Consider the following 286,260-nt stretch of genomic DNA (forward strand, 5'->3'; position numbering starts at 1 on the left):
CACCATGGAATGGCTTAACAGTAAGAGAATCCCCCATTAGTTACCCGTTTTGTTACTACTTGCCTCCAATTGCAGTGCAGATGATTTGAGTGGTGCGCTGGTTTCGTCTGGGGTAGAGTTAATTTTCCTCACAGTGGTTAGTGTGGGGCTGTGTTTTGGAGTTGTGCTGAACACGGAGTTGATAATGTAGAAATGTTTTTGTTATTGCTGAGCAGGGCTTGCACAGAGCCAAGGCCTTTTCTGCTTTTTGTACAGCCACGCTGGCAAGGGAAGTTAGGAGTACATGGGAAGCTGGGAGGAGACACAACCAGGACAGCTGGCCCCAACTGATCAAAGCAATATTCCAGACCATATGACATCATGCTCAGTATATAAAGTGGGGGCAAGAAGGAGGAAGTGGGGGATGTTTGGAGTGATGGTGTTTGTCTTCCCAAGTAACCATTATCTGTGATGAGGCCCTGCTCTTCTGGAGATGGCTGAACACCTGCCTGCCCATGCAAAACAGTGAATTAATTTTTTGTTTGCTTACTCAGCTTTTGCTTTCCCTATTAAACTGTCTTTGTCTCAACCCACGAGCTCTCTACCTTTTACCCTCCTGATTCTGTCCCCAGTCCCACTGGAGGGGCAGCGAGCGAGCGGCTGTGTGGGGCTGGGGTGAAACCACAACAAACAGTAAAGGGCAAGTGAACAGGTTTGTAACAACACTCTGTAAGCTCCTTGTCAAGCCTACAATAGCAGGTGCCAGAGGCAACGTGATATCTGCTGCTAGTGGCGAAGTTTGCTTTTATCAAGCTCTTCTGAAAGCTCAGATTGATGGAAGTACAATTCCTTCCTGCTCTGACATATCTCTTCACATTCCAGGTACTAGTCTAAGCGCTGAGCTGTAAAGTGGTATCTTTCTGTCAGTCTGTGTTCCAATCAATTATTTATGCAAAGTGGAGCAAGGAAAGAAGCTCACCCCGGGATGCCCTTCAGCCTCAGGTCTGTGTGTGAGGAGTGCTGGTGTCCTCACCATCATCTTGGTATCCCCTCTGCTGACTGGGGGGTCCCTGTGCTCCCCCCTCTCTGGTGCTGGCAGAATAACTTGTGTAGGCAGGATTAGGGTCCTGGGCTGGGCTGGAGTGATCTGCTTTCTCTTTTGAGGTGGAATTACTACTTCAGTGCAATAAAAACAAGCTGCATGTGTTCTCCACAAGAGAAATAAAGTTAATAAAGCTCCCACTGAAATCAACATCAGAGTGGCAGTATTTCAAAGGAGATGAGCTGTAACCAAGGAGAGTGCCTTGGAGAAAGTACCCATGTGCTTATTCCCTGAAATTTGTTTTCATTTCCAGAACCAGCATGAGCTAAAAAAAACCAAATACATTTTATATGGTTACAACTGCATTTACTGGTGCTTCTAGAGATGCAAAAGTGCTGGGGGCAGTCCACATGGGACTAGGTCAGATATTAAGGAATTCTTTACTCTGGTTGGTGAGACACTGGAACAGGTTGCCCAGAAAAGTTGTGGATGCCCCACCCCTGGCAATGTTCAAGGCCAGGCAGGATAAGGCCTCGAGCAACCTGTTTTAGTGGGAGCTGTCCCTGCACATGGAAGGGGCGGTTAGGGCTAGATGATCTTTAAGGTCCCTTCCAACCCTTAATGTTCTATGTTTCTATGATTTTATACAATACTTGCAAACTCGCATCTTTTCTGAGATGCAATGGGTCTCAGAACTCGACAAGCAATGGATGTGTCCCTGCAAATCCTGCTGTGTGGTTTGCACATGCTCATCACATTGGTGAATACAGCAGTGCAGACTCCTCTTTCCTCTCCTCCTCCCTTATACATATAAACTTAAAAATGTCCCAGCTTTCCAATTCAGCCTGGCTCCACTTTGAATGCTCACAACTGGACAATGTGTAAGTCATAGACATCTTTTACACCGATTTGCTCAAATGAAACTCTAATCTATATTGCAGAAATTGCTGCAATGATAGCTCAGAAAATGACAAAGCTTTTCCCAAAGCTAAACCCATTGTCATTACTTTATGTAGCTCCACCATCTCTCAGTGTGGCCCTCACTCCCCTGCAACTGCTTTCCCTGTCAGTAGTGAGAGGTTGATTCCTGTCACCGTGGTATGTAAGTCACCATCATCCCACATGCTGAAGTTTTCTCAGTTTCTGTGTGTTCCCCCTGATGCTTTAGATCTTCAGAGGTTGTAATATTGCCATCTTCTAGTGCCTCATTCAAGCAGTGATGCTTATGAGCAAACTTGTGGTTTTAGCATGGCATCTGTCTGCTTCCTGTTGTGCACTTCTATACAGATACCTCTGTATTTGTACTTCTCTGTTACGTTTATTCATCCTTTCCTTGATGTATTTATGTTGTGAGTTATTCAGGGCAAGGTCCGCATTCTTCTTCTTTCCTACGTACACATTCTTATTCTTTGCTATATACCAACTGAGCATAGTTCTGTATGCACTTTATGTCAATCTAAAAATGGCCATAATTACAATAATGTGCCCGGGACGGGGACGCAGGAAGGACACGGGGAGGACACGGGGACAGTCCCCATCCCCCCGCCCAGGACGAGCCCCTCGTACCCTCACACCCACCTCGTGCCGGCCCGCAGCGCCCCCTGCCGGCGCGGGCGGGGCGCTCGGTGGCTCGGCGCTCGGCCGGCGCTGCCTGCCACACCACCAGGCGGCCCCGCGGCCGCCGCGCACGCGCGTCCCCGCGCTCCCTGCGTGGCTGCCCCGGGAGCGGGGCCGGGAGCGGGGCCGGGGCCGCGTTCTGCGGGGCGGGAGCGGGGCCGGGAGCGGGGCCGGGAGCGGGAGCGGCGGGGGCAGTGCCAGTGCCAGTGCCGTGTGAGGGGCAGGGGGCGGCAGCATGTCGGCGGCGGGTGGTGGTCCCTGCGGTCCGGGCGCGGCCGGCCCAGCCTCGGCGGCGGCGGGCGGTGGCGTGTCCATGTTCCGCTGGCTGGAGGTGCTGGAGAAGGAGTTCGACAAGGCGTTCGTGGACGTGGACCTGCTGCTGGGTGAGATCGACCCCGACCAGGCCGACATCACATACGAGGGGCGGCAGAAGATGACGAGCCTGAGCTCGTGCTTCGCCCAGCTCTGCCACAAGGCTCAGACCGTGTCCCAGATCAACCACAAGCTGGAGGTGAGGGGCTGCCGTGGCACCGGGCGCGGCCGGGCCGGGAGCGCATCCCCGGACGTGCCAGGGTGGCGGCGGCGTGGACTGTGCCCTGCCCCGGGGGCAGCGAGAGCTCCTCCGGGTTTCTTCCTGCTCGTTTCCTGCTCCGAAGCAGCTGAGGAGGGTTCACCAGGCCTCGTGTTTTAGGATTCGGGCCTGACCGCGGCCATCCTCCCTCTGGGTTTGGTAATTCCAGCTCTGGCATGGAGCGGTGCGTGCCAGAGGAGTTCTCTGTGATGTTGAAAGCAGGAGCCTTGGCCAACAGATGCTGCTGACTGGTTTTCTCTTTGCAGTGAGTCAGGACGAGAGGACACAGTCTTAAGCTGGGCTGAGGGAGGTTTAGGTTGGACATTAGGAAGAAGTTCTTCACAGAAAGGCTGCTTAGACATTGAAATGTGCTGTGCAGAGTGGTGGTGGAGTCACCGTCCCTGGAGCTGTTTAAGGAAAGACTGGATGTGGCACCGAGTGCCCTAGTGTGGTTGCCATGGTTCCTGTGTTCGGTCACAGGTTGGACTTCATGATCCCAAGAGTTCTTTTCCAGCCTAATTGATTCCGAGATTCTGTGAATTTGGAAAACCTTTTAAAAGAAGGGACAAAGACAAGATCGAGGTGCTTAAAGCTTGGAGTCAGTAGTCAAAATGAGGACATTGTTCCTCCTTACAAGTAAAAGAAACAGAAAAGTGGATTGAGGATGGACTTTGACAGGTCCTGTTGTTCCTTCACACTTCAAAGCGGATCAAATAGCTCTCTGCCGAGCTTAGTGACTGAAAATAATAGCAGAGGTCGCGCATTCTGTGAGGAGAATAATAACTGGCCTTCCTGTTGGAAAGTTTTCTTCATGACTGATACAGAGTTTCAGTCAGGGTGGGAAGCAAACGTGGCTCTGGCTTCTGTCCTCCTTCTGATGCTGCATAGAGGCAGGGCTGCAGGTCCTTTGGCCTGTGAAAGAATTGGAGAGCTCTGGAAAGAGATTCCAGAGAACTTCGTGGTCATTTTATATTTGTCCAAGCTGAGCATCTTTGGTTTAGTAGGTGTTTTTTGTGGTGTCCTGTACAGGTGTGCATGTGAGCTGCCCTCTGGTCTTTCAGTTACAATTAGAAGGCTTTTGATGTTTCTTCCTCAGTTACCTTTCCCTGGGCTAAAGCCCTCCAGTTTCTTCAGTAGCTCTTGTAGACCATACTTTTTAGACTTTTATTGCTTGTTCTTTTAACTTGTAAGTATATAGGAGTAAGAGGGGAAATTCTGAGACACCGTGAAAATATGGGCTTTGTAAGTGCTTCAATAGACAGAATTCCCTTCTTTCAGTCCTTTTTGTTACACTCATTATAATAAAAGAATTTTAGAGTCTTCAAGCAGTAACCTGCTCTTCTGAAGGTGTGCCTTTCAGTAGGAAGTAAAGTAAGTAGATTGTCTTTGGTTTTAATCAGGTTTCTTCCTGGTATGAAGACATTGTTATGCAAAAGAACCCGTGGAATGTAACAGAGGAGCAGGATTTTTCAGAGTAGAACAAAGATCTCATTAAACTAGGAGGTTTTTTCATCCCAGTCTTTATTTCACTGGAATGCTTACTGTAGTGGTGTTCCTCTATGTGTTTATGTTGATATGCTGTCTTACATGTTTCAGTACTGGGAAGATATATATATACATATATATATGTGTATGTATATACACATATATATATATATATATATACACATATACACACACACACAGTACCAACCTATACAGTAGGCTTCATGAAGTATAAGTATAGTAAAATGAGATTTATGAGTTTATGGTAGATAACTAGAATTTATTTTATGGTGGGTTGTTGTGTACAGACATGTAAAACAGCTGAGTTTTCAGGTTATTTTAAGAGAATGGATTTCTTTGAAAGGTTGTTTCAAGCTTAAATATTTTGAAAGGAAATGATGTAACTCAGATCCTGAAAGGTTTTTTGTGTCTAATTAAAATCTTCAGGAACACTTGAAGAACTGAAGATCTGTGCCTAAATCTCTTACGAGTTGAAAAGCAAAGGAGCACAGTTAGCAGTTGTTAATAATTAGCATAATTATTGTGTATATCTATGTGCTTGAGGTAATTGCTTGATAAAAATGATACTGATAATCTAGAGTGAGTGCTTTGGAATTGAATAAAAAGTCTTTGTAAAGTATTTTTATTACTGTGAGTAGTATTAGGCCTCATGCATATAAAGGAGTTTTTATCTTTCAAATAGACCTTTAGAAGACTTTAGTGTTGCCTTGAAGGTTGTTAATTTTAGGACCTCATGTTTATTGGAGTCATAAACTTGAAATGAAAGCTGCCATTTAAAATCTCCAAAAGATGGAGCTGCTCTGTTGGAAATGAGTGTCTTGTCTTCTTATGTGCACAGATTTCTAGTCAAAAGCCCCAGTGACCAATATGAAGACCACAATTTCATAGTTTGAAAGAAATCACTAACATCAATACTGGCATTTAGGATGTGATTGGTGGTTTTACTCCTTTTTTTGTAATGCGAGTTACTGTACTTCATGTAATTTTTAAGATTGCAATCATTTCTTAATAACTCACCATTGTAATTTTATAGTGCTTGTACATTTTAATACAAAGCTTTTGCCACATTCACAAAAATGACTTCAGTAATAGTTTACTTAGGTACACTTACTCAAGCCAATAAATTAGATCCATCTTGAGAAATACACCTTTATTTGGATTAAAATAATACTTGGGCTGAATCTAAGCTGACTAAGCTTACTCCTGCAGCTGCATTTGACTGGACTTGTCTTACCGGATAAGTGATATTATTTCATAAAACAACAAAAAATTATGAATATCATTCTGTTGTTTGTGGATACCATTTCCTTCACCAAATTCGTTGAGTCTTATAACAAAGCAGGCAAGAATAAAGAAGTGCAGTTCAGGCTTTGATTTATCTACTTTATTAGCTTCGTACACATTCTCTGATTGGCACAATTGCTTTCAAGAGGCACAGCTTGAGGTTTGGTGAATGGAAGCTCCTGCTGTAGGACTTCTCAAAAAAATTTTTGCCGTCTCGCTGTATACCTACTGCTAGAGAGAGGAATCTAGGTAAAATATTGTATGGAGGATGTTCCTGAATAGTGAAAAAAGCATTCCAGGAAAACAGTAGTTTCCAAAGAGGCAGCTATATGTTGGCAATTCTGGGCCAGGTTATTTTTAGAAGGAGCCTGCAGGTATTTCAGATGCACAGGAGATGTATGCAAATAAATTTACTTGTGCTTAAGGTCGTGAAAGTTTATGAACCTACTACTGTGCTAATAACATTTGCAGTCTTAAATTAAACTAATGATATGTTGGGGGGGGGATTTGTTTTCATAACTTTCCTGCTGGTCACAGTAGGACAGAGTTGAATTAAGTAGCTTATCAAAGAGGAGGAAATAAAGGTGTTTGGCAATACAAGCCACTGTCATTCCTGAGATCAGCCTCATTTCATTGTGAAAAAATGGAGAAGTGTGTCTTGTTAGTAGGATAGCAAGGACCTCAGTCTTTTAGAATTGGTGACAGACATTTTAAAGGAGATTTTTTGTGGTTCTCTGTTGGAAAGCCATATAAATCAGCAGATGCAGGCTGGTGGTCAGTGTGTGAGATTTTAGAAAATGTTTAACTGAGAAGCAGTTCATAGGTTTTGTTTTTCCTGTTTGACTGTCACTTGACTATAACATTGTCTAGATGTCCATTTCAAAAAATACAAGTTCTGTCTATCTGCAGTTCTGTAGAAATAAAAGAAGTAGGTCAATGTGCCAGTGAAAACTGAGCTTGACTTTTAACTCTGGCACTTTGACTACCAATCTGATTCTGCAGTTTTAAGTGAACAAGCTAGAAAGGAATGTTTGGTGGAGCACACCCTGTACCTTGGCAGATGTGTTAAGCCTGTGTATATGCTAAAGCTAAGGAAAACATGTATGTCTAAGAAGGTAAATGTAGTTTTATGTCCATGATTAAGTTGGAAGCAGCAGGTTTAAAGGAACATGTTTCTATAAGCTCAGTTCTTCTGTAAGTAACTTGTAACCCATTCAGTTAAAGCACATATAGAATGTTGTGGGTAATATGAAGATGTAATTATGAAAAAACTGTACTGCAGACTGGAAAAGCTAAATTTAGGTGGCTTTATGTGTGTGACTTTCCATAAGCATGCGAGTCCATCTTACAGAACACACTGCAGAGATACAGTCCTGCTCTGTTGTTTGGCAGTACTTTAATCAAGGTAGGACCATACACCTTCTTAGGAAGGTCTGTTTGGATTTTTTTGCCTTCTCTCCTTTATTTTGTAGTGAGAAATGCTCTTGTTGAAGACCAAGATACTTTTTTTCCCTGTGTGAGGTATGTCTATACATACATATAGAATAGCTGCAATAACTTACTTTTTTCAAATGTCATTATAATAAAATGTTATTTTATTAATTGGACTTCTAATACTTTTTCTCTTTTGGAATAGAAATCTGTTGGTACTAGATAGAGTGTGTTTTTTTGAAAAATCAGGTGAGTGAGATTTGGTCCAGCTAATTTGATATCCTAAAATGTGAGCATTTTTTGCATATTCAGGAAATGCAGATTTACATGCATTTTCCAATCAGCTTATATACTAAATTATCATTAGTTTAATACATATAACTTCTATCAGAATAATTATCCCTTTTAAACTGTGATTATGCCTCTACTTAATTAATATTTTCCTGTATCAGAAGCCTATATACGTCTATGCAAATTTAACTATCCTATTTAATTTTCATATTTTTGTATGGGATAAAGTGTTTTCCTTTCCTGTCTCACTTGTTGGGAGTTGCCAAAGAGGAAGTGAGAGAGAACCAGTATATTAGTTTGTATTTCTTAGTTTTCTTTACTGAGTTATGTTGCATAGCTAGTATGGATTTCAAAATAATGGCAATAATGAAACTATTGATATGACTTCTAAGAACAGATTTGTGTCCTCCTAATAAACAACTAGAAGCGTGAGGAACCTGACAAAAATAGTCATTGTGAGGCAGTCAGAAATTTGTCCCTGTCAGCAAGGCAATTAAAAAAAAAGTAATTTGTTCTTCTGTAAGTAGGTGTAAACAGAATGAGAGAGTCAAGCAAAAAGTAAAACACTAACAAGAAACAGTAGCAGGTATTTTAATGACAGAGGTGAAAAAGATCAGTCACAGGCATAAAAATGTTGGTGGATGTATCCGTTTATGTAAATGGAAACCAAATTTTTAACATGCTTTATTTAAGATGTGGTATCATTATTATGTTATCTTTTAGTTGTTGGGAGGAAAAGTGTGCAGATAATTACATGTCCAGAATGGTCTTCAGCAGAGAAGATAAAAAAGTAGAAATGTTGCTTTGCATCCTTTTAATTTGCTGACCACTCTTCTGAATGTTTTGTCAGGACTAGAATAGAGCCTGAGAAATGGAGTAACTCATTTGTCTTATGCTTATGTCCTTTGTATTCTGTGTGGGATATAATAAAAGTGGGTGAAATTATTTTACGATTCATTTTTGTCTTCGGTATCATACACTACATTTTTACCACGACTACTTACATAGTTCCACTACTGTAGTGTTTATTTAGGGAATCGGTAGTCATAAATTTTGTTGCTCATGCTATTATTAGCCACATGATAAAGACTGTTTTGTTAAATTTAATGTTAGCTAAAATTCGAAGTTACATATGTCCTTTTTGGGGTCACAATAATAATGAAATAAAGGCTTTTAATATAATTTAAAAATTTGTCACTGCAGTCTTTTCAAATAATTTCTTGAAACATTTTTGTCATTGACAAGTTGTAAGCATTGTGGTGAAATTGGGGGGCGTTATCATAAGAAATGTTGGTTTCCAAGTGTACTGTCTGTTCAGAAACTCATTTTGTACAGTGCTGTCACATTGTTTAGTTTTGCAAGGAGCACTGTGAGATTAATAGGGCTCTGCTCTGTTTCATGGTTTCTCGTTCAAAGCAGTCCATTAAACTTAATAGGGTTGTGTGAGAAATTGCAGCAAATGCTGCTTAGTACGCTGGAAGAATCAAATAGTCAAGACTGAGGAAGGGTAGAGTGTTCTTGTCTTTTGGAGAGCTGTAGGCAAGGTGATACTGGTGAGATAATGGAGACAAACCTTTCTTTTAGCAATTAGAGAAACGTAATAATTGAGAGCTCCGGCTACTTCACATCAAGGGACTGATGCAAAGTTAGGGGTCCCCATGAAAACTTGGCAGTATGTGGGTTGTGCAGGCCAGGCTCTGTTGTTGTTGCATATCTGGTGTCTGACTATGTTTAGACTTCAGGCTGTAGGAGCTGCAGCTGTCACATCCTGTAAATTTGTTTTCTGTCCTGCACTTGTGTAATGTTATGGGAACACTTAAGAATAATGATTTCATTGTTTGTAAAGCGTAATTAGAGGGTTTTTTTTTTAACCTGTTTTGCCTTTAAGTGACGTTTCTGTCTTTAAAAAAATGCCCCCAGAATGAAATGGGAAGCAGATATGACATGCTAGTTAAGCAAATGTACAAGATATGCTAGTGTCATATCTTGATATTTATAGTGCTTTTTTGTGCATATGCCGGGACAGAAGCCGCAGAGTAATTGCAGCATTGTAGTGTGTTTCATGATCCTGGGTCTTGCAGCCTCTAAATCAGAAGGTTAATAGTCCTGATCAGGAGTGAATGTTGAAATACATAAGTGCATATATTGATGAAGTTTATGGAGTCTAGTGTAAATTACATGAGGGCATGCTGCTGAGGAAGTAAAAGCACCTCATAAACTTGATTTGTCTGTGAATTTTGGTTTCATCCAGTAGCAAGATACCTAAGGACCTGTCCTTGAAAATTAGCTATTAAATATATATATATATATGTACACCAGAGGTGTTTTATTAGTAACAGAATCAATGGAGCTTGGAAATCTCATGATTTGTGGGAAATGGAAATGTTGAGCACTTTCTCAATTCACCAAGACCTTCTGATTCAGGCACTCCCTGAATGATCTGGGAGTTTCCACATCACAGCATCCTTTCCTTTGCCTTTTCATCTCTACAATTTTTGGTTAGTTGGCTGGACACAAGACAGCAGCTCAGTCTCTAGCTCAGAACTGCACGTGTGCTGCCTGTACACTGGGCTGTCGTCTTCTGCCTCTGGGTGGATTAAACAAATTAGCTAAAGATCTGGCTCTTCCCACTTTCCCCTCTGAAAGAGCTCTAATCTGTCGCTCTTTCTTACTAGCAGCTGTTTAGGGTAAAAGTTGTATGTTGTAGGAACTTCAATCATACACACTTTTACTCCTTTTGTTTGAATCTTGAAAATTAATTCAGTTCAAATCAACAGGGGAGGAAGGCAAAATAGGGAGAAATGTAGTCATACAGATAAATGATGGCACTAGAAAGTCTTGTTTAGGTAACTGGGAAATTCCGAAATGAACTCCTAGCTGCTGGCATTCAGAGATTATATGGTGGGGAAAAATCTTTTACTTTAGAAAAACAGTTTTCAGACCTTTATGAGTTTAGAAGGCTTGGCATGAGAATGAATCAGGTGTACTCTAAAGGCCTGAAATTAAATGAAAACTAAAGGCATTTGATGAGTGCTTGGTTTATGACTTTTAGTCACTTGTGGCTGGTAATGGATACTTTTGTATGTATCTAGCTTCCCTTTGCTGAAAAATCTGTGAGTTTTCTACTATGTTTGAATTATGCTTAGACTCTCTTTGAGCTAGGTATTCATATACCAAGACGTGCATTCATTACACTTTGAGGGAATTCAGGTCTTCCTCTCATTTTTATTTGGTGTGGTGAATACTTGAATACTGTCTTGCCCTAGTATGCAAGCCTATGGCCCAGCTTTCCAATTCAGCCTGGCTCCACTTTGAATGCTCACAACTGGACAATGTGTAAGTCATAGACATCTTTTACACCGATTTGCTCAAATGAAACTCTAATCTATATTGCAGAAATTGCTGCAATGATAGCTCAGAAAATGACAAAGCTTTTCCCAAAGCTAAACCCATTGTCATTACTTTATGTAGCTCCACCATCTCTCAGTGTGGCCCTCACTCCCCTGCAAACTGCTTTCCCTGTCAGTAGTGAGAGGTTGATTCCTGTCACCGTGGTATGTAAGTCACCATCATCCCACATGCTGAAGTTTTCTCAGTTTCTGTGTGTTCCCCCTGATGCTTTAGATCTTCAGAGGTTGTAATATTGCCATCTTCTAGTGCCTCATTCAAGCAGTGATGCTTATGAGCAAACTTGTGGTTTTAGCATGGCATCTGTCTGCTTCCTGTTGTGCACTTCTATACAGATACCTCTGTATTTGTACTTCTCTGTTACGTTTATTCATTCTTTCCTTGATGTATTTATGTTGTGAGTTATTCAGGGCAAGGTCCGCATTCTTTTTCTTCACAATATATGAACTTAGTATAAGATCTTTGAGTATGTCTGAGATCTAATAGAAATAAGTTATTTTTGGTTATTTATTCTAACTATTCTGTTAGAATAACTAATGGTCACTTTTCTATGAAAAATGTACAGATGAGAGTTCAGACCATCATATGAAAAATACTATATAAATTAATTGGAAGAGGCTTAAATGATGTCATTTTGTTCTGACACTCCTGATGAAAAACACTACTTAAGACTTTAAGTACTCCATGACTAAAAATGCAATTAACCCCAGCATTTAAGATAGCATTTATTATATTGCCAATTTAAAATACATATTCAGTATAAGACAATTCGTAACAAACTCAATTTTTTGATAATTCATAACTACTGGAACAGGAAATAGGGACTGTTGATTAAAAATAGGACATTGTCTGGACTCTTTTGCCTAGAGGGGTTTTTTTGTATTTTTTTTTTTTTAATTTTTGAATTTTCCATGGAAGAAATATTAACTGCTTAATGCCATTATTTATTTTCTTTTATCTCCTATGGGAATAAAAAGGGTAGTTTATAAATTCTTGAGTTATTTCAGTTGAAATTGGTGTTTAATTTTCATAGCTGTAAGACCTCTGAGAAAAAAAAAAAATGCCTTGGTAAATGGCAAAATATGCCCCAAAATTGACCAAGTATTTAGTAAGCCTTTCAAAACTATTTTTCTCGTATTGTCTCTGTGTTAGATTGTTTGGAAGATAAATGCTGGGCTTTGCTATTTGATGAATTTGACCAAGATCTCCAGTTTACTTGAATTGTAGACTTTTATTTAGAAGTTAGAAGTAGCCTGTGTTGATAATCTGAAGCAGTAGCTTCATGTCCTGCCTGCTTGATTCAGGTAGGTCTAGGTGTAGATTTTCATGATTAAATCCTACTTCTGTGACCACAGTTTGGTTGTGCTGTTTGCTGTGCATTGGCTGGGGCAGGGACATGAATGAGGGAGCAGAGAGAAACTGAGGTGTAACCTTGCAGTGTGGTGCTTGCTAATGAGCGGTAATTGCTGATCTGCACAGTTGTATTCTGCCCAGAAGAGTTCCTTTTTCAGCCCAATCAGCAAGTTACAGTTAAAAGGATGTTACAAAATTAAACACACTACCTTCTCTTCAGCCTCTGCCCCTTACTGTTCCCCGGTGAAAGTTTCTGTTCTCTATTTGTTGTTTGGTGGCTCTTCCTGAGCTCACCTTACCATGAAGCTCAGTGGTCTCCTGTGAGTGGATGTTTGTAACTTCTGCCCCCAGCTGACTTCTCTGCAAGTTGTAGGGCAGTTGCAGGTGACGACCAAAATAAATGACATCTTTTTTTGACAGTCTTGTTGGAGAGTACCTCCAAATTGAAGGATTACTACAGTTGCTTCTGTAGCACTAGTTGATCCTTGTGTTTATCCTGTTATGTTTATACAAATTGAAATACTATATTATCTGGTACCATCTCTTTCTGTAGAACACTTGCCTAATGCAGTGAATGGTGCTCTGGGGAGGAATGGCCTTACTGACAGTGCTTGTTTGTGCTCATCATTTCCTCTGCTGTCTCTGCCCTGTCCCTGGTTTTTACTGAGTAGCTTCCAAAATTGAAGGTAGAGATGTTGAATTTCCAACAGTCCTTCCATATGTTTCCTTTATAACAAATTGGGGGAATTTGGATAAAAAACCAGTGCTAGTAAGAGTAATATAAAGGAAAATTAGGTGAGCTGGCCAAGCTGAGAATGGCAGGACTTCTGTGAAGTAATGTAAATATTTGTCAGCCTTCATAGAAGTAGATCACAGGATTTGAAAGCAGCTTGCTGTGTTTGCATTTTGGTGTGACTCTTGTGCCTGCATCTGTTCCTGGGCATAAATTTATGACTTTTCATAATGTGTAAACAGATTAATTCCATGATATATGCTTATACCATTTCTCATTTTGCTTTTTTTATTTTGTGCTCTTTATTTATCCAGACCTTACAGTACCTGGAGGGAGGCTACAAGAAAGATGGGAGAGGGACTTTTTACAAGAGTATGTAGTGACAGAGCAAGGGGGAGTGTTTTCAAACTGAAAGAGAGTAGGTTTAGATTAGATAGTAGGAAAATATGCTTTATTGTGAGGGTGGTGACTCACTGGAACAGGTTGTCCAGAGTGCCCCATTCCTGGAAGTGTTTAAGGCCAGGTTGGATGGAACTCCAAGCAACCTGGTGTAGTGCAAGGTGTCCCTGTCCATGGCAGGGGGGTTGGAACCAGGTCTTTTTAAGGTCCCTTTTAACCCAGGGCATTCTGTGATTCAATGATTCTATGACTAAAACAGCAGGATATGAATTTAAATGGTAGGTTACATGCAGAGTACTGTTTTTAATTTTTATTGCGCGTTTGACAGTTTTTTTGTGATACTTTTGGGGCATCATTCACCCTGCAAAGCTGGTGGCCATCATTCTTGCTGCTTTGTAATTTGCACAGGGAAATAAATTTGTTTTTTCTTCCCACCAGAACTCCAACTGCCCTTCTTTACTAGATGAGGCTGGACAATATTAAATTGGTCTATTTTAACTGTTCTGCCACTTTGCCATTCTACAGGTCTTTTGAATTAGAGTGGATGAGAGAGTATGTGTGTATATAAAAAAGCAATAAAAGTCAGTATGTTAGCTGTTAGAAAGGAGCAAGACAGATCTTATTTTTTTAAAAGTGGATCTAATAATACACAGTATGTAATAATAACAAAATATTGTTACACATTATGTGAAATTGTGACTGGGTCAAACTGTGCCTTCTTTATTAAGGTCTCTGTTATCTGCTCTGTACTATGTCATCAGCTTTTGTGCTGGTGATATTTTCATTTGCTGTGTTAGTTCAGGTGTGTGTCTGCTTTTGTTAGAGGGTAGGTAAACCACAGCAGAGAGATTTTAACTATGGCTGGTCACTGGGGACAACAATGCAGCTTTGTAAGTAGCTCATTTCTCTGAAATTATTTGACTCTGTAGTATTTAAAATATCATCTTACTCTGTAAAAGGCAATTTCTGCTTTAGAGTTCTTCAAGGGTTTACAAATTTTTCAAGTTTTTTTGCAGTTCTGGCAGTTGGAAGGTGAAAATGCATGCAGCTCTGTTTCTTTGGCAAAAAGTAATTGCTGGCCTGATCTGTTCAGGCTCCATGTCAAGGGACAGGGGGAGGTAGTCCTGCTCTGTTCAGTCCCAGAGATATGGACTAAAGGGCATAGCCAAGAGCCTGGAAGGGAGATTGTTCTTCTTGGCAGCCACACGCTGCAGGTTGGCTTGATCCATCTCATCAGTTGCACACTCTGGGTGCTCTGAATCACCTCTGGAAGTGCTTGCTTATCTCTGAATTACTTGAACCTTGAGGAGGCCGTCCATCTAAGTTATGTACCCAGTAAATACTCCCCACTGACAGTCAAACCCTTCCTGCTTGTTTTTCATTAACAGATACAGACATTTTTTGCCTTGCAACTTGAGATTCACTGTTAATTTGAATGTTAGTGTAATGTTGTTAAAATACCTAAAATACCCCGCTTTAATATGAGAGGGCTTTTGTAAAGAATTAGTCACTTCTTCATTTTGGTCTTTACTTCCAAATCTTTTGGATGCAAAAATATACTGTGGGAATTTACCTAAAAATCCCCCGACATCATATTCTGTTTGGTTTGGTTTTTTTTTTTTTTGGCAAATAGTAGCCTTAAAGCTTATCTAAATGTAGCTTATCTTATAAAATGCTACTTGAACTTAAGGATAACAAGTAACTTGGTAAACATGTTAGTATTTGTTCTTTCATTCCAGGTATAAACCCTACATGAAAATTGTTTTTAAAATGTTTCAAAACCACTTTTTCAAGAGTTAATATTTATTTACAGTTTTTTACATATGCATTTTAGGGGCATTAGTGGCTTCTGGTTTACCCAACTAATTTGCTATTTCAGTTAAACTGTGGATAATAGCTGTAAATAGGATTATTTGACTTCAGCATTGGGTAAATAATTGTCATTTTGCTTTGAGCAATTTTTTTTCAGTAAGATTTAATAATTCTACAATTTAAAATTGTGTTTACATTGGTAAGGGTGTAAATCCTACATAGGTTTAATGTCATTGCCTTGTTTTGGAGTGGACATCAGCATCACATGCGGTTGTCTGTGTGAGGGAAAGCTGTTGCTGCTTTTGGAAATGTGGTTGTTTGCTGGCCTGTTCTGTGGGTGCATGAATTTTGGCAGCTGGGGAGAAAACCCTGCAAATGATGCAGAGTTAAAGCTGGGCTACAGAGGAATGTGTGACAGCAGGTACTCTGAACCTGTATTCCACCATGTACAGCATCCATGTACCAGCAAATGCAGTTATGTGTCACAGTTCTGGTGACCCCATTTAATCTTTGCTCTCATTACTATGATGGATTATATCTTCACAGGCACAGTTGGTTGATCTGAAGTCTGAACTGACAGAAACACAGGCAGAGAAAGCAGTATTGGAAAAGGAAGTGCACGATCAGCTTTTGCAGCTCCACGCTGTTCAGCTTCAGCTACATGCCAAGACTGGTCAGAATGTTGATTCTGGGGCTATTAAGGCAAAACTGGTGAGTATGGCAGCTTGAATGTGGGATTATATTATTCTTCTTCCTCTCCTGGCTGAAGTTCTTCCTTGGAAGGTGTAAATAAGCTGATTACAAATTATCATGTTAAAAATACTAACTTTTTTGCTTCTCAATAACATTTATAGTTGGTTTTTAGCAACCATTAAAAATAACATAAATAATATCAGACTAAAGAATAAGGATTTAAGAAGTTATTTTTAAAGAAACCATTTTTAGTTGTTTCTCAAAGTAAAAGAAGAAAATATTTTTGTGATTTATAAAGCTTTTCTTAAGACTGAAGTTGCAAAAGATAATAGAAGAAGTCTGTAATAGAAGAACTCAATAAACGGCACACTTTTTTAAAACTCAAACCTTTATAAAGCCCACCAAAAGTTAACAATAATTAATCTATGCTATTAATTGGCATTGACTGATAGCCAGAGCACAGACTGTCTTGTTACTAGCCACTCCACAGATTCAGGCTCTAATACTATGACTTTGTAAATTAAAAGACTAGTGTTGTATACATGTGGTTTCTAACTGTTGGCATGAATCAAAGGCTCTGATTTTCTAAAATTGCTTTGCAGTTTGGTTGCAAATACCTACTCCCAACATGTGTGGAACATTTGTCTATTCTGCTAATTTGTCCTGTTAATTAACGTGCAATAAGACACAGTAGTAGACTGTAAGTCTTAAAGGATGTCTAGGCTAATCACGGAACAACAGGAGTAACCCAAATTTTTTTGTGTTTCAGATTCAAAAGCTGTAATTGATTAGAGCTGTCTTTCTAGGGCTGCATGACTGTATATTCAGTATAAGAGCAACATTTTCTGGATTGTCCACACATAATTTATTCTGTACTGAATTATAACTACAGTATGGTGAAGTTTATTTAGAGCTCTAAATAATTCTCGTGATGCTTTTAAATAAGCATTAGTTAAATAACTCCAAAATTTTGTAAGTGTTAAACTGCAGGTTTACATGTAGCAAACTTTTTAAGTTAACACATCACTGTGAGTGATTCTGGTCCCCAAATTTTGTTAGTTAGGTTTAACTTCTGGCTAACACAGAGACTAATACTTTAAAGCTTTTTGTTTCTTCTTACCTTGTTATAAATGATTTCTAAAGATCTATTAAATTTCCATGCTACTGACAGCAGTCTTCCCACAGGTGACAATAAATACATTCTACATACATTGGTTCAGGTTTTATCTGTGTTGAAATTGAACTTTATTAACAGCTTAGACTGATATTCCCTGCTCAATTTCCTTTAGTTTTTCCTTTTTATAAATATGAGGACTAGCGATTTGAGTTTGTTTTACTTTGTTTTTAGGGAATTCAAAGCTTTAATGGACAGAAACTCAACTTTCAACTCTTGTAGATAAAGAAAGCTGTGAAAGTGTGCAAAGCTAGAACAAGCAAAAGTTTTGAGGCCCCTTAAATGACCATAAAATGGGACCTCTGATGTTTGGGTAAATAAAAACTGTTGTGCTGACCTTCTGGCAGTCAGAAGGTCTCTGAGGGCAAAGAAGAACTGTGTCAACAGAATGTGCAATGGGGAAATAAAGCTCTGTACTAGTTGACTTCCTGCTTTCTTGAGGGACAGACGCTCTTGTATGTAGACTCTTTAGACTCTTAGCATAAATGTATACTCTATAATCTGTAAAATTGTATATAGTGGTGAACTAGGACATTTTAAGATATTTAGATTGCTAAGAAATTGATAATTGTGTAGTTTAGGCCAAATCCATTTTTAGGAGTGGTGAATTTTCTTAGTGCACTCATAATAACTCTTCGTGAGAGTATGAAGTTGCCTCGTTGAAATTTTTTTTTTTTTTTTTGCATTTTTGCACTTGATGTCTTTTCTGATACTTCTGCCTGTTCTTTATGTCCCTCTTAACTCATATTATGTTGTCCTTTCTGAAAGGAAAAAATCTACTATCTGTGTAATGTTATAGAATGGATTTTTCTGTGGTTCTTTCATGTATATTATATTATCTTGCTATTCTTTTTGGAGATTCTTGATATTTTAGGAGAAAGTATTGTTTTCAATACTACAGTAAGGTTAAGTTTTTAACAAGGTTTGTTAATAAATTCCACCGCAAAATAGCAAAACTGTTGCTAAATAAAATTGTAGCAGTGTGCTTGTTCTTTATGCCATCTAATGAAATACACAGTGTGCTGGTGAAGTCCTTTTGGAGTAAGTAATTTATGTTGCATTTTCTTTAAGTTCCTATTGCCTGTTTCTCTAATTGTGGAACTCTTTTCTTCTGTCTTAAGTCTGTCCTTTCTGTGGATGAAATGGTAAGTATGCTGATTGCTATTTTTTTTATGTTTAAGCAGTGCTTTTGTTTTGTGCAACAACTTATATATATGTTGGCCTCAGAAACTGGCAAAACAGATCTGGCTTGTTCCTTCTTCCCAACAGTTGGCAAGATGCTGTGTAAAGAATTTCCTTCCTTTGCATTTTGATTTTTCTTTTCTAGATGTGGTGCCCTCTTTCCTAAATCTGTATGTATTCTATTTATTATTGCTACAGCTAGTTTGGGGTGATATCTGGCAACCTGACATTCTGAAAGATTGTTCTGGCAGTATCTCAAAAAATGTTCAGGTGTTATACAATTTTGAAAGCATAAACACTGTACACATCTATGAGTGTAATATGAAGTATTCTGCATGTTGTATTTTTTAAAAATGCTTCACTTTTTCCTTCATTTCCCTTTTCTTATTTTTTCATGGGCATGATTTAACTGGCTGGTGTAACAGCCAAAAGCATATGAACACAATAATACGTAGATACAAAGAAAAAACAAAGCAAACTTGACTTTTATCTTTTCACAGTGATAGACTTGAAAGGTTTCTAAACAGCTTTTCTACTTCTATTATGTTATATGCTTCATTATTGTTACTCAGTATTTGGCTTTTTGAAGCCACAGGATAGCTGGTAACTAAGCTTTAGTCTTCAACCTTCCTGTGTTTGTTTTTTTTTTAATATTACCAACAGAAAATACGTTTTTTGTTTTCAGAACCTATGCCATACTATGAACACTGGAGGGAATGAAACTTCTATAACTTAAGTTCCTTGATTTCTTTAAACATTTTTGAGACTTTTGTCAAGTCTTTTGACAGTCACTCAAAATAGTACATGCTCTTTCAGTACATCTTCAGAGATTCTGTATTGAAAACCTTTTAATTTTTTTTTTAATTCATGTGGTGATCAGTTGGAGACAGTCCATAGAAGATCAGCTTCTGGGTGTAATTTTCCACCTCAGTCACAGAACAGCAATCATAATAATGGAGAAAAAAGGAAGAAAAAACTTCTATGGGACTGCATTTGTCTTGTATTTTAGGTGTAACATTTAAAATGCATGACTAAAAGTGATTTTATTAGAAATGTAGCATCTGGCTTCCTTTTTAATTTAAATGGCAAACCAAATTCAGAGAAAATCAGTGGAAAATCTGAGTCTGGAGGGCGTTTAAGATGGCTGCTTTGTACAAATACTGTAAAATGTGCTGCATGAAATTTGCTGGTGTAATCAAGAACCTTTGATCACTTCAGCAGTTCACTTGTCTGAGGGAGGTTGGAATATGTCTGTCTTAAATTCTAGTCTTTGTCTTTTTATATTTGTCAAATAAAAGATGTTCGAAAAGTGAACAGACAGGGAGCCTGTACTGTTTAGAGCACATTAATGCATTAGTGACAATAGGAACAGAGCTAACAGGATCAGTGTATCTCTATATGGGCTTTGCAGCTACTGTAAAACAGGTGTTATGTCTGAGCTGTGACCCTTCCTACTCCTCAAGCATGGTGGCACTCTTGAATTCTTGTAATTAAAATAGCTCAAGACCAAAATAATAATAGAAAGAATTGGTATAATCTTAGAAACTCCTATTCTTGAAATGTAGATTGGTCAAAATTCTTGGCTTAGTAGTGTTCCTGCAGTTCAGAAAGAGATTTGCTGCCATTCTCACAAGAGAGCCCCAACTCAAAGGCCAGAGACCAGAACTGGCTCTGTGTGACGTGTGTTCTAACACGCGTATGGGCCAGACTTGATCTGGAGGTGGGTCATCATGGGAAGGGCAGGAAGTGAAGTGCCAGGGATTTCAAGTAATCTTTGAGCTGCTCCTCCTGAGCACTGTGCTGGGCAATTCTTGACCAACATGTACATAGGTGTGTACTCTATTCTTCTAACTGATAGAAGTATTTAACAGATGAGGGAGATGGTAGAGTCTGTCAAATTCAGAGCTGACTTTCTGGCAAAGTCAATAAATACTTCCATATATCTATTGTGAAAATAACTCCATTTGGAAGGACCAGCCTTGTTTAATTTCTCAAATGTGGCAATATTGACCATATTAATGGTTTTATATCCAGGCTTGGAATAGTGACTAGCATATTCACAATTCGATAACAGATTTGTCTTGCCAGTTCTGTAAAATTTCCTATCTGTCCTGTTGCTTCTCTGGTAGCACTTCCTTTGTTTGTTTAACAATGTAATTGGTACAGGTACAGAGAAAGGGTTTTTTTGGGTACTCCAGATAGCTTCAAAAATGCATTATGGTGAACTTAGTTTTTTTTGCTGTTTCAGCTGACAGCCATTTTTGAAAGGAAACAGTATTAGACCATGTGTCTACTATTTTCCTGGTTTGTGGTGGGAGTTTTCCCCCACTTTGTAAAAGGGATGCAGAGCAAGATATAAAAGATACAAGTAATCAAGCATGCTCTCCTTAAAGTAGATTTTGTAGATTAGCAATCTAATTCCTTTTGCACCAGTACTGTGGGTATTAGAACAGGTAATGACTATGCAGTTTCTGTACATTTGGGATGGAGCAATGTGGGACTAATTTAGATTTCCATAATTCCATTTTCAGAGGGTAAGGCACAGGGAGATAGCTTGCCTAAAGTGTGGTTTTAGTGTGGGTTTTGTTTTTGTTTTGGTTGGTTGGTTGGTTGATTATTTTTTAACAGAGCTATTTTGCACTAATTTTCTTTTAGGTTTGTCAGGGTGGGCATCTTCATGTGTAGAATCCCTGGCTTTATTTATATGGTCTTCAGAATCTGGAAATGTCTCTGGCTGGACATTTCTTGGTTGTTTGCGTGAAAATAATTGTCATTTTAAGGACATATGGACTTATGTTTCCATGTCATCATCATCATAATAGTTAAAGAATTTGGTTAAATTGAAATATTTAGTGTCTTCATAGTTCCTCTTCTGTTTTAAAAATAGTATTGTTTAACTTTGAATCTCCCATTTTCAAGACAAGAAAATGTACGGATGATATTCAGGCTACTTAAATTTTGCCACCTTTGCATAGGATAGTATGCAAACCACTAGCTGTAGTGCCAGAGTCCCTGCTTTCTTTTTTATTTCTTTCCTTGCATGCATGTCTTGTACACAGGAGGATAATTTCAGATTGTGTATGCAGAAACAGTAAGTGCTCTTTCATTACTAACTCGGATAAAAGCTTTTTAACATTTTTTTCTTGTTTGGTTTTGTTTTGTTTTGTTTTTTGTCATTATAAAGGAGAGAGAACTTGAAGCTAACAAGAAGGAAAAAGTGAAAGAAGCTCAACTGGAAGCTGAGGTGAAGTTGCTGAGGAAGGAGAATGAAGCCCTCCGTAGACACATAGCTGTGCTTCAGGCTGAGGTTTATGGAGCAAGATTGGCAGCCAAGTATTTAGATAAGGAGCTAGCTGGAAGGTATGTGAAGTCAATCCATGTCCCTTAGCATGAGATGTTTGTTGTTGTTTCCTTCCTTTGCATCCCCAGAGGCAGGTTCAAGGTTAAGACTAAGTAGGAAAAGTCTCATGTTTCCAGTTAATTAACAAAAGGAAGAAGTAAAAATCCCTGGGGTTCTTGCACTGATTGCTGCATGACCATGTGCGGTAGCCACATGAAGTGTATGAGTCTTAGAGTGCATTGCTCTTTCAGTTGTCATACAGCATTGTTTTACTCTCTTTGTCACTATGTAGGGTCCAGCAGATTCAGTTACTGGGCCGAGATATGAAAGGCCCTGCTCACGACAAGCTGTGGAATCAGCTGGAAGCAGAAATACACCTTCACCGTCACAAAACTGTTATTAGAGCTTGTCGAGGTCGGAATGACCTCAAACGACCAATGCAAGCACCACCAGGACATGTAAGTTGAAAAGATGAGCCATTCCTTCATGATTTCTAGACATGAGTTACTTCATCTTTGTGATTGTTTTCACTTCTGTACTGTGTTTTTTTCAAATGTCACTTATAAATATGTTTTTCCTTTATATGCTGAAGGACAATTCCATGCTGACTAGCAGATCCCTCTAAATGACCACAGAAGATGATACAATTCCTTTGACTTACCTAGGAAATTGAACCTCTGATATAAATATGTATGTTTATGTGTACAAATACAACTTTAACAGCAGAATTTTGTAACCTAGGCTTCAAAATGTGGATCTAGCTTATTTACAAAAACCAAGAATAAAGTTTTTAGGATTAGCTTGAACTGAAATGGTTTTTAATTTCTTTTTTTAAAAGGCCATATAAATTGACACTCTGTAAAATAAGTATTTGTAAGTTGTTTTCTTTTCCTCCTAAAGGTACTTCTTAGAACAAAACCTTTAAACAGCATTTCACTGTGAGTGTCTTTGGTAGAACTCACCAAACTTGGCACATGTCCTGTTAATCACCCCAATGTTCAGTGCATAAACCCAAACATTTTCAGTAAAGTCCTTTGCTTTGATCTGTTCTAAATACCTTAGTTGGTCAGATGGATCTTACTTCTTATGTTGCTAATTGCATGTAAAACATTGGTGGACAAATATGTGTATTTGTGATTCTAAGGATATGCATAATGGCGTCAGTGACTTAACACAAGGGAAAACAAACCTTAATTTATTTAGCCTCTCTTTTAGATTTGTGTTCAATGGCTTTTGGTGTGGTTTATTTTTATTACAATAAAAATAAACTCGAGCAAGCAACCTCTTCCTTGGGAGTGTATTACATCATCTTCTGTCATTTGGTTACTTTTAAGATGAGTTTACATCATATTACATTTCAGCAGTGATCAGCGCTTCTCATGTAGTCCCTTAATAGTTTTAATATGTGGCTGATTTTCTTCTTTTGAAGTTAAATTCTCTGTTGTGTATTAATCAGCACTGAAGTAAGTTAAATAATTATTCTCATCAGGGGTGCATAATGAGGAATCTTTTCTGATTTCATACATTTTCTGTAAAGGGGCACTGTAAGTTTGTCCTGCCTGGAGCTAGTCTAAAACTCTGTTACTCATAACACTGCCTGTATATAATTACAAAAACCCCAAATGCTGAAATGCATCAGTTTTGGTTCACACATTTATGTTTGTGCTATGTTTGTTTTTTATCAAACTAGGATCCTGATGCCTTAAAGAAGAGTCAAGGTGTTGGTCCAATCAGAAAAGTTTTGCTAGTTAAAGAAGACCATGAAGGACTAGGAATTTCAATCACAGTAAATATTTGCATTTATTTTCTATGACACAGTAGCAGCAAGTTTGTATTCCTACTTCTGTAAACTATGTGGATCAGTAAATGTGTTGTTAGAACACATGAAAAAAGCATACTGAAATCCATAACTATGGTCAGAGGGCTTCAAGACTCATTTTGATAGATTATGAAATAGATAATTGCTACTTTATGTTAAGCTTACGATTTTGACTTAAGTGTAGAGTATAGACACTTCAGCAGATTAACCAGTGGTAATTCCAGGTGTAAGTGTTTAGAAGAGCAGAGACAGTCTGAGACCTGACCTCCAAAGATTATCTGTTGTGATTGTAACTTTTTTTTTAAGTATCTGTATTGGCAAGCTGTATAAACTTTTTACAACAAATTTGGAAAATTTTGACTATTATACTTTTATTCTAAATATGAATACTGTTTCTTACAAGTCAATATGGTGCCTGATATGCCTTTTTTAATGAGGTTTTCTACTTTTCATTAGTTTGTATATGATTTTATAGTTTTATTAGTATTCAGAATTGCCTTCTTTAACTCTAAGTACATACTTGAAATTTTCCATTCTTCTGTGGGGAGAAGAATTAAGGGAAGCAGCTCACACATTCTTAAACATTCTTTGTTTGAAGAATGATTTCTAATTTTCTAAAATAGAAGTTGAAATAAGCACTTTAGGAACTACTATCCAAATGTCAATTTTATGTTAAAAGGCATCTCAGTTAATGAAAATTTGCTTTTTTTTTTTTTTTTGTAATAGGGTGGGAAGGAGCATGGTGTTCCAATACTGATCTCTGAAATCCATCCTGGGCAGCCTGCTGATCGATGTGGAGGACTGCATGTTGGTGACGCTATTCTGGCAGTAAATGGAGTTAATCTAAGAGATGCCAAACATAAAGAAGCTGTAACTATTCTTTCCCAACAGGTCAGTTTGGACCTGTTATCCATAGGCACGTTTAGGTGCTCCCTGTGTTCTGCCTGTTGAATTACCTTGAATTTTAGTGTTTGCTGTTAAGTACAGTGTAACGCTAAGGTACAGTGATTCTTGAGGCTCTATCACCTTACACTTAATCCTCTTATGTTTTGCAACTTACGGAGAAAAATGCTGGGTCAGTGGTGGTTCAGTTAAACACATGTATTGGCTAATCATTATTCAGTAATGCTGGCGGAAATAATTTTATTATATTGTCCCACAGAAATAACTATTTAGTGACATACACTTTACTCTTATGACGGAACAGCTCCAGCCAAACAATGTTTCTCAAGTGCTTTGTGGTCTAGAATCTTCTTCCTGCCTTGCTTCCCATTTTCAGACAGTTAAAAGCTGTGCTTAATTTATCAGGAAACTTCCTCTTTAGAAATCACTGTTTGAAATGTACTGGCATGTAAGAAATTCGGGCAGTTTTGGTAAAGCTTAGCTATAGAGCTGTACTACTTTAGTCAGTAAAAACTTAACTCAGATACCTATCCAAAATACTCAACACAGCTGTAAATGTGTTCACAACAGTAAAATGTAATTGTTTTAGTAACCTATCTCATCTTGGTAATCCTGCTGGGTAGCTGTGCAGCAGTAAGTAAATTTGTATTTACCACTGCATTTTAGAGAGGCGAAATCGAATTTGAAGTAGTGTACGTTGCTCCGGAAGTTGATTCGGATGATGAAAACGTAGAATATGAGGATGAGAGTGGACACCGTTACCGTTTATATCTTGATGAATTGGAAGAAGGTGCAAATTCAAGTTCTAATAGAAAAGATGCAAATGTGGATGTCAAACCCTCACAAGGTAAATCTTCTAAAATGTGTTGCATGCAGTTTAATTCTGAAGTCTCAATATGCAAACCAATTTCTGGAAAATACTGTTTTTATATTCATTGTAAAATTAATCTCTGCTGTCAGTTCAATTAACCTACTAATAGACTGTCAGTTCATCTGGTTGGTCCCTCACTGGTTGGCCTGGTTTACTTAGGTACAACTGAATTAACTGAATTAACTTACGAACTTTTTTCATGGTCATCTTTTCCCAAAGGTTGAAATTCAAATTTATTCTTACCTTTTCCAACCTCTGAACTGGGAGTTATTAATTCCCCTTAACACTTCATGTTGTTGGCTACTTCAGATACATTTTTTTAAATCAGAAAAGTAAAGAAACAGTTCCCTTTGTCCCGCAATACTACGTTCTGCTAAAAACCTGTTAGCTTTAATTTTAGTAGTGATTTCAGCAAACATTCCAGTTTTTGAAACAAGGATCACTGATCTGTCCTTCCCAAGATTGCTTTTTTCCTTAAATAATTTTTATTTTTAACTTGCAGTGTTTGATAAGAAGCCAGGTATTGATGGACATGAAAATGGAGACCTGGGGAATTCAGTTGAAGCTTCATTAGAAGACACTGCACCCAAATTAGCCCGTTCTGCTGAGTCTTTATCCTAAAAACAAACAATCAAAAAATCCACAAACCTGGACAGATCCCATCTTTGGGAACAATTGATAATCAATATTGACTGCTTAAAGTTGCATATACTAGTGTAGGTTGTAAAAGGATGATTAAATGTCAAAAGGAACTGTATTACTGTTGCCTGGAAAAAAGGCGGTTACCTCAGGGCTTCGTTGTGAGCAATTCTAAATGTGGAAAACTGTCTTTTGCGTGACACACAGAAGTTATCTAACACACAGCATGTGAAATGAATTTCTTTTAATAATAAAAGAGTAATCCCACCAAAGCTTGGGATTTCTAAAATGGATAACCTCAGTACGTTCCACTTTTAATCTCATTGATGTCCCTAAGGAAGCAGAATAATTCGTGACCAGCCCAGTTTTGACCCTTGGATGTTTTAAAGTGACAACTGATGTTCAGTTTGGTGTGAAACATGCTTTAACCCTAGACAGATGGGGGGAAGACTTGTTCCATTGCATCCATGTGTTTTGTATTTAGGATTTTTAAACTGTAATTTTAAAAAAACACTTTCTTTTTAAATTTTTTTTTCATTTTTAAAATTAAAAAATTACAGTTTAAAAAAAACCTGTAGTTTTAAAAAAACACCAGAGCTTTTATTTGAGCAAAGACTATCAAACCCCACATAAGCAGTGGAATGCTTGCTAATCATGATCCTTCAGCCCATGATAATCTCATGAGTGAGGTTTTTGGATTTTTTGTTTTTATTTAAATTCACCACCATTTGTTCCATTTAAAACTTGCTCCAAAAGTAGTTAAACAGAGTAGTATGGGGTTTTAAAAGTGAAATTAGTTGAAAAATTACTCACAATTAATGTGGACCCTTTGGTATTTTTTTCTGAGCATCATCAGTTTTGTGTTTGTTTTTGAATGGATGTGGTTACTGCCAATGCAGAGTTGTTTGAGTTGGTCATCATTAGCTTGACCTTGTGAAATGATGAGTGCTTTTGATAGGTACTGAACATACTCATTTCACATTAAAATAATCCTTAAAGAAGTAGAAGTTGAGTGCACAGTACTTTACAGGAGGTTCTCAGAATCATACAGTGCCTGGCCCTGTCTGTGTTATGTTATGGCAGTCCTATTAACCTATAATTGTCTTACTGTTGAAGCAAAATGTTACTTCCTTTGTGAGAGCGGTGTATCTTCAAATAGTTTTTTATTGGTGTGCATCTAAAGGCCCCTGGCAGGGCTGCAGACGGGGGAGGTTGAGGATGGTGTCTTGAGCAGTTTCTCATGCTCCATTTGTAGCTCTCTTGGTGAAGTGCAGCACACTCTACAGACAAGCTCTTCGTTGTCATCGCACTTGTTATTTCAGCATGCAGTGCCATCTTTTCTGTTCGCTGCTCTGCAGGCTGTTGAACTGTAATGTGAAATGGTTTTGTATATTGAAAGAGGACCTAATGTGAAAAGACATCTTTGCAAGTGTTAACTGTGTAGGGTATAAATTCATAAGAAAAAACCTCAAAGGCCTTTAGAATAGCATCAATTAATCGTACGTTCTAAGTTGTGATGTAGAACACAGTTACTTTGTCTCTCCTAGGAGCACTATATATATATGTTTATAGAAAAAGCCTAAAAATGTATATACTTTATTCAAAAATTTTGCTATTTATAAATCCCTTAACTTCGCTACTTACATGATCATTTTGTGTGTGTGCGTGCGTGCATGAGTTCCACTTACTCAGTGGAGTAACATTATTTGGTTCATTTTTTATACTAGTGTTTGTCATACAGCATACTGTTGAAGGTTTTTAAAATAGTCAAGGCTGTACAGTTTTCACTGAACAGAAACTAGTATTTAAAAATAAAGCTGTGTGAAGAAGAAACAGGTCCCCAGGCATGTTTCTTTTTCCGAAGCTTCAGAAACTTGAGGACACATTGGCTGTGTGTTAGCAGATGAATCCACTGCCAGAACTTTTGCATCCAGATTTGTGTTTTTCCCACAGCTACTCAAGCAGAGTGCACTCTGAAACTGTCTGTGGCCTGGAACACTCAATGTCCTCTCTGTCAGGAAGGGATAGTTGAAAGCTAGGCAGTGGTCGTCTTGTCTTTGAAAATCATCACCGTGTGAAGTCTTTCTGCAGTTCTAAGAAGATAGACTTGTCCAACTAGTCTTGGAATTTTTTTAAAAGACATTCAATTTGCCTGTACAGTTTCCCTTTATTTGAGGGAAAAGTGAAAATTTTAATTTATTTGTTCTTCGTTACTTCTTGGCACACTGTGTTTTCTGTACAATGCATTTGATCAGTTTTAGCCTGAAGTGGAAGAATGTTTCTAGCATTATTTTCCTAACATTCCTCATCTGCCAGTTCCATGTGATGCTGTGCTCTTTTCTTCCTCTGCTGGACCTTTTCTCTGCTCTTATTATTTTTATCTCTGTATGAGATCAACAGAAGGAACAATTGCTGAGGAAAATGACTCGGAGTAGACATATCAGGTAGTAGTAAATTATCACCAGATTTCCTTCCCTGCAGTTTTTATAATCTTTGTTTAGGAAGCCCCGGATGGGAGGATTTTGCTCAGACACTACAGTCTGTCTCCACGTACTCTGTACTTCTTACCAGCTGATTTAACGTACTGGTTTATTTGCGATCATACTGAAATGCTTAGAGATTAATATTTAAACTGAGAAAAGTTTTGCAAGTTGAGATTTCCAGATTCAATGGACAAATGTGTATTCTCCCCTTTGTCAGTAACTGGAAGACTCAGTCCTGCTGATTCCCAGAGGTTGAACGAGTTAGACTTGGAAGAATTTCTGAGGAAAGTCAGTGTTCAGACTTCATTTTTATTTTTTAAAGTGTAAAACAGTTTACTTGCAAGTGTATATATATTTTTACTTAAAAAAATAAAATAATATTCTAAAAGTAATTTTGCAATTTTTTTTTTTTGGTATATAATTCCTTTCCTATTAAAATCTTCAGTAAGACAATTGTATTTTAAGCTAAAGGTGGGCAGTGTTTGTTGGCATCTGGGACCAATGTTAATTAAAAGCATGTAAGATAAGGAAAGTGCTTTATGGCAATAAATTTAACTGTGATCAAAGGTTGTATGTAGTATTTCCTTTGTAGAAGTGTATTCTTGGCAATGAAGAGGGTTTGTATCCGTCTAAATATATGTTAATCCACAGTTGTATCAAACAAAATTCAGATATTTATTGTATTTATCCAAACATAATTACATCATGGGTTACTCTCGTTTCTGTAGTAGATAGAACATTTTGCAAAACATGCATTCACCTAGCTAAGCTGAATATAATATATTTTTATTAGCCTGTAAATAAATATACTCTTCTGCATTGCAGTGATTTCTGCACCTAATTGAGAGTTGTATTTCATTTTCTTCTGTTTTTATATGTAGAAGAGACCCAACCCTATGTGTGTCCTTTGTTAAGCATGTAGTCCACCCTGGCCAAAAAGGAAATAATACGGGGGAAACCAAACCAGTATAATGTGAAGTTTGACTCTAATCCAGTCTTGGCCAGCAATGGTTAAGAGCAAATTACATTTTTTGAAAGACACAGTTACAGAATATGTCTCAAATTTCATTGAGATGCATTTCCTGCTGAATGTTTTTCAGTTCAAAAAAAAAAAAAATTTGCAGTGTCTGACTGTATAATAATACCATAAATATTCTGAAGCCGTTGACTAGGAAGAGCTGTAAGGACCCAGACCTGTCAAAGGGTTACGTCACTTGAGTAAAATTGGGGAAACTGCCCATTATCTCTTTTTTTTTGGTTGGTGTTTGTTTTCCATGCATTCTGAAATACTCTTACTTTTCCACTGAAGTTACAAAACACTTGCCTTTGTAAGTTAAAACTTTTAGTCCTGATATTAAAGTCTTTTTGTTCAGATTGAGCATCTGTTTTGTGTTTTAAATTGTATTTTAGAAGAAATCATCTCTCACCTATACTTGAGTGGTTGTCTTGCCCTAAAGCATCACGTTTCTCTGAATGAGCAGAGAGCTCAAGTGAAAGGCAGTGGTGTGGTAACTGGTAGTAGTATAATTATGGTAGTGCTTAAGGATTTATTGGGAGTGTGTAAGCAGAGGGCAGTAAACTGTGAGCGTAGGAACTGTCTCAATAGACACAGCTGAGTCATGTTGGATGAAAAGATGTAGAATGTACAATTGGTGAGGGCTGGAACTGTTAACTACTTATTTTTTAGCTCTAAAATTTTTAGGAGGGTTTAGATATGGGTGACTTCAGCAGATGGAAGGAAGAGGGAAAGGAGAGAGATCTTGCTTGAGTTGTTGTAAAACAAGCAGAGGAATAGAGGCAGCTATGAATGAAGGTGATAGAAAGAGGAGAAACAAAATTATTTCTTTGTGTCACCTGAGGTCGAAGAAGATAATTCAAAATTTCTTTGTGTCCCAGTGTCCTGCTGAAGGAGCTCAGAGGCTGCTCCCAGTGACTGAGGTCACTGAATAGTCCTCTGCAGTTTTGTTTCCAGAGACCCACATGCGACAGAAGAGAAACGTGTCCTGACTTAGGATATGTGTAAGAAGTCTGGTTTTGCTGGTTAAACCTCAGCTCAATGGCCTGAAAAGAAAATGGCCTAACATATTTCAAGCTTGCCTTTATAAGCTTGAACTTACACTGCGGTAATTGGAAAATATTATCACCTTGTGTAGTGTGTCTTTTCCAACATGATGCAATTCCCAATTCTTTAGAAGTTTCACAGTTGGAAGGGAACCAGGGAGTTGAGAAGTGGAAAACTTGCTGACTTTGAAAGATAAATACTCAATTTCTTTGGATTTTCTTTTCTTGTGGAGGTAGCTGTTGCTTTTAATGCTTCAGAGTAGCCTTGTCTTAGCTACTCTGCCTGGTGTTCCCTTCCTACAGACCTACTTTGGAATCTGCTCCTGATGCCCACTCCTGTGCAGGACATGATGCTTCTAAGCCAAAAGTTTGAAAAAGGCCAAGTAGTAGTTTTCAAGGATTTTCAATTCCTAGGTGAAAATTTAAGCCACTTGGGTAAATTTTCCACACTCCATACAAGTGTTTGATTCAATCAGCTGTCAAAATTATTCACTGTCTCTTTGTCAGCCTTCTGCCTTGTATGCTGAGACTTGTGTTTCCCAGCTGTACCTAGGTAAGCACTGGAACTGCCAAGGTTTAGAAGGCTCTGCAGGAGTATGCTCTTCCAGTCCCCGGTGGGAGGTATGTTAGTAGTCCATCTATTGTTCCCAGGAGAACTGGTTACAGTTTTTCTTTGTAACTTTCTACTACAGATAGTGTCACAATTTCCTACAGCCTTTTTTGCACTATTTTTCCAAACTTCCTTTTTGAAATGCAAAAGCAATGCAGCCTTAGCCGGTCCCCCAGCTTCCCCTCCCTCAGTTGTGGGGCCATCAGCTCCCTGCTGCCTGGTTTTCAATGGCTGGGTCTCAATCAGGAGGTTAGGAAAATGTAAGTACAAGTAAAGTGAAAGTACAGGCATTCACAGATATGTTTTGATTGCCTGTAGTGCTGGAAGTCAGGGGTGCTTGGGAGACAGTTGCTGGGTAACTTCCCTGTTAAAACTGCAAGTCTTCAAACATATCAGTAAATCTCTGTAAATCCTGTTGATTAATCTTAATTTACCTATGAACTGTCTAAATATTTGCATAGATGTTACTTCTGTCAAATGAAATAAGTCAGATTCCCATGAAAATATTTTTTCTAATGTTACTTGCTGTTGTCCCAGTGCTTCTGTCTGTCATCCATTTCTTTAGGGGAATGGAAGCATTAACACTCATGCTGCTGAACTGGAATAGTTATGTATTTGGCCCACTGGGCTTACACTGCTGGAAATGTCCTTGACTTGATTGCTTTCTCTTCCAATAAGAACTGGGGTGTCCCTGTTCAATCCCTACTGGAACAACCTATAGAGAGTTTGCCACTGTTGACTCTTCTTCAGCTAACGGTAGGGGAAGAAGGTTGCTGTAGGTTGCCCATGCTGATCCTCTAGTAGAAGTGAAGCCTTTGAGTTATGTTCATAAATGCACTAGTTCCTCTTGGTTTAATTTATAATTTGCATGTTGTCTGTGGTTCTGTGAGAAGGGATTCCCCATGCGTGCTACGATTTAAACCCTGCCGTGTGTACCCTCAGCTTCTGAGGGTGGCAGGTTTGGGTTTGGAACTGAGAAATTGACTTTTTATATATGATAAATGTGAATTTATTTACAGCTGTCAATTGAGTGCTACTTCAGGCTTTTCTGTTTATTTGATACTCCTTTTTTATCCAGTGTGGCAGTTCAGGTGTTCTAATTCGTGAGAGATGTGGGGTGTTATAAGACAATTCGGAAAGCCAGCAGAATTAGGGTGCTCCTTTAAGTGTTAATTGAAGTGTTATTTTAAATCCAGGTCACATATTACTAACTTTTATTTTAAAATGAAAGACATGGCAATTCTATGTATTATGACCCCCACTTACTAAGTTAATGGGGTTGTCTTGAGTGGTCTGGGTAAGTAGGCAAGTGTACTTGGGGCTGTGTCAGTTTTATGTTGTTTTCCACACCCAAACTTGTCTATTACTCAGTAATTGCAATTTGTGACCCGAATCCTCTTTTTTTGGTGCAAAGTATTTGCATTTGTATGTAGTGCCAAGAGGGGGCAGCAGCTTCCTTCCAATCTTCAGCATTAACGAGCTTTGAGAAACGGAACCTATTGTTTTGTGGGTCGGTTGTTCGTTTTTTTGTGGTTTGGTTGGTTGGTTGGAGTTTTTAATTTAAAAGTTTAGAATAACTTTATTCATTAGGACTATTTCTAGTAACATGTAATCTTAAAATAATTAACATCCAGTCTAATTGACATCCTGTAGCAACTAGTTTGCAGATGGCACATCTTACAGTTAAAAATTGTGCTCTCTACATATCAGTGAAGCATATGTCCAAACACTCATAAACACAGACATGTATAATTTCATATAGCTCTGCATTCATGACTTGCTAAAAACCACTTGATTATCCCCATCAATTACTTAAAAAAATGAGTGCTCTGCTCTCTTACAAGCTCAGAGACGTGGAGTGAAATTTTTTATCTCTTGTTTGTGGATGGGTTAAGGCTTTCCAAAAGAAGGGACCAAATGCACTGATAAAACATGAAGTGAGATACCAGGTAGGTTCATAAATACTCCTGCCTGCACTTTGCCAGTGCCCTTCAATCATGATACAGAACCAGCCTTGTCCTGGAATATTTGCTGGAACAGAGGCTGCCCATGGTCATGTCAAACTGGTGAGGAGAAGTGGGAAAAAAAAGGAGATGACAATTGCGTTTTGCTCTAGTCCAGTTTCAGACAGAATCCTCTTGGTTGGAGAAGGAGGAAGGTCAGTTCACATTGACCCACCATCATCTTTACTGCTACTCGTTTCCAGCGACCACCAGATGATAGTCCAGTCTCCAGACCTTGTTTTTTGTCATCAACCAGGTGATCAGTAGAATGTTCAGAGACATATTTATGTCCTTGGTGCTGGTCCTTGTACAGTGATGCGATTGTACTGTAAAGGGGGGAGGATGGACCATGACTTCATATGTTAAAAAGTTACCTATATGCATGAAATACTTACCTTAAAGGAGTGTGAATGCCATCTGCAAGGCCCTTGTATGACAGTAGAGAATTTACTGCAGCATTGTTAATAAAAGCATGGCTCTCTTTGTCTTGTGGCATGTCAAAAAAGGCTTGTGCCTTTTTTGATGACACACTGGAAGCGCTTGGATAAGTGTGGAAGAGAAGGTGCATGAACCATCCACAACCTTTGCACATCCACGTATGACACCAGCATTTCCATATGACAGGCATGCTTTATCCAGGTCACCTTATTCAAATTTTATAAAACTGTCTGTCAGAACAGATGGTGTCACTTAAGGATAAAAAGCTTAGCCATAGATGTGAAGAAAAGCTGCCTCTTCAAGTGAGGTCTGCTAGCTCGTCTTAGTCTTTATCGCCCCTGTCTTTCCCCCCGTGACAGAGGACTTTTCACAGGTTTGTGGTTGGTGTTTTCAGAGGCCTTTACATTTTCAGATAGGTTTGATTTGTTGCTACAGCTCTGGACAGGTGGCAGTGTATCTGTCTATCTCAGTTTGCCCATCTGTGAAATGGGTGTGTGCCTGGGCCAGAGAAATTAAGATGCACAAAACACATTTGTAAAGACCGGTCTCTAGTGAATGCTCAGGGGGTTAAGTCATTCATACCAGAGGTGGGGTGGTGGGTAGTTACTGTCTTTCTGAGTCTTTTCTCCCCTTGTTTTATGGCAAGCATCGCCATCTTCTCTGCTATCTGCCACTCCTCATGGAGGAGGTCTCCTGATAAGCTCCCTGTCACGGGGCAGGCATCAGCCATTGCTGTGTGTTTCTATACTGTTTGTTTTAAATTGTTCTTGGTGTTACTTTTAAGCCTAGAATTTTGGCTCCCTCCCTACTTTTTTGCCTGCCTTCTAGTAGGCAACGTACATGTGTTTTTAAAGTCTATTATTGTCTGTTGTCATCTGATCTGGCTGAGAGAATGTTACCAGCTTTGAATAATTTGTTATGTTTGTAAGTTTTCTCACTCTTTTTGGTAGCTCAGATTTTGTAGGAGGAAATGCTGAGTATTCAGGGTATTGTTCCTCTTCGGGTTAGCCAATAATGCAGATTATTAATGCATGAAGGGAGCTTTTCCTGTAAAGTCTGTTAAAAATTTTGTGTCTAGTCAAAATTATGGATTCTTGAGGTCTGTTCAGGGTGATTATTCAGGGCACAAAAGCCTTAGTATTATGTCGTATTTGTTGACTTGTATGTTTTGCTATGGTGAAAAATTATGTTGTGCTTTAACTCGATTAAGTTGTCTCCTTCCTGGATTTCTCTTTTTTATACTTGTGACTGTACAAAAATAAACAGAATTGTAATCTCTTGGATGTCACATGGCAGAGCAGTAGCTGTGTTGTGAGCGTCTGAGTAAGTAATGAATTAACTCAGGCCAGGACAAGAGGTCACTGAATAACCTTTGCCTACTGTAAATGGCAAAGGTTTTTCAGGACTTAATAGCCGCTTAATGTGAGGCGAAGCCTAAACAAATTGGTGAAGTTTGAATGAAAAAGTCTCCAAATTCTCATGTCGAGACTATACAATGAGATAGCACAGAAAGTCAGATGTGAGGCATCCTCCTTATCACTGGTAGCATGAGTTTTCTCCAACTACGGATGTCTTCCCTCTTGTCTTTATCTAGTTTAGAAATATTTTATCTGACTCCTTGTCGCGCGTCCTTAATGGATTGTAGGACTGTACCGGGGGGAGCAGGGGGGCTTCAAAAAAAGGAAGCCCTCAGGAGAGGTTTCTATTTTAAGTTTGAAACTGATTGTGCAGAAATGGCACCTTCCTTTTAAATAAGGATGTTCTGTGAAACTCACTCTGTCTTCAATAAATCACGGGCATCGCAATGTTAGTCTCGTTAACCCCACGCAGCTATGGCAGGGTAATTTTCAGTGTAGGTATCAACAACACTGATGAGTTTCAAATGAAATGGTAAATTCTGCTTTCACACTGTGCTAGTCACAGTGGAGGCTGGAGGTCAGTACAAACTTACATCATAGCTGACATTGGAAAGAAAAGGTCAGTACACAATTTTTATTATGGAAAATAATAAGGAAAAAGGAATGCAACAACATAACCTTGTCATTCCTTGGGTCTGGCCTGATTACAGGCTGAGGAGCCTTTAAGATGTCCACTTGCTGAGCAAAGCTTACCTAGTTTTGGAGAGAGGGGGGACAGAAGAATACAGATGCGTTTCTACAAGTTTACTTTTCAGTGGGCATCTGATCCTGCAGGACTGCTATGAGACCACAGACTCCCTTCTTAGAACTCTCTTCATTTTTTCATTTTTTGTTTTAATCATAGCGATCCACCAAACAGGTAAGCACAGTTAGGCATCTGCTCCTGTAATGGGACCTATAGCCTGATATTCATATCCTGTGTAGAGAATATTTTGTGCCTCAGACAGGGTGCCACTAAAATCTGCCCATGGAGTGAAGAACTGCCAGCTCTTTGGCAGTCAGTGGGAAAAATCTGAAGGATGTCTGTATTAAAAACTTCATCTTCCCAGGTTTTAGCCATGCCAATAATGCAGGCCAGCCACGGGATTCACAAGCTGCTTCTAATGATTGGAATCCAACCTCCTTTGGTTTTTTAAAATAAGGAGGCAGGGAGGGATCTGTCATTTACACACAGGTGTTGAGAGACACTGCTGTGACTGCTGCTGTTTTAGCTCAGTGCTCACAATACTCTCAGATGCCAGGGGTGCAGATCAGCCTCAGGGCTTTCCCTGCCTGCCCCCATCTCTGCAGACTGCTGAAATGAGTGGGCTACTAAGCTGGTTGAACCCATTCTGTGGTTGGTGTCTGGAGAGGGAGGTGAGGCCAGGCCGTTGATCCAGGGAAAGACCATAAAAGGAGAGCAGGTGATGCTCTAAGCAGGACACACCCTGAGCCAGGAAATCCTAATTCCAGTCTAGGGCTAATTTTAATTTATTGCCTGTTGGATGTAAAGATCGTGGTAGGTACTAGGGTAGGGTTTAATATCTGATGCTTATCAGCTAAAAGAAATACTCTAGAATTACAATTGATAGGAAAAAATGATTTTGTATTGAGCATTAGAAAGGTACTTGATAAAAGAAATAAGAATTTGCTATCTACTTGCCAGTCTAAGGAGGTGAGAGCAAAGAAAATTTGTGTTTTTCCTGTGGTATTTTTGGAACCTTTGTTGTAGTTGCTTTTTAAAATTTCTGTTTTAAATATAAGGCACCAGCTGGAAATGCATGCTGTCATTTTTTGGTTTCAGTTATAGGTAGCTGACACCATTTTTTACACTTTCTTACCTCAAGAGCCACCTCCTTCCTTTCCCTTGGTCAGACATATGCAGTTACAGTGCTGCCCCTGTTCCCAGCAAAGTCAGACTTGCTGTCAATAGCAATGGGACAGGCAGGTCCTTAGTTCCAGGAGCAGTTAATATTTAACTTTCCTATGGACTCTGACTTGGCTTTACTGTTCCAAACCACTGGGAGTGCCTGCTCAAGGAAGAAGTCTGGGACCAAAACACCACTGAAAGTCTCCATTGACCAGAGTCTCCATTGACCAGAGGATCAGACTCTGCTCTCACACAATCTCTTCGAGATGCTGGAGAGAGATCCAGAGCTAACAGGCCTTCTGAGCGTAGAAATAACCCAAAATGGTGCATACTTTAACCTTCACTGTGGAACAAATGTTTTTAAACCTGTGATGTTTTATAAGGCTGCTGGTGTTAAACCTGCATCTGGCTTTGTCAGTGAGGACAGGCTGATGTAGACAAGCTGGAGTTTGATGTATCAGTATGTAAAAAGCCATTCAGGGGATGGACATGAGGATGAGCACTAGCACTGGTAAGATTCAGGCAATCCTCTTTCATTCCTACACCAGTTCCTCTTTCATTTCTACCACATTAGGATACAGAGACGTAGGGTAGGAAGTTCCCTTGCATATCTGCTGCTAGGCCAAGGTGGAGAGGCTCGAAGCTTTTCGTGTTAACCACGCTCAGCAGTCACTAAGATGTGAACCATGAAGCACCATGGCAGTGACCAGGAGATGTGCTGCCTCAGTCCCTGTCAGCACCAAGGCATTGTGAAGGGAAGCTCAAGATGATCGTGGATATATTTTAAGCCACCTTTGCAGGTTTGTTGGGTTGTTTTTTTGAGGGGGGTGGGGGTGAAGGCAAGGTGCAAATTGAGACCAAACTTTCCATTAGGATAAATCAACTGTGTTAAGATGGGTTTGAATGACAGCAGAAATGGGCAGATGCTGCCAAAAAGCCTTTGACACTTGTACCATATTGCAGATGTGCCAAGCATGTGGCAGAAGTATGCAAAAAGTTCATTATAATATAAGTAGTGTCATCTGCTGCCGGGTCGCCTTGCATTGCTGTGTTATTTAGCTGCCTCATTAGATGGGGAGTAGGCCTGATTACTGACTTGTTTGTCAAGTGACAAGTCAGGCTAATTAGTTGTGTGGGCAGAGGATTGGTTTCAGGCTCATCAGGAGGGCATCCTCATGCTTTCCTCAATCATATACATCCAGCAGCAGGGTTTGGCACAGGAGTTTGTTTGTGGGTTCTTCTCTGGAGCTTATGGACAGAAAATCTGGGCTAAATGGGGCACTGAGAGAATCTTTTTTTAGCCTGTCACACTGGGGCCATGAATTGCAGCAGCGCAACTGGCACTTTTGCAGGGCGTAAGGAACGCTTCCTTCTCACCCTGCAGGGTATGTGGCGAGAGTGGGCGTGCAGTGATGATCGAGTCACCGAGTGAAGTGGCAGGCCTGTGTGGCTGATTTACAAATACCAGTGTTCTTTATTTACACAGACATGTAAACAACAGAAGGTAAACAACACCGCCCAGCTCGGTCTAACAAACAGGCTGCTGCTGTTTCACTTCAGGACCTGAGGTGTTTTAGACATTTCACAGAAACTGTATTGACAGCAAACACAGGAAGGCTACGAGGTTACCTTGACTCTTTCTTCTTCGCACGGTAATCGCATGCATGGTGCGGCAGCGCTGGGGAATGGCACCACCTGAGGCCGCAAAACAAGGGTATGCAAAGAACCCACTCAGAGCTTGCCTTAAGTTCGGGTATGGCTGGAGTGAGCAGTATTTGTGAGCAGTACCACTGCAGTCTGTCCTCTGACAGCACTTTGCACCCAGAGATCTGAGAGCACTCTGCGGACAGACTGATCAGTCTTCGTTGCATCCTTTGCAAATTATCTCTTGTTTATATACAAGGAAAAAAATGGAGGGCCTTCAAAGAGCGACTTTCCCAGAGCTCAGGTTTTACTGGTCTCGTTTCCCAACCTTGTGCTTTAACTATAGCACCATTCTTTCATCACAGAAGTATATAGCTTCTTGGCATTTTAGGACAAGCTTTCGAATTCAAAGAAATGCCCCAAGCACTGGAGGTAGAAGGGCAGTGGACGGTCCCAGTCACGACCAGAAGCTGTTCTGCTCCAAAGCTGCCTCTGCTGAAAGAGGAGCCAGCTGCTGTGCGATACATTGCACCCAATCCCAAGCTTTTTCAAGTTTGTCCGAAAACGGAACTAAGGGAAACATTAGCTGCAAAAGAAAAACTATTAGAAAACAACAGTGCTGATCTGCTGTCTTGCAAAATTAACTGCAACAGTAACCCATACACACACTGTGTTTTACTTAGTTGAAATACTTCTAACAGAAATGTTACACTAAATTTGTAAGACAGAAAAATGCCTAGTAGAGAAATGAAGAGTTCAGGAAGTATGCTGCTTTGTGCCAAGGAACAAATTTCCTTATAGTTTAGCAGCAAAAGAATCAGCTAGGGCTTGAACAGCCTTGAATTCTCAGCTGTAAATTCACATTTTGGTTACACACACACTTCCTAAGTAAAATAAAATTGAAGGAACTCCCCCAGGTTATCTGGTGTTGGATGTGTCGTTTGGTTTCGTTTGGTTTTTTGGTTTGGTTTTTTTTTTCTGTTATAGAGTGATAACCATGGCTTGAACCCAAAACTAGTTTCAGCCTTTCTACCTTTTTTCTAACATGAATTGGAAGTTAGATGGGCTCAGCTTGTATGCTAGATCAAATTCAAGCGTGTGAGAATTGCTGCTAAAAAAGCAGCTGGGAAGTTGTGTTTGAGCACAGTATTTAAATACTCAGCTGCCTTGTCTCATGCACATTATGCAGCAAGTAGTTTAACTTCTATTCTCCCAGTAAGAACTACAGCCCTATCTTCAGTTATCACAGCAAAGGAGATGAATCAACACAACCGTAAGATACACCATTTACAGCTGCCAGTACAGCAGCAGGTAAGATAAAGACAGAAAAAGAGGACTGTTTTTCTTAAATAGGCATTTCTGCAATCCTTTCAAACCCCCAGGTGAAAAGGAAACTTAAGAAATTCTCCTTAAATAAAAGCTATGTACAAATTGCACACATTGCAAATGGAGCACTGAGATCAGTTACAGAAAATAAGATGTACAGTCTTCACTGATAACATCTCTCTTGCTATAAACAGTGATAAACAGCATATGCTTTCTTCAGATGTCAGAACCCAGCAAGACAGCAATATTATGTACACAGGGCTTGTTTGCCTTCTGCCTCCCACAGCAGAGTCCCTCCAAACTCTGTTTTCACTTCAGAAAGCTGTGCAGTGACGCTCCTGCGCACCGCGCCGCTCCTGCTCGGCAAATCACAAGAGAGCTGTCATTGCTGTCTGGCTTATGGGCTTTAGGCAGTCCCTGGGCGTGGAGTAACCCTCGCCCCCGAGAGCAGTTTGCTGGGGTTTCTGGTAGTCTGTGCTGTAGCTCACGGAGGTCAGAACACCATTAACTTTGGGTTTGTCGTAGTTTATGACACTCTGGGGTGTCTGATAGTCTCCGTTCCTGGTGTCGGTCTTACATGAAGTGGAGAAGCTGCTGGCAGTAAGGGAATGTATCTGAGATGAGGCAACAGGAACGTTATAGCCGTTCTCAGAGGGGAAATTATTTTCTCTTGCTGTGTGCCGCTCTATGATGGGGGTGGCATACTCGGGCTCTTGGCTAGTCAGGGGCAGAGCATATTCGTGCCTGTTAGCTCTGTGAGGGCAGTGATAGTGATTTTCAAACTCAGAACTCCCCCTTCTTCCCTCCTCTTTGGTGTCCATGGGGCGAAAAGTAGATCCTTTACGTGTTACCGTCCCAGTCCCGATCATGAGAGGCTGCTGATAATCTAAAAAGAAGTATGAAATGTTCAGTAAGGCATAGTTTGGTTATGTATATAATACTTATGCATAGGTAGGTATTTTATGCTGAAAAACTACTGTTATTGCGTCAAATGTGTGGTTATTGGGGATGTGAGGAAACCTTTCCCCAACACCAATCCTGTAGCCTCCTTCAGCGAGTAAGAGTTGCAGAACATGGCAGAAGCTCTTCCATGGAGAAGCTCCAATCTGCCACCTCTTTTCCTACTCCCTCCCTCCCTTTCCCCACCTACCCTCCCAAATAAATCAACATTTCTGGAGTATAGTTTAAAGCCCTAAAAAAAGAGTGAGGTCAACAAAATATTAGCAACAAACTGGACAAAGGACATTGCATGAAGATCCACGAGCAAGAAGTTCTCCAAAATGAGTGTTCCACTTTTGGAATAATTAAAATGCCCAGAGGATTCTTAACGAGCCGGCTTTATTTAAAAGGCATCTCACAGTAGCTGACTGACAAGAAGGATGAAGTTAGGCAAAACGGCAGCCAAGAGAGTCAATGGAAGTGTGAAATGTGCTAAGCCAGCTCAGCATGGCTGTGGGCATGCCAGGGGGGATGAGCTTGGGGGGAGAAGTGGGAACAGTGCTGCCGCAGAAATTGGGCAGTCACCCGGTCAAGGGGGATGGCAGGGATAGACCTGGCCTAAGGCAAACGGCCTGAGCAGGAGCAAGGAGTGAGATGGAGGAAATAGGGCCTCAAGAAGTGCGTGTTTGCACCTCTAGTTAAGGTAGATGCCAGGCTGCCATGTGAGGAGATCTGAACTAGAAGGTTTTCTGAAAAAACCAGTAATACTATTATGAGAAAAGTGAACGTTCTAACTTTCTCGCTTTGGCGCTGGTGACAATCTCTTACAGATACATACGGTGGCCTGAACAGCTCTAGTAAATGACACTGCTAAAGTATCGTGTTTTCATGCAGGCGTGAAGAAGTTAGCTCGGTTTCTGTTCTGGCATCGCGGTTCATCTGACATGAGCGTCGAATTCGATCCCATATGTCCTGTGAATCTTTTTGGCAGTTTCTGGCTGTGTCCCAAACTTCAGCATGTAGGGTGAAGGTGTTATGATATTTCACTAAGTAAGTGGTGCAGCTCTCCCCAGCATCGCTGCCGCCATCCCCAGAAATCTCTCTCGCTCAGGATGAAGCATCTCAACTTCCTCCTGGCTGCCTTTGGGAACCGGCAGGCAGCTGGGGGTCTGAAGTGAGGGAATTTCATGTAGCATGATAACCTATATGCAAATTGTGTGCTTTCTGCAATTAAATTATTAAACGGCACATTTCTAGGTTGCATTCGCATTTTTGTTTCATGCTTTTTATTTTTAAGGAGACTGCAGGTGAAATGCTAAGGCTGGGAATGTGCCTCAGCCAGGCTGAGAGTTAAGACTTCCCACAAACACAGCAGGAGGGGATGGTGGAGAGAGTAAAGGCTTCCTAGATGTGGCCAGGGAACCAAATAACCATCACTTGTGAGCAATCTTTATTCATTCTCTTTCCTAAAAACTGCTTTATAGGTCTCTGCATATTTATATTGAAAGTTTCTATAAAGGATTGAAACTGTCTTTGAAAGATATTGAGAGCAGCACCATATGGAATTACAGTAACCATCCATTTGTTTTTTAAATGTATTTCTCTGCCAAGCACAATGAAGAAATTCTAAGGAATTTCTAGTTCTGGAGGCTGGAAGCAGCAAACTAATCTTTCTTCAAGAGTGCTGATCACTGATCCCATGAAATAGCTGGTCTCACTAGCCATACCAGACAGACTAGACTAGGTGGGGATAAGATGTGCTAAGAGGGTGCATTAAAAAATCATCCCTTTGGGATGCAAATAGTACTGATGCAGGGATTTTCTCTATCCAAACAGTGACCTGGAGCCAAGGTAGCACAGGAGAGGAGCACTGTGGCTGGCTTTTTTCTTCTCTCTCATCTACCTGCTTCCACTTCAGGAGGCCTCATCTCCCAGATAGTTCAGGCACCAGGAAAGCTGCGCAGGGATCTCAGCACAACTTCCAGCTGTCCATGAAATCCCACCATAAACCGACTAAGTAATTTTTCTCTTTGATCAGCAGCAAGGAGCACCATATTTTGTTCCATTCCCAGAGACATTTGTGTTTAAATAGAAACACAAAAATTAGTCAACAAAAGGAACCAATCCTATCCTAGGCACATTCTTGCACTCCATCCACGCCTGAGTGCCTTCCATCATTACCTTCAGCTGTAACTATTTCAGAGTCAGGAAATTTTTCCAACAACTCCAAGAAAAAAATTCCACAATAGTGGGGCTTTCCCTGCCTAATATATTTAGCTGCTTCACTATACATCTGGGATGAACATGAATAAATCTATTTCTGGGCCCAGCTTGCATAAGAGCTGAAGCCTGTAACATCGCTGGGCCATCCCTCTCCCTGTTACCAGCTCTGCACACAGAGCAAAAGGAATGCATCTGAAGGGGAGCCACTGTTACCTGCCATGTCACTGGTGACCAGATCCAGCTTTTGTGGTGTCTCCTTCTCATTGTTATAGCTGATGGTAAATTCAGTTGACTGATGTCTGGTAAAGGGCTGCTTGATTTGTTTCCAACAACCTATGAAAAAGAAATAAAAATAGAAGGCTTATCAGCAAGTTAAATGCTTAAAAGGCTTACCAGAAACTTTAATTTTTGGTATACTCATTGCTGTCAATAGATTGAAATAGTTCAAAATATGACTAAAATGGGCTGTTTGTTTAAAAAAAGCCCCCTAAATATGGAGGGTGAAGGAAGAAGTGAATCATCAACTGGGATTTCCAAGTTTATATAAGATATTTTGGCAAGAAGGGCTCAAACTCTGTAGGTGCTTACAGTGATGCCTTAACAAAGTATATTGATAAAATACCAGCTCTAAGTCAGTTATGTTTTGGCATTGAATATCTGGCAAAAATAATGCTTAAAATTTCTCTTTTTTTCAGTAGATTAGTGTGGCTTCCATTTTGTTGGTATCGGAGCACCTGCACTCATCAATTAACTTGTTCTCACAACATCCTTGTAAGACAGAAAAGAAAAAAATCCACAGTGTCAGGGACTTGCTGGAGCCTGTGCCAGGAGGTCTGTGGAGAGGTGAGTTTGGCTCACAGCTTTCTAAGCCACAAGCCTGGTTCACAAGGGCTTAGGAGCTTGATTTATGAAGCAGACATGCAACAAATGAACTGACTGGGTAAGAGGCTATCTCCAATTTCTTGGGATTTGTCCTCATTAGCAAGTGAGACAGGATTATGATGTGACCTTGAAAAATCATATTAGCAAATATGATGTTAAGTACAAATTAATTTTCTAATGAGGGCAAGCTGCAGTGGGTAACAGCATTCCTTTCACTGACGTCAGCACCTGCTGAAGGATGAAATTTCGGAGCTGAGCTATTGCAACAGACTTTTCAAGAGACATATGAAATGCTTAGTGGTTTGGGGTTTTCATGGAAAGCTGAGTTTCAGAAGGATATTCCTCTACAGAATTGATTGGCCAGGAAAAACACCCCAACTGCCAAGCTGATGGGAACCCCATCTAGAAAATGTTATTGAGCAAGACAAAGAAAATACTGCATCAGGGTTTTGCAGTTATGTCCTAAAGCAGTATGCTCAAGCCAATCCTTCATTCAATACAGTTCAGTGTTGTTAGGCTTTATAAGTACAGTTTCAGCCAGGGAGGGCAGTGAGAAGAAAATATTAAAGCCGTAAAATATTATTATCCCTTGCTCTCTTGGAGAAAGGCAATCCCCTCTGCTGTGGGGAAAAGAAAAGAAAAGCAGTAATTTTCTGCAAAATAGGTATTTTGGAGGTGGGAAGGAAAAGGAGGGCACCTGGGAGCACTCTTACATGCTAATTTATGCACTCTGTATAATAGATCTTTTGTTAATTGCCTTTCTGTCATAGAAACCAAATTATATTGTTTCTCAGGGCACTGTGCTAGGATGACACAAGTGGGACTATCGTTTGCCGTTTCCCTTGTATGAAGACATGAATTTGAATGAGGAAATGTGGATGCTGTTTCACAAGCATTAAAAGCTTAGCTGCATAAACCCCTTCCTGCTAGCCCAGTGGACAGGACAGGACAGGACAAAGCGCATGATTCTCCACTCACCTGATTTCTGAGTACTGGATAATCCATATGAAAGTCCTTTGGCTTCTCGCCTGTGAGGAGAGAAAAGGATTTATAAACATCAATACTCACAGCATTTCAGCTTCATGCCTTAGCTCCAGCAGAGCCTTTTTATTTAGCGGCTGAGGACAAGGCTTCACTTCGAGTTCCTGGAGGTTGCTGTTTACTAGAACATCAGGCATGCAAACCAGCACTTTGACATTTTCTTTTTCTCCGTCTATGTGCAAGTTGTGAGTGCTGATGTTCAGATTTCTGGGGCTGGCACTCATCAATTTGATGTGTCTCTGTTTATATGTGTCACTCCAGGCTATGTTTTGGTGTGCTCTGCTGAATTCTTTGGCTATTTTATAGATTTACTGGGAAACCAGGACAGACCTGAGTATTACTGGTGATGAAGCAGCATCACCAGAGCATTGCTTATACTTCCAAATCCCCATCTGCTGACAGAAGCATTTCCTGGCTCAACATGCAAGTGCAGGTTCATAGGAATGGGCATCTAGCAGGAAGCACAGTTAGCAGTGCTCCTTCCAGTACTTGGACTTGTGAGATGAAACAGCTTAGTTTTAGCTGCTTACACCAGTGTATGTGTGCAACTCCAAGGAGCCCAGCTCTGCTTTCAGCCTGCTAGGTTAAGTGCTCTAACTTAAGGGACTGGGATACAGAAACACAACAGGAGGAAAGTAAAAGAAAATGGTCCAGATAGATAGCTCAAATCTTCCCTTCACTGAATTTCTTATTTGGCTTTGGTGTGGAAAGTATCCTGTCTTCAGCTGCTTTACACCTCAGTGTTTGTGGGTATATGTAGGGTGAAGAGAACAGCTGGTTACATTGGACTGGGTGCACAGTCCTTACCTGCTTTACCTTCATTTTTTTCTGACTAGGAGAGGCATACAGTAAGAAATACAATTTACAGAGACACAACATGAGTTCTACTTAAAAGAAAGGCTGAGAAACAGGATCAATTCCCAGCTCCCTGGTAAAGAGGATCTGGAAAGTGGGCATGGAGTTGGACATGCTAGCTAGGTACCCACAAATGCCTCCTTTAACAAAAACCAGTATCTTACTTGCGTAGGGCTGCGCAGATACAAATTCCAGAGAACAAGAATAGACACAGCACGATGAGGATGGGGACAATTATAGCTGTAAGCTTTAAACCTGCATGAGAAAAAGAAAGGGATAAAAGTTTAAAAGGCAAATTACTCTGAAGCTGGTAATTTTTACTACAGCAAAAGGTAGATAAAGTTGCAGGAATGCTTCTTGAAGAGAACATGGAAATGTACAACTGTAAAACTAAAAGGCCACTCCTCAGCCACGTACCTATGTGGAACAGTGTTGAAACAAAAGAGTTGAATATACTTTCTCAAGGGTGACACTTGACTTGGCATCTATATGCATCCTTACAAAGGGCAATTCTTTTTTATTACACACTAGATGACTTAAAAAGCCACTCATACACACTCGGTTTTCAGTTGCTTATAAATCTGCCAAAGGAGACTGCAACTTTATATGCCAAGTATCTGGCTCATGCTGAACTGGCTGAAACATTTCAGTCAAAATGGTTCAAAGATTTCCATGAGGGAATCTAGGGAAAAACCTGTTTAGCCACTATAAATTCTATCACAACATACTTTAGAGCAGGGATTTGAAAATTAGCAGTGGGGTGGTTCTTGTGTCAGGAGTGTGCTGTTCCCTGTTTCTACAGACACTTGCCAGCTGTGAGAATAAGGCAGTAGAAGCGTCCACAGAGTATTTGCAATTTAGCAGATGAAATCTCAGTAGATTTCATTTTCAGTGAACATGGATATGGTTTACTCATACCGCTGCACTGATGAACTGAGCTTGCTGGCTCTTGGCAAGCAGATTCAGAAATTTTTTTTTCTTCCAGTGATTGCTTCTTATAATCAGTTTTTTCACAGAGGCATTTCTACAACTATCAGCTACCTAATGGGTAGTAGCATTTGGTACAGTGGATCTGACAATTCCTGCCTGGCTATGAGCCCACCAAACAGTCAGTATAAGCACCAAATTTTGTTTGTTTCCTTTTTAAGGTCTAAGAAGTTAGCTCCACAACATTAAAGGATGAAGACTGCAAATTCAGGGAGAATTACGCAAATTAAGGTTGTCTGAGCCCCCATGAACACAGGCATTATGGAAGAATGTTTAATTACACAATCAGGCACAACTGTATGCTGCTTTCAGCTGGGAGCTCACTCTGGAAGGCGTCATGGTTGTGTGGAGAGAAGATAACACTTTTGTGAGACGACTACCTTGCATATTAAAAAATTACAAAATACAGGAAAAGAGTGAGAAAGAACTCTTTCAAAAATTGCTGCTGAGTGCTCACTGTATTCCCTTGAGCCACCCACCAAGCATGGCAGATCAACCAATATGACAGGGAAACCAAAGCCCAGTGTTTAACACATCAAGGAAAATTAAGGCTTTCAATCTCTTTCTGTGCCTTAAGGAAAAGAACCCATTGCTCCTCCCTCTTCTCTCTGTCATTAATAAAGTATGAAATAAAGTATGAAGGGAAAATAAAAGTTATGATTTGTGAGAAAGTTTAAAGTTTGCTCAGACTTGGCTGAAGACATGATGCATCCTAGAGAAAATGCAGCACTAGGTAGTGTTACCCAAGTTAGTTTCTTCGGATGGGATGGGCTCTGTAACAGTCCTGTCTTCTTTTCCAAGGGAGGTTTCTGTGCTCTGACTTGGTTTCTGCCACATTGAATGTGTAAATGAACTGTTAGCTGCAAGAGAGAAGGGGGCATCAGTGGCACTGGGGCAGTACAGTGGGCTTTAGAGGCACCATGCACTGCTTACCCCATACCTGGCATTATTCGACATCCCATCAGCTCCAGCTTCAGTGCTATTCTTTGGTTCCAGGTTTGAGGGATAATCCGCACATAACGGGCCACTATTGGAGGGATGAAGTTATTGCGCACTATGTCACCAGAGTTGGAGTTGCCTTGGAATATCTGCAATGAAATGTGAACACATTGTTTGCTCTGTTTTAAAAGTCTCTTTCTTCAAAGTGCTCCTGACATCCAACTTCAAAGATTTTCATTATCCTAAAACTAATACCTTGATAACCTGGGATTCAGCCACAAGATTTTAGGAATTGAGAGTTCCGGAAAGAAATAATCTTTTTAGTTGTGCCAGATGATCACATTTTTCTGTTAGCTTGGAGGAGAAAGATTATCACCGTTTCAATATTGTACAATTTATAGTTAATATATGCTGGTATAATGCAATCATTTTTTATTTAAGAGTGCTGCAGCACACTTTCTTGGAAATATGGTATAGAAAGATAAAAGAAAAAAAACTGAGGTGAACTATTTCTAGGCATTTTAGTAAAATGGTCAGTTTTCTATATCAAGCTTGAAGAGTGACTATTAGCTACGCAGTTGTTACTGCACTGTATACTACTGTATACTGCTGTATACTACTTATACAGTGTTTCCCAGAATCAGCTCAGTCCCTTGTGCAGAACAGTAGTCCTTGCAATATTAGTTCTTGGACATGCTTCATCACGACCTAGGAAACCTTAAAAGCCTGATGAGATAGAGAAGTGAGCTCAGCATATCTTAAATAAAATGCCAGGCCACATGGGGTTCTGATGGGACAGGTTCTGTCATGTACCATAGCTGAAACTAAGACCGTATATACTACTTTCAAAGGATACTTGTATATAACAAGTCACTGTGGGAAACTGCAAGCCTGCACATTTTAAATAACTAGCCTTTGCAGTTCAGCCACTACTAGGCTGATGTGTCACTCTTTGGGCCAGCATCCCCTCAGTTTAACATTTAAAAAAATATTAACCCCATTAATGTTGGGCAGTGAAATTCCTTGCCATGCAAGCCAAGAAAATCAGAGCTAGCAGGAAATCTCTCTTCAGCTCTAACAAGTTTTCTTCAAAAACTGCCATCAGCCCTGAGGACCAGGTAGAGCCTTCTCCTGAGGCAAGCTGGGCTCCCTCAGGAATGATGAGTGAAGGTCTTACTGAACACTGTGGGGCCAGGGAGGAAGGCTTTTGGGATTTCTTTTGTTTGAAAGGAAACATGAGATTTTTGAGGGGAAAAGGTTCTCAGACAAACTCCTCCAGTAGCCCTGCCCTTCACCCGAGGGGTTGTTTCATTTGGCAGGGGGAGGTGGATTGACCATCCCCATGCACTTGGAGCTGACCCCTCAGCTTTGCTGGTGCCGTACCAACAGCAGCCCTGGCATGGGCAAACACTGAGCTGAGCTAAGGACTTGCCCCAACAGCTGCTGTTGAGCTCCACAATTACACCACTTTTTTAAAAGAAGGGTGCAGACATACACATGCCTCCCTGTGTGTGTCCCACAGCTTCACCAGTCCCTGGATAACTTCACTGTTTCGACAAGCTCGCTATCTACTCTGTAGCCATAAATTACACCTAGCCCAAGTCTAGACAAGTTTGAAACTCCAACCTTTCTTGACAGTGAAAGCCTGCCCTTCAATTTCAAGACAGCATACATGTTATTGGTTTGTGTTTTTCTACCCTTCCCACTTTCCCTTACCTTTTCTTCATTGCTCAGAATCCCTTTGTAAGTTCTCCATTTTGAGTTGTTATTTTTATAATTCATTGTAAATGTCTTCACATAAAAGTTGAAATTCATGGATCCAGAACCAGTAGTCTTAATCCCTTTCAAAAAATGCAAGAAACATTTTCATTTGCTATGTGACTGTTTTAAGGGAACATTTTCAAATGCAAACACAGAAGCCAAAACAATTCTGAAATCTTGATCTTCAAGGTGTTAGTTTATTTTTCAAACTGTGTTGAAATTAAGTTTAAAAGTTGGGTGAAGAATGGAAATCCATTTTAAATTGTGAATTTAGAGCAATGGATATTTTTAACAGAGCACAAAAGGCCTAGGGAGCTGGGCCTGTTCAGCCTTGAGGAGAGATGGCTGAGAGGGGACCTCATCAATGTCTGCCAGTATCTGAAGAGGAGTGCCAAGAGGATGAAGCCAGGCTCTGCTTGGTGGTGCCAAGCAATGGGACAAGAGGCAATGGGCAGAAACTGATGCACAAGAAGTTCCACCTGAACATGAGGAAGAACTTCTTTACTGTACAGGTGACCGAGCACAGGACCAGGTTGCCCAGAGAGGCTGTGGAGTCTCCCTCACTGGAGATATTCAAGAACTGTCCGAACACAATCCTGTGCTGTGTGCTGTAGCATGACCCTGCTTGAGCAGGGAGGTTGGACCAGATGACCCCCTGTGGTGCCTTTCAACTTTACTCATTCTGTGATTCTGTGATAATTGCTTTTTGGTACTATGGTCTGTATCGGCCATCTTTACATCTTTAGCAGCAACTGTAATTTACAACTAAACCAGGAGGTGAAAACAGGAATTTCTTTCACCTAGGCCTTGTTTCAAAGGCTGTGACTTTCATGTTTCTTATTGATTCCAGATCATCCATCTAGACTCTACTGATCCCTCTGCAAGTATTTTGTTCTAGCAGCATGTTTACAGATCAGATATGCATGACAGTTGAGTTCAATCCTATATCCCCATGGGAAGACAAGTCTTGTAAGTAACGATGATGTTTTAAATAGGAAAATAATATTCATCAGCACAGAACATTTAATTATGTTTAACAAAAGAAATGTTGCATTAGTGCACTATCAGCTTTCCAGCTGCATTCAGTTTCTTCTCCAGCTGAAACACCCGTTTCTAATAACCAGAGAGCAACATACCTGTTATTCTCTTCTTCTCCCCCAGGTCTATCTCCAGCCATTCACGGCTGCTGCTGTGGTTAGAGGCCCAAGACCATCCCGGGACTTGAAGCCAAACCTTGTCGGGGGACCATAGGAGTAGTTGCCCAAACTCATTGATCTCCTCCCAGTAGGAAGATGCAGTAACCTGGCTCTTGGAGAGGAATCCCTCTTCCAGACTGAGAGATTTGTTGCAGCCTAGGAGTCCCCACACAGACAGGCAGAAGGAGTTATTTTGCATTTTCACAGGATATTTTTATATTAGGCTAGCAACATTTGAAGACCACCCACAACAGCAAAGTCAGACATTGCTGAATCTAGTGCTAGCCTGATGCTCTCCATTAGCTGTGGTGTTTACCAGTCAATTTGTAGTGTATGATCCAGTACCAGAGTGCTGCAGTCCCAATGCTTTACCAGTCTAACTCCTACGTACATGACACCTTCTGACTACATCTGCTATTTTTGCCATTTAGTTTTTTAATCTCTGCACTTTTGTCTCATTCCTGTGAAGACATTTTTTATTTTTAAATTTTTCCTTCTGAAACATAATATTTATGTTTTGAGATTGGCACTAACTAATTCTGCTGCGCAAAACATTTCACAGATGAAGGCACTGTACTGAAAGGAATACTTTACTGTAAACATTTCATGATTCCCACCTGCAATTAGGGCTAGGAAAGTTACTCGTTAGAGAAGCTCCTTGATACTGCTGCCAAGATGTGATATCATGAAGATAATATCTGCAGGTAAGTATTACAAACTCCACCAAAGAACCCACAAAATTTCTGCACATCAAGGTTCTTCAGAGAAAACAGGCCAGTGGAATATGGTTCAATGAAGTTAAAAATAATTCCTTGGCAGGTTCAAAGGCCTATACATGCTCTACAGTTTCCAGTGGAATAGTAAATGACTTTATCTCAAATGAGTGGAATATAATTCAAATGAACGAATGCGAACTTTCCCCCCCTCTTTGCTGTGTTTTATGCAAATGAACGTCTTGACAGATTAAAAGAGGGTTTTGCATCTTGGAAAGCCATAAACAAAAACTCCTTCTGTATCAGTGCAATATAAATATATTTTCATTTCTCCTATGTTTTCTTTCTCCGCTTTTATGATGAAGATGGAAATTATAAATGTCTGAGGAGAAACTGTTTTCATTTTCTGTGGCCTAAAGTACATAAAAATGGGTTTATCTGATTGTCATTTTTCATATGCTGGCACCAGAAATGTAACAGCAGAATACTATTTCTGTTTCCCGTCTATGTGCGTATGACCGCACATATTCTGTGTTTTTTTTCTAGCTCACTTCACATCCCTTCAATTTTTTTATTTACTTGACAATTTTAAAAAAACTGCTGTCCTAAAATATCCTTCCTAGACACAGCCTGACATTCTCCTGATTATTTTTTAAAACTTTTACAGAAAATATTTAAATAGCTAAAAACAAAGCAATTATTCTTACCATTCGAAGTAAATGTAAACCGCTTATCTGACAGAGAACCACTGTAAGAAAAGAAAAAGGTAACTCAGCCTTTCATGAGGTGGTCACAGGAGTGCTGAGGTTAAGCTTCAGAATCACTGTTTTTCCAGTAAAACATCTCTGGCCAGACAGCCACTTTCTCCGCTGGCCGGTTATCGACCCCCATAAGAGCACTCAAGCTCATCTCTTACTGTGACTGTATCTGGGTAATTTTTTTAATGGTTTTGAGCATTTTTTAAAGCTTTAAAGTGACTCCCTGTTGCACCACCCTGCTACTCCTGCTGCTTGTGAGAGTTACACTTGATGGAGACTAAACCACACCAGCTCTGGCCATTCCTACTTGGGCTACAGGTGTGTCATAGGATGAAAACTGGATGAAAACTACTCCTTATTTTAATCTGGGCGGGAACCAGTTCTGTTATAACCACGGTCAGCATCTCCCATCAAGAATGGTTCTTTGTGCTCCATTAACCACATCTATGGCTTCCTTTTTCTTCCTCCTTCTGACACAGACTGTTTTGCTCCAGGGGAAAAGCCATTTCTTGGGCCACTCCACACAGCCCTGCACAATGCAGGACAAGATAAAATCACCACTCTAAGGGAAAGCTGAGTTTTCCTTGGCCTTTCAGGGAGCCACTTTCTAATTCCCAAGGAGATGCCCCTGAGGTTTCATTCCAGAAGCAATGACTCCAACTGGCTGCCTAACAAAAAGAAAGGCCAGGGTTTTAACATGAAATTAGTTTGGATTTCTTGAAAATCTGCCCCCTCTGCTGTCACTTCGATTAGCTGCACGCATCACTGGCCCCTTTTGAAAAGCCTTGGCCAGCATGACTAAGCAGTAAAACAACTTCTGCACTAAGCATGGAGACAGTTCCCTTTCAGGCTGCCCTTTCTTTGTTGTTGGCCAGGAAAATTTCCCCTGAGGTACTGTCTGTGGCCTTACCATGATGTGTAGGGCTATATGTTTTGAGAGCACTGCAAACAGGGAAGAGGAGAGTAGTCCCATGTCAAGGTCAATAAAAACACTGCCTTTTTTTGTCACTGAAAACTAATGACTACAGGCAAACGAAGCCCTTCAGAGCTCTGGGTGGGAGCTGATTTATTTGGGCATGTAGGTGGCTGAGTAGCTAGAAGGGGAAACACAAACCCTCCCTCCCACATCTTCCCCACAGGCAATCCTCAGGGGCGACCAGATGCACTCTGCTCACTTCAAACCACTTTGACATCACAGCCAAAACAGTTTTTGATTTCTTAGTGAATGCAAAGCAATCCATTTCAAGAGAAAAGTAGAATATAAATAACTATGTAATCAGTAAAGCCTACCCAAAACAGCAATCACAGTGCTCCTTGAAGACTGCTAAGGAAAAAAAGTCACCCAGAGCCCTTTCAAATAGAGGGCTGCAAATTTAGCAAATAGAGGAGGTTGGCATTCCTAAGGTCTACGAAGCTATGAAATCAAGCTGATAAATTTCTGCTGTAATTCACTAAAGAGAACAAGCTAATTCAGTAAGTGGTAATTCATCAGTTTCCTAATGTGACTGCTGGAATTTTTCACACAGGTTCCACTTTGTCCTTTAAGGGAGGGTATTGCTCCATGCTCCGCATTTGCCTGACAACCTTCAGAATCCTGCCTTTTATTTTTTTGCCAGAGCTGGTCTCAAGCAAGCTTTTCCTAAGCAGTGCAGGTTAACCCTGAATCTCATCTTTCACTATTGACAAGCATTTTGTCAATATGCAATCTTGCATTTTCAAAGGCAAATGATTCCACATGTGCAGATGTGTAAGTCACAGGCCGGGCCATGTTACAACATCCTGTGTATTTGCACTGGGGTATCAGAACTGCTCAACAAATCCAGCCACTCAGGCTTCATTACAGCATCTGGGGGTGCAGGTCCGCACATGGATCATGGGAAGTGAAAACCTCAAAGATGCTGGAGTGTAAGAAGCACATTGAAAAATGGAGTGGGGAGGCCAAGGTCAGCTCTTGCAGGGTGGTGGGTGAGCAAGACATAACTCCACGTTAACAACACAGATACTTAACAGCTCGATGCACTCCAGCAGCAGCTTTTGATGAGGTCAATTTCAGCTCAAGTCACTAAATAATTTTAATCTTTAATACTGAAATCCACTACAAATGAGATTTTAAAAGCTTGTGCAAGCTCTTATTTAAGGGCATCTAAAAAGCTCTTAAGGCATTGGTGCTCAAGCACCAATTTTTTCTTGTGGGCACTGGCTCATCTGCAGGATTTTCTTTCAGCATGTAGGTACTGCAGAACAGGGAAGCCATGCAGCTTTGTAGATAGCTCCTATAAAAGCTTTTTTAAAGCACTAAATGCATTGGTTCTTTTTCTTAGTAAACAAGCCTACTGTTTCTAGGAACACTTTTTCATGTTTTGAAATAAAAGCATTTCCCTACATGCTCCAATTTCCCTCTCCTGGGCTCACACCAACAGTTCGTCTGTTCTAGAGACTGTCGCAGCTGCCAGGTGTGGCAGAAGCATCCTGGGAAGTGCTGTGCTGACACTCCCATTTTTCTTAAAATACATGCCATCTAGTTTGTAGGCATACAGCCCAGTGTGAGCCTGTGGCTTCCTGCACAACCTGTAGAAAGCAAGGTTGTCTCCTCAGGGCAATTCCGTCCCTCGGAGATGTGCATCATGCTTGAGGAGTGCCTCTGTCTGCCCCTCTAGGCAGGAGAGCTACAGGGACTCTGCTCCTCCTTAGGGTGCTCTCTCAGGGCACCTCACATTAAATGGACTAAATCCCCCAGCACGTGTACACTTGCAGTCTTACACACTTCATTCTTTGCCCACTAGCTCTCGTACCATGAAAAAAAATAAGAACGGGAATCACAACTCCCTTTCATTATGAAATTTTATGTGCCACTGTCCGAGTTACTCCACTGGGATTCTTGAGGGTCACAAGCATACGAATGTATGTGAACAGCTCTGTAACACCTTTAGATAAGGCACAAAATATTTAATTTAGGGTCTCACTAAGCTGGCATGTGTGATGGAAAGAATTTGTATTATTTGTTTTATGGAGGGGCTTGGTGCCTGAGCAGAGTTCTCAGTCTTGATTTGCTTTGAGACAAGTTTATATTAATTTTCTTTGGCAATTAACTTTCAAGAAAAATAGAAAATATTTAGGCTGTTCCGTCCTTTGACTATGATCTACACACTACCCAGCTTTGTACACTCCAGTGCCATTGTACATAAAGCATTTCAGTCTGTGCTGAAGTTTAAGCACAGCAACAGAACACATGAATGCCTTTTTTTTTTCATGAATGAAACCATGATTGTAAAATTGTCAGGAAGGTGTGAGAAATCATGGAGAAAACAGGAAAATAGTATAAAAAATACATATTGCCTTAGCTCTCATAGGCTATGGGATGGAAATTTCCCTTCTTACAAAAGAAAAAAAAAGGCCTCATGTAAAATCCAGATAACATTTGAAAATTAAAAACTATAAACCAACTGGAATGACAGAAGCAGTTGCTGGAAGGGCTTACTGTGCTGGATAGAGATTAGAGGATTTATTTCTACTTCAACAACAGTACAATTAAAAGTCAGAAGATAAGCAATAAATATAATACCCTTGTTATAAATATTCTAAAAGAGAAAAACTCTGAACATGTCAAAAACACAATGTTTAAGAAGTTGTTCATTAAATCCCCTATGGCTCAATGGCATTTTTTACTTACTCATTTTTCCTAGCTTTTTTTAAACTTCAACATGAATTTACCATGATTTATTAGCACATCGATTAAAGCTGTTTGCTCCAGAGCATCGTACTCTCATGTATCTGCTAACAAAGTAATTTGCAAGTATGTTTTGGAAGGAATAGAAGGAAAAAGAAAATACCACCCTACATGGTATAGAGCCACTGAAAACTTGGAACCTCTTCCTATCTCCAACGCCAACACTATTTTAATAAAGCCCTAGACCCATACCTAACATCTTTTGCTCCCCAAAATGGTGTCCCCACCTGCTTGTGCTGATGTGGGCAGTGCCCTGTGTGCCGGGGTGTGCCCCGGTGCCAGCCCCACCCGTGGTACTCACTCTAGTGAGGGGACACCGTTGGCGACAATGCCCTCGTAGCGGCTGATGCCCTTGTGCTGGGTGACGCTGATCTGGCCGCCCAGCTCGTCCGCCACCACACCAGCATGGATCGCAGATTTGCACAGCAGCGAGGTCTGAAAGGCAGGAGCCAAGGCTCAGGAAATCAATCTGACAAACTGCTAATGCTCTCCCTTCCAAGCCACCAGTATACAGGTGTTACAGTTCATAAAATCCAGCAAAAGCTCAAGAGGAATAAGAGTCAGGGAAGGGAGAAAGAGCAGTAATCTTTGACAAATACATGTTTCCCAAAGTAATTTTTCTTTTCAAATGAAAAAACAAATAACCTGCTTCTGAGAAGATGCTTTAAGATTGTCACTCCTCAGGAAAAAAGTCAAAGGCAAGGCAACACCTCTTTGGGAAGATAAATCAATAATTCCTTGGTGTTCTTACCTGAAGGCAGACCTATCTATCACTGCACCTTAGGGTTTGAGTCATGGTGTACATCGGGGATTTGTCTATGTGTTGCCTAGCTGCTTCTGGGCTTTAAGTGCAGCCTATTTCCCAGTATCTCAGGTGGGATACTGCTGAAAAATACAGGCAGGAGAACTTGTGTGCCAAGTAGGTGGAAATAACACACCACTGGGCTAGGGCAAAGCAGGAAAGGGACAGAGAAAGGTACAAAGGAGACTGTCCTAGGGGCTGCAGGCACAGGATGGTCAGGTTCACACTGGCCCAGTTTGGGCTGTGCTACTGGACAAGCTGGAGTGCTGGACTGTCTCCTCCAGGGAAGGGTGGGAAAAGTGGTGGCACAAAGGCAGCACATCTCCAGGGGAGCCCTGCAGGTTCTTCCCATCAGAAAATCCTCCTTAATGGTGGGGGGAGAATTTCTTTTGCAAATTCCTCAGTGCAGATAAAATCTGCATGAGGTCATGCCATGTGCTGCTTTTCTGCCCTAATCATTGGAACCAAGGGCAGAATAACTCCAACTAATGAGAATGTAACACGGCATTTCTTTGTTTCTTCAGCTCTGCCGCTTTCCAGGCTGGAGCCAGCACACTTGAATAACTGGATGAACAGGTTAAACGTGAGCACTGACTTTCTGGGAACTCAGCGACTGTGATAGGGTGGCATTTTTCTTCAGTGGTATGATTAGGCTTACTTCTCTTCGAGAAAGGTAAAGATTTCACAGGCATGACAGGAGAAGAGTCCAGGGCAAGGGGCACAGAGTGGGCAGAGCTCTGAGTGATATGAGCTGTGGATAAATGCAACCACTTCAACTTTTGAGTTTAAAGAACAAGAAGTTAAAACAACCCAAAAGGTTGGTAGTTATCGGTGGGATGTGATTAGGCAACGTGTAATATTTATTTCATTTCAGTGCAGATGCTAGGATAGTGCAGGCATAATCCTAAAGAAAACCCACGTGTTACTGAAATATATTTTTTTCACATGTGGACACCAAACAAGTAAAAGCTAAAATCATAGGAATATTTCATGCATGGATGAGCATTGCCTCAAGAAGGACAAACACTAGGCATGCTTTTTCCAGAAAGCCAGAAACCACAGGTCAGTAGGTATATTTGGCAGTCAGTGGACTTTGTTCTCACACAATTGATTTGTCTGTTTGAAAAGCGTCTCTGTGTGCTTATATACTGATAACTTACTTATATACTGATAATAGAAGGTATAGCAAAACAGCCCAGAAGAATTACTGACAAAAGTCAAGCAGCAAAAGTTGAAACCAAGTTTTTCTATTCTTGTTTCTTTTGTCTTTATAAATTTCCCCTCTTTATCCTGTGTACTTACATCTCTGTATCCTTCTCCAATGTTCCCAGAAATGTCACCTGCTATGTCTCTGCAGCCAGCAGGACAGTATCTGCTGTAGTGAGAGAAGAAAGGCTTGTTTATGACATGAACTGTAGTGATAATACAAACAAACTCCTGTAAAAGAAATGCCCTCAAACCAATAAATATTTTAGCCGTAATTTCTGGCTGATGCTCTGTGAGTCTAGGAGCTAAATAAATGGACCCTTGAGTTCATAGGTGGACTGAACACAGTAGCACACAAAGAACTAGAAAAGCAGTTTTTCAAGGGCATTTATTTCTGTTTATTTCTCTTGTTCTAGAAATGCTACCACACAGGTTTTCAGAGTAAGATAAGAAGCCTATATGCACATCCAGACAGCAGGCAGAAGAGCACGATTTATTACCATTTCAAACCTATCACAAAGTTCAAGGAACCGAGAAATTATAGCTTGTCCTCAGATAATCTTAGATCAGCTGGAACGTGATCTGCTCCCAGAGGAAGCACTGGAATGTGAGGCTACTTTGAATTTCTAAGTGGAAACTCTTTTTACATATACCATGTATATGTATGCTCTTAATGAGAATTGCTGAGAGCTCTGCAACTCCATTTCGTCATTTTTCTGGGCCACAGACTTCCATTCTACACTACTGCTTCTCACAACCAGGCGTTAGACCATTACAGCATTGGAACTCAAAAAAATTCACCTCTCCAGAAAAACAAGACTGTTTAACATTTTGTAGCAATTGAACCAGTTGACAGATACAGCAGAGCAAACCAGAATGCAGAGCTGCAAACCCTCTTTACCTGAATTCAGCCTTTGTGTAGTGGTTTGCTCGTTCCAAACAGGTGATTAGATCTGTGAAAAGTTTGCAAATGTCAATTCCCATTGTAGGATGTAAAAATACAGACAAATATTTGGAGAACATGAAATTACATTTAAGGACCTCTCTGTATAATACTTAAGCAATTTTACTGGACTGGAAGCAACAGCTATGGTTTTCTCTCATTCTTTCCAACTCCCTTTTCTACTCTTCTTATGCTTTACACCTTAAAAACTGAACAGACCTCCAGAACATTAAATGTGGGAATGAAAACTTTAATCTCTCCTACCCTTCCATTCTCTCACAGTGTGATGGATGCTGGAGCTCAAAACACAGCAGAGCTTCAAGGAGAAGGCACTGTTTTCCCCTCCACTGGGCCTGTATTCCAAATGGTCTAGGTAGGATTTCAGCAGCTATTATATCTGGTTAATGTTACAACTGTTTCTTGCACACGTACTATTAAAAATACCATGGCTCATGCTAATCTGGAAATATTTAGGAACAAACATTTAGGCTAAGGCTCTATGTGTGTAGAGATGATAATTAAATAGGGGGGATTATGCCACTAATCTTCTACTACTTTTGGATTTCACCTTACCTGGATGATCACTGCTGGCATAGGACAACAGAAAGCCTCGTCCTGACACGTGGGATCCACTCTCAAAGTGAATAGTTGCCTCATTGCTATCTAGAATGATTTCTTTGGGGACAGGCATCACGTTACCACAGTACGGCCCTACAGACAGAACAAAGAAGATTTCAAAAGTTTAGATGACATAATTAGGCTGGAATATTCTCATGATTAGCAAAGAATTTCATAACACACTCATTCTCTTTCAGTACCAATCCAAATGTTGACAAAAGGGTTTTGGCTTCAGTCCTTTATGGGTATGAGCTCTAAAGTTACCCTGACAAGGAATGGCCAGGATCCAATTGTCTCTCCATGGCAGCAATTCCAACATCCACGTTTCTCATTGCATAAGCCTTAAGAGAAAGATTAATGCCCTTTGACCCTTGAAGTATAGCATGCTTACAACTGCAGTAACTCATTAGAGAAAATGACACTACATTCAAAAGCAATCCAAGGGATCTAGGCAGGGTCCCCGAGATAAACCCTCCAAACACACACAGCTCATGCCATTGTGGCACAGCAGCCAGTCGGGAAGGATTAAGATCAGAAACAGAACACCTGGTTTTCAAGGACCTTCACTGCACAAGCCAAATTGTACTACAAGGCAGTAGCGCTTCCCTTAGAACATTTCTTAACCTTTTTCCATTTAAAAACACCATTAGACCATAGAAGAGTACAGTTCAAGTCTCTAGAGTTTTTAACAAAAAAAAGGGAGAGAAAGGGGAAGAAGAAGGGAGTGGGACAGGGAGACAACAGCCTTGTGCTTACAGTGAATTAGATAAGGGTTTTATAGCTGCCAACTGCAGTATCTTGGAAAAGTCTTTGGGACACACCTTTCTTGTGACAGCAGGCGCGCCCAGGACTCCTAGTAATTACATTTGCTTCCTCAGAAACTCAGTTCCCAAGGGGAGTGTTCCTTTGAGACTGCCACAGTCTTTGCGCTTGCCTTCTGTCACCATACCTGGGTGCAAACACTTGTCTCTAGCTGCCCTCAGGCACAGATAATACAGAAAATTCAAGGCAGTTTAGATATACTTGTTCAAATTTATGAGCATGTTTACAATATCAACTGCAAAGAAGAGGTTTTTGTAAGATGGCAAACAGACTTTTTTCCCCAGAGGAAAAGAAAAACAAATAACCCTTTACAAGCCCTCAGCCCATCTGTTCTGTTGAGGTGAATGACAGCTTTTGTGTCCTAAAGCAAGTCTTTGGGATGAAAAATGATCACTTTGATTTTTCCTAGACAACCTCATCTTGGTGGTGGTGGCTACTTTAGGGCAACTTGGAACTGACTTTTGAGACACAAAAAATTACATTCACATCATGACACAGATTTGATGAGTGATACCCATCGTAACAGGCTCCTAAAAGCTTCTTCATTTTGCTTGATACTCTGGGTTAGGGAAGGGGCTCTTTTCCAAATACTTAATTTGCCCTATAACAGCTAAAAGGTCAGCCTATAGAGTAGCCCAATTGGAGCCAATGACAGCCAGCTGTCAGCAGAATGGGACAAACAAAAGGAAGAACTCTTGTCCTTTTGGCTCATAAAAATCATATGGTGAAGCCAGGCAGGCAGAGAAACAAGCGACGAGTGTGACATTTCCCTGGAGTACTCATGTGTTGAAAAATGACTCACGACTTAGTCAGAGAAAACAATGTCTATAAAAAGGGTTAAACAAATTGCTTAGGAAATGAACTTATCAAAAAGACAGCATCTGACACTGTGTCATACCAGACAACTGCACGAGTGATTTATTTGAGAAGGTCTTTTGTGTCAGGTTGCAGTGGGAGAAATAAAGTGCTAACTTAGATTTTTTTTGAGAGAGAGAGAGAAGAGGGGGAAAAGACAGGGAGCATTGCACGTCTTCAAAACAGAACACCTGAGAAAGCTTTAGTCCTTTTCTTCTCTCAAGGATTGTCTCTACATATTTTCTCACAAGTGTTCTTTGGCTTTCTCCCTCGCAGCGATTGGCAGTGACCTATCTACTCTGGAGGTATAATTTAGATGGCTGATTCACTCAACCACACATCAGCTGGATCAGGGATGAGTGACTCCACCAGTAGCAAGTCTACATACGTTCCAGATAATTATACAAACAAATCATACTTCATGGGCAAAACCAATAAAATAAAATAAAATATAAAAATAATCTAGACACATAGAGCTGTATAATCCAAATTAAAGCAGGAAATTCAGAAGCAATCAGCTTAAGAAACCAACATTCAATATCTCAAGACAAGTTTCTGCTATTAAGTAATAAATCCAAAAAGGTTACCAGGCTATGGTTATTTTCTGCCAAGAGCCGTTCTGGCGCACCAAGAGATTCCTATGGGTAGCTCAAAATAAAGGGAGCCTAGGATTAATTCCTTAAAGGATATAGAAGCAAGAAAGAGTATATACTCAAGGAAGGAATATTTTCCAAAAGTTTATAAGTCTTCTGCAAAGATTTGAAAGAAAAAAATAAGGTGTGTTGGGGGGTGGAATTCATTAATACTACAAAACATTCACTTGTTCTTTTGTTGCCGGCTGAGGAAGCCTTGCAAAACACTTCAATGTATTTCTTCTCAATAATTCAGGTAAGACCATATCAGCACTACACTGTCAGGTCCTCAGACTTGCCTGGGATCTAGCAGAGTTTATTTCCATGTTACCCAACAGAGAAATAAGTGCTGAGAGGTAGGGTTCAGGAAAAAGTGTAAGCACTATCTCACCCCTATATTGCTGTTCTTAGGGAAACTGACCAGACACCAGTTTGACTCAGAGGTTCTTTACTCCCTGAAAGAATTAGAAATGTGTACAGTCTGGTTTTTAGGAAAAGGTGTTAATCCCCCCTTTCTGGTGCTTACTGTGTTTAAAATGACCAGTGTCAGTGACCCTCTGATTTGATTTACCTAATAATGTTGGGTTTGGTTAAGCAGCACCTCTCTCCATTTTGCCAAGTCGTTGCAGAGTGGCCTTTTTAACTTCAAATTACAGTTTCTCCCCTAATCAATTTATTTTACATTGACGGTCTTCCAGGAAACTCACTAAGGGGACAACTAGTAATGCTTAGAAAATAAAACTGATTCAGGGTCAAGACAATTCTTTGGGTTCAGTTTTGATAGATGAGAGAATTTTATGTTTTCATCTGTTTTTAAATTTTCTTTAGAAAAATCTTTGGGTTTATGTACTCTTTCCCCTGCACTTCCACACATCAGTCCTCTATTTCCTTTCATGTTGTAAATCCAGAGACAGGACAGTCTCCCAAGGTTTCTGCATTTTGGCTTGTGGGGTGCCTGATTAGATGCCCTTGCTACAGACACAGTAGTGCCTGGTAAGTTTGCTCTCCATTGACCCACTATTACCTCAAATACATATATTGTGAGAGTTTATAGACATAGAAGACTAAACCCAGTCAGCATCTGTGCACGTTAGACTTCATCTGAAAACTGTATTTAAACTTCTCAGTATTTTCCATTTGCAATTGAGGTGACAAAAATACTTTCATTGTTTGCTTTTAAAACTCATTCATATGTGCTCCCCATCTTGTCTGTCCATTCCACGTGGGATTTATTGATTTCCCTGGGCTGTCTATATGAATAGTGTACAACCAGAGTGAAGATGAGGGATGATGGAGAAAGCCCCCATACGAGAATAAGAAACTTGCTTATAAGGCTGTTAATTTTTACTGCAGCATTTGGACTTGACTCTGGATAAATATTTAATTCCTAAACCTGGGACTTAGCCAGAAGTTTTTTAAGATCCCTTTTGAGAACTGCCAGATCACGTTATCAGTTTTTCATCTTCTAATGTTAGTTGTGAGGTGGGTTGTTTTGCATATTCGGCTTGAAAAACGAGTCATGAATGCTGATGTCTCTCAGCTTCCTGTTAAAGCGACTTGGCTGGAGCTCTGCTGGGGTAAGTAGTCAGGATTATTTGGTTTGTTTATAAGAACAAAGGAAAGAGTTTGATTTAATAAACAGATGTGTTACATGTGATGAAACTGAGTAGGTGTTCTCCATATTTCAACATCACTATATCTAGATGCCAGGGCCTTTTCTTCTTTCCCTGTCACAAGAAGTTGACCCAACTGTGGTTCTGTCCGTTCACTCCAGATTCCTTTTATATATATACATATATATATATATATAAAATACTGCAGGAGAGATATTAGGCATCTAAGGATTTCAAGTATACTAAATGTAATATTCTCCATAATTAAACTAACTTTTAATGCCTTTCATCCAGAACATTTTATCTGTTGGTATGGTTTAGGTGGCTTAAATAAAACGCTTTTATTTTGGAATCACTGTCTCCAAGCAGTATTAACATCCTGCAAGATAAAGATACACAGTAAATTGTCTCATGGATATCCTTTGGCTGGCCCCTCTGGAGACTAAAGAGACTATTTTACGTGTTGTTTATTTTTAAACGTTAGCAATGGCCTACTGCTTTTGTCTTTTCATAATAGTGTTGCTTTGCAAATCTGATGATCTTTACAGCATTGTCTGGTTTTATGAGGTCTAGTTTACTTCTACTGTCAACCAGGCTCTGGCACAGCTCCTGAGCTTTCTTTGTTGAATTACGTTCCATTATTTTTTCTACTTCCCTTAAGAAGTACTGTGCCCAGAGGACAGTTTTCTTTCACACCAGCTGGCAGTGCCTACATGCTGTTTGTTTCTCTAGTTCTTGATACTTTCTGCCTGTTCTATAAGGCTTTTTCTTCCTTTCAGAAGCAACTATTTCCCTCTTCAGCTATTGAATGGCCAGTTCACTTGCTCATTCTGCTTTCAAATTCCTCAACTTTATTTGAAATCTGCAGCTTGACATTTGCAGAGATCTTGAAGAAACTTGGTTCGGATATTAAATCATGATGGTCTCTGTTCAACAGAGAATCTTCTCCCTTTTGTCAGTCTTTACTTGCAGAGTAAGCCATGGTTGGCAGGCAAGGTACAGCAACAATCCATGAATGTGCTTCTAAAGGATTATCATGTCTTAATGCATTTGTTTGGGGAAAACAATGTTTTAAATTGTAGCCTTTTCTCAAATAAATCAATCTGGAATTACCTCAGTATCTGGGGAAAGACAGGGGTATGATGAACACAGATTATACTTGTTTCACTTCAGAGCTAAAAACTCATCCAGAGTGCAAGTCTTTCACAAACAGCTCACAAAACCAGCAAGGATCTGTTGTATGAAAACACCTGCACTCTCAAAATTCATCTCCATCCCACATTCACACAGGTACTTTGATGAGCAGTAACTATTCCTCTCCCCCTTACCAAGAGAGGTCCTCTTTGCTCCAACCCTGACATGCACATGTGCAGTGGGAACCAGCAGGACCCTGCAAGGACATGCCAGGAGACAAAAGGTGCTGCTCCTTCCTTGCAGGGTGCGGGGAAGGTGGAGTTTAATTCTTGGCAGATATGAGATGACAGAGTAGTCAGGATGAGACAGCCTGGTTATTCAACACTTAACTCTGTGCAACACAGCCTGACCTCAGGCTGAGTGGTAAGCACTTCTTGTTTCAGGAAAAACAAATATAACTTTCAGTTAACATTTCCAAAGGGTTGCAAAAGACTGCAATAAAGAAAAAGACGTCTGAGTTAGGTTGGGGAAGTAATCAGAGTTTTAAAATGGAGCATCTGGGTCACCTGCACAGGCTGTAGGTCTGCCTGCTTGACCTCAGATGAGATCCCCGCTTTTAACGCTGTTGTGGTTTTAGCCAAATCCAAAGACAGAAGCACAGCAACAACTAGGAATCATGAGTGAAGAACTGTAGTTTAACAAAAACCAGAGAATACACTGTATGCAGCTAACAGGAAAAAAGGTCAACTTGATAAAACAAAACGCTGACATTCTTTGTTACATCAATCCTTCCAAAGCTGAAAATTCAGGATACTGCAACCACTCAGGCGAAACCCAACTGCTAAAAGCGTTTTGACTGTTAAGAAACTGCTCAACTTGATCTTCAGCAAGAACTTGTCTGGGCATTTCTCTGGGTTTCCTGAAATACCAGAAACAATACAGTAATAACAAGTTTCCTTTGAGGGATGAAAAAGAAACCTGGACACACCCTTTATTCAAACAACATGTTTATTTCAATACATAATAAGGAGTGACGGGTTTGATGAATCCCCTCAAGTAATAATGACAGGTAGGAGGCATCGGAAGGTACTCTGTACCTTTAGTGATGGGGTGTGGGGAGGAGAAAGCATTTTCAGTAAATTCTCTATTTCACATTAGTTACTAGCTGTAAATTATGCAAGAACAAGTCAACTGCACTAACTCTCCAAATTATTACTAGTCACTCAGCAGCTCTGACATCCACCCCAGAGGAACACATCAACCTCCTACTGACTGCAAGTGAATGAGGAAGTAAGTAGGCACTTATCTCTTCTTTCGTCTTTCTCTCCAGTCAAGACTGATGATCATCTCACAAAATTAAGGGAAAAAATACTAAGCCATTAGATGGGGAAAGAGATAGAAAAAAGCAAGAAAAAGGGGTCAAAAGAGGTACAGAAATCTGATAGAGACATGAGAAGAAGCAGACTAAAAGCAGTTCCTGTTGAACTTTTAAAACATGATCCACCTTCATAAGTAGTGCAAATTTTGTTCTTGAGAACTACAGGGCTGACATGGTTAATCTTGTTTTCACATATCCCTTTAACTAATTAAAAAATCAGAAGCTCTACTTCAGAGCTCAGTATTTTTAATATGCTCAGATAATGCAATTAACTTGAGAAGAAAAGCATTTCAGTAAAGGCTGCACCTTGTCTACACTGTGAGCTTATGTTCATATTAATTTTCTGTGGAACAAAAACGACCATATTTTAATCCAGTGAAAAACTGTGCCTTTGAAACAGAACGTGATCACCTATTTATTTCTCCTAGAGACAACACGTGCAAAGCTGTGCTAATATTAAAATGTTTGTCAGACAAAGGTGACTCAGTTTCACCAAAACGGGTGTTAGACTCCCTTTGCTGACTGATGATTAATATTTTCACGTCTACGTCTGGATACAGAGCTAACAGCTTGAAAGAAAAGGCTCGCTACAGGTTCTTTCCTCCAGTGAACACTAAAGAAAATAATTTGCAGAGTAATAACTCAGAGATACAGTGTTCAGATGCTTTATGACTCCAGTTTTAGAGCTCCATTAAGATTATTTAATTATCATCTTTAATTGCAATATTGGAGAAATCTAAATTCAATAGCTGCTATCACAGGTCCATCAAAGCTGAGAAGTGCCAAAGGTGAGAGGAACTGTAGTGTCACATTTGTGTCTTAGTTTAGACTCAGAAAGGTTTCAGTAGATCAGCATACACAATACTACATGCTTTTCTAGGAATGAATCATACTCTTCTCCATCTACAGAATTCAAGGAATGTCCTGAACTTAAATAAAATTTGCATGTAAGTAGTCACCAACTAACAAAAGTAACATAAATCAATTAATCCGTTCATTTGTATTTAACAGCTTCCCTTTACTGCATGGAACATAAATACCCCACAGACAAATTGAGTTACCCCTTGCTGTATTGCAAGAATCCCTGCAGATGGTTATAATGATGAATGAATCACAGTTAAAAGCAAAGGCTGGAAGAAATCTGAAAGGAAAACAAAACTTTATCGTCTGGAGTCTTCTTCAGACTAATTTTCTATTTGTATGCATAATCTAGTATTTTGCCTCTGACCAATTTTCTAAGCTTCAGATGTAGTCCTCAACAGATGTTTGTACTCATACTGACATTCATGCTGTTGTCTTCTGTAGAGCTGAAGAGATCAGCATGATATTTAAAACATATTTCCCTTTGGACCTTATTGTCTTGTAATTGCAAACCTCCCAAATAAAAGCAAAGGCTGCTCAGCCTAATTTGAAACATGAGCAGTATTCACACTGCCAGCTTTCATACTTTGCTTTTTAGGTTTCCCTTTTTAAATCCAGGTCAAATACAGAAAACACACAGAGATTAGTTTTTAATTGCTCAGGTGTTTTCAGTGCTTGCAAAATATTTTCAACTCTCCATCATCCCATGAGAAGAATTTTGATGGCTAAGGTCAGTACCTCCTTGGCCAGAGGGAAGATGTCAACCTGCCTGTAGATGTTCATGAAGAGGGAAGGGTTGCAAAGAGCAGATCTGCGTTCAGAAACAGCTGTCTAAAAGGACACTTAGCAGACTGAAGAGATGTAGCAGTGCTTATTCACAGGGTTTCTTTTGCTTGCATAAATGCATATTGAAACCCAAAGCTACAGCAAGACCGTTGAAAAAAATTACTTAGAGAAGATCTAATCTCATCTAAGAATTCATATGTCTTTTAAAACATAAGCAGCATCATGAATTTATGCCTATAGAACTATTTCCACATCCATTCTCCATGGATTTGCCTGAATGTAGAATAGAGACTCTGTAGGTATGCTGGTAGGAAAGTCTACAGTGAGCTGCAGACCACAAAAAATCATTACAGATGGTATGTCTGCCTAAACTATTAAACTGGTTTAATCAGATATGACCAAAATCTGCTAATTGTGCAGTTCATTACTGAGAATGCAAATTATAGTCCACATGCATCAGACATTACCAACCAGATCTGAAAATGGGTGTGGGAATACTCTAAAAAAATTAATTATGTGGACTTGATTGCATAATACACAGCTATTCTGTGTTTATAGGCAGAATAACTGCAGGATAAATGATGTGAAGATGCTTTCAGGCTGATCTGTGAGGAGCCAGAATTTCAATCAACATCCAAGCTTCATTTTTCACTTCAAAAACAATATATTGATTTATCCCTATTTCTGAGAAGATTCTTAGATGAGAAATGTCAAGACAGTATCGATAAAAATTATACAAAGATACATTAATGCATTATTAACCACCTATTTCTTACTGCCAAGTACAGACAGACTGCTTCAGGTGAACACAACTCATTACTTAGTTATGAAACAGATCACAGAATCATAGAATGGCTTTTGTTGTAAGGGATCTTAAAGAGCATCTAATTCCAACCCCCCCTGACATGGGCAGGGACCTTCCATTAGATTAGGCTGGTCAAGACCCCATCCAACCTGGCCTTGAACATTTCCAGGGATGGTACACCCACAACTTCTCTGGGCAACCTCTTCCAGTGCCTCACCACTTTCAAAGTGAAGAAATAAATAAATAACATTAAAAAAATCCCAGCACACATGAACATGAAGCTCCTTATGCCTCAAATCAAGCTCTGTGCAGGCTTAGATATCAGCATGTCACTGCCCACTCTTAGTGAAGCTTGTCTCAAAACGTAATACCTCCCCCACGAGAACAATAATTACCTTTACCTCCCTTTGTGAGCAAGCCTTTAATACCTCACTTGATCTTCTCTTACCAGATGAGTGATAAGCCTATCATGCTGATAAATGAAAGGCAATCAACCCTCCTTACTACTAAGATATCCTATGAGATCTCATCTTTGGAGAACCACATACTTTTCTGAGCCAAGTGGTGAGGTGGAAAACCTGCAGAGGCTCTGTGCAGCTCATATCTTCATCACATTTTTCCCTTGAATCCATTCTGCTTGTTAAGTCCAGTACAGCACATTTAGCCTCAGCTGACTGAAGGGCTACAAAGCCCACTCCCAGGAGGCAAAATTTTATGAACTGTCAATTCAGGAGTTTATTCCTACATTGTAGAACTCCTTGCAGCTTTGAATTTAAATTGGACTTCTGAAAAAGGGCACACGACTTGAAAATCAGTTTGACTCTTCTAAAAAGTGCAGATCACAAGTTTCAGTGACAACTGGTTCAGAAAACCATTTTGAGGAAGACCTCAGGTTCTAATCCTGTTGCTGTTATGACTGTTTTAAGTGCACAGCTATAGCAGATTATTTACTTATCTTCCTGTGCAAATCTCTTACAAGAGTGCAGTCTGGCTGAATGCATTTAGTATCTGCAAGCATTAAAGCCTGTACATTAGTAAGGTGGCTAACAGCTAGCAATAGTAAAGGTTATCTCCTCTCTGAGCCATGGACTGCCTAGGAATAGAGACACACAGGATCATCAACTCCAGTTTCTCATCTTTGTCTAGTTTGTGAGGAATATCTTTCCCTACATAAGAAGGGAACAGGGCTGATATAGATGTATAGACTTGCTGTACCAAAACGGTGATGGTCCAGCTCTGCAGGTCTGAAGGCAGAGCCCTCAGGATGGCTGTGCCAGAGCCCCAGCAGCCCCTCTGCAGCACAGCACAGCGGCAGAACTGCACACAGTGGGACAATGGCTTCCCACACAGAGAGCGACACACTTGAATACAGAAAGGAGGAGGAGAGGACTGACGTTTCTTGCATTTTGCTAAGCTGCCTTTTACTCACACTTTTACCATGGCCTTGTCTCTTACATACCATGTGATGTTGAAGAGCTCTCAATGGTAAGGTAGCTGGACTCGCACTTCTGTGATTCGATGTCCAGGTCTCCAATTTTCAAGATCAGGCGTTTTCCTGGAGGAACTTGGATTTTCTTTTCACAAAGAGTGTAGTTTGGGTATGTCCCAGGATAGTTCTTGGATGCCAGCGTCCCACTGTCTTGATACATGACTGTGTGCCCACATCCGTCCCCTGCAGTAGGAGAACAAAAAGGAAGAGAAACAAAATGTATTCCTCAATAAAAAACATGTAAGAAAATACTGGCTACCTAATCATGTCTCATGCGCTTTTCCCTTTCAAGTAAGTATTTTTTAATACTCCACCTCAGTTCTGCTATTGTTGGAACACAGGTAACTGAAATAAATAGTCACGTTTCTACTGCAAAGCAGTAGAAAGGAAGGTTGGAAACACTCATGAGCTAGGGTGTATTTGACAGCAATGTACAGACAGTACAGTGTCTCTCTGGCTTTCTGGTTTACAGCCAAACCCCACTGACTCCCTGATGATGCAATTCCACATGTAAAAAGCAGGATCCTTCCTTAAATAATTTTCTCCCAGTTATCAGTCAGCATTTTATTTCCATAGCAGTAGCCATCACAGAGGGTAACAGAGTCATACATGAAAACACAGACATGATTTTACTGTCAGAGACCTGACACATCTTATTTTCCTGTTGTTTTTCTTGTGCCCCTTGCACAATACAAACAGCACAGGGGACAAGGTGAAGACACAAGAGGGACTTCCAAAGTGGGGTGTGCACTGTTAATGGTACACAGGCCACTTTGCGGCAGCACGCCCAGAAATGCACATGCTGCTGCCTCCTAGCTCAAGAGCTGAGGGCAGGTGTCCTCAGAGTGTGTCTTCATGGCACTGTATAGGAGCCAGCTCGGCTTTGGAACCTTTCCTTGGTGGAGAGGCATCTGAGGAGCAGCTGCAGCAGATCAGAGGACAACAGGAAAAAGGCACATGGAAATACATGGGCGGATGTGTGGACTGACATGGAAAACAGGAAGCATCCCCAGAGGGGGAAGGAAGCAGGTATCAGATAAAAGACCTTGACTACTAAAAGGAAGCAATTTTTACTGAACTACTTAAAAGCGTACTAGTAACTTAAATTTTCTATATTAAAGCTTAAGCCATTTTGTTCTGCTCAATCTTCCAAATAATGGAAACTTTTGTGACGGTGGACTAGTGTCATATACACATACATGTAACAGGCAGTCCTAATTTTCAGGTCAGTTAGGGCATAGGCACATTTTCCATAGGAGTCTTGTATACTGTTACCCTTTATCTTGGCAAAACTGAAGCTAATCCAAGAAGTGTTAACAAAATAAAGAATCCTGCAGAGCTGGGAATTCACAATGTTCACTTTAACTATCCAAAATTTTACTTCTGGGGATATTTTGGTTAAACTGTTTTGCTCTGTGCCATTTTAATTACTATCTGAATTTCCTTCCAAAATCATCAGTAACAAGAAATTTAAGGTTTGATAGAATTATTTAAAAATGAACAACTACAAATGAAGTGTTGAAAAAGAAATGTGGCATACCAAGGGTTGGGGGGGAAAGTGGCATCCTGTGCTAAGATAAGCTCCAAGCTATCAAACTTTGACTTGCTACCGTATAATTACACTGCCATTTCATCCAACTCACTCAACTGCTTTTTCACAAGAAACCACATTTATTTTGAAGCTTTGGCATTACTACTAGCTTTGTTGCCTGCTATTTATTTTTGTTGTAGGTTCATGCTGGGAATAGAGGTGAATAGGAGATATAGATCCAAAATCATATCACCATAAAACATATTTAATATGTTTTCTTCAGATCTCCTTTTCCATATGCTTTATAAAACACCAGTTGTTCAAGTTTTTTAACCAAGCACTTTTGATTTTAGGATGCCTAGGAAAATACTCAAGATGAAAGGCAAGCTGGCATCATCAGCAAATCACCTTTTAATGGAAACTTTTGGCAATAGGAATGAAAATATAAAGAACATTATGGTAAATGAGCTGTCAACTTTCTGAACAGAGAGGGGTCCACAGAGGTCCAGGCAGTGTAAAACCAGATCACTTTCAGCAGGACACAGGACAGCCTTGATGCCTGTGTAGCCAACTGCTGTGCAGTAAAAAAAGAACTGCCCATGGCCTTTAATTTAAACTGCATGTTTCTAACTGTGAGCATTTATTTTAGCTGGGTATTGAGCTTGGTTTGCAACTTATCCTTATTAGGAAAGAAAAGGAAAAACAAAGGGAAAGTTACAGAACCACATGGGGATGAACTCCTTAAAATGGAAAGTCTAGTATTCACAGAGACTTCATCTTACTGGGCTATGTTCTGGCCTGTGTCACCTTTGTACAATGCCAAGGATCTTTTGTGGTGCAAAATGCTGCTCAAAAAACTGTAAAGACCCTGTTATCATGATAAGACCTTGATGACTGTCCAGGTCACAGAGCCTTATATTTCTGCAGAAAGTGTACAGGGAAAACTGTGCCTGAGACCTCAGCTTGCCATCCTCCTCCTTCGAGGTTATACAAAGTCTTGTTCCCAGGGAAACTCCTTTTTTTTTTTTTCTGTTAAATCTGTCTTTGAGCAAGAGTATTAACACCAGAACATCTTTTGAGCTAAGAAAGCATAAATGCTATTTTCTGACTTTTCACTGGTGGAGCATGGCCATCCAAACACTGCAGCTGGTGAGAGGAATGCTCAGCATCAGCCTACACCTATAACATCCCTTGCTGCCTCAGTTCTGCCTGCCTGCCACAAAGGAAAAACTAATGATAGAAGCTTGTTTGCGACAAGAACCAAAGTGATGTCCAAGAAGTCAGACCAAGTCCTAGTAGCTATTGTTTCTTACAGAGAAGGCTGGCTGCAGCTCTGAATTCTGAGTTTCTCAGCAAGATTAAGATTTTTCTTTGCTCTGGTACACTGAAATTTGCTGGAAAACTTACCCTAGGGAAGGAGTCAGAAGGTATAGAGGGAAGGTAGAATAAAGCTCAGGATCTGACAATTCAAAGAGCGAATTAATGACTAAATGTTAGTAAAAAACTCACAAATATCACTATATAATGAGCTCAGAAATGGAGGCAACTTGTAAGGAATTCAAAGCATGTCCTTAGTCACATTTTCAAATGTAAAATGTGAACAATACTGCCATTAGTTTTGTTCTTATTATTTTCCATGGGAAAATTTGATTTTCAGTAGAAATGTGTTGGCCAAACTTCAAATACAGGGAGCTGAAAACACAACTCCTCATCCTTATGAAAACCATGGTTTAAACACCTGATGTCACACTCTTTTCTATAGGCACAGATCTTCTGGATGGAAATATGTTTATTTAACCAGTCAGTTTGACACAGAATTTCTTGCTGACATTAAATTGTCACTTATCATTACTTCTGAGAACTGTTTTCTATCACCCCATTTGGCAAGAAGCTGGCAGCCTTGCCTCAGATATCCACGTTTCATCACTTCTCACTGGACAGAAGCAAAGCAACATATTTGAGCCCAAGGTACTCAACAACCAGAGAATCTAAACCTACTTAGATTTAACAAAATCTCTCCTCAGCATCAGGAGTTATTGAAAACACATCATACATGTTTTGTAGAACAAGTTCCCACGGGCATTTGAATCAAGACCAAGATCATGATCTCTGAATCATGGGTGACCACCTGTAGGCCTACATGCAGGTTGTACCGAAGATCACACAGCACTGGAATTAAGGCTGTTTACCAGAGATAAAAATAATCTCTTATGGCAGACAATGGAAACAGCTCCCCAGGAAGCAAGAACCACAACTGGCACCTTCTGCCACAGCAGTGGGCACACTACTCACGCCTTGCCCTCTCTCACATGGTGCTCGCCAAGAGCAGTGCGTGTTTGTAAACCCAAACCTGAGACCCCACCAGAAGACACCAGCACATGTGCCTGTGGAGAGGGCAAGGGGAGATACCTAGCGGCTGGCAGGTATTCCCATGCTCAGACACACGTGTGATGGATGCGTGTGGGACAAGGTGGAGAAGTATCCCTGTGTCTGGGCTGGGTCTGACCATGGCTGCTAGCACACAGGGAGGAGGGCCCCCTCCAGGATCTAACCTGCCCAGGAAAGACAGAGGTGATGAAATCAATGCCCACAAACAAGCTCTGGCCCCATCCTGTGAGCTGCCTGGGACACAGCCCCTGACAGATACTGGGACTTTAGCAAAATGGTGGTGGTGCCAGAAGCAGCAGAGAGATCCCTGAAAATGATGCTGGTTCCTTCAGGTACCCTACTGTCACCCAGAACCACCTGACTGGACCGACTCTGTCCTTCCATCCCTTCCTAGGCCCAGCACACAAGCTAGGCCATGGTGTCTCACTCCTCTGCTCCCTGGGCTTTTCCACCCCTTGGTTGCACTCACATGTGGATGCATGCAGTGCCTTCATCCAGCCACTCAGCATATTCCCTTCTGAGATAGGGAAAAGGCTACAGTTTTTGAAACAAGTAATATAAAAAGTTTCAGAAACATGTTGATTCGGCCAACTACAAAACAGTTACAGAGTATGACATCAAAGCATTTTCAAAAGCATTGCTACAATATCCTGGCAGCAAACAGCTGCCTTTTTCATCCTTCTGATTCACCCTCACGAAGCAATTCCTAACACCGTTGGACTCACTCCAGTGCAAAATACGTGTTATACCTAGGCACGATCACGCACTCGGCCTGCGGCTGGCTGCCCTCTTCCATTCCATTGGGTGAGGCCTGTGGGGCCCCAGCATTTCCCACTTGGTCTCCCTGGTTATAGAGTATTGCTACCTGATGTCCCTTGGCTGCCCACTCTTTCTGCTGGGATGAAGTCCCCCAAAGCACCCTTATTCTCCTCCCCGCCTCCTCTCTCCCAGTTTGACATCCCTTTGAAGGCCACCTTCATGGGGGTTCTTGAGACGAGGCAAGCTCCCCCTACTCCACATGCAGGACAGAAAGCAGAGCTGCTGGATGCCCGTGGCCTGTCCTTCCTTTCCATTCCTTCTTCTTTTGCAAGGAGAGAGCAGAAAACTGAGTTTGAATACCTAATTCTGAATTCAGCCCAAAAAATTAGCATTTTCTGAAGAGCCACTGCAGCAAATGGGCACAGTCAAAATGAACAAAATACCACTGAGTCAAGCCTATGGCTCTGAGAGCTCTGATGAGAAGCCCCACAAGAAGAAGAGATTTGTCTCATCTTCCACATCGCTTTCACTGAAGTAATAACTCCAGCTTATTAAAAGCTGCAATAATAACTGAGTCAAGGAGTTTTGCATCTGTGTTTGAAATAAGATTTGAGTTATGCATAAGAAAAGATATGTATCTAAAAAAGAAATCAACTCCTTCCAGTCAAACCTGTGCCCTCTCGGCTCATATGGGATAGGAGAAAAGACAGAGAAAACCCAAGTTTACTTGCCAGGTGCCATCCAAATCCACTGATGTGGTCTGAAAACACTTTAGGTTTTCATACAGCTCCTTTAACCTTCATCACTAACAGAATCATGCATGCTGCAAACAAAACTGGGGGGGGGGGGGGGGGGGGGGGGGGGGGGCTGTTCGTGCCTTCACTGCTTTCTGAGGTGATGGAGTAAAATGCAGAGTTAAGTGCTTCATATGTAACCTCTCTGCTGCCAAACCTGGGTCAAGAGCATCAGCTCTTTACTGTGCCATTATAACAGAAGGGACACCTCCTTGCAACTGGAACATAAACCCATCACTTCCACAGAGAATGTCAGATGCCAGAACTTCGTGCTTTTCCTGCCAGTGAGCTCAAACAAAGGGCAATAGAACAGACCTGAGGCATTGCTGAGCAGGTGAGAACCCCCAGCCCTCCTCCCCAGCAGTGCTGGAGCCCAAAGCCACACGGGGAAGGCAGAGGGGGGAAATAACCATGCATTTGGGGATTTCACAAGCCACTGGATTCAGGGCAGAGGCCATTTACACCAGCCAAGTAACTGGCTGAGCCCCACTTCAAAAGTGTACAAATCCACAGCAGGATTTTTCCAGAAGTCCAACTTTATGTCCTTCACAATATTTTGTGGGTACAGAAAAAACTATTTTCAAATAATGAAAGAAACCATTAAAAATTAAGGCAAGTCTATAATCATCTGAAAAAAAAAAAAAAAAAAAAGCAGTAATTGTCATCTTCCATGGCCTTTAAATTAGTATTAATATCTTTTTAAGGGAAGAAGTCCCCCACTTCACAGTATGCCCTATTGCAAAAGGGAAAACAAATAGTACATAAACATTTTGAGTTGTATTTTAATTTAACTCCATTAAGAAGTCAGGAAACATTTTATCCTCTGTGCTGCTGCAGTTCCTGAGGACACTTATTTTGTTGCCCAAGCTAACCAAGTGGTGTCTGGCAGGAGGTCCAAGAGCAGGAAGGGAAGGTAGAGCAGCAGAAGAAACAAAGGAACACTGTGGAGTGCTGATTTTGTTGCCCAAATTATTTACTTACCAACTTCAAAGGAATGCAAAAACAGAAGAAGGTCAAACAAATCACAGCATGTTTTTCCCTCCTCTTCACAGACATTATTTACTGTAATGTCCCTCTTAAAGTAGAAATGAGAAAGAAGCAAATGATCTCCAATTGGTTCTGCGGTGGTTCCATAAACCACAAATTCCCACCACATGCCCAGCTGCAATCACCCCCGCAGCCATTCAGGCTGTGGCTGGGAACTGGCTTTCCTCAGGGTGTCCCCTGCAGCCAGCCTCAGGAGATGCTCTGCCTCAAACATACGAAAAGTTATTTTGGTAACTAGTTGGATTGCCATCACCAAGTATAGAAAAAAACTCTGACAACCCTTCTGAATGTCTTATCTAGCAACGTAACTTACATCCATACTACCATTTCTCAAAGTTAGAGGTTTTTAGCCATTGCAGCACAACCATCTGGGAGTAGCCAGGGAAATCTTTCCAGCCGTGCTGACCTACATGGCAGTGACTTTGCAGGATTTCTACAACTGACCTGAGCAGCCTTTACTACCCCAGAAACCTCTCTCACCTTTGCAGAAGTTCACAAAGACAAAAACCTAAGATCTGCGATTTTATTTATTTAGCTGCTAAAAGGTCAAGAGAAAGCAGAAATCTCCTTATAAGCAACTTCTTCTATCAACAGGAAGGCATGTCCGCTAAGAGAGAACTTTGCACTCAGCATGCAGGTTTGAAACCTGAACAAGTAGTAAAGTCTTACTTACACTAACACAAATGTGAACCACCATCTAGTTCCATTGCAATCTGTAAAAGACAGACAGTACCAGAGTACATGTCAAAAATAAGTATGTTTTAGTCACTGCTTCCAGGACTTAGGCAGTATACCCAAATGTAGCCTGCCAGAGAAGCAAGCTTCAGTACTGGAATTTGCTTTTCAGCACTCTAAATACAGCACTCTTGAGCTTGTGGGTGTGAGAAAACTTCTATGCCTTTTTAACTGCTGAAACAAAAGAGATTTGTAATTTCTTTATTTACTGCATAGCTGCATTTAAATATTTTTCAGTGCTTTCCTTTCATGAAGGTGGCATATTGCTGTGAGTGACCACCTCAACATCTTAATGTTGTGTGAGTTTGGACAGATATGAGAATGGAGCTACACACGTATGGAAATTCCAGAGGAATCTTAAACATAGAGTCCCATTTTTGCAAAAGAAAAACTGATTTTTTGTCGTCTAAATAAATAAATGATTACTATGAGATATTATGTCCATATTATGGACCTCAAGTGCAGAGAAGGCACCAAGTCCATTCCCAAGCACTTCTTGTAACTGCATGCTCAGAAGGAACCATGAAGGACTATAAATAAAGAGGAAGATAGTCACATTTGGGACCCTGGTGATGGTTCAGGGCTATGCAGGCTATGAGAAGCAAATATCCCACAGATAGCAGTTTCTTCCCTGCCCCTCTGCCTACAGCATCCCAGAAACATGTCAAAACACAGGGCTGGAGCAGAAGAGCTCCCTCCCACCCTGTGCTGGGCTGTCCCTGGGTTGAGGGGACATTTTGCCATTAGGGCATCTCCTCCAGTTCTGCTGATTTGAGGCAAACATGAAGTTGGATTTTTATTAAGGACTTTTCAGGCAAAGTAGGAAATGCTAATCTTAACTAAGAGTCATATCATATATATGCAAATTGTTTGCTCTACTTTCTCCATCTGTTTTCTTCCCAGGTTTTTCTCTTCGCTATGCTTTACTGGAGATTAACTTACAGTATATTGCACCAAATTTGGACTGTGTGGGAAACATATGCTGCAAGCTCAAGGCCAGACTCGAATATTGGGTTGCACAGGAATAGGAATATTCACAGCAGTGCTAAGGGCTGACAAACCCACAGGGACAGGAAATTCGGAGACACCAGGGTAAGGAGAGGCTGAAGCAGAGCTGTTCCAGTTACAGTAGCAGGTGGGAAGGCAAGATTTCAAAACAGTTTTAATTTGGGCAAAAGGAAATGGCTGAACATGATAGAATGAAACAACACACTCCCCTTATTTCAATATGCAATTACCTTGTTAGTGTGATAAAGTCAAGCAAGATAGACAGTTATCAATGATGGAGGATGGTCTTTTTTTCTAGAAATCAAACTTGTCCTGACTCGAAAAATCATGCATCCACCTTTTATGTCTGTACGCCTAGATGGAATATGTAATTTATTAATAAGAAAGGACAAGAGAAAGGATGCTACTTTTCTCAAAGTGAATTATACAAACACCCCATTATCCCCAAGGTGTAAATCAACAAATATCTCAAGAGAAAACAAATTTGTGAGGGAAACAATAATTGTCATTTGTCAGCACAACAAATTTTTTTAATGTCTTTTGACTCAGTGAACTCAGTGTCTAAGAAACTATTTCCTCCATGGTTATTGCAAACTAACAACAAATGGTTTCTTGCAACTCTGGTAGAAATGGAAGCAAAATTTAACTGAACTAAGATGAAGAAAAAATCAAAGAACTTCTCTGACCTAATGCACTGAAAGCAAGAAATGCCTTTTGTCAGTATTGTCACACAACCAGCCTGCTTGATACTCATCCTCAAAGTACTAACCAAAAAGGTACAGAAGCTCCATAAACTTTTGTGATCTTCCCAGTTCATTGTGGTTACATATTGTTGCTGTGAAAGAGGAAAGGAAAGGAAAGGAAAGGAAAGGAAAGGAAAGGAAAGGAAAGGAAAGGAAAGGAAAGGAAAGGAAAGGAAAGGAAAGGAAAGGAAAGGAAAGGAAAGGAAAGGAAAGGAAAGGAAAGGAGCTACATCATTACTTAAGTACTACAGTGTTGGCTGTGGCACCGCATGTGACCCACAGCATCATTTCTGTGACACGTTAACAAGACATATAAAAGGTGCTTGCTGATGGATGTGGAAAACAGCAGAGAGGAGTATATTTTATGCCACCCTGTGTATACCACTTCATTAATTAAACTCCATGATTCCATTTTGACCAGATTTTTTTGATTAGCAGTAGTATTAAGCAATCATATTCTCAACTTTTGAAACAGGATACAGCAGAAAGGTCTGAACAGTTTTTCACTCAACCCAAGAGTAAGTCCCTCAGTGTAACTGCTTGGTTTACTTTGATACAGTTTCATTTTGCTTTCCACCTACAAAACACAGCAACTAAGTTTCATCTAAAAAAAATTAGTGGATTAATTTTCAAAACACAAGCATTAGCAAGGACCATGAGTTTAACCATGTCTCTTCTGTCTGTGCTAAAATACTACAAGATCAGTAAGTGCTGACTCCTTGGGTTTAAAAGTGCTAGCACTTACGACCACCCAAAAAGCCTTCAGTAGCTCAGAGGCACTTGAACTTCAATTCCCCAGTAGCATGCTGACACAAAAAAACATGGGATAATGCAAACCCCTGCCTTTAGGAGAAAGCTGAGACAACAGGGAAGGCAACAGCTCGAATGTGAGCCATGGACCTCGCTGCTAAAGCATCCCAGCAGAGGGAGACCCACAGGATACCTGAATTTATTTTACAAGTTAAAATATATTTTTGCATACCTGGAGGACAAAGTGTGGACTTTTTTTGTTGTTTTTATGAGTTCATTTTACAAGTGAGGCACTGCTGACTATTAAGTCAAAACAACACACCAACACAGAACTGGTATGGCACCAGAGCAAAATACAAGAAGTTTCAGGCAGAAGCCACACATCTCCCTTCTGCACCATTAGTGCAGCTGCAACAACAAGGCTCAGGCATGTAACAAAGCCATTCTGTTCGGGTGGGTGAAGAAATCCACCTATGTTTCCATCTTTTTGAAGACTCTGCTGCTACTCCATGAAGAAAAGTTTTGTTTGATTTCTGACAGGACACACACAGGCCTTTGTATAGCATGAGGGATCGCATCCAGAATCCCCCATGTGTTTTTGTAATTTGAAATAAAACAAACAAACAAAATTTTTATTCAGAGGACATGAACATCTGGAAGATGACATCAACATGACTTCAAGTGTAATGTCAAAGCATTAGACTGAAATCCAATATTGTTGAACAATTTGTGGTGGAAATGCCAGATGCTTGAACATTATGGAATAAAATTGTGATGGATATGAGGTTTCTGCAGCAACTGAGGGAAGAAACAATGTTTTAGAACTTAACTAAATGCCTGATGAACAGTAATATAATTACAGAAGTGTCTTGGGCTGAAATGCGTGATACTAAATATAAAAATTAACACCCTGGTAGTGTAGGAGGCCTGGAGACTGGGTTTCTAGCCTTGCCCTGCTCTTCTTTCCCCATTTATTCTCCTGTCCCTCATCATGGTGCTTGAAAACACCTTTACTGAAGCTGTTTGGAGATGGGCAAATACTGCTCAGCATGGGTGCACTTATCCTTCTCTGTGCCTATGGGCATGAGCAGAATGGAGCTGCCACCAGACAGCAATCCTGTCCCCTCAGGAGACGGGAAATAATGAATATGCTCACACTGGGACTGGAAATCTTGCTTGAAGAGGGTGAGAACACCACTACCACCAAACTTAGCCTTCATGACTTGGGAGGAAACTCCTGAGAGGCAAGTCCTGGCTCTGTCAAAAGAAGAGACAGGGAGAGAGGCAACAAAAGACCAAAATGCTTCCTCTCCTCAAAACACTCAGCTCCCAGGCTTAATTATACAGGATCAACAACCCTAACCAAAACTACTGGCAGCCTCTCTCTATGTACAAGCATACAGCCAACCTCAAAAATGTGGCTTTAGCACTCACACAATTTTCACAGACAAAAATCAGTTTAATTAAATAGTTTGTAATTTATTTTGAAAGCAGAAATGAAGGTATCTGTATACTCTTAAAACTAGTCAAACCACTATCCTTTTTTATTTAAACATCACTATTAGCTTGTCCCAGTTTGAAGTTTCCCATTCCCAGCTGTAACACTAATTAAACCTTTTGGGGAAGTTGTGTGCTCATTCTTATGCATTGCTATTAATATTTTTTATTGCAGTTAGTTGGGATCCAACACCATTCCACTGAATCCACTCAGAAGGATTTTATTTTGATTTTGTCTGGCTTGTTTTATTCTTAGCAGATGGTGCAAACCCATATGTTGATGAGTACATGCCACAGGAGAGCATCTGATCCAATGCAGCCAGCCCCAAACTATAGTGATGTCTATGCTGAGGACTTCAGTGCCTGCCACCACACAGGACCACACTTCTTGGCACGGTGTGAGAGCTCAGATGGGTTTTCAAAACTATACTAGTCCTGGTAGCTAAGCTACTTTTGAAAAGGTACCTTAGGCATCACTATACAGTAGCATGACCGTCCTCAAAGTTGGTATTTTTTCCAACTAATTTTTACTGTACTACCTATGTAACTTAGGTGGACTAAAGGTGACAAAGTTTTGATAAATATAAATGAATATATTTTTGCATATGCAAATCAACAAATAATTTTCATGAAATATGATTCAACAGCCATGCAGGTAACGACTTTGCCAAAGCATTTTTTCTCCCTGCATTGTCAGTGAGACTCCTGCTGGCCTCCCCGTCTTTGATTTCGTTTGAAATACATCCCCTGATAACCTAAAGAGAAGTACTTATGAAGAGCTTAGAGCTATTTATAGCAAAGTCTGTGTGACTGAAAACATTGCAGTTTTCTTGTGGTGGGTACACGCATTGCTTATGAACTGCAACTGGAAAACTGTTGCCTCCCTCTTTAGCAATTCTAGTCAGCATTCCCAAGGCAAGAGAGAGGGAGCCAAGGAAGGAAATAGACATAAGGACAAAACGCAAACAAACTGAAAATTTACCAATCACTTATATTCAGAAACTGAAGCGGGGGGTGGGGGGTTTGGGTAAAAGAAAGATTAATCTTGATCTGCATTTCAAACTGCTGGAAATGGGCATACAAACTGGATTAGCATGATCACACCAGTGTTCTTCAGCAAGGGTTTTGTGCAAGCCCCTGAGAGCAGGCATAATCTCTCATAATTACTGGATACACTGTTGCCACATTGAATAACAGCCTTTCCTCAAAACATATAAAAGTCTACTCCCCATCGATTCTTCCAACTGGGCATTGGGTGAAACTGTCAACAGATCCAGGAATACAGCAAGCAAAGCTCACTCCTGGATGCTGATCTGCAAATCCCACATGAACTAGTTTCATAGCTGTGTTTTATTGGAAGTGAAAATAAATGAGGTAGAGCAAGAGCAGTGGCTTAAGTCTTGTACTTAATAGATTAAAATCCCCATTCCTCTTATGCTGTCCTACAAACAAACCACCTTTGGGTCAGTTTTAAGTCCTACTGGCCAGAAATCTGATAGAAAATGAGTCAAAACCCTGAAAGACTCAGATTCAACTCTGATTTCTGCTGCCCACAACTACATGGTTCAAGGTCTTGCTCAACAACACCAGAATGGAAATCAGGGAATAGTGAAAGGCAAAGATAATGCATTCTGGTTTGCCTTCTTTCTGCCTTGGGTTCTAACTGCTGGAGGAGGTTTTTAGAAGAGATACCAGGATATGGGTTGGCTGTGTGACTCTGGCAGACAGGGAACAAGGTATATTTTGTAGTTGTCAGCAAAGACCTGGCAACTGAAACCCCAAGAGATCAGTGCAGAGCAGAATAAAAAGAGAAAAGAACTACCTTTTATTATAAATCCCAAGGCTATATATTACTCATGGACAGTCATAGATGTAGCATTTGTTTCCAGGTGAGACCTACTAAGCCTATAAATATTTTTTAATTAAAATAGTTTCCCTTAATGCTCAGCTTTTCTTATTATCATTTTATGGACAATAAAAATTCCATTTTCATAGAGGCCTCAGACAACACATCCATTTAACATATTTTCAAGAACAGAAAGAGTGCTGATACCTGGACCTAACACCCTCACACTCAGATATGAGCCATTCTCTGAAATAACCGAGCTACAGTGAAAAAAGGGGTCTTTCCTTAATTCGGAACTGAAGTAAAATAACAGAAGCTATAACAGCTGCTTCATCCCTGTTCTGTAGCACCCCTCAAGAAAAAGTTAAGAGGAAGGTAAAGGCTGCATGTTGTGCAGTCAGCTCACGAGAAGTCAGAAAAATGTAATGCTTCATTTTTTAAAATAGGTATTTTCAAATCAATATACTTAAACCAGTACATCTTTCTTTGAACCAGCTGGTGGGAAACACCAGTGGTGACACAGAATTATCTGAAACTGGAGCCTGATTCACTCTGGCACTTCTCCTGCTCCATTACAACTTTTAAATCAAGTCAAGAAGCTTGTGTAACAGGAAGTTTGTATCCACTTATCCTTATCTCCTTTCTCCTCTGGTGTGACTTTAGAACACTTAGCCCCTAATTTATAGGGTAACAGTAATAAACAAACACAGAACATCCCCCGTGGAGAAATGAAAGGCATCAACATCTTTTCTTCTCTCTAGACACTGGACAGATTATCTTGTAAATCTGAGTTTGGTCCAAAGAGAACCAGAAAAAAAAAAAAAAATATATATATATATCTCCATTATGTTGATGTGATAGTAGAAACATTTTTAACATGAATACAACAAATGGGCTTTTACTAATTAATTTGGGAATACAGACAAGAAGGGATGTTCATACTTACTACTACTGTGTTACTGTATTCACCAAAACCACCCAAAATCCCCAGCAGACTTACTATTACTCATTCCCCAAATGACTTTCTTCTCCCTGATGTCCTTGAGTGAGGGACAAACATTGGTGAAAGAGAAATCAAACAAAAACCCCTCAAAATACCGATGAAAAGAGGGGATTAAGGGAATGTTTTTTCTTTGATACATATGTTTCCTGGAACACATCAAATTGGAATCCCAGCACATTGAGGACAGAACAGCAAAGCTACCATGAAGCTGGCAAGTGGCAACACGACCCATACCAGCTTCTCCCTTTTGTGGAGATGCTTATCAGAAATCTCTGTTAATAGGAGGTTATGCGAAGAACAGGCATAAATCAGCCGAAGTACTTTCTGCCAATGCATGTATACAATGCTAATGCACAGCACTAGGTTCTGGGATTTGCAGCCAAGTCGGAACATTAATACGGGACTTTTAAGTTATCTGAATGCATTGTCAAGCTCATTATGATACTTAGTTTCCAGTATTAACTATTTTATCTGTAGCTGCTAGTGAAGTCTTCTAAGACGGATGCATCAGGCCATGCAATGCAACAGCCAAGAGGTTGCAACTCCGCGGTCGGAGATGTCAGCTGTACTGGTAATTTACACAGGAAGCTTAAAAACACAGGGTAAAGAGAATAGTACCCGCACCCTAATTGCAACAAACTGCTCTATCACAAAAAGGCTCGTAACATTTCCTTGAGATTCCTACGAAACTTTGCCAAGGCACGAGCATGGGCATTTCACTTTCTCACCGAGGCAGTGGAAGAGCAGAGCTGCCTGTACGCAGCCGTGGGACAGGGGCTGCCGGCCCAGCCCCAGCCCTGGCCGGAGCAGACGCGGTGCTGCCGGTGACCGAGCGCCTCCCGCCGCGCCCGGGGCTCCCGCCGGGGCTGACGAGGCGCGGCCGCAGCCGGGCGCCCAGGTGGCCTCTCCCTGACTGCTGCACGCAACTTGCCGGAGACTTTTTCGCCGCTTAACTGACTTATTAATTAAAAAAAAAAAAAAAAAAATCCTATTTAACAAAGATCAAGAAAGTCATAGTATACATTTACCGTAAGGCTGGTTACCACTTTAATCTCGCAGCTACTCAGACACAGGGATAAACCCGGCGAGGATTAACCAGGTCAGCTATATACAGTCCTCAGAGCAGCTCAGGCTACGCTCGCGAGGCCGGCAGGGTCAGCCCGCAGCACCCCTCCGCTCGTCCCCAGCGTGGGGAGCCTCCGGGGCCGCGCTGCCGACCCTCCCCGCCCGGCTCCGGACTCACCCAGCGTCTCCGCCCGCAGCCAGAGCGGGGCCGAGGCTCCAAGCAGCAGCGAGAGCAGCAGCGAGGGGGCGGCCCGCGCCCCCCCGGCGGGGCCCATGGCTCCAGCTCTCGGCGGGGAGGGCAAGGCACAACTTCCCCACTTCCCTCCTGCTCCTTTCTCTTCCTCTCCTCTTCCTCCTCCTCCTTCTCGTTGGGGCGGCTCCGGAGCCAGCCCGCGCTCCCGCGGAGGGGGGCGGCCACCTCCCGGCATCCTTCTCCCCGCAGGTGTTTCTGCGGAGGCGGAGAAGGGGCCGTGCGGGGCTGCCTCTGGCCCCGTGCCCCGCCGGTGGCCGGGCTGCAGCGCTGCTGCCTCCCGCCTCCCCGGCCTGGGGCTGGGGGTGGAGAGAGGAAACGGGAGAAGGGGAAGCGCCACTATTCCCATTGGGCTGCCGCTCGGGGTATCTCCTCCTCCTGCCGTGGACCGAGGGGCCGGCGCGGCCCCGCCGCCCCCTCTCCTCGCCGAGTGCTGCTTCTCTCACCCACCGCCGCTCTGGAGTGTTGCACCGGGGTCGTGGGATTTCCCCGAACCCATGCAGCCCCCAGCATCGCCTGCGAGCCCCCGAAGTTGGCAAGGCGTGTACATGCGCACATATATATATATACACACTCGTATATACGTGTATGTTCTCGAGGATTATTTTCCCGTTTGCAGGCTAATTCCCCGGCGTCGCTCCTGCTGCCACAGCGGGAAGGGGCGCGGGGACGCCGCACGGTGTCTGCGCGGGGGCGGACACGAGTGGGGCCGGGCACTCCCGCTTGACCCGTCCAGCCCCTTCAGCACAGCTGGGGTCATGATTGGGCTTCTCGGTCCTGTAACCCGCTTCTGAGGGGGTATCTCCAAGCAGGGTTGCAAACCACATGGTTAACCTGTGCCAGCTTTTGTGTGTTACAATTATGGGCTGAATTAAACAGGACTTTTCTAAAGTATGCTGTGGGCATCTCTCTGTCTGGGTGGGTCCTTGACTGTCCGGCTCTGAAGAAACTTGTGCCACAGGGAGGGTCGCAGACGCACGGTAGGGAAACAGTGCCAGCAGCCACAGGAGACCTGCATGTTAAGCAGGCCCCAATGATTTGCCTTTTAAAAGTACGTTGTAGAATTGAAGGTGGCCTGTCTGACTCTGTACAGTCTTTTTGGGGATGGGTTGCTGTGAGGCAGGTGGATTCACACTGCTAGCAGGTCAGGAACACTGTGCTGCTGTGCTAAAATGAAGTACAGAATTAACTTGGATGTCAGAGACAACACTGTTAGATTTTATATTATGTTAGAAAAAGTCGAGTTTAGTAAACCTTTATTCTAATTGAGCTCTTGTTTTGTAAGTGTTAATGTCTGTTTTTTAACTTTTCAGACACCATATGTGATCAGGCATATTTTTTGCCATGTACCCAGTACATTATATTCTTGGTATATGTATTTAACACACGTTGTTAGTATTTGAGACTTACCCTTTTTTTCAAAGAAGAGTTTGAAATCCAGACTAGAATGTTAGATCTGGTGTAAGGCAGAGAGAGTGCTTGTTAGTGCAGCAGTTTGGTGGTCAGACTGATCCTCGCTGGATTTTGCCAACAAATGCCAACATCCTTCTGGTTGAAGGAGGCTGAAATTGGTCACTCTTGTCAAGGCTCTGAAGGCTAAGAGGCTTTTAAAGAGGAGTGTGGAATGTGTCCATGTGAATAAAAGTGGCCTGTTTCTGTATTTGTCTCGCAGACTCTCAGGAACAAATCCATACAAATTAGGGTGATTATGGAGACAAAGAAGCCAGAAAGTCAAATATTGCAACAGCTTCAAGACTGGATTTAAAGACACCACAGAATTGGTGAAAATATTGTGGTCACAGAATACAGTTTTTCCAATACCAAATTCTGGTTCAAAACCTACAAATGAGACTCAACATAAATGGAAACATGAGGGAGAGAAATGAATAGGACAATACATATGTTGCAAAACAAGTATCATCTTTGAAAGAGTAGTAGTTGTTGAAAAGCAATATAACAACATATGAGTGTGCATTGTTGTCTATTAGTCTCAGCAGGCAATCAAAACCGGTCCATTGGTACTGGGAATTATACTGATATTCCATCACCTGAGATCTAGAATATATTCTCTAGTAATAGTGCGAGGCTCTAGATATATTTGTTAACTGTTATCATAAGTATTGACAGAACAGTCCTGCAGGTCAATCCCAACTAATCTTAGGGAAGCAGTGCTGCAATAAACTGGCTTTAGTAACCTTGGGCAATTTAATATGCAAAACACTTTGCCAGGGACCTTGCAGATCATGTCACTAGTGCTGAGCTCTCTGCAGAACTTGGGTGGTTGGTAATTGGTAGAGGCAACTTAGCAGCCTTGGAAGGCCAAAACGGTTTTTGCCTCTCACACACCTCTAGGAGGCTCAAAACGAGAGGGAAGGTAGGTTGGCAGATACCATGAAAGGAGGCTTTCTTCATCTCCTGGGTGCTGGAGGCTCGGCAGTGCCCTCTGGGACAGAGATAATGATTCCATTCACAGTTATTTTTATTTCAATGATTCGTAATGAAATGATAAGTCACACCCTTGAGACTGGGGCTGTAAAACGTCTGGGAGTGGTATTTGTTTTCCATTCATGGCTGGTACACGAGAGTACTGGTGGAGGGAAGGGTGTGCAGGCTGCCTTTTCAATCTTCTCACCACCCTGGGTTCAGCCTGGTCGCTTGTCCAAGGCCACGTGTTTCCTGTTGCAAACGTGTAGTGCTCAGGGGGAAGCCCTGCTCCTCTTGCAGGTGTTGGGAGCACAGCTTTTCTATTGACTTCAACAGGATAATAATATTGCAATCAGTGAAGTAGCTTCTGTATTATTTATTTTGCTATTAAATTCTCATTACTATGCCCTCTCTCTGTCAGTTTTCAATATGCTGTAGGCAAAGAACTTACTGTCAGCTTCCAAGATTAAATAATCATTTAGATGAATGAAGTAGTTTATAGCTCTCAAAGTTGTTATTCACAAGGAGGACTTGTGTAACCCTTGTCACGTTGCTACACTGGTTCATGTGTACTTTTCCAAATTTACCTTTATAAGGAGGAGAGTTAAAACCAGCTTTTCAATAAATATAGTTTTAAAGGCAAGTGCTTTAAGGCGAAAGATTAGTTCAGAAAGAAGGCATACATTGAGCCTGACCAATAAATTGTCACACAGTGGGAGCTTCACAACAGGAAAACTCCCTGCCAAACCACTTCTGACAGCTTAATGCAGCTGATTTTGGTCACTAACACTGACTTAATTTTGAAGAGACCTGATTCATCCAAACACATAGCTACTTTTTAGCATAAGCATGTGCCTTTCCTTTACAGGTAGTTTTCCAAGGGTATGAGTTAGGAGTATTTCGTGTGTGTATTGCAAATGGTATTAACTGAGTCACCTACAGCTAGACAATGTGTCTCATCATTCATTGTATGGATACCTTCACTGTGCAGCACCTGCAAATGAGCGATTGAGTTGTTATTCCATAGATCTTTGATCTCAGGATGAACAAATAGTGAGAGAGGACTTCAGGACAAAATCAGCTCAATACACTTTAGAAAGGGCAGGGTCAGTATGGGGACATACCCAGGTTTCATTTGTAGTCTTGTACAGTCTCTAGTTTCATGGATTTACTTTCTTGACATGTACTTTTTTATATTCTGTTGCATAATTGTATATAACACACACAGAAAGAGCTGCTTCTAAGCAGACATAAATCATCTGATGGGTCCTTGTGTTCCTAATGTGATATTAAACTGGTAGTTTGTCTGGGGCAAGGGGCAGAGGAGGAAGGAAAAACACATCGCAGAGTTCACCTAAGCTTATCTTGCAAGCTTGACACTGTATACATTCTTCCTTCCAGAAGCATCTTGTTCTGTACGGGTCCTAGGATAAAAAAAGTAGAAACCAAAAATTTAATTTATACAAAGAGGTTTAAGTTTCATCTTAATGGAGCAGTCTTGCTTTGTGCAGCTAACAGGAAAGTCCCCGTTCTTAGTAAGTGGAAAGCTTTTTCTTTGCATAGAAGAAGGGGGAGGAATTGAAAACACAATGAGGTGGAGAGGACCCGAGGTTACAAATTGCAAAACGCAAGAACAATTCTAGACATTGAGAGGTATGTTAATCTCTTCATTAGCAGAAGGATAGCTTGCAAATTGAGAGGCCTTTTAGCAGTCTTTATACATGGGCCAGGTTTTGCATTTTCACTAGGACAAAAGCAAATGGTATAGTGGATTTACAGGATAAAGCTGAGAACAAAGCGCTCTGGTTGCTGATCTCTGTGTATTCAGAGACTGTGTTCTGCCAGAAGGGTATGTGTTGATTATATAAAAAATTCAGAAAATAAAACATATAAAGTAAAAGCCTGAGGTGTGTCTAGATGCAACATTTGTGTATGCTATGTGAGGAGTTCTCTTTGTTAAAACTGATTAGACTACAGCAAAGTCAGTGCTTCTGCAAGGCTGTGGCATGGCTGAGGAAGTTTAGCAAATTCCTTGAGTACACATTAATTATTCTGTGTTGTAGAGTATTTTATGGATACAGTGCTGTATGCTTTGTTTTTATCATTGGAATCTAAGGCCTTGCCCATGGAGCAGCAAAGACATGTCAGCCTGTATAACACCCCCCTCCACTAAAGTCTGCATACCATTAAACCGGCAGGAGACGGACTGACCTCCAGGACTCCTCTGGATATTCACCTAACTACTGTTGCAAAAAAGACCGTACCCATTTGTAGTAGATTGTGGGACTCTGCTCTCCTACTCAGAGCCAGCCTGGGTTCTGGTGAAGTTCATGTTAGCAGTTTCCCTTCGTGCTTAATGTAAGCATCCCTCTCCAGGTGTGAAAATGCCCAGGAGGGAAGGAGTCAATAAAATAACTTTTCCAGTTTTCAAGTAGTTCTGAGCAAGTAGCTGAGAGGCTACCATGACCGAGTGTTTCCTTAGTACTTTAAGATAAACATGAGGCAAGTATTGGGCAGAAAAAAATCTTCTGATAGAAGAAACAGTTTAACTTGCACTAGCACAGGTCACCGCCCGCACCCATATGGATGAGTCGGAACCATAGAGTGTCATTATGCAATTACACTGGTAACAAAAATCCCCAGGGGGGAGAGACCATAAATAGTCTTGGACTTTAAGAACATGGAAGAAGAAATTACAGGCAATAAATTCTGGGAGAGAAAACTAAACTGCAGCAGGCTTCAAGACTTTGTCTTTTCAGTAGCAGAGAACTGTAGGTCTTGTCTGGGTGGGAGTGATAGCAGGTCTCTTGCCGGCACTGGTAGGGAATGTCTATGGGATAATTGGATGCTAAGAGATAGGCAGCCTCATTCACAGCAACAACAGCAGTTAGGTGTAACTCTAATGAGAGTCATATAGGGGATGAATGTGCACTTTTCATCACTTTAATTGCTGTAACCTATCCAATCATGTCGCCTATTATGATGTAATTATGAGATCAAGTTGAAGACTAATCATTTGTCCCACTGCCACCTATTTTGCAATTTCTCACAGCTGCTTGGTAGTCTTAGGTCATAATTTTTCATACTTTCAAGGAGAAAGAAATAAAGTTGCTAATCATCTAGATTTTGAAGACAATCCACCAAACATCCTATGCTACTGTCAAGAAATACGGGGCAGAATGTTCCTTTTCATTTAAACATATTGTCTTAGGGTTGCCTTGAAAAATATTATGATCTAGAGATTCATGACACTCTTTGTCAAAACAGAGCCTACTGTTTTATAACTTACTAGTTGGCAGCATCTGTCAGTGACAAAGCTCTCATTGTTTTTTGTATGTTTTAAAGAGTTTTTATGTTTCTGCAAGGTATTAGTCTTCATACTTTTAAAAAATTTCAAAATTTGTCCATTAATACATAGGTAGTATGTAATTTTTAACAGTAGCATGTTTGGGATTTTCAAGAGGGAGTTCACAGCTCAATTTGCACAATCTGCATTTTTTTTCCCTTGGGAAACAAGTAGTCTTAATTATTTACTCATGTTTTTGAGGTTGCATCCAAGTAGGAGCTAAGAACTTACATGTGCAAAATATGAAGCAATCCAGTGGTCACTTCCAGGAATAACCAATTATGTTTGAATACATGTCTTTTAAATAAAGTTAGCAATTGATCTAGTTATATTCTTTCCCAAAAGGTGTGGAGTAATGGAAGATGAATGCAAGTAAGCAGGGCTTGATCATTTCTGATATAGACAGTGTGGCACTTACATACACTGGAGAGGGCAGTTTATGTGCTGGTTTATTGATCATTATATCCCTGGCTGTATAAGTAAGAAAGCTGAAAGCAAATATAAGCATGAGCTGAGCGACTGCTTGATCTAAAAGAAAGCTTCCAGTTTGCTCCAGATCTAGCTCATCTTCCTAATTTCAAGTGTTCATGGCAGGCTGCAGTTTTCTTGCAGGGTATGATATGAACTCAGGCTGAAAGTCTCAGGAGTTGAAAAGTAAGACCTCCCTTCTCTTCAGTTCATTTGTTTCAAGAGAGAGGGATGGGAATCATGCTTATTAATTTAGCAATTATGTTGTGTGGGACTGTGCTTCCTCCCCCCTCTCTGTGCTCTGTTCAGGCCCTGTGGAAGTCTGCACAGACGTAAGCCAGTTATGCATAGTGGAAGCATAGCTCATAAATCTGCAATAATCGTTGTGTATGGAGAAAAAGCTTCTTGTGCAACTTTTCTTCATAGCATTGGGTCACTACACCAATGAATCACAAGGTCAAATTCTTGTAATTCATAACTGTCACAGCTGTGGATTACAACTGTATATATAGTTTAAGGATTCACAATGAATTGCTTTTGAAGCCAGGCTATTTATTAAATGTAAAAGCCCGATCAAATGTAATCTGTCTTTGTAAAAACCTTTTTGCCTTTTTTTTTTTTGCAAATAATTTAAATAAAAAGTGGGGTTGAGTGAATATTTTATCATATTTCAATTACTTTAATTACATTAATTTTAATGTACTATTGTGCCTGCTTACAAAATACAAAAAATTAGAGCCTGCTTTAGGGTCCTTGTCAAAGATAACTGCAGAACAGAAAGTAAATAGAGCATGTTGGTGAACACTCAAATATTGAATATTCCTTCCTCATAAGATAATAAAAGATCAATAATTGAGATTTGTTATCACCTAAAGTTAGGTTTGTATGGATGGTATAATTTCCCAGATATTCCTTCCCAAAGCAAGAACTTTTAGCTTTCTTCTGTCTACTTCTTTTCATTAAAGATATTGTATTCTTAGTTATGTCAGACATGCATACTGGTAGTTGTTCATGGCCCTGGGCTTCATAAACGGTCCTAAAGTCCTTTTTCCAGATATTATATATATGTAGTTGATCTTGAGTTAGGTCTGCCTCCAAGACTTAAATTCAGCCTGTATTTTAATTTTTTGCTCTATATCCTGTATGGCAGCTTTTCACCAAAATCAGGTGTTCTTTGCCCTCCTTCCCTTGAGCATGATGATGCTTTTGGTGCAGGGTGGCATTGGTTGTCCATGCGGATTCAGCCCAGGCATTCACCTCCTGTGGCCTGCTCACCATCACAGGTGAGAGATGTTAGGGCCAGGGCCAGCATTTGCTGTGTGAGCAGCTCTGCTGCCTAACCTTAGATTTTAGCTCCTGCTGCCTGGGCATGTTGAGTTCCCACACTGTGTTATCTACTTCATACACATTTGTCTGCAATAGCTTAAAAAGTGTGAGTGACCCCTTCATGGCTTCATTCTCCAGTGGATGAACAGCCCTGCACATCTGGGAACAAGAAAACCTTCATCTGGCACAACCAACCATGGCAGAGAACGCCTGTTTGTGGCCAAAGTTCCTGTAACAATCCCCAGCACCCAGCCACAGTTCCTCATGTGCCCAGAGAAACAAACAGCCTCACAGAGGAGATGCCTTGGGACAGTTCAGATTATTTTGACACAAAAGGATGCAGGATGCACACCCAGAATGCCAGATGGTGAGCACAGTAATGGTGCAGTCAGCCACAGCTAAGACTGTTGGCTGCTCCAACCAGGCCAAAACTAACCCTGGTGATAATTACCTGCTCTAGTTCTGCAGTTACCTCTTCTCTTGAGAGAAGACCTGAGTCCCTGTAGTTTCTGATTTTCTCATGCAGCACCCTGCTCATGAGAGATTTACGAGGACTCCGCATCTCTTCAGGGGTTACCATAATCTTTGAGGCTCAGACTTCTGCTGTCCACATTTGAATACTGTACCATCTAGGCATTTATAGGTATTTGACTTATTGTTTCAATAAAGATGAACATGGTATATTAATCAATCATCAGGATTCGTGTTAGCATGTACAACTGCCTTTTGGCTGACTGTAGCTTTTACATGGAAAAGAGAGCGATCTAATGGATTTTGATTCATTCTCATGGCATTATCTGATTCCTCTCCCACACTCCCACCAATATGCTCCTATTACTAGGGGTCTAGAGAGGTAAATCCTATTCTCTAAACAAGCAGGAGTGGGAAGCCTGGCTGCTCTTCAGCCTCCTCTCAGTTACAAACCACTCTGGAGCACATGTAGGTAATTTCACATTGGCTTCTGCTGGTTGCAGCCTGGATTGGGTGGACCATGAACTTTCACTTACTTTCTTGCATCTTACACATAGTATTTTTTCTTGATGTTCCTTGTTCTGTGTTACTGTCCGAGGATTTTTTTGTTGTTGTTGTTACTTTGATCTGTGGAATTACATTAATGCAATAAAATAGCAAACACTGAAGCAAAGGAAACAAAAACAACACGACAGAGATACCTCAGAAAATAATGATAGCATTTGAACATTTGCAGACAGCCCTTTTACCAAGTGAAGGTTAACCTGTTAATACATAAAGGAAATATTTATAACTGTTTTGTTTTACTAGTTTTACAAAAACACAATTATAGACAATTTCTCATATGTATTATATTTATCTGAAGAACTTGTGTGAAAAATGCAATAAACTGACATTGAAGTACATCTCTGAAGTACACTCTTTGTGCACCTGGAAACTCCACTAAATGAAACATTACTGCTTAGTAGTCCTTCTTGGGCAGAGTCTCTTCAGATTAGTTCTTGGGCCTCAAGTACCTTGAATTTACTGGGGAAGCCTGTGTTGACAGCAGGGCCAAGTGCTCCTTTGGGTCCATGCTTTCTAGATTCTGATGCCGTAATATTTCAAGATACTGATGTATCCATAGCTCTTCAGTCTCCTCAACTTCTGCAGCTTTCAGAGCAATGGAAGAAAGCATGTGTCTGCACCTCAGCTGTTCAAACTTCACTTAAATTGCTGTTAGGATGGGTATCCACCAGTACACTGGACTGAGAACACAAATGCCCAGGGAGGTTGAAGGATACAGTCTTTACTTAATCTGTGGATTACTGCAAAAGTGCACGTTAACCTTTGTTCAGAGAATAGTCTTTCTCTGGTTTGTAATTTAGTAGAAATACAAAACATGGCTGGAAAAAAAATTTTTCAAAATACAAACAAACAAAAACCCCAGCCAAGCTGGAAAAATTTCTCAGAAATCATTGCTTTAGTTATTGTTTTAAAATTAATTCTCTTATATCCATTTTGATATAGAGGTTTCCTCTTTTTAGTGCATCCCTTTCTTCTCTGAGCTCCACTGAGTCCTTTCAGCCTTAGAAAAGGCGTATTTGTGTTTGTGCATGTAAGTTATACTGGAAATAACAATATACTTTTCATAAACCAATTTATATCTTTAATCTTGGGAGCATAAGCATATGAACCTGTATGACATCCCTTGTTTAATGTTTTTCCTGTCTTAGCCTGGTTTACATTGAGGTAGAGTTTGTCATTACAGCTTAAGCATGTCATTGTTCTGCAAATCTTTTAGGAGTCCAGATGCGCTCAAAATTAAAGGCTACCTCTTACTATTTGTGTTATCATAATGCAGAGAGAGGTCACTGCTCTGTTGTGCAAGATCACATTCAAACGTGTCATGAGCAGCAGACCCCGCTCCCCAGGCTTCCCTCTATTAAGGGACAATGATGTATCACACCTAAATTTAGTTAACAATAGCAGCTGTTAGAGTGAAGGCTCGAACCAGCTGGGTCAAAGGTTTCTTTTCTTTGCCTTACTTCCCCTCTTCGTGGAGCTCACCTGATGTGTTGAGCTAATTCAATTTGCTGAGGTAGCAGAACATTCTCTTGACAACAATGTGAATGGCTTTCTGTTGTGCTGGGGACCTGAATTAGCTCAGTAGAGGATCAAAACAGCACTGGAGCTGGTGCAAGGGGGAGTGACCCCACTGTTAGGACAGGGCAGGAAAACAGGTCTGGGAACATGACAGGGAATGTCAGGGCTGATGTCCTTCACAGGTGATAAATCCTCTTGGCATCGGGGTGCACCCTCACTGGTAGTGTGCAGGTGTATCTCTGCGTGCCTGTCCCCTCCTTGCTCTGGCATCTGCCTGACTTCTCGGTGAAGAAAACTTCCTCAGGAAGGAAACTTCCCTCAGCTGCAAGGAAATTTCCTCAGCAAAAGAAAATGAAAAGCTGGTTTAACACCCAAACCATCACCTTGCTGTGAATCTGACAGCATGTCTGTGCCAGCTTGAGGGTCGGCACAAATGGCTGTGGGCACATAATACTTAGGCTGTTTAAAAGCATTGCAATTAATTTAAAATCAATACATCTAAATTCAAGTGACTGCTGCTGCAGTCAGTGGAGTTGGCAGACTCAGTTCAGTGGCCTTTTGAGATGCTTGGATGATCCCTCTGGCTCTCAGCTACTGGTCCAGTAGGGCAGGAGCTCTCTTGCTCCGGGGTGACACCTGCCAGATGGGCCCTGAGGACATGCCTGGGATTGGCTGTCTCTGCCCAGCCCCACTGGGCTCCCCCATCCACCCGGGGACCAGGGTCCCATGCCAGCCCCTGAAGACATCAGCCCCTGCCCCAGTGGTGCAACATCAGGGCCACTCTCTAGCCCTGGGCCCACATCCCAAACTTGGCTTTTCTGTCCCCAGGAAGGTGCCTGGTGATGGCCCTGACTGCCCTGCTCTTGCCTGGGGGTGGGATGGGGGCTGCCCTGGGAGCCCCCTGCCATGGTGCCTAAACACTGCCAGCCCCACGTGAACATGTGGGGCACCCTGAAACAGGGAGGGTATCACTAGTGACCTGCATTTAGGGAATGGGACCAAGATCCAGGTTCCCCAGAACAGGGGACTGGGCACACGGTTGAGGAGCTCAGCAGAGGCTGGCCCTCATCAGGTTGATCTGAATCTGGGGGCTAGGAAGCTGTGCTCAGGATGGGAATTTCTGGGAGAGAAGGACTATAACCCTAGATACCTACCAAAAGGTTAACGAGCAGTACAGCAGTCCAGCAACACACTTTGCCAGGCTGGTGATTGAAATGGTCAAACCCAGTCCCTGTTAATTCCTGTCTCCATAGTGGGCACTGTAGCTTCTTAATCTGTAAGAAACTCCATGCAGATGGGCTCTCTTCTGGATTGCTGGATAAGCAATTTCTTTTTATGGAACTACTGGGAGATGAAATGTTCAGGTATTTGGAAATGCCATGGAAACCAGGAGGTGTTAGAGGTAGAGACTTACGGGAGATGTTTATGCAAACTGAACACCTGACTGTTCTGAAGATCTTTGCCAAGATTGTGTAACCTGCGCTATTGCTTCTGCCCCTTTTGTCTTTTTCTCCTAATCTTGATGTAATATCTTCTTATACACTGATCTACATGCTCAGAACAATAAGTCATTCCCTCTGTGGTATGCAATCTTCTTTCCTTCCGTTTCTCTCTAAAACCCTTTGCACATCTTTTTCATGTAATCCTCTTCAGACATCCTGCATCAGGCCATTTTATGCTTACACTGTTGCACTGCCTGCTACTTGTGTATGTTGAAATTTAGTTTTCTTCATATTTCAGACAGCACATTTGATTAGTAATAATCAGGAGATATCTAATAGATAACACAGTTGAACAAATCACTAAAAGGCTTTGCAAATACCTTGCTAACTTATCCTCTTTAAAGCAATACAAAAAAAAGTACAAATTTACATACTTAACAGCAAAGTTTTTATTGTCATTTTGTGCTCGCTGTCTCTCCTAATGTTGTGTATGATGATTACACAAACATAGTTTAATAAGCCCTAATATATTATTTTTCTTTTGAATTTGAATCTTTTATCAATGTATTTATAGATCCATGTTACCCTTTAGCATTCCTTATATTTTCCATCCTGGCCTAGCTTTTACATCTCTTCCTGTTAATCTCCACAGCTCAAATTTGCCTGGTCTGAAATCCATCATTGTACATCATTTAATGAGACATTTCTCCAGTCATCATTACTGCAGATCAATAGAAGCAAATCCCTGTCTCCTGACAGGTTCAGCTAAGTATCTCATGCATGACTGTCTTTCCAATTTGGTCCAGTTTAACAGTCTGTTTCTCCCCCCTCCCCAACCCCACTTCTCTAATCTGCAGAGATAGATATAAATCTTGAGCCAGACTCTGGGGGCTTTCTCTTGTGTGGCCTTCCCTCTGTGCACAGCACTCCCTGACCGACTGGATGCTATTGCCAGACAAAGAGCTGTCTTAGCAGTTGCACTAACAAAATAAAGGGGAAGGAGGGAGGCCAGGGCAGTGGAGGGAAGCTTTTTGCCCTTAGGGTCCTTGTTCACTTACTTTACTAAGAAATTCAAAATCTAATGGGAGCCCATTGCTGCAGGAAAAATGAGAATAATCTATGATCTTTGGAAAAAAGTGAAAATCCATCATCACTAGTGAGTGATTCACATCAGCATATCTTTTCAAGATGACCTCCCCAAAACAAAGGAGATAGAAACTGATAAGTAAAAGCTGAGATTTTCCTTTTCATTGCTCTGCCCTGTAGGCTGGTTGAGGGATTGACAGTCTCTCTTTTCTCACCTCTCCCAACTTTCCTTCCCGTCAAGATAAGACTCATGAACGGTGGTCTATCTTCAAGGAATTTTAGTGCTCTGTAACCAGGACAAAAACAGCCCAGATTAGACACAAACATATGGGCTTTGGGTGTTCCCCTGCCTGCCTCCTCAGACATCCCGTGTTCAGTTTTCATTGTCTTGCTGATTCCTGCTGTGTGCTGTTTTGTGCAACTGTGCACAGATGTGTTTAAGTGGCAGCACGTAGACAGTTGTTTCATTTGATGAGATTTTAGGTGCCTGACTCGAACGTGGGAGGAGATTAAAATTAGATTGCTGGCCTACCTTTGTGATGGAGGTTGCTGCCACAAGGGCAGGGATGATGGCATGCCCCCAGGTCGGGGTCAGCTGGGAGCTGATCATTCGAGACCTTTTGTCCTGTACTATTAAAATAAGCTGAAGTCGCCATCAGTTTATGTTAATGTGTTGGGCTGTAACCTTTTGGCAGCCCAGAAGGTATTTCCCAGCTGATCTTTCTGGCTGTATGTGCAACAGCCTGTGTCTGTGCACTAGGGTGAATGGTAGAGGAGGCTGCCAACTCACCTTGAGCCAATAATTTTAATCTTCTGCTGTAAGTGCAGCAAAGCACTAAAGCTCTGTGTCTTCCATCCTCAGTCTGTTTATATTATACCTTTAATATATACATATGCACAGTCGTGTGCATGTTCACACACAGGAAAGGTTTATCTTTATGGATGATGATAATTTCAGGTATAAAGAAGGTGTTGGTTACTTGCTTTACTGGCAGTAATAATGTCTATGCTTCTTTTCAAGATATGTGTGTACATAGTTCTATTTCTCTTAAAAGTGACTCAAACTTGAAAGATGAATCCATAGTTTGTAAAGAGCTCTGATATATACCGCTGTTCAGGTAGGGAATTGTGATCAAGTTTTCTTTTCTCTATTTTTCTCCTCATTCACAGTCTTCCCCCTTGCAGATATGCTGGCCTGCAGGCACATCTTCCTTGTGCTGGTCTTTGGGATAAAGGAAATGATATTCTGTAAGGAGATCTGTATTATAAAGGACAAAGTTTATTAATGATATCTCACAAAATTTGGATCCCTGGTTCTGTGTCAGGATGCAGTGTTATGGAAGGGATACACTTAAAAATTACACTTAATGATTTGTCATTATTATCAATACAGATAATGCAAACAGTCCTTTTAAAGTTCGGCTTCTAAAGCCCATAAGTACTCTCTTCATGTAGAATCCTAAAATTCAGGTTAAAAATACAAAGACTTAAGTGACTGTTAGTATTTGTTCTCCCAATGTGTTCTAAGGAAGGTAAACAAGAAAGGAGATATTTCAGTGCTTTTTTTCTTTGAAAGTCGTGGTTTATGGGATGTTACAGTGACACCTGGTGGAAAGCAGTGCTGGAAGTTTAAGAAAAATTTCTGGACCGTTTGAGTAGTTCGTTCGAACAGCGTCTTTAACGTTACTATTTTATTAACTGATTGTAATAGTTAGAGCCCATTTGTGCGAGGCATGTGTGCACAACCCTTATACGAGCGTGCAAATGCTCACTGACAAGAATTATCCTCATCAGTAATAGCCAAGCTTTCCAGTTACACAAGGTTCATTATGTGTATTTGATAGCAACCAAATCTCCTTGTCCAAAAAGCCAATACTGTTACGTTATTGTTATGGTGCTGTGGAATTTTTCTTCAGACTTTAAGATGCACCTTGATTACATTCCTCACCACGTTCTTAGCCTAGTGGAGTCACTGTCCCTGGAAGCGTTCAAGAAACCACAGGACATGGCATTCAGTGCTATGGTTTAGTTGGCATGGTGGGTGGTGTGTGGTCAAAGGTTGAACTCAGTGATCTTGGAAGTCTTTTCCAGCTACAATGATTCTATGATTCTGTGTTTCTCATCTCCCAGTGCTCCCCATACATCCTCAAAAAAGACCCTAGACATCCTAACAAACAAACAGTCCCTAAAAAAAACCCCAAAACAAATTTAAAAAAATGTTGGCTATTAAAATGCCATTAAAAGATTTTTTTACAAAAAGTTTGAATTGAGGCATGTTTTTTTACCTGCAGTACATCTAAGTTAGTAATTTAAATCCATGACAGCCAGCATTCTTAATCCAGAGTGACCACATAGATCAATGGTTGAACTCTGTCTGATTTTGATCCACATCAGCACTAGCACAAACAATACCCAGGAACAGTTTGGGATATAGTAAATCTAAGAGTCATTACCCATAGGTATTTCAGCTGTGCCTATCCTCTCTTGGATTATGAGAGATTTTAAAGTGTGGATGTGGGTTATCCCGTACCACTTGCTTGGGTATAGGGGTGTGTTGCAGAGGGGATCCTGCAACACGCATATATCAAACCAGGAGTCCCGTGGAAAGGAAATATATACGGACAGACAGATTCTTGCTAGCTGTTTCAGAGATGTTTATTTCTCCAGCCGCATGGCCGGAGCTCTGCTGAGGAACTGTCCCAGTCACGGGACCAAGGGTCCTTCTGCCCGCGCAGGGAACACAAACCAACCAATGGGAACGAGGCTGAGCAGGGACAGGGAAACCCCGTGTCTGTGCCCTCAGGGCCCCTCTCCCAGGGCTCCACGGCGGGGGAGGAGACTCCAACACCTCACCCGTTTTATTTTAATAAAAGGAGAATGAAAACAACTGGATAAACATAACAAGAACAGTTTCAAAACAAAACAAGCCACCCTCCTGAGTCTTTAAATGTCCAATCAGATTCTGTGGAACATCTTAGGGCTGACAGAAGGGAGACAGAACTCTCTGAGCATGCTTTGTGGGGAAACTGAGGCAGGAGAGGGTTTAACTTCTTCCCTCCCCCTTTTCATCCCCCACTCGGCATTGGAAAGGGATTTTTGGGGAAACAATTGGCAAAAGCATGGTTTTGTGAGGGAAACCATGGGTAAAAAAACGGATTGGGAGTACACTGGGGGTAATAGGACATAGGGTAAAAGGGAAAGGTGGGATTAGGAAAGGGAGACTGTAGGGGGGGTTTACAATGGAGATATTGTCTAACATGACTACGATTTTTAGCATATATACTGCCTTTCACAGAAACACCATCAGGCCCTGCGATCAGGTTACCTGCGATGCTTGTAACCCTTTTCTACCTCGTATAATTTTGAATTCCACTGCCTCTCCATCTCCCAAGCTTGGGATGCATTTTTCAGGGTTATTCTTTTTAATAGCAGTTCTATGCACGAATACGTCTTGCTTGTTGTCACACCTTGTTATAAAACCATAATTTTGCTTAACATTATACCATTTTACTATCCCTAAGGTCTTAGTTACTATGATCTTTTCCTTTTTCCGAGTGGCTGCTGTTTTCTGTCTCGCTGTGTCTTTGCTCTCTCCTTCGGTCGCTCCCGTGTTGGAATTGTCGGGGCTGCTTGTGCCTGCGTGCTCTTCCCGGGGTCGTGTTTGGGGCTGCGCGGGCCGGGCCGGGCCGCGCCGCTCAGTTCTCCGTGCGTCGCCTCCTCTGGTCGCAGCTTCGCTGCTGCTGCCAGGCGCTGTACCCACGTCTCGGCCGGGCCCCCGAGCGACGACTCCCCCGCGCCCTGCTCCAGCGCACGTCTCGGCTGGGCGCGGCTCCGTTCTACCGCCACCGCCGCCTGCCGCCGCCCGCGCGCCGCCCCTCTCGGTCGGGCATTCACGGGGCTCGCTCCACCACGTGCTGCGCAGGGCCGGGCGGGCACCGCCGGGTCCCGCCGCTCCCGCCGCTCCTCGCTCCGCCACCGACACCGCGGCTCGCATGGCTCCGCCCGCATGCGGGAACTGCCTCGCTGCTGCTCGCAGAGCGCTCGGTGCACGTGGCCTGGGCCGCACGGTCCCTGCGCCAGGCTTCCCTTCGCCAGGACACAGCTGACATTGCTCAACAGTCTCGGAAACTAAATAATATTCACGAAAATATTCTTCCATCGGCATATATTTTGACTCCAGTATTAACTGTGTCCAAACGGTTTTCCAAAAGCCCTTCGTAAGAATTAAATCCCAAGAAACATAGAAAAAGTTCTTAAACAACCATGCCAGGAAATGTTTCAGTTCTTTTTGAGCTTGAATCAAGCTAAAATTTACAAATCGTTGTTCAAGAATCATTTTAAGATAAATGTCCATATGCGGCTCTGAGAGCCAAGAGTCTTCCCACGGTTCCTCCATAGTTTAGGTATGGAATAGCAAAGCAAAATCAAGAAGAGAAATCCAAAGTTTCCAGGGTTTACTCACACAAATCAGTCGCTTAGGGATCGGGGATCGTTCTGCTCACAATTCTCCACCATTATGTTGCAGTAGGGATACTGCAACATGCATATATCAAACCAGGAGTCCCGTGGAAAGGAAATATATATGGACAGACAGATTCTTGATAGCTGTTTCAGAGAGATGTTTATTTCTCCAGCCGCATGGCCGGAGCTCTGCCGAGGAACTGTTCCAGTCACGGGACCAAGGGTCCTTCTGCCCACGCAGGGAACACAAACCAACCAATGGGAACGAGGCTGAGCAGGGACAGGGAAACCCCGTGTCTGTGCCCTCAGGGCCCCTCTCCCAGGGCTACACGGCAGGGGAGGGACCCCAACAGGGGTGAGAACATTGAATTTAGTAGTATAGACCTAATAGTACTAGAGACCAAATCCCAAAGGTCCTAAATGTCTTAACTATCCAAAGCCAAAGTTCTTTGCCTCAGGAAGAAATTACAGCCTTCATCTGCTTGTCACCAGCTTCCTCTTCAGTGTTGCTGGTCATGTGAGCTCTGATGTAACTTCTTCAGCCAAGATGAGCTGGATTAGCAGAGAGCTACTATTTAAGCAGTCAGACTAAACTGGCTTATTTTGGCTGGATCTAAGGAGCTCCCTCTTAAGCAGCTTTGCTCATGGGCTGGAGTGGGGGCAGCATTCCTCTGGAGGTGAGAAGTAACAAGCAAACTGGGCAGTAATTCCCCCACACCTGTGTAGCTGAAAGCCCTTAGTTGAAAGAAAATCTTATCCTAGATGAGCTTTACTCTCATCTGGGTTGTTCCTTGAGTAGTGGTAAGGAGACTGAGATCATGCACAAAGAAACACCCAAATGCTTCCCAGGGCAGCTGGAAGAAAAGGAAAGAACCTGGTCCTAAAAGCGTTTTCCTTCCTCGGACCACCTTTGAGCCATATGCTTCCCAATATTCATTGTCTGTCTCCAGCCTGGCTTTCCCTTTCTTCCTGCCTTAGTGCATTTACTCCTTTCACTGAATGGACAGAACAGCACAGGGGATGGTACTAGTGCCTGAGCCAGAAAAAACCAGCATCAGGTTAACGCCAACCATTCACTTCTGCTGTTGCTGGGTTAGTGCTAAGCAGGTTCTCAGCCTCTTTTACTGCATGACTGCAGAAATATTACCTTGACAAATGAATGGGGCTTGGAAACGTATGGTGGAAAAGCAGATACCCTTTCTAAGTAGCAATAACAGGATGTGCCAGCCTCAACTGATCATCAAAATACTATATTATTTATTAAGTAGCACACTGGATTTATAAAAAGTAATACACATGCACAAAATGCCATAACATTTGTTTATATATACATATATGTGTATGTGTGTGTAAGCTGGATTGATTTTCTACTGTGGAATTACTCTTTGGATGGCTGTGCTGGTACAGCACAGATGTGCCACAGACCAGGACCTGGATGTGTCTTAAGCTTGACTTTCCACGACCTCTTTAATGTGAGTCTTCAACTTTATGTAAGACTCTTCACCACTCTTTAAATCAGACACATGATTTATCTATCAGCTTCATTTTTCTTCCATGATATGGGTACAAACTTACTAGTACAATTGTGCCTCCTCATCTAGATAGCCCCTAGCAGGGTTATTCATCATCACCAACAAATTTTCTTAGTTGCATCTGTCAGCGTTTTCAGCGAGCAAATGGGACGGGGAGCCTGGACAGGGGTTCCAGGAGACTTTTATTATTTTATTCCATTATCAGTCTCACATACAGAGTTGAGACAGAGATGGTACAAAGCTCATGCCGTCACAGGTATCCAAAGACTTCCTTGTTACAAAGCATTCTTGAAAGCTTTTTAGCCAATAGCACGCTTCTAAAATTTACAGACAACTGTTTTAGCCAATCTTCAGTAATGCATGTACATCTGTTGTACACAATACTTGCTTGTTATGCCTTATATAATAATGCACAATATTCCATTATTAGGCTTAAACTTATCTATCTTGCTAAGCATATTTTTTGCAGCTTCAAAACCTATCTCAGCCAAACTTGGAAACTCTAATCATTGTGTCAATGTCCTTGCTTGCTATATAATTGTATCTTCTTCTATCTTCAAGTTTTCACAGCTAGAGCTGATTCCTAAATTCTTTTGCTTTATTTCTGAAGCCTGCTTTTTTCTCACACCTAAGAGCTTTTTCACCTTTTTGTGTTTCCCACAAATTCCCCCTCTCAGTACAACCATAAAGAAACTCTCTTAACTTTGTCGCTTATCGACTGCCTTGCGTTTCATAGCTCTTCTACATAAGGGCACTTCTTCTGCTTGCTCTAAGCAGTGCTATTTTACACCACAGCGATTTTAATGCTGTGAAAGGTCGGGTCTATTTCAAGAATAAAGGTCAAATCCAGCGTTAGTTGTTTTGTACCATTCAAATAAGTCTCATCTGTTCCAAGGCCTTAATTCAAAGCCTTCATCTATAGCTGCCTGGGTAAGATTCTGAGAACTTTCTGTGATCCTTTTTCCTACATCATTCTCTTGTATGACAAAAACTTCCTTAACAATTTTGGCTATCATTTGTCGCACACACTGAAGTATACAAGGCACAACTATCAATATCACCACTACAATCACCAACACATATAAACCTGCCTTGCAAAGCTCCTTTAGCCAAGGTGCAGAGCTCCATCCCTCAAACAAACTGTCTAGCCATGATCCACTGACTTTTTGAATTTGAAACGTTAGATCTTTCAGCTTTTGTATACTTTTGTGGATGGATTCAGAGTGGTCAGACAAGTTCATACAGCACCATCTTTCAAATTCTTCACAGCCATGTCCATGTGACAGTAAAAGGAAATCAATTGCTGCTCTATTTTGAAAGGTAGCATGTCTAACACTGTTGACGTTAGCCAGCATATCGCTGATTGCAATGGATGTGGCATTAGTTTGTTTACTCAGCCAACATCCTACCTGATCCAATTGCTTCAATGCCATTGCTGAGGCATTTCTTTATTTTTAAAACCTGCTTTTTTCTCACACCTAAGAGCCTTTTCACCTTTCTGTGTTTCCCACAGCATTCATGTAAAAATATTTAGAAATAGCTTAATCTAGTCAAAATTAACATTAGGCGGTTTTTTCCCCACCATTTCCCTGTTTCCGTGTTGCTTGGAGCACCTGATTAGGAGCATTGCACTTAGTTTCCTTTTTACGTTAATGATATTTGTGTAAGTAGATACACTGACTTTCACTGGTCAGCTCTTTTGTTTCAGTGGCTTAATAAGAAACTATGAAATAGGGGTTGCGTAAGTTCGAGACAAGTGCTCCAGGAAGCTGAGAAGTTGTTGGAGGAGTGGAGTGTAAACAAGGGTTCAAAAAATATTTTAATAATCCGACATGCAGAAATTTCACAGTTGCATCTCCATCACCTAGACTAAAAGGAGTTTGTATGGGCAAGCCAAGGGAAGAGTCAGATTAACAGATGAAATTATTTAAGTTATGGGGAACGTTTGCCTGTGGGTTTTCCCGCTAAAAAGGCTTACTTTTTACTGTCTATGGATTTCTGCAGTGTACTCTGCTTTCTCAAGGAATTGTCAAAACTTGTGTACAAGTAACCTGGTAAGTTTTCAAAAACTGTACCTGATCTTTTGAAATACAGATTGTTGTTAGCACTGTAAGAATTTCATATTACTTATTAGCATTTTCAAAATTATTCTAAAGAATGTGTTTTACTAAGATCAGAGTTTGAGAACCAATGTTTAACATTTGAATGTGCGGAATCTGGTAAGGAACAAATCCCACTACTCTGACTGCACGCAGTTACTATAAATGCTAAAGACCCTGGAGGGTGGGTAAGATAAACTTTTATTCTTTCAATTTATTCACTTGACTTATTAATTTTGTTCTAGTTCAGGGCTTTTCTTACATAATTGAGGAAAACTGTAAAGTCACAAGAAATTTTCTGGGAATCTGTGACACACACAGTTGTCCTGAACTTATTTGTGTCTTAATTATTAAGTTAGTTGGTTTAAATTGTGGGTATTTATGTAAGTATTAAAATTAGTGGTCAGATCCTTAGTTTGATACTTTCTTAATATTCCTTTTAATAGTGTGTGGAATTCATTATTTTTGTTCTATCAGTGCAAGACAAAGACAAGCAAAACCTCTGAAATCTAGACAATTACTCTGCCTTCAGGAGTTGCCTCCTTGCTTCTATTTGCCAGAAATGTTGATGTGGTTTAGAGCACTGTGTATCTTTGCTTTGTAAAAAGGACATTTTGTGTCTTGGTGCTAACTGTGGAAACCTGTTGCAGAGAACTTTCACCTGCTCTATTCTATTTCATGCACTTGCCTGGCAGTTCCTTTAAAAGTATTTGGAACTCTTGCACCAGTGAAAGAGTTAATTGCTTTCCCTGATGGAAGCCTATCATACAATGATAAACTTAATGGAGATCCTTTGATTTGAGTTTAAATTAATTCAGAATAAGAAATAGGTTGCTCTTCCTTTCAGCTTTAAAAGACAGGAAAATCACATCTATGTTCAGTGAATATATTGAATATATTGATTCAGATGAGAAAAGTGTAATCTTTGAGTCTGAGAGTTGTAAATCTTATTTTTCTCCTTGTTGTGTTCAATTTTTTTTGTGACAACTTTGATTCTCACTATTGTCACGGTGTGCCCAGTGTGCTGAAAATTTCTTCCTGAGAATTGTTTTATTAAGGCTGCTCTTACCTGGTTTCAGGTCAAAAATTTAAGAGCTGCTATTCAGCTTCTCTAAAATTGTTGCATACATCCTGAAATCTTTTATGCTTCAGTGATAGTGATAGGTTTTGCACACTTTGAATGATGTGAAAAAACAGGCACGTTCACTGGAGAGCACTTTTGGCAGGAGAGGAAGGGTGCTGGCAATCACCATATGGCTGCTTAAAACTCCTTCAAAAGGTGGCCAGACAAAAGGCATTTAGCTTGAAGGAAGGTCTTTCCTCTCCCAAGAGGTCAAAGCCACTTGGCTTTGTCATTTAAGCCCAGCATATTTGTGAAGCATTTGCTGTTGACTCAGTCAACCAGAATGGAGAGGTAAGAGCCAAATTCCTACCTCAGATAATTTGATTAACACCAACTGATTCTGCCCATGTCTTTGTTTGATGGTATCTCTGAAATTAATCTCAAATGAGAAGCTACTGGTATGTCAACAGTAAAGTTCTCCAGATGAAGAAACATCAGCCAAAGAAGTGTTTTAATCAAAGAGTTTTGGGGAAATATTTTTATTCTTTTAAAAAATGATGTGTTTCTCGTATAGGAAGGAGGACTTGGAATTACTAAATTTTGCAATGTTAGTGACATCACTGGAGCGGTGAGTAATGGTTTCCTTTGTTAATTACTGACATTTTACGTTCCTGCTATTTGAATACAATGGGTACAGCGACCAGATTTTCAAAGACTTCATGTAAATGTGCACAGTTACCTGTCTAGCAAGTCACTAAGTTGAGTGGGTACATTTGGTTCAAATTATTAGAGACGTGGTTATATTTTTTATTTAAAGAAAATATGGAAACGGTGTTGATCTCTGCTGTGAGTCATGTTCATATTTGTGATCTACAAAGTTCATAGTATCTCATTTTTGAGACAATAAGTCAAAACTAGTGTTCCCTCCAGCATGCAAATCATTAAGACTGCCTTATTCAGTTACCTCTGTACAGTTGTTTATTTTGTTTTCTCAGTGATTAAACGTAAGAAAACTTATATCTGTTGAACATTTAGAGTTCTCTAGGACTTTAAATGGTTGTGTCTGTCATCGGGGTTTAACCTGAGCTTTCCATAGGAGCATTCTTGGAGGACTTTAGCTGATTTCCTAGTTCAGATTGCAAATGCAATTTAAGCTGGTGGTGATGAATAACACAGTGAATAAAAATTTTCAGCTCCCCTGAAGTTGCCGAATAGAGCTTAAAGACTAACTGGCAAAAAAAAAGATGAAAGGATGTAAAGGTATGCATGCAGGATGATAAGCATGGCTGCAACCAGTGGAGAAACATATAAAGAGGACTACGGTGGGGTTTTTGCAAGTTATGTAACAAGAAGCAACAGCACATGCCCAAAGAAATAGTTCAAGGAAAGGTCACCTTTAATATCGAAGCATTCAGTGAATAGAGCCGCCAGAGACCCCTCTTGATAAACTTTCAGGACCATAACAGGACTTCCAGTAGGAGGCAGATACATGGAAGTTAGTTCTAGGAAGGTGATGTTTATGTATTAGATAAGAAATACATTTTAATGAATATGTATGATTATAGTGAATAAACACTTTGTTGCAAAGTCTCACAATACACACAAAAATAAGGAGATGTCCTCCTGTGTGTCCTGCACAGATAAAGAATGCCTGTTTTCTAATGCTTCTAATTGTGTTGGAAAGTTTGTTCCTGATAATTTCTGTATCAGTAATTATACATATTCTTTGAAAAGCGGTGGAGAATTCAGTCTTCAATATTTTCCACAGAGACTAGTGGCAAGCAGCCCCTCAGCACCTGGTATCTAGAGAGGCTGGGCCATTTATGATGCTGGGACCATAAAGGTCTGTGTTGTCATGACAATACATAGCCAGGTTGACTCACCTGTTAAGGTTACTGTGTATCTTTGCTCAGTGTTATCAAGTCCTCAAATATTTTTCATTAGGCTTTGCAACACTCAGTATCAGAGTCTTCTGCTTCTAAAGTTGTTCCAGCTTCCCTTTAAAAAGGAAAACCTTCATGACCATTAAGTAGTAGATGGGGCAGCATAAACAAGAAAGGTCCAACATCAAAACTGAGTGACATAATATTTATTACTTCTCTGAAAACTCATGGTTTTAAAGCCAGTGCCTATTGGAGAGCATGTGTGGGAGGGCTGGTGCTGACCAGCTTTCCTCTGTGCTTTGCTGTCCTGCATACTGCATATTGCTGCTTCTGCAGAGAAAAAGTGGTAAAACAAAGCTGGGAGGGTGGGAGTGCTGGCCACATCATAGCTGGCTGAGTGAATTCATTCCCAGAACAAGACTGAATTTATTTTGCTCTTTATGTGGTTTTACATTAAGAAGGGCACTATACAAGGTAACTCTCTTACTGTAGGATCTGAGTACCTATAATACCCATATGTACCTACAATGTAGCTCTAGTGCTGGAGTATCCCTTCCCTCTAGAACCCTGCTTTCAAAGGCATTTTTAAAGCCATCCTCTGTCTTTGCAGTGTACACAGGGATGTCAGTTTTGGAATGCAGCCCTGCAAACCCACTGTCCACTAAAATGTGTGAGTATTACCTGAGCTTTGGCTCTATAGCGCTTGTCTACAGTCCATGAGGTAGGACCTTATCCAATGGCAAACGTTCAAAATCCACTCAGAGCAGTGTTTCTATGAAAAGATGTAATGTCTGTATTTTCTCTCAGTTCCTTATAAATTCTGTTTTGGGAAGTTAATAATTCTTGCTATTCAAGTTGCCTGTAATATCAAAGGTTTTCATTGCATTTGTCAGAATGTATGGGCATTTTACAGTTCATTAAGCTCAACACAGATTTTTAGACAGTGAGAATGCACTAGTGCTTTTCAGGATTTTACTCTACAGGGGCTGTCTCAGATGCATGCAGATGTAAATGAAGCACATGGCCTTCAGCAGATTGCTTTCTTGTTTTTACTAAACCAGGTGGATGAGAACTAGCATTGGTCTGGGACAACTGCCATGATAGCTTTTAAACTGCTCATTTTTCTGCATCTCTTGAACACCTGAATGCCATTCAACCATTGCTGACTTTAGAAAATCAATCATTCTAAAGTCAACTTTCTGTTTTTTCAAGTGTGGGTTTTCCTTCTTTCATTTTTGCCAGTGATAATGTTTTGTAATGTACTTTCACCGTAAGAAATTCTAATTAATTGGTATTATCTGTTCGAAATACTCTGTGGTTATATTTATGCTAACTCCGCATTTTATTAATTTGCTTCTTGGCAGAACGAGACATACAATAGAGCATGTGAGGTAAGTTGAATGCCATCAGAGCAATATAAAAAAAATCACTATTTCAGTGATTGCTATGTCCACAGAGTGCTAAGAAATATGATGTAGATACAAAAACTTACCAATTCAGGTCTAATTGTTTTGTACTCCCTAAAGCTGAAGAATGAGTTACGTACCTTTTTAGCATGGTGACTAAGGACAAGTTTGCATTAAAAACTGCTGTGTGACAAAGAACACTGCTGTAAAGAAAGCAGACTAATCTCACATTATGAAACAGGACAGACCTATGTAAACCATGTTCTAGGCTCTCACTACAGTGTTGTTCATCCAGTTTTTAGTTAATTCTGTCAAAGATTATCCAGAGAGAATATTTGTTAAGGCTGGTACTATGCCAGCTTGGCGAGAAGTGGAACAAAGAGTGGGAGCTAGAGGACAAAACTCTTGACTGGATAGACAGTCTAAGTGAAATAAAATGCAATTCAGTAAAGGGCAACATGTGGCCCTTTAGAAAGAGATGTCAGGTGGGGTGTGCCTGTCTGTGCTGAGGATGGATTGGTGTTCACAGTGATGAGTATGGGTTCAACAAAGTGCTGGTAAAGAGATGGCCCCTTTCAGGATGAACATAGAGTGCAGGATAGGACAGGATGGGGATGAGATGATTGGAAGATTGTGTTTGGCACTGTTCAGACCTCAGGATGAAGGTTGTTCCCAGATGGGGGCAACATATTTCAAGGAAGTGATGGAGGAGTTGGAGAGAGTTACGAGTAGAATGCAAACCCATAGGCAGCCTGGGAATTTGATTAAAAGGGTTGTTATTTTCTTTCTTTTTTTTTTTTAATGCTTTTTAGTTGATCAAATTGTGATGATGACAAAGGTTTACTAATGCACTAAATGGTGGTTTTGGAGTGTAGGAACAGTCCAAGAAATAACCAAATTGCTTTTGTAGAAATATGAAATTAGTGTGGGGGTTTTATTGCTTTTGGGTTTGGGTTGAGCTGGTTTTTTGCCTGTCTGGCCACTCAATATGCCAGTTAAATTTGCTGACCCTGCAAGGTCTTTTTTTGGATTATCTTTCCACTGGATCAGCTGACCAATTTGACTGTCCACATGTCAGGCACGCACTGTGTGTCACTGCATGCAGAGGATCAGCTCATCGCAGTCTGCAGAGCAAAAGAGTGGGCATAAGAGTGGGACTTAGCTCAGTTCTGTTTTGTGAATACCCCTTGGAACTGAAATCTGGTAGTATTTCTCCTTCCACCTAGGAACAGGGGATTGCCACTGAATTTCATGGGAATATTCACAAGAAAAGACGTCAGACCGTGGCTTATACAAGGACATTGCTGATGAATGGAGAAAATATGAGGATTTATTCTTTCCAAGTAGAGCAGATGGCAAATTTCCCTCAAAGTTTAAAGCTAGGAGCTTTAACAATCCTCTTACCTCAAGCAAAAATTGGATTTATGGTTCAGGTTCAGATAAAAATCAGAGGAAAGAATAATGCAACAAAAACCAAGTGTTCAGAAATACGTGTGTTAAATGAGGCAGAAGGCACTATGAATCAGCATGTAATCTGAGGACACTACCCCTTAAAACAAATAAATGTTAGTCATAAATGAAAACTCCAGTTGATAGTACAGTTGATAACTTATGTGTACTAATACTTGAATCTTCGCCTGCTAACAGTTATGATAATTTACCTGGAAGTATTTTATTTCTCTGAATGTGAAAATATTGGAAAAAAATTTTAAGTGCTTGCACTTGGCATTGAATGTCTGGATGTGAGATAATGTATGTAGGAATACACTGCTAAGCAAGTTTTCAAATCTGTCTTGGGTGCAACTGTGTTGTCTGAAATAACCTGTCTTACCCGTTTCCATAGGGTGCTGGAAGCGTGTTTCCTCAAATCATAGGAAGAGTAATTAAAAAACTTTACTCACTTGCCATAGTGAATTGCTTCTGAATGATCTAAAGGTTAATTATCCCTTTAAAAGTTACTGCTGTATGGAGCAAACGTCAAGATTTTAAAGGCTTAATGAACTTGCAGAATAAAACGAGCCCAAATAAATGTCCTACTTTGAAAAGCTCAAATCACCACTTCTCAAAAGTTTTGGATATCCAGGAGACTCGGTCTTGCATGTAATTGTAAAGCTACTGAGACCCACCTAGAACATGTTTCTGCTTCTTCTTAAGTTCTCTACATAAAAAGCAGGATGACACTATACCTATCTTCCCTACCCGAACTGAAAATTCAGGATTTTTCTGTTCTTAGGACGTGAGTGTGGAGCTCACTGTCCTGGGGTATTTGTTATGTTTGCAGCTTGTAGGCACAACTGTAACAGAAGGAGCAGCTGCTGAAAATGAAGTGTGAATTAGACATGGCTGCTCTTAAAAATTGCGGATTTCAACTATTTTGAAAATTTACTGGAAATACATTGTAAGAATGTGCCTCATTCATAGAGAGTACATGAAGCAGGAAAGGGTGAAATGTAACATGTGGAATATATTACTAACTAGTCCAAAACCTTGTCTTCCTAACTCCATGGTCATCACTGAAGTTATTTCCAACTTTAATGTAGACCCATATTCATGCTTTCCACAAAGGGACAGTGTATAAAGAGGAAACCTTTAATTCAGGGCCTGGTGAATTGATGAAAAAGCTCTCAAGAAAATCTTTGGAGTGAATTCATGGTACTGCTAATTTTTAGATTTAATGTAATTATTTCCACAAGGTTTATGTGTATGCAAAATGTCCACAGAGTTTGCATGTATTTAAAGTGTGTCTGCATGATTCTGGAAGGAAGTCTGCCTTTACACAAAGCTAACCAGTGACTTCTGTGCCTTACACAGACAGTTTCCTGTAAGTTTGGCTGTAGCTGTGCAGAGGATGCATATGGAATTGAAGTACTAAGTAAGTCTGAATAGAATCCTGTGTCCAACTGACAGTCTGATAAATTCATAGTCTTGTTCTATGATCTGGATTTATTTAAAAAAAATAGGAATGCGTTGAGGATTTTCATTAATCAGAAAACTACCACCCTTCTTCTTTCTTTTAACAAATACACTGAAATTTATCTTGGAGTAAAACATTTTTCCCTTCCTTTCATGGGCATGAGACTTTTTGAATCCAGTCTCAACTGTTTAAGAGGATACCTTGGGCCAATACTATCTATTGAAATAGTCCCCTTGAAAATCTTTTCAGAAGACTCCCACGCCTTCTCTATGTTTCTATTCAGAAAAATTTTACTAAGTAGCTGTAACTAAAAATGCATTTACACAAGTATGGAGTTGTAGTCACAACTGCTCAACTTGAACCTGGCCCATTTCGGTCTGACTTACTAAACTGTCTTCAAAATGCCATGCAAGTTACTCAGCAACATTTTCAATATACTCTTTTATGTGTTTTTATGGGCTTTACGGCTTTCAGGTGTGTGAGGCAAGAGGTTTGTACCTTCGAGATGCAGTGATTGCCATGAAAGACTTTTTCTTACTGTTGGACTGTATTTTCCCCTCAGACTACTTGAACAAACCTAGTGCGCCATTTGCATCTGCCATTGGAAACCACAGTGTCACACTAGGGTGGAAGGCAGCTAACATCTCTGGGGTGAAATATATTATCCAGTGGAAGTTAAATCAGCTCCCTGGCGACTGGAGGTACACAGAGGTAAAGGAGGACATTTCCTTTTACTTTGCAAGGAAATTGGCTCTTCTCTGCTCTTAGTTTTTTGTTTTGTTTTGTTTTTAGAAAAATATTGGATAATATGTTAGGTACATGAAAGAGATTTTCAAAATCATGAGTGGCATGGAGAAGCTGAGAAATGGTAGATTATTCCCCATTTCCTCCAACATAGGAACTAGGGACCTTCGTGAAAACTAGCAGGTAGCAGGTTCAAAACTAGCAAAATGTATTTCCTCACTGAATGGGTAGTCAAAATGTTCATCTGCTTCCTGGCACATGTGGATGTTAAATCGCTATATTTAAACTCCCGAATACTAAAATTGCTAAAATTACTAAATAGGGTTTGAAAAGTGACTGGAAAAATTAGTGGAAGAAAAACTCGAGTTCTACTAATTGCAAATATTCCCATTGTTTCGTGTTGAGCCATGTTTGTGAAATGCCAATGAGAATGTTCAGGAGAAGTACAGCTGTAGGCTTTCTTCTTTTTTTTTTTAATACCTTTCCTTGAAGAAATTTTTTTGGTTCTCATCAAAGCACAATACTTAGCTAGAAAGACCTTTTTTCTGGCTCAGTAGAGTTGTTCTCATAATTTGTTCTTTTGCGTCAGCTGTGCACTTGTTATCTTGCCATCATCTCTATTGGACCAATTTACAGGGCATGACAAGTTGGTGCCACAAATCAAAGGTAAAGATAATTTGCTAAGCAGGAAGTTCCTCTGAATGAATTATTGATGAAATAATAGGGAGCAATTACTTCAGACAATAAATATTTCAGTGTAACAAGGATCCTTTGTATCTTAAAGCTGTGGTATATGTTTAAAATACATTGCTTGTAATATGCTACTATTCTAGCTTTTTTTTTACTTTTTTCTTAAAATTTACTATTGTATTGCATTAGTCCTTTGATCCACCTGCTCATTGTTGAGATTTGGTGCCAGGTTCTAAGGAAAGAGAAGAGAAAATGTTCTGAAAAGATAGAAAATCAAAGCCTACGCTGAAAATAACTTTCAGCTGCAGCTGGAGTAAGGGAAAAACCCGGTTGTGTCTGTGCATTTATCTAGGTAGTATCTGAAACTGCGTATACAGTCAAAGACCTTCAAGCCTTCACAGAATACGTGTTTCAAGTAGTTTGGATCATTACATCTCAGCTGCAGCTCCATTCTCCACCTAGTCCCAGCTATCGGACACATGCTTTTGGAGGTAAGGAATTGCACTATTAATTGCATCTTTCAGGACCTTAACAGAAACATTTGGGTTTAATTGCTGTTTCTTTGGCAGACAACACTGGTCCCTAATCTTCAGAATCATGTGTATTTTGTCTCTTGGGTAGCTGCAGAAGACCAAACTAACAAACTACAGGTTCTTTTTGTTTAACCTAGAAGATTTAGGGCTTCTCACTGCTTTTGGTTTTAAAAGCAAGCACAGAAAAGTACGTGGTCAAAATTGGGAGGGCACATGGGATACTTTTGTACATAATTATACATGTAGTTGATTGAAACACTGTTCCGTTTTCCTGGACATTAAAAAAAAAGTGAATTGTTGTTGAAATGTTAACTGTCCCTACTAATATTTATTGGTGTATAAATGAATTAACATGTGTGAAACCTAAAAATGTATTTTAAAATGAAAAACAATTAATGTTTTAATCAAATATTGGAGTCAGATATTTCTGTCTTGTAGTTCCTGCAACAGCTCCTGTCATTAATGATATTCAGAGTTCAAGTCCAAACACTGTTGAAGTTAGTTGGTCTCCACCACTTTTTCCAAATGGATTGATTATTGGATATAACTTGCTCCTCACCAGTGACAATCATGAATTGTTGAGAGCCTCAAGAGGGCACAGCTTTCAGTTCTACTCTACCTTCCCAAACACCACTTACAGGTACAAAAAGAAAAGATAGCCAATGTGGCCAAGTATGCAGTCACACTTCTTGTCCAGATAGCATGGAGTATGCCTTATAATATGACCTCTGCACAATTATGCTATTTACTTATGTTCTTGCCAAAAGCAAGGGCACCATCCTTGAAGTAGCAGAGTTATCCCAAGTAATTTGGCTGCTTTTGCAGAAGTCAGATGGTGAGGAAGGAAAAGCAATTTGATATAGGGCTGGGAGGCTGCATTTTCTTAGCTGCTGTTTTAAATTTTTTTTGGCTTGTGTGGCATTGTGTTTTTGGTATAGCAGGAGAAAGATAGAGCAGTCTTCTCTAGTACTTTAAGCATCTGGAAAAATTCCTTCATTTTTATTAAACGCAAAGGTCCGCATTCTGCTTGCACTGGTAAATACAGATCTTCCTTTGAAATGAAGTTGACTTGTTCTTCTGAGTCTGAAAATTTATTTTGAATTTAAATTTAGCAGATTCTGTTGTTGTTCTGCCTTTGGGCAATTCAGACTTTGGTTGGTTTTGTTTTTATTCTAAATTTTCCCAGAGCATTATATTTAAATGGGCATCTTCTGAAAGTCAAGCAGTTCTGTAGCAGCTTCCTTATTTGATAAAATTTTACTCAAGCAATCTTCCAAAAGAAACCTGCCAACCAAAACCTGTCTCTTTGTTGTCCCATAGGTTCAGTATTGTGGCAGTTAATGAGGTTGGTGCTGGACCCCCTGCCGAGGCCAACATCACAACCCTGGCATCCAAAGGTACAAGAGTAGCAGAGTCCTTATCACCATCTGTTCCTGGGGACAAACTCGTGTTCCTCGGCCTGCCCCATACCTGGCAGAAGAGATGAATATTTAGGCTCTGAACATGTCAAGGAGTTGTATGCTGAGGAGTCAACAGCAAATCAGAGAGGGTCCTGTACTTCAGCTGTAGACATTATATGGCTGCACAGCATGGGAATGGCCTGTGAAGCTGGTAGGCCCAAACAGATTTGAATTATATTACAAATGAAAAACACCACAGTGGTCTGAGGTGGCGACTGAACAAAACCTGATTCCATTTTCTAGATGAGATTTTAACAGCAGTCAAACAAGTGTGTTTCTTCTAATAATTAAATACTTAACCTGAAACTCTTTTGTCAAAAATTCTCAGTTATCTCAAGCCAAATCTGTGAAATCATACCAATTTCTTTTCTCTTTCATGGAGGTATTTATTTTACCATATCAACTAATTAATGTTGAAAGTAATGGTGCACTATAGCTATTATTCAAAGAATTGCAGAATTGTTAATTAATTGGCAGAGAAAGATACATATTGAGATAGAACACAAATAAGAGTGAAATCAATGTCACCAAAATGTTCTTTTAGAAAAGAAAATAAAAGACTCTGCCCTTCTCATGAAAAGATTCAGTTGTCAAACACCTGGAAATGCTTCAGCTCTATGAAAACACTTCAAGACTGAATTGCCAGTTTTCTGCTATTGGTTAAAGAAATTAAACTTGCTTCTCTAGTGCTTTTTAAAATATGAATTTTTATTTTGTGTAATAGCTCAGACAAACCGGCATGTCCTTACTTGATGACTGCACAGAGGTTTGCTCTAGGGTTGGCCGACCCTGAGACATAAATATTTGTGTCGTTTTTGAAAAGTCTGAACTGTGGTAATTATGTCAATCCAATTTCCAAGCAATTAATTTAAGGTAGAAAACAAACAAACAAACCCTATGCCCCCAAGACCCACACTTTATGGGGGTGGGGAACCACCCCACTTTCCTTACTAGTCACCACTTAAAATTTCAGTTGTTTCCCCCTGAATTGCACAGGCACTGTGTTTTCTCTCTGTGCTGACACAAACAGGAACAACCCTTCCTCATGTTATCATGTCCAGAAATGGTGTTACTGCATCAGGTACTGACATGTGTAGATCTGGGCCCTGAGAAGGGCTGGGGAAAGAATCTGATTGCTGCCGTAGATTGCAAGAAATGTTACTTGAAAAGAGATAAAGAGGCAATATTGGCCTCTTGTACTCTGCTCTGAAGGCATCATTATTGAAATTACTCACAGTGTGTGCATCATGTGAGAAATACATGCAGCTCAATCTATGCAGATTATCTGGGAATAAATTAAGACAGCATTTGATCACAGTTTTGTGATACCCATATGAGGAAATGGTATCTGATTGCAGACAGCTGCTTAAACTGGAGTGGAAAAAAAAAAGGGAAGGATTGTTTGCTGATGGAAATTAGCCAAAATCATACTTGAAATAATACACCATCTTTTAAATGAAGGTAACAATCAATTTAGCAGGGCATGTGCTGCATTTTCAAGGACCTGAGATACAGAAGTGAGGCAAGCTATCTTTCCCAGAGCTATGCATAGCCCAGACAGAAGGTGCGGATTTACTGCAGAGGTTCTGATGTAAATTGCTTGGGCCTTTATAAGCATGAGGTCAATTCATGTGACCAAAACTATCCTTGTTGACTTTAAATTCTATGACTATATGAGGAAAAAAATTATTAAGTTTATCAACTTTGAAGCAGATTATATTATCCCATTATCATCTTTACCTGTGAAAGGTACTTGTTTCTTGAATAAGTCACTAAGCATTACAACGAAACACATGGAATAAACGTACTTGCATTGCTTTTCTCCAGCTCTGTGGGATAATATTCTAGTTTGACTGGGGCTTTCAAAGAAGTCCAGAGGGGTTAAATATCCTATTTCTGCTGCATGTTGAAATCACATGGATATCTTAGTGCCTTAATTTCCTTGAGTCAGAGTGGGGCTTTGGTGCTCCAGCTTACTTTCCCTCACTAGGGAACTGACTACTGTTGCAGGAAATGATGGTGTGAAATTCACATGGTGTGTTTTCACCCTGTGGGAGGAGCCAGAATCAACTGTAATGGTGAATAACCCCATACACTTTCAAAACTCAAAGACTTTAAGTTTTGGTCTGTAACTGCTAACGTAAGAATATACTCATGCATACATACGTTTGTGCACACACGCATGTGCATGTCTATTAATGATGTATCTGAGTTGAGGAAACATAACGTGTTGAGGTCATCTAAATTCTGAATTCCTCTGTTTCCCAGTTAAGGAAAAAGCAGCATGGCTTTTTCTATCCAGAAAAGAGTCTTTAAGGAAGAGACACACAGAGCATTTCCTTGAAGCTGCTCAGTGCCTGCCAAATGGTACTATACACCACAACATTACAGGTAAAATCAGATTGGGCTCTCCCCTTTCCTGTCAAGTGTGTCTAAGACCTCTTTTCACCAAGGACAGAATGTACCTCACATAGCTTGAGACAGTATCCAGTCTCCCTTTACAGCTGATCAGGAGAAATAGAAACTTTCAGGACATGATTTGACCTATTTGAAGTGACAGGCACTAGGAAGAGATTAATCATTCTCCCCAGTGCAACTTTTTCTTCACTGTATCTAGGCAGCTGGTTCATCTCTTACATTTGAGGTATCTAAATTGAGGTAAGATGAATCCACGTTTCCCTGTGATTAATACATATTTTTTTCTCAACATGAATATGGGGAAAGTGGTTCAAACTTCTGAATAAAATAATGCCATGTGTTAAAAGACAGTGTTAGTATGTCAGCATACTAATGAGGCATTTAGTAGTTGAAGTCACCGGACAACCATGTTATCTCGAATTACTCACCACTCTAATGTTTCTTATCTATACTGGTCCTTGATGACAGTGTGGAGATCTGAGTTTATCTACCAAATTTCACAGAGCCACAAAGACTCCAGAGAATGAATATTGCCCCTGACTAAATAGCCTTTGATAGTGCAGAGGTGGCACAGATTATCTCAAGCTTGAATTCTAGAGTGAATGGTGCTTTGTGAAGAGATGCCAATTGCATCTGTTTGACCTGTAGAGGGGCAATCAGTGTCGGTTTGCATATTACATGTCCTCTCTTTGTCTGATTACCTTTCTGAAGGGCAATTCTCTATAATAATGTCAATTACATAGCAAATGGGAATGTTTCCTTATTATCTGAAAGAAGACTAGAAGTGTGGAGAAAAAACAGTTAACTTTTCTCTGACGATGATGGGTTGCAGACTGAAAAATACATATTTTTAAGGCAAGTAGAAAAATTAACTGAAAAGCTGAAACATTTCTTCTATTATCTGTGTGCACATATCTTTCTATTTTTAGGAATTTCTGTGAATATTTATCAGCAAGTTGTCTATTTTTCTGAAGGGAATTCTATCTGGGTGAAAGGAGTTGCAAATATGTCTGATGTATCTGACCTAATGCTCTTTTATGCTGGCTGGGGGAATATTACATCCATCTCAGTAGACTGGCTTTACCAGAGGATATACTTTGTCATGAGTGAAAAGGTAATGCTCTAGTGCTTAATTAATTTCTTACTTCATTTGAACCATCATGTGATTAATTTTACATGAGAATATATGATTTATGTATAGATATGTATGCACAAATATAATTACAAGAATATATTTTAATATAAAATTAATATTCACATATTTCATCATTTTAAAAAGAAGGAAGGCTTGACTATCATGTCATAGTTAAAGTAAACACCCTAGATGGAACTCTGGCTCCTTGCCTTATTTTTCTCCTTAGTACATAAATGTTTTGGTTTTTGAGACTGACTTCACACCCTCCTCATACCCAGTGCAGACACACTGCTTTTCCCACTTAGTTACCCATCTAGCCTGTTCATTTCCTACTCCGCCTCAGGAGGTGGTCAGATATCTAGACAGTGATTATAATGTCTGTCCTAATTGACAAAATATGTGAAGTGTTTCATACAATGGCAACATCTCAGATTACAGCTGCTTCAGTATGAAGTAAAAATGGAGATGGCAACCCTACACTGGATTTCCTACTCATGAAACATGAGTTACACTAATGGTCAGACTTTGCATGTGCCTATGTAGTCCTCTAATGTACAAAGGACTAGAAACTTGCCCTAAATGGTTAGTGGGGGATTTTTTTTTTTTCTTTAGTTCTCTTGCCATGTCTGATTTTTCACTTACTGCTCAGGGAAGAGGGGGACAGGAAAAGCAGTAGTGATGAAAAGATACAAATGAGTTGTAGATGAACAGACTGATGGCAGAGATTTCTGAATCCCAAGGTATTACTTCCAGGACCAGAAAAGCACTTTCCTTCCCTCCCAGATCATCTTCAAAGTACAGTTTGCCTATACCCTCCAAACTGAGTATAGGCAGTTGGATACACACAATTTTCCCTCCAGCTTAGAGGTATGGCTGATGGCTCTTTCAGAGTAAGCTGTTATGGCTTTGTGTACGAGGGTTATACTTGGCTGACTGACAACTCAGGAGCCCAGAAGGACCTAGGACTGTGAGAGAGGTATTTCACTGTGTCAGTCCCCTGAAAGAATTTCAGGTCAGCTTGTCTGCTCATTAGCAAGCACCCTATGAATGCATCACCTGCCTTTTTCTCATTCCCCAGATACATGTCTGCCATTTAGAGAACTGCACGGTAGCTGAAGACATCACTCCTCTTTATGTGACATCCCCTAGGAAGGTTATAGCTGATCCCTATAATGGGTAAGTGAACTTCTTTGAGCAGTTGGTGTCAAAGGTCCTATAAAGCTCCTCTCTAATTTTCTCCAGTTCATTGGTCATCTAGGTTCCTGTTTCAAGCACTTAAGTTAACAAAACAAAAGTGCAATTGGCAACAAGTAACAAACTACAAAACAATTGGAACAAAAGTGGTGCCATGCAGCGTTGTTTTCTGCATTTTCTTCTTTAGGGCGCTAGCAGAAGAGATAAAGCTTTTCCAATACAGAAATCTGGGTTTCAGAAATTTCATGCTCTTATAAACAGGAAGCTCTATGAATTTTAAATTTTCATGCTTAACATTTAAAGTATTACGGAAGAATATTCTCCAATAATCTGCTATCCAAATTCCCAGAAGGTAAAAACTGATGTGCCTACTTCTCCCAGTATATATATATTAATAGTGCCAAAAGCATTTTTCTATTGTGCATAAAGACAGGCACATCTCTTAGCTGCTAAAATATTTGTGGCTCATCTGCGGACTTCTTGCACTGTAGTTATTTGGGTTTATTTTGCTCTATGGCCAGTTATATTTTCTGTCTCCTGGAGGATGGCATATACAGAGCAGACCTTCCACTCTTTCCTGGCACTGCCTCCACAGCTTCACCAGTGGTGAGATCCAGTGCTCTGAGTGTCTTCATGATCAACTTCCAATCTAAGAGACTCATTTTCTTCAACAAAACAGAACAGGCCTTTGTGTCAGGTTTTTTTGATGGTTCAGAGTTTCACACGCTGCGATCACACGTGCCATTTAATGACATGGAGAGCTTCGTTTATGAGGATAACACATTTACAGTCACAGATGGCTCGGCAGTTTTCCATGAGGAGGTCTCTCCAGCGGGAAGTTCTAGCTTCAATGAGTACATTGTGGACTGCAATTTGGTGTACCCAGAATACTTTGGCATTGGCAACTTGGTTTTCTATGGGGCATCAACTCAGCCTTTTCCTTTACCAACTGCTCCTCGTCTTGTCACGGCTCTGTTTGGATTGGACCGAGCTGTGATCAGCTGGAGACCACCTGAACGCACTATTGGAACCAGTAAGTTCAGTTGATTCTCCCTGGAAGTCCACTTCTTTTCTTTCTAGAGAAGTAACTTTTTGACTTCCCATTTCTTCATTTGGGCTTTAGGGACTTTAATAGATGATCCTAATGGAAGCTATGGAATTTTCCCTCTGTTTGAAAAATTTAGCCCATAGTTTGCCAGTAAAATAGCTAAATGTTCTGTCTAAATTAATGCAAGTTCATATTGGTAACTCATACATCCCCTGCAAGGATTTTAAGGAAAGCTTGATCTTGAGTACGGTATGGAGTAGCAGTAGTGTTGGGTGCTGATATCACACAACAAATGCATGGCAGAGATGTAATGACTTTTTATCAGTGACTGTGCTATGATTTCTATCCTCTGTGCATGTGCCTTTGAAGAGTAGAAAATTACCTGGCCAGGGAAAATTTTTGTTCTTCTATTATCTACTTGGGGGATTGAAGTACTACTCTTGGTTGGTCACAAAGGTGAAGAGTGTACATTTTTTTTCCTAATTCCACTGACACTGGCATTTTTGAAAGGAGTCTCCAATATACATCTTTCTCAAAGAATATGTATCACCAGTTACAACCATCAACTCCATAATAACACGATTATTTGCTTTGCACAGGTTTATCTGCTTGGCAGAACTGGACCTACGATGTGAAAGTGTCACCTCAGCATCCATTTGAGGAGGAATGGATTGTCTCAAATATTAGTAACACAAGGTTTACAGTGAATGGGCTGGCCAGCTTCACAGCATATGAGGTGTCAGTTAGAGCTGTGTCTCCAGCTGGTGCAGGGCCATGGTCAGAGTCATTTAGAGGTACAACTTTAGAAGAAGGTGAGAACTGCTTTGTCACACAGGAAAAATGAAGAATGAATTGTGTATAAATCTTTCCACCTGGTAAGGCACACACTTTGGGCAAAGACTGCAAAATAAGGGGCACAAACATGTTTTTCTTAGAAATATTAAAGAATACAGGATAAGTAAATTTGGTTTTAGTTAAAGTAGTAGGATTCTCAAACTAGAATAATGACATTAAATATTATTTATGCATTAATATTGGTACTTATCAACATTTTTCTAATGCAGATATTCTATCAAAAACATTATTTGATACAGTACAAGATGTGTTATCCCTTTCCATTGCTCTGTAAAGAACTTTCTATGATGAATAGGTTTGTGCAGTGCCCTGGGGGTTAATGACAGCTCATGGAAAAGTGAAGCTCACCAAATGCTGAAAATCCTTGGTTCGAGCATAGATAATAAGGGGAAATGGATGTGTGCAAAACATCTGAGATTTGCATGTCTTTGGAATGTTTTCTGAAGCCTAATTCACCTAAATTAACCAATGTCTGAGGGGAAAATAGCTTCCAGCTTAAGGTGCTGGACTGGCTTAGAGGTGACTTTTGCCTGACTTTGGTAAGGGCAGGTCCAAACCCACAGTGTTTTTTAAACATCTAATAGGATTCCAAATTGCCTTATTGTTCTGGATCTGAACCTGCCCTGAATCTCTGAGTTTCTCAAATTATGAGATTTTCATGCATTTCTTCTTTGTCCTTTATTCCTTAGGACAAGGGCAGTTTTAAAGGTGCTTCTGTAGCTTTCCAGAAACAGGAACTGCTGCTACTGAAACACAAATATTACACATTAATTTCTTGTTGGTGTGCACAACTGCAGTTTTCTTCCTTTACAGCCAAAGAAGAACCATACGTGTTGGCAGTGGGGCCTAAAGGTCTCTGGAAGCAGCAAGTGGACAGCTACGGGCCAGGAGAACCTCTCTATCCTCATATAAGAAACATTTCAGGTATGCACTAAACAAATTGCATGCTGTTCCTACAGGCTTTTTTTGGCATTTATTAGCTCTCCATAAATTTCGCCAACAGAACTGAAAGACAAGAGTTCTCTAGACTTCAATGTCGTGCAGTGCAGTGCAGCAGCTTCACTGAGCCAACCCTTTGGGTTCATCCCCTTTCTTCTATTTTATGAGTCAAATTAATCCTTAGTGGAACCCTTCTGGCATCACCACAGTCAAGCAAACTAAAACCAACTCTCTGAACTAGATAGTTCTGTCTCCAGCATCTCAATATATGTCATGTATTTATAGTAATCAGGGCTATATATGTACTATACATGTACATTATTGCCTATGAAGAACAATCTACCCTCACGTTAGCTGAGCCTAACTGTGCATTTGTATTGCTTTTTAAAAAGCTGAAGTTCCTGGATGCTTTTTATTCTTTAAAAAATGTTTTTTTAATGTACATGCTTGTGTAATGCTTAACGTCTTCCTTTTTTTCTTCAAGACCTCGATTGGTATAATAACACTCTTTATTGGATTAATTCCTTGGGGGAAGTTCAGACCTGGACATTGAACAAAAGAAAGGGCACCACTGAGAACACTTGTGTATCTGATGTCAGAAATGCAAGGATGTTGGCCTTTGATTGGTTGGGTCAATGCTTGTATTGGGCTGGTAAAGCAAATACGGTAGGTATAGCTGCACTTCTTAAAAGAAAAAATCCCGTAAGTCAACAATAAAGACTGTAAGGCAGTATTTGGGAAAATAATGCCTACTTCTTGCAACCTGAGATACATTTGGACCTTTGCTATTATAGTGTAGAACAAAGAGCCCTTTTTTTCCTTAAGTGATTTTCCACAGTTATACAAAAGTTTGGGGTAAAATATTCACTAACATTCACTAATGCGGGATACTGAATTCACCAGGTGCAAAACAGGCAAATCAAACATGCTATCAACAGTTTTGTTGGATTCAACATAATGAATAAAATTCATTATGTCATTATGTAAAATAAATGAAGATCATGAAAATGGAGGCTGGCCTGTTGATCTCAGCCAAGAAGTAGATGGACTTTATTTTAATCAAATTTGGCACTATTTGTTTACACAGAGATTTTCGAGGTTGACCTCTGTCCTGTCATATTTTGCAGATCACTGCAGTTAAAAAATAATTACAATTGCACTTTGTACACTCTCATATCAGGAACACTGACATGTGAATTATTTAAAAGGTATCTGACTTCAAAATTGTAGTGCTAATTTATGCAGCGCTGTCAAATTATGCCTTTCATTTCTTGTAAGTGCAAAGTCAGAAGCTGTTTTAAAAACTGGAGCTAGGAGGCCAGATTTCACACTGCCTTGCACCCTCATTTACACTTGTGAATAGTGAATATGAAGTGGGTGAGAAATTCTGTCAGACAGAAGGCTGCCAAAACTGGGAAAGCTAAGGGAAAAAGCTATTTCAGCTTTTTTCTTTTGTTACTTTCTGGCAAAAATGAACTAATAATTTTGCATTAGTCTTCATCCTTTTACTTTGAATGCAAAAGGTTTAGGCTTTGAAAGCCTAAGGCTTGCACAGTCTTTTGATAAACAGCTGTGGAAGTCACTAATGTACACTCAGCTGATCATAGCTGCTGATTTAGATGTGATGCTAAAAACAATTCTTTTGTCCCCAGATCTACAGAAAATCACTACAGGGAGGCCATATAGATGTTGTGGCTCATGTTGTGTTCCCAGTGAAGGATTTAGCAGTGGATTCAGTAAATGGCTATTTGTACTGGGCCACAACGTATTCAGTGGAGAGCACAAGATTGAATGGAGAGGAGTATCTCATGTTACAAGAGCAGCTACAGTTTTCTGGTAAACAGGTGACTGATTTTTTACTTTTCTTTCTTTTTGGAGTGATGGGGTGGAGAGATGGTGTGTGTTTTAGTAATTAGATCTCTTGAATATAGTCAGTGTTTATAGTTGACAAAATTGTGGTTGTAAGGCTGGTCCTTCCCCCACGTGAAAGGTACTTCCTTTTTCCAAATGATTGAAGTCTAATGGTCACTTCTGGCTTTCACATCAAAATATGGAACCAGAGCTTCATAGCCTCTTTTTTGATGTTCCCCAGCTTGCAGGACCTGACAGGGCCAGTTTTGAGGCTTAGCACTTGCCAGGGCACCAGAGTTGCACTTCAGGTTGCAGAGGTGCTGCTGCAGAAACAGGATTTACCTGTGGTGATGAGAGAGGGGGCATGGCATCTGCCCCTCCTGCAGCCCGGCACAGCTTGTTGCTGCTGCCGCTGCTGCAGTGCTGGTGAGGGTGCCACATCTGCCACTGAACGTCTCCATCTTGCCTGAGCCTATCCCTCGTGTGGTGGCAGGAACAGCAAGTCCCACACCTTGAGGATTGTCAAGGCTCTCCTTCCCCAACTTACCCCTTCCTTTCCCCATCCTCTCTTTATCCTTTGCCCAAGTCAGACACAGGCCTGGTCCCAGCTTGGCCCCTCTTGCTTTGCTCCAGGCTCACAGGGAGCTCCAGAAGGCTATGAAGAGGCTGGTGCTGACCAGGGTGGCTCCTCAGGTAGAAGGGGGCTTCTTGCAAGAGTGAGTAAAGACACTGGACAGTGTAGAGGGAAAAATGGACAGAGGGTTATTGGTTTAGCTGTATTGGGGTGGGGACTGGGTCCCATGCAGCAGTAGAAAGGAGAGGGAAAATAGAGATGCTATTTCCATCTATGGCTCACCTATAGCAGAGGTCCTGTAGTATGTGGAAGCTCTTTAGCTCCCTTTCCCTACTTGGAGACATTTTTGTTGTGCACAGACAACCTCTCTATCTCTGCTGACCTCTCCCCTGCCTTTCTTCTCCATTCACCCCTTTCTGAGGTCCTATCAAGTCTCTTTTAAAAACTTGGCTCACTGCTGGCTCCTCATAGATCATTGTTGTCTTCTCCAAATCCATCCTGCCTCTGCCACCATGTGAGATTTGACCTCATTCTTGGTAGGTGGAATTTGGTGTTACCTACACAATGGAAGAACTCTGACACTGAGTATTCTCCTCCTGAAAAGATCTGTCAGGGTCTTAGCATATGCCTGCCTTCCTGCCTTCTTTCCTGCCTTCTTTCCTGCCTTCCTGCCTTCCTTCCTGCTTTCCTTCCTTCCTGCCTTTCTGCCTTCCTGCCTTCCCTCCCTCTGAACTTTTTCCAGGCTGTGTCCTGAGCAGGTCAGGCTGAGGGACCATGACATCCATTGGACTGCTTTTAGTCTATGGAGTTTCTCTGTAAGAAGAGCTGAATGCTCCACAGCACAAAGCACAGCCTGTGTGGGGTTGTACCCTCTGTCCCAAGTGCTGGAATGAGGCATAATTTGACTGCCACAGAACAAGGTCAGCACAGGTAAATTATTTCCTGCAACAGCTTACTTTAAAACACAGCTCTTGCTAAATAAGCCTTTGTTTTTATTCCATCTGTCATACAAATTGTGCTCCCATTTCACCAGAAGCCTCTCTATTAAAGACCTTTTCCAGTTTTAGAGTTCTATCTCTCTTGGTTATCTTTGCATCATTCCCCAGAACATTTCACTTTCCTTTCCCGAAAAAAGGAATTTGGTGTTTCTCTGATTATAAAAAAAAAGCCAGGCCTAGTTTAGTACATGAAAATGAATTAATGTTCAGACAGACCAGCTAATCTTGATGCCATGATGATTTTTTGCCTTTTCTTTTATACTCCTTTTATATACCTTTTTATAACTTTTGTATTCTTTTTTTTTTTTAGCCTACATTCTTAGACTTATTTGTCAAGCTAGGAGACTAAACATTTTAGAAGCTTCGTAGCTAGGGATCAGAATGCCCCAGACCCCAAGGTCCTCTCCAGAACACATTCTGTAAACTGAGATAGAATCATCCAGGGGAGGGTTCCTCGGGGAGGGGGGGGTCACTTGAGCCTCTCATTGGAGAATCTTTGATAGATATGTTAATTAGTAAGACCTATAATGTTATACCCGATGGATTGTGTGCATTTTGGCATGTTCCACCTGGATGTGGTGCACCTAAGGATCCTTAAAATAAATACCGAGGTAAAATCCCTTTTTCCTTTCTAACCGTGTTTGACTCCTGATTTTAAGACCAGGAAAAGGCATCAATCTCACAAGTATGTTACATTCATAAGGGCTTGGGAAGAAGGAGGGCAGGTTCTGGTGTGGTACCTACTGTACTTGTAAACCTGAATACAGAAGAGCTATAAAACTTTTGTACATGAGAGAAGTCTCTGTGTTGCAAAGGATCAGTGTATCTTCCAGTACTAGTCTCCCTACCTCTGTGGAAGCTGGCTGGTGTGGACCGTCTCCATGGAAAGATATATGCTGTCCAAGCTCAGTGGCCCGCTTGGACTCAGCATATATCTTCTGGATGATCTGTTGCAAAGGACTGACAAGTTCCAGTTTATTTTAAGTGGCAAACCTCAACTTCCTTGCCCTCATCTTTTGATTCACTACTTGCTTCTCTGGATCACCTCATGCTAACCTCAGATTTCTTGTTCTTGCTTTCAAGAACCTTGGCAGCAATAAGACTGCTTGTCTGGTCCTGTCATTTTTTTTCTGCACCTTTCCCTATGTCAGTGATACCAGCCTTCAACCATTCACTTATTCACACCTCCTACAAACAAACATCTTCTCTCCTGCTTCTCTGCTGCCCTAATCTATGCACTGACTTCCTGAACTCAGCCTCCTGCTGTGATGCACACAGGCAAAAAGCCAAGTAAAAATGTCTAGATTGAGAAGTGACCAGTTATAGCTGACAGGTGTCTCTTTATTAAAATAAAACCCAGAATAAAACTATCAGAAAAAAAGGACAGCACAGTGTTCTTTAATGGTGGAATTGTTGAGCTGGTCGTTATTGTCTCAATACCAAGTGGCAATATGTTTGCACAGGTACTAATATGTATCTTCCTTGCACAATGAAGTCCTTTACCTGAGAAGAATGCATCTTACCTCTGTATTAAAACACAGATGTAATAGCTAATTGCTGTTATCCAGCAGTTAAAGCATGTTCTCCACATAAGTGGTTCTTACTGGTATTTACCATCTGTTTTTCTAATAAAGAATTGCTGTTCAGCTGGATCTTCAGCAGTTTGTATCTGTACCTCCTTTTAGCTTGAAATCTGAATGCTAGGAATAGGAATAGAAGAGACTACTGTGAAAATGGCAGGTTTCCTAAACAAATACAAAGGCAGAGCTTTGAAAGTCTAATTTCTTTGGCAGCAACTAGATCCTTTTATGGCAATTATTTTATTTTCTGATCAGTTGTTTAGCTCAGCTGGTGTGTATTGGCAGAGCTTGATTGATTTTAGCAGAGCTACTCTGATTTATTCCGACTTAGAATCTGGCATAGAATTTCCAAAGCCCTTAGTAAGTTGTTTACACTGTACAATATGACTAGAAAAAAAGTAATTTATAGGGGAGCAGCAAAGTGCATTATATGGAAGTGGGGCCAGGACCCTTTAGATGTGGTTTCTGTCTCTAGTCAAAAGGTATTTCAAATAGCTAAGCTTATCCTGCATCTTATGATGTTCAGTTACATTGCACCATCACAGATACATGTCGTGCCCAGAGACTAATACCTCTCATGAACTGGGAAATGTTTGCCTGTTTTTGAAGCATAACAGAAGGGAGGTGTTAAATTTCTGTCTAACTCCTGAAAATGAATTGTACAAATATTTATTTGCCTTTTAATAATGGTGATACAGGGATCAGGAGAAAGAAGATGGGCACATCTATAGGACAATGTAATAGATGCAGAAAAAAAAGTGGGGCAAGGAAGAAGGACCCAAATGCTTAAAAAAGCAACATAAATTCAGGAAGATGTCTTTTGGTGTTGAGCATGGGAGGGAGAATAGGTAAATGGGATAAAATATAGTACAGCTCACTAAATATACACTTGGGCACATACACGCTGTGAGATATTTTTAACAGGACAACCTACAGGAGCAATCATTCAAACCTTGCTTTTCTGACATACAATGTCAACAGAAATATGTCAAGAATGTGATTACATAAGGAGCAACAGACAACTAAGTGATATAGCATTTGCTTTCCTGTCATCATCTTCTGCAGTTTATTAATGAAGAGCTAGGAAAAAAAGAGGCTGTTCCACTTACATACATAATGGAAATTTAAGCTTATAAAAGAATAGTTACGACTAGTCTTTGCATGAGAAGTTTCAGAGCTGCTGGAAAACATGTTCAGAGAGGCCCCAAACAACTTGTAAGCTGTGCTAATGATATAAAATAGACTAAACTTGATAACATTTAGCCGACTAACTTATAGAAGCAAATTCTTTTTTATTCATAGAACAGATTATTAAATGTCTGATTTTTATTACTGTTGCATATGGTATTGAATCTGTTGTTTACTGCAGAAACAAGGAAAATCTATTTTGAACATTAGATCCTATTAAAAAGAAACAACAAATCTTTCACCTCACTTAAAGGAAGATGAAACATTGAAGTAATGAGCAGGAAGATTGTTTAATTTCCTGCCCCCTTTATTTAATGATAAATTATTTACAAAAATTTAAATATTCAAATTTCCTGCTTAGTCAAATAAATGAATTAAAATTTTGCATCTATTTTCCATAAGTAATGCAACACATTAAATGCTTTTTGTATAAAATCAAAGCTGGAAAACAAAGACAAAAGATTTGAAATACTTTTTTCAAAAGGTTATTATGACTTTCAGACTGGGTATCACCCATCTGTTTCAGATAAAGAATGTTAAAATACCAGGGGTGTTCCAGAGATTTTGATAAGTAGTTCCACTAATCACTTGATATACTATTGCCATCATATCTGAGGTACTCAGATATTCCAGGGCTGAACACTGTGACAGGTGTTAATAAAATGCTATCTAGAAAATCATCAGCTGCTATAAATAGGTGTCCACCAAGTACCTCATTATTTTCTAGTGCTATCTCTTTTTGTGTTAGAATGAACATTCATGGTAGTAATGTTATTTTTGCCAATAATGAGCTACTCTGATGTTGTCCAGACAACTGTTATGCCTAAGGGCTCTTACCTCAGAAGTGAAGATGTGTTCAAATTGCTGTTTGGACCGTTTTTTTCTAGGTGGTTGGTGTAACTTTGGATCTCACCTATGGTTTTCTTTACTGGCTTGTGCAAGATGGTCTATGTCTAAACCTATACAGAACTTCCCTCTGCAAAGAAGGGTAAGTAAATGTATAGCAGAGGTAAGGAAGTCTGCATTTATTAGGTTTTGGAATATTCTTTAAGAAAAAAATGTCCAGCACTGGGCACACTATTTACTAATTTAACAAAAATAAGAGCTAATGATCATGGCTAGCTGATAACAAACTGCACATTGTGATGGTTGGTAACACAGTTTTACAGTGAGAGAAACATAGTGTGGAACCTCAGCTGAACTGAGGTCGTGCTCATCAATTTTTAGGCTTAGCTTTAGGGAATAATTGCTGCTTATTGTCTATTTTATCTTGGGATTTACAACACTTGACAGCTTCCAAGTGCCTGAACCTCTGTAACTTGCTCATCTTTCATGAAGCTCAGGACTTGAACTGACACCACTTTCTCACCTGGGCAGGCTTTCCTCTTGACCATTCTGAACATGAAATGGCTGCATTATTCCTGAAAGGCAAAGTTTGAAAAGACAAAACGTAACAAATTATGTTTATGGTGCTTTATTATATACTAAAACCTTGAGAAAAATGATGTTTTGTTCTTGTGCCAGTTTGGCCAAATTTAGAAATATATCCTCTGAGAGAAGGCAGGTCACCACCCCTCCCCCACCAGGTTCGGGAAAGAATAAATTTTCCTCAAAGGAAAGTGAAGGAGATAAAAACTACTTAACAAACACACAGGAAAAAGAAAATAATGCTAAATAATAAAATCTTTCACTGCGGAGAAAAAACCTGGGAAAGTGGCAGAGTCCTCCCTTTGGTCTCCTCGGAGCTGGGGCTTGGCCCAGGGCCAGGCCCTCTGTGCTCAGTGGAAAGTTCTCCCAATGAGTTCTGATATTGAAGCAGTCCAGTGGAAAAGGGAGAAAATCCAAAATTCCAGGGAAGGGAAAAAAGTTCAACTCTCAGTCTCTCTTCAGAGAAAAAGAAGCTGAAACTGGCCAGAAGATGACCAGGAAGCAGCAAGCCGGGTGCCTCCTCCCTCCCCTGCCACAGCTGGAAAAAAAGTCGCTATCTCTGTGTGACCTTGAACAAGCTGCAAACTGCTTTGAAAAAGTTTTGCTCAGTTTTTCCTTCCCCCTCTAAGGCTCAGTTTAAAGGCATAAAAAGGCGCAAAAATTAATTTCTGGGCATAGGGCAGCAATATGGGATACACATCATAAAGTCACCCCAAGACAGCTCTCTAAGTGCAAAGTGTACAATGCATAGTAGTTTGTGAAATTATGTTTTTGCTCCTTTCCATGTGGAGAATGCCTTTTTTTTTTTCAAGCATCAGATTAAACTTCTTAAACTTAATTGAGCAGCATCTGTATTGACATGTGCTCATAATGTGGCAGGCTGGATTTGTGTGGAAACAGCTGAATTTTCTGACTGATTTTAGACTTGCTATGACTAATAGTAAACACTTAAAGAATCAAAATATGTTGATTAGTTTTAGCTGGAACATACAACTCCATTGTGAACCAATTGGCAGCCATAAATCATTGTCCCTGGCATGCCACAATACAGAGATTAGAAGTAATCCAGCCTAATGAACCTGATGGTGTGTCAAAGCTTTTCCAAATTTGTTTTGGATGCCATGTGTCTAAGCTCAAAGACATTTCTGAGATGGCAAAATGATGCCTCTCACAACATACTTAATCTCCTACCCAGAAGATAAATTGGGATCTAAAAAGGCCTGTAAGTTTTGACATACAATATACAAGGCAGATTAAATCACCAGTGATCCCAGTGAAGAAAAATGTTAATAGAGCTTAATAAATAATGGAAGGAAACTAGCAGGGTCAAATAACTCCGGATTCCTGATGTAATGAAGTAGAATGAATCTCATGCGCTGAAGTAGACTTCACTGTCTCAGTGGAATTGCTGAGAGAAGGTGGGCTGATTTTTCAAAATACTCATTTTTCTGCATCTATGCAGCAGAATACTAAACTATATTATAATTGTTTACCAATAAAATAAAGGGAATGAAGGCCTTTCTGTCCTTTCTACAATGTTTCATATTCTGAAAAATGTTCTGCTTTAAAGAGCATAAAGAAAACTTTTTGCTTTGTCTTCCTGCCCCGTACATGAGTACTAAGAATTTGAATTATAAGAAACTTACCAATATGTCAAACATTGCATAAATCTGTTCCCTACATGTGTGCTATCATTTTGCTAATTTCATGTTTCCACAGTTGTGGTAATGCCATCGTCACAGAATTTGCAGCATGGAGTACTTCAGAAATATCTCAGGGTGCACTGGAATACTACAGCGGTCGTCTGTTCTGGATTAATAGGCTTCGGTTCATTACAACCCAGGAAGTCAATCAGAGCCTTAGCATTCCCTTCTCACAACCAGCAGAGTTTACAGCCTTTACCCTTGTTCACACATCACTTAAACCGTTGCCAGGTACATTATTTTCTTTTTCTAAACTCCTCAATAAAGGTATTCATTGTCAGCCTGCAATTCTTCATTCTTGAAATTCTTTAGTCATTTGACAAAAGATGAGGACAAGAGGAACTTATTAATAAATATATCAGGATACACCTGAGATATATACATCACCTGATAAATATATCAGCATAATGTGCAATTATAAAAGCTGATGGTACGGATATGGATAAAAAGAATTCATGGTGTTGTTATTTATTGTTTCTATTTAACGACGGTTTACAGAATTTACTTTAATGTTTTAAGTCACATTTCAATAGTCCACCTATTCCTCACATTCTTTAGATTATTATTATTTCTTCCATTTATGGACAGGAAACTTTTCTTCTACACCAAAAGTGATTCCGGATTCAGTGCCAGAGTCTTCTTTCAGAATTGAAGGAAATTCCTCTAGTTTCCACATCACATGGAGTCCCACAAAGGTGGAATGGGGAACTGTCTTTTACTGCGTGGGATCAAAGGCTCTGCAAGTGAGGACATTGATGCAATCTCTTCCTATTATCTGCATGTATTACTGCATCTACTTGCTAATATATCTATTTTTAAAAAGAAATAGAGTTTGTTTCTTCTCCAGCATTTACAAATTGGTCAAGAACCAAACTAAATTGCAAACAGAGTGCAGGCTGTCCAGTTCTCCACCACTGCAGCCAGCAGTGGCTCTGGGCTAGCGGCTGGAGCATGAAGAACCAGGCGAGGAGTTCACGGTGATCGAAGATTCATGAGAAGGCCTCTCACAGTAACTCAGAGACAGAAGGGTCCTCTGAGATTACAGTGGGATAGCCTTTGCCTGAATGTGAAATCTAGCCTTCATCCACCCTTAACTTTAGTGCATTTGGCAAGCTTTACTTTAAATTCAAAGAGCAGATTGCTGGCACATTGCTACACGTCACTACAGTGCCACAGGAGTTGGTGAAACAATGACCATTCACAGAAGACAAGCTGTGTTTTGATTTAGTTGACCAGTTTGATGAGGGAATTTTGGGAAACTGAAGGCCTTTCTGAGCAGGAAAAGAGTCTTTCTTTATTTTGTTCTATTTTATTCCATTTGCAGTCTCTGGAGAGTGAAGGATGCCTCCATCCCCATAACCTGACAGTGCCATCCTACCGAGTGGATTGGCTGGAACCATTTACACTCTTTATTTTTTCTGTCACTCCATACACATACTGGAGCAAGGCACCAGTGACATCTGTAGCCCTTCGAGCCCCTGAAGGAGGTACTGAAATTTTAAATCTTGTTCCTCACGTGTAATGTGTACTGGGAGCATCTCAATGTCAGCAAGTGAAACCCTGGAGAGGGATGAGCAGCTTTCAGAGCTAGTCAGCTGCAGGCAGAGTTGCAAGGACATGTTTCTGAGAATCTTTGGCGATTATCTGTTGCAAACACAAATGCAGACAATTGAAGTAATAGAACTCAAAACAGAAAATGCAGGACAATATATCCCCCATGTGCCTGTGACTACAAGCAAGAAAGAGAAACTGAATTCATTACTATGAACACCAAAGGCTGCATTTAATATCTTAACTACTTACTAGATTTTTAATAAATGTTATGAACATTTTACTCTTGCTTCAGTATTTTTGCTCTTATGCACATCAAAATTAAGTTAGCTAAAATATAGTGTTGAGTGACAACCACTGAGAAAGTTTATGAGATGCAGTAGATTTTAAAGTGAATAGGAGAGGGCATAGAATATGGTCTGTGTTGTGAAAATTTTTACACCCCCATAGTTACATACAGGACTTGGCTAAATAGATATGTCCCAATCTCAGTAAAGGAGTGCATTTTTTCTCTGTTTATACAGCTCCTTCTTTTGGTTAGGCAAGTTAAGATCAGATATCCACACACCAATGAAAAATAGAAAGGAATTACCATGAAGTTTTAGAAAATCTTCTGTAGTTTACACGTCACCAATTGCTATATGTCTCTGTCATAACTGGGGATGTAAAGCTCAGGCTCAAAACTCAAAGAGTTAGTTATGAGGTAGAGTTTGTGTTTTAATAGGAGTATTTTGTTCTGTGGATTTTATTTTTTTATACAGTTCCTTCAGCACCTAGGAACCCTAGAATATATGTGTTACAAAATAATCTACATGACAGTCATGGGAAAGTCCTTGTGGAGTTCAGGTGGGACAGACCTGAGAGGGACAATGGAATATTAACTCAGTTCAGGATTTACTACCAACTGTTGAATCAGAGCAGCACTGCTGGCACTTTCACAGAGTGGACTGAAAGCCATGTTAAACCCACCCAGATGCAGTTTTCCCTCAAGGATGTGCTTCCCAGCCTCACAGTAAGGTTTCAGGTATGAAAAATTACTAAGCTTGTCTCGTGCTAGATGGTAGATGCTATCTGTGCCGTCTGATATGTTTGCCTGGGAGATGTTTTTTTGGCTTGGGGCAAGAGCTTGTGGTTTCTGCTTGTAGAACTGCTGATTTGCTGACTCACCCGTGGATACCTGGCTTAACCTTTTTTGTATCATATTGTTTACTAAATGGAGAAGCCCAAAAGAAACTTTTCTAGAGGTTTCCCCAAGCCGCTGCTAAAACCTGCAAGTTGAACACAGATTCAACTGATCTGGTGGAGAGTGACAGGGCTTTTGAACAGAGCCACGGTTTGAGAAATGCAAGGACTCACATGCCTTCCATGGAAAGAGGCTTCCAGTTCAAAACTTGTGAAGAAGTCATATTTTCATTGTGATAGAAGTTTTGGAACATACAGAAAGTGTGCTTGAAAGACAAATTAAAAGCATGAGAGCATGTAATAGACCAGATACTAATAGGGGAGAACACCATGTTGGTTGCAAGGGCAACAAATAGTAGGAATTGTTCCAGGCTGGGAAAGGAAACCAAAAGACTGTCTGGAGTCCTTTGAGCTCTAATTGTTAGATGCAGCGTGGATTGTCAATCTCTGGGCCACTGCTTAAAATGCTCTTCATAGCCACAGTCCCAACCTGAATGTAGACCTTAAACTGACCAACACAGCCCTATGTCAAACAGAGCACACACTTATGTTCCAAGATGAACAGAGAGGGGTGGTGTCTCTATTGACTCTACAGGCTCTCAAATGCAGTCCTTTATTCTGTTATTTAACATAAGTATCAATCTCCTGTCCCACAGGTGCAGGCCTTCACCTCTGTAGGTCCAGGACCCTTATCTGATGTGGCAGAGAGGAATTCATCAGGTATGGATGATTTAGTTGCCATCTCATGGTTTGTGTGCAATAGCTGGTGAAAACGTCAGTACAAGAATTTGGCAACCTGATAAACAGCCTCCAACATTTTATGTGACATACAGCAGACACAATGGAGGAAATGGTTACATCCTCTGATATGAAGGATTAACACATTCCTTATCATTAGATTAAATTTTGGGATTGTCAAGCCTTTCCTCAAAACTATGCTTAATTAGCTTTTTTGTGCAACTTCAGGCTAGCATGGAACAGTAGGTTTTCACCTGTAGCCTGCATACTGCTAGAGATCATAAAATATTTCTAATTAGACTGTCAAAGTTTACCAAGAGAGTCAGAGATTCACTAGAGATCATAGGCTATTTCTAGTTTGGCTGTTAAAGGTAATTAAATGAGCAAATCTCTTTTACTATGCTTAAATCTGTTAGGTAAGCATTCATAATGCCACTGAAAATATCTTAGTAGTTTGACTGTGATGACAATAGGGCATCTCCTTATTTATTTACTGTGACATACACCCAAATACAGTAAGTTCAGACATTTATTTGTATACATTTATAATACATTTATTTGTATCTTGTACTTGCTTTTCTTATCATTGACTGTGATTATCTAGGATGGAGGTTTTTTGTAAATTCTTCTGTGCCCTTTTCCTTCCAGATCTTTTCCCTGTCCCAACTCTAATAACTATTTCTGCCAACAAGTTGTTTCTTACTGACACAGACAGTGGTCGTACAATATGGGAACTTTCAGCAAAGAATGTAAAGGGCATCTGTTATACTGCTAATGATGACAAAGCATACCATATCATTGAGGATTCTCTTTTTATTCTGAATATACAGAATGCTTCAATGTCTCAGGTATTCCTTTATTCACTCCCTTACTTGAGAGAATCTAGGAAAGTACGTGGCCATTATTGTCATTATTTTATGGCCAACTGTGTTTTTTGAAAAAGTAAGAATGACCAGAGTATACCATTGTTAAAGTAGTCTTATCAATCATAAATGGTTATACTGACATCTTCCTTGCTGATATTTTATCAGATGTTTAATTTGAAATTTAGACTAGTAAATAAAAGAAGTTTATATTTGTATCACAATTTAATTTAATTTAATTTACTTCATTCTAATTTCAAGAATGTGGAAGCAACAATTGATATTTGTGGAACAATAGTTTTGATTTGTCTAAAAATATTGCCAATCCATGACACATCTTTATATTTTGACTTCTACTTCCCAAGCAGACATTTTTCTTTCAGAAACAAATTGAACTTCATAATGTCCTAATATCAGGTTGGAAAGTTCTGTCCTTTTTTATTTTTTTTCTTAAGTTTTTCAAAGATGCATATCTTCACAATGTCACAGCCATCACAGTTGACTGGATTGCAAGGCATCTCTTTGTTGCCCTGAAAACGCCACAGAATGAAACTCAAATATTTGTTATTGATCTTGAGCTCAAGAAAAAATCTCTAAAAGCCTTGAACGTGCATCTGGGCAAAAGTAATTCAACTGTATCATCTCTGTTGTCCTATCCTTTCTTAAGGTAAGGTGCATATTACTAATAACTCTTTTAAAGCAAATTTTAGACATGATTTTCATCAAAACTTGAACTGTTAAGGACCAAAAAGGACTTTCAAAGTAGATGAGTTTTGGCATTATGTAAATCTCAGAAATTTCTGGATGTAGTACCACTTTGGTACTGCTAATTGGTCTTGGGCATATCTAATTTCAAAAAGATGTCTGTGTTTGAGTAAAGATTTCAAATTATGCTTAAATACTGGTAGGTTCTTCTATGTAAGTAATGCAAATGAAACTCTGCACCAGACAGCAATTTTTTTTACAGTAACCATTTTATCCAGAATAGTCAGTTACTGTGACCTTCTATACAAAAATAATCATTTGGCATCTGAAATCACTTTGCAATTATGTTGCTCTAGTTACCTGATCTTAAATGTTTGGGAGATTTGTGACTAGCTACTCAGACTAGAAGTGCATTTAGATTGGTTGGGTTGAAGCTCTTCTACTGAAAGCAATGCATTTTCTTTGCTAGCCGCTTGTACTGGATGGAAGAGCTTGATAATGGCAGCTGCATCCTTTATTATGATACTCAGAATAACACCGTGCACCACATCTTGGGGCACGGGTTGGTAGAAAAACAGATGAGGAACTACTGCACCTGTAATGTCACAGAAGCAGAGCTAGGAAGACCTCTGAGTATAGATTTGTCTGACTCCAAAAATCCCCAGCTGCTTTTTATCAGAGGAAGAGATGAAATATGGGCCTCAGATGTGGATGGTTGCCACTGCTGGAGAATTACCAAAATACCAACTATTCAAGGTCTGAGAACTCTTTTATTTTTCTAGGTAGTTTGTGATTCTTGCTGTCTCTTACTTCAAACAACATTCATTTCTGAAAATAGCATTCATGAAGCACTTTTTAAAATAAAACTAATTCCTCTATAGTCAATCTGGACAAAATGTTTGTGTTCTGTGTTTCCAGTTGTGTACCCTGTTATACAAATGAGGAGAAAGAGCAGTGTGAGGATATTTGCTGATGCAAGTATGTATTCTAGTAAGATGTAAATCAAAAGAGATGCTACGACCTCAAGTGCTACTTGTCAATAGATTTCACTTAGAATATTAACACATTATTTTGCTAGGGTTTCGTATTAGCTACACCTATTGCAGTTTATCTCAATGAAAAGATACAATAATGACTTACACCTGAAAATGGCATTGCAGACTTCAGTATGTGGGGAAGGTCCGTCACACAGGTAGGGTCTCATATGACAAATTATCCATGTTTCACTTCTTGTGATGATAACATTCACTCTTGGTTACTCGGTTTTCAGCTCCGTTCTGGAGGCGTGCTGGTAAAGCTGCTCTGTTACCAGAGGAGCTGTCTTAATTGTTTCTGGAGACGACAGATCATGGTGGTTTTCATCTTGGACAAAAGAGCAAAGTTTCTTTAAACAGGTCTTGCTTTTGTGTTTTACTTCTTGTGTTTGTTAATTGAATAGCAGTTCTCATAGTTATGGGAAATAAAACGCCTTCAGATCTACATTTCTAAACTGTAATAACAGTGTCTCAGCTTTACGAGACCCACCGGATAATATCAGAAGTCTCTTCTCAAGGGGAGGTCTTCGAGGATACAGTATGGCCAAGATACCTATATTGACAAACTGTGAATACAAGCACCCATCTGCTCTTGTAAAATCATCTGCTCAGGTTTGATTTTAAAACTTAACTGTGCAATGTTTTCCTACAGGTAATAAAATTGGCAGCTTGACTGCAGATAACAAATTTATATACTGGACTGCTGAAACAAAGGAATACACTGAAATTTGGCTAGCAAATAAAGAAAGTAGAAGACACTTTCTTCACAAGAGAGCAAACCATGCACTGAAAATCTTAGCTTACAGCTCAGCAGCACAATCATATCCAGGTAGAGGGGATCTGGCTTGTTTTGTAAATGTAACCAATTTATTTCAGAGCATGTATTTAAGTTGCAGATTGTGCTACGTGTATTTGTGTAAAGCATGCTTCATGGATTCAGGTACTTTCTACAGAGAAACAATTTGCACATTTTTAAAAGGATGAATATAAGGACTGGCCTTCTGTTGGATATAATGGAAGGCCATGATGATGAATATTGCCCCTGTTTGTTAAATGCCAGACTATGCCTATTTTCAAAGTTGTGTCAGACCTGGAGATGTGGAAAAGGTGGTGCACATTACAGCACAGAAAAAGAGCAAATATGTTCCACAGTGTTGTAGCAAGAGTTTGATAGTGATCCCTGTTATGACACAGATTTCTGAGTTTGTTCACAAGTACATAAAACTGAAAAAAATCTGTCCTTCTAAAGACAAAGAGATATGAAATCTGCTTATTAAAGTGATTTATAAAGAAGTACTCAAGAGACAATTACAGGTTATGTTATAGTAGACCCAGGCTTCACTTAGAACTCATAATATTTTAAACAAACCATTGTAGAATGATAATGAAAGAAATAAAACATTAGTTTTAATAGAAAATTAGGATTCATGGTACCTATAAGGATTATCTTTGTAAATGCAGAGGTTTAGAACAGCTACTAGCATGATGAATATATACAAAATAATTCTTGAACTCCAGTTTTGCATAAAAGAACTGGCAAATATACAAGAGAATGTTCTAACAAGATGGACTTCTTTGGAATAAAAAAATTTCACATTCTTTCGAGTAGCCGGTACAGTCATGCCTGCCTGCAGCTGCTCTGACCAGTGCTCAGGCTATCCTTGCCAGCACTTTGGGCATGTTTGTTCTCATGAGATCTGTGTGGGCTTGGCATTGATGCAGGAGCTTGGTTTGGCCCTGGTACAGAATGTGCCAATCCCTATCCCCAGGGACAGGGTTTCCTGCAAGAGCTGCAGGTTTAGCTGGTGCAGAAAGGGAAGAACCAAATTTCAGTCCAAACGGATTATTTCTACCCAGAGATCCCCACAGAGACTTTCTAATTTACATTGTCTGCTGCAAATATATTTGGAGGAATATGCATGAACCTGACTTTGGTAGGAATGGCAGGGTTTCTCACTTTGGGAGAAAAGATCTTGACTATGAGGTCAGTTGTTCTGGCCTAAGGGCAAGCATTCATCCTTGTACCTTCTTCCCTGTGCACATGCCTAAACTTCTTCCTTCTTAGCAGGAAGTCTATTTAATATATTCTTATTTTGGTTTTGGAAGTACTTCGAGTGATGAGGAATTTTCTTTTGTTACTTTTTGGTAACTGTCAGTGTAGTTTTCCATTGTTTTCTCCCTACAGACTCCTTTTCTACCTCCCAAATTTATCTCTCCTTACCACGTTACACATGGAAACCTTTTTGGAGCAAAAAGCAGATAACATTTAATTACTAGAGAAAGGCACTGTTTATTCAACAGATCTGTCTTTCCTGTAATAGGCAAGTTTGGGCTCGTCAGTATGTACTGCCCTTTACAACACAGCAACTTCAATTTGCATTTCCATCTTCTACTTCAAGAAGAACCTAATTTCTTTATTAAAGTTGTATCTTACCAAAGATAAATGAGAGTTTCTTTGAGGGCCACTATTTTTGTGTCCATGAAAGTAATCAAATAAAGTACTTTCAGGTGGGATTTTCTTCTGTTTCTCTTTGTGAAAGCAGAAAGAATACTTTGTAGCTATGTTTTCTCATAAGAATGGTGGTAGAATCCCAAGCAAGTTTGAATTGGTCCAGCCATAATTAACTTTTTTTTAATCTTTTGATGTCTTTCCTAGATAAAAGATGCCTGATTCTCTTGCCATCCACTGAGAAACCTACTATCCTTGCTGCCACTAACACCAGTTTTACATTAAGCTTGCCATCTGTCACACCACAGCAGCTATGCCCTGGCATATCCCAGCCTACCCCGACACACCTGGTATTTTCCAGACAAATGACAAACAACTGTAGGAACTCAGGATACTGTTTGTTTGCTCCACAGCAAAAAACATTGGTATGGCTATTTCACACTGAAACACGTGGGGTATCATATATAAACAGGGAATGGGATATCACTTCTAGTAATTTCATGAACCATTTTGTAGCTTTCTGTCATGAGTTTTTCCATTTCTACATCCCAAAAGTAACTGTCTTTTCTCTCTTGTATTTGCTAAGTGGTAGATACCTCAGTTTTCCTTTGTGCAAGTACCCCTCTACTCTTTGGCTTGTTTTTTAGTATGTGCTTTCTTTTCTGTAGGGACATATTACTGAAACTGTGATTTTAAGGACCTTTTTTTAAACACTAAAGTGTATTACAATGCAAAAACACTACTATATTATTTTTTTAACACACATTTCATTGACGTTTCTGGGTTAACATATGACTCTTCTCTAAGAATGCATGTTTATTATCTGATTTTGACTTACAGGAATATCAGGGTCCTATTGCTGTCTTAGGCAACCTACAGCCATTTTCGAGTTATGCCATACAAGTTGCAGTGAAAAACTACTATTCAGATGAGGAAGCACTGCCTGTGGGAGAAGGCACAGTTGGCACAACTCTATACGGAGGTTTGTTTCATATTTTATTCTGATTTTGAACAGAGTTCTCATCTCAGAGAAAGGTGTGTGCAAGTTTGGGCTGTAAATCAGAAAGCAGACAAATAGTCTGCTTAAAATGTAACCTGTGTAGATCTTCACAAGGTTTTGGCAAACAGACTTGATGAATTTCTAAGATTCATAAGACATATATATATATGTTCTTTAATGCTTTGGCTTACTGGCTTACTGGCTTCCTGAGGAAAGATAAATTATGGCTGAAAAGTGACTAAACAGTTGCAGTTTCTGCCTTGGACCACATCTTTAAATAAATTGTATTTGAATGTATATGTGGTTCTGTATGTTTAAATATCTGTGTTATGTATTCATTCAGCATTCAGATTTTTTTCCCTTGGCTTGATGTCATTTTCATAATTGCTGTTTCTAAGGGTAATGCAAATTTGTTTTGTTGTGAACCAGGCTGAAAAGACAATGCTTTGTTTTTACTTTTGGCCTGAATGACAACAGCCCATTTTCAGTTGATTTCAAGAATTTTGATGTGCCCTTTCAGTCCTTGTTCTTTGAGAATACTACAGAGCTAAATGAGCTAGATGCCTCCTGTGCTTGTAAATACCTCAATTAGGGCAGGAAGATGTTTCTACTCATTCCCTGCTTCATTCTACCCATTTGCAGCTGTGGGGCAGCTAGTGTGCCAGTTTCCTTGAAGCTCTTGACATCTTCCAGAAAGGAAAGGATCATGCAAAAGGTGCATGTTATGCTTTTGCACGTGTTGCAACCCAACCCAATAGAACTACCTTGCTCAGTGCTTTTTCTTGTTTCGCATGTATATTTTTGTACATGATCACTTGTCTTCACGAGGAGCTGCCCTTGTGCTTTTCTTCAGATAATTTTCTCAGTGCTTCTGCTTAACTCACTTGCTGAAAACATGGGAAGCCATTACAAGAGGTAGCTATTCCCCATAGTATACATAGAGCTTGTTCTTCTGTCATGTCAGTTTTTCTCTGTTGTGCCTGGTGTCACCAGCCAGCATCAGCTAGATCCACATAAACTCTTTACTTGCAAGGCCATAAGGCACCTCTGTTAATTCCTAAGTCAGCAGTCAGAATTACAGCCAAGTCTACATGACAGCATGTCTGTGTTTTGCAGAAAGACTGGGGAGGTGGTACTTTGGGATACTTGGTGTTGAACTCACTGGGATGTGGGAATGCTATGGCCCCAATCCTCGCTAGTTTTCCTGCCTGGCTCTTGTCCTGCAGAGTAGAAGCAGTTCTTCTTTGAGAGGAGGGTAAGGGAGTGAAACTGAGAGGCACAGCAGCCCCTGGCCCTTGGACACTGGCTCCCCTAGCCCAGCTGCATCAGGGCTGGCTGTGGCTGACACAGAGCACTGCATGCTGCACAGCTGTGCATGCAGATATTGCCGTGACATGCAGTGAGGGAGCCACAGCAGGACTCCTAAGGTTTTCCCTTACCTCTTTTTACCTCTCCTTGGTTTTTAGCTGCTTCAGAAGGTGGTGAAATAACTGGAATTGAAGTAAGGACAGCCACCACTGGGTTTTTCTTACTTTGCTCAATGTCTTTTCCCCCTAGTGATCAACTGTGCCCAAGAAAACACTTCATCCAGAATACCTGGCAACAAGTACATGCCAGGAGTCCTGATTTCCTTTCTTCTTTCCTTAGGGATGCACTCTAAGGTGTGGTTTCTTTAAAGGCTCATTCACAGAATAATCAGCTTCTCTTTTTGCTGCCATTGTCCAGAGGAGAGCATCACCACTGATGCTGCCAAGTGGCTTCTCTTATGCACATATCATTCCCCATTTTTTGTCCTGGAAGCAGTCACATTTTTCCGCTTAAAAACCCTCTGTTTAAAGTGAACTTCTTTTCATCTTTCAAATGAAAGTGAAACAAGATGTGCAGGCATATTGGCAGCCTTCTTGTGGAATCCAGATATGCAATACTTTGGAAGGTCTCTGGTTCAACTATGCTGTTTTTTTCTCTCAACAGTCAGATCTCTTAGCATCTGCACCATCAAGCAAATAGGCTCCCATCCTATGTGGATCTCTGAATATTGTGAGCCGGTCTCTTCTACCATGCCTGCAGTAAGACGACTGGAGGCAATGGGCTTTAGCTGAGATGGCAGAGTCAGATTAGATATTAGAAAAAATGTTTACACTTTTGAGTGGTCAGGCACTGGAATAGGTTTCCCAGAGAGGTGGTGGAGTCACCATCCCTGGAGGCGTTTAAGAGGCACCTGATGTTGGGTGATGTGGTTTAGTGGTTTAGGGATTACAGTGGTAGTGCTGGTTGATGGTTGGACTTAATGATCTGAAAGGTCTCTTCCGACCTTGATGATTCTACCTTCCTACAGATTCTATGGAGAAAAACAAACTAAAAAACCCACCCCCAAAAAACACCCAACAACTCTAGCCTTCGATCAGTAGATTTCAATTCTTTGCATGGGATTCCACATCTGTAATACAAAATTTGTGTGGCACATTGATTGAATATGATTAAATACTATTGGGATGTGGCAAGAATTGACACAATTACTTCTTTGTCAGGTAAACTGTGCAGCAACAAACACTCTTTCAGTGATGAAACATAAAGGGAGCACCTGAAATGGGAGACTGGATTGCTTCAGTCAAATGGAATTTTTCAGTCTCATGATAAAATGAAACACGAAACGCAGAACAGGCCTCTCTAGTCGGGACAAAACAAAAAATCTGGATGAAAATCAAGTCTTAGACAAAAAGCAAACCAAACCAACAAAAAAACTCCTCATCCCACCCCAGCCTACAAACCCTGAGAATAAATGTCTGTATCAACATTCAGAGCTTTACACAATTTGTTGAAAAACTTCCAGCCAGCTGTAAATAGAAGGTACATGTGTCCTGACACTTATGTTCTCAATTTCATGAATGTAACTGCTAGTTTAAATTGTAATCAGATGCTGCTAGAGCCTCTTGAAGTGTGTACACTATTTAACACCTCTGAAGCTGTGTGAATTCCCTCTGCCTTTCTCTCATTCTCTAATGAAGTGAAAGAAGCTTGGAATAATTTCTGCTTTCCATCAAATAGCAAGATAGAGGGAATGAAAAAAAGAGGAAGACAATTAATGCATTGCTCTTGCCACAGAGTGTCACTCTTACTCCACACATTTTAGCTAGACAAATGAGAAATTTGTCTTCTTTCCTAGTCTAGTTTCTGTATTTTGCATTAAATAATCTGTAGTCTTTCTACTAGGATATGAATTAGAACATATGGACTCATCATTCTGATATGTTTGGAACATAAATAGTGTAATGACTTGTTAACTTTTTACCTGTCTGGACAGCTCCATAGGAAACAAAGAATTTTTTTATGCAGAGTAGGGACATACCATATACCATTACAAAGTCTGTGATCTTAAAGCTTCAAAGGAAGGGTTGATTTTTCCAGAACAACTAGTGAATAATCAGCTGGTATGGACATCTGACCAGCAACCCAGTTTCTTCCATATGCAGCTCAGCCAAACTGTGTATTTCTAAGCAAAATTGTAAATTATCGGAAATAACGCTTAATTTTGGATTTTCTTCCTTCATACTTTTCTGTTCAAGAAAAGACTTTCCAATTGGAATAGTGCAGGTATTATTTTTTGTGTGTGTGTATATCCAAGTAAGCACCATAGTAAACTCACATCTGAGACCCTGATTAGGAAACTAAGAGAATGCAGGAATTCAGTGATATAAATGTAGAGGTATATGAGAGCAGCTGTTTTTCTGTTGTTGTTGGGGTTTTTTGTCTGCTTGTGTGGTAGGACAGCCAAGAAGATACTAAAAATATTTTGAACTTCTCTGCAGGTGACTGACTATACAAGAACATGAGTTTTACATGTGTAGAGTTTCAGTCCTGTAAATGAATAATATTCACACATTTATAACCTTCTTTTCTTTCCCTGGTTACATTTTTTGACTTCTCTAAGAGGGCAATTAATTTTTCCTTCTGTTTCAGTACCAGAGGCAGTTGACACTATTAAAACATTAGTTTTATCTGACACCACCATCAACATATCTTGGAGTGAACCTCTGGAGCCAAATGGACCTCTTGAATGCATCCGCTATCAAATCTCTGTCAATTTATTGCCTCCTGTCCCAGCAACACCTTTACGAAAAAGTGAATTTTCAAATGGGATGCTTGCCTGGTCTGTCAGTGGGCTCCATCCTGGAACAAATAATTTATTCAAGGTATAATAGCAAGTAGTTTTACTGGTTTATTCAACCTGAAAATCTTTAGACTGCTCTTCTGTAAAGCAGACAAAAGTGTCCAATGTGGATTCATAAGAACAAAATGTACTGCTTCACCCTTTACAGATGAAGGCTTAAAAAAAAGTAGTAAATGATGTATTTGGACAGCAGGTCTATGATCAGAGTGACATTTTCAAAAGTAACCAAGTAAACATGTCTGCAGAATGTGCACTGGGTATCAAAAATAAAGTGATTTACACAGTTGGGAGAACATTCAGATGATGGCAGGAGGGGATCTGTAGGTATTAATTTGACTTTGGGCTTTTGTTAATGATTTGGATGGTATAATGGGGAACATATATACACACACATACCTAAATACCTGTATGTGTGTATGCAAGTATGCATACCCAAACACAGGTTATATTTGCCTGTGGCTTAGTGAAAAGCAATGTGCTGAGGCACCTCTCGGCTTTGTGTTTCTGTGGTTCTAAAACACTGCCTAACACGTGGTGTGACATCTGCATGTCTGTGTAAGAGTGTGTGGCATTTTAAAAAGGTCTAGACAGAGAAGGGACTTGGTAGAAAGCTGAGATGAGAAACTAAGAAGAGTCTCTGATGAAGGGTACTCCTGGATACAAACTTTCAGCCTGAAGGTGTATAACCCTGCAGCTATGAGGCTCAAAATCTTTCTACAGCTATATCTGTATTGCCTGAATACTGTCTTGTTCGAAAAGTTAGTCTTCCAAACACGTGGTGTTGCTAAAGCAAAGCTGCCTTTCCAACTGCTCTGGTGTTGTACAGTTCATCCGTTCCTTACTAGGTTCTTGCTTTTCATCCTGATGAGAACTGGTTTTCTGAAAGTGTCCCTGTCATTGCAAAAACTTTTGAGACTCCACCTGCACCTATCAACATAATTCCCAGAAATACCAGTTTCCAGCTAGAATGGAGAGCTCCTCTGCATGTCAATGAAACCAGCTTCTGGTTTGAGCTGTGTAAGGTAAAAATACCTCTAAATTTTGGGGTGGGTTTTTTCAGATCAGAGAAACTTTAACCTACCCTGTCCTGGTAAGCAGGACAGGGTGGGTGGCAGGATGTACATGAAGAGTCTCAGTGGATAATTTGGGCATGGTGATGTCAGTCTTAGCTGCTCAGCAGGGGCAGGATGGAGTCAGTGTTTGCCAGGAACAAGGAGGAGTGCAGCTGTAGCATTTAGTACTCCATAGTGCCAAAGGACATCCTGGATGACCTCACCAGAATTCCGCCTGAGTCTCCTGTTTCAGCAGTCCTATCCCTGTTTCCTCACTGCCCTGCCCCAACTGGGTTTGCAGTTGCAAATCCTATGTCTGCCTTGCACAACAAAAAGAAGAAAAGGGTTTTCAGCAATAAATATTAGATACAGCCTAGTATCTGGATTTTATTTTGCTGTGATAGAGGTTAGGAGAAAATGTCGGAGAGAAGACCGGATCCAAGGAGTAGGAAGTAAGTGCTGCAGTGAGAGCAGCATGCGTGGAAACTTCAGATTTCAACGCTTGAACCACTGGACGCACAAAAAGTCATGAGCTAAACTGGATCATGCAGATTCTTTACTATAGAGAATCAGATTCATTAGGCCTACACCAAACATTTCCCTGGCCTAAAACAAATGTCACATCACAATTCCACTAACCCACCTCCTTTCAATTGCATCATGGCAAGCTGAACTCATGGGCATGTCATGATGATCCAGAAATATAAGGGGAAGGCTCCTTTTGGCTGCGTAAAGCAGGCACTTAATCTGTTGTTCTTTGTTACTGCCAAGGCTTGTAGGTCTCCTGAAAACAAAGAAGAAAATTAGGGTTTATGTCCTTGGTCTCTGAGAGGACAAAGTCCCATGGTTGAAACAGCACCTGCGTCAGATTTCCACTATGATATTAAGAGGTGGCAAAGTAGTTAATCCACCCAGGAATAGAACTGTGACACACTTTCAGCAGAGCAAGAAAGTTGACCATAATGATATTTTATTTTCCTAGTGGCCAACAAAAAGTGACTGGTTTTCTCCTGCAAACACTTTGTGCACAGGAAATCTTGTTTACACGTGCAACCTCACAGGAACTCTTCCTTGGACCAACTACTTTGTAAGAGTAACAGTAGTTTATGTTACAGGAGTGAAAAGCACTTCCTCTTCAACAAGCTTTAAAACTACAGGTAAGAACTTAATGCAGGATAACAAGATTTTAAGACTATTTTCAGGTTGTGAATATTAAATGTAATACTTTCTAGAATTTAGCAGGCAACTTTCTTGCACTAAGACCCAATAGTTCTGTTCTGTGTGTTTGAAAAATGAATAACACAATACCATACCTTCAAAAGTAATAGGGGGAAAGAAATGGGGTTCATTTCCAAGTGGAGCAGAGGAAAGAGTGAGGGGAATTGAAATGAAACGCCTATAATGCAAGTGAACTCATTACTGGTGAAAAGCTGCATGTGAGTAAAAATTTTGGAATTTATCCATCACAAAGAAAAGGCCAAGGATTCATTCTCTATGAGGATTGTTAATGTAGATCCTCCTCCCTTTTGTATGTGTAAACACCCATGTGCACATCAGATTTTTCTCTGTATCTGTTAGCCCTTTGTCATGCTACAAATACATTTTAAGGGTTCTGTTTCTTCCCCTGCTTGGCTTAAGCTGGTGTTCCCAGTAAGCCAGGAGTTCCTAAAAAAGCAGAAGACTCTAAAAACTCTCTACAGTGGGAAAAGGCTGATGACAATGGAAGCAAACTGACCTACTACGTCTTAGAAAGCAGGTAAGCAATGCATGATGCACTCTTCCCATAGGTAGCAGCCCAGAAAAAATCCGGCTGTGCAGGGGTTTTCAGGTTGGCTCCGATGGGAAGAATGAAATATACGATGCAAAAGGCCCTTGCCATTGGGATCTCTTTCCTAGATAAATCAAGTACCCATAATTTCCAGAAATTCCGGGAAAACATAGAAGGAAATATACACTAACAACATTTTCAGAGCCATCTTGAAATACAATTATATATTTGGATATATGTCAGTGAATTAGAAGATCTAGAGATAATTTCAAACCACCAATCTCAGCTTACATGTAGTATGTATTTTTGGCTAAAATATATGTATAAATATATTGGTGTTCAGAGGACTCAAAGAAGGTGTTGTAACTTTGCCAGAAATAAAATATTCCCTTCCACGTGGGATGACTGTATAATTTTTAAAGTGCTCTGTCATCAAATACTGATTGCCTGGGCTATACATGTCGCACTAGAGTGCCAGCTCACACTTATTTCTGCACTGGCATTGGAAGGGCTGACTGGGCAGGTTAGAGTATGTTGCTGTGGGCAGTGACTTTGAAATTCTAATTTTTTGGCCGTGACTCTGGAGAGATTTCTTTAAAGCAGTCCGTGCAAAGCTTAATTAATGTATTATTTAAAAATTAGGAAAGTCCATCTTCTGAGATATTCCAGTGATTGTTTGAAGTCATTACTGATGGAGGGAAGCAATTTTCTAAACTCAGCCATTATGTCTTTCTCTCTGCTTATGAAAGCTGAGGACGACAGCACTCTGGAGCAGGAAATGCTTTACCTGTATAAGTTTTCACCCAGACATATTTTCCCAGTGCTGTAAGCTTCCTACAGTTCTGTGAGCATGCAGGAGCACTGACCCACATGCTCTGAGAAAACAATAATTTTGATATGTCAACAGACAGTCTGTACCTGGCGTTTTGCAGATGGGTAAGGAAAGGTCAGTCCCTTGGCCTGTGCCAGGGCTGTGCATTAGCTGCTCTGTTCTCCAGACTCTAGCTTCTTATTCGTCTCTGGAATCATAATGCATCATTGAGGTGGTCTTTTAATGAAATAAGATTTTCTCCTGCAGTTGGAATGTACACATGCAGATATTTTTGACTGAATTTCACATCAGGTAGAAAAATGTTAGGTCAGTTGTACAGCATTCTAGAAAGTGTTTGCCTAACCCTTTTAAGCAACCTCCGTTTCCCTACAGCTCTAGAGGCAACATGGACACACCAAGGACATGAACATATTGTTTTCCCATGTCTTTCTGTTTTAGAAGTTTTTGCCTTTTTTTCTTCATTATAGCGTGTTGGGAGAATGAGTGACATGCTCATGAAGGTCATTTCACATGATGTATTACGGTGTTGTGTGACATGAAATGATATTTCAGATACGGCCTTCCAAGTTTAAGTACATGGTCTTATTTTGGTTGGTGAATAATCAGCTCTGAATTTATTGTGAGCAGTCAATCTCAGTCCAATGGGGAAATGAAGAAATATACCCAGCAGTCAGCAGATACTATGGGAAAGTGGCTAGCTAAAGAATGGTATCTTCCCTGCCAATGACTTGCTTCCTGTTTAGCTTGTGAAACCTGATTCACAAGAGACACTGAATTACTCTGGGTCTGGGAGAGCAAAAAGATCAAGCACAGCAGAAAAAAAAATAAATGGTGGGTTTTTTTTATTTTCAGGAAGCTAAATAAGAAAGTTTTGAAGTCTTGGCTGTGAGGCATATACTGAAACAGGTGAATCAGGCATATACCGAACAGTTTTCATGTCTAAAATGTTCTAGTATTTTATTTACAATGCCAAGATAAAGATGTTTGATTCTTAGCACTGCTGAAATGGCATGACACAATCTTCTTCTCTGTAGCCAAAATCCCATGACCAGATTGAGCTTTCCTGCAGGCAGAGAAATGCTGTGAAAACCATGGAACTGAAGCAAAAAATGGAGGGAGGGTAAAGTAGCAAACTACCCTCATGGCATTAATGACATTCCTGTGTCGTGCTGCACATGTTGCAGGAAACAGTCTGGCAACAGCAGCGATGTGAAGTCCACGTGGGAGGTGGTTTACAATGGCTCTTGTGGCAGTATTTGCACATGGAAGGCCAAGAACGTAAAAGGAACTTTCCAGTTCAGAGCAGCAGCTGCAAATGTGCTAGGACTTGGTGAATACAGTGACATCAGTGTGGATATAATTTTGAGTGAAGGTATGTCTTGTACTTCTGTGTTGTAATGCTAGGTTTAGTTTAGCAGGCTGCAGCTTTCCTGAGAGCTCAGCGGGGCTGCTTAGGGCAGTATGACCATGGTCGCCCTCCCGTAGTCCATTTCAGATGACTCCAGGGTTTTTGCTCTGGCAGCTGGCAGCCCTACAACCAGTGATGGCAAAGGAGGCGAGAAGGGTCTCTCCATGAGGGTTTAAGAAGATCTCTAATCTTACATCTTGTCCCAGCAATCCCCAGAGGCACAGAGCCCTCGTAATCCGGCTGCAGGGGGGTTTTGTCAGATCGCAGGGGTGGTACATGGGCGGAGTTGGGGAACAGGAACCAATAGGGAGGACCCGAGGGAGTGGCCAGGGCTAGGAGCAGGGGAACGTGAGGGGGGAACAATGTGAAGGCCATTTAATAAATGAATCTGTGGACAATACAACATCACACTTCTGTATTCTGTTAGTCTTTTCCTTGTTATTCTATATAGTCATACCAATTTATGAACAGAAACTGGCTATTTTAATAACAATATTCCTCCAAAGGTAGAGTAATAAATGGTGATGTTTATATGGTGACTCCTGCTGGTAGTGGTCATCCAGGCTCTTTTGCTCAGAACAGTGGGCCTGAAAAATGCTTCTGCTCATTTATACCAGTTTGTTTCTGTGGTTCTGCCACTCTGCTTTATGATGTGATTCTTGAAAACAGGCAAGCTCACACACTGGGTAAAGATATCAGAATTACTTCTTGCCTTCAGCCAGAGTGTTAGACTTACGCTTTGTGGGTGCTTTTGGAAATCCCACCTTGAGCAGCCAAACAGATCAGCATTTTCTATTTCTGCATATACATTACTTCATTACTAGAGGAATGGCCCAGGTCTGGGGGAGAAGGATTAGTCTGACCAAATGCACATCCACATATAGCCTACAAGAGAGCTTTGTGCAGTGGAAGGCTTTTACATAGCAGGTAGCTGAAGGGTTGTCTCAGGTGTGCTCCTCTCTGTGGGATTGACATTGCAGGCATACACAGTAATTAAGCAATTCTCCCTTTCTCTTTAACAGATAATATGATCTCCATGGGCACCATCATTGCCATTGCTTCTGTGATTGGAGTTGTTGTGCTGTGTTTGGCTGTGATCATGCTATTTGGTCTTGGTATGTGACTGAGTTTTTTGTTTACCCTTGGTTTGCCAGGCCTCAGTGAAAGGCAGTTCAGAAGGTGGGAAATGGTTGGCCTCCAGATTTAGGGAAATGCTGAACAACCCCTAGGATGGGAACTGGCAGGAATTTGTATATTCTCATTCTTTGAGGCTCTAGAGATGGCTGATTATATTTTTGGTATCAAGGAGAGGATAGAAATTCACTCCATCCTCAGGCATTTCTTGCTGTTGGTTACGTGCAGGGAGAGCACAGGAGTGCTTAAGGAACTCTAATGCTTGTGTGTATCCTTGTACCTTACAATTCTCAAGTTTGGTACTACATTTATTCACAAAAGGGTCCCATTTTCTTTCTCTTAAGCTTTGTCCCTGAAGAAAGGCTGTAATGATTACCCTGAGATGCAAATGCCCACATGTGATGGTCCTATCCTCTCATTCCTCATCCTTTCCCTGGAGTCTTGTCACACACAGAAATGGATACCTGACTGAGTTCTCAGCTCAATGAACAGTTGTCTGTGTTTTGTGGGAAAAAAATGGCCAGATAAAAATTTCTTACTTACATGAGCTGTTGGGAGGTGATGTTGAACAGAATAACATAAAACCTGAAGCCTTTCAGCCTGCTCACACACTGGGGTGCTCTCAGAGTGAAACAGCTAATGGCCTCCTTTCCTATTCCAGCATGGAAGCGAAGACTGAAATCTGGAAAACAGGCCTTGCCTGGACAAATAGTGTTTATCAAGGAAGATAAAGAACTAGCTCGACTCAGGGAGATGGCTGAGACAGTGGGACTAGCCAATGCCTGTTATGCTGTACGGTATGTCGTCAGAGCAAATGTATTTTCAGGACAAAAACATCTAAGAGGTCTTCCCTGGACCAGTTTTCCTTAGGGCACTCATCCCTAAAACCTCAAGGTAGAGTTAAGGGCTGCATGTGTGCTGCAGGGCAGGTCTGCTCCAAAGGATGCCTTGCCATGTTGCCCCCCTGGCACACAGCCCTGCCTGGATCGCCCCCAGCCCATCCTTCATGTCGCTCTGGCAAGAAACACAAGTGCACAGGGAAGGAAGAAGACCTGGTGTTTTCCAATAACTTCCAAAACATACAGGCCTCACCTGAGCTCCCCTTAAATGTACCTGATGAGACAAATAGTACCAGCTTCATTTGAAGAAGAATTTTAATAAAATTTCAGACATCCTTAGGTATGAACAAGTGACTAGTATTGCTGTTTTGTAGCACTCTTCCTTCTCAAGCAGAAATTGAATCACTGCCAGCTTTCCCTCGGGACAAACTCAACTTACACAAATTGTTAGGAAGTGGAGCATTTGGAGAGGTATATGAAGGGACTGCAGTAGATATCCTGGCAGATGGAAGTGGAGAATCCAAAGTAGCAGTCAAGGTAATCACAGCTGTGTATTTCTTTGGCAAGAGAATGGGATGGGCAGAGAGATCTGTCTCAGAGGTTTTACCTGAGAAATGATAAATGGCTGATCTGGGTATTTCCTTGCAGTGTTTCTTGCAAATCTCTTAACATTTAGCCTTGTAGTGATTTGTAAAAAATAATATGTATTTAAGGCCACATCTATGTCTGATTGTTTTACTTAAGTGCCATGTGATAATGGTGATGATGGCCAAAGTATTACTACACTTCTGCTTTCTGTTGAATAGACTTTGAAGAAGGGTGCGACAGACCATGAGAAGAGTGAATTCTTGAAGGAGGCACACTTAATGAGGTAGGGACAGCTTTGTCGCTGGGCGCCCTTCAAAGCTGGTGTGAGGGTGCTGGCCTTCCAGAGGAACGAAAGCAGCACTTTCCTGGCATTTTTGGGGTGTCCTTGTGTATCTGCCAAACCAGTAAATCACTACTGATGAATATCATGGAACTAAAGCCATAAATCTGATAAGCAAAATTTAAGCTATAGACTGCAAGTTCAGTATGCTCATATCATGGATTTATTTGGATTTGTACCGGTGTGTTTCAGTATCTTTGCTCCTCTAAAACCAAGTTAGTTACTAAAGGCAGTTGGACATCATTTGGCTAATCCTGTTTTACTGAAAGAAACAAATCAGACCAAACTGATGCTTTAAAGTTACAACTTACAGTGGAAAATATTTTTTAAAGTGTGCCACTAGGGGCTGCCACATGCCTCTTCTATTGAGGTAGTGTTAAATTATGCATCTGTCACCAGTGCAAGAATTTCACATAATAAGGTTTGTGTTTCAGCTAGAAATCTGGTTTTCTAGAGTGTCCCCAGAAATAAGTAGAAGTTCAACTGAAATTTTCAGCTGGTGGCATAAGATTGAGAGCGTAGTTTAGTTTTCAGATTCACTTTTGCACTTTGAGTTTATCTCATGAGTGCAGAAGTAGAAGCAATTTTTTTAAAAATGAAAGATTTATTTCTCCACAGAAAACATGGTGTTATTAAATTTGAAATTGATTTCTGCAGCATTCTTTTTTTTTGTTACACATTAAAAAAAAATCTTGCATTTTTTGCCCTTTTTGACACACTGTAACTGAATGAGGTAAAAGGCTTGTTAAAACCAAAATTCAACCATGTCATTAAAATGCAAATTAATGACAAAGAGTAAGAGTTGTATGTAAACTCCTTATAATCTATCTTTAGTCTACCTAGCAGTCATAAACCCAGTTAAAGTCTTTTTTTTTCCTGTGTAGTATGGAAATTATATGAAGCCATAGTTAAAGTTTCTGAAGCTCCCCCAATTCTTGTTGCAGATAATAATCCAAACCCAGAAATCTTGGAAGAGTACATAATTGAAATATTTTTGCATTTAAATGTAAACACTGATATGGGCCCATATGTACACCAATATAATGAATCAGAAATTAAGAGAACAGAAAATTTAAGTATTATAATCTCAGTAGTCATTAAACAACAGCAAAAACAGCAACAGCAACAACAATGTATATTTTGTATTATTTGAATATTTCATATTTTTAATATAAAAAAATATTTATTACCTCATGGAGGGTTTAATGATTTTACTTGATATTCATCTATAAGGTCTCACAAATGAAAAAAAGGGTAGAAAGGAGAAAAATTGCATCTGAGTACTTACAAACAGATAAGATACATAAGTGCAACTTTTATTTTGCTTACCTTTTTGGATGTTCATTAAAATTTGGATTGTAATATTATGCATGCTGGCTCAGTTAAGCCAGAACTATTTGTTCCTTCTTATTGCTATGCAGCAAAGGGAAAATTGAGTTGCCTCTATTTCAAAAAGTCATTTGATATTGGTTATTGGTGAGTCATTTGTGTGCAAATACATGTAGGAAATTCTTGTGTCTTCCCCTTGGGAAGTAAGGAATGACAGTTCAGTGGAGAAAGGTCTGCACTGGGTGCAAGGAAAGTGCCAGGTGCTCCTTCCCCTCTTTTTGCTCCTGAAAGTGCCAAAGTTTGTCTGATTGAGAGGTGTGTGCTAGGGGCCAGGGAGGAACTGTCAAATTCTAAATCGCACTTTTTGCAAGAGTCTATGCCCACACCTGAGATTAGGTGAACTGAAAGAGATTAGAAGGAAATTGTCCCTCTCTTATTTGTTTGTTTACACTGCCGCATTTGACAGCATTTTGGACACCATCAATTCTCCCAATAGAGTTAAGTTTCTCTGACTGCTTGTGCAAGTGCTTTCACACAGCAGTGAGAAGGGAAAACCATTTTCTAACACAAGTGAAGTGATTGAAAAAATGCAGGCACTGACAGAGGCAATAAATATTCTTCATTCTTCTAAGAATACTTGCAGTACTGAGAGTACTGATTTCTCTGTGGTAATCCCTGTCTTAGACACACAGAGACAATTGCTAGTATACTTAGAAGTATTCCTCATATGTATTTTGTTTCTTTTGAAAATGTACTGTGAAAAACTGTTCCCCTCTGAACTGTGAAAATAGTATATTGCACCTTGTGCTTTTGCCTTTGTGTATGTCTCTGAATCAGCCATTCTACTGTGAATATAGTAGTAAAAATACTCTACTAAAATAATATAGACACCTTCAATGTACAGGTGACGAAGCTTCTTATTCCTAGAAGAAATTGCCATTTGACTACGTTTCTTTTCTTTCTGGAAAAATGATGAAGTGTGCATGCATTAAAGTGCCTGTCAAAGACAGTGTAAGCCTGTGTTTTGGAAGGATGTCCCTGAACTCTCCCCATGACTGAGCAAATCCAGGCACTGTGAGCTACTGAATCATGTTGTTCATAGAGGCAGGATTGTAAAGGCCAAACTGCTCATTCATTGCTTGCAACTATAAACACTCCATTAGCTATCAACCAGCTGGATTTCTCATATGTAATCTTACAGTTGTTTCCTTCTCTTTAGTAAATTTGATCATCCCCATATTCTGAAGTTACTTGGTGTGTGTCTTTTAAATGAACCTCAGTATCTTATACTGGAGCTGATGGAAGGAGGGGATCTACTTGGCTATTTACGAGGAGCCAGGAAGAAAAAGGTAAAGAACATGAGACTCACATTTTTAACCTTAACTGCCCACAATTTCTCAGTTTTTCCCTTTCTAAAAGCCTATGCTGATGTTCAGCTGTTTCTGTACTTGCAAGGTCTGACCTGGATTTTCCTTAATACCCTGGGACCTCAGTGTTGGGTGCTGACTTGCATTCAGTGATGCTGTGAAGGAGATTGAATGTCATTAGATCACTGACCAAAATTGTGGTTTCAGTCATGAGATGTCGGCTGGATTTCTCACTGTGAAAATCATAAACTGTCCCTTTGAAAGTGATAATAAATAATGGTGGTCATGTATGTGGTCTACTAGGCATCATAGAGGTCTTTTTTTGTCTTTGAATAACAACAGTATCCTTTGTGTGAGAAGCATAGTCCAAGCATATAAGAATTTACTATCCTTGTGCCTGTGTCCTTGAATTCTTTAGAAGGAAAGAAGAGAAAAGAACAAAGAATAAACAACTTCAAGTAAATTTCTCTCTAGTTAGTGTGCAGATTAGGAATATGGATGGTAGGACTGGAGGTCAAAAGGACTCAACAATGAAATTTTATAGCATTATAGCAATTGTATTGTTCATTTACTTAATCAGATCAAATCCACAGTCAGTATTGAATCCTACTGAAATGCATATACACGTGTTCTACTAGAATAACATATTACACTGATTTATATAGCAACAAACAAACCTGATCTGATAGTGGGAGGAAATTTTCAAGGTCCCATTTCTTCCACAATTCTGAAGACCCTAGAGTATTCTTAGCTGCAAATCAAGCAGGATGATATCATTTGCATATTCCTTACAGTGCAGTGATTTGGCAATTTACCCTGCTTCAAATTAGCATTCACTCCATTGACATACAGAGATTTTGCACCTGTACTTTGACTGTTTTGGAAAAATCGTATACATTTCGATGGGGAAATCTTGCACAGGGAGGTTGTCATTCTGAGTTGGTAAAGCTGGAAGACATAGCTAACTTCTGTCTTTCTTTCTTGTAGCTCCAGAGCCCTTTACTGAGAGTCACTGACCTCTTGGATATATGTTTGGATGTTTGCAAAGGCTGTGTCTATTTAGAGAAAATGCATTTTATACACAGGTACAGAACTTATTTCCTTAGTCCTCCCAGGTTTACCCACAGTATCAGGACTGATTATCTTACCCAGGAAAAAATGTCTAGAAAGAAGTCACAATGGAACAAGAAAGGAGAGAGCACTGGAGTAAAATCTAATGCTGTGCTTTTCTGCTAAATATCACTCACAGTTCTCTCACAAAATGGTGGGCTACTCTAAGATCTGAACCAAGGACTTACTGCACCCTAGACAAGAATCTTACCCTGTGCAACAGAGAGAAGGGCAAGATTCATGTACTGTCTTTGTCTGCCTAATGGGTAGCTTTAGAGGACACAGAGCCAGACTTTTCTCAGAGAGGTACAGGGAAAAGATGAGAAGCAACAGGCACAACTTACAGAAAAGGAAATTAGATAATATTGTTCACAACATCCAAGATCAATCACTGAAACAGGTTGTCCAGAGGGGCTGTGTCATCTCCAGTCTTGAAGATATGCCAAACCTAACTGGGTGAGACCCTAAATTACTTGATCCAAATTTGGGGTTGGCACTGCTCTGAAGAGAGTGTTGAACCAGGTGACATATAGACCTGAATTATTCTGCAATGGTAACTCCATCCTCTTTTCTCTGCCTTACAAATCAGGGACTTGGCTGCTCGCAACTGCCTTGTGTCAGAGAAGGAATATGAGAGCTCATCCCGGATAGTAAAGATCGGTGATTTTGGACTTGCCAGAGATATCTATAAAAATGATTATTACAGGAAAAGAGGAGAGGGTCTACTCCCTGTCAGATGGATGGCTCCTGAAAGCCTTATTGATGGTGTCTTTACAAGTCACTCTGATGTCTGGTGAGTTATAGGAGCCACACAGCTGTGGAGATAACCATACTAAATCCCACAGCAAGAAAATATTGGTTTATAGGAGGAATTACAGGGTTGTATGTTGTCATCTCTAATAATTTTTAGGCTTGAGCAGATTTCCTCCTAAGCAAAATTTTAAGGATCTAATGAGAAATTTTATTACCACAAATTATTTATACCACAAAGTATATTTCATAGATATATTTCTTTATGCTTTGAGCTCTAGCTTTGGATTCTGGCGGGAAGGAAGTAGTGTCACTCGAACAATTTTACAATTATACCAGGCACACAATGTGATTTTTGCTTGATTGGGCAGTGAATTGACTGCCTGCATGCTGTTCCATTTTGCTTTCCATTAGGCTTATTGACATTTCCTTCCTACAGCCAAATACTTTGCCCTTGCAGTTTCACCCTCTTCTAGAGACTTCTTTACTTCAAAGACCAGACTTTGCAGCATCATCAGGGGAAGGTCACAATACTTTGCTGTGGAGGTTTGCTAAAAGTGTATTTGAGTGGCTTTGAGTTTATGGTGAAGAAGCAGAGACCCACTGTCAGGAGACATAGAAAAAAATCCCCAGACTAAATCAGATCCATGAATATCCATGGATATTCACACAAGTTTAGATTTTAGTGGCCACAGGTACTTAGCCCACAGGTCTTTTCCAAGTCCCCAGCGCCTGCACCCATCTATTTGACTGCTACTCTTGCACTTATCTAAGAAAGTAGTTTAGTACTCTGTGCCAAACCAAATGAGGTGCTGATTGCTCCACAAGTGGTGCTCAGAACTTGTCTCTCTCCATTTTAAACCACACCTCTAGAGATTTCTAAACACTTGTTTATATGAGGACATGCTCAGCTGGAGTGTTGCCCGGAGAAGATGTGGACACTCAGTGTCTTCTGATCTGCATCTCAGTGAGTCTGGGAAAGTGTCTCAGTTCTACACACTATTATTTATTTTAGCTATTCCAGAGGCTGGCTTAGGGACAAAACCAAATTAAGTCCTCTTACTCCTAATTTTTCTGAGTCTTACTCTTTGGTTAGGCATGATCTAACTGTTAATAGGGAGATTTCATTATGGTTATATAACTATGGTTATTAATTTTTCTCTTTTTTCATGGTGTTTCTTAGGGCTTTTGGAGTACTAGTGTGGGAAACATTAACTTTGGGTCAACAGCCATATCCAGGTTTCTCCAATACAGAAGTTGTACACCATGTACGATCAGGGGGAAGGCTGGAATCTCCAAACAATTGTCCTGGTGACCTGTAAGTTAATTTTGTTTAAATGTTGTTGATAATATTTATAAGAAGCAAGAGGCTTTTTGCTAGTTTGTCATAATTTTGAAGGTTAATCATGCCCATGCAGAGCCCAACATCCTCCACTTTTGTTTCCAATAAAACTGGCCAACCTGCTACTAATTCATCCAGTAGTCCAGCCTATGAATAAGAATTTAAGGCATGGATCTGGTAGTCCTGTGACAACAGACTGAGAGTACCTGAAGGTATTGGTTAGAAGTTAAGATGGCTCTGAGAAAGATTTTACCAGTCTCTGTACACCATGTGTGTGCAATTGTGGATAAAACTCTCTTTCTCAATGGTAGCTGCAGGAATTAGGCTAATATTAGAACCTATGTGAAAAATAAACTCTGCCCTTTGTAGAGAGAACTCCAAAAAGCCAATAAGAAAAGCTGAAGCAGTGCAGGAAAAGGGAAGTCTGCACTTCTGGTTAGCCTTCAGCCAGACTGGATAAGTAAATCCTTCAATTCCTGTTTGTGTCTTGAGCATAAAATTGCAAAATTCTTGCAATTAGCACAGTAAAATAAATACATCAAGTGGATCAAACCCATACTGACCAGAGGTGTACAAAGGAGGAGCCAGAACATGAGCTTAACAATCACTCAGTATTGTTTAATTTCAAGTCTCAATTTCTTTATCCCCGACTCTGCATAAGCAGTCACAGCAATGCACATGACAGCTGCAAATAGAGGGAGAGGCTACTAAAAGTGAACAATTCTGACTCCTGGGGCTGAGGAAAAGGCTTGAGAATAATTCTGTGTTCGGCAAGCTAATATCTCTGTGATAGATCTTAGACCAATTACCATGCTCGGAGTTTAAGAGAAGGTGATTATTTATCATTATGTAGATATAGCTGAAATACCATATTAGCAATAGGAAACACAAAACCCCCCAAAACAAGGTTTAGCACTTGAAGGAACTGAAAAACTGAAGAGATTAGAATTTTGATTTAATAACAGAGGGAGAACTCGAAGTCACAGAACTAATGAAAGCCCAAAGAGATTTTAATTTCAATATTTTCTGCTGAGAAAGGTTTCCTCAAAAAATTTCTGACAGCTGTCCTGTGAACAAAAAAGCACAGGAGAAAGCTATATCCATGTACTACTCTGAAATTCAAACTTAAGCAAAGGCTCATAAATTGCCTTAAAACGAGTGATCAGATCATCAGAAAAATCAAGAAAACTTTTCTTGAAATAATTTTAAGGTCCCAGATCTTGAATTTAGCATAGCAGATACAGCTTAAATACTGGTCTTCCTGTTGTAACTTGTAGGATCGGTGCCTGAGAGTAGTTTTTGACAGCCAAAGAGCTGAAGAGCTTAGACTCTTGTACCATCTTTTATCTCATTTGGTGAACACTCAGCACCTGCATGCAGCTTCTGTCAGTAGCATAAACAGCTTTTTGCTGCTTTGCTAGGTCATTAATGGCATGCTGGGATTCTTGACATTCCTGCTTCCCTCCTTGTGGTTTTGAACCTGCATCAGGACATCAGCAGTCAGTAATTGTCTCCTCTGCACTTTGGCTTGCTCATTGTCATTTGACAAAACAAACCATCACTGATAGGAAGAGAGTTCAAAGGCCAAAGTACTTCAGCTGAGAAGTGTTTAGGAATCTGTGGTAGGCTTACACTGCAAGTGCAAGTAGGGCTGGCACAGAAACCTTGGGGTGTAAAAGCACGAAAGAAGTGGGATTGTTTGTTTAGTTTGGTTGGTTTGGTTTTTTTTTTTGCAGGGGGAGAAATTCTTCCCCTTGCCTCCACAAGTTGTTACTCCAGGGACTAATCATCTACTTTTCCACAGAGAACTGTGGCTCAGTAAAGCTTGGTAATGAATTGAAGAAGGGGCTTGGGTATGTATAAATGAGACACATTTATTGAAACATGAAGTAGGTCTATGAATGGAACTATATTTGCAGTCAGAAATCCACATCTGGCACAGCCAACTGGGTATGAGGTTTTCACACAAGAGAATGCCAAGGTTTGGACTGAACTGAGCTAATTTAATATAGATCCTCAAAGGCCACAGATTACAGTCTAGAGAATTTGTACAAGGACCAGGACATTTGCTGACTTGAAGTTGCAGTTTCATCAAATGCTCAGTCCTATGCAAACTTATACAACAGACTTTGATGAAGAAATTTTAGTTCGGTAACTAAAAGCTTTTTGCTATTTGTTTCTGGGAGTGATCCCTTGGAGGGATTAAGAGAGTGAGACAGAAGGCGGCCTTGCACAGAATGTATCAGATGAAATCAGGGACTCTTCATCACAATATATTTTCTCCTTTTCTAAGAAAATCACACATCAGTTGTATATTCCTTTTCATGTGAGAAAAAATTGGTAATGCCTGTAGCTTCTGTGCACTACAGTGCATTTCAGGAATGTTCACTTTCTGCCTGCAATATCAGGTACTGAATATTGGTTCTTCACTTTTCCAGGCTCTCAAATTCTAACTAGTCCCATATAAGCAGCTCTGTTGGACATATGGTTGTTGCCCCCAGAAAAAACTCAGGTGTGAAGTGTAGGTGTGTAGGTGTACATCTAGGGTAAATGTTAGTTCTTAAACCTAACACAAACCTTTAGCTGATGATGTGTTTGGAATTGTCATTTTTCATTTCTTTCCTGAAAGGCTTTCCCCATGAAGTAGGGGAATCCTCTGGGTCTCTTTCTCATGCTGAAGTGATGCACTATTTGCTAGCCCTTGTTTGGCTCCCCAAAAACATAGGAATATGCTCAATCTGTCACTTAGATGTATTTTGGCATGTTAAGCTGGCTTTCACCCTCTTGACTTGTCTCATACTCACGCATTTCTGAGCTAGTGAAAGTTTGTGCCTTATGACTTAAAACTTTGGATGTCACAGATGTCCCGAAAGCTAAATGTCATGCCACAAATAGCTGTACATGTAAAATTTGCAGATGTATTCTGAGAAAGCATGAAAGTTTTTATCATTAGAAACCTGAAGCCTATCTGAATTAAATACTTAGTGAAAAATACCAGTACTGATATTTTAAGCCAATCACCAAGTAACTTGATTTAGGCAATAAAAATATGGAATATAATTAAAATAACAAAATTACAGTACTGAATTACAGTTTTGGCAGAAATCGCCTTACTCCAAAGCAAAACTGAATGGCTGTATAAAGCAGATTGTCCAATAAAAAAAAATAGTTATTTAGAAAGAGATTGGTCATAGGAAACAAAACAAAAATATTCATAATCCACGCTCGCGATGTTCTTGTTTCATAAATGAAAAGAGGGTAAATTTAGATTGTTTATAAGAAAGAATTCTTTTACAATAAGAGTGGTGAAACACTGCTAAAGATTGCCCAGAGAAGCTGTGGATACCCCATCCCTGGAACTGTTCAAGACCAGGTTGTGTGGGGCTTTGAGCAACCTGATGTAGTGGAAGATGTCCCTGTGCATGGCTGGCGGGTTGGACTAGATGATCCTTGAAGGTCCCTTCCAACCCAAAACATTCTATGAGTCTGTGACTTATGTATCATTTCCTGTTTTTTCTTCCTCTGTGACTGGTTGTTTCTTCCACAAGGCTCTGCTCATGAGAGCCCAAGTGCAAACCTGATGAAGCACAGCACCTGAACTCATGTTTTTTGTCTGGATAGCAAGCATGACCAGAAAGCAGATTGTTTGGCTTCCAGCATCCAAGGCTGGAATTCAGCATGACAGACACTTTTCTGGCAGCAGAAGGAAAACCAATTATTTAACCTTGAGTCCTATTCAGTCCTTTTCCTTCTGTATTTCCAATGTCATCAGTAACCAGTACACCTGAAAGTAAGCAGATGAAGTGATCCAGAGTGTTAAGAAGCCACTACCACTCTATAAATTCTTAAAACGGATTTTCAAAATTTCATGGAATCTTTTTGAAAAAAAAATTACTCTATTCAACTTGAAAACCACAAGAATACAGGTTGATGAAAAGTGGTTTTGAAACGATTTTTCTACTCACATTCTCACGTGACTAATATTTTAAAGAAAAGTATAATTGTAAAATCAAGATTGTAAAATTAAGATGCCCAGTTGTGGTGAAGGAGAGCAGTCATCTTTTTAGGATGGATAAGCAAGGATCTGAGCAAGCCAATTCATTTTCCATAACAGATTAATGCCTGGTATCGCGTAGCAGCAGGTCTGGGAAGATATTTGTCAGGGGAGGGTTTGAACTTAAGGCTTAGAGGTAAATGCTCCACATTCCAGATGCAGCTTTCTGAACCAGCCTTTCACTGGCTGCTCTCTGGTTTTGAGACTCTAAGACCTCTTTCCACTCCCAACACTTAGCATGTCCAGGTGTTGGCTGTGTTTTGGTTTTCAAGCTGTCTCCCCTTGGCTTTTGTAGGATTTGGTTTTGTGTAGCATAAACTCACCTTGAGCGAGGAATAAAAACCAACCCTATCATTTAGACAAACAGGAGGTGAAGTTTTCCACTAAATGGTAGCAATAGTGCTGTACAGGGTGGGCTGGAATCCCTGCTCCCACAGGAAATTCATACCATTTTTGCCTTTGATGGGAAAACCTATTCCTATTTGTTTTGGTCTGGAGGTAGAAGTCTAAATTAACCCTCCCTGTGCTGGATGGTTTGCCTTGACCTTCCCCTAAATTTGAGGTAGCTTGAGTTGAAGGAGGTTTAAATAAGTTGAGAATTTCAGGTTCATTTCTGGTTTTACACTTCCTTTTTTAAAAATTTTTTTTCTGTGACAGAATTTCCTTCTTATCTGCTTTCTTAGAAAGTATTCCTGACTTCTTCACTGAGAGTGGATGCTAATGGCAAATATGTCTCTTTTTTTCAGTGTTCTATCTGTTCCCAATCTCAAAAATATCCATCTTTGAAAAACTAAAATGTTTCACAGTGATTTTTCCTGACTTTAATTTGATCTTCAATTTGTTTTTCCTTCCCTCAGCAGCTGGTGATAATCTTTGTACCACACAGAAAGTTTTCAGGCCAAACTTGCTTCTCAGATGTTTATTGGTAAGTGTTGAGATGAATTATTCTATTATCATTACTGTTTGAATTTAATTTTTTTTTCCAGATGTGATTTAATGACAAGATGCTGGTCCCAAGAACCTCACAACAGACCTACTTTCTCTTATATTCATGACAAACTGCAAGAGATAAGACACTCTCCACTGTCCTTCATCCACTGCCTTGAAGACAAAGAGGCATCAACTGGAGTCATCAATGAAGCTTTTGAAGGTGAGTCTGGGCCAGCACCTGCTCTTCTTGTGGCCTCTTCCCTGTAAGCAAAGTGCTTTTCATTACATTTGTCACTGCCTCACATTCTCTGGCTGCTAAATGGAAACAGCAAAGATTTACCTCTGTTGTACTGAACTTGTAAAGATTTGTTATGTGTCTGCTAGGTACAATGCATTAGATAAAGGATGTGTAAGTTTACCAAGCAAAAAGGCCCTAATGAGGTAATTAAGCCTGACTCTCAGAGACATCCAACTTGCCTCTAAACTCTTGGTACTTCACAACCCTCTTACACTAAAATAGATGCCTAAATTCCTTGCAGAGCCATGTGGAAGTCTGTTCCAATTTCAAAGACATCTATGCCCTCTCCATGAACTAAACATGGCCATTGGGCATTTCTTATAGGAGTACTGATTCAGCACTGACCCCTGAAAGTGAGGCATAATTTAGGCACCCTACTAAGGTAGCCTTTATCCAAGCCCAAACCCTGATAGATTCAGGTCTTGCTTATGCTCTGCACACTGTGAATGAATAAACTAAGTGATATTAGGGAAGACATACTTAAGATATGGGACACAACAAAGCTCAGTTGACATGATTAAAGCTGTGAAGACAGGAATTTAAAAAAGGTAATACTAGATTTGAAGTCGTCTGTGCAACTGTGGTGTAAATCATCTAAATATGGAAATGAACATCCTGACTGAGCCAGAACAGCAATCTATTCGCACCCTGCAGTAATTCCTGACTAACTAAATATTGAGAAAAAGTGAACAATATTAGTACACAACGTGATCTGAATTCTACAAAAAGAAATATTTTTTTGGTTGAAATACTTCACTTTTGTTTCACAGTTTTATTTTTTCATTTAATCTGTTTGCATGCTATGGTTTCATAATGAAAAATATTGAATGGTAAGAGAACTACTTTCCATTCTAGAAAAACCAAACCTGACTGTTTCTAAAATATCTAAAGGCTTAGTTTTGGTGGGGATTTTTTGTGTTTTTTTTTTTTTTCCCCTGCAAAAATTGTTGGTGAACTAGGAACTCACCCTGATTAACAAACAGTTTTGATACTTCAGTACTTCATGTTTTCCTAAAAACTTCCTAATCCATTCCAGGAATGACACAGTACTCAATTACACACCTACATAGACATTTTTCTTCAGGATACTACCTATGTTCAATTCACTGGCATTGTCCAATGGTCACTTGATAGTAGTCTATTTGATATTTTGCAAATCTTTATTCATTGTGAAGCTTTACAAATGTCAGTTTATTTCTTTATGTCAAATCCAGTCTGTTCATTACATGTTTACATGTCATTATAAGACTAAAAACTTTACAAAGACATGATGGGACCTGCATTGATAATCTTAATTTCATGCTTTCTTAACAGCTGACTTTTCACCCTTATGCTATAATGAAAAGCTATTTGCATACAGTGTAATTCCTTAGTTTCTTTAAGGGTATTTTAGCTCTCAATAATGACATTCAGGAAAGAGATACTTAGTCTGGCACAAATGTAAGCCTGGCATTGGCTCAGGAAAGGAGTACAGCCAATTAATTAGGCACTATGCCCAAGCTAATACGCCTTACATTTTGGATGGACTTTGTCTCACCTACATGCAGCTGTCTACAAGCTAGGACTCTCATCTAGGATACTCTTCTAGGTAGCTCTGTAGTCAGAAGCAGAAACAGACACCTCCAGAAAGTGACAACTCCTGGTTTTTAGGCATGTTTCATAGCAGGAAAGGAGTCACCTCTTGCTTTACTCTTCACTGATGATGGCTGGCATCTAGGTGGTTTTCCATATTTAATTTGGTTCACATAGAATCACAGGGTGGGTGAGATTGGAAGGGGCCACTGCAAGTCACCCAGTCCAACATCCCTGCTCAAGCAGGGTGCCCCCCAAACACGTTACTCAGTATAGTGTCCAAAATACAACATCTCAGCTATAGGATCTCAGATGTTTAATTTTCAGATGACTACAGGAACACAACATCCACTTGACACAGGTCTCTACTAATTCAGCTGCTTGCACCTACTCCTGAACTAGTTTGGTTTCCTAGCTTAGAGATCTCTTCTTTGTGCCCCTAACTCCAGAGGCAATAGAGACATGAAAACTAATGGAGTTAAGAAGCCAATACATCAATATCTGTCAAATCTTTATCAGGGCTGAAATTTCTAGAGAATTTTGCCCTTCTGCTGCTTGGAGTTGGGAAAAGAGGCTGGAATATAGGTTACTGTGTTTGTGGTGGAGCAGGCCTGGCACTGACGTAACATGAAAGAATTTTAGTTTCAGTGCAAGTGTCTGCTTAGTATGTGTCAGATAAGCCTGGTCTTTCTCCAGCTGCTAACTTGCTCAATCTAAGCAAATATTTGCTTTCACTGGGATGATAAATGCATATTCTTAATGTAAGAAACAAAATTTTGCCAAAATTTCAGGTTCTGCCACACAGCAGAGGTCACAGAGAAAAAGCCATTGTTTTGTTTGTTTGCCAGGAACAAAAGTTGCTTTATTGGAAATTACCAAGTTGAAAAGGAAAACATGGATTGAAGCTTCCATGAAAAGTGGCAGTTTGAAGGATAAAAATTTGAAAAAAATCCATTTACTGCAGAAAATGTGGTAGTATAATGGACTTTAAGGGTGGTCTTAAAAATAGCAGTACTCTATAATGTACATTTTAGTCAGAGAATGTGTTGATGGCAGTCACTTTTAAAATCCATTAAACCTGTTTATAATAACTTAGTAAAATCTGGCCTACTGTGGTAAGCAGGGCAATTCAGTGTAGGCACAGCTTTGGCCCTCAGAGCTTCTGCTTGGCACACTCTCTTCCTGAACCTTGTACCCTTCCCCACCAGCTGCCATGTTCCCTCTTCTGGCTTCCCCCCATTCTTCCCTTTCCATAGGTTCTGCCCAGCTGGTGTTGCCACAGACCAATTGCTGGATCTGCATTGGGAGGAGAAGACAAAGCAACTATTTTCATGTTTCCATTCAATGTTTTCATGCTTCAATTCTCAAAAGTCCTTAACTTCTCCCCAGGTTCATTTCATGATTCTTATATAGGAGATACCCATTGGGAAACAGGGTAGCTTGAATTTTATTCATCTACATTTCATCCTTCCATTTAAATGTACTTAAAAGACTAAACACTTCATTAGCTCTTTACATGTCTCTTTAATGCACATACTTAATTTCCTGTACGTTTATAGCTCACCTGTAGGTTATCTCCCTCTTTCCCCAAGCACAGCCTTAAAAAGCCCATTAAAATGTTATGCTGTATATTTGACTGAAGGCCTAGAGTCCTCATGATGTCTTAATGTTGCTGGATTATCTGATCAGGGACACATGCATGTCAGGTTTCTGTAGCTCTCCAGCCTTGAATTAATTTGACAATTTTTCTGCCTGCCATGTAATTCTCATGCAGTGGAATTCAGTGAAATGTGGGCTCCAGAAGTGAGATTGATTTAAGCAAGAAAAGGCCATTCAGGTTCTAGTTGTGTTTCCAGACTAAAATATGTGCTCCACTACGACCCTGTCGAAAACAGTTTGGGGCATGGAATATGTCTCAGTCTGTAATTTGTAACACATTGTATAATAAGTTAGTGATTTTTAAAATGTGTATTCATTTCTAGCTGAGACTAAGTGAAGTATTTCTTGTGTTCGTAGTAGTAGTAGAAAGATGACAGCCAAAACAAATAATCCAAAAGACTGTTCCATGATGGATTGTCCTGGACAACATTTTCCAAAAATGCTACACGGTCATTGGCCTTTGTGTGTAATGAAACTCCAGTCATGAGCCTCCTGCCAAGAAATTCTTGCTCTCACCAGGTGACCTAGTTCCAAAAGAAAGAGACAAATGTCAAGCAAAGTGAAATGACATGCCTCAAAATAACTAAGATACTTAGCCTTTCAGGGAATCATACATCTTCCAAACTCTGTTAAGTCTTACCTACCTATGGGTAGCCACACTTTTAGCAGATCCATACATGCTGTTGGTGACTTTCATAGGTGGGAGAGCTGAAAAACTTTAGATTTTCTCAATAATCTTAATGCCAGTGCAGTATGACACAGAGATGGCAAGTGTGGGTAAACCAATACAGACAGTCTGTTAGGGGACAGCATGCTAACAGGGTAGCATGGGGATGGCAAGAGGGGCACATACTGTGTTATTGCAAGTTACCCTTCTAAAGCAGACATCAAGTGTCAATAAACATGCCTGAGCAATACCAGCACCTCCTGGCACTGCTGCGTTGGAAGGGAGGGAAGCAAACTCAGGACCAGGGTCTACCAGTTTAGTGTTTTTTTCCTTCTTGGTCTTACAGGCTTTCCCAAGACATTGTTTGTGGGCTTAAAGTAGCAGTAACAATATTTATTTGAGTGAGGGCAGCACTACCCAGCTGGAGGTCTGAGACACCAGTGGGTTTTGAATTCAATGGAAATTTACTGAGCACAGGCCCTGTCACTGGGGTTCCCATTAATTGCTGAAAGGTAGTCTGTTCTTCCCTCTGATCCGAGAAGTGCAGCATGCTAGAAGGACGTCCCTGCATTGCTGCAAAAATAACTGGACCATCTATTTTCAGACATCAGTTTTTACATTTGCACATATAAGACAGCACTATAGCTTTTCAGGTCCCATGAGTGCCCCTTTACAGATGGAAACACCTGTTTGATTTGGCAAACGCCTTTCCTGACATCAGACAACTGGGCATTAAGCAGCTGGAGCAACTTCTTGCCTTTATGACCCAGAAGGACTATTCTTATCAGGGCTGTTCCTCACAATGCCTTTTGGACCCATATGGAAAAGAGCTCTAATTGCTCAGAAAAAGAGGCTCCTCTGGCAAGAGGAGATGCCAGGCAGTTGGAGAAAATCCAGGATAAAAGACTAAAGACTGAAAGGAAACACATTTGGTCTAAAAACTATGATTTTTAAATCCCTAAACTGGAGATACTGCTTGAAAAATGTGGGAAGATACAAGAGTTAGAATTTTGTAATATTTCTTTTTTTCATTTTTCTTTCCAAAGCCAGTGTATTTATTTTCTTAGCAGTTCAAGTACTTGCTAAAACTGTCACTTCTATTTTTTTAAAATCTCTGTGCAAAATTTTGCACAGAGAGGACTTGATATTAAAAGCTAGAATCAGCGACTTCATCATTAATTACGTTTGCATTCTCTACTGGCTGAGCACCTGTTTTCTGTTCCCTGTGTAAGAGTCATCAGTTTATTTTCCTAAACCCAACTGCCTTTTAAAAACTATTCCACACCCCTCTCTGAACGTAATCACTTAGACAAACGGAAGCTTCTCTAAAGAAGATGTGTTGATAAGAGACATTTTTAGAACATTGTATCTAGTCTCCTTTGTATTTTTCTGAAATTCAGTAATCCCCTTCCCCACTTAGCTTAGTGAGTGGCTGACCCAAAGCCAGCAGAGGTCAGAGGAAAGGCTTCTTCCAAAAACGAATGAGTGGTTAAATCACTGCAAGCAAAGGGGAACTTGGTGGTGTAGCAATTTCTTATTTGTACTCCAGACAAATGGTGTTTGATTCCAGAGAATTCACATGAGCCGTAAGACTCTGCAAGTGAACTCATGCCAATACTTTGCTGTGGACCACGGGAAAAAATCAGATGGTATAAGACTGTAAGAGCTGACATTTGTGTAGACAGATGTGGACAGATATAGGCAACTAAAACATAAAAACTGCATTTACACTGGGTGTCTAGGCTGTTTGACAGTCACCAGAGACTCATAGGCATATTCAGGGGATGTTAATGTGTAAAGGCAAGGATGTGGATTAAGCATCTCCACAAAGCTATTCATTCCTCCTTTCTCTGTTGACTGTAAAGACAGCCTAGGCAAGGAGCTTAAATTGGACATGTAAGACCTTGGTGGTTAAAACTGGGTAAAATTAATCCTGTTTTGTGACCTGGAGAAAGGGAGTGCTTTCCTATTTACATAGCCTTACTGCATTACAGCAAATATGGAACTGTTGATTTTTTTTTTTTGTACATTTATATTATAAATTTTAATAAACTAGGTAAGAAGTAGTTTATATCTGTAATTACGAGGACAGCTTCTTGCACATAGAGATTTCAGTCCACGGTTCTCTAAAAAATATATTAAAATAAAAAGAAAGGCAATTCTTCAGGCAGATTAGTGCAGGGGAAATGTAGGGTGAACAAAATTCTCACTTTTAGCGCCTTTAGTGTCTGACAGAATAGCAAAGCTCAGTGAGTCACCCTCAAACCATGCAAGATCATATGGCTCATTAGGCAGGAAACACAGATATATCTCCACTGATACATAATACAGAGTGGACTTTTAAAATGGATATATATTTGTTCTATTTATATTCTTACTGGCTATGTGCAGAAACAGAAACACAGCACCTCCAGCTCCAGGTGGCCATCAGATATCAGGAAAATACTCTCTACACAGGAACTATCACGTGGAGCTAACCAACGTGGCTGAGGTAAAAAAGTCAAGGTTCAGTAGCCACCTTTTTCACCCTTAGCAAAGACATGTCATCAAGTGTTTCTCTCGAATGTGTTTGCTGTGGGGTGTATCTTTCCTCCATGGCCATAAATCAGCCAGTCTCTTGTTTACTGCCACATACATTGTGTAGCAGTGAGAAAGGACAGAGTACGTATGTGAAAAACAGGAGGGTATTACTGAGAAAAAGCAAATGTGGCTGGACTTCTAAATACCTTACCATACTGAAGGTGCTAAGCATCATATGAGATTATGTCACCCAGAATTAGTAACGTCTCAGGCTGGCTACTTAGCTGGTGTAAATTGGTGGCACCCCACTGGTTTCAATGGAACTTCATTAATTTATGCTAGCTGAGGATCTGGCCCTGAAATAGCTGTAATATAAGATCAGCATCTCTAGATCAGTTTATTCAGTCTCAATCAATCAGCTTTTCTACTGACATTCTTTTTCTTCTTAAATGTTGTCACCTTCTTGAATTTAAACGCCAAAAACCCCTCATCTGCTTATCAAGACATCACAAAAATTTGCACCTTTCCAGGGAGGACTTCAGAACATGTTGCGAGCCCCCAGAGTTTACGAAGCAGGCAAGGAAAGGCACTCTGTGATCGTGAGGCAGGATCCATGGCCCGGCTCGGCACTGTGGCTGCCCTGCGGCAGGAAGCAGCCGACTGAGATGCTGGGATTGGGAAGGGGGAGGCACAGATTTTATCAGGTCGGGGCTGCTCTTCTCAGAGGAGGCTAAGCAAGCAAACCCTATTCCTCATTAGTATGAGTCAGGCGATCATTGTTTCTTGTGTCAATTACTGTGGGGCCCTCTAGAGTAAACTTCTCCCTATCCCCGGAGAGAGGTGTAATTAATTTACCTGCGGTTTGGCTCAGATGTGCTTTACATACAAGCTCTAAGCACAAGCTTTAAGCACAGCTCTACTAGGAAAAGTGTCCAGCAAGGTCAAAGCCACATGAATTTAGGACCTGAGACGTGTGTCTGTGCAAGTACAATGCTGAGCTTTGAACTTGCTATTTTAACTATTGGAAGCAGTCTACCTGGGACAGCACAGAGCTCAGTGGGAACCTGCTTCTCAGTGGGGTACTCCTCTAGGTGTGTACAAAGCTCTGGACTGACAGAGCTAGCCTGCCTCGTGCCCTGAGACAGACTGTTTAAAGCAAATGTGGGTAACTCTACACTATGCAGCAGCTCACAGTGTAGACAACCCCTCACAATTTAAGCCTTTAGAGTTGACTCTCCAGCACGACTTCAGATTTCATGAAGGTGTTCCTTGGACGTCTCCTCTTGAGGTGTTTTGTTGACTCAGCCCGGCTTTGCTTGTGAAATCTGAGGGGATCACATCACATGGTTTATCCTGCATTTACTCACGTATAACCCAGCATGACTGTACATCAATCAACTAATTTTAGCGATGTTAAAACTGAAAAGAAAATAATGATATCTCATAAATATACTGACCTGCCTCTCCAATCTGGTTGCTGTCTTCCTTCATTTTCTTAACATTTTTTGGGAGGGCCTTCCAAAGATTATTCATAATTCTCTGAATTGACTTATGGCTTCTCAGAGTGCTGGTCGTGCTTCTAGTCCTCACATTTCTGGGGGAATTTCACAACATATCATGGATTTTTCTCTTCAGTTTCTCATTTTTAGTATTTTCTGTCTCCATCCGTTCTTCTGCTCCAACTAAATGAGCAAAAATTATTTGCTTGCTTTGCTGACTTACATAACAGTCAAGCATTGTGCTACACAGCTTGAAATCTTTGTGTCGCTTCTTTGCCTCGTACAGCAGAATGGTGCTAAACTTTCATCAGCGCTGAACACTGCACTAAGAGATGACTCAACAGTGAAGGAAAGGGCACTTACAGTCAAAAATGTCACTGTGAAAGTGGCCATGTATCTTACACGTCATGTCATAGGAGAAAGGTCATCTATATTATATTCTTCCTCCTTCACTGGATATGATAAGAATATTCTGCAAAAATAGTATTTCTTCCTTATTGCGTTCCCAAAGCTCAAAAAGTAAAACCAAGGCAAGGTGTTTGATTTTTTAGCTATTTTTTTCTGTAATGAGAAACACAGTGGCGCATAAGCTGAAAAAGGATTATAAAATTTTATATGTTCTGTAGTTCTTCAGACCTGTTGGGGAAAGAATTAGTAATGTATCTATATATCTGGTAAAAATATCTCAGTGACCTCATACTCACATTTGTGTAAACATCACCTCATCAGTTCCAGATACTTATACAGGAAACAAATCTGAATGCTCCTCTAGTGTTCTATACTTAGGCAGGTCAGCCGGCATATGTCTGGTCTGTAAATACCCAGTTTTACTTGGGTCCTTATTTTAAGGTTTCCCTCTTAAGAGTTTGCTGCAAACATCCCCTCAGCATTTGCCTGTGTGCCTTTTCAAAAGCAACTTGCCCCTGAAGGTTGCCATTAAATTAAACAAAAAAACAACTACAAAGAAGAGCTGAATTGGTTGGTAAAGGCTTAGCTGGAGCTGAATTACTAAATATGACCATAATAGCCCTGAACTGACATAGTGAGTACCAAATGATTTTTCATTGCTGTCAGTCACTGTGGTATGTGACCACAGTTTGCTCTGTGTCCCAAATCCCATCTTGCTAACAGGTTTCTAAAATCAAAATTTTCTTTCAGACTTTTCCTGATAAAATTTCCTAATGGACTCTAGCATGTGGAATAAATTTCTGGCTTTATAGCTTGGGGAGATGTGTGATTATAGTGACATAACAAATTATGTGTTGCCTGGTGGAACGGCACAGTGCTTGTGATTCCTTTGAACAGATAACCCTGACTGTCACATGCTTAATTTTTCAGTTATGAAGTAAAATAAGGAGGGAGTGTAATAAAAGAAGGTATACATTACAAAAACAAATGCAAAAAATAGTAGCAGTTATAACTTGAGCATTTAGTTAACAATTTTTATATTTTTAAAAATATATATCCCCTGCAATAGATTTCAAGAAACTATGTATACATGTATGCATCAAATTAGGGAAAAATAGAAGTTTTTTAAAAAGTGAAAAACAGAATGAATTGCCAAATTTAAGTTTCTAGAAGGACAGAATACTAGAGAGACAGAAGTCTAGACTAGGCCTCTAGAGAGAGAGTATATAATGGTTTTGTAGATAGAAATGTGCCAATGTTACAGGACTCTTTAGCAGTATTATTAGCAGGATTACTGCAAAGGTTCAGAGTAAAATCACTTTAGCTTTACTCCTCTTTACAAGGAAAAGAAGCAAGTCATGTATTCATGACTGTATTGCTGCTTCTGGAGATATGATGGATAAGCAACCTTCCCCGAGTGATTTGCTTAAAGTTTTGGTCCATGCAGACAGTAGCAGAAAATAAATTTGAATCATCAGTCATTCTTACAAGGTCACTAGACCAACTTTCTCCAACAGTTGTCTGATTTTCTTTGCTTTCTAATACTACATGTATATTACTGGGCTGTTGTATTTTCTTTTTTAAAATTTATTTTAGTTTTTAATTTTTTTCCCCCTTTTTCCTTTTTTTTCTTCTAATGCAGATAATGATATTCCATGTGCAGATTCAGACAGTGTTCTTTCAGCCACACTAATGGAAACAAGGAATCAAGAGGGCTTAAATTATTTGGTAGTAGTCAAAGAAGGCAACTAAGATGAAGAATGCATCAATTCTGCCGAAATTAGTTAAGTCTGGTTACCACCGTTTAAAAGAGACAGTGAAAGAGGAGAAAAAACTCTTCAAAGAAGACATAAGTCAAGGAAAATATTCTGCTCATCATCATACTTACAGAGGTATCTTAAAAAAAAAACCAACTCTTTAATAAAACTACCAGAAAACACAATAAGGTTCTGAATGGTGTGTGTCAGGATAAGACAGTGATTACGTATCCTTTGATTTTCTACATGTTATGGTTTGGGTGCACCACTGGAGATAGTTTAAAGTAAAAAAACATGTATCAGACAGTCAGGGATTTTACTGTGGTATTGATTAAACTTATGCAATCACATATGCCTCAGGCACAAGGCAGTCCTTCTAAAAAGGGATTGCTGGTATGCTGCTTCAAAGGACAGACCAGCTTGTTCATGAATAAAACCAAACAGCTGAAGTCTAGCTTCACTGTGCACAAACAAGGTTTTACAAATTGAAAAAACAACATCAATACCAGACTCCTAATCAGAAAGCAATTGAAAAAGGGTGACCAAGTTCTCCACTGCTGCGGGTGGTCTGTTTCCCTATTTAGTTTAAACAAATGTTTGCAATCACCTTGCATATTAAGTTGCACAGCAATTGATCTGTGAGTCTGGACAGTCCTGTTTTCTTACATTTCTTCTCCTTTACTTTTTGAATGTTCATCATCCTCGTTTATTTTTTATCAGACTGGGTGTATGGAGGAACTCTTCCTTGGTGTGTTTACAGATCAACTCGAAGTATATAATAAAATTTTGTACAAATAATTATTGACTAAAAGACAGCAATAAGCTTTTTCTAGCCTTTCATCATGAGCAGTAGTTTGCAAATTATACAGAGTTATTCACTGACATCTTTCAGGAAGCTAGAAACATTCTGTAATTTTATGCAAATATTTGATAATGAGGCACACTGGAGAGTAGTAAAGGCTCTATCTGATGTCAGAACATATACATTTACAAGAAGCAACTCCACTGCAGTCAAGCTTCAAAAGTTTCTTAAATGGAGATTCAACACAGATGAACAAGAAATTTGGAGTCTGAACATTTTACTGAAATGAAATAGAAATTGAGATATTTTGAATTAGGATTCTTCAAAGTCCCTGAAAAAGCCCATTCAATCATTATATAAATATTTTTCTCCATCTACAGATCAGTGTAAAAGACAGATTTGCTAATAAAAACAATTGCAGTACTTCACTGTGCTTACCAGACTCTGAGCAACAGATAAACAAATAAATATTGTATTATGTTTCCTTCCTCTTCGAGTGCTTCTTGATTGATTGTACAGCCATTCCTTCCATTTCAGTAATTTAAAAATTAGTAATGTTTGCTAACCTATGTCATGTGCTGGCCAGAAACCAGGAGGATCCCAGTTCTGTAGGCACCACACCTGAGTGTGTTCTGTGTGCATAGTTCCATTTAAGTCAAAGAAGCTTGCTCAGTCAGCAAGCCACAGACAAAGGTTTTGAACAACCACAGGACTCCATACGAGTCTTTTTCTTTAGTAGGAGAAGCCTCCCAAAATTCTGCCAAGACAACACCTTTCCCAGGTCTTGCTAGCATCTGTGATGTTATATCCCAAGTCAATTCAGTTTTGTGTAGGTCTGCATTGGAAAAGAATAGTGGGAGCCTAACCAACATGTGTAAACTGGGTTAGTGGGCAGGATGAGCATCAGTGACAGAGAGCAGTCAGGAGTAATGCCCTTCAGGACTTGAAACAGTCACAAATATACAAAGCAGCCCAAAAGGAAAAGAGGGAAGATAATTCTTGCTGTGTTTGCCTTTTGTAAGTGTTGCAAGATGAGCCTAGTTTTAATGAAAGATTTATCATAGCATGATGAGAACAAAGTGTCAAGTTTAACACATTGCCAAGAAATGAAACCTTAGGATATTGAGCAGTGACCTATGCCTTTTGTACCTTGTAGTATGAAAAATGTATTGGACAGGATAAAAAATTAACTTACTGATCCAAATTCGAGGATCCTAATCTATAACTTGTTGAATTCAGTGGAAGACACAATACCAAACCTCCCCAGTAATTGCAGTCACCTGAATCATGCTCAGTGATACAGTATGAGCTCTGAGCATGGCCCTACTCGTCTCTACCTTACTGAAGTGTTGCTTTCTCTCTTCATTCAAACTCTTCTTGATGATTCACGTTTTTCTCATCAACGCTTATTCACTATCAGGGGGTCACCTCTTGCTTTCCAGCAGACAGGGCCTGATGGCAATTTTCATGCTACTTTTGGACACAGTAGGGAAGACACATCTATAAGAGGTGATGTGAATGAAAGACCTCTTAAGCACATTCTCTCTTGGGCAGGGAAATGGGTGCTAACCTGGCCTGTGTTTGCCTCTGCTTTTGCATGCTTCTATGGCAGATCACGGGAAAGAGTCAAGAAATCCTTGAGTTCAAATGTCTTGATTTTCAAGGCTACAGATTTTAAATAAGTATAGATGGATTTAAGGGTGATAATGTCATTTAAAGGAAAGAGATATTTAGGGGAGAAAAGAACCCTGACATATCAGAAAGGTTATATGTGAGATAAGGGTAGTATAAGGCATGTGGACCCAATTTTCAACTGCTGTAAATCAGGCTAGATATGTTAAGCTAAGCTGATGTACAGCAGTATAAAAACTGTCTCCAAGTGTTTAGCTTGAATTTTGTCCTGAGACAGGTAGACCTATGCCCACCCAGCTCCTGAAAAAGGAGGGCTAATCTCTTTAAGTCTCCTTTTCTCCATTTTATTGTTGAGCATGACATTACATGGCATGGAATATCTGTTTGGTTAATTTGAGTCATCTGCCTGGTTGTGTCCCCTCCCAATATCTTGTGCACTCTCAGTCTATTCACTGGGGAGGGGGCATGGAGTTAGAAGCAGAGGTGGCTTTGATTCTGTGCAGGCACTTTTCAGTAATAAGTAAAATATTACTGTGTTATCAGTACTGTTTTGGTTGCAAATCTAAAATACAACACAAGACAAGCTGCTGTGAAGAAAATACACTCCAACCCAGTACAGTGTCTAATCTGCTGGGGAAGAGGAGAGGTGTGCCCCAGGCACTGATCAGGGGATGGCCCAGGTGAGTTTCTGGGCCACAGCCAGTTCCTGTCTCAGGCTCTTCCTTGTTCCTCGCTGCCAGCACAGACACTGAGCAGCACTGGTGAACACACTGCACACATGATGCCACACACACAACCCACAAGTGCTGGTCTCTCAAATGGCCATGGCTGAACTCTGAGCTGTGCTTGGATAGACATGGACATATTGTGTGTCTGTAGCTGGTTTGTCTGGTCCTTCAACTGCAGACTTGACATTCATACAAATGGATGACAAATGTTCTACCTATGATTAGTATTTACTACAAACCAACACAAATGCTGTGGTGATTAATTAATGTTTGTAAATTATTTTGTAAATATGAAGGGCCAGGGCAGATGTTACTGGTTAACTAAATCAGCATTCTCAGTGGCATCAATTCTAAGTCTTCCATCTTCAGGTCTACAGCAGGTGGTAGCACCCAGCCATCAGTGCATTTCTGTTTTTCAAGGTTGCTTTCAAGGGCTTTTGAGCTGGCACATACTGATGACCAGATCTATCCAAAATCTGTGTACCTCATGCTTTCTATTTGGGACCATGATCAGGATACTATGAAAGTACAACCAATGTTTTATGACATTATTATTAGACCAAAGATAAAATAATGGAAATGTGCATGTAGCTGCTGCTGAGAGATATGCCAGGCTCTAGCAGTATCACTCTGTTATCCCCATGTGCCACAGAGGGAGTGCCCAGGATTTTGACATAAGCTATGGGAATGTGGCTGTCAAGAGCCCTGAAGGGAAAATTTATACATCTTGAAAGGATGATTTGTCAAGATATGAAAGGCAAAAGACGTCTTTGGTTTTATCAGGTTGGACAGAAAAGCTTGGGGTGATTTGGAACAAGATGATTTCTTTGTCTTTTTTATATTTAACATTCAGGTCTGGGAGACTTTACTGTCAGTCATTCAATAGCAGCATCACAAGATTTGAGAAACTTAAAAATGACCACCAGAAAGGCAAAAGGTTGTACAGCTACACTAACTCAAGTTTTTTTCTGTTAGTCTTTGTTACCTGCAGAAACTAGGAAGTGGTGAGGACAAGAAAAGCAAGAACTAAGTTCACCTCAGCCTAACTTATCTGAGAACCTCAAGCTGGGGTCCAGCATTGAGGCTAAAGTTGTTGTTCCTCAGCTTTCCTGGTACCCTAGATAACAGAGACTACTAACACCCTCTAGATCACAACATCCCTCAAAATTTGCTTCTCTCACTGCTTGTACAGAAGGACACAAAGATCGTGATGGCAGAGTCACTGCATCCTTGCCTTCCATGACGGTTTTCAGCAGAGAAACTTTTAGCATCTATTTGAATTGACTAATGTCTCCAGGTTATTTTCTCTTTGTAAAATTTTTTTTTGACATCTGTGGCATGCTGTCTGTGATGGTTTGAGTCCTCAGGTGTCGCTTTACTGAGCATAATCAGGTGAAATTGATCCTTTGTAATCTGGGTTTAGGACTATGCGTTTTAATAGTAACTGTGAAGGGAAGCTTTGTTCTAGATTCAAATGTACCTCTTTCTACACAAAGCTGATATTAATAACAGACCTGAAAAAGGATGTTACAGAAAAGAATGTCTGTAAAATAGCCCTGGCAGGTCTCTTAGTGACTAAAAAATTCTAACTCACTTTTGTTTCTTTTAATTCATTCTTGAAAATTTTGTTACACCCTCTGGAGTGAGTTGCAGAAGCTTGCCTACCAGTTGGATTTTTCAAACAATTATGGCTCTATTTTTAATGACACTTAGCAAATCTAACTGATACTATGTTTTCACTCTAAAAAATAGCCAGAAACTCAAGGCATCAAAGCCAAGTGAAGATGCCAAAATATTGTGATTATTTCCACTGACATAACTGATACTGCTGTATAAATAACCTTTTATATAATGCATTAACTTTTTTGTGTGACATCTTCCATTTGGAGGATTTTCATCGCTGTCTTCTATCTTTTGCTGTGAGAACAGAGCTGTAAAATAACCACTCCCTGTTTGGATAATAATTTCTTTTGCAATTCTGTTGACATAGCTGGGGTTTCTTTCTGGAATAGAATAGAATCATTTAGGTTGGAAAAGACTTCTAAGATCATTGAGTTCAACCATCAACCCAGCACTGCCAAGTGCACCACTAAACCATGTCCCTAAGCACCACATCTACTTGTCCTTTAAAAACCTCCTGGGATGGTGACACCACCACTTCCCTGGGAAGCCTGTTCCAATGCTTGACAGCCCTTTTTGAGAAGAAATGTCCCATAAAATCCAATCTAAACCTCCCCTGGTGCAACTTGAGGCTGTTTCCTCTCATTCTGTCTCCTGTTACTTAAGAGAAGAAACAGACTCCCACCTTCTTACAACCTCCCTTCAGGTAATGGTAGAGAGTGATAAGGTTACCCTTGAGACTCCTTTTCTCCAGGCTAATTGTGCTCAAGACCCTTCATCAGCTCTGATTCCCTTCAAAGATTCACAGAATCAAGGTTGGAAATGACCTCCAAGATCATGGAGTCCAACTTTTGAACAATCACCACTTTGTCGATTAAACCATAGCACTAAGTGCTGTGTCCAGTCATTTCTTGGACACTTCCAGGCATAGTGACTCTGCCACCTTGTCAATCCATTCCAGTGCTTGACAGCCCTTTCCATAAAGAAATTCTTCCTAATGTGCAACCTTGAACCTTCCCTGGCACAGCTTGGGGCTATGTCCCCTTGTCCTGCCACTTGTTACCTGGGAGAAATTGCCCCACCTCAATTGCAGGCAGTTGTAGAGAGTGATAAAGTCTCCTCTGAGTGTCCTTTTTTCCAGGCTAAGCAATCCCAGCTCCCTCAGCTGCTCCTCACAAGACTTGTGCTTCAGACCCTTCACCAGTCCTGTTGCCCTTATCTGGACTTGCTCCAGCACCTCAATGTCCTTCTCATTGTGAGGGGCCCACAGCTGGACACAGGATTCGAGGTGTGGCCTCCCCAGTGCCGAGTACAGGGGGACAACCCCTGCCCTGGTCCTGCTGGCCACACAATTTCTGACACAAACCAGGACGCCATTGGCCTTCTTGGCCACCTGGGCACAGCTGGATCATGTTCAGTCGGATGCCAACCAGCATCCCCAGGCCCTTTTCCTCTGGGCTGTTTTCAAGCCACTCTCCCCCCAGCCTGTAGCACTGCCTGGGGTTGTTGTGACCCAAGGGCCTGCCACTTGGCCTTGTTGAACCTTACACAACTGGCCTTGGCCCACAGATCCAGCCTGTCCAGATCCCTCCACAGAGCCTTCCCACCCTCCAGTAGATCAACATTCCTGCCCAGATTGGTGTTGTCTGCAAAGTGTCAGAGGCAACATTCAATCTCCTTGTCCATATCACTGATAAAGATATTAAACAGGACTGGTCCCAGTACTGAGTCTTGGGGGACAGCACTTGTGACCGCTGCCCACTGGGTGTCACCCCATTCACCACCACTCTCTGGGCCCGGCCATGCAGCCAGCTTTTTACCCAGTGAGCTGGGTAAAGCCCCGGCCAAGCCACGAGCAGCCAGTTTCTTCAGGAGGATGCTGTGGGAAACAGTGTCAAAGGCTTTAATAAAAGTCCGGGTAGACAACATCCCCAGCCTTTTCCTCATCAACTAAGTGGGTCGTCTTGCCATAAAAGGACATCAGGTTAGTCAAGCAAGACCTGCCTTTGGTAAACCCATACTGCCTGAGCCTGATGCCCTGATTGTCCTGCATTGTCTGTGTGATGGCCCTCAAGGTGATCTGATCCACTGAGATATTTTCTTCAGGGAATGCTTTCTGGAATGCCTATTACTGCAGGCCTAGGCCCTAGGGTATACCACCATGTCCCGCAGCCATAGGGAGGAGGAGGAGAGAAGATCCAGCAGGCAGGAATTGTGCAGCATGATTGATTTAATTATTTTACAAACTCTTTTATAGACTTTTTTCTTCATAGTCTAATTGGACAAAGGATCAGCCACCCCTTGGGGGTGATTGGCTAAAATCCTAAAACATCCATTGTCAAAATATTTTCTGCTGTACCATAAACAAGGCTTTTCAAGGTTGAAGGTGGTTTGGTTGTTTACATAACTCTGCTACCTCTTCTGTGAGAGAGAAAAGTCTCTCACAGACTTAGAAAATAGCAAGAAAATCCTTGCTAGCAGCATTTTTGTATCTACAATGCCTACCTATCTGCATACAGAAATAAATTTCTGGGGAAAAGTGTTACTAAAAATTTCTTTAGCATTCTTTGATTCAGTTTTATATTATGAGTAAAATACTTGATGGAAGCAATATAAGAAAAAGTAGTGACAAAGTGACTAGAGCTGCAAATGTCCTATAGTTACCATGTTTGCACAGTTGTGGTTTTGGCTCAGATCAGAGTCCTGCAGGTCCTAAGTGTAATATATGTTTCTGGGGCATGGGAAGCAATAAAAGTTATATGAGTAATAGGATGGCTTTTAAAAAACAAGCCTATATGCAAGGAGGTTGGACTATGAATAAAATGACTGTTATTCTAAGGACTGTGCAAATATGCAAACTGCAAATTCTTATCTGACCTACACAGTTTTTTTAAGTGACAAAGTGTCAAATTAAGTGGCAAAGGAAAACAATAAAGTGCCTCTGGAAACACACTCCCAAAGAGTGTAAACAAAGTCAACTACAAGTGCTCTCTTAAATACAGGATTTGCATTTTCTTAACAGAATAAACTCTCTGCCTTGACTCTCTGTGCACTCACTGAAGTGGAGGTCATGGCTAGTGACAACTGGGAGCTGTTCCTAGAGGCTTTCTTGCCTTTTTAGGTTATGAGGGTCTCTGTGTGTTTAGGATAATATGATTGACGGCTCCACTCCGGCCCCAATTAGCACCCTATAATTTATTAGCTTCTGCTTTCAGATTATGCGCTAACTTCACAAATATTTCAACCACGGAAACAGCAGCTATCAAGTGTCTCTTTCCTGATCCAGCTCACTTGGACTGCAGTTAAATACAAGGAGGGAGCTGTGTAGGTCTGTCAAGAGAGAATAATCATTTGTGTCTGTGTGCAACTGGGGCTGTCACAGATCTTTAGGACCCAACTTCTGGAAAAAAGGAGTTGTTCCACTGGATCAGGGGCTAGGGCTTGGTTCCTTCCACAGCAGTTCAGTGCAGGATTAGACCAATGCACTGGCTCTTCCTGAGAAGGTCTGTGTTTGTCCGACCCTGTTTATTGTGTAAATACTGACTCCATGCAAACAAAATTGACAGGAAAGTTTGTGTCTGTCCTAACACTGTTTCTTTGCTCCTCTCTGCTTCAGTGTGGGGCCAGAATACTAAGTGCAGGAGGGAAGAGCCCGGGTGACGCAGGAGAACAGAGAGGGGATGAGATGCAGGGTGCGGGCTGAGGACAGAAGTCAAGGAGAGGAGAAGCAGAGATGTTGGGGTGGATATGTTGAGGGAGGAGGGGCACCTTGCAGCTGTACCTGGGCCAGGTAGGGCAGAAGGAAATGTGCCATGGAGCAGGGACACAGAGTACCCTCATTAATATCCGATGTGGTATTACATCTCCTAATGGGACAGCACTCCTGCCAGATGTTTATCCTGCCTTTACCATGAATGAATAAGCAACTGGCGCATACCTAAAGAAATGCTCCAGTCCTCTGCCAGCTTGTGCTTTTGTGAAATGCAGCTGAGCATGGCAAATGGAAGTGCCCATGCATGAGAGTGGGGCCCAGGGGTGTGCACACCTGCACCCTGCAACCCAATACCCCTGCACCCCTGCACCTCTGCACACCTGCACTCCTACACTCCTGTACCCCTGCACAGCTGCACCCCTGCACGTCTGCACTCCTGCACTCCTGCATCCCTGCACCCTGCATCCCTGCACCCTGCATCCCTGCACTCTTACACTCCTAGACTCCCGCATGCTGCATCCCTGCACCCTGCACATCTGCATTCCTGCTCTCTGCATGCCTGCACTCCTACACTCCTGCACACCTGAATGGGCTCTTTCCAGCATCTTTCCTCTCTCTTGTGGGACCTGATGCAGAGAGGGCAGGGGCAGGAGGATGGGGACATGGCACCCCAGGGCCTCTCTGCTATGATTTGCACTCACAGCGTCAATGCACATTACTCCTGAGTTATGCCTGGCTAAAGAGGCAGTAGAAGCTGCGCTGCAAAGGTAACTCCTCCTCTATGATTAGAAATGAACATGAGGAGCCCAGGCTGAGTTTCTTGTCACTAGATTCAGATTAGATAATAGTGCTACCATGCTGGGAGCTAAATTAACAATATGGTTCCCCAGGCTGCAGTCCCAAAACTTGGGAACTGACTAAAGTAAAACTTTTGTTTCTCTTTCTTTTTCTTTTCTTTTTTTTTCTTATTTTCCTTTTTCTTCTTTCTTTTCCTTTTTCTTCTTTCTTTTTCTTCTTTCTTTTTTTTTCTCTTTTTCTTTTTCTTTTTTTTCTCCTTTTTCTTTTTCTTTTTCTTTTTCTTTTTCTCCTTTTTCTTTTCCTTTTTTCTTTTTTCTTTTTCTTTTTTTTGTTCTTATTTTTCTTTTTCTTTTTCTTTTTCTCCTTTTTCTTTTCCTTTTTTCTTTTTTCTTTTTCTTTTTTTTGTTCTTATTTTTCTTTTTTCTTCTTCTTTTCCCCTTTTTTCTTTTTTTTTTTAAGATGTCCTACTTGCATTTCCCTATGCAAAATTGCCAAGCATATTAAATCAATGTCTCACTCCTGAAAATAATCATAGGACTCTCTCCTTTCCCTGCTGCAACTGCTCCTCTGGGTGGCAGGCCTGGGAAGACAGCCAGGACACTACAATCCTCCACAGGAGCTGGCTCATCCTTCTGTAATCAAAAGGGCACGTTAATTACAACACTTGCCCAGAAAAAGATGCACAGCAACTGTCAGAGAAAGCTGCTGCATCCAAAGCCACCAGCAGCATATTCCTCCCTTCCGAGAAGGGCCCAACATTTAAGCCCTAGCTAGAGCTTGTCTTGTGAACCTAAATATGACTTCAAAGGGAAGGCGAGAAGGGTCAGCAGCTCCTGACCCAAGGAGGAGACAGGGCAGATACATTTCCCCAGAGGCAGCAGCGCACGGTCTAGGGGATGCAAAACGGATTATTCAAACTCTTTTTCACCCTCTTCTTCTCCCTTCCTCCTCCTCTGCTGGGGAGCTCCTATGGCAAACACACTGGAAAAGGAGATGAGAAGTAAGCAACATTACCCTAAAGCTCTCCAGCATTAGGCTGTAAGTGTAGGGGCACATACATGCATTTAAGAGTTTTATGCTGCATTCTTGTGACTGCAGCCATACTGAAGCAGAAACCTCTTTAAAATAAAGTAGAGACTGCACCCACAAATACCATGCCTTATCCCCACCTCCATCCTTCCCTTGACAGATCACTTTAAACCTCAGAGATCATTAAAATAGTACTGCTTCATGCTTTGCTAATTTTCAGCTATTTTCAGAAAGGGAAATAAATATCTGTGGTGAATACATCCAGAGCTCATTTTGGAAACTCCTTGTGGAGAGCACACTCTTGCTATTGGGCAGCAGCACATACCCTTGCTATGTTCAGCAGTGCCATGCTCTGCAGAAGATCCCATCCCTCTGCCTCCTTCACTGGACCCTGCACGAACGGGTCTGAAGCTGTTTGTTTGTGTCTGTTTGTCTGTCCCAGCTGGGCTAGTCTGTTTGTCAGGTGGGCAGCTAGAGAGCACAGTCTGCTGCATGACATGCAGAAAGGGACATCAGGAGGATCTGCTCTTCAGGCTGTAGGGATGGGGGCTCACATCCCTTTCAGTGTATGACAAGCACGTGATAGGTAATATTTACATATCATCTAAGAAGGGTTTCTTTTGTAATTCCAGATTTTCTGCAAGCATTCATGACTAAGGGAGTAATAACTTATAATACAAAGAGGAATAAAACAGACTTGAGAAATGGCATGGAGGTCATGTGCACTGTTACTCCATTAGGAGCTGTGGTCCTAGTCCTGCAAAGACTCGTGCCCAAGCCTTAAAGGTTGGTGCTGTGAGCGGTCCTTCAGGAGTCAGAATAACACAGAGTGAGCAAAACTGCAAGGATTAGCCAAAATAGGACATGTGTGCTTTCAGGCTGCAGTCCACCCAGAGTAGGAGCATTCTTAAAAAGTTGTTTGAACTTTTAACACCTTGAGCCGCTGTCTTGGCTTTTGTGTTTGGATGGTTTCATGACACAACAGTAAAAAACGTACCTACAGAACAAATGCCAAAACCAATATTCATGTAGTCATTGCATAAATTCTCATGCTTGAATACATTCACAGTCAAAATTAATTGTAAATGCCAATGTAGTAAATTACTGGTTTATGCTTACATGAATATTTCCAAATGTATTTGGGCTGTGTCACTCAGCCCTCCTCATTAGGAATTGCAGAGAAGAGGGGAGAAAAAAAGAAAGAAAAAAGAAATAACTGTGGTGAAGCGCGACCAATGATAGACTCAGATTTATCTTTTTTTTTTAAAAAAAAAAACCTTTATAAACAGCCTGAAAAAACCCTCAGGCAAATGCTCACAAAATGACCCTGCTAACTTCAAGCCTCTGCAGTTAAATGCCATTTTTAGTTACTTTTCTCCTGCAAAAAGCTGGTGCCTTCTTCCTTGATAAACACCACAGAATGTTTTTGGTTTAACCAATAATGTAAATTCTGGGGTGATTCCCTTGCCCTTTGCAGCTTGTCTGGGCTCTGGCTATTTGGAGGCTGAGGGAAAAATGCCCACCGGTTTGTCTGGCTGAAGGAATCAGGGCAAGTCTCCCCCTGCCATTTGCTAAGCTCTGGCTGGGGGTGCTCCTTGTCAGCTTCTCACAGAATGTACTCATGCTGCTTTGTCAAACTCTTTCTATTAAGATTCCTGTTCTTTCCCAGAAATTGAGTTACCACCAAACCTAGGAGAAGTAACTTTGGGTTATTCATAATGCCACTTTGGATTATTCATAATGCCACTTGTGACACACGGTGAACATTATGCCAGCTTTTCTGAGAGTGTGGAAGGTAAAAGCTCTCATTGCAGCACAAAAGTCCATTTTCTACTGCTTCTCCTAGTGTCAGGGGGTAATGTCAGGAATCTCCTACTATGTGCTTTAAAATTTGTCAGCTTCAAAGACATTACATTAAGAAAAAAAAAAAAAACAAGAAAAAAACCCGAAAACACAGTAGTACTGGGATCAGATGTTTGGTCTATAAAAAATCAGCTTTTAAGTACATGGTAAGTGCCATTTCTGCTCTCTTTCATTAATTATTCATCACCTGGTAATAACATTTTAATTTACCACTGCAATAGCAATTCTGTATGCTACAGTCCCCTCTTCTAGCAGAAAAAATATTGAGCAGATCCCTTACTTTTACCAATCTTACAGACACACCATACGCTAAAATATAGCACTGCAATGGTCTCATATTTTCTTATCTTTTGTATTTATCGCTGTGTATTTTACTTACTAAGAAAATATTTTCAACTGTTAGGATGTCTATTTATCTTTCATGCAAAATAATAAAATAACTCACTTCCTCCACATGAGAGATACTTTTCCTGCTTCATCCTGAAGTTTCCAGTTTGCCTCGTTTCTCTTATTTAGCTTTAATACTTCATTAAAGTACACAGGGTGAAAGAAGGAGATACCTTTAATACAGCTTTGCTACTGTTAAATATCTAATTCCCCCTTTCAAAAAACCCCAAACAAAACAACTACTAAAGTGGCAAATGACAGCAACAAGTAGACAAAGGAAAGTGTTAGAGGCAACTTAGACCAAGTGTCCATCACGTGCTTTTCGTTCTGGTGTTCCCCTTAAAGGCTGTTGGGTTGAAGGTGAGCCGTTCTTCATCATATCCCTTTCTCCCCCCTGCTTTAAGAGGGTTTTACTTTCACCAGAAAATGTTTATTGTAAAAAAAAAAAAAAAAAACACCAAAAACCCAACCAAAACCAAACAACCCCACCCCCAACCCAACAACTGTCATACGTCCAATGCAAATGTGCCAAACTCTGAAAAGTGCCACCTTGGTTTTCGTCTTTCTGGGATTTAAGCAGTTGTGAGGGGAACAGCTGCATATCTGTAAGTCCAGGGCAGGTGGCTTCAGTCAGACACTTGCCACTCACAACCACAAAGCTGAAAAATCTGACTGGTTCCTCGATAGTCCGAAAATGTTTGTGAGTTCCAGTTTTTTCTCCTTTTACTTTTCTATAATGCAAAGTAAAAATCCAGTTCAAAACTGCTGAGTAGCCTTGCCATGTTTGCATTCAAGAAATAACTTTCACTGCCATAAAAAAATATTCACACCACTAAAAAAAACTCTACAATTTCCTCTGCTCCCTGTATGAAGGCCAGGGGTTTTGCATCACCATTCATGATGTCATTTGACTCTTTCAGAGTAGTCTGGCTGCAGGTCTGGGTGTGGGGTCTGCTTAAATAGAAGTTCAATGTCTTTGGCTCTCCTCTTGCAACAGAAGGCCTTCCCTTTCTGAAGTAAGTCTAAAGTATCCCCCTTGCAATGCCAGGTCCTTTTAAATCCCGTTGTCTTTCCCCGAGCAGCAGGGCCACGGTGGGCTTGGAAAAGGGTAAGGGGGGATCTGAGAGTCTTTGAGTCAGCACATCAGCTCAGAAGGGATCCACCACAGAAGGAGTAACGGCGAGCTGCAAACCAAGATCAGAAGCTGTTACAAACTGACCCGATTTCAGCTCTGAATGCCACCATGTCTAACGGGTAGAGAGCTACAGGGGAGAGCCAGGGGAAGAAGTATGAAGGACAGCTCTAAAACCAGTACAGATCCTTGCTTTTATCCTGAGGTTGCAAACCTGAGAACGGAGAGAAGAAAAAAAGGAAGAAGAAAAATAGGTACAGGCATTTAAGGACAGAGGAAAACAAATTGCATTTCTTGCCAGCTGAGATCAGTCTAGAGCATGGGATCTCCAGAGCCCCAGAAGGCTGTGAAACAAGGAGAAGAGCCCAAGCCAAACTGGAGACAGGCACATGTCCCTCCTGCTTAAAGTGAGGACACCATAAGGAGCCATTACTGGCTGCAATATTGAAACCAGCATGGAGCAGACTTTCCTTGCCTTCACAACCACTGACTCAGGATCTGTCACTGCTGACTATACCTGTGTACCCATTTTTGTCAGCACTACAGTCACAGCCTTGGTTCCAAGACACCCCAACAGGCATTACCAGGGGAGAACCACTGCCTTTTTGCTCAGCAAATGCAATTGTGCTTTCATCTCAAAAACTGGAAGGAATAGGTAAATAAGGAGAGGAACTAGTTCATGAAACTGCGTGGTGTCTAGAAATGACCCCTCAGGGCAGCACAGGAATGGGGCCAAGCAGCAACCTTTGGGGCTGCTCCATTCTGCTCAAAATTCTCACTGCTCAATGCAGGAGCAAGGCCAGGGCCAGGATAAGAGTACCTCAAAGCAACCTGTAGCCTCAGGTCATGTTTGAGGGCATCAGAAATTCAAACAATGTTGTGGAGATATGATGTGTTGGCCTGTCCCATCCTTCCTCTCCCTTCCTCAGTTGCCTGGCCTGAGAGCTCCAAGAAGACCACCCAGGGCAGAGCTCAGGTGTCACACATGGGGCTTCCACCCTCACTTCATTCCCCCACAGCAGAACCTCAGCCACCCCCCATGAGTCCTTCTGGATGGTATGGAGTCAGGGATCAGAGGTGCAGCTGAGCCAGGACCTGGAGGGACCAGGGGCAGCTCATTACCTGTGTCCACATTGAGGCCGATGCTCTGTGCCATGTCCCCCGTTGCATTGGGGAAGGGGCCCGGTGTTGTCCAGGCCGCAGTAGCGCCCGCTTCGTTCTTGCCCAGTTCACAGGGGGGACTGACTGGTGTGGATACGGAGGCGGGGGTGAGGCGGTGGGGGCGGACGGAGGCAGTGGGCACCAGGAGTGATCCGTAGCGGGGGTCGAAGTGGGGCCCATAGACCTCGTGCATGGTGGTGGGGCGGGGGTAGGCAGTGCTCTGTGTCCCGATGTAGGGGTGGTGGTGGTGGTGGTGGTGGTGGTGGTGGTGGGCGTGGTGCCAGGGCTCGGGGCCGCCTTGGTGCAGGTGACCGTGCAGAGAGGCGGGTGCGTAGGGGTCAGTGGCAGCAGCGAAGGGCAGCTCGCTGTGGGCAGCAGCTGCCAGGGGGCTGCTCAGGCTGGCTGGGACAGAGGAGGGCTGGTACGTGCTGTTCCAGAAGGATGGTGGGAAGATGCGCTGGCTCATTGGAAAGGACCCATCTGGGTGAAGGAAGTGGGAAAGAAAGTCAGCAAAGAGCATGCCCCACAAGCCTTGATCTCCTTTCCCTAGGGCTCTGTCCCTCCCTGATCCACCCAAACCAGACCTTTCATTCCCTTTATTCCACGAAAAACTGCCAAACACAAGAACTTGCTCCAAACAAGTACAGATTCCTCTCCAACTAAACATCCAACACACCTAGCCTATGGCTTATCCATGAAACTGCAACTATTTGCTCGAGGTTTCTCTTAGTATGTAGATGGGCAGAAAGTTGTTATCTAAGGCAAGAGAAACATCTCTTTTCTTCAGTGGTGGAAACAGAGTGAGAGCTATTACACACCACTGAAATTCTCAGGACTGGGTTTTTCTTGTTTGTTTTCATCATAACCTCCTTGTCTAAGCATTTATGCCCAACACTTCACGGAAAGTGGCTGATGCCTCAGTGCAGTTGCAAAGTGGGCAGTAATAGCGATGTGACTAAAGGCAGGCTTGAATTACTCAAATATCTGGGGGCAATTCTCCATCTATTACACTGGCCTGTTTCTTAGGTATATTGTCAACATTTTTGGGAAGCCCTCTGCAGACCTTTGGAGATTGGCAGGGCAAAGGACAAGGGCCCCACATTTTCTTAGCCCAGTAAGCAACATGCAAGATGGACTGGTGATTATTAATAGCACAAATAGATGTTATGCATGGTTATTTGGGAATGCACACTGTTCCTGAAAGAAATGCTCCTAATACTTCTTTACCAGGGGAGTATGTCAGCTCTGAGCCTTGGCATTGCTAGGGAGAAGGGGAAGCAGTTCATGATGAGCAAAAAACCTCCTCTCCTGCCATCAATTCCAGCACTGAATATCTCTCACCCGTGAAATATTCTTAGACACTACAGACAGCAATTCATGGAGGGACTGGGAAACCAGCCTTGGCCGAGCAGGTGGCCCTGTGAGGGAGAGTTACTAAGACTGCCCACAAGGAAGTGCCAGCCCTAACTCTCTGGCAGATGGAGTGTGAGGAAGGTTATTCCCCTCTGCCCTGAGTACTGTCATGGGCCTGTCCAGTGTGAATCAGGAACGGATACGGAGAGCTGTGCATAAGCCATGACAGCACATGGCCATGGGCAGGTCTGGAAGCCCTCATTTTCAGAAACTCAAGAGTCCTTGTCAGTGCTCCAGCAGCAATCAGGGTGGTGATACATTCAGGGCAAGATACAGGGACACACACAATAATTTCTTTAGAGGTGGGAAGATGATGAGATGGTTCCCACATCTGCTTTTTGCTTTGCTCCCATCACTATGACCACTCTAAAGTGAAAGCTGAAAGGATCAATGGGGGATGCACTCATCACAATCATAGTTTGGGGGTCACTCTGCTGCTAGTTGGGCTGTAGCCCCCTCCAGGTAAAGCACCTGCAGTGAAAAGACAATTTGCTTCCCCTGACCGCCTCCCAGGCTGTTATCCCCCTGGGCCATGTCCACCCAGCATAATCTGAAGGGCTTTATTCTTTCCTTTTTTACCCTAAAAGGGCCAAGCAGCTGGCAGCTCCTGGCCTGAGGATGGCCTGCCGGGCACCAGCCGCTGGTGGGAGGGAGGAGAGAGCCGGGATGCGCAGCCGAGGTGAGGACGAGGTGCCGGCCCAGAGGGGGCCTCCGCCGCCCCCCGCACCGCGCTGCGCGCTCACCCCGCCAGGAGCCCGCGTTCCGCGCCGCCTTCGCGCTGCCGAAGGAGAAGCTGCTGGGCTGGCTGAGCGCCCGGCTGAAGTGCTCGTCCACCACGGCGCTGATGTCCCCCTGGAAGTAGGTGAAGAGGACGCAGCGGGAGCTGATGTACTCGGCCTCGGGGGGTCGCTCCTTCTCGGGGCTGCAGTCCTCCTCCTTGATGCTGGCCGCGGGGTGGCTGGAGAAGGAGCTGCCGGCACTGGCGCTGCTGCCGCTCTCCGGGGCTTCTTGCATTTTGGAGTAAAAGGCGAGTTTCTATAGGGAAGGAAAGAAAACGGAGCCGGTCACGCAGCACACCAAGGTGCGCTGGCCCGTCCTGTGCCAGCCGGCGTGCAGCGCCGAACCCTCTCCCGAGGTCTTTCCGAGGGGATGCAAAAGACTGGTCCTCGGCTGCCCGCCGTTTCCTCAGCACACACCACAATCCCCATACCCTCATATCGCCCTCTGTAGTCCGGGGTCAACCAAGGGACTGCAAATAGGGCTGGGGGCCCGAAACCCACAGGTGCCGGCCGGGATGGAGCAAGACAGCCTCCGGGTGGGGAAGGCGCAGCCGGGTGGGGGTCATACCGCCGGCTCCCCCTGCTCCAAGCCCCGCACGAGAAGCCGCTTTGGAGCTGGCTCCGGAGCCGACGGCGGCCGCCAAGGGGCTGCAATGCGGGGGCATGGGCGGGGGGCACGGGCAGGCGACGGCCGGGCACCCACGGAGCAGCGCCCGTAGCTGGGAGAAAGCGAGAGCCGCTCGGTCCCCGGCTCCGAAAATCTGGTGCAAAAGAGTGCCCTGTAACCCACTGCGGCGAGGGAGAAGGAAAGAGGGGGGGAAAAGACTGGCAGTCTTAGACACATTTCATGTCAAAACTCAGCATTTCCCTGGACAGCAAGAAGCTCCAGGTATTTACTACAAGGCTAATCTCCTTTTATTGGACTCCGCCGAGTGGGAAAACGGCGGGCGTTGAAGTTTGTCGGATGTTTCCCGTCTTCATGCGCAATAGCGTGTCTGCAACTGCTGGGAGTTTCTTAGCAATAAGCGCTGGGACGCGGAGCCCGGGCTTGGCCGCTGCGGACAGAGCCTTGGGGCGGCCGGCGGGGGAAGAACCGAGGGGACGGGGCAGAGTCTTGGGCCGAGACGCGCGATATATTTAAAAATGTCACTCGTCGCGAAGACCGCCTTTCCGCTTGGCTCCCTGTTCGGCCATTGAGGTAATGATCATCCCCCTTAATAATGTCATAAGCCGTGTGCCAGGGGCTGAAGGGGTGGTGGGAGGGAAGGCAAGGTGGGGGAAGACATCATCTGCTATTTGTGACGGGTACTGGGCCCCGCTGCCGGGCGCCGGAGGCAGCACAGGGACCGCCACGCCGCTGGCCCCGGCCCGGCGCTGCACCCGCCTGGGGCACTGGGCGCTGTTCTCCATATCCATCCCCTTTTTCGTTATGCTGGGGGAGGAAGGAATTAATTTCTGGAAGGGGTAAGGGCGAGGGAAAAACTGGGAACGCAGAGGGGTAAAAGGAAAGCGGTGTGCAGCAGGTGCAGCCCGGGGAGCCGAGCCTGACCCACGCGGGACGGTGCCCGTCCCGGCGCCAGCAGATCCCCGCACACCACGGGCCGTGCGTGCCCGAAACATCCCCGCGGCAGAGGGATCATCTTATTGAAAACTCGGGATTAGTTGACACCCGCGACCACCCGGGCGGAGCTACGCGCAGTGAGGCGGCGAGACGTGGCTCCTGTCCACGAAGCACCCGAGGGTCTCGCAGGGGACGGCCGCCGCTGGCAGCCGGGAGGGCTGGGGGACGGGACGGGCCGGGGTCCCGCCGCCGCCGAGAGCGCCCCGGCAGAGGGGAGCATCCTGTAGCCCCTTGTTCCCCTTCACGGCAGCGGCTTCCTCTTCTTCGTCAAACCGGGGAAACCGCTCAACCTCCCGTCTCTCTCGCCACCCCCACTTCCAGAGCGTAACTCCGGAGCAGCCCTCCGAGGCGGCTGTAAAATCTCTGCACGAAGCGGCTTCCGCGGCAGCGGCCGGGATGCCGGAGCGCAGGGGTGAGCGATGCCCCGGGAAGCCCGGCCTCGCAGCTCCCGGCGGTCCCCACACACGGTGGACATCGCTACCCCGACCCGCCGCGCCCAGAGGGAGCCCGTCCCGGTAAAGAAAACAAACAAGCAAACATTTTAAAACAAACAAACAAACAAGCAAACAAACACCCTAAAAATCCTTCTGAGGGTTAAAATCGCACCCTCTCTCCCAAGGCATCCCGTAGCCGGTCGTTTGCCGCCGGGGTACGTACCCTGCCGAGCCCCGCGCCAAGGTGGGATGCGGTTGTGCTCCGCTCACCATCGCAGGCTCACAGATCTCCCCCCCTCCCGCCCCCCCTTTCCCCTCCCCTTCTCCTTTTCCCTTTTTCCCTTTGGTGAGGCCCCAGACGGCCATCCTCCAGACGATACCCCTCCCACCTTCTGCCTCTTCCCCGCTGTCCCCTACACGTACCTGGTGGTAGGGGCTGTAGGCTGCTGCGAAGTAGGGCTGGGGAGGACCGTAGACTTGGTACATAACATCCAAACAGCTCATGGCTAGCCGCGGCCGAGAAGTAATTTTTTTCTCAACTCGTGTTCTGCAAAGTGGACTAATGCTTCGCGGGAGGGAGGTTCCTGGGGGTTAAGAGGCACCACGCACTGGTGGGAGGAGTGAGGGGGGATGAGGCCGCTCTGGGCTATGCTGACACCCCCTCCCTGTCTTCTTTCCCTGCCTTCCGCCCTTCCTATAGCGTGGCTCCCTCCCGCAAATACGCCGGGACTGGAGGGGCTCCCCGGCCGCCGGGAGAATTTCAGCCCCGGGCCCGGCGGGTGGCAGCGGCGGAGGGAGCAGGGAGACCCCCCTTCCGCAGCCGGGACTGCCCGAGAGCAGCGGGGCGGGAGGCGTGGAGGGAGCTCCGGCCACGCAGGGACCGGCAGGCGGCTGCGGGGGGAACCGGGGGTCGGCGGGAGATGGGGGCTTACCCAGTGAGTGAACCCATCTCCCGCTGCCTTTGATTTTATTTCATTTATTTCGTTACATTCCACGTGCCTCCTGTGCCGGGTGCTGCCCCGCTGCCCCCGGGGAGAATGCCCCGGCCGCCCCCCACCTCGTCAGGCCCCGCTCCTGGCCGGGGCGAAGCGGAGCTCCGGGAAAGGCAGGGATCTGGGTGACCCCCTCCAAATCCCACCAAGTCCGGCGTCCGCCGGAAAATGCCACCACCAAAGCCACAGAAGTTGAGAGGTCTGATAAACTGAAGGAGGAAAAACCAGTTGCTCCCGAGGAGGAATCTCCCCAGAAACTTTTGAATCATTACAAATCCCGGGAACGGCAATGCTTTTGCATTTAATAGAAACTAAAACTACGCCGAGGGCAAAGTCACGTCAAAACAACAAATTTGTGAAGGTAAACTGGATTTACTCCTTGGCTTTCTGCTGAGTACGACATGCAAAGTTGTAAACAGGTGAATGTATCTTCATTGCTCATTTTAGAGGAGTTGCATAGGAGGCAGATTATTTTTTAACAGAGATGTAATTTCTCATTTCAATATCAAGTCTTTGAAATGTTCAGCTTCATGGTATGGGTCACAACAGCTGTGAGAAGAGACCCATTTTGTTTTGTTTTAAGCACCTGTAATAAAGCAGAAAAAATAGAGAAAATATGAGAGAAAGTATATTACTCAGTTTTCAAGTGCTGATTGGTTACAGTAGTGTTGGGAAAAATCTAAAAAGAATGAACACTTTGAATTTTGAAGACCTGGAAATATTTAAACAAATTTTAGCAGAAAAACCTCATGTTTATAACTAAACATCAACTCTATTTTGTTTTCTCCAAAATACAATTTTTATATTCCAAGTGCTAGAAATTGTTTTGAATGCCTGTCATTCATAAAATCATATTTCAGTGCCTGATGAGCATGTTTCAATGTTTCCTGCACCAGGTGCAAGGTTTAAAATTCATGTTTAAGCAAAATTTTTTCTCCCTATTCTAGTTTGGGAAATTTGGTTTTTCTACTCCAATGCAGCCTGAAACACTGTGGCTGTGGGTTCTGCCTCAGCGTTGCTCCTTCCCCCATCAGAGCCAATTTTGTGTCAATGGTCAAGAAAATGAGGGGATGACCTCTGGGTATTAGGCTTTAAAATAAGAAATGTATCATATACTCTATAATTATATATATATATATATATATGTATATATATATATATATATACTTTCCTGAGCAGTAAGCAAATAGTCACAGTAGTGGGAAGGACTCACTCACTGGTGTCCAAATTAAAGCAGTCAGCTAAAGAACAGCCCTTCGCTCCTCACAGTGAGAGACTGTGGGATCTTACTCAGGACAACAGGATCTTACTCCACCTCTGTGTCCCTGCTTATGAGGGGCAGGGAGCTTTCCCAGCACACACAGATCTGTGCCTGTTTCAAAGGTGTTTATGCTGGGCAAGGTACCAGAAAAAGCCCATTTCTCAGAGGGTAAGTCCAATGAACACCTGCTCCAAAGACACAGCATGCCTTCCTGATCTTCGGACCAGCCCTTCACCAGGACTCTGTGCCATAGCAAAGGTAGGACCTGACACTTGCCAAGGCTGAGCATTCCCTTCTTGTGTAGAAAAACCCAAAGTGTAACAGCAACATGTGTGACTGGGTGCTGCAATGTGGCTGATGGTCTGGCTTGTGTACCCTGAAGAATCTCTCCTTGAGGGCTGAATTTTGAGATTTTACCTCACACTCAATTGTATGTAAGGGGAACTGGGTCTGATGTGGCTCGGTATGAATTCAGTCTCTTTTATAGACAGTTATTCAACTGTAAAACTGTGCAGTGTAAGACACAAGTAAACTTCAGTGTCTTATTGCAGAGCAATACAAATATTCATGCAAAAATGCTGGCATTATTTTGCTTCTTTGGTGCATCTGTGAAATTAGTGCTGCTATAGGAAATCATCCTGGAAACCAATGATCAGAAACTATATTCACTAATGATCTCACTGTGTGTTTACAATTATATAAAAATAGTTTTCCTTGGTCTTAACTAAAGGATTTTAGTTGGTTTGAGTAACATCAGGAACTACAAAGACTTGGAACGAAACAGCTGAATTACTTCAGAGAAAAAATTATGACAGCAGTAAAAGAAAGCATAATTTTGGGAAGGACATAGGTTAAGAACTGGCTGTGTACCATTACAGCACTGGCGTGGGCCTACTCCTAAGCCATACACTGGTAAGTATTTCACAGCAGTAATATGAAAAGAAAATCTTGCTAGCAATAAAGAATGATGGGTTCTGATAAACAGTGAGATGCAGAAACTTACAACTTGCCTCAGAAAACATTTTTCTAAAGCAAGTCAGTGTTATCTTCTAACTAAATTGGAACCTTTCACAAAACAAGAATTGGGTACTACTGCAAATGGTTTACCAGACTAGCAAACAGATCATCAAGCAAAACAACATTCAGAAAGACTGGGACAAAAAAGTGGTGGCATGGATCACATTTGTTGCTCATCATCCCTGGAAATCCTACGTCTGGTGCTGGCCTGCCAGCCCCCGGTGTGTGAAGGTTTGAGCAGGGAGTATCGCATTCAATTAAAAGATTTAAGTATTTATCATCCAGAAGGGACCTTTCTGGTTTTTCAATTATACCACATATATCATTCTTGCTGTTCATAATAAACTTATTTAGAAGATCAGGTAAATTTTAACAGTTTGCAGAAAGGCATGCTTTTCCAAATAGAAGATACCATGAGGTGGGTGGAGAATCCAGTCCTCACTGCAGCCATTTGCCACTTGCTAAGCAGCCTTTGGTGTTTCTCACTTCCAGCTTGAGTTGGGTTGGCTTCAGCTTCCAGCTGTTGGTTCATATAATGACTTACTTCACTTATCTAAACAGTCCTTTTGCTTTTTCCTTTATCCTTTGTAATATTTGCTCTTATGAAACTTATTTATTTCATAAAATAATTTTTTTCCTGCCAAATAAATGGGCAGGAAAAAAAAATTCTACTGCAATTCCTCTAATAGTTTTTGTACCTTTTTTATTTGCAACCTATGAAACATTTTCAACATTGTTTTAAAAATATTGAGGCAAGAATTTGTTATTATTCTAACATTTCTCTTGCTGAAAGTATACACAAAGTAAAATACCTTCTTAGCAATTGATGCTTATGGCTGTTGGGTTTTTTTGCCATGACACAATTTTAAAGACGTCATACTGATGTGCTCTCCCACTGTGATGAGCACAGTATTTTTAGTTTTGATACTACAAGTATATAGAAAACATGGTGGTGAAGAGCTGATGGTACTTGGAAGTTTCTGGAACCTCTTCTAAACTCTTACATATCTGATATTGCAAATAATTAGGCCTGAAAACTGTGATGATCCCATGTGAGCCTATGACACCTGCTCATGACGCCTTGTACAGTCATCCTTTCTAAGACCTTTTCCATCACTTTTCTTCCTTGGTCGTAGATGTGCAACTCTTCAAACAGCTCCATTCATGTGCTGTTTGTTCTTGAGAATGCCAAGAGACTCAGCAATGGACTCAAGGTATTGCCAAATGTCCCAATTCCCACTTTACTCACCAGTCTTCTTGTTACTATGCTACCTGCTGAATTTGTTGGTGTGATTTTATATCAGCTTTCAAGTTACTGATGATCATCTTGCACAGACCACAAACTAACTAATGCAAATATTCCTATACACTGCTAATGTACTATACTCCTATGTGACAATAGTCATATTTCTAAATACTAAAGATTGTGTGTTGACTTATGTCTTGCAATTCTTGTTTATTTGCTGTGTGTATCACTTATATTGTGCAGTGTTTCCTCTATGAGATGATAAATTCAGTTTCACTGGTCTTCCTATTCCTGCTCTCCTCTTTACTCTTTAAATCTCTAATGCTTCAATCTGCCTGTAGGACTCAGCACATACTTAGCTTCTAGCTGAATGTACTACTTGTGGGTCTACATGGGTCAAATTTGGCTGAAATGAATTAAGATAGATAATGCTGTTCCTCTTTCTTATCTTGTCTTTGTGCTCCATATCCCTAAAAGCTTTTTATTTTTTTAGGGCTTGGCAACTGTTACCATGGTGTTCTCAGGAATGTTTTTGAGGTCCAGCCTCTGGGTCTGTATTAATACAGAAGACTTTAGGCTCAAGAGCTTCTGGCTTGATAGTTTTTGTGGGCACTGAATTAACTGACATTAAAGATAAAAATTAGTGTTATAAATATAGTAAAACACGAAGTGAAAGTCAGGGGACACATCTCACTGACTTCATTGTCTCCTTCATTATCTTGGAGAACCTGGTTTTATTTTGGTTTTCAACCTCAGAGAGCTTGTACAGTTAATTTTGATTTTCTTTTGAAGGTGTGATTTTTTCCCCCTTTTCCTTTTTCCCCCTACACCTCAGAGAATTAACTGTTAGCTGCTAATTGATCACACTGTACAGATACTATTTGGTGTGCATTTGTACATGTGACAGCACGTCTGCTCCAGTGACATGCTCTGCAGCAGCTGGAATGTACATGTTGATTTTTACTCCATGATGTATTTCCAGGGGAGCTGCAGCCCAGCTCAGGGTGCAGCATCTGGTGCGTGTCACTCACCCGTCCTGCCCAGCCCTGACAGGCCAGAGGCATCACCTGTCTCTCCTCTACTGATGGCGGCAGATGAAGAGATCATTATGCAGGGCTGGAAGGGAAATCCAGAGCTGTCATGAGGGAATACATTCACATGTGTGAGAACACACTGAATGCATTGAATTTAGGGCTTGATTTTGAAATAGGAATGTTCATGGAAGTTTTTTCCCAAGTCAGCATAGTAACAGAGTTGGTTTTGCCCTCAGAGGCGGAGGCATCAGCTTTTCTGATGCAGGTATTTTGGCACATTCAGATCTGAGCTGAATCACTGTGCACCTCTTTCCCCCTCTCAGCAGTGAGCCATCAGAAAGGTGAATCTGGCTTGTTCTGAGATTCATTCACCAAGATACATTTTTTTTTTGTATTTGTATATAATATCTACAGTACATATTTTTTTCTGTGTGCAGGGAAGAAAGATTATTTCAGTGAAAATTTTCCCTAACAATTGCCTCCATGCACAAAATAGGGGGGTTTTATGTTTTATTTTCCTCTTTTGTTAAATTGCTAACATGTGAAAGCAGAAAAAGGCTGTGTTGCTCTTTTGAAGTTTCTGATGCACCAGCTCTATTAATACAGTCACTAAACTCCTGATGTAATTCCTCTGCAATGTCCAGTATCAGTGATTTTGATTGCACAGTCATACCTTTTCCCATTTTGTTTTGAAAAAGAAAGTGGTTTTGTACAAAGAGTTTAATTCCTGTAAATGCTTTCATTTTGGAAGCATCTTTCTTTCTACTTTTTTAGATAATATTTCAGGCAGAGGGAGGTAGGTGGCAGAGGAAGACTGCAGCTTGAGAGAGTAAGTGGCTTGACGCAAGGAAACCACAAGAAAATCAGGTTTTCAGTAGAGCACAAACAGGTAAGGTATGTGTTTTTTAATGTCTGCACAGACTTTAGTAGGCTGCCAATAATGTGAAGCTGGGATGAGGAAAAGAAAGGCTCTCATTTACTTCCATGATTAAGTCTTCCTCAACTTTAATTGCTCAGAGTGGGCAATATTATATCATACCAGAGGGGCTCACTGTGTCACTTCTCTTTTATTCAGTGTGTATTTGGCTAAGCTTTGAGACAGTGCCACTAGGAAATGGTAACAGAGTATATTTTAAACAACAAAATTGCAAAATAAAGTAAAAAGAAAATTCATAGCAAAATACTGGAGGTGGAGCCATGCTACAGGGAATTGTGTTTTCATTGCCTGGAATTGCCCCAAATAATGTAGCTCCTGGGTTAAGTGTAAATAGGGGTGATTTCAGGGCCTGGAAAATATCCTGCCTTTATGAAACTGAACAGAGCCTACACTTACTTTTTTGTTTTTATGATTATATTTAATAGAGAACTTAGTCCTCACAGCTGCAAAATCCAACTCCATCTTCAGAAATGAGGTTGGAAAAACAAAGAAGAAGGAGAGAGGAAGACAGTAAGAAAAGAATCCAGGAGTGTACTGGCACTACAGGTATGCACTGTCTGAGGGAGAAGGGGACAAAAAAAATGTCATTTGATTTTCAAAATATCTATATATTGCAGTCCACTGAACAACAATGTATACATAGTCATATTGTAGCCCAGATGAGAACTCTGACTTAGATTCATATTGGTATCTGTGTAGATTTACCTCTTTTAATATGGAAAGATAAGAAATTAGTATGCAGATGATTTATTTGTAATAAATAACAATGCTCTAGACTCTATTGAGGACGCATAGTTTGTGCCCATGCCCTTGCTTGTACACAAAATTATTAAAATAAGGATGAATGACGTGAAATCCTATGCAAAAAGCACACCCCCAAAGGCAAATAATAACATTCATATCAGGGCTCGTGTACTGAGATCTTCATGCAGGATGGTTGTACTTTTTAAAGAAGAATCTCTTCTCATGCTGAGGTGGGCACTTCCCTGAACTGCAAAGAGTTTTACACGTACATATGAATCAGTCAGTGAGCTGGCACAAGAGGAAGAGCCTCCTGTGAGGATCTTAGAGAAAGTAAGCCATTCTCACCCCTCTGCTGAAGAAGGCTTGTGCGCATTAAAGAACTTCTTGTCTACTGAATCAAATTGATGGAGATGGTATTCTAACAAATCAAGTTTTTGAAATGCAGGTCCAGTTTTTATATCAAGGTAACAGAACACAATTTTCATTTCAGAAAGATAACCCAATTGAGGAAAATTTTAAAAATTATCTTTCAGCTTTTGTTGGGGTTCTGTATATAGCTGGTAAGAGCCAAGCACATAGTTTGGCACATACTTGGAGTTGCTGCATCACGAGAAATGAATAGACAGGACTTAATTTAGGCTCAGAATTTGGCACAGTTTTTGAATGAGATTTTTCAGAAATTGATGCAGACAGTTCTCTGGTCAGGTGGGGGTATGGTTTATTGTAAAGGAGAGAGTGTGAAAGCTGAAGAGCTGGCCAAATGCAGAGTGTGACAGGAAGGCAGCTCAAAGATATTTCTGTTGAAATAATACAACTGCTGCATTAAATAAACTGGCCTGCCCACCATTAAGGCATCAATTTTTGTTATACTGTGTATTGCTGATCTTAGGGACAATTTTACCAGTCTGTGTGTCTCTTGTCCTGATTTGCTCCTTTACTTCCAGCCTGGGAAGAGGCTGGGACCTGGCTTTACTGGTTTTTCTGCACTGGGATGCTGCTGCCTTCAAGAGCCCCTGTGTGCTTTCCTGGGGCAGGCAGGTAGTTGCTTGCCAGGCAGCTAAAGCAGGAGCTGAGGGTGATTTCCAGGGAAATCAGAAACACTCAAAAAAAGCTGTTGGGGAAAGCCTGCCATCAGCTCCATAGTCCAGAGAAAGATCAGGACACTCAGGAACGCCTTCGAGCTCTTTTCTCTCCCACATTCTGTGTGCTTTGTCCCAGCCTCCTGCATGCCCAAGGACAGAAGCCTGTCTTTCAGCATGTCGCTCCAGCCGGCACGTGCCAAACCATATTTCAGTCTCTCGCCTTCCAACACCAAGCAAACTCCACAGTCCTCACATTCCTGCCGCATGGGACACCCCGCTCCTGCCTCTTCCCATGTAGGCACAGCTTGCTGCCATGCTCCAGGGAAACCACACACCAATTTTTGCGTGCTGTTCTCTTTCCCAGGCGAATGTGTTTTCATGGGGGAGGACAACTTTCATTATTCAGCGAAATACACCAGGTGCCACACTCCAATGACCTGCAAGTGCAGTTACACTGTTTGAAGCCAGTGTCAGCGACGATGTCATATAACTTATTTGCTCCTGTGTTCTCTCTTGCCCTGCATTCTGCATGTGCAGAATTATGGCTACACTGCTTCTTTTCTGCTTGCAGACAGGTTGAGGGGTGTGTCCTGCTCTTTGCTGGAGCTTCAGAGGTTGGTTGCCAGTTCTCTCTCATGTTACTTTTGTGCATTGCCCTGGCACAGTGTCAAAAGTCAGTTGCCCCATAGAAATAGGGTCCATCAGTTCAATGTTCTCCAGTTTTCCATGCTCAGGGATCCTTCCACCGGGATCCTAAAAGCAACTGCCTTGTGGCACCCTTCTGTATGCTTCTCTTATGTGGGAAAAGCAAGATGACTCCTACTCCATGAATTGTATGTGTTAATCTCTTAAATCAGTAATGCTGCCTCACAGCTTTTGCATAGATGAAAGAAAGCTGGCACACGGGTAAAATGAATTTTCTAAACGGTATTCAGGGTGTGCTGATACTGCATGTTTTTATCCAAGCAGTTATATGTGCTTCAGCCAGAACTATGTTTTCTTCTGCATCTCAGAGAGCACATGCTAACGTAGTGGTTCCATACATACATGAAACACTAAGCAGAAAAAATTACTCTATCATCCTCACTGACTTAGTAAAAGGGCAATCATCTCTACGCCAAAACATTTGTTTCTTCAACTGTGTTCTTCTATACTCACCACTTATCCTAAAATGCAAATAGGTTACAAGTTTTTTATCAACACAAAGAGTCAATACTTTTACTTTTAAGAAAGAATAAAAAACATTTAAAGTATCTGTGAAAATATGCCCAAGATACATAGTGTCTCACACTAAAGAGTTCCAAATGTTTTGGAAGTTGTAGTTTATGTGTCTGCTAGACTATTCCTACCAAGATTATTTATCCATTTAATATCTACCTACCTACCTACTAGCTTATCATACAAATTTCTCACAAATAGCAAATACCTAAGCAGAGACAATTTGAGAGAGATGTCATGGAAAGAGAAGGCTGAGCAACTAATATCTATAAGCCAAACATTCAGATCTAAGAGATATGATGGGGGAACTCTAAACTAAGGACTGGAAAGAGCACTTTTTGTTTTGGGGGGGGTGGGTAGCCTGAAAGCAAATATGCAGCTGTTTCATGGACAGAATTCACCTCCAGCCTCCTTGAGGGATTCATAATGTCTCCAAAAGACAATGCTGTTGTCTTTTGTAGAAACACTTGATCAAAATCTAAAACATTAACTTCCCACAGTCCTACTGAGCTAATACTTTTCTCTCATTTTTAAAAAATTCATTTTCAAGAAGGACTGGAAATCTACCTGTATTGGGAACTTTTGGAGCACCTTTAAAAATCCCTATCACATGTTAATTACTATAAGCACTACAACTGATCACCATTTAGTTCTGTTTATTTGATAGTTTTGACAGGGCTTTCCCTGATGCTGTTGCTTTCTAGTGATGACCTTTCTGTCATAGGGGGGAACTTTCAGCTTGTGCTTCCCTTCTCTGCCACAGTCCTCCTTTCCAACCTTTTTTTCTGGAGCCAGCTGGAGATCCCAGTATGGTTCCTTCAGTTTCTGTGGTGAGACTTCACTGTGTGTGTGCCTTTAACAGGTGTCCACTTCTGCAGGCCCAGTTTGGATTTGGACATTTTCCTAGGAAGCTGCACCCTCATCTCAGCCCTGCATAAGCAGCATTCCTGGTGTGGATGGCCAGCTGGCTGTTACAACCTTTTTTCACACCACAGTATGTAAAACTACACAGGGCAGGTCTTGTTGATGTGTGAAAAATGCTTCTAACAGCCTGCTCCCATGTGCACTGAGGTTTCCAGCTTCACTGACTCTCTGATCCCCAGAGAGCAAAAGTGCTGGAAACAAGAAAATGGTTTGCTAAAGGGGGGAAGGGAGAACAAAATGAGTGCAGGAATAGGTTTGGTTTTCAGGAGAACAGAAGTTTCCAGAAGCGTGCTGATTGAGAGTTGACATTGTGGGCCAACATCAAGTGCAGTAAGAATGAGTCTGAGGAAACACTTGCTATCTACACAGCTCTTTTAAAAGACTGTTTTACTGATTAATTTACATGTATTGACTACTTTCCACTGATCAGCTTGCATACAATACATGTACATTTGGCTTTTTTGGGTAAATGGGGCTTGTGACTGCTCAGAATGGCACACCATTGTTGTATCAGTCACATGGGATGTCATGCCAGAGAAACATATTCCGACATGCTGTCACAGATGGACAGTTCATTGTGAAGGAGGCAGAAAAAGTGGTTTAAAAGTGCACCCATGTTCATGTATGCAAATATACATTCACACATATATGTGTATATAAACATGATAGACAGACAGATAGATAGACATACACACAAATATTCTTTTTCCTTCTCTGACAACCATAATGAAAGATCTGAAGATGAAGATTTTTAGAAACCAAGAAATTATTCACTAAAAAATGGGAAAGGGATGCTTCTCTTAAAAAACTGTACAAGGTAACATTCAGTTGAAGAACTGCCTCAACATGAAGAGTGGGGCCAGGCCAGTAGTTGATGCTTCTCTGAAACCAGAAGATGCCAGATGCAGGCCTTTCTTTCTGTCCTAGAGGTCATAGGAAGTAATTGTTTCCAGAAAGCCCCTGCAAGGGAACACTTCCAATCCCCTCAGACTGCAGCTGCTCCTGCACCACTTACAACTGGATGATTGGAGACGTTGGCCAAAACCTATGTAGAAAAACATAGTTCATGTTCACATGTTCATGGCATTCACATGTGGCAATGTCTTGGGAAGTGTAACGATGGCACATACTTTGGAGGAAAACTAGTCACTGTCTGTTTTCTACAAATCAAATCAGATGTCCATGCCATGAAAATTAGCTCCCAAAATCTAATTTTTTGTTATTACAAAATCCAAGGCAACTGGGACTGGGAATATTTGCATCTGTCCATGAGTATTCTAGACTTTAAAATGTCGTTAATCTGTCTTGATAAATTTTTATTTCTTTTCCCTTAGTTTTTGCTTACCTCTAGAGCAGTTTGGAATGCTCCAGTTTTTTTCCTGGGCCAAATTTTTGAGCAAATAGGAAAACACTGAGAAAACATGGAAATACTGTGGAAAAAATATTCCATTCTCATTTCACTTCTGGAAAACTCCTTCACTGGTCAGCATCACCTAGAAGATTACGTCTGTTAGTGTGTGAAATTCCTGTAAATAAACTCTCAGGGCATATGGCACAACCTTAATCTAAAAATGAAATGTTAGTTGAGACAGGCACAGGGCTGGGTTACGAAATAAATGGGATTCATTGGGAAAGGGATAATTTAGAATTAGTGCAGTGGAAGGTATCTGGCCATAAAAATAGTGTTTAGACACTTCTCCTCTCTACACTTTTCTGAACCTGCCTGTTTGCCTCTGGTGTGGTGTGGTATGAACAGATCTCTTGATGCAAAATAGAGTGGCTGGGCAGTTGGTTATGGCGCAGGACAGCCCTCAGGGAACTGTTCCTCTGGCTAAGCTTGTTGGAGAGAATATGTTTGGATTATAACCTCTCATGGTTTTTGGTAGCTCTCTTGATTTGATCTCAACTGCTTCTTGTGTTGGGAAAAACACCAGATCCAAAGAAGAATTATGTTTTTGCAAACCTCCCAGGTCCAAAGCAGGCTTTGGTAGGGCAAGGGATCTATTCCAGTCATCTAGCATGGCATCTCCAAATACTCTCATGTCAGTTGGGAGCTGTGGAACATGATCCCGTTAGATTTGGGTATGCAGTGAAGACAGACCTGTCAAGGATTGATAGGGAGTACACTTTATGGGCCATAATCAGGCCTTGCTACAGGCTTTAAAAAATACTATGATGAGAGGATTTCTGTTTTATTGCTAGTTTGGAGGTGTTGAGCATACAAACATTTTGACTCTTTGCTGTCCTTTTGCCCTTGGGGCAAAATCTGGAGCAAAGAGTAAAAAGTTAATCTAGATTTAATTTAATTTAATTCTAGGTACCATCCAGTGTTTTATGAAGTCCTTCCTGGTCCTAGAAGCCTGGATGCAGATGTGATTTGAAAAGCAATCCTGTAGCCCTGGATTTACCCACAGTGAGCAGAGTCTCATCCACTGACTCCTCAAAGGCTATTTTAGAAAGAAATGCTTGAAGCAAGATATAGAAATGGGGATCTCTGTAAAGTCTACTCCTAAAGACAGTCTTGTATACATTGGTTTCATGTTATATAATGGCATGTCAGACACGGTCTGTCCCAATCTGAGGACTGAGCCCTTTTCACTCAGCACATACAGTCTCGGGCTGGTAACAGCTCCATGCTTTGCATGGATGACATATTTTGGAGGACAGCGAGAGGCTGGACTCAGAACTAACACAGAGAAAATAAGAAAGAAGTAACGTGCAAAAGAGTATTTCACACACGTCCAAATTATGCCTGTAAAAAATATTCTTGTGAGAAAAACAGCAAAATGCAAGGAGAAAGGAGAGTGCAGTGTGGTGGGGTGGACAAAGAGCCAGCTCAGGCAAGCCTGGCTGAACAGCGGTTACTATGCTGTAAAAAATGGACATGGCAAATGTACTGCATTTGCTAAAGGCTCCATGAAACTCCAGGGAAAACTGAGCATTCACAGAGTGGCTCCGCCAACAGCAAGAAAGTTTCATTATTATTAGTCATATGCTGAGGATGTAAAGGAATTTTAAGGCTGCACTCTTTGCATTTTTAGAGGTTATTAATGAAATAGCATAGCAAGGTGAATTACATTAAAATATTTTTCTAACCATTCCAGAAATCTTGGTCCAAGTTGGCATAGGGGGCTGGCAAGTGGTGAACTTTTGACCGAAGCTCGGATTGCTGGGAGACACATCCTCCTTGTTAGTTTCGGGTGACAGTTCACTGTACTAGAGGGATCCACTTGTGTGTAAAGAGGCGAGTGGGGGAGGAAGATTTAGCACTGCATTTTCACAGTGGCAAGAAATTCCATCCAGCTCAAATGTGTTTTGGCCCACTGCCCAGCTCCTTGTCAGACACATGACCATCACTCGGCTTCCTATTTCTGGCCCAGAATAAGCAAGCCCCACTAGTGGTTAAAATTAGGCAACTGACCTGTGACAACACATGTTGACTCTCCAACAGAGGGTAGACATATTTAAAAACCAGAAAAGATCTAGACACACCAAGATTTAATGTCAGCGCCACGTGTAATTCATCAGTTTGGGCTACTATAATTCAGATAACAGTTGATCTACTTCATGGAGAAGACTTAGCTGGATTTTCTGGCTTCCTTCTGACCGAAGACTTCCTATAATGATAGCTAAAGAGATGATTATGCCATTATTTTTTCGTGGTAGATATCCATAGCCCTAGCTCCTCACCCTGTCATGATGTAGTTGTATGACGGAAAATTTCTGAGACTAACAAGACAGGACATCTGGTTTAACAGAGCTTTTGTTGGGAAAGCTTATTTCCAATTGAAACAGCAACAGACTAGCTGGTTAACAAGTAGGTATTTTCCATTTGTCAAAAACAAGTCAGTCAAAATATTTGTGCACATTTGAATGACTTTCTTGAATGCAGTACTCTGATAGCCATTATACTCGTTTCTGCTCTTACCACACATACCTTCATCGGCTTGGCCAATGCCACTGGCCATGGCAACCTATCTGTCAAGATCTCATACAGTTCTCTGGACTTTACTGTACTTCCCCAGAGCCTGAGATACATACCCTCCTTGAGTCCTTTAATGAAGACCATTGGCTGTCCTTGAAATCCCTTCCTAAGCCTTTTCTACATGTTGAGGTATACCCAAGAAATCTCCACTTCTCCTCTCCTCTCCTCTCCTCTCCTCTCCTCTCCTCTCCTCTCCTCTCCTCTCCTCTCCTCTCCTCTCCTCTCCTCTCCTCTCCTCTCCTCTCTCCTCTCCTCTCCTCTCCTTTTCTTCCTAAGATATGTTGCTCAAGCAGAAATTTCCAAGAGATCTTCAGTTACAGCGCAAAGCAGGATACCTGAAATTAATAAGAAATATGCTTACTAAACAACAGAGCAGTAATAAAATGTACTTTTGCAAGTGTTTGTTGCTATTAACAGTCTGGTATTTTAAAATATTCCAGTCTAACAAAAGCTTTGAAGCCACAGGAAATGCATCTGATACTCACGGGCTGCTTACTCTGTTTTCTCTGCAGGGGCAGAGAAACTCCAGGTGCCAACTCAGGTGTGACAATATGCGCTACCCTTTGGATGGGAGGATGCTGAGCCAGACCTATGTCAGACACTTCAGCACAGTGTTCCTAGCCCTATCTTGGGCTTAGGGCACAGTGAGGTGCAGCTGGCTCCAGGTCTGCACCCAGTGTGGTTCTCATGCTAAGCCCAGGCAGAGCCTGATGGAAGGACCTGGGGACTAAAGAATTAGTCGCAACTCCAAGGAAGTAATTTTGACGTTTTGATTATCTGGGATATTCCTGCCTTCTGCTACTTGGCACCATGGAGAAGTGGCTGTGACTGTTGGCACCTGAATTAACTTAATACTGTGTATTAAGTGATGCGTGGGTCTTTTAACACCTTGCCGCTGTAGTCAGGTTCATCAATATGGTCCAGGCAGAAAATGGCTTGTGGGTTGGCTACCGTTTGGACAGAAACTAACTAAAAAAACATTCGACCTATAGGTTTGGCGGAAAAACCTCCCCCTCTTTTCAGTGGTCTTTACCCTCAGTTAGCAGGGTCTCACCTGTCTTTTCTGCTCTGCTCCATCATCTTCTGTGTCTGACCCACAATATGCCAGCAAATTCCCATGCTTGCAGGGTGCCAGCAACTGTCACTCAGGAGAGAAGATCAAGAAAATTCCAGGCAAGGCAGAAGCGACCTGTCTGGTTGGCAAGGGGACTGTGACCAAGTGGAGCAGGGTTAGAGGACTGCCAGAGTTGGACCTGGATCGTGATTATACTTACATCCTCATTAGTGAGATGTTAAGTTTTAAGATTTAAACCTTTCGCTCAGTATGTTTCAGTCAAGTCATATGAAATGTTTTAATAACAGAATATAGAGTTTTGAAAAGTGTGTACGAATGGGTAAGGTTGGAAGGGACCACAGGGGGTTCATCTGGTCCAAACTCCCTGCTCGAACAGGGACATCCTGAAGCACATGGCACAGGGTTGTGTCCAGGTGATGCTTCAATATGTCCAATGGGAAAGACTCCACAGCCTCTCTGGGCAACTTGTTCTGATGCATAGTCACCTGCACAGTAAAGAAGTTCTTCTTCACATTCTTGTGGAACTTCCTGTGCATCAGTTTCTGCCCATTGCCTCTTGTCCCATTGCTTGGCACCACTGAGCAGAGCCTGGCTCCATCCTCTTGGCACCCCCCTTCAGATCCTGATGGGCATTGATGATGTCCCCTCTCAGTCATCTGTTCTCGAGACTCAACAGGCCCAATTCTCTCAGGCATTGCTCATAAGAGAGATGTTCTAAGCCCTTTTGTATATCTCTGCTGGACCAGCTCTAGGAACTCCATGACTCTCTCGTATTAAGGAGTCCAGAACTGGACACAGCACTCCAGAGGTGGCGTCACCAGGGCTGAGGTAGAGGGGCAGGTTCACCTCCCTTGACCTGCTGGGAATGCTCTTCCTAATGCATCCCAGGATCCCATCAGCCTTCTTGGCCCTAAGGACACACTGCTGGCTCATGAACAGCTTGTCCACTGGGATCCACAGGTCCTTCTCCTCAGAGATGATTTCCAGCAGGTCAGCCCCCAGCCTGTACTGGAGCATGGGGTTGTTTTTCCCCAAGTGTAGGACCCTGCATTTGTCTTTGTTGAGTTTCAGACAGTTCTTTGCCGCCCATCTCTCCAACCTGTTGCGGTCCTGTTGAAGGGCTGCACAGCACCCTGGAATATCGGCCATTCCATGTTTGTGTCTTCAGAGAACTTGCTGAGGAGGCATCTCCCCTTCATCCAAGTAATTGATGGAAAAGTTAAATAATACTGGGCCCACTATCGACCCTTGGGGGACACCACCAGTGACAGGCTTCTAACCAGACCTAGATTACGACCCTCTGGAATGTTCTGTTCAGCCAGTTTTCAATGCACCTCACTGTCCACTCAACCAGGCCACGCTTCCTGAGTTTGCCTATGAGGGTGTTGTGACAGACAAAGTCAAAAGCTTTGCTAAAGTTGTCATAGACAATATCCACTGCTCTCCCCTCATCCATCCAGGTAGCTGCCACACCACAGAAGGCAATCAGGTTGGTCAAGCAGGGTTTACCTTTAGTGAATCAGTGCTGACTACTCCTGATCAACTTCTTGTCATCCATATGGATAGAAATGGCCTCTAGAATGAGGTGCTCCATCACCTTTCCAGGCATTGAGGCAAGGCTGATGGGTCAGTAGTTCCCTGGGTCATTCTCCTTGCCCTTTTTGAAGATTGGGATTACATTTTCTTTCTTCCAGTCCTCAAGCACTTCTCCTGAACTCTGTGACTCCTCAAAGATGATTGTGAATGGCCTGGCTATAATCTGCCAGCTCTCTCAGCACTCGTGGATGCATCCCATCAGGTCCCATGGACTTGTGGATATAAAGTTTGCCTAGATGTTCTCTAAACCAATCCTTCTTGACCAAGGGAAAGCCTTCCATCCCATATTCCTTTACTCTGATTTCCTGGGTCAGAGACGACTGAGAGCTGGTCTTGCCAGTGAAGATTGATGCATAGAAGTTGTCAGTAATTGCTACTCAGAGTCCTCTTCACCAGGGTCTCCTCTCCATGTAGTTATGGGCCCACATGACTGTTAGTTTCCCAACTAAGATTAATTCTTCCTTAAATACTGTAGCCTCTACATTACATATTTGATTTGAGATGCTAAATAATTTCAAACATAGAGGGTTTAATTGAGTAGGAGAACTTTGTACAATTCTTTTAATGCATTCCTGTTGCTCTTGGGTCTCACTTTTCCCACTTTCTATTACCAGTTGACCTGAGCAGTGTTGGCCCAGCTGCTGTTTCCTGCCACCTCTGAGTTATTTCCTGCTTTCTTTTGTCCTTCCTATAGCAAGAGTTTAATGTAGACTGAGCCTGCTCAGTGAATTAAGCAGCACATTGATTGCGGCTTCCTGAAAGTTTTAAAAATGCCTACCAGTGTAGATGGCCAAACTGTCATTAAGGTGCTCTTATGCAGACATGAAGAGCCTGGTCACACATAGCTACTCATCTCAGTCTCCACAGTAGTAACAAATGTCATCTATATACAGAAACTACTCACATATCTCTTTTGGCTGACATTATTGATGCTTGTCTTTCTGGATACATATATTGACTAATTGCAACTGCCAATGTTTTAAGAGTCAGATCAAATAATAAAAGCTGATGGTGGCCAAGTGATACTTTAAACTCCCAGGGCCCTTTGAAATATGGGAAAATTATTTCCATTGGTTTGATAGAACAGTGTATTATTGGTTTGATAGAACAGTGTGTTATACTTATCATGGAGGCAATGTTTTAAAAGTGTGTTCATTCTTGACATTTGTTCCTGCGAACACGCCATTAACCCTTTCCTGAAAACAGCCCTTCCCTGCATTGTTCCCGACAAAAGGAGCTGGCAAAGTGAAGGAAAGAAAAGCAATTTTAATACAGCACCTGCAATCTGCTATGAATTATTATCATAGTTCAATTCTTGCTTAAATCTTGTGCAGAGTGGAGATCCTTAATCAATTCTTCACGTTGCCCGCTTCTCAAGGAACAGTTCCCAAGAGGAGACAAGTTTAGGTTGACCAGGGGAACAACTTCATGCTCAGAACTGTTGGTGAACCTTTCTAGGACTTTTACTACTCTGTAGATCTGTAATGCTAATGTCATTTTTCTGGTTCTTGAACTCTTCCAAAAACAAATTCAGAGACAGGTAGCTAAACAGTATTTTTAAACAGATTAATAAAATCCTAGAATCATAGAATTTTAAAGGTTGCAAAAGATCATTGAGTCAAATCAAATTGGGATCAGCTGCCTTCCCTTTTAGAACATTACTTTTGGAAAACAAGAACCAATTGCATGGTGAGAGGTGTTGGCTATCCATGAGCTTACTATGGCAATGCAGGCTTTTTTGAGGAATATTAGAGCACTGCATCTTCAGTGTTAGAGAGCAGGTAGAGATGAATGAAGAAACAATACATTCCAAATTCTGGTGAGCAGGAAGGCGAGCCTAGAGGTGATCATGCCCTTGGGGAGACATGGTGTTTCAGCACCCGTTTTTTCCTTAGACTGCACTCACACACTACATTTTACATCAGCTTTGCCTTTAGATAAGTTTTCTTCTGTTACAATAGTAATTCAAGTCAATATTCTGACTACATTGATTTCCTATCCTGCTATTTCAGTAACAGACTCCATGGTTTTCAAATCATAGAATTGAATAGGTTGGGTTGGAAAGGAACTTAAAGATCAATGAGTTCCAACATTCCCAACCCCCCACCACAGGTAGGGGCACGTTGGGCAGTTTTCCCTGTTTATTGTTCATAAGGCCTAAATGGGCCTCAGAAGGCACTGTAACCATCACATCACGCAAACCATGTCTCTTGCTCTAAATGTCCAGGCAATAAAGCCATCTTGTTCAACCTCATGTAACTGCTTTTCAAGAGCAACTGTAAGTTCTTACCCCTTTTGCTGACACAGGCAGAATTAATTAGCACTCACCTGACCTGGTGTAGAAGACACTTCCATTCACTTGACATTTAATAACTTGTTATCCAACACCTTGCTTCTGTCCTCCTAGGCATCCTGTCTATTCTAAGCTTCCTCTATTACTAATGGCATATGCATGCCATGTTCATATAGCCCTCATGTCTAACACTTTCTCTGCCAGGCCCATGCAGCAGCCCTATTCTTCTCCCCCTCCTCTCTAATATTTGCTAATCTTGACCAGGACTTTTGAGTCACCATGCATGACCTTATTTTCAGCTCTTGCTGCAACAGAGGGTACCTTATGAGATGTTGGGGAAGGAACTATGTTGAGCAACCCTTGTCTTTCTGCGTTCCCCAGACTACAAAGAGTACAAGGCATTTGTTTGTCAGGTAGGCACAGAAATGGGTCCACTGTCACTGTGACACGACTGTCCTTGCCACCACATCACTTTTGATCCACAGGATCGCATCCTGTGAAAGGCAGTCTTGGTCTCTGCTTATCAATACAGATATTTTGTTAGCAGAAAAGAGAGATAGTGTGATCTCATTCTTTCTCCAATTAATCTGCAGCAGTAGTTCATTAGTATTACTTTTAAATTTTGTAAACATGAAGAGGGTTTATCCATTTTTAAATCTCTGCCTTCTTTTCTCTGACCACAACACTGGCAGCACTTGGGTTGCTCTTCCAGAAGGGTGAGTAGAGTAGGAAATAGGAGAAAATAGGAGACATGGCTGAGGGGGAGAGGCACTGTGTCTACTCTCATCTGTTTCTGGAGCTCTTTTTGGTCCACTTTGGCTATACCCCCAGGCAGCACTCTCCTTTCTAGCCTGCAGTCCAGGGAGTGCATACTTTATTCCCCACTGAACCTGTTTAACTGGGGGGGGTCTCCATCTCCCTCTTCACAAGGGATTTGTCTTTTCCTAAAGTGGACAGTCTTTATCCTGAGCTTATCACCTACATATTGCCACTGAGGAATCACCACCAAAATTCAGATCTCATCTTCAGATTTGAGGGTCTTTCTGGAAAAATGTTCTTTCCTCATCTACCTGGTAAACGAAATTATTAAAATCACAAGTACTTTTTATTTGCCCTGCTCTTTCATTAGGCCTCATGTAGGCTCTTCACAGCACCAAGGCTTGCTGCCAAGAGGAGGAGCTGCAGTCCAATTTTGTGCAAATAACTCTGGGCTTACTCTAACAGCACCTTTGTTTTTCAAAAGTGCTCTCTAAGTTGGCAGATGCTATTTAGTTACCCTCCATCAAGCACCTGACTCAGGCTTGCCGCCTGGAAAAAGTAACCTCATGTTAGGCTTTGTGGATTGCCTAAGAACCTGATATTCCTAAACTCCTTCTGCAACCATCTCATGAGATCTCACGGTGGTGATATATAATTATTGCCACATAAAAAGGGAACGCAGAATTGAACACTGCCACGGAGGCCATGCTTCTGAGAGGTGAAAGAGAAGCTAAGGAATGGCACAGTGTCTGTGCTCCCATGTAGATTGCAGAGGACTCTTCCCTCCTATTCATCATGACATAACTTTCCTGAGGGGATTATAGCATTTGTTTACAAGGAAATGTAATAGTAGGAAATTATCTGATGCATTTTGATATGTCTAAGTGATATCTAGCAGGTGGAAACATGAACTTAAGCCTCCACGTACAAAAACAGAAGTCCCATTCTTGTCTTCTATTGACAACATTTTATTATTTAAATTCTGCAAGGACAACTAGTAGAAATGCCAAATCTAGGCCGGGGCTGAGAAGACATACAGCTGGACAATGGAAGGACAGAATACTTATCCAGCCCAAGAGGGGGAGTAGGCATAATGTGTTAGGGAAAATTTCAAGAAAAATGAAAAGGAAGAGGAACAGTGATCATGAGACATATGAGGAGAGGAAGGTAGATATATCTGTTCCATCCTGGAAAAGACAAAGATGATGACGCTCAGTGAATTTAGGGAGTGTGGAAGCTGCCTTCTTCATCAATATAAGACGTGAAATTACACTTATATTCACAATTCAAAGTTCTTTCATGAAGGACTGTGGCATGCCACCTCCCATACTCAGCACGTCCACATCCAAGAGTCAATATTGGACAGCAGTTATGTTTTGATGCCCTTCTCAGCAATTGTGTTTTGCTTTCAGGCTCTGACTAAAGTTAGGACAGGATGCAGAACACACAAACAGGTGTTTCCAGACCTGGAAGTGGATGACTATGGGACCTTGTTTTGGTTACAACAGATTCAATAGTGGCGTCTACAGCATGCTTGGCATCTCAGCATGTTTACTGTTCATGGCATTGAGCACTGACATGTCAGTGAAGCCCAGACAACGCAGGACCACCTTTTGTTAAACAGACATGTTGGCATACAATGGCTTGCACCTTTCCCTGTTTAACCTCATAAGGGACATTGACACCGTACATCATCTTGCTTTGTAAATGCAAATGACAAAATTCACTCTCTAATCTGTCTGAACACAAAGCAGAAGTGAGGTCTGCTGGAAACAGTGTAACTCAGCTACATCTTCTTCTTGCTCAAAATGCCAGGAAGAATACTGAATGATTCAGGTGAATCCAGAAAATTAATCAGTGACTGCTTTATGATAGGAAGAGTGCTTCATCTTTAATATTTCTGAAATCCTGCTGCTACATACCTTTATCAGCTTTGGTTTTCATAAATACAGGGTTTACCCCTGTTGCAGACTATCACAAAGTGATCTTTCATATGTGCATTAAAGTCACAAAGCTTGGTGGTGGCATTTTCTGTACTACAAACTAGCAAACTCAGTTATTTCAAGTCCATTTTCGAGATAGATCATGCAAATTCTTTTATTACGTCATATTCAGGCTTAGTTGCAACCCACCACTACAGAATGAGAATTTTTTTGCCCAGATTGGAGCTTCATTTTATATTAAAACTTCAACATTGTAAAATTTCATTGAATCAGTCTTGAAGATAAGTTTGATTAGGCAAACAAAATTCGAGCATGTGAAATAGCAGACTTCTCCATAAGGAATGACATCATGGACTATGCATGATACAGTGGTATGATGGCAATCCCCTTCCCTCCAGACTCACAGTAATAGAGAAAGCTCTTTCCACTGCAGAAGGTGGGGTCAGCTATCTTCCTGAAAGCAATCTGTAGCTAGAGTGCCAGCAAAGAAGTTTCCAATACTCAGTAGTGTTGGTGTGCAACACAAAACCACCATGGGAAAAGCTGGCATCAATCGGGGACTAGAGCTGGTAGTAGGGAAACCACCTGTACCTTCAGAGATACAGGAATGGCAAGAATCCCTTGTGAGCGATGGTCTGTTTGCTTCTGCCTCAGAATTCCCATTAATGTTCCCACAATATTCAAGATCTCAGGTATTCCTTCACATCAAGTTAAATACTGTCTGTAGATTTGGGACTGTCACACATTTTCACATTTAGACAAATGGTTCCATCCCAAATCACATCATAGAACCTGCTCTTCTGGTCTTCAGGCTAACTCTCCATTTTTTAAAATTTTGACCAAACCTGGAAATGTTCTCTCCAAATTAACAAAATTATACAAGCATCCCAGGCTTTGCAAACACATGAACTGTTCTTGCGTAACAGCAAACCATGTTGGGATGTATACAATGTAGAAGTTTTCTTATAAATACAATCATATAGGTTGAAAATACTTAACTAGACATTACAACCCCACTTCTTCAGAGGGATTAGCTTTCTCTCTGCAGACTCTGACTGTATGGCCTGGCATCACATCACAATTTATTCACCCTGTTCACTGTGTTTTAAAGACATAAAATCCTAAGCATATCTTTACTCGAGCATGTGCATAAACCAAACCACGATATGTCTGGCACTGCTCACATAAGGAGAGGCATCTCTTTGTGCTTCCAAAGGGCACCCAATATACTATTGGGTGTGTGTTTCACTGTGAAAGTGAAACTAGACAGAATGCCATTTAAAGAATAAAGTGAGATGACATCACTCCATTTGCCTACTTGAATTAGAAGATTACTCATTGCATCTTTGAGTCTCAGCTGACCCGATTTGGATTTTAACCAACACGTAAACAAACCCTATTAACAACACTATTCAACACTACTTCTAGCAAGATGCCAATAGGTTTATAGTTAAACAGTATTTCAGACCATCAGCACCCAGTCACTAATTTAAAAACTGACCTTTTCAATTCACCACGTGGATGAGCCTGGGAAGTCAAAGGACAAGGAAAAATCTTATAAAAAAGAAGAAAGACAGCTGCCAAGGGTGCAATTGGATCAACTTCAGAGTAAGTCTGTGGAACAGAGTGGCATTTGCAAAGGCACTGAAGAGCTCTCATGGCATCAGGCTGGTAGTGGTGACAGAGCCATCTGTCCTGTCTTTTTTGCCCTTTCCTGTCTACCATTAATTTTCCACAAAGGCTCCGAGCGACAGTCCCCTCATAGTGACCATACTTGGAAACAAGGTGTATGACAGGCAGGGGGAGAATGGCAATAATCTCTAAGAGCCCCTGTGTTACGGCTTGGGAAAAAATAGCTGAGAGTTTGGAAAGTAGCAAAGAAGAAGTGAAAACTGAGAAGATCTGCTGACAGGAGGATTCGGCAGGCACGCACCCCCTCGTTACACGCGGCGCAGGAGCGGAGGCGTGCGCTCCTTGTGCGCGCACTGCCAGCAGTAAACAAGGGAGTATTTCTGGAGCAGCTGCCTGTGTAAGAGGAGAGGTGCCTGTTGCTGTCCTGCAAAGTTAACACTTTTATAGTAGTATGTATCTCACGCTTCTGAAACCCTCTCATTTCTGGCACTAATCATGCCAGGCCTTCATACAGCAAACTGTTTCTTGGGGTTGAAGCCCATGTTTAAAAATAAGAGGTTTTGCTGAGATGGAGCTATGAAATATAAGATTACATCTCATACTTTTTCTTTTAAAATGAATAACTATCAATGTGGTCTCTACCCCAGTACATGAAGAAACTAATATTGTTTGCTTTATGTTCATATTGGTGGTGTTTTTAGCAGCAGGCAAGTACAGACATGTTTTACAGAGTTTAATTACACAAATTCCAGTTTAGAGGTTTTATGCAAAAATCACTCCTACTTGCCATATATTCAGCTACTCTGGTCATCATTAGAGGGAGTATCTTAAAGTATTGCTACATGCAATGCAATTAACACTTATCCCACATCTATTCTCTCATCCTTTCCTCCAGAAGGATATGTGCGTTTGCGGGTTTTTGTTTTGACATGTTAAGGGCAATAGGCAAGCACACACATACACGTACACACTACACATAACCAAGTGTGTATGAAGTGAGCTGTGTACTCAGAGCAGAGACTATTCTCTTTGGTGTTGGTTGGCAATTACTGAGGGAAGTTGCACAGTCTGGTTTCTGTGGAAGATCTCACTCCTGTTACTGCTCAGACTCTTCCCATATCCAAAGACTGACTCCTGCAGTCTCTGCCATTAGGCTTTCTCCAAACCGGTCTAAGACAGACATACCTTACTGACTCTTGAAGGTTTTGACCCCATGACTTATTGTGTGTGACTTATCCACAGACAGGGTGAGAACTGGCTGTTTAATAGGACTGTGACTGTACCCAATGATGGGTACTTCCCCAGTCCTTATTGCCATTCCAAGGTACTGTTCTCAGCACCAAGTAGGATAACTGATCTCATATGATGATCTCACTTTTTTATTTCACATTATTTCTGTTACTAGCAATTTGGCAGAACACAGGGACCTGCCTCCAAGTGATTTGTGTAGCTATTTCTGACAACAGATAAGGCCTAGTTCCTCTTGAAATCAGTGACTTAAGTCTTGTTTTCCTCCTTTCTATCAAGAAAGGGAGGATAATTTCTATGTTATATTATCCTTGCAATGGCTGTTTTTCTTACAGAACAGGAATATTTGATTCCTCTCTCATTTCAACTTCTCAGATAGCCTCTGTTTAATGAAATAGGACATTATCGCCCTCTTACATACATGGTTAAACCAAGAGGTCAAAACAGCTTATTTGTTCAGCAGCTTATTGCATGTATTTTTTTGATGCCCTTGGTAATTTCTTCTGGCTTGCAGTTAGAGTTGGAGGTGCAAAGTTTCTGGAAGTTTTGAAGCCCCAGGAAGTAGCATTCATCCACAAGGATTTTCAGGTTTTCTTGCAGTTATTTATTTTCTAATAACTGAAGGTTGAAATACCAGTGTGGGCTACTTACTTGTAACCAAAAGAAAATTTTTTTAACATTGAGAATGTGAATTACACTGTTTAGTTAGAAGAACAAGTCTATGTTTCTACTGGAAATAATGGAAATACAAGTGCTTAATCCTGGCTGGTTTAAGAGATGAAACTTTGCAAGAATAGTAATCTCTTTAACGTGCTTTTCTAACTACATCACCCCTTCCTAAGAACTTTGTGTTTGTATATTTGTTCTTTGGGTTTAAATAATGAAAATTGATCTAATAGCTAATACTCAGCTTTACTTCATGAACATGTATGTGGAGATATTTTTGTATTGTTAACACTACACTATAGTGTATTTGACACTACACTATAGCCATTTGACCTAAGGAATAGAGGAGTTTTAATAACTCAAAACTGCAAGTTTTTCAGTGGAGTAACATCACATGGAAGGCTTAATTTTTATAGATAGATTATTGATTGCTTGATGTTCAGCAGATACATCCTTTAAGATAAAGGCACTAGAGGTTCTCTTACTGTTTCTCCCAAGAGAAATTACCTTTTCTATGTGGAAAATGTTTCTGTTAAATTTTTTCAAAGCTTTCAATTTTTTTTTTTTTTGCAGATATTCACAGAAAAAAAGTAAAGGTGAACAAACCAGCTTTTTTTTTTCCTGTAGTTTCTAGGTTTCCTCCCAGACCCTCAGAACTTTAGGCAGCCTACAGGGCCCAGCAGTAGTGCCAACACCTCTGTGAACTTATTGCCAGAGAGGATGTCACTGGATGGAACATGTGGCAGCTATAAGAGAAGGAGAAGACCAGTGGTGTAGCTTTGCCTCTTCCCCTTCACTCTCCTGAAAGCTACTGTACCCTGTACTCCTGTACCCTGAAGAAATTGTGACTGTGCTTGGCTAATATTCAGGATTCACTCAGGTGAGAGATTTTTTTGCATGACCTTTATTCTTTTGAACCTGCTCGAAGTTTAGGTCTGAATTCAAGCTTTGGGAGAGTTGAGATGTGCAGTTTTCTTCACAGCTGATATCTAGGGGTGCCAGTGACTGGATAGCTTTGTAGGTAGCCTTCAATGGAGATAATTAAATTGCAGATGACTGCTCTGCCTGTGCTAAGATAGGCTCTGCTTTGAACCACCTTCTAATTTTTTTACAGATGTGTGAGAGAAGTTCAGGCTGGAATCAGATCTGAATAATGTGCTTGCTGCTGATTCTAGGCCAGAGTTGGTGCTAAGGCAAACAAGGTGTCTGAATGCACAGAACTGGCCAGAAAGATGCAGGCAGGTTTTGGTTTTATGGTCATATGGGCAAACATAGGCACGTTGGTCCTCACGTTCTGGACTATGTGTTGGCCATCAGCTGGAGTAAATCACCTTTGTTTCTGAAAGGATTCTTGATAGTCTAGAGAATTCGAATTTTTTTGAGTGACTCTCACCAAAGATGGAATGTGAATGCTCAGAGGAAATCTCTAAAGCATGCTCTCTGGAGAGCATGATATTTGGATTAACTCCTCACCAAAACGGCCCACTGAAATCAAAGACATGGAGAGTTCACGGAGTTCCTGTGGCAAAACTCCTCACATGACTTTTGTCAAACTGAGAGTTTGAGAGAGTTTTGATCCAAAGAGTGTTTGTAAAATTAATTCCTTAAACATTTTCCTTCAGATAGATATGTGTGAGGGAATACTGTTTCTTGATTGTAATCTCCAGGGCTTTATTCTTTTGGTAGAATTAGAGCAGCAGATTAGACTAAGGATGGTGGAAGTGCACAGTGAGAGGGTGAAGGTGCATTTGCATAAAATGAACGTAAACCTCTGGTCAGGGATATCCATGTTCATACCATGTTCACTTCCTGAGCTGGCTGTTCAGTCAGAGGCAGCTTGAAGCACCTATATGGCTTGACACACCAAGAATATATAACACATGCAGGACCATAGCCCAGTAACTCTCATGTACAAGTGAACTGAAAAGAGGGTGGATACAGTGATGCACAAATAGAAGCTCATGAACACATTGCTTCATGGTTATGTAATGGAATTGGTAGCTGTCTATAATTGTCCAGCCAGACTACTTAAATGAACTGAATAATTAATTGAACCTATCTCATGTTATAAACCTTTTTCATCTGGACTTTTTATTATTTCAGTCTTTTCATTGCATCCCTGTAATGTCATTGTGGCCAATTTTAGCTGCATTTTCCCCTTGAAAATATTTACCAACACGGTGCCCTCAGCCTCTTGTAGTACAGGAAGTTGGGGCTGCAGGGTGTCTCTCCAGGCTGAATGCTTTCCTGTCAATGATATCAAATTATAAGTAGCTGCACTAATCTGCCTATCATCAGAAATAGCCACAGAAAAATGCACAAATGTAAACATAAAAGGGACTCTCATAATTTACATACTTGTCATAGTTCACTATAAATCAATGTAAATACCAGAGGGCTTGTTCTTATTGACACAACCTGGAGGCTAGCTTTGCCTGTTGACATCTTATCTTCTCACAAGATACTGTATATTAGAAAAGTTAATTGACTAATCATTTTCATCACTGGAAGTGTAAGTAAATAATTCCATCTATTTCTACCTAGGCTTCTGTTTACGGTCCGAGGGTGCCAAGCATTCAGACTAAATGAAAATATACCCTCTAGTAACCATGCACGGCATCCCCCATAACAAGCTGCAGAAACTCTCTGAAGCATTGCTGTTATGTTGTGGGGAATCCTGAGAATCTTAGGCTTAACTCAGCATGCTGGCCAGCCTCCTGCAGGGGCGGCTAGGAGGAGGCTGGGACAGCAGGGGGATGAATCTGGGCAGACCCGTGCTAGACCACCATCATCTGTCATTTTTAGGGAAAGGAGGCAGGTCTGAAAGTAATTAGTTATTGGTGTCTGGGAATGTGCATGAGACAACGTGGGAACACGTGCTTCAGCTAGAGGAGAGGAGCTGGAGGGCTATCTAATAGCTGATGTTTTACATTTTTTGACTATCCCTGCACAATCAGCCATAACCATTTTGTTTCTTTATGACAAAAGAAACCAGTTCCCCTTCTCCCTCTGTTGTAGGGAAAGAAAATTTTCTGCAGCTTCTTCCTTGTATACCTTTGCCATCTGGTGAATTAAAGAAAAATTGACTGTGAGTTAGACTTTGCAGTACTTATGCATTTGGTGACAAGACTTCAGTGGGGTTGAAATTTAGTAGTCCTGAACTTTTGCTGTAATTGTGATGAAGATTTTCTAGGTGATGCAGAGACAAGTTATTAAGCCACTAGCTCTTCATCTGTCCCACAGGAACACAGGACCATTTTTTTCCTTTGCAACTGTACCTCAGAATTAGTTAGAGAATATTTAATATTTCCAGAGTGCCCATATAGTGTGTTGTGTTCTGTTTCTCTCCTTGTGCAAAATTTAACTTTGTCTAGAGAAGTGTCTCTGGTTTTCTTTGGACATTGTGCATCTAAAAAATACAGCCTGGACACTGTCACTGATTCCTATCATGCTGACTCCTTTCTATGACTTGCTCCAGAAAATTTCCCTTTACTCCTCTCCCTCCCATTTAGAGGAGAGTGGGGTCCTGTGCTGGCCTATGTGTTTTCCTGCTTACCTTTGTCCTGGCTTTCCGATGTGACTTCCATCAAGGATATCACTTTATGCTGAGGACTTTTGCCATGCATAACCACCTGGGTTGAGAGCACTGACTCATTTTCCCTTCGGGGCTGCAGCCCAGAGAGGCAAGGACTGGTTACTGCCGCCAAAGTTGACCTCACTTACTCCTGGGATTTACAGGTGAAAGGCTTCCACGGAAATGCTGAGACCAGGATGGTTTATTCCCTGTCAGACTGTGCCAGTCTGGCTGCCCTCAGCAGCTTTGGCCTCATGTGTTAACCAAACTGAAACCTATCTTTTCATTAGGTCACAAGAAGTGATGGCAGCTAATTACCTCTGCATGAAATGAACAGGTATTTTAAATTTAAAAATATGAATGGCAATTGAGAAAAGAACCTAACCATATGCTTAAGTATTGCTATATTCACCTGCATTTAAGGAAGGGGTCTTGAATAGGAAAGGGACCTGAACACTTAGTTAAATGTTTTTAGTAATGAAGATTGTAGTGCACAGAGCCAGGGAATGTGCAACTTTGTGCCCTTATTTGAATGGTGCAAAACATTTTAAATGTTTAAAATGTATTTCACAAAAAAAAAAAAAAAAAGCCACTTACACTTTAATTTAAAGAAATAATTAGTACTTCCATATATGTTATTTCACATCTATAGCTATTCCTGTTTCCAAAAAGCTGTCATATTAATTCCCCAAATGAAATTTTATTAACATCTTTATGTGTTTATCCTATGGATGGTACTAATTTGTGAGACCTTCACTACTGGTCTTCTCATTGTAACATGCAAAAAACCTTTTATGTGGCTATATCCAAACACAATCTTGTATGCAAGTCATATTTGTTTCAGATCAAGTCGTCCTCTGAGGAGCAGAGTGGCGTAAAAGGTACAGAGGAGGGAGTTAAATGGAACACTCAATAGGAACTCATCTAGCAACTGGAACTAATGGGAACAGACAGGGTTAGGAAACATGAGCCTACAAGATCTCCACTGAAAGGTATTCATTCCAATTTGTCCTCCCAAGCCTTACTTCCCAGAGATGTATGGTTCTTTTTCCTTTTTTAAATCAATTCACTTGTTTATGAGAAAGAGCAGTACCACAGTCATTTCTTTGTAAAGGTATTTCTTGAAATCCCAGAAATATTTCCAAATAGAGTGTTTCTAACAGCACTTTAGGCTGCCGACTTTCTGAGGCTTTTTGCTACCCAATGCAGTGAATGGATCTCTACCCTTGATTTGATTCCCACAGAAAACAAAACAACTTTTGCTTATGTTTCCTCAATGAAAAGAATTTGAATTAAAGAAGTTTGTTGCATTAGAATTGGTAACAGTTTACACAATCCTTAGGGATATCGGAGGTGTTAAAGAGTAACACCACCTTGGGCAAACCCTTCTGTAAAAGGACTGCACAGATTACTGCAGTTAACGAAACAGAGGATATTTTAATGAAGGAAAATATCTGTACATGAGCATGCACTGCAGGTTTCTAATTCTGAACTAATTCTGTATTGGACATTGAACACTGTACTATATGAACACTTTGAACATCTGAACATCTATGAGCATCTGAACTAGGAACATCCGAACACTTTGTGTATTGGGGAAATTAGGTAAAAACACTTCTGTATGTTCTTCCTGGTCAAAATTAAAATTATGAGATTGGTGCAATCAGCCACCTCTAATAATTGGAAATAAGCTTTATTACTTTGTTAGTACCAGTGTAACTTTTTGTCAAGCTCAGTGCGAACACCCACTGCAACTCTGCCAGCCTAATTCAGGTGTCTGGCTCCAGACACAGAGGACCCTGAATGTACTGAAAGGGACAAGGTGGCCTCAGAAAGCAGACAGGACAGAGGAATTCCCTGGGCTGGCAAAAAGAAAATCTTTTTACTTTAGTGTGCTGGAGAAAAAGGAGAAGGAATGGGGGAAAAAAAAAGAGAGTCCATTGGTGCAGCCATGAATAACTGCAAACTTTTATGAGTGAAGACTACAGAGAAATGCAGTTTCCTGGGATGCCATGAGGGTTTAGTGAATCCCACACTCACCTGTGAGTAATGAGGCATTCCAGGCCATCTGCTTTGCATCAGATGTATTATTTTCTTGGCCACCCAACTGGCTGGAAGATGTCTGTCACAGTAGTGAGAAATATTCTGGACCTAGTTTGGTGAACAGCACCTTTGATATTTATGTTGTTTCCTTCTCCTCATAATAATCTGAGCTGAAAATAACCGTGATTGCAATAAGGGGAAAAAAAGAAAGAGTCGGGAAAAAATATTATAGGCCAGCAAAGGAATTCTCATAATGGAAAGCACTTCCATAAAATTCTTCTTTAGTGACTAAGTTGCTTCAGTGACTACATGAGCAATCAGGGAACTGTATATACTGAGAAGTCTTAAATGCAAACTGGGAGCATTACTAGGGAAGCTGAAGCTGTGATTCCAAGTAGAACACTTGCAGCCTGTGCTGGGTTCAAACCCAGTGTTACTGTTTCATTAACTGCATTCATAGCAAGGAAAGATGTTCAAGAACAAGTAGGGAAATTTCCTTCAAATCAGTACCACTGTTCTCATCTCTTCACTGATGTTGCCAGTCAATTAGACATGGAAGGAAAAATAAGCATGGACTTCTGTATGTTTTCACTTTTGTGCAACAGGTTTTAATCAACGCACCCACAGTGCATAAACATTATGTCAGCATGTAATTAGAAAATGGCAGACATGTAGAATAATTCAGATGCTCTTCTACCTGACATAGTCTTGGAATTGTATCAGTGTTTCCATCAAACAACATTTTACTTCTCTGATCATCTTTGCTTGGAAATAGTGTGCCCTTCCAAAATTAAATCTCTTGCTCTTTGAGTAGTCAATATATATTATTGATAAAAATAGAAAGAGATGGAATTTTGTGCAAAATTTGGTATAATCTTAACAAGTGTGTCAGGATCATAGCAACAGCTTTTCTGTGACTGCAACAATACATGTGCTGCATAGAATTAATTATCAAGAAGTGAACCGTGTGGCTGATGTCAGCCTGGAAATAGCTAATCAAGATGTCTGCTGGTAGGTTACCTTCGAACATGTAACCTACTTAACCTGTAACATAACTGTGAAGCTTCAAGTGGCTTCCCAGCAACTCTGGCTATTGTTTGGAGTTTTTTTATGTTTAGGTAGTCTGGTACAAAACTCCAATATGCAATGTTTTCACCTGCCTGGATGTTTTATTGTTGACTCATAACTGTGATCAGATTTAGCAAAAATGAGCTAGTATTTGTATGGTTTTTTAGTGAATTTGCCCAGAACTCATTTTTGGCCATTTAAGAAAGCAGTCCAAACCAAATTTCACATCCCTGCCACCCTTCTCCCTGGACATGAGGTAAAGAAGTACCGGAAGCACCAAATTCAGTCCTTCTCTACTTAAGGACTTAACAGTTAAATTATGGAGCTGTGCCTGGAGAGACTCTGTGTCCCCACTCTCCCAGGGTTGCTTTCCTGGCTGTGGATCCTTGTATGTTGTATGTGACCTTGTATGTTTTCAGCAAAAGTGATTTTGAAAGATTTTCCCTACTCACAAAATTCTAAATAGTTATTTTCACCTTTTGCTAAGAAATTTAGCAGCACAAATCTAGATAGGTTCAAGGATATTTGTCCTTCTACTTTAATTAAGAATATAGAATCTGTTAGGTGCACATACATGGGAAAACTACACAGCCAGATGTAAGCCAAATATTGGAATTTAAAAAACATTAATATTGTTTTTATCCAATACTTGGAAGGTTAATACCAGACCAGTCAGATGGTATTCTTAACAGTCAGATGGATATTATCTAGAGAAGTCACTTATGCTTGGTAAAAGATTCTCATGGAGCCTTGGACTAATAGGTATTAAGTACAAGGTTTGACCTTCCTGTGCCTAGACTGTCATCACCACCAAATGTGTCAGTAACTTGAAGAGCCAAGACTAACATACTCTGTATATCTTGTTTAATTGTTTCTTGCTTCAGGGACAAAAACACCTACCGGGGTTATTTCAGCTGAGCTATCAAAGCCCAGCTTAGTTTGCTTTCTCTGAATGTAACACATGCAGATCAAGCAACTAAAAGATCATTTGAAAAATATATATTTCTGGGACAGATACTATGCAAAGTATCTGCTGATAGGGCTAAATTGGCCAATTACAGTTATCTCGGAGTTTACGTTGTCTTCACCTTGAAGACTCTACTGTTGATCTGTGGCAGCCTACAATAGCTCTTTAACATGCTTAGGAATGCCATTTTTACAGGGTCATTTTTCCCCCAATTACTTATACAGAAATTATAATCATTTGGCTGGTCAACATTAGTCTCAGTTGTGTTGCAGCAGAGAAAAAACCAAAGAGGGTTGCTTCAACTTAGAACACAGCACCGTGGCTTCATCAAATCTCATCATCAGTACACTGATTAAGAAAGGATCTATTATATCGGAAAGGTGTTTACAGTCAAAATGAATGAAACAGGATATGGATAATTGGGATGGCCATATTACTGGAAAAGAAACAGGGAACAAGCTCCTAATTCCATTTGAAGATAATTAGGTGGCCTGTCACTTTAATAAGATGTTTGGGCTCAAAGAATCTGCTTTGTTGAGGGTATTTCTTCTTTAATTGGCCTGTCAATTACAATTTGTCATGAAATGCTGCAAACTCTTTAGTGCCTGTTTTCAGTCTGTCTTATAAAATGGCTGCCAGAAAAGAAAAAGAAAAAAAAGGGCATTAAAATACATACTGGTTGTTATTCCCCTGGTTCATTTTAAATATTTTTGCTATTCACTTCAATGCCTTCAGGGCTGAGCTACTGAAAAGACATGAGTTATGCTCATGATGCAAGTTGCAATGGAAAAATCAGATTTAAACTGAACATGGTACAGGGTACACAGTGCTGCCCTTTCCTGGGGTCACAAGTTGAGAATGCTAAAGCTGAACGAGCAAAGCAGCAGAATAGGTGTCTTACTGGAACAAGATATTTTTGATATCTTCAAGGCTTAGTTGAGAAATTGAAAATTAACAAGTACTTTTCAGAAGGAGCATGGAAATAATCAAGCATGAAATAGCAATCTATTGACCTCTGGTAACACGATGTCTTGATTTAGAAAACTGCCTTACAAGCCTGACAAACAACCTAATGCCAACGATACTGGACTTTTTATGGTAGTTCGCTAGTTACCCAGATGAGGAACGGTCACCATGTGACAAACCATTAACAGCTGACTCAAAGGCATGCTTGGTCAAAGCAAAAGCAAGTGTTTTCCATGTTGTAATTACTTGTTTCTCTTTTCCTGGCTGAGAAAAACAGTTTGGCTGAATACAAGGGTGTTGTAAGCTCTCCCTGAGGGATAGTTTTCCTTTAGGAAGCATAGACTAAGAAGAGTTTGCTGTCAACTTATACTGTTGACAAAAGCAATAGTGTTAACCAGTACAGGAATTTAATTTTTGTCTTCCTGAGCATGTGGCATCTGTATTCTTACAGAGCTGCAGTAGCAAGTATCTAGACCCTGTTCTTGTCCTCTCCCTTTACACTGTTCAGGTGCTATGAAAGAGTTATTGTAAAAGATTTTTCTATGAGAAAATCACACTTTCTCTCTAATGACAGAGCTGAAGAGGGCAGGAGCAGCAGTAAGTGCACTTTAACTGTGTGTGGAATTAAAAAGGTGCCAGAAATTCAGGAATAGGAGATGGTAGATGCAGATGTCAAAACCTAAGTCGCTATTGGCCTAGTAACTCTCATAATTACTGGAACTATTTGAGTTTTCTGTCTAAGCCAAATCTTGCTTCTCTCCTCTTAGGTATTGCAGTGAAATGCCCTGATCGTAGGAGGTGTGAAGTATGTTTTGCAAACCAGCATTTGTCTGAAAGCACTCAGCCCCACCTCAGATCTGAATGGAGAACAGTCTGCTTTAAGATTTTTTTCCAGAGTTTGGATTAGGTAGAGAAATAGTACTTTCCTCTCTGGATTTCCTCTCCTTTTTTCTGAAGGCCAGGTTCTATTAACACATATATACCGACTTTCCTCTGCAACAAAATGTTTATTTGTTTGTGACCTTTGCTTCATTTTCAGACTGGAATAGTTCAGCTGGAAGAGGCCTATGAGGATTATCTAGTCCAACAGCCATTTTAGGTTTTTGCCTTGACTTGGATCTGAAGCGAGGTGGCTGCACCACAATGCAGAGCAGTGACCACTCTACAACCACGGCTGCCCGGTGTCCGGTGCTATCGCCATGCATGGACCTTGAAAGCTTGTCTTATTCTGATGCTATGCCTAGTGGTGTGACTTAGCACTTGATTTGGGTAGGAGAATTAAAAAAGCTAAATAAAATAATGACTCAAAATGCTACACATTTGTTCAACCCCCTGAATAGCTGTTTACACTCCTACTTTTACTATAAATTGGTACCTCATGGCTTCTTTGTATAAGACAGTGAGCTAGTCTAGCGGGATGACCTAGTTATTTTTAAAGCTCGCTTATGTCAATGCTCTCTGTCCTGTGACCATGTTGGCCACCATTATTTCGGGGTGAGGTCAGTCTTCTTCTTTGCTCGGGCCCCCTGCCAGTTTCTCAACACCTGCCTTGAAAGTGACAGCTCTATGGGTGTCCTCATAAATTAAAAATCATGTGCCTCTGCCCTGATGCCTTGGGACAGGCACAAAGTTAGAAACTGTCCTGTAACCCAAGCCCTGGAGCTGCTGCACGGGACAGCTGAGCAGCAGGCAGTGAGCCCCAGCAGCGGGGGGCCGGCTACACTGCAGACCTTGGGCAGCGCCCAGCCTGGTGCCAGCGGGCATGTGGCTGTGTCCAGTGAGAGCCAGGGATGGCCCCCAGGTAGTGATCTTTCCCCGTGGGAAGGGTGGAGAAACCAAGGGGCTAACAAGGGGCTGCTCTGGGTTCTGTGCAGCACCTTTGCCCTTCTGTACCCGGGACGAACTGAGCTGGCAGAGACAAGATGGGGAGTGAGGAGTGGGGAGTAGGCACTCCACAATGAATGGGCAGTCCTGTGTACAGTTGTCACTATCCTTTGCCTCCTCCCAGCTCCACCGTTACAGCTCTGGCACATAATTGACCACAGCACTAATTCAGTCATGTGTTTTCCTCTTTCCAGTGTGCACTGTAGACACACAGCCAGCATACATGTGCTCCATAGCCTGACAGAGTCCTAAAGCTTCAATTCAGCAAAGCCCTCAGGTGTTCTCCTATCCCCCAAACCCAGCTGCTCAGTCAGCTCCTCTCTCACCACCCCCACCAGGAAGGTTACATCCACCCACAGGGAAACTGCTGGACAAATCAGACAAGCTGCAACACCCCACTGCTCTAATCTGTCTGCCCCTGCCCCAGGTGTGTGTTGTGACCCGTTTCAGGACCCATGCCTGGTAGTGCCCAAGGTCCGGGGAGCTGCACCTGCAGTATCATAGCACCAGAGTCGCCTCTCAGCTCCATAACTGCGGGTGCCAGACACGACTGCTAATGTGACCCCTGGTACGGAGCGAGGTCCTGGCATGCCAGCTCCCAGCATAAAAAGCAATAAAAGCAGTGAATGGAGCAGATGCTGATCAGGCACCCTTTTCAAACCAGCTGGATGCTGCCTTCAAAGGCACAGTTACCCTGTTGGCTTAGAATCCTTAGCTGGATGACTAAACTGCAGCAAAGTAGAACCCTCATTTTTTTTTTAAATGATCCATGACTTGTATTTTAACAGAGACTGCTTTTTGTCTTTCTTCTAATCTTCTGGTGGGTATCTTTTCTTCTAACAACTGGGTATTGTATGGTTGATGCTCTTGCTCATTCATCAGTAAAAGGCTGCAGATGGGTGCTGCTCTCTGTTTCTACAATACAAGCTGAACACTTTAATTATAAGATCCTAGTCCCATTTAGTGCTTCATATACTGTATCTTGAAATAAATGCATAAGCATCCACTGAAGTGCTACTGGCAGTGATGCATCCTGTATTTTGGCAAATCTTTTGGTAAGTGTGTCCCTTGCGTTCCTTTCAGGTATTCTTTGAGTTCTTTTCCTCTCCCAGCCCTGCTGGCAACTGACAGCACTGAGGACTTGATGTGCCTTTTTTCAGCTGGTAGCAGCAACAGCAGTGGTAAGACTACAGGCACACACGCTTTGAGACCTTCTGACTTAAAAGCATCTATCATCCCATCCCTGCATCTGGTGACATTTTATAGGTGGATAGGACAATCCAGGCAAAATTGTCTCTGGGGATGGCTGCTCTGCTGCTGGCAGAGTGAGGGGACAACTCCTGCCTCTGTGGCGTTCCCTTCCCAGTTGCCCCACCTGGCGCAGAGCTGGGCAGTGCGCCGAGCAGGGAACGTGCCTCCTTTCCTATGGGTCTGGTGGTGACAGCAGCTCCTGGCCCCTGGCCAGGGTGGCTGGGGCCTGGGACGAGGCTTTCAGAGGTCTGAGAGGCATCTGCTGGCCCAACAGCTGCTCCCAGCAGGCAGGCATGGGACTGGGACAGAGCAGCCTGCTGGGCACTGGAGCACAGCCTCACGGTGAGGAGGGGAAATTATAGGGCGGCAGGAAAGCTCAGTGGGGCTGAGGCATGAAGATGCTTGGGAAAAAGAAATGGGAAAGAGCCCATTAATAATGAGAATAAGTAAAGATAACTCTTTAGCACAGGACATAAGTGAACCTTCCCATGTCACAGTTTTGCTTTCTTCTTATCTTTTCCTAAGGGAAAACATTCACGTAACCAAACTGTTGATAAGCTTTGGAAAAGTATTACCTCTCATCTTTTCAAATCTTGAGGTAGTGAGGCCACTGCCAAGGTGATCATATATTTGTCACCGTGAGTGACACTAAACCAAAGCAAGGGGTCACCCCAGTGACAGAAGAGCAACAAGAATTCCCCATGCCTTTGCTGGACTAAAGTGTTGGGTATGTCAGCAAAGGTTGGTCTGAGATTGCCTCGGGGAAAATAAGGCGGTCCTAGATACACTGATCTAATAGCACCTACAGCTGCCTTTATCAGATTAGCAGTAATATGGAGATAAGGAACATGCACTGGATTAATTTTTTCAGGGAAAAAAATTATGGTAGTTGTCAAAGAAGTTAGATATTATGGTATTTCTGCAGGTGAGATTACACAATTGATATAAAGCATGGAGCTCAAAGTGTTAATACTTGTGCTTTTTGCCCTTATGCAGAACTTTTGGTCTGAGTCAGAATTGTTCTGAAATCAATGGAAAATGGGACCTTTAAACTATCAAAATCCTGATGCTCTAGGATTACACTTGTCTCCAAAAGGCAGCATTGCTTTGTCAAATTAGAGCTTGACAAGTCATCAGGTGACAGCTCATTTTATTTTTGCTGTGACACACCTTATGCCTCCAGACACCTGCATATCCCTAAAGAAGTTATTTAAACTTCCAGAATATTCATTTCCCTTCCCTGTGTTTCCTTTTCTTGTCAAATCCAATCAGCATTGACTGGGTATGAGGCTTCTGTCTCAGTTTGAGCTTCTCAGTCCTCCAGTGTTACAGGGACATAAATAAAAGCTGTGCCATGTGAAAACACAGAACTGTTCAGTATTGAGCAACTTTTGGTGCTGAATTAATTACACAGAAGAAAAATATCAGTTGTGGGCATCATGGTGAGTTTAGGGCATAAAACCATGGTTTGTCTGCGGAAACCTTTCCTAGCTGTTCTTTGCTGGGCGCAGAGTGTGGTTGTGTTTGAATTTCTGCTGTTGGTAATGCAGTTAGGGCTGAAGACAAAACAAAAGGAAGCCTGTCTTTCTCCTAAAGGATTGGTAATCCAATGTCCTGAGCCTGGCAACACTCACAAGCAGGTTTTATTTCATTAATATAAATGGTAGATACTTACTTGAGTATATATATCTACTTTTCAACTGTAGCTACTGTGTCAAGAAAGGGCTTGACAAAAAGTTTCTACCTATCAGGATAATTTTTTATTCTTTACTTATTTTCCTACCCACCAGTGTTAGGTTTCTTGATTTGATTTTTGTGGGATAATTCTGTGTGACAATAAAGTAGATTGAGAACCAAAGAAAGCCTTGGTAAGATCTGGGATGTTGAACAGCAGCATTGTGGCCTTGCTTCATCCTGTGAATAGTTTTCAGCATTTCCATATTTAGCCCACAGTGTATTTAAGAATTCAACTCAGACTGTAACTCTAGGAGGTAAACATTTTGTTTAATCAGGGTCTTACATATTTTCTTGGCTGTGTTCATCATAGGAAAACTTCTGAACTAAAATTTGGAAAAGAAGGTCAAAGAGGTTATTATTTCATTATATAGTCATGTTTTTATGAAGAAAAATGAAGTAGAAAGCACACTAGTATTGCCAGATCAATTTTATAATGCCAACACCTTTAAAGGCAGCAATTGCTAACTAGTTTTACATGCTACAGAGCAGAAAAATAGTTTATGTTGTAAGCATCCTTGCTCAGAAGAGAGGAAAAACACAAGAGCTGATTTCTGTGCCCACCTATGTACAGATGGGAGCCTATGTGAAAGGGAGATGTTCATGGCTGTGCCCACGATGTGCCAGTGGGTGTCAATCAGCCTTGTATCCTGGTGGCTATTGATGACGAACCATTAATCTTCACAGCACTTTGTTTCTAGTATTTTAATATATTTGAAGAGATGCACAGCTGTCACTGGCAACAAAGCATCTCCTGATCATTGACCTCCCATGAAAACTCCAACAAACAGGACTGAACAATAAGAAGGATTCCAGAATGTGTTTAAAAATACTTTTGCTTGTTGAATCACTGCACATGCTTTGCTGCATTCAGAGAGTTTAGTATTTGGGTCTTGCCTGAAGCTAATGACAAAAACGCCTCTCACCCCTGTGAAAGCTGAAGGCCTGCTTTAAGTGCTGTGGAAACAAGTTCGGCACCTCTTGATGTCAATTTGATTACATGTAGGTGGATCTGATTACACTTAATGCATACAATGCCTTAATACCCTCCAAGGCCAAGAGAATTCAAAAAATGGCACTTGCTGAATGGTTTCTGTCCTCCAGCTTGTTCCTCTGAACTCAGCACCTCATTGGGAAGCACGACAGCAAGTTTTCTGTGCTAGCAATATTTCAATAAGGCACAGTGTATCAAGGTGAACCAGAGGCTATCCAGTACTCCCTGTTCTTGATGTCTTCATCACAGGGCAAATTTAATACCTACTTGATTTCACATGCTGCATTTTGCCTGATTTGTGTAACGAGATGGTTGGCATATTCATTCACTGTTCTCACATATGTGTTGCCTAAACACTGTGCTGAAAATAGCAAAATATTTGGGGGACTTCTCCTGCCCTCGTTCTGCCCTGGAAAAAACTTGCTGTTGAAATGCACAACGTCTTAGGGGTAATAATAAATAAAAGGAAGGATATCTCATTGATATGCAGATTTCTGTCTGCAAGTTGTGCTAGAGCCGCTTCATCATTTTCAGCGGAGTTAGTCTAGACTTCTCCAAAGTGTTTTCACACTTGGCTAAGGAGAAACAAGAACATGTTTTCTGTTCTCCTCTTATAGTAGCTTCCAGATTGACATCTCCATGGAGGAGTGAGTATCCACAACAAAGGCAGGCTGCATGCTGTGTTTTCCATGCTCCAGCTGCACAGGAGCCATCAGGGCTCCACGTAACAGGGCGCACTGATCTAGCTTCTCTCTCTCTTTGGTAGATCAGATTTGCTAAGTGCTTAATGGCACTGAAGTTCTCCTGGTGACCAGGCTGGTATTGCCTTCCTTACGTGGACTGTTAAAGTGCACTATTATTCGCCTACTCAATTAATTGCCAAGGAGACAGAGGAAATACGTGCCCAGAGAAGAAAATGAAGCCATTTTTATTTGCTGGCTAATCAAAATCCAATGGCTTTTGAAGACAGTGTGAAATGATCATTAATTAGGAGGGATACCTAAATCTGAAGTTCAAAGAACCCTGAACAAGCCAAGGAAACAAGGCCTGGAGGACAGAACTCACTCTCCCACTGGGAAAGGGTGGCTACATGGAAGTGCATGAGACCCATGACCTGTGGAGCATGACCTGCCTAGCTGCATAAATTTATCATGTTTTCTTGTTAGGCTTTATCCCAGAAGGGAGAAGGTCAATGCTTTCTAGCAACACAGATCCTATTCCTCCATGTCATGTTAGTTGTTTGTCATGCCAGGGACTGGGGCAGGGCATCTCTGAGTCTCTGTGGTGACCTGAGCATAGCCACTATCATGAACCAAGTGGAATGTACTTAGAAGGTACTTTAGAAGAGTATTCAGGGCAGTAAAATAAAACAAAATTCATTTCTAAACTAAGAAAAATCTAGAAGTCTGAAGGTCTCCCAGCAGTCAGTGCCCTTAGCTTGCAACAGACCTTTGCTCTGTTTTCACTAAAAATAAGCTGATTTCAAAACTTACTGCCAATTGTGCGAAGAGGAGTAGATCTAGGATTCGTATTTTGCTTTTGCAAAGGATGTATATACAAAATATAACACCTGAAGGTATTATAAAAGATACTCTGCAAACACATAGAAAAAAGAAAGCATCTAATAATGCCAAGGCCATGGGTTCAATCCCCATATGGGCTGTTCACTTACCAGCTGGACTCAATGATTGTTGTGGGTCCCTTCCAACTCAGAATATTCTCTGATTCTTGTTTGTTTTTTTCAAAACAGTATCCCTGAAATATTTTGTGAGTAAAAACCTGTCTTCAGACTCAAGTCAGAGTTGGACTGTGGTTTTGAGAAGAACTTTTGCCAGCATTGTGCCTATTTATTAAAATAATTATGTGGTAACCCCAGACAGCTATATGGAAACCTGAGGATAATAGAAGAGAGCAAAACTAGAGAAACTTAGAAAATAAAATACAATTTTCCTAGAGTCAAAGGGCTGGGCTATTTCTCTCCTGGGAAGTAAAGACTTTAATACATGTAGATCTGACCCCAACTACTATCTTACAGATTAGCCTGAAAGATTGTGTTCTGGAAGGGCACGCAGAGAACTCCATGTGATAATTTCCTGGAATTTCTGGATTGAAACAGATAAGAGCTGCATGTTGACATCTGTGAATTGATGTAACCTTTTGTTTGTAAGCTGATCAGACTATGATCAAAAAAGAACTATGATCAAAAGCCTTAGATAAAGGATTCAATGAGTTAAATTCAGGAAAAAGAAGCAAAAAAAAAAATTTTAACTTTAGTACTACATAGATTGAAGTGGTATTTGCAGACTCCTTTACAGAAGGACTGCTTCCTGGTTAAATTTACTGTCTTATTTCTGAATGATAAATCATATTAAAATGTGTATACTGATCAGAAATCTTCAAGAAGGCAGTATGTATGGTTCCAAAAAGTACAAGTACGGGGAAAAAAATAGAGTTATTTACAAATATGTCGTATTTGGCACCTTCTTCTTGCAAATGAGGAAAATGAGGAAATATGGACATGATAAATAACATTTCTAAATCCTACAATTTTGAAGAACACTATACTAACCAAAGTTATAGTATCATTACTCTTCATAGAGCAAATTGGAACAGATCTTCAAGAATAAGTACTTCCTCTTAATTTATAAAGTCTAGGTATTTTCATTGGGGTTATCCTTTGCAGTAATAGTGATACATGGAAGTTTGGAAACAAGGTCAGAAATGTCTAGACAAGAAGTGGAGTTTTGCCATGGATTTTAATAAAATCAAATTCAGGCTTACTATGCCTTCTGTCCAGTACCATGCTACTTGCCCATGACATGACAGCCACAAGCCCTAACACCAACCTGCATTTGATGTAGTTCAGTGTGAATAACGACAAAATGTTTATGGGAGAAAAACTGTTGCAGTGGCTAAGTCCACTTTACACCCCTCAAGTTGCCTTAAAAGTGGTCTCTCCTTACAACACTGTGCTACAAAGTTCTCCCTTTGTCTAGATTCTGCTGGTCACTGGCTCTCTCCCCCTCCCATCCCTTTTCCCATTGGCCTCTGTTATGGCATTCAACCTTGCCTCTGCCCCCAGCCCTCAGACTATTGGTTTTGGATGCTCTGCCCGCCTTTGGGAGTTTTCGGGATAAAAAGGGTGCAGGCTTTTGGTTGTTGCTCATTCTTGCCTCTGTTCCCTTTAGGGTGTGTTGCCATTAAATGCCTTGGAATTGCACACAGAGAACCCCTCTCACCTCTCTGTCTCCAGTCTGTGCATAGACTGTGTGTGTGAGTGGCTGCTCGTGACTGCCTGCGAGGGTGAGATCGTGTGCATGTGTGGGTGCTGGGAGAGCACCGCCTGAGCGTGTCCACGAGGGACCCAGTAGGGACAAACGCAGCATCGATCCACCGAAGCCCTTTCTTTAAAAAACTACCTAGACCTGTTACTTAGATTATTGACTATTTAGGTAATTAACTATTTAGACCTGAAAAACTATTTTCAGGCCTGTACGGAGACATTTTTGTGTCCTAGTATAGAAGTATTGAGCAAGCATGTGGCCAAAAGCTGAAGGCTGAAGTTTAATGCAAAGCGCAGTGAAATACATTGCTATGCAAAAAAATCACTTCCTCTCAAATGACTCTCAAGTCTTGTCACTAAACACACATGTAGACAGTTTTCCCATGATTTATCAAGCCACATTTTCAAGGATGGAAATTCACCAGGTTTTCTGGACAAGTGTGTCAGTGCTTGTCATAAAAGATATTTTCCTCAAGTCCACCCACCAGCTCTGTTGTGACAACTTGTGACTGCTGTGTCTTGTCCTTCCACTTTCATCTCTGCCTCTATCATCTCCACAACCCCCTGTGGATACACTGCTAGAAGACTGCTATTAGATTCACCTTGCTTTGTCTTCTCCAGACCAGAAAAACACATCTCCCGCAGTTTTTCCTTTTTTCTTGGATGCTCCATACACTTAACTCTTCTGCTAGTCCTTTGCTAGACTGTTGGCAGACTGACTGCACCCAACGACTCCCAGACTGCCCTGCTCCTGGCAGGGGTGGTGGAACAATTCTGGCTATCAGGTGCCTTGTCACCCTAGGAGAGCCCTCACTGCTCCTGGTCCCTGAGGAGGTCCCTGACAATTCCATATGTACATTCCTGCAAGCAAAGGAGAAGGGAATAATTCCTTCTGTCAGGCCGCTGCTTAAATTCCCACTATCCACCATGCTCACTGGTGTCCAGTGGCTAATCCTCTGAGCCACTTCTCCAGCCTCCTTGTAGGAGACAGCTCTAGCTACCCTTACAAAACCTTCCTGGTAAAATGGTTGTCATAGTTGTGTCCACTTTCCACCATTTCTGTACAATGGAAATTGCAAGGTGTATTTTAGGGGCAGAACACATTTTATATTTCCTGTTTCTAATTACCAAGATGTTAAAAAGAATGTGTAAACCACTTGATAATAACATGTGTGTTAAAGACTGGCTGGAGCATTTATTAGAAGAGCATTTCTTTATTCTTTAGCGTGTCAATGTATACAGGGAGGATGGTTTTCCTGTTCCTTTTAAAAAGAAAAATACTAGGCTTTGATTCTCTGGTTTCTTTTCATCTTCATCTAGCATAGAAAGCTTCAGGGAAAGTATACATAAAGATAGAATAGCAAAGAAATCACAAAAGGAAGATATCAATAAGAAGCACCACTGACAATTCTCTAAGCAGTTTCCAAGCAACTTTTAATGGAAGGTCAGGCACAAGCAAGATAGAGGGAGGAAAAACCAAGACATTATTTCATACAATAAAGTGACTGTGAATGCTGCCAGTTACAGAGGAAATAGATTGGCCAGCCTGAGCACTTATTTATGTTTTCCTGTGAATACAAATGAAAATCCTCTACAAATGGTACTATCAAATTTGAGCGGGAGTGTTAATTCCAGCAATAGGTTTGCAATACTCCTCAGAGAGGCTTTCATCACTGAATATGTGATGTTGACTTTGTGGTAATAATAATGATCCTGCTGGACTCCCTGAGCTCCTTCTGCCTGAAGATCTATAATGCTTTTTGTCTTCAATTAATCATGCCTTACATTTGCAGCTTCAAGAATATTTGGCATGAGTTATGCAGATGGGGCAACTGAAGGATAGAGGCAAGGAGTGGCTTTACCAAAGCTGCTGTAGCTGTCCACACACATCCTAACACAGACAATGGAATGGCCAGAGGTGTGCCTTCAGCCAAGAGGAGACAACCATATGTGCAAAGAAACCTTGCTACCCAGCACTGTGGGCTGCCTACCGCAGTTCCTTGTGGCAAGAGAGAGAGGTTGTACCTGAAGGGCATATTTCTGTATGTGCAACTCCTGTATGATGTTTACTTCTTTCTTCATCCAGCATCTGGCAGCTTTAGAGAGTTGGCAGCTGAAGTAGTCCTTTTCAACCTGAGTGTCATAACAGGCAGTCTGAATGCATCACTTTGGTCCCAAAATCATAGAGCACAAAACATCTCTCTGTACTCTGTGGCTTGTTATCATGGTCAAGAAACAAAACCCCATGTGTCCGTGCCAAAAAAGCCCTAGGAAGGGTTCCAGGGGTTGATTTGGAGGCCTGAAATTGAAGAAGACCAATTATTAGTTACATTGAGAATGCTGGTCCACTGAGTAGTAATAGCAAGTACAAAATGAAACTTTTCTCTTTTAGATTCCATCCTGGTGAGCTGACAAGATGATAAAGTTTGGTTTGATAAAACTTTGCTTCTCATGGCTAGGTGTTCTGATGTCTGCACCAGGCTGATACTACAGCCTGTGTCTTCACATGGCACTTCTCCTTCCCCATCCAGCGCATCTTCAGGTTAAAAAAAAAAAAAAGAAAAAGGCAAGTGAAACAATAGTCTGAATTTGAATTTTTAACCAGAGAAAATATTTTTGCCAGCAGTTGCTGATGATGAGGTTCTGGGTCAGCATCCTATATGCTCAGAGGCCTGAACAAGAGCATCAAGAATCATTTACATTGGGAAGTCCTCAGCCTTGATCCTGCATTTAATCTGATAGCCCCATGTAGCTATCTTGGATACCCCTAGGACATGCCAGATTCATGTACCACCTCTATCTAGACGCTGTTAGCTCAGAGATTTAATATTGTCAGGCTGCAAAGGCTTTTTGCTATCTGGGAATAAGGTTCTCACACACACACACACACACACACAAACACACACACAAAACAGGCGGCGAGGAATTGCTGCAGCTGAACATGAGACTCTGGGAAGCACCTCTCTGCACATGCTCTTACGTGTGCTTTCCACAGCTGAGGGGTGATGCTGAGGCCACTTGTCTTGCTCTGGGCCTTTGCTTGCCAGGCACAGCTGGTTCATAATCCAGTCCACTGGGACCATAAAGTGAAAAGAAGTCACATTATGCCCTTGAAATACATGAGAGCTAGTGGCCAGATAGTCCAGTACTTGAAGACTGAGATTTGAGTACAAGTTTACAACTGTGATGCCCATACTACAATTTTTTTGGAGAAATTGATAACAGATATTAAAGGGAGTGGACCAGCTTCTTAACAGGGTTTCAGCTACTGAAATCTGCTCAGCTTCTACTTCCAATTTCCAGCAGTGTACATAAGAAGACTTTCCAGAGGGCACAAGAAACAATCTCAGAATTTATTCCACAGTATGAATGGGTTAGTTCTAGTGCATTTTCCTTGTCGTAAAAATAAACTGAGTGAAGGTTTGAAGGATAGTTTTTGATAAACAAGTCTGTTTCTGTGTTCTGAAATGTGTTGTGAATTTACTTCTTTCTCAGATCAAGGGTAGCCTATGAACCAGGGTACACATGTCTGACAATATATACTTATGGAAGAAGCTGATATAGTTCAGAAGAACCTTGTCTGTAAAATACACTCAGATATATTTGAAAAAAATGCTGTGAAAATCTCAGTATTCTTATAACACTTCTCCTAATAGACATGATTTTTTATTTTTTATTTAAATGACAGCCCTTTCCAAATTGTATGCAAACCACATGCATCCCAAGCTGCTTCCTGCAAAGAAGGATACCAGTGAGAGCTAATTACATCCTTATTGAATGTGCTGAATTTAACCTGAAGCAGAGGACAGATTTTTCACAAGACATGCTCAGCAGTGGACATGGCAACTAATCATCAGGGGTGCAGTAATATCTTAAGGCTAGTGCAGCTGGTCTACAGAAAACTGAAATAAGACCTTAGGCAGTGTGATTTGGGCTACATATAGACTGATACAGGGGCCAACAGTTGGGCTTCCCTCTATTGTCTTCTTCAGCTGCACTAGACCAGCTTTCTGTTCCAGACCCACTTGGCTGAGGTCACCTCCTGGGCTGAAGTCAATGATGCAGCTGACAGGTCTAGGTCAGAAGAGGCATGTGAGAGAAGATTTCTACCTCAGAGTAGGTTGATACTGGTTTTATCTGGGCTGCTCTGCTGTCGTCTGCAGAAGTGTGGTGCCTAGCTCTGAGCATGTGGGTTATGTTGTGGGTAGTTGGCTAAGAAGTGCTTTGGCAAGGCAGCACGTGTCTCTGTCAGAGGTTTGTGGTGAGTGTTTCTTCTAAGACAAAAGGTTAATAGAATTTCAGTATTTTACTTACAAATCCTTTGTTTTCTTTGCTTGCTTTTAATTTAGCATTGTGAAAACTTCTTCAGTCATGATGGGAAAATAACATCTTGAAGCCCATGAAATTGCAATTATCTAAATTTAAACTATCTTAGGTGAGTTATTTATCATGCTGAAGTCTTGGGCTATATGAGACAGCATTCCTCGTGTTTGCTCACTACACTTCTTCCTGCCCTTAATATTTAACTTCTTCTTTACTTACTTTTAGGTTTGAGGGGTTACTTTGAGAGTTACTCGAAATTTTTTTCAAAGTAAAGATCTGCACAGCAGCCAGCAGCTGTGCTTCTTAGTGGGACCACAGTGTGTGTATGTTCCACAGAACTACTTGCTTCCTTGTTTCTGAGGCAAATTTAAAGCTCTCAGCCTCCATGAAAAATCTTTTGAGTTTTTTAGAAACCATCTCAGCTGGAGCAGTTTCTTTTAAGCCAACAAAGCTAATGGTGCCTAATAGAACTTCTTGTAACTAAGGAAAAAGCATGACTGGATGAAACCTCTGGGTGGAATTAACTACCAGAAGGAATGAGTTTAAGCCCAGTTTAAGTTGTTTTTGGAGCAGCTGAAAATATTTTTAAAAACAGGCTTCTTGCAAAAAACAAAGAGAAGAATTGACAGCAATAATAACAGGAAATTTGGGACTTTCAACTCATTCTCCATAATAGGCTTTAAAAAAAACATTACTAATGGGATGAAGTAAGGTAATATTATGGCTATAAAGACAAGGGACTGCAGGTAGGAGCTAAGAAATTCATCTTTCTAAATGTTGCTTTCAGGGCAGGGACATCTTGAACAGTAACATACAGATCTGCCTTTTAATTCCTAACCTGTTTCCTGCCTAGGTCCATTCAAATCTTGTCTCCTCTCTCTTGCAATACTTAATGGACGTTTAGTCACTGTTTCAGGATTTATCTAGCTAAAAATGACTCTTTTACTTTCTATAGCTTTTTCTAACACTGTACCAACTTACTGTTCTGTGGTCAGTACCATTCTCAGCCTTCCACTTCTCCCAGCTTTTGGCAGAGGAGTGAATGCAAGACAACGTACCCTTAGTCTCCTGGTAGCTGCTGTGCCCACCCTGATGCCAGTCCCATGTTCTTTCTCCCTCTCTTACTCTGATTGTGCTTGGTGAAATGTCTCAGGCACTTCAGTGAGTCATGCTGCTTTAAGACAAAACTGATGTTTTGGAAGGTTTGGTTTTCAGCTGTGTTGGTTCCCTGAAAAGCCTCACTGTAAGGTTTCACAGACTGTGCTGCCAGTCTGTGGGGAGAGAGCATCAGGGCTTCAGCTGGGTTAAGGTGCTACAGAGGAGTACCTTAGCTGATGGCATTTTGCTGTATGATTCATCAAAAAGGCACCCTTTCCTGTTCACAATGCACCTTCTGTTACTGCAAAATTATCTTACCTGGTGTCGTGGTTTAGGAATGGTATTCCCCAATTTAGTGTTCCCACTGAACCACTCCAAACCATGCACTGCTCACTCATTACCCCCTCCTGCTGCAGCAGCCTGGAGAGGAAAATTGGAGGCACAAAGAGTAAAGATCACAGGTTGAGATAAGAATGATTTACTGGAAACAGCAAAAAAAAAAAGAAAATTAGCAGTAAGGGCAACAATACTAATATTAATAGTAATAATTAATATTAATAATAATAATATTATAGAGTGTATAAGAAAAAAAAAGTGAGTGATTCACACGTGATTGCTCACATCCCAAGGAAAATACCCAAAAATAGCCAACAGCTCCCTCTGCCACACTATGTGACTCTTCTGCAATTCCCTCAAAATGACATGAGGTGGTATGGAGTAACTGTGTCCTGGTCATGCCCCCCTGGCCACTGCTAAAACTGAACCCCATCCTGGCCAGAACCAGGACAGCTGGTCTTGAAGACACACCATCCTGTCTCATCAATGTTGCTGTAATGACCATTTCTTATCATGTCAAGTTCCCTGGACAACACTTCCCTGTGCAGCCTCTACCAATTCCCCATGGTTCTGCTGCATTAAGGGCCTCAAACTCAGGTCCCTTTCTTGACTTTTTTAACCTGCGTCAACAGATCATAATCACTCTCAAAGAATTAATTTCCATCTCCATTTGTGTCCTGCTGCCATTACATGCTCAGTTTCAAGATGCTCTTGACCACACAGTTATCCACGTTGGGGAAGCTTCTTCATATCCCTGCTGTTATCCTCCCTGAGGCCTCTTCTTAAGATTCCTTTATTCTGTGATACCTACCATGAAAAAAAAATAGAAAGATGACAAATCACTGGTGTGCTCAGTCTATAGACTGCTGTGTCAGCCAGCATTGTATTGCTGTACCTCTTCTCATGCTCATATCTTTTTCAATACTTAATTTATGTTGCTGCAATATCTAAGAGCAGCATCCTGGTCCAGATTTCTGACTTAAGGGTTGGAAGGAGATTACTACTCCATTTTTATTGACTGCTCCATCTTTACTAGTTGTGCAAGTTGCCAGTATGTTGATCCATAGAGTTCAAAATTCAAACCAGAGGGCAATATGCATTGATAAAAATTATCTGAACAGCTCATTCATGTTGCTGGATTCAAATGTAGAAGCACTATCTGGAGTAATATCAGCAAAGAATTGTTGTCATTTGAATTCGCTTGGGAGTTTCACAAACTAGGAAACACTTTAAAAATTTATGTAATCAGAATTAAACTAAGTAAAATAAAAATTTTGGTAGGACTTTGTGGCTTGGCAGACTTCAATGCAGGCTGAAGAGACCTATTTCTCTGCTCCAATGTTTGTTTTTATGAAGACATTTTGTATATAATGATGTGGTGATATGTTACTGTGGATGTAGCACTAAATATAGCGTGAGAATATGTGTGCTATTTGAAGAGATCATACAAGGGTGTGTAATGGGGGCTGCATTTGCTGTATGTGCAGTACCCTATTTATAACAGACATATAGAATGGATTTAGTGTACCAGAAGTCAGCATGTGAGCTGAAGACTTAAAAGGACATAGTGGTAGGGCTCAACAAACGTGTAAAAAAGAATACGGAATTAATGAAGTGTACTCAAATTTAGCTGCTTTTTGATATGCTAACAAAAACCATCTCTGGCTTGGTTTCATATTGCACCTAAACTTAGTAGTCAATAATAAATATGACCTTGATCTTTCTATTTTTGGTGAGTGAGTTTTTTGCATCCACACAAATCAAGTGAAATCAAGTAAATCCTCAGTGCATAAGATGTACTCATGTGGCAAATTACAAACTTATGTGCAAATGCTGGTACATGCCACTAGGAGCCATGACCACTAGGCCTGGTCTCTGTTTTCTGGTAGGAAAAGATGTTTTTCTAGAGACTACTTCTCTCTTTCCTCCTTCAGAATGCTTAAACACACCTTGATACAGCTTTGATAAGTTTTCTTGACCGTGCAACTTCCATTAACCAGATTAGAGAAGCTGAGCATCTGCATTCTCAATATGACTGAAGAGTAATTTTTCTTCCCCCTGCCTTTTGCACAGGCTATACTGTTCTACTGCACTTTTCTTTGACATTATCTCCAGTGCTAACATCCCTGAGGCATAAACTTCCTTCACTGAGAATTTAAATTTGTCCATAGGCTGTTGGTTTTGAACACTTAACCTATTTGAAGTAGGCATGACTTGCAGATTGATTCTGGAGACCAACAAAGGATGTATTGAGGAATTTCATTGCCCCATAGCAGTAAAAGGAAATGAATTGGTAGACTAGTCTCAAGTTAAAAATTCTTGGCTTACTTACTTACAGGAAGCTGAAGCATCACAAAATCAGAAAATTAAAGATATACACAATTCTGACTTCTTCATCTGTGTTTCCAAAACAAATCATTACAATGTAATTGTGAACACAACTTGAGAGACTTTTAAAATTCTAATCAGCAATTATATATTTAAAGTATTTTGAGAGATCAGCTGTATGTGTAGCCATACAGAATTTTTCTCTTAATTGCATCATTCCTTCAAAAATCATGAGGATTTTTTTGGCTTCCAGGAATAGCAAAGATAACACAGGGATGTACCATCCGCCCTGTTCAAAGAAATATCTCTGTCCAGCTTATTTTCTAAGGTCAGAAGCTTCTGGTCCTCTGATTCCTAAAGGAGGGAGTAGAGCATAAAGCTGGTTGATACCTGTCTACCACCTTCTCCTGTTGGTCTGGTGGGAGAGATGCCTGTTGCAATCCTGCCCTTTAGGGTTTAACACAAACTCCCTCAGCTGCAGAATGCCGTAGCTGCTCCTGGGTCTGACACACCCACTGCAGCAAGGGGAGGATGATGCCTTTGGGAGCACATGGAGACTCTTGCACAGCACCTCTCTCTCCTCAGTGAAGCTCACTGTCCAGGGTCTGTCACGAAAGGAGAACTCAGCATTTGGGAGCCCTGGTCTGAGCTAAAGTCTCTTGCTGTGTTTACTTTGAGCCTGACCCTGACCTAGGGACACTGCTGATCAAGGCTAGTACTCACTTAAGTCTAAGTTTTTTAGTTTCTATCTCTCATTTACATCACACAGGTGCCATTAACACAGGTGAACAGTCACTTAGTGTTTAGAGATCCCTGTTGTCATAGCCTTGTGCTCTTAAGGAAAACCTGTGCAAGAATTCAGGAAAACTAAGGAGTTTCCCTGAGTTCCTCGTTGCCTGGCTCATGAGTCCCTTTTATCAACTCCAGGATGAGAACACAGATCTGCTACAGCTGCCAGAGACTGTCAACATACAGTGACTGAGGGAAACCTATATGCTCATCCTCACTACAGTGATGTAGGGTGTTTTTAGCTGAAGGCCCATGACCTTTGAGGGAAGTCATGCAGTGAAATGCAGACCATGGCCTGGACTGTGACATGCATTCAGCCCCTGGCCCTGTGGCTGCACCTCCACAGCCAGCAGTGCAGGAACACTGCAACATCTCTTCCTGCATAAATGAGGAGGAACACTTGGTTTATTTTCATTACATTGGTCTTTTATACATGGTTGCCTTATAGAAGACATCAGCATTGTAGGCAATCTAGAGCCTATATGCTGTGTTTCTATTACAATTCCAGCTTTCCTGAAAGCAGAAGTTACGAGAGCCTAAAGACAGTATTTTCAAGAGAAGTCTATTCACAGATAAGGTTTATAAGGCTAGCTTGTGTGTCAGAAGTACTGAACATACCTTTGGAATCCTGGGCCCAAATGTGCCCAACAAATCGTACCCAGGCTCACAGCACTTCTGAAAGTCCAGCATTCAGACCTCACGGGAAACTTGAGGCAAAGGCTGGAGAGGGACCCAGGACTGGCTTCCAAGTTTCTCTGGCTCAAGATGAACATTCCTGTTTACTCAAGAGAGCATGCCATGTTAAGCTCCAAGTGTAAAGGAAAATTTGGTCAGTGCAGAGTTACCAAGACTGTACTTTGGCAATGATGCTGGATTAAAATACCAACTCTTCACATGAGATTTAATGAGTGCCAGTAGGCAAGGTGAGGCCTGTTTGAAACTTTTTAAAAAAGAATTTTATTTAGTCAAGCCAAAGCAAAGAGAACTTTTTGAACAAGAAATGGAGACTTATTTTCTAATACAGGAGAAGGAACATACCTGTCTTTAATACTTGGTCACATACATGGTCTGCCAGAAGACAACATCCCCTTAGTCATAACCATAAAAGGTTCTGACAACTCTTCTTTCCTGCAGAAGGTCTTGGTTCTAGTTTGCAAGGGCACTGAGGCAGCCATGTACAAGCCAGGGATAGCTGGGAACAGTGCCTGGAAGAGAGCATGATGAGCCTTCCCACCACTGGCTCAGCCTAACCAAATCCAGGCACAAGTGTGGTGAGAGCTGCTCCAAAATGGGACAACCTTGAACAGAAACACTCCTGTGGCATTTTCAGAGTTTGAAAGGTTTTGTCTAGCCCTGATAATAGTCTCTGCACTAGATAGAGCATGAGGACAACTGTCTCCCAGTGTCATCCAGATAATGGGGTGATTGTCTGCAACGAACTCTGTTCTCTTACCAGTCTTCACATGCTGGAGATTGCTCAGCTTCACAAAACTGGGCTTGTACAGGGATTTTTTCATTATCTGGGGCATAGGTCTTCCCAAACATTTCTACAGAATTAGTTTTTGGCTTATTGCATGGATGGGCCTCTTGACATGACTGATTGTGAAGGAGGGGAGGCAGGTCTGGTTTGTTAAGTTTTTAAAAAATTTATTACTAGTAGGTGATGTTTTGACTTCTTTGACCTGGCATCTCCTGCACCAAAGAGGAGAGCAGGACCTATGTAATGAATGAAACCCTGAATAGAAAACACTATTGTTTCAATTTTTTAAAAAAATAATATTACAAGGGCTAATTGCATGATTTAACATTTGAAAACTCTGCATTCCTTCTCTGCTTTGGAGAGTAAAAGGGCCTATTATCATTTCCAGGCCAGATGTTTCAGTTTATTGAGCCTGTTTGATCCCTGCACCTGTCTAAGACCAGCAGTTGCTGGATTAGTGGAAGGAGCTGAATTAAAAAATCTGGACAACTGTTACTGAACAAGTGAATGGTGTGAAAATGAACAGACTTTCGGTATAAAGGATTTACTGTTTGTGACACAAGGCAGTACACATCATTTATAGTGCAAAATGAGCATGTAGCCTTCATTCTGCATGTCCATGTGCTGGAATATACATTACAAAGTGACAATTACAGGAACTTCCAGTGAGGGAAAGAAAGGAAGGGAGGGAAGCGAGGGAAGCAAGGGACACATTACACCATCCATCTGTGAGACAGCCGTTCAGTTACAAGGAATTATATATTTTTTCTGGTGGATTATGCTGATTATAAAAAGAAGAATTTGGTTCCTGCCTCCACAGCAAACATTACTGTGCATCCTGAAGGAAGCAATGGCTTTTCACTTGCCCCTTTCCTGTCCTCTGTCTCTTTCCTTTGCTCCTTGCTCCCTTAAACATAACCATCGGATAAATTTTCTTGCTTCCTGGTTTGTTTTTTTTCTCTTTTGACTAAATGAACTGTGCCATGTGACTTACAGAGGTTGTTTCATGTCTCAGGTCTGTTCAATTAAGTCACAAATGTGGCCAGCCCTAGTAGGTCAGAGCCCAAGATCCCTCCTGCCTGGTAACCCATCTCTGACAGGCAAGATTAAGTGGATGGCTGGTATTCATACATCTTTACGGCTTAAAACCCCTCAAAACAAATATGTGTCAAATGCACACTCTAGGGGATGAACTGCAAGAGGTGGCGCCGTGGAAAGTTGTTTCACAAACTGCCATTGACTTCTGCCAGGGAAGGTTAAACTTTACTGGTTCCTATTACCCCAATTTACTGCTTATACAGAGCAGAGCCTAAAGAATAGGGGAGACATAGGTGTGAAAGTGAGTTAAGTGAAGATAAATGGCTTCCACTGCTGTGTGAGGTGTCTTGGATCATTTCCCAGCCCTGCCTATTTAGTCTGCCTCTTTCATTTGGAAAAAATCAAGTGTGTATTCAAATACTCAGCACAAAGTTTTTCCTGCCTCTGCAAAGATCATGCCTAAAGTTGATTGGGTTGAAGACCATGGATGTTACTTCTGATTTACAGGTAGATGCATAGCAAAAAAAAGTGACTTGTCCGATATCAAACAACTCATTCTATGATAAGAAGTGAAACCAAACATCCTCTGTGACAGCTCAGGGGTTTAACTACAAGTTCTTAAGCCCTCCAGCCTTTTCAACAGCATCTTCAGTGCTTTACTTATCTGTAAGCACTGATCCTGGTTTTGTGCAAATAAGCTGACCTAAGTGACTATGACTTGAGCAAGGACAGTTTTATGTGTCCAAGTGCAAAGATAGGCTTGGTCCATGTTCATCAGGAATCATTCTCATGCCCAGAGAGGAGGCAGCTTGTGAGGCTGGAGACTGGTATGACAGAGACGAGCCTTGGATCTTCCCAGAACTTTCCTAGATTTCCTAGATTCCTTTCCTATTGCAAGGCGACTGAGCCAGTGCACAGGCAGGTTGCTGAATATAGACCTGATGTGCTGGCAGTGCAGATGTTCTCTGCATTTGGAAGACACTGTGTGGAGAAATCTTAGAAATCAATTTGTTCCAGATTTCAAAAGCTATGTTTGTGTGCCCTCTCCGTCATTGCCATATTTTACTGATGTAGGTTCCTAAACTCCAGGACTTCCAGGGGACTAGCGCCTAACAACCTAAAAAATCTCGGGCTTCTGGTCAATTATTACAATTAGAGAGCAAGAATAGCACATCCCAAAATGTCCTCTGTTGATGCAGCTGGACAACTGCAGTTTAGTTCTACTTCTTATTGTAATATGTCACACACAGGCAGGAAAGGGACAAAAGCTTAGCATCAGACACTGATTAATCATCTTCATATAAAGTCTTTGAGGAATAAGGAAAAAATACTGATTTTTCATTCACATTACAGGCAGTAGACCATCTCAATTACTTGTTAATGTGCTTATCAGTGACTGTTTTTAATAGGAACATAATGAAGAATTTTAGTTAAAAAACAGAGAAATTACAATTTTTTGTGCAGTTTTTAGTTTGATTTTGCTTTACAAATAATTGTTCTTTTTAAAGCCTTTAACTTACACAAATATGCACACAAGTACATATATATGCATTCAGCTTTTCTTTGTGTTTAATCCTGTACCTAAAAGATGCTTTCTCTTTTCCTGTCTCTCTATTCTAATGAAAAAAATATTTTACCTGGCAACATTTTAGTGTTGTTTTCCATTGGTAAAATGTGTCTCTTATTAAAGATCTCTGTAAAAATCTAATTCTTTTTTGGTCATGGTAGCCAAGGTAAAAGTACCATATATCCAATTAAGATGCAGCTGCCTAAGATAAACTTTGGTGTAATTGTCCTAAAACTGGTTGATGTATGCAAAAGGAAAAGGAATAGAACCACTGAAACTTGTTATTGAGTTATTAAAAAAAACCAAAAACGAACAAATAACCCCCAAATAAAAGGTTTAAAATGCTGTATTAACTAAAATTAGCTTCTGAAGTGTCCTGCCAATTTCAGTTCCATGGTGTAGCAGTTCTTCTGGGATGTTGATTTATAATAACCAAGCTGTGAGCTTTTCTGTGCACAGCTGTCCCAGCACAAGAGGTACAGCAAGCACTCGGCTAATCTGGTACTTCCACAGTAATTTCTGAGTTCCTCAAAACAAATTTGCCAGCAATGTTCTCTGCTTCTGAACTCACCCAGAGTGTATCACTGGCACAAAAATGCTTTTGTGTTTTGGCACTAACTGGCAGACCTGCCAGTGAGCTGGCATGTCTCTCAGATACGAGACAGTTTCATTACCCCGTAACAGCTTTAATGGTTATCCCTCTCAGGCAGTGCAGCCACTCTGAGCCCTGGGAAATGAAGGCATATATTCCCCTTGTTGGATCAAGCCCTTGTCCTCTGTACACTTTGTGAAGAAGCTGCTGAATGCCTGCAATGAAGACACCTGCTAATAAAAATATTTGGGAATACTATAATGTCACATTTTATTTATATGAGAACACAAGAGGTGGAAAGCTCCATGTGATGCAGAGAAGACATGGAAACTCGTGACTGAGTCCTGTTGGTCCTGGTGGCCATCAAGTGGTGTTTGCTGCTGTATCAGCTGATGTTGTCCCAGCTAAGCACAAGATGCAGTAGGGAAAAATAGTTCCCAACTATGATTATGAACTTCTGAGATAAAAAGTGACTAGAACTTGGACACGGCAAGGCTTCCAAGGGTCCAGTTTGAGTTGGGTACATCCTCAAAAAGGGCTACATAGGCCTGAAAATCTCACATACTCAGAGGAGAGGGGGGTCTGAGGCTGTTGTGAAACACGTAGTCCTTGTCAATATGATCTTATTTTAACTTAAAACGACTTAGAGATCTTTAGAGCACTGAGCCTTCTGAGGGATGGCTGAGTGACATGGTGCCTTTGAAGATACAGCGGTATTGCTGGCAAGGCATCAATAGACAAAACATTAAACTCACCTGGCCTGTCTTGTATGTCACCCAGCCCTGCTTTAGGCACCCAACCTTGGTGGAAATCCACTGCTTTTGTTTGTCCGTGGCTAATCCAGATAGAGGAGGATGGGGAGCTGCAGAAAAACCATTTCCCTTTTCTGAGAAGGATTAGAGGTGCCAATTTTGACATTCTACATATTCTTAAAATTCTTGTGCTGTCTGTAAATGAGTTAAAAAAAAAAAAAAGGAAAAAGAAAACAAAAACAAACCCAAGGGACTGCACTGTGTGTGCTGAGCCTGACCTACAGCCTGAAACTGTAAGCCAGAGACCCATTTTGTCACTTTTCACTTGCAGTTCATTTTCACACTAACCCTTCCAGTGTAGGGCTGAGTGAGAAAAAAGTAAACAGGCTAATGCCAAAATCCCCCCTGTGGATAGGATTACTTAGCAGTAAGAAAATTACTTGGATACCTGGGCTGGGGAAGAAGGGGATCCCCTCCCAAAGGAGAAAGGGGATGGAGATACAGAGTTTGGGGTACCAGGTTCTTTACCAGATGATGAGATGTTGGTAGAGAAAGGAAAAAAATCACAACTTTACCTCCTCCCAAGTCGATTTAAGCAATATTCATCAGGAGTGAATATACATACACATCTCCCTCAGTGGCATATTCAATCTAGCCTGTAACTTTTTCCAAAATTCATCTAAAGACTGTTTTGACAACCTGACCCACTAATGCTTCAGAAAAAGATCTGTAGCTCCTGTGCCTGCCAGCCTCACACAGCTTTCTCCGGCGCCTTAGAGAATCTCAAAGCAGCATCAGAGAGTTAAGAGTAGGCAAACAAGCCTCATCACAAATGCTCACGTCTTAGGTCAGAGTTGAGCTTTGACTATCCAGAGAGCTGACAATTAATTCCTTCTTTTCTGAAGCAATTGTGTGTGAGGCAAGACACACTTCAAAGCCTTTACCACTGAATAATCGTATCGAATTACAATCACACTGTAAAACACTCCTTCACATGCTGATGTAAGTTTAATAATTAAAGAATCACAGTGAAGCTCAAACAGAACAAACAGAAATAGTTTCCACCATCAGAGTGCAACTTCTTTAACAGTTCTGTTAATTAAAAACAGAAGTGAACTTGGAAATAATCAGGGCCTGGTTACAGTTAGACTGCCACTGATAATTTATATACCAAAGTTCTGATATATTTCAAGTAAAATAAAATGAAGCAAGATTGAATTCAACACATATTCAGCGGTAGCAGCTCCTCCTCTTTTCCTTTTATTTAGCTTAGTAGTCCTGTTGTACTAGGCTGTCCACACTGGTTTATTTCCTGAATTGTTCAAATAAATATTTTCAATTCCCTTATAATCAGCCTGCTACTAAATTTCAGAAGACTGAGCTAACCAGCATCTATCTGAGGTGACTGGAGCTGCGTGGTACCAGGATGGATGTGGCCATGTAGAAAAGTTGAATCCCACTGTTTCTGGTCATTAGTGTGTTAATAAAAGAGACCATTTTTTAAGATGTTGAGAAGTCTGTGGGATAGCTAATGAGTTTGGATGAGTTACAAACAGTGATGTGGAACAAATGCTGTTACTGGCTCAGGATGGTTTATGTGACAGTGGAACCAGATGAGGAACAAGAAAGCAAGTGTGGCACAAGCTTGGGTCTCCCGTGGGCCTCTGAAGTACAGGAGCAGAGAGTGACCCAGTGGATGTTTTTTACCTAACTGACGTCACGTTACCTGTCAGGGAACTTCCACTGGTAAGTGGTTTTTCCACAGTTTATTAAATAATCTGTGTGTTTAGTAAAATGAGACTGAAATGCAGATTACCACTATTTTACTAAGCTCTTGGAATGCACTTTTGCTTTTGGGTGAGTGAATTACAGATTTGCTGGGCTCTCTGAAGAAATCTGGCTAATCTGAAACTGAAACCACCTTTGAAATTTCTTGCTGATGCTGACTTAAGGAAGCCTGAGGAGAACCAAAATCACCACTTGTGGTGATGGCTGTAAAATCAGTGCATGAAAATGCTACTTCACATTGGGTAGTGTGTAATAAGCAGTGTTTTCATCATGCAAAATGCATCTTAAACCTACAATTGTCAGAAGGACTGTCCATACCTGCACTGAGGTTCTGTCACTGTTCAGCAAGGACTACCAGGTTAATGGGGTCAGCCAGAGTGAAAATAACTTTGTGCTTTGCAGATGAGTGAAGCAGGAAGAGAAAGCCCTCTGCTCTGGCTGTTGGCCTTGAAGTGCATATCTATTTTTCATCAAGAGTGATTTTGGTAGGAATCAGGGTTCAGAGAAGACATCTCTCTCCTTTCTTATTTTGATCTTGAGTGTATGAACTTACCTGGCAAAAGAGTCATGCTCCTGCTTGCATGATCTTGGTCTTGCTGATCCCTTGGGTTCCTAGCTGAGCCCCTCAGGGACTGTGAAGGGTAGATGCACTCCTGCAGAGCCTAGGGGCTAGACATTAAGGTTTGAACCTTCTCAAGGACCTCCCACTCCCTAACTCAGTCTCTATACTGTTACTGAGGAGAGCAAATTCCAGTTCCCACCCAAGAAGATACACCTTGAGTGACATGATGTAGGGCTATGAAACTTTGGACTGCACAGAGTTTCTGCATGAGGTAGCAGAAATCCAGAGGCAGATTACCTCATTAGCGGGGCTTGTTCCTATCCTATGGCACCAAACTCCTTGGGTCCCACGGGGCACACAAAATCTACTTCCAGCCCCCAAGGCCTGGGACTGACCTTGTGCAATGTCTGTGAGAACGGACAGGAAACCTGTGGCACATAAAGGGCCTAAAATAAGGCCTCCTACAGGCAAAAGCTAGTTCTCCAGTCCTGCTATGCCCTTGAGGAGAGGAAACACAGGGAAAAAATTGTGGTTTTTCTGTTCAAAAATTACTGCAAGGTAATGGGAATTTACAAGGAAGTTGATTAAAATTTCTGTGGGGTATAGCAAGTAGTCACTGGCAGATTAATTAACAGTGGGCAATAACTCGCCTTCTAGCTGCCTGTAATTGATCCCAGCCTCCATTACTCTGCATCTAATAAAACTTTTAATAAATTATTCTGTATAATTTTCATAAGTCAGAATAAATATTAATAATGTGCAGAAAATAAGTGAAACAGGTGGACATGAATATTCACCATGGGCTCTTGCCACTCAGAGAAACCTAGCAGAATCAGTCTGGTGACCAAAATATATATTTTAGAGTAGCAGGAACAACAAACAGCCACTGTCTTAACAGAGCAGATGCCATTAACTAAAAAGCACCATAGAAAACACTTCTGGCTTTTGCTTGCTAAATGTAATCTTACATTTACCCACCAAAAGCCAGAGGTCAGTGTCTCTTCCCTTCTGGCAAATGCTGGCTGTGGAGAAAAACTAAGGAGTAATGTTCTTCCTTTGAACAGTACTTCCATTAGCAGGAATACTGCTGTTTCTAAGTGGCTTTGCTGTTGAAGCACATGCCACTGTACTTGAGAGGTTTAGATCTTTTAAAGCAACAATGACAACAACTCCTTTTAAGTAAAACATCTTCTTAAACATTTTGAACAGAAACTTTCAAAAAAAGTTTGTGGCATCACTCAATGACAGAACTTTGCCTTTTAAACTTTAGCTTAGGGAAGAAAACCACTTTTTTCTCTTCCTCTGGGCTTATATTCACTTTACACTAAAGTACCTATTCTTCACTTACATGTCAGACTGAAGTAGGGAACCTATTCACTGATATGTGCTCTATCAGTTGTTAGTAAGTGCATGGGTTGTTTGGGCTTCATTTTTTGAAAACCCAGCAGAATACCTGTGGTAGCCTGCTAACCCCCTGATTCTGGGATGCCATGTCCCCCCTGTTCCCTGCCTTAGCCTTGGCCACTCCCTCAGTTTCTCCCTGTTGGCTCCTGCACCCCAACCCCGCCTAGGGACCACCCCTGGGCCCCTGACAAAATCACCCCACACCCAGACCACGAGGTCTCTCTCTCTCTGCCTCCGAGGGTGCGGGGACAAAATGTGAATAAAGCCATCTTACCACCCTCATGGGAGACCCTTCTCTACCTCCTTCATAACCTCTGTGTTGTAACACTGCTAGCTGCTGGAGCCAGATCGAGGGGCTGTCCAAAATATACACCGGGATGCAGCTAGTCACACGGCCGTAGGTAACCCCCGCTGTGCTCACAGGGAGCTGCAGCCTCCTAGGCAGAGTCCAGCGGTTACACCAGATACCCACCATCCATATTCTTGCCAGCCCTTGATACTGCTTTCTGTTTTTTCACACAATAGGTGAAGTTGGAAGGGACCACGGGGGATCATCTGATCCAACCTCCCTGCTCAAGCAGGGTCATCCCAGAACACATGGCACAGGATTGTGTCCAGATGGTTCTTGAGTACCTCCAGAGAGGAAGAATTCACCCCCTCTCTGGGCAACCTGTTCCACTGTTTGGTCACCTGCACAGTAAAGAAGTTCTTCCTCACATTCTTGTGGAACTTCCTGTGCATCAATTTCTGCCCATTGCCTCTTGTCCCATTGCTTGGCACCGCTGAGCAGAGCCTGGCTCCATCCTCTTGGCACCCCCCCCTTCAGATCCTGATGGGCATTGATGATGTCCCCTCTCAGTCACTTCTTCTTGAGGCTGAACAGGCCCAGCTCCTTCAGCCTTTCCTCACACAAAAGGAAGGCACTGTCCCTTAATCATTTTCATAGCCCTGTGCTGAACTTGCTCCAGGAGTTCCATGTCTCTCTTGTACTGAGGACAAAAATGAACACAGTACTCCAGATGCATTCTCACTCCTTCCAGCAGGATCCTGAGGGGCAGGGTCACCTCTTTTTTGGGGCATAAGGTGACCCTTGTGCATCACAGAGCTGAATTAGCAATGCCTGTGCTTCACCTTCTTCATCCTCAGCAAAGGTTTGCTACAGCTGCTGAGCCAGGCTTTCCATTATTCTGCACACTGTCTTATACTTCAAACTAAACACAAGAGATATTAAGATCTAACAGATCAATGTTAATATTTTGCATAACTCTTGCAAATGATAAAATTCTCCTTGGGAAAAAAGACAAGTATATGTATTGCTTAGAACACGTGCTCACATCCCTGACAAATTTCTATCTTCGAAAATTTCTCCTAAGGCTGTGTTTTGTTATCTGATGTACAATTTGATAAGGCTGCATGTGGCTTCTATACAAAGCGCAATATTATCTCTCCTTTATTATCCATTGTTTTGGTTAAGACCTGACACTCAAGAGACTGTTTTTGTCCCTGAACTGGGGAATTAAGTCTTCTTTTCCTGAATAATTCTTGAAAAATTATTATCAAGGATTTGTTACTTCTGATCACGTACATATTTTTGAGAGTATTAGCAGACAAAAATATGAACACAGTTAAGATACTTTAAGTCTGAAAAATGGCAAGTATTGTATTTCATGGCAAACATCACATTCTATTCAGGAGAATTAGTGTGTAAATGTGCCCTTTACACAGTTCACAGAAGCCCTTCCTCAGTATAATAGGGTGCATATTTATGACAAAAACATGGTAGCAGAAATCAGAGTGATTCTAAGCCAAGGTAAAGGTACTTCTTAGACTGTAAATAGCTGTATTAGAAGATATATCAGTAGAGTTGCACTTTGATTCAGTCTTTCCTTTGAGAAGAAATCCTATTCATGTTTTAGTGTTTTGATACAGTCAGCCTCATTTGGAGGTATTCAGTGGTTTTTGTATGGGAAACCATCTAACAGGCACTACTCAGCTCTTTATGAATAGAAATTCAATTTCTTGAGTATAATAGAGCTGTTCATTGGGTCTGTCCTTGTGTTGAAATTCAAAATATATGTTCATAAATAAAAAGTGACATTATTCAGTCTTGTCCAAAAGGGTAGAAACCTAAACATTTCTTTATGTAGGTAAAATGAGGTGACATGTAACAAAAAGGAGAGGCTTTTTTGTAGCATGGTGTAGCTGGATATAACAAACAATGTGGAGTCTATAATATAACAGCTCTAAGAGATGTGCTATGGACTTTGATGGCAGTCTTCTCTGGAGTATTCTTCATATGGTGCTGAATATCTGAGCAAGGCTGCCCATCTCAGAGCAACTAAACAGTATTTTTTTGTTCTGAAAAGAGTGAGTGAGACTAAAGAATGATTTGTAAATCTGGTCAGTACCTATTTATGTTTTTAAGTCAGGGTAGTTCTGAACTGGCTGCTTGCAAAGGCGATCTTGGTCAGCCTAAGGAGCTTTTCACTCGCTTCGGAGAAAAATTATTTGCGAGGGAAACAAGAGTTTACCAGTGTACAATAAAAAAGATCTTTTTCTTTAAGTCCCTTGGTTTCAGTGAAGGTGAACCTAATTGCAAAACTGGGTTAATTATAAAATTCCTGTGGAGAGTAAGATCCCAAAGATTTTTTTCTGAGGAGAAGGTTCAGTGTTCTGGGTTTAAAAACAGAATCACAGTCACAGAAAACTGGGGGAAATGCCAGTCTGCTTCTTGTTGTCCCCTTTCTCCTGGCATCTGAGTCTCCCTGTGTCTGTTTTTCTCACAGAGGCTAAAATGCCACCATGGAGCTTCTCCTGGGGTCCACAGAGATGTCAGGGTGTGCTGGACACCAAGGCTCCCTGCACCAATAACCTGCATCCATGGGACCATCCGTCCCTCACAGAGCCTCTGTGTGGTAGGATGGATGTATCACCAGGGCATAAGAGTGGGGAAACACTTCCTAAAGCAAGATGGGCTGGGAGAAGGGCTGGTCTGCTGGGATGCAGAGGAACAGCAGATGATCATTACCAGGGCCCATTCAAAGTCACTTTTTACCTCCCAGTATGGGGTACACTGAGGAGATGCAAGGTACATAGAATCATCATAGAATGGTTTGGGTTGGAAGGGACCTTAAATATCTTTTAATTCCAACCCCCTGCCATGGGCAGGGACACCTTGCACTAAACCAGGTCATTCAAAGGCCTGTCCAACCCGGCCTTGAACACTGCCAGAGAAAAGGAAGCCACAACCTTTCCGGGCAATCTGGTGCCTCACCACTCTCACAAAGAAGAATTTCTTTCTAATACCTAGTCTAAATCTACCTCTTTCAGAATGAGGCCATTTGCCCTTGTCCTATCACTACACACCCTTGCAAAAAGATACATGGTTTTTAGAGAAGTATGCTTCTAAGAATTTTGCTCGAACCTCAGCAACCAATAATGTCATAAACCTGAAGACAGAGCTTCAAGAAGCTTTTTCCATATTAAAATACACTGCAGAAACTTTAGGTCAGCAGGGTTTAGGCATTTAATTGCCCAGTGGGGCCTACATGCTGAACTCCTACTCACTGGGTGTGTTGGGTTCTCTGAAGTTCTGAATATAAGTGTTCCTGCGAGCTGACAAGAGCTGTATTCCTGAAAACTTTTGGAAAAAAGACTTTGGCACTTAAGCATAAAATTTTTCTCACTGAATTCAATATGATAATTGTTTAATTTGCTGTTTTAAGTAAAGCATAACATGTTTTTAAAGTTATATCCATTCTTCTTGTATTTCAAAAGATCCATTTAGTAAGTAAAAGGGAGACATTTCATTACTCTTTTCCTTCTATACCTTTTTTTAATTATCATTTTTTCTCTGTTGTCTTGTGACAGAGACCTGGTTTGCTCGTTCATTCTGTTCTCACAGTGCAATTTGAGCTGTGTTCAGTGTTATGTTACTTCCTTCCTGCATCAAGAAATCTCTATCATGCCCAATTTACACTCTTTGCTTTCACTACACATAGTCTCAGCATTCCAGGCTGCAGTTAATGGTGGTTAAATAAGACAGAAATGCCTGAAATCCACTAGTGATCCTGCCTGAAACACAGGAGCTGACAACTTCTCTGCTACTTCTCTTCTGTACAAGTTCAACTTGCTTTTTCACTCTGCTCAAATGCAAAGGTTATATTTTTTTTAAATAAAAGAAAAACCCCAAACAATTTATAATCTGGAAAATATATCTTCATTTTGTTTAACAATTTGTAAAACTTCTTTGACATATCACCACAGCATTTTCCCTTCCACTGACATAATATTACAATTAAGGTATACAATTGAGTTAAATTGCCTCGAGGTAAAAGCTCAATTAAAAAAAAGAAAAAAGCTAAATCAATATGAAAATAAGTAGTCAAAATTTAGGGTTGAGTGAGACCTTTCCCCAAAGCTATATTCCAGCCTTTCATGAAACTTGATAGATTACAAGTGCGACCTGTTTTGCTAAAAAGCAGGATTTCTGTAAGCAAACTCTGCCTAGTCAGTATGTGTGGCTCTTTACATGCTACTGTCCATTTCAAAAACATCTGAATGAAGAATGGATGCTGCCATGATATAGGACTCCTGTCTTAAGATGGGTCCATCCCACAATACTCCTAAATCTTGAGAAAGCTATCAGATAAATGTAGGAATCACACCAACATTAGTATTCTCCCCAAAGGCAAATGCTGTAATTTGAGCATAAAATCAACCAGATTACTAGGGAGCAGAAAATCCATGCAAGGCAGCCACAGAAAACCTCTCTGCATGGCTTCTGCTGTTCATGGCATTATCCACTTAAACTCCTGTTCCTCCTCTGCTCCTGATGGTGAGGTTGGGTTGGCCATCTCCTCCAGTCTCTACTCCCACTGCAGGTGTTGGTTTCTAACAAACTCTTTCCCTTCCTCTCCCCCCAGTCCCTCGGACTCACACAGAGGGGTTCCTCTGGCTGCAGTTATGAATGCAGCAGCTGATCAGAAAGCAAGTGAGGACTTGATAACCTATGGACTGATGGTCCCCAACATGTCTGTTTGGACTACCTAGTCTATGGTACCATTCTAATTAATTTATTTCATCTTTATGAAAGCCCTCCTTTAACTTCTATTCCCCTGCCTTACTGAAGTGCATCACCCATTAGCCAGTGCAAGTGTAAGGTTCCTCCCCTTAAGAGTATGGCTTCAAACCCAGAAATTGTCCTATGGTGGCTGGGATAGTGTTTGGAACAAGGCTCTGCTGCAGCAAATCTGGATTTCAGCTTGTTTGCTGCAAGCTGACTACTCCCAAGGGAGCAAACATGGAGATCAAGCAGATAGATAATCAGTGCTTGCTTTAGCAGGGTCTTTGGATGCCACAGGGGTGTGAAGAGGAGGATGGGTGTTCTCCTGCAGAGCGTGATGCCGGTGGAAGGCTTCAAGGCAGGATCGCTGTAACAGGACTTCCTCCTCTGATCAGAAACAGAGATAAGAGTGAAACTCTAACTAGAGCATTTCTTCTCAGAAGTAAGATTTAATGGCCTCTAAATGATTGTGTATCCATCTAACGGATTTGGCCTGTGACAGGAAAAAAGGAAAAACAAAAGGGTTAGGAAATCCAGGACTGATGTTAAAGCTACTATGAAGCAAATCTCAGCAAAATAACTGAGTACAGGTTCATTCTCTCAAAAAACATTCAGGGAAAACAATAGAATTGGAAAGCAATTCACATTTAGCACATTAACAAAATAACTGGAAAACCCACCTATTTCAGGAAGAACTGAATAAAGATCAGGACTAGGGCTTTTATTTTTGCTTACCCTTCAGGTATTTTCTCAAGACAATACTAAATTACAGATAGGCACAGAGTATGTAATGCCTGATAACAGCACATAGTTCAGGCAAGTGAAATGTGTGTCTTGTCACAATATTGATGTGCTTTATTAAGGAATGTTTAGACACTGCCTTTGCAACAGTGTAAACATGACCATTAACCAGAGTGAAGAGGACAGGCATGAACAGACAGATCATCGGCATCACCTGACAAAAAATACACCCTTCCAGCATTGAAAAACATCAGTGGTGTAAACAGAGAAGTTGAGATAAGTGGACAGAAAACAAAGCAAATATGACCAGTGGTATTTTCTAGCTGTAAGTTTGTATCTCTGCACTTTGGGGTAGTTGGTGACATTGGCATGTGTCTTGTGAGGCGCTTCATTATCATCTGCCTGCAGTCTTCATGAAATGTATTTATTTTCATTGATTCTTAAATATGAATTCTATCAGGCACCCAGGCTCTAAGAAAGAGAGATGTGAGGCATATGCTAAAGTGGGCTCATGTGTATTTGCCCTGTCTCAAGTGCAATCCCGTTTTTCTTTCCACTTCAATGACAACAGTCAGTGTCTGAACAATCAGTCCCAGACGGGACAGATCCCATACAAACCCTCTTCCTCAACTCAATCTTCTGACCAGCCCCCACTGAAAATGCTGTGAATGAGGGGCTCCTGTGCTGTCTTGTATAGGGTTGGAGCAAGGTGTTTGTTTACATGCCTCCCAAAACTGAGAGCAGGAAAGAGGGAAGTGCAAATAAATACATATGAACCTTAAAGACATGTGAGCACTTCTTTCCTCTCTCCTCTCCGAGACCTGCTCAGCAAACATGTGAGCACACTTTCAGAGACTGGCCTTCCAGATCCATTCTGAGCAAATGGAGAACAACTGGTACCACTTAGAACAATATTATTAGCTCAAGAGCTTGTACCACAAGATTGTAGCTCACATGCTGCAGAAAACTAAAGGCCAAACCTGCCAGGAGGTGCTGATCTCACACTGTCCCCTCAGTTCATCCCTCCCCCCTCTTTTCAGTTTCTCAGAGGCTTCAAATAATGATTCTGTCATTGCTGCAGTTTAGTGAACACAGTTCCCCTTCTCCTCTTGCCATTAGGGTCTTTCATGTCTTATTATCGAGGTGTCTAATCTTCCTGCCCTTTGTTGAGCATTGCAAGCCTTGTTGCAGCTGTTCTGTATGAGTTTAATGTAACTCACTAGATAGAGGTGTGGATGAGACTCTCCAAATGCTTGTGTTCTGCTTAGACGTTATCATGAAAACATAGCAGCCTTGACCTTTCACATAACTCAGCAAGCCCTGTCCCCCAGCCACATAAATTTCATGCCTGTTCATCAGCTGCTGTTATGCAGAAGAGCATTTTATCTCCCTTACTTTTGACATCTTTATTTTGTTGCAGGGCTTACCTAGAAGCTATTCTTTGTATATTTTCACCCCCAGCTTTTGCCTGCTGGCAGGTATTAGACAGCAAAGTGCTGTCTGGACACTTTCATTTGTAGAACATGAGCTAATTAGCACTTTTAATGGGTTTAATGGATTGCACCAGAGTCTTATAGAAACAATGCTTCTTATCTAACTGGCAATAATTGGGAACACAAATGAGTGGATCCCATTATTCCTTGTAATTGCATTAAATCAGCTGATGTCTGAGCTGGACCAGTACCAATATGAATCCATCTATGAAAGCTGCTACACCTTCCACTTTATTTTGTCTCTGTGTCCATATATGTTCATACTTGTTTCAGTGAGACTGCCTACATGTGCTGTTTCCACTAGTGTGCAGTTCCCATTACATTTTGGTACCATTTATTCTTCGTAATGAGATCCTAAGGGATGACACAGCTTTTTGATGAAGAGCTACCTTCTATTTCTTAATCCCTTGTTATGCAGTGTTACATGTATTAGATGGTTTACATATTAGATGTTAATTAAAGGGGAGCAGATGGAATCTGTCAGCATCAGAGAGGCTGTGTGTTCAAGTCTGTGAGCCAGCAGAAGCAATCTACTGGTTTGTCAGGAAGCAGCCCGCTGAATAAAACTGTCATGCATGAATGGACAATCAGAACTGCAATTTCTTTGACATTTAACTGCAATGTGATTGATTAATAATCAAGCAATTATAAAGTGGTTAAGGAAAACAGACTTGCTGAGCAGCAGCTGCTGCTTATGTAAGTATATCCTTGATGGCAAAATAGCTTTGATGCCGAACATGAGGTGTTGTGCAAAAACGCAGCACTTTTGCTTTTATTCACTACTCTCCTCCCACCTTCCTGCAAACAGATTTATTTCTGTGTAGTAAAAAACATCTGTGTGATTTTTTTCTACTGCTGGTGCTTCAAAATTTCTCTGTATCTCTCCCAGGCAAATGAACCTCTCAATTTTCCACGTGTGGGGAGTAAATTGAAGGGTGGGCTCTGAAATTGCTAGTATACACAACAGCTTCTGGTGGGAAGACAGCGAGTGGCTATGCTTCCAAGCTCAGCCTTTTGGTCACTGAGCCCCATCTTTACTCAGAAACGTCCGCAAGCATGGAAGCAGAGAATCTGGTCCCTGTGATGGTGATTGTCACTGGCCAGTGAGCAGAAATATTTTTTATTTTCTGTCTTTGAGTCTTTTCTCAGTGGTGCACATGATGATACAGCTGCAAGAGGGATGCTCTGTGACAGTTGTGGTGGTACATATAGTGAAACAACATTTAGCCCCTTAAAAATTAGATTATGAATCAACTTTTTTTACAGAAAGCCTGAAGTAATCTTCAGAGAATTCTGTGTGGAGATGAGCTGAGGAAAGATCAGAAGCAAATGGAAATAATGACTGGGTAAAGTATGGGAGAGAAGGAAAGCAGAAGTAGAGGCAACTGTAATGAATATTTTTGAATATTTTTGGGTATTTATCAAGCTCCCAATTTTGACTTTCAACATGTCCTAGTGCTGTTTCTTCTCCCAGGTGTGGAACCTTGGTTCACCTAAATCATATTTTTATATCAGCTTAGGACCTACAGAGAGACATGAAGTGAATCTGCAGTGTGAGCGAATGAAAGGAGGGAAAGGGAAAAGGAGGCTGTCAAATGGGGGATATGGCATGCTTGTGTACAGAGGCCTTTGGTGGTTTTGGCTTTTCACATCCTCATGCAAAGCAGCAGTCTTCTGATGGCGGGATGCCGCTGTGGGATTGAGTGTGGGCATGTGTTTGGTGAATGCCTGTGGGGAACGAGGAAAGCTCTCAGCTGCCACGACACTCGAGTGCATGACTAGGCTTCACCTCTCCAAAATAAAGAGGTGCAGAAACACCATCACAGCTGGTCAGAAGAGACTGACAGGCATGCCCAGTAAATGTGTTTATGTTGGTAGGACTCATATCTGGAAAGCAATTGTCTCAGCTGAAATAGAGATAATTAGTTATGAAATAAATGAAAAGATATTTTCTGTGATCTGATGATGTCACAGAATTGCAATATTCTACACTGTGTGAAATGCCTTTTTGTGCTAAAAGGAAGGACCAGATCTTGATTCTTCTGGAAAATCCTTTTAAAAAAAGACGGTACCTTCTCAGGGGTGAGTGAGCAAGGTGGCATGTAAGCAGCTTCCAAGGCCACATGTTATATGTTATATATAGGTATAATGCACCTGTTTTGCATTATGGTGGTGGCCAGGCTTCCCAACCCATTAAACCAGGCACTGGCAAACAGAGTATGTCCCTGGTTCTGAGTGAACTGGGGGGTAAAAATCAGTGTGGCATTTGGTGCTATATCAGATGCTTGGGAAAAATCTGAGTTATACTATCAGAAAAAAAAGTTGCATTTATTGACCAAGTTAGTGTAACATTAGTGCTTTTTATGCTCAAGAGGACCAACATTACAGAAAACACGCTGATTACCTTTAACCATATTTTTGTAGCTTGTAGTGTCTTAGTCTCGGTCATGTTGAACATAATTATTTCTTGGTAGTCTTGAGTAGACTTTCATTATTTTTGCTCAGGATAGGCACCAGGTAACTGGCACAAATTTCCCTTTAGTCACTTCCCTTTCTTCAAAAAAAAAAGAAAGTCAGTTTTCTACCCTTTGTTATCTTCTTAGTTTGTTAGTGTGTGGCTAAAACAAACTCTCCTAAGGGCTCCTTAGCTTACTCTTCAGGATTTCGGATGCAAGTTTGAACCTGTTGGTTTTGAAAATAAGTAATTTTAACAGCTGTTTTCATAGTGTTCTTTTTTCCCCAAAGAATTCACTTTCTCTTCCATTTATAACTACTATAAAATCATCTGTTTTAAAGGTGGCACAGCAGTTTCTCCTAAATCTCTTAATTTTTACTCAATGCCATTTGTAATTGTAACATCCATTTCCATGTTAACCTGATGCCTGACATGGATTTATCTATTGTATATGGTTTTTTAATGCCTTATATTTATCTTTAATTAAGTGGCTACTGATATTTTAGATATTCCTTTAACTTCTCTGAATGAAAATGGTATAGTTTTTTTAATAGCTGAAAGATTTCCTTTTCTTCGCTCCTTATAATCACTGTAATTTAAAAAATATACATCAAATGTTCATATGTATTTTGTAACTAGGAAAACATTTTCTAACAATTATTTCTTTCATATCTGAGGACTTGTATCTATTGGTCACCCATTCCTCAAACAATTCATACTTAAAAGTGATTTTGACTTTTGTTAGGAACTGCTAAAAGCTTTTTGAAGATTCAAGTTTCAGGTATGCCAGTCTCTGCTGTAGTCTGTTCCCACCACACAGAACATTAGATCACAATATTCTCACTGTACCAAACGTGTTTTCTTTATTTTTGAGTCAGTGATTTTTATGCCATCAGACAGAGGCCAAATACTGTAAGATGTAAGGAATAGTGTGGTAAGAAAACCACTTCCATCTTTCATGTAATCACTTAAAACCTTTAATCATAAAGTGCCCTGCATTTACAATGTCATTGTAAGAGGCTGAAATGTCCTCTTGCAGTACACCCTTCCCCAGTTCTAACAGATAAAATTAGTTTTTCTCTTAATTTCAACATTCAGGATGCAATCTGTGCTACCAGTATCCATTACTTTTCTTCTGTGAGCTTAGGCTTACCCAGTTCACAGAGGGATTTTATGTCAAGTGCCCTTTAAGTTTCAGTGTGGTGCGTGAGTGAGGCACGGTAAAGCTGGATCCGATATTGGGCAGATGAAGAACAGGAGAAGCTTACTGAGCATGAGAGGGCTCACTGAAGAGGGTCTGTCCATCTACTGACTGCATGGTCACGGTTCTGAACCACATGGGCTGAAGTTGGAGGAGGTTGTTCCATTGACTTGATCTCAGAACATGGACCCAGAGCTGTTGCTGAGGATGTGACACTGGCTAGAATTTTCTCGTTGAAATATTTTACCTTAATTTCTTAGCAAGAGTTTCACATTCATTTTCATGTGCTGCACAGCTACATTAGAAAAATATATTTTCCTCCTGAGATTAAAGTATAATGACATCTATCCAAAGAATGCTTAAGTATTCACACTTCAGAGAAACTGACCTTTAAGCCACACTTAGTGAAAGTAAGCTAAAATCAGTATTGCGTTCTTGTTACCAAGGACACTTATAATAATCTTCTTAATTGTCCTTGACAATCTTATCATTAAAGATCTTGGCATTAATTAACTATATAATGTCTCTTGGTTGATAAAATCAGCCTTGCTGTCATAATAGGCATTGTACTTCCAGGCATTCTTTGCAGGACTGTATCTATAGCAGGGATCATTCATGCTACTAATGTTGCCTGGATGGCACACAAACATTTGGAGCACTTAATTGTCTGAGAAGTGAGCTGAATGAAGGCAGTGGTGTCGCTGTAAAATATGTTCCAACTCAGTGTTTCTTAAGGGAGCTTTTATGCCAAGATTAGTATCAGTGTTTAATTGACAGCCTCTTCACTTAGTTAATTACTTGGGCTATTGTAGCAGAAAGAGAGAAATGGACAAAGGCATTTGTGATATGAATCACTACCAATACAGAAACAAATATGTGAGTCCTGTGAAGACCTACAGGAAAAATACTGAGTCTCATCTTTCTCCTGCTGGAGTATGATCTTCTTTTAGCATTTTCAAAGGAAATCCTGAATTACTACAATAGCATCGGTGGTTCAAAGGTGGCCAGGTTCAATGCTTTTATAATTTTCATATGACTGTTAGGGAAGATTGCAAGTTGAAGGCTGAAAGTTCAACCCGTGGGCTCTATATCAAAACACAATCAGACAGAAATTGCATGTAATTCCATATTTGCTCACACACCACAAAATTTTTTACTTTTTTTTTTTAGTATAGGTTTTTCAAGAAATGGGCAGCCTAGAATTTCAAGTGTGGTCTGTAAATCTCTCACACATTAATGCACTGACTGTGGATATGCTTAAAATGTGGGTGTGCACAAGGTCTTTCAACTGCAAACGTGGGAATACAGCAGTCTTGTTGAGAGTGCTTTCCAGACGGCACAGTCAGTCAGCTCAGTGCCTCAGCCTGGCCTCTCGGGTGTGCACGCAGTACCCACCTCCAGCTGTGCCACCAGCAGGCACCAGCCAAAAGCACACAGCTGCTGGACGAAAGCAGCTTCTATCGTGGTCCTGTGTTAATTTTGCTGGGAACAGAAAATTTTCCTTCTGTCCAAATTTATCCTCCTGCCCATAAACAGAGGGAGACAATATCTTCTCAGTTTTGGCAGTAGGATCTTGGAGGGCTGCGTAACTTCCTACCAATGGCCATGGCAGAAATCTTAGTAACTGCCAGTGAAAAAATCCCTGTCCTTCCCTCTAAGCAGAGCTATAGGAGGCAAGAGGCAAGACTAGAAATACTCCTTTTGTAGCAGGATGACAGTGTCCTTTCTTTTTTTGTTCTGTGGTGTTTCATAACCCATTTGCTGCCCAGTTGTTGTGTATCAGTACAAAACCCCATAGGACTTAAGCAGTGAAGCAGGAAGGACTATGAAACTTCTTCCATTTGCTAATGCTAGTCCCTCCACAGTGAACAGTCAGGGCATGATGAAACTGAGGGTGAACTCTAAAATCACTATGGGCTATCCTCAAAAGACTGGGGATCCAGGGCAGGTCCTCCAAAGTAAAAAAGATTTTTAGCTAAGATATTTAGCACTAGCAATCCTCAAATTCAGACCAAAAACAATGATCACTTGCAATTTTAGAAGACCTTGGCATGACCACCACTGCTGTGAGCAACAGCTCAACCCCATTAAGTCTCGTATTTCCAAACACAAACTCATCAACTGACATACCACTTTGTAACAGGCTTTTCTGGGGTGCAACTTCACTACCAACTAACACTGTGAGCCACTGATAAAGAAAGAGTCCAGCTCTCCTCCTCTCTGGTCCAGGTTATGCATCCTCTCCCAGGTTCCTGGTACCCATCTGCTGCACAGTCAGGCTGAGCCACCTCCGCTGGCTGCTCTGGCTGAAAGCTGGCAGTGAAGAAGAGCAAAGCAGTCGATGGATGAAGTGTCCTTCTAGGGGAGAGCCAGAATCTAGACTGGCCTCAGTATATCATGAATCCATGTATTTGTGATGTATGTGATGTGTCTGAAGGTAGCCAGAAGTCCACACAATGGTTCAATTAGACGAATTGTTAATTTTAGTGGAGGTCTTCTGACTCAATCTGCCAATCAGAGTGTTATTTGTCTTTTAGGTCTTTTCCCATCAAGCCTCCTTTGACTCAGCTTTTAGTATAGAAATTATATTGCTTAGGAAAAGGAGCAGACCTCTATTGCATACTGTCTCTCTTGGTGATCCTTCCAGAAAGTCATTCTCCACTAAGGAAACTGGTAGCAGGTGCTAGGCAAAGGGAGACTAATGCCCATTACTACTGCCATTGGGTCTGAGCTGGATGCAGAAATCTGCAGGTATGTCCTGTGAATCTCTGCAATACTCATGCCCCAAAAACAATCAGGGCATAGAATTTTTCCATACAAAGCACTCATTTTCTTTTTCCTTCTCTGATGGAATAAATCAGATTCCCAGGTTCAAGTAAATTTTTTCTTATATGACTCTGCTTTTACTTCACACCTTTTTTTTTCCTTGTGATTGTATTTCAGCTTTTGCTAGCCATTTTGCAGAACAGATTTCACAAAACCTTGCATATTCTAAGGCAAAGATAAAAGAATTGCCAAAGTTTGGATTCTTGAGCACTTTCTTCCAGACTACCAGGAGAAGGCTAAAGTTAATTCAAGAGTTTACTCTCTCATTTCCATTTTCCACAAGGGAAATATGAACACTAATGACTGTGTTGGGGAAAGCCCACAGCTGAACAGATGGGAAGACATAAGTGCCAGTGAAATTTAACAGTAGAGTAAAAAGATCACTCCAAAGCTTCTGCATTTGGATCTGAACAAGGTCTGAACAGAGGTTCCGAAGGCCACTGATGCTTGAACTCTGACTTACTGTAAACTAAAATATGTCTTCCAGTTCATTCAGGGGCAGGGCTATATTTCATGGCTTTGGATACAGCTCACAAGCTTCCATCACCATCACCCTCAGCTCCTGCCAGATTTATAACCGAGGCCAGCTTCCTGTTATTTCAGGTCGCTGTCATTTCATCTGCCATTAGACACTATGTTTTCATAGCTTTGAGGAATGAATGCTACATTCACTATCTCAACAGCTAGGTTTTCACCCTGACTGCTCATTTCGGAAGTCATCATGTGTCATAAAAGTGTATCAAACAGATGGGGTTTGGTGCATGGGCTAAAATCAAAGACCGGGCCTGTAAAGATGTGCTTTTAAATGACCTGGAGGAGTAAGAACATCTTGTTCTGCATCAAGTTCATTCAGGTGGTTTGTGATATTGTAGTATAAAAACCAACCCTTTTCGTGACTTTCCTCGTACTATTGTTTTAGTCTTGTAAAATGACTCAAAAATGAGCAAAGTATTTTGAAATTACATGCACCCAGGGAAGATATAAACCTTGAAAGAATGAGTTGGAGATGATAATAATCTGGTTTCTGGGGCTTGTGTTCAGACAAACAAGTCACAGTGAGGTCCAATTCTTGGCTACTTGTCCCTGTAGAGACAACCACTGGTAGGGCAGAGTGGTGATTTCTGTCCAAAAACTTGAGTTGGCAGCTAACTGCATCTGGGCGTTGATCTCCTTGATGCCCACTGACACAGGGAAACCCTTGCATGAAACCATCTCATTGCTCTGTGAGTCAAACTATCCTAGGCCTTCTGCTTGTTCTCACTGTTGAAGTAAATGAAGTGAAGCTCTAGAAAGAAAATAACTTGTGTCTCACAGAGAAAAGGTGACAGAGTGATAAGAAGGGCACACTTGACTGCTGCTTTCACCAAAAAATCTTTCCTTTACTTAGTTCTGCTACAAGCAGTAGCTCTTCCTATGTCTTTTTCTCTTGTTCTCCATACTCCATCTTGCAGAACTTCTGCTGTTATTTTCTCTGGCAGCTTACTAGAACCTTGAAGCAACCAAAAAAATTAATACAGGGGAAAGCCTAGAATGGAAAAAATAAACTGTATGGAAAAGTGCATCTGTTAGTCTCTGGAACAGTCTTCACAGACAGACTCTGCAACTGGTGTATTTCAGACAGAATCAGTCACTGGTCAAGAACAAAAATGGCTGGAAGAAGATAGATCATTTTAAAACATTTTGTTTTCATCTTGTCTAGCCCTGCTTATAGGCTGTGCCACCTGAGGCAGTTGCAGTGGCAGTCACCATTGCACTGCTACCACTCGGATCTCAGAGTTAGTTTCCCATCAAAGTAGTCACTTGGAACTTGTAGTTTTGGCTTGCTGGCTGTCATTTTAAATAAAGCAAAACTGATACGTGCTTAGAAAATTTATTCTGAACCCATAAAACCTAGACTTTTTATGAATAAATTGTTTAATATGATCAAATCTCCAAAAGAGTACTGGGATTATCTTCTCTGTATTATTTAAATGCCCTTCCATAAAATGCTGAAGACATTAGCTTAAATTGTCTATCATTACCAGGTAAAACATACATAACATCCTTATTTTAGTTTTGGATTTTGTGTGTCATAATATTGAACAGTTTGATGCATGACAGCTCTTTGGGTAGTGACTGCTACAAGATGAGGCCTGGCTACAATTATAAATGTTAAAAAATATTTTGGATTAAGAAGTTAAACAATAATTTATCATTAGTACATTGAAAGTCACAGCAGGTACCCACAAGGCCCTGTATGCTGTCTCATATGAAAAGCAGTATCAGTGTAAGCACCAACATAACATGGCACCAGTGTAAAGTGGGACACAGATCAGGGAGCAGGAAGGGAGAAAGTGGTTAAAGTGCAGTTTTCATTCAATTGACTTCTGGTAGCTGAATGGTATGACTGCTCCTCTGTGTGAGAGATCTCCTGATGCCCAGTGCACACGCTCAGTCCAGTGTGAGTGCATCTGTGCAACAGCAACAGGCCATCTGCAGTACAAATGGTCTGCTGTGCAGAGAGCCACAGCGTAGGGTGTGCTAGTCAAGGGGGAGACTTTTGCAAAGTGCAAAGTACAGAGCTTTCAGGTCACCCTGATGCTTTAAAAAGTCTTCCACAAACCCAGAGTCCTGGAGTGTAGATGTGTCTGCCAGGTCTTTTGCCTGCTCCTTTGCCTTTGCAGGCTGACAGCCTGCAAAGCTGTTGCAGGCTGAAAGCTGGGACACCATCTAACTATGTCAACATGCTGTTGAGCATGGTCTAATAAGCTCTGTTGAGAGATAGCATCTGTTGCCTCAGTCTCAGCTTAGCACTAACAGGGATATGTCTGCAGACTTTTATCTGGCTGGCTTGGTCTCTGAGATGAATTATTCTCAATGTCTGATTGTTCACACCTTGAAGGAGGATCTTTTTCAGCACAAATCAGCATTGTTAATTCTTTTCTAAGATATAAGGTTGTCTCTCTCATTTTTAGGAAAATAAAGAAGTAATTTAGAAAACTCTTATAATGGGAAAAAGCTTTCCATTCAATCCAGTGCTCTGCATAACCGATAGACATCCCCATTTTTCCCATGATACTCTCTGTAAAGATGGAAAGTGCTCAGGCCTCAAACCTAGCAGCTTCAAACAGGATCAATATAAATTAGCAGAGACCACTCACTACCTTCTGAAGGGTGGATATTTGCAAAGGATTGCTGTAAGTGAATGTCATCTACTCCAAGGCAAGCTGAAAGCTTGAACAATTGCCAAAGATGAGCCAAGCCAAGGGACATGACTTGGCTCTCCCTGCCAAAGTCTCGACAGGGCCAAGGGAACTTGCTGCATGCATATGGCAAAGCATATAAATTAAATGGTTTTTGACAGTGGCCACCAGAAAGCAGTGTCAGCATCCTGTCACTTGGCTCTGCTCTAGCCCTGTCTCACAGGCTGCAGAGAGCAGCTCAGGGTCAAGGGCACAAAGAGCCGGATTACACCTGAATCCACTCGTGCATGCTGCAGGTCATGAGCTCCCTTTGGTATGGCAAGGAATAAGAACGGCAAAAGCCCTCAGTTCTCAGTCCAGGCTTTTATTTTGCCAGCTACTGGCATCTAACCATGGAAGAAAACTCCATGGCTTTTTTTACTTGTTTTGTTTCCAGGACATTTTTTTTTTCAGTTTCCAGTGCAATGGAGAGTGTGCAAGGGCAAGAAAAATGAGGTACCAGCATTGGCCTTTGCGAAAAATTAGTCACCAGCAGCACTGTTTAGCATTTCACACCACAAATCTGTTTGAATCGGATACAAGCCTAAATCCCATGGAACAGGAGGCATGATCTTCCTGGGATTAGTGAGCACACTCTGTTAATATATATCCTAATTTTTGGAATCTGTAGCTTTAATGATATTTATACAAAAAGAAAAAAGAGAAATATAAATGGCACTGCTAATTCAAAATTAATGCCAGCTGAATGTACCATAATTTATCTCTAAGTTATGGCTAAGCATAAGATTTACAGTGCCAAAAATGCAGAAAGATTTTCCAGATATTTCCCACCAATGAGAGAAATGCCTGTAATGCCTGATGGTGGAGTTGGCTTACACCACTCCAGCACCCACAGCCCTGCTCAGGTTGGGAGGCATATGCTGGACACAAGGGTTTATGACACACCAGCCAACATATAGATAAGAATACACTTTCACTGCTGAATCACCTGCTGCTTCTCCACAGTTTTTAGCTCATGTTGCTTGATAAATAGGTAGGTGAAGGATTAGTATGTGAAATAAAGCGATGCTATTTACTTCTGTGTGTAAAAGATAAATGAGTGAAATGGCAAAACATTGCAAAAACATTTTAATGCCAGTACTAACAGACAACGTCGATAACTCTGTATAATGCAAAACCAACACATACTATAACACAGATGTATGAAGAACAGACCTGTTATACATGCAAAGAATAAATCTGACAGTAAGAGAAAGTCTTTGTAACTGTGAACTTCCAGGCTAACTGGAAGGCTAGGATCCGTACTCATATTGGCACGTGGGCAGCTGAGTCATGCACAGTTTGAGAGGGGTATCCTAGAAAGGGCAGTCAGTCTGCTGCAGGCTGGGCTAAACCTTGGGGACCAGTCTGTTGGCTGAAAGAACTGAGCAGTTTTTACTGAAGAAGAAAGCTATGGCAAGTGATCCAGGTTTGAAAATGACAGCAAGAACAAGTGTTCAGAAGACCTCACTGCATCATTTCATCAGCTCTCTTGTTAAAGCCTGATACCTTCTTTACACCCACCTACCTTTTTCGCCGAACCTAATGACTTCATAGGTTGCCCTAAAGTCTCACTAATTTTCTGGAGACTTTGTTTCTTAAGACAAGGAATTTGGAAAATTTTGAAAACAAAAAATTTATCATGTTAGTGTTTGATCTGAAGCTGAGGGTTCAACCATCTCACATGAAATACGACTGTCTAAATCAAGAGACACATCCCACCCTGAGTGGTTGTCTAAAATAGGTCAGATGAATCACCCTCTGGAGAAAGGAGTACACAATGCCTACAGAGGCTAAATAATTAGGGCTTGTGACTTTTAAAGTTAATGAGATGAATCCTGTGCTGGAGAACTGTAGTTTGCAGTGTACTATGTAAAAGGACATGCATTGAAGGCTATGTACGAAACTGAGTATTTTAAATGCCCCTTCATCATCCCATCAGAATCAGCTGAAAACCCTGCTGGGGTGGGGTTGAATCAGCACACGGGGATATACTTCAAGGCTATGCCACAATGTGTATGCACAATAAAGCAGAGTTAAGATTGTTCAGGCAATTTTATGGTTTAATTGATAACATGAAGTCATTGGCTTAGCTTGGATTTCCCCTAGTACAGCTCAGACTGAAGAAGAACTGAAATTATCTTTTGATGAACTCCATCTTAGCTGGTAACCCATGGAATGGTTTGCAGGGTGTTACTAACAGGCTCAGCAAAGCTGCTATTTCCACCAGCTTTTCATGAAGGCACTGTAAAAGAAAAGGTCACCTCAGAGGAACAATTCACTTACAAAAAATTTCCTCAAACAATTAATCTACAAAATACATTTTTCTTTTTGCAAGATTTTGAACACTGAGTCATATAATTCAAAAAAACTGTCTCTGGTTTCCCTCTTCCCACCTTTCAGTTCCACTAGAAAGCTCTCCCTAAATTGCTGGTGAAGTTGTCCCAGATGTCCCATTTCCTTCACAGGTGATAATGTTCTTCTGGAAGTGACAAGTAGCCCCAGCTGTTGAAACATTGTGAGGATTGGATGTACAGATGAAGAGTTACTTCGCGTGATGAAACTCCGGTCAGTACTCCAAACACAGGATTACTTCTTGCCCATTTGTTTTGAGACCTGCTTCACATATTACCACATGGCCTTAAGAACTAGTGGGATTTTCCCCTCAGGGGCATCAGTTTGGTAAATCATTTGCAGGATTGAGAGTTTTGTAAACTCAAAGCAGTGGTGAAGCCTGAAGGGGTCAGTGGTAGTCTAGCTGCATGAAAAAATCCAAAACATTAAAGCATTACACAGAAAAAGTAGTCTGTAATTAAGTCTTCATTGGCAGATAAAAAGGAAAGGAGAAACCAAAATCTGGCATTTCCCTCTTGAAGGTTCCTGATGTGATCTCTGACTTCTCTGTCTTCTCTGACTTACAGCACAAAGAGGAAATTTTTTTGGGGGAACTGCAAAATCCTTCATACAAGTAAAATTCTTAGAAACATTTATAAATACTACATATGTCTATTTGTCTTGGTGGGATTTTTTTTTTAATATGCAACACTATATTATTCACCATATTTGTAATAAAATAATATTGGAGGATAGTGTGCTTAGAAACTTAATGTAAAGGTAGACTGCATAACACATAAAGCAGACATTTTTTTTTCCTATATCACCCCAATTCTTAACAAGACCTTAAGGCTCTATGGTCAAGCAAAATAGTGACCCAAGAGCATATTAACATTTCCTCTGCCTCTTATTTTCATGGAAAAAAATACATCCACTGAGGTCTCAGCCCTGGGAGCTTGTTGCTACCCAGAATTGAACATTTTGCAATGGCCAATATATTTAAAATAAATTACAATTATATAGCACCAAAGTTTTGACACAGAAACATTTTTTTAGGTAAACCAGCACTTTGATAACAATTTCTGTGTGAAAGAAGGGCGCTCAAACATCACAGTATGCACATATGTATACCCTCTCATAATATAAAGATTAATTCTCAGGCATTAGCCAGCATGGCCTGAGAGCGGCTGGGTCTGTGGCCCCAGCTACCTGCTGCCATCCCTGGATTGTCCTCACAGGTAGCAGTCAATCCTTTGCAATCCAGCAGGCCTTGAGGGCAAAATGGGAATCTGGGCCATGGCAGAGGACACAAGGGTGGAAGGGGAGGCCCTGCTGCTGCTCAGGGATGCTCAGTGCCAAGAGCCGTGTGGGATGTGCGTTAGAGGACAAGAGGAGTGTCCTTCTGCAGAGAGAGATGGAGCGAGCAGGGCAGCTGGGAGGTGGTAGGGCTCCGAGTGGGGGGAGATGAAAGGAGGAGACACTGAACACAAGTATGCACGCCTCCAGGTCTCCAAAGGCTAAAGCTGTTAAACTTTGGAACCACACTAGCTCCAGGAAATAGCTGAAGTTCACATCCTATCCTCACAGTCTGCATTTAGCTGCACATTTACTCTTAAGTTTATTTTTAATTTTATGGCTGGTTCACATGCCACTTGTTGGCCTATGCTCCTGGCCCTGCCATATTACTTGAGAGTTTCAAAGAACACTTTTCTTTTTCTTTCTGGTAGTACAATGCTAAATGACATTCATAAGCTTGCATGTTCTCCAACTTTCCTTAGTTGTTTATGGCACTTTTTTTCACATTTCTATAGTAACTTTTATTTCAGGAATACACAAGAAGACAAAGTAAGGAAGGTAGTTAAGAAGTTAATTAAAGTTATTAAATTATAATAACTCAGAATTTTTTTGCTTTATTAACAAGATTAAGTGCTTTAAATCATAATGAATCCAGGAATGGAGGAAATAAACCCTTGACTAAGTCCCAGCAATTCCTAAAACTGGGGACCTCAATTGGCACATCTGAATCCTGCACAGAGTGGGACCTGGTCTGAGGAGGCTAGCACTGATTCTTTATTATCTGCCCCTGTAGGGGCAGAGGGAGGAATAAGATGGGGAAGAATGTGTCCAAGATCTCCAACCTCTTAGCATTGCACTGCAGAAGAAGGACGAGGAGCAAAGGGAATCCCATCAGGGGATGTTCCTTTAGGTTTTCCTGACCCATTATGGGACTAGAGGAGAAAATCCATCATCCAAGGGAACATCTGTAGCAGATGGATTTTCCCCACAAACACCAGAAGAATCTGAAAACCCACAGTAGCTGCAATGATGGCAGTTTTGACAATAATATTCATCTTGACTGAGGTCAGGAACACACTTCTCTGAATGTGGAACATTCATAGGGAGTTAGTCATAAAAACCCAGACAGCAAAGCCAGCCGCAGAACGGAAGATTTTACTGTGTATCAGGGCTGGAGCTATGGTGAACTCATAGCACATTGAAAAGAAAATGTCCTTAGAGCATCTCAGATAGTACTGCTCAAAGCAGTACTCACATACTGCTCAAAGCCTTCACACAGTCGTCAGAGGCTTTTTTTTAAAAACTACGCTTCGTTTGCAGTAAGACTTTTAAATTGTTAAGTCCCATTGCCATTGTGCAGAAAATTTTATGATAGTTGGATGTGGTTTCAGAGGCAATTTTCAAAGAAATGTCCTAGTTCAACTCCTTAAAGAATCCTATATTACGTGTATAGGAAACTCATGCATTCACCTCTGCTGTTAGTGTTAACACCTCTCACCAAACTCCTGCAAACAGTGTGTTGTTGTTCATGTGAAATCAGCAGTGACAATTTTTGCTGGATTTTTTTAAGTTCCTAAGTATGTGGTAGAAACCTGGCAGACACTGGGAAAAAATGAAGGTTTAACTGGCACCACAATGGTGTTAAAATGGGGATTAGTATTAGCATGTGCTTTGAATTCAGAGTAATAGAAGTAAAACCAGACGCGTTTTGTTTGGCATCTAATTCATGTCCCAGTGAAACTGGCATACCACCATTTGATCAGGCACGAAGCCATCCCAACAGATGGTCCCCAGCAGCAGCAGCCAAAAGACCATGTATGAACATCAAATGTGTTTGAGAAGGGCAGGACTCCAGGCTGCCAATGTCAAAATTGTTTTCCATTCCCAGCTTCCGTGCCGATGGCTAGTGGTGCTACGCAGTCCCTCTGCTGTACTGGGGACAAAACCAGCATCCTGGGGAGGATTTGTGGTCAGGAGCGTTGTCAGACCTTTTGTGCCCACCTTCATCTGGCCTCTTGCAGCAAGCCTTCATCATGTCAGTTTAAAAATGCTCCTGGACACACCATTTGTGTTCAAATAAAAAATTGGAGAAAGAGCAAGCTTCTGCTGCATGATATTCTCATGGCCTGTGTAGGCATAAGGGCACCAAGAGTGGTCACGGAATTTGTGCACCTGGGAGGCAGAGACACATTTCTTTCAGGGCCAAATGAAACAAGCACAGACAAGCACTTTCTGTGCCAGTACCAGCCACTACACATTGTAAGGAGAGGTTTTGTTCAGTTCGCAATTAGATGGCTCCTGAGCAAATCTGCTGCTCGTGTTCCTGGGCTGTAGGTTGTGAATTTGGTTTGCAGAGGTTTAATTAATCCAGTGTGGATCTGAATGAGCCCCAGCTCTTGACTGTCCCAGTCATCACATCTTTATGTACAGCAGTGCCATTCAGGCCCTGTTGAGCCCTCTGCTTTCCCATGCTGTACCTGTGCAGGGATGTGCCTTCATTACCAAAAAAGACTGGTGCAGTGAGATTACAGCCCAAATCTCTGCTTTTCCCTCCCTTTTAAAATCTTACTCCAAAGCAGAAGGTGTTTATACTGCCAAACACTCCCCCTCTATCACATGACAGGAGAAAGGAGGAGGCAAGTGAGTCTAAAACCTGTGAAGAATGCCTGTAACACCAGTTGGGCATGATGCCCCCTGTGCCCACGAGCACCCAGCCCTGCCTGGGCACAGCCAGGGGCACGGAGCAAGAGTGGCAGCAGGAGCTGCCTCCATCCAGCTCCTCGTGGTCACATCTCTTGCTGGTGCTCTGTGCAAAGACAGGAGCACCCTGAGGCCACCGGGCTCCAAGGCTTGATCCCCACACCACACAGCACACAAGGAGTCACTGGCTGTGAAGAGGGCTTTTTACCTCTTCTGCTTCATCTTCTACATGATTTTCCACTCTACGGGAGATTTTAGCCTTTTGAATTACAAAAGTATCCTAAAGTTCCTTTGGAGTTCACAGTGCTGAGGATCAGCTTCTTTTTGCTCGGGTTCATGGCCTAATTGCCATCCATTGCATATTGTGGTGTTGTCCATCAGGGAGCTTCCTGCAGCTTAACAACCCAGACATGTAAGCTTCACAAGCATGCAAACATAGACATATGTATTCCAAATAACTTCTCTCATTGCTGAAGCGCAGCCATCCCGCCATGAATTGTGGCAATTTTTCAACAATGTGCAGCTGCATTACCAAACCGTGCAGGATAGGAAGCAAAGGATACCTCATTTCAAGGAAACCCAGGAGGAATCTGAGGTTGGCTCCATAGAATTAATCCCACGTGAATTTGTCTCCTGACCAGGTTAAATAGTTGGCAAGTAGAAAGGAAAGGAGAATATTTTTCGTTAATACTGGGGCTTTAATTTGCTTATATTTGAACCCTTTTGTGTGTATGAACCTTGAAAATAGCTTGTGATTCAACATTAAATGCTTTTGTGCAATTGTCCTGCCAAGTGAAACTTGTTTGAGCTTCACTGATGTTCCAATACCAACAGTTGATACAATCTGGCTAAACCTTAAATTTCCATTTGTTACGTTCCTTGAATGTTTCCAATACTAAATAAAGTGTCAAAAATGAAATGGATCTATGACTATGTTGGAGTGCAGAAAGAGGGGTTACATGCACTGATTTGTATATTCAGTGAATACCTGAAGGTCTTGAATCTGACTAGGGTGCCAGAGATGGTGGCAAACTAACTCCAAACAGCTTTTGCAATAGCATCTCCCCTCATAAGGCCTCAGGTAGACCAGCTCTAGAAAATGCTGACATGGTCAACATGATGGCGCTTCCAGCAAAGACTTTCAGCACCACCTAATGAATTACAATTTTTTTTCCTGGCAATACCTGCAGGTCTGTGGGAATTCCTCCATCGCAGATGGAGCAAGCCTAGAGTCTGGGGCAAGAGAGAAGCAAAATATTTTTGCCTTTGCCCGCACTTTCGGAATGAAAGCTCATCTAGGAATAAGTCAGAAGCAGTTCACTTGTAGTGATTTTAGTTTTGCTCAGGTTTGTTTGACTTTACAGGTACTTTATATTTTCTACAGCTTTGGTTCTGGGTTTGCATCAAGCAGCAGATTCTTTGTGGGTCTGACATAAAGCCCTGCTTATCAAGCTAGCAAATTTTCAAATCATCTTTTTTACCCATTTAAAGCTTATGCTGGAAAACAGGAAAGAGGCATTTCACAATTTTATCTTTCTGTTGGTGTTGGTGATATGCGGACACTTCCATATAAACTCTTAAAAGGATTGAAACAATGAAGACTCCAGTGGTATCTTTGCCATTTCATCTCTTCAGGGATTTTTTTTTCCTCTTGTGAAAGTTTGCAACATTTTGGAGTGAGATGTGTGCCGTCACCACGCTTAAGGACTGATGCACAGAAGCAATTTCAGTTTATATCTCTTTAACTGGGTTCTTAGCAGTTCAGTTCAAATACTTACTGGGCATATGCATGGGTTTTCCTTTTAAATTCTTCTTCCAGTGGGCAGAAGGGTGCTTTGCTTCCCCGAGCGTCCTCGTCCTGAGGTTTTGATAACCGGCAGAGAGGGTGGGAGAGTTATTCGAGCTTTCCAGAACTGTGCTGCCATCTCCCGATCAAACTTGAGGCTTCCCCTAATGAAAGCCTACTGGGACAAAGGCTAGCAACCTTTTCCCTTCTCTTTCCAGAAAGGACAGTAGAATTATAGAATCATTTAGGTTGGAAAAGACTTCTAAGATCTTTGAGTTCAGCTCTGAATGCAGCACCACCAGGTTCACCACTAAACCACTAAACTTGTTTTGTTGCTTGCTACTTGGGAGAAGAGACCAACACCTACCTTGCTACAACCTCATTTCAGGGAGTTGTAGAGAGACGTAAGGTCACCCCAGGTTTTCTTTTCTCCAGGGTAGAGAACCCCAGCTCCCTCAGTCGCTCTGTGTAGGACTTGTGCTCTGCAAGGAACTCCATCCCTTTCCTCACACCTGCTCTGTTTGCCATGGATGCTTGTGCAGAGGTCACCCATGGGCAGTGGCACTGAGGCTGGGTTCAGAGGAGGACCAGAGCTGCTGGGAGCTGCTTTTGCTAAGGGTTCTCCCCAGTCTGCCTGGCAGGCAGCGGAGAGGCTGGGCAAAGGCCTATTCTTTGAGTAGATGGTGAGTAACATTTTCTAAATGTTAGTTTTTGGGAAATTCAACCTCGATTTTTAGGAAAGCTCTTTTTGTTTTTCTGAAATGTCCTATCCCACCTTTTCCGATGCACTCACTATTTGCCCACGTCCATGACACAACTTTGAGACTTATATGTCTTTGTCTGCTTTCTTCTCCTCTCCCCACCTCAGTACTGAGACTTGTATAGTTCTCTTTTCCCTGAGGCTGCGTGAGGCTGCACCAGCCTCCGTGCCACTCGTGCTCCTCTTTTCCTTCCTTGTGGGGTGACTGCCTCGCTGTGTCCCTTTTAACCATGAGGCAAAGGGCACTTTTGGGGTTTCCCCCGCAGCACAAACACAGGGTGGTCCCCTCGGGAAGACGGCAGGAACGGGCACCTGGGGGCAATTGACGCTCCCCGGCTTTGCGAGGCACTGTTCTTACCACGGGTTTAGAAGCAGTGCTGCCGGCCGTGAGCCGCACTCCGAACCTCCTCAAGAATGACGGCCTTGCGCGCTCCGCGCCCCTCCTGCACCGCGCCCACTCCGCACCGTGTCTGCCCCGTGCGCACGCCTCCCCCGCGCCCGCACCGCACCTGCACCGCGCCCGCCCCGCGCCCTCTCCGCGCCATCTCTCACTGAGCGCCGCATCCCGCCCCGCATCCCGCCCCGCGCCATCTCTCACTGAGCGCCGCATCCCGCCCCGCATCCCGCCCGCGCCATCTCTCACTCCTCACCGCGTCCCGCACCACGCCCCGCACTGTGCTCTGCGCCGCGCCCGCCCCGCCCCAGCCGCCGCACCGCATCCCGCCCCAAGCCGGCACCGCACTCAGGACCGCGCCCGCACCGTGCGCACGCCGCACTCGCCGCACGCCCCGCACCGCGCCCGCGCTGCCCCAGCCCGGCTCGGCAGCGCTGCCCCCGCGCCCCGCCCCGCGCTCCGCTCCGCGCCCGCACCGCGCCCGCCAGGGGGCACGCCAGGGCCGAGGCGGTGCCGCCCGCGATGTCAGCGCCCATTTACCTTCACTTACTGTATTTCATTCATTGTACTTTATTTTATGGTATTTTTACTTTATTATTTGGCTTTGGGGGGGTTTGGGGCGGGTTTTTTTCGTGTCTTTTTAATAACTTCCTTTTTCTGTTTTGCCCGAAGGCAATAAACCCTACCTGTAATAGGTCCAAGAGTTCCCTTCGCAGTGATGCTCTTAAGGTCATCCTTGCTGGCTTAAAAGGAACAAGTAAAGCATTAAGTGCCCCGCGGAACATTTATAATGGCAAAGGGTTTCCCTCTCAGATATTCAGACTCTTTTGCATCCAAACCCAGAGTGATATTTATTCTTTAGCCCCTGCTCCACTCATTTATTCAGTTTATTTATAAATAAAAGTATATGGCTCAATAAGTGAACCATTATTGGAAATGCCTTTCAGCAATAAGGCATGAATTTGCTGCTATGTTCCTTCTAACACAGGAGTAAAGATTTAATGGTAGCACACCACCTCTCTTACAGTATGATTTCTGTCACTAAAGTAATGGCAAGTGGAGTCAGAGACAGGTGGTGGTATCTATAAACTCTGCTAATGGCCCCATCAACATATGTTTAATGTATTTTAAACTATACTTCACATCCTACTGTTACCAGTACATTTCCTCTGGCACCTCTTCTCAACAAAGAAATTTGGAGAGGAAAGGAAACATTAATAAATCCGAAGTGTTTAATTTGAAAGTAGATATAAAGCTTAACACTCTCATAAGAAGGCTTATTTGACAAGACATCAGCTCATTACAGACCTCAATAATTTTGTTGCTAGCATTAGTGAAAGGCTTTGACAAAGCAAAGGCTTTTTAGATATAGTTATGGCCTTTCTGCTGTGTTTGGTGTTTGATCATGTCATGCAACAGCATCACCTTCTAATGGATTAGAAAAGTCGACCAGTCATGAGACAACCCTGGGTAAATGTTTGTTGGAAGGCAAAAAGGTCAGTCTACAACAACAGGATTCCTCCTGCTTAGTTTTTTAAAATGTATCTTCCTCTATATACTGCACAGATAGATTTCAGGCTTCAGATCCCCTGCTTTTTGATGAGGGCTTGAGGAAGCCTGCACTGCCATTTCACCTCCAGACTTTCAGAGGGCGAGCTTTGGGTGGTGACAACTTGCCTTTCTCCTCCTCCTCCCTGTGCCCGAGGTGCTGCCAGAGCAGCAGGGCCATAATCCCCGGCAGCATCACCACGTGCTGTGAGAGCACCGATAGCAGCGATGACAGCACTGATAGTCCTTGTGCCAGCACTTTGCTGATGAATTTGGAGTGAAATCAGCTGTCTTCAGAGAGCAGAGATCCCATAAAGAATGGAAACCTGCAGGAGTAGTCTCCTGTGAGTGTGTGAAGTTAAGACTCCGTTCACTAGGACTGAATTCTGCCTGATCTGCTCATGAAATTCCTACTGAAACCAACATTTAATGTGGCATAGTAAGGAAGAATTTGAGTGCTGTGGTTTCTAGCCAGCCCATGGAGGTCATCCCCAATGTGCATTGTGTCAAACAGCTACTGTTGGATGGCTTGGTTTAGTAGCACTGTTTTAATGCATCACCAGGCACGCTTTCTCCCAAAGGGTTGTATTTCTTGAAACACATCATAACTGTGATGTTGGCATGCTTTTCCTGGGACTGTGCTTGTCTAGCAATGATGACAGCCAAAATTCCCAACCGAACTGCAGTATTCACAGCAGTACCTAAGCTGAAATCACTCAAAATTACCTATTTACTTGTGCCCTCCTCAGGATACAAGGCCCCTTCCAAAAAGTGGATACTTGATGTGATGTTGGGCAAAGAAAGAGTGTCTGCTGTAAAGTGCTGGTGCAGGAGATGTGGGGAGCTCTTAGTACCAAACTCCAGCTGGACTTTTGGTATCCAAACTCCTATGTATTTTATCTATGGAGTCTACATAATGTATACCTGTAGGAAGACAGTCTCCATCCTTAGCTCCTCTGGGGGTTCAGGAGGAGACAGAGCAGATGCTTTCACTTCACAGCTTTTCCCTCAAGGAAGCTGTTCAGGCAAGGGATGCCCAGGTTTACTTTATGTTCTGGCAGAGAAGAGTCCTGCTCTCAGAACTGGGCACTGAGCATCAGTCCCTCTGGTTCTGGGTGAGGGCAGTCACTAAAGAGCTACTGGATAAAAAACAGAATTATCCTGAGAGCAGACATGGCAATTGTGTCCAACATGCACTATGGGGAGAGGCTGAGATCGGATATAAACTCATGAGTTCTGCCCCAAGCCAAGATTTTTTCAAATCTTTAAAATAAGGCTGTGGCCATGCCTTATTTATTTGGATTGATTTCCTAGTTACAAGTACCTGCTTAGGGTAAAA

At 41.2% G+C, this 286,260-nt stretch overlaps 4 protein-coding genes and 1 long non-coding RNA gene across 7 annotated transcripts; 3 read left to right on the forward strand and 2 right to left on the reverse strand.

The window, feature by feature from the left end:
- The first annotated feature begins 2,720 nt into the window (after window positions 1–2,720).
- On the forward strand, window positions 2,721–29,908 carry GOPC (golgi associated PDZ and coiled-coil motif containing). Of its 2 annotated transcripts, XM_039568989.1 has the most exons (9): window positions 2,721–3,149; window positions 15,973–16,137; window positions 18,415–18,438; window positions 21,660–21,835; window positions 22,108–22,273; window positions 23,506–23,601; window positions 24,361–24,525; window positions 25,204–25,384; window positions 25,911–29,908. In XM_039568989.1, the coding sequence occupies exons 1-9, from the start codon at window positions 2,874–2,876 to the stop codon at window positions 26,027–26,029; spliced, it is 1,368 nt and encodes a 455-aa protein (XP_039424923.1). In that variant the 5' UTR covers window positions 2,721–2,873; the 3' UTR covers window positions 26,030–29,908. The 2 variants fall into 2 exon arrangements, with proteins under 2 accessions (XP_039424923.1, XP_039424924.1); XM_039568990.1 differs by lacking the exon at window positions 18,415–18,438 and having other exon boundaries at window positions 2,839–3,149.
- An 8,450-nt stretch (window positions 29,909–38,358) lies between these two features.
- On the reverse strand, window positions 38,359–85,624 carry DCBLD1 (discoidin, CUB and LCCL domain containing 1). 2 transcript variants are annotated; one of them, XM_039569319.1, is made up of 15 exons: window positions 85,189–85,624; window positions 69,815–70,027; window positions 59,425–59,562; window positions 58,810–58,861; window positions 58,005–58,074; window positions 56,202–56,335; window positions 52,123–52,163; window positions 50,643–50,858; window positions 49,462–49,586; window positions 47,747–47,894; window positions 47,550–47,666; window positions 45,984–46,074; window positions 44,902–44,951; window positions 43,255–43,374; window positions 38,359–40,765 (listed from the first exon to the last, which is right to left on the reverse strand). In XM_039569319.1, the coding sequence occupies exons 1-15, from the start codon at window positions 85,607–85,609 to the stop codon at window positions 40,248–40,250; spliced, it is 2,454 nt and encodes an 817-aa protein (XP_039425253.1). In that variant the 5' UTR covers window positions 85,610–85,624; the 3' UTR covers window positions 38,359–40,247. The 2 variants fall into 2 exon arrangements, with proteins under 2 accessions (XP_039425253.1, XP_039425252.1); XM_039569318.1 differs by having other exon boundaries at window positions 58,005–58,077.
- Window positions 85,625–105,835: 20,211 nt separating this feature from the next.
- ROS1 (ROS proto-oncogene 1, receptor tyrosine kinase) lies at window positions 105,836–177,758 on the forward strand. The gene is made up of 44 exons (XM_019286971.3): window positions 105,836–105,955; window positions 107,638–107,691; window positions 109,557–109,616; window positions 110,311–110,337; window positions 113,164–113,224; window positions 113,829–113,977; window positions 115,053–115,191; window positions 115,672–115,873; window positions 116,554–116,630; window positions 118,962–119,084; window positions 120,041–120,225; window positions 121,325–121,422; window positions 121,962–122,473; window positions 123,088–123,300; window positions 124,157–124,267; window positions 124,767–124,948; window positions 125,935–126,126; window positions 131,361–131,461; window positions 133,621–133,835; window positions 134,193–134,347; window positions 134,929–135,091; window positions 135,917–136,179; window positions 136,994–137,057; window positions 137,724–137,923; window positions 138,394–138,605; window positions 139,113–139,399; window positions 140,330–140,506; window positions 142,334–142,551; window positions 142,967–143,108; window positions 147,084–147,316; window positions 148,140–148,316; window positions 149,329–149,503; window positions 149,985–150,102; window positions 152,131–152,318; window positions 153,377–153,469; window positions 154,150–154,285; window positions 154,702–154,864; window positions 155,134–155,198; window positions 157,804–157,933; window positions 158,939–159,036; window positions 159,651–159,854; window positions 160,995–161,129; window positions 166,194–166,357; window positions 176,403–177,758. The coding sequence occupies exons 1-44, from the start codon at window positions 105,836–105,838 to the stop codon at window positions 176,510–176,512; spliced, it is 6,891 nt and encodes a 2,296-aa protein (XP_019142516.3). The 3' UTR covers window positions 176,513–177,758.
- Window positions 177,759–188,173: 10,415 nt separating this feature from the next.
- VGLL2 (vestigial like family member 2) lies at window positions 188,174–196,167 on the reverse strand. The gene is made up of 4 exons (XM_039567970.1): window positions 196,052–196,167; window positions 193,538–193,829; window positions 191,343–191,861; window positions 188,174–190,272 (listed from the first exon to the last, which is right to left on the reverse strand). Exons 1-4 carry the CDS (start codon window positions 196,130–196,132, stop codon window positions 190,232–190,234), a joined length of 933 nt encoding a protein of 310 aa, XP_039423904.1. The 5' UTR covers window positions 196,133–196,167; the 3' UTR covers window positions 188,174–190,231.
- A 3,448-nt stretch (window positions 196,168–199,615) lies between these two features.
- Window positions 199,616–231,159, forward strand: LOC104691134. Its single transcript, XR_005604025.1, has 3 exons — window positions 199,616–202,661; window positions 221,908–222,160; window positions 230,938–231,159. It is a non-coding gene; the product is annotated as an uncharacterized LOC104691134 (long non-coding RNA).
- Window positions 231,160–286,260: the final 55,101 nt, after the last annotated feature.

Source organism: Corvus cornix, chromosome 3, assembly GCF_000738735.6.
Source record: "Corvus cornix cornix isolate S_Up_H32 chromosome 3, ASM73873v5, whole genome shotgun sequence".
Lineage (NCBI taxonomy): Eukaryota > Metazoa > Chordata > Aves > Passeriformes > Corvidae > Corvus > Corvus cornix.

Coding starts and splice junctions, on each gene's coding strand:
- GOPC (XM_039568989.1), top strand. CDS start 2,874: ATGTCGGCGGCGGGTGGTGGTCCCTGCGGTCCGGGCGCGGCCGGCCCA. Junction 18,439..21,659: donor TCCTTTCTGTGGATGAAATG/GTAAGTATGCTG, acceptor GTCATTATAAAG/GAGAGAGAACTTGAAGCTAA. Junction 23,602..24,360: donor GACTAGGAATTTCAATCACA/GTAAATATTTGC, acceptor TTTTTGTAATAG/GGTGGGAAGGAGCATGGTGT.
- DCBLD1 (XM_039569318.1), bottom strand. CDS start 85,609: ATGGGAATAGTGGCGCTTCCCCTTCTCCCGTTTCCTCTCTCCACCCCC. Junction 47,895..49,461: donor TTCTGAGCAATGAAGAAAAG/GTAAGGGAAAGT, acceptor ATTTCATTGCAG/ATATTCCAAGGCAACTCCAA. Junction 43,375..44,901: donor ATCCAGTACTCAGAAATCAG/GTGAGTGGAGAA, acceptor TCTTTTTCATAG/GTTGTTGGAAACAAATCAAG.
- ROS1 (XM_019286971.3), top strand. CDS start 105,836: ATGGGGAACGTTTGCCTGTGGGTTTTCCCGCTAAAAAGGCTTACTTTT. Junction 140,507..142,333: donor AGCAGCACAATCATATCCAG/GTAGAGGGGATC, acceptor TGTCTTTCCTAG/ATAAAAGATGCCTGATTCTC. Junction 159,037..159,650: donor AAAATGCATTTTATACACAG/GTACAGAACTTA, acceptor CTTACAAATCAG/GGACTTGGCTGCTCGCAACT.
- VGLL2 (XM_039567970.1), bottom strand. CDS start 196,132: ATGAGCTGTTTGGATGTTATGTACCAAGTCTACGGTCCTCCCCAGCCC. Junction 193,830..196,051: donor CCTACAGCCCCTACCACCAG/GTACGTGTAGGG, acceptor CCTTCCCTATAG/AAACTCGCCTTTTACTCCAA. Junction 190,273..191,342: donor CGGCCTCAATGTGGACACAG/GTAATGAGCTGC, acceptor CTTGGTTTGCAG/CTCGCCGTTACTCCTTCTGT.